This window comes from Mauremys reevesii, linkage group 8 (genome assembly GCF_016161935.1).
Source record: "Mauremys reevesii isolate NIE-2019 linkage group 8, ASM1616193v1, whole genome shotgun sequence".
NCBI lineage: Eukaryota > Metazoa > Chordata > Testudines > Geoemydidae > Mauremys > Mauremys reevesii.
This window is the reverse complement of record NC_052630.1, coordinates 17664041-17874547: the sequence shown is the minus strand read 5'-3', so window position 1 is coordinate 17874547 and position 210507 is coordinate 17664041. Positions and strand designations below refer to the sequence as shown.

The following is a 210507-nucleotide window of genomic DNA, read 5'->3' as shown; positions in this document are numbered from 1 at the left end:
AGAGGCCCAGAGAGAAGTGACTTGCTCAAGGTCACACAGCAGCAGAGCTGGGAACATCACACCACTTTTATAACCCACTCCTCTTAAGTTTTTTGAAACCCTTTGCTAATTAAATGCAACATTTGGTCCTAAATTGCAGTATCCTTTTAATTTTGCCTTGAGGTTCCCTCGTTGTGCTCTTACAATATCCAAAAGCTTCCCCTGGTCCAGGCAAGCCTTACGTGATAAGCATTATTGCACCCATTTTACATGAGTAAACCCATCTGCACTGAGAGGGTAGTGCCCAGCTCCTCAATGGTATGTAGGCATTAGCCTCCATTGAAATCAGTGGGAGTTAGGCACCGAAATACCTGTGAGGATCTGGGTCCAAGCAGAGCTGGCTCTACTGTTTTTGCCGCCCCAAGCAGCGTGCTGAATTGCCGCTGTGGACGGCGGGGGCAGGCCGTCTGCCCTTAAGGCAACACATGCGTTTCCGCAGCAGCAATTCGGCGGCAGCTTCTGTCTTCACCCGGAAGACAGAAGCTGCGCTGCCGCGGACAGCTGAACATAGAAGCTGCTGCCGAATTTCTGCCACTGCGGAAACGCACGTGCCGGCCTAACAGCACATGGACTGCCCCCGCCGTCAGCGGCGGCAATTTGGCACGCTGCTTGGGGGCAAAAACACACGGACCGCCGCCCCTTGCAGACTACCGCCCCAAGCAACTGCTTGGAATGCTGGTGCCTGGAGCCGGCCGTGGCTCTGAGAGGCTGATCCTACAAAACCCTTACTGCCACTGAAGTCAGTGAAAGACAGGGTTGGTGTTTTTTCCTACCCCAACCCTAACTGATGCCTGGGATAGAGCTCCTAGCCCTCTGCTCCATCAGCCCTGGCCTAAAACAGTAAACGCGGCCCATGCGCCAAAAGCTGGCGCCTTTACAACGCATTGGCGCCCAGGCCGACCCAAACCCACTGCTTCAGCGGCTGAGCAGTGTGAGCGCAACAGGATCCATTTCGCAGCCTTCCTCGTCGGCCTCTCCTAGCCGGCTGATCAAAGGGTGCAGCGCGTCCTGCCTGGCCTGGGGCAGAGGGCAGAAAGCAGCTACCCCTTGGGAGGCGCCGGGTCAGCCACTCCCCGGGTGCCTCTGCTCCACTGCAGCAGAAAGGTGCGCGGCCCTGGCCGCCGCTGCCGCCGGGGGAGAGTCCCCAGGCTGCCGACGCGGTTGGACGGAGCCGAGCTGTATGGGAGGAGCTTGGGCTTTAATGCACCATAAGGCTCCAGCAGCCGCCGCCGCTGCACGAGCGTCTCTTCAGCCGCCTCCTGCAGCGGCCCCTCTCCTTGAGCCCGCGGCTGCGAGCGGGGCGAAGCCCGCGGTGCCTGCCGACCCCGCCGCCAGCCTTGTCCCGCTAGGGAAACACCCAGCAGGGCCGCAGCTCTGCAAGGTTCCCCCCTCCCCCCAAAATAACCCCCCCCCCCGGAGCCGCGAGCTTTGCAGAAGCGGACACCATTTTGTGGCTAGCGGCTTCCTGACTGGGCGAGCCGAGGACTGCTGCATACGGAAGGGCTCTCGCCCGGCGCCAGGGGAACCTGTTGGGCACCGCCACAGGAGCGCTCGCAGCCCAGCCCAGCTGCGGCACTTTGCACTGGAACGGGGGCTTGCGGCAGCCTCGCTGCAATTCGCCCGGCTGCAGCAGTAGCAGCAGCAGCCGCCGTCCCTGAGAGGAGGAGGGAATTTGGACCTGGTGCTGCAACAGCAACCGCCCCCCGGGGTGGTGTAGGAGCCCGGGGTTTGCACCGTGTGCATCGCCGTCTCTGGGCGGAGAACGAGATCTGGACCTTTGCTGCAGCAGGAGGAGGTGAAAGCTGGGGTGGTCCCCCCCCCGCGGTAGGATAGGACCATGCTGCGCTCGATGCAACTCCCCTGCCCTCCTCTCCGCTGAGCCTGGCCGTGTTGGGGCGAGGATGGATACTTGCCTGCTTGTTCTCACTTCTCACGAAAGTAAGCCTGCTGTAAATGGAGGAGGACATTGATACCCGCAAGATAAACAACAGTTTCCTGCGCGACCACAGCTATGCAACAGAAGGTAATTGCATGCCGAGGAGCCCACCGCGCGGAGAGCCGCATTCCGCTGGGGCCGGGTGGGGGGATGCCTTGGCGGGGCTCAACTTAGACCCAGGGCAGCTCCCCGGCAGCGGATCGGCCTCTGTATCTGAAAAGCTCGGCCCCGGGGGAGGGCACGGGTGTAACCGAGCCCGTCGCCATGGCACGGAAAGGGCTGGAGGGTGTCGCGGGAATGGCAGGGGATTGCCACCGTGGGAGTGAGGAGGGCTCGGGCATGGAGCAGCAGGTGGATCCGGACAGCACCTCCCTTCGGGAAAGGCCGGGGGGGGGCTGTGGGGGTGCGGGCAGGGCCGAAGCTGTGCCCTACCCTCCCCCGAGACACGCACCGGGATTCGGCTCGGCTCACATCTTTCTGTGTCAGCCTCGCCTGCCCGCTCCCAGATGTCACCAGTCTCCCGCGAACCCTTCTTTGCTTTCATGGTGCCACGTTACAAAACGAAATTTAACTCCTGGCTGCCACAGGGCAGGGCTTCAGTTCCTGCCCGTTCGTTCCTCGCCAGGGTTATGTCCCGCATCCAGAGGACAGGAAAAAGCCCCGAGCAACCGAAGCTCCCAAAAAACTGCTGATGTGTGATGAATAAATCGTGTCAAACGGAAGGGCTGACAGCAGCCAGCCAGGTTCCGACACACGCGTTCAGAATGCAATGGGTGTCCATTTAGTTATTATTAATTCTGCAGCAGTGGTTTCTGCTGAATCAACAGTGAGCGGAAGTGGAGTGGGTTTAAAGTGTTCAACCAGCTGGGTTTTGGCTTGAAGGGAAACAGAAGGAAGAGGTGCCTGCTTTATTCTCTGTCCTTCAGTTAACCCATTAAAGAGGCGAGGCAGGGCTGGGCCTGGTAGATTTTCACTATTAAGGGTGCAGTTCTACCTCCCACTGAAAGCAATGGGAGGTTTGGATGTGGAAGGAATGCAGGATTGGACCCCCGCTTTGCAGAGGACTAATGATAGAAACATCTCTGCAATACTGGGATGAATCTAGTTGAAATCAGTGGTATTTCTCCAGGTCGATGCTGGTATAGCTGAGATTAAAATCCTGCCCACTGCTCCTGCAGTTGGGTGAGAATGAACTAATTACATATTTGTAGCAAATGGCCTTATTGGTATCATGCTGTCTTAATAGTTTTTTAGCCCTTTTCACCTTCAGAGTATTTGGAAAACATTAGAAGTCTCAACACAGGCATGCAAGGCAAATAAGAACTAGCATCCTTATTTTTACAGATGGGGAAACTGAGGCAAAGAGAAATTGATTTGCCCACTGTTGTAAAAGGAGTCACTGCCACAGCTGGGTTAGATCTCAGAACTTCCTATCTCCTGACATGTTACACAGATCCCTAGACCAGCCCTCTCACTGAGAAACAATATCTGTTTAGTTTTAAATTTGGAAATTTGTATTAATTTGCCCTTTCACTTATTTCCTCTCTGTTTTTTGGGAGGCAATATGGCCTGAAGGCTGTGGAATTGCAAGTGTGTGGATGGGTGTGGAATTGCAAGTCAGATAATTCCAAGATCTAATCCTAACTGCCATTGGATGACATTGGCAAGTCACTGCAGCCTTGTGCCTGTTTTCCCATCTGTCAAATGGGGATAATGCATAACTCTATTTTGCAGGGGTGTTGTGGAAGTTAATTAACACTTTGCCTGTTAAAAGAGGTATTTAAACACAAAGTATTTTTATTTACTCCTGTGATAAATGGAAAGATTTGTGGAATATCAAATAGACATTGAATTACAATTTGAGAACATGGTACATTATATTCCGACAATATCACTGGCATCTTTAAAGAGTCTGAGCGTGTTTTTTTTTTTTTATTTTAAATTCTGGGAAATACAATATATAATGTGAATGAACATATTTTATTGGGGTTATAATTATTTGTTCCTCTAGAGACTTATTTCCTGAAAGGTTTCCACGTGAAGAAGTATAATTTGACTAGCGTATTGCAAAAAGGTGAATTCGCTGTATGTACTGTTTTTGGCAGAATTACACACAGTACCTCACCCCCCAGCTAAGCATTTCAGGTTTGGCCACTGGTGCATTTGAATGTGGCTTTCCTATTCTGGTGTGGTGGGGGTGGGAGATCACATGGCCTTGTAAAGTTAGAGTAACAGAATGCAAGATGTAATACGCATTTCACACTGCATTCTGCCGCGAAGAGGCAGCCTCCACCCAGTGGGTAATGCCCAGGAAGGATGGATAGGAGAAGGACTTACTTGCCTCTGTTAGTATTTCTGATTCCTGATAACCTGCAATCTCAAAATCTCTTGCTTCCCAGACAAAATTGCTTGTCCAGACAAAATGCAGCTATTGTTCAAAAAGAAAAATGAATCCTCTGAAACTTCACAGGGAATCCCTTAAACAAATAATCCCTTCAACCAGGAGTCCAGATTAGGCTCTTTACTGCTTCATTCTCCTGAAATGTGACACTGATAGGACATACACAGAGAAAATCAAATGTATGACAGGAGAATGAGATTTTTTTTATTTTGATGTGCCATTAGATGGGAAAATAAATTGTTCAAAAGCCTGGGACACCTAGTGATCCATAGATTAAAACACTGATCATGTACAAGGTAGCACTGCTTGTGGGCAGTTGAAATGTACCTGGTCAGTCAAAGGGGTACAGCCTGGACATGGATGGCAGAGGCTAAAACATCCAGAAAGGTAATTTGGTGAGGATTTGTGGGAGGCACGCTAATAGTCCTTTCTTGATGTAAGAGGAGAGTGGCGGTGCAAATGTCACCCTCTAGGGGGCAGCTGCTACATTTGACACATTAAGTGCCATTTGACTTCCATATGATTACCTGCTTGGAACTCAGGATGAGTGGAAGGATGACTGGCTGAGTTGAACCTGCAGTGATTTAAACTCCTAATACTAAGAAGTCTGGGTATTTCAAACCTGATGCTTATACTTTAAAGCTATTCCTTCCAGCTGTTGCATGGCAAATTTCCCCCAAGTTGTGCCCCAGAATTCCAGGAAGAACAGCTTAATGCAACAAACTAGAGAACAATAGTGCCTCCTCTCCTTAAAAATGAAACTGAGGAACCTTAATTATACCCCTGTTCATCTAATAGGTAACATACCAGGTCAGAATAAAATGTCTGTTTCTGGACTTTAAGAAGTAGATGAAAATATTTCATAGCTGAATATCACCTGGGAGTCTCTTTTGGACCTATCATGCTTTGATGGACTTCTGATTCCTCTTGAAATATTTCTATTAGAAAGAGGCTCAGTGCGCTGTGAAATACTATAGCTGGTTAGTGCGTGGTATAAGTAGAAAAAAATCATAGGAAGTTGTTTTATTTTTCCCCTATCCCCAAAGTAGCATATGTCTAAAAAGATTTGATTGATAACATTTCTTCTAGTAAAAATCTTTACAATGCCTCTGCAGTATGTGAAGACTTGCTTTTGAAATGAGGTTGCCTGCAGTGTGTTTAACTGAAGAAGTAAATGGGGTTATGTAATTTGGGTTAGTGAAGTGGTGTTGCTACTTAAATCGGTTTGATATTTTTATGCAAATGTAGGATAAGTATGGTATTTCAAATGCATTCACTTGAATGCCTTATCTTTGAGCAATGCTCAGACCTACCAGTAATAGAGGGAAAAAATCAGTGCTATTAAAACTCAGCTTTACAGTTGCCACGAATTATCGAGCTATTCAATATAATAAACAGAATCGGTATAAAATTACTGGCAAGTGTTAATCATGAAATTCACCAGAGTTATAAGACAATGATGAAAAACCTCCTCCAATGGAGAGGGTTAAGCAGGTGTTTCCTTCACATTGCAAATGCCAAATATAGTGCAGTAGAATCTGTTTTGTATTATGTTTAAAATTGTAAACACTCCGCAGTCAGGAAATGAGAGGGCGAAAATTCCCCTAATATTCTTTAACTTGCCTGCATTGCACATATGGGATCCATGTTTGTGACTTGTCTGAGAATTGCTGCTATGTCAGATGTGGAATAATCACTAGGCAGTGCTCCACCCAGATTTCCGATGATCTTGCACTTGTGATAATGCAAAGCTGTGTAGAGCTACTGGGGAGTTGTCCAGGAGCCATAGGCTGGCACTTTTACTATCAAGAAGCATATGAATGTGGATTAAGGCTAATTGAAACCTGGCTCCACAAAGAGTTTACCCATTGAAATCTTTTAGGTTCCACCTAAAAGACTCTTCCTCTGACCACTCTTAGAAGCGCTCTTCAGACTCCCCAACCCAGGTTCCTCTTTTTCCAGAACCTTCTTAGTCATTCATAGCCCCCTTCTTCCTCTGCAGTCTTACTTCTCTGAGCCCCACCGTTTCCTCCACATTTACTGAATGAGGATCTTTCCTCTTTTGCCCAGGGGCCAGCAAAGAGGTCTCAGTAGTAAAAGCCTGGCTGCCAAATTGGGTGACGCATGTCAGTCACGTGCAGGCTGACTGCTACGCTTCCTTGCTCACAACCTCCCGTTTCCTCAGCCCACCTGGACCATGAGACTTGTGCTGTAATGGACTTGACCTGGGCAGGGGGAAGAGTCACCTCAGATGTCTTATTTTGGAAGTACTAGCAGTCCTTGCAGTGACTGGATCCTCCCCGGAGGCTGCTGGGAATGGGAATGTAATGTAGCTATTGTGATTTGGGGTCAGGAGGGAGCCAGGTTGTCTGAGAAGCCTGCAATGAGGAGAGAATCATTGGAGGGAAAAACTGTTGGGGTGGGTGAGGATGCCTGAAGAAGGAAATGAGGACAGAGCAGCAGAGGGCTTAATTACACATGCTCGCTCAATGCACTGGAATGGCTTCTTATAAAAGCAAGGTCTGAGGTTTTGGATCCGTGACTGAAGGGTTAAATGACATGACTAACCCCATGCTATTGGCAATCTTGCTTGGATTACTGCTGTTCATTACTTGTACAAAAGACTTGGTAAGGACGGCTAGTGGGCCAGGAACATCAAATGCAAGACTCACTTTTGCAGTTGGGGGGCCAAATTCTAAAATCCTTCTCCCCCTGACTTCTATGAGAGATCTCTCTCAGAGTTAAGATAAAATGAGCAAGGACCTGAGACTATGACCCTTTTGGTTTTGAAACAGATGTGGACTGAATATTGGACGTATGATGGTAGCAACCAGGAAGACAGCTGCACATCTCTGTCAGAACTCATGATCATATCTGCATCTGAATGCCAGGAAATCCCATCTCTTTTATTTATTTATTTTTTAAACAGCTGGAAACAGTTTCTTTTTCCCTTTGCTTGCTCTCCAGGTTTTGCATTTCAAATCAGACTCTTTCAATTCCTGCCAACATGATAGCACCTGCAGTGGTCACCTGGTCATGAGGTGGGTCAAAAGGTACTCCTGTAGGGAGTCGAGATACCACTGAAGTAATTTAGACTCAGATCCTCAAAGATACTTAGGCTTCCAAATTCCACTGCAATCCGTGGAAGTCCCTTTGAGGATCTGGACCTTAGAGACTAGCTCTTTTCTTGGGAAGGGAACCACACAGTGAGTCTATCAATAAGCAAATAAGGACTTTACTGAAACAATCACTAGGTGGCTCCCTGACAGGAAGCTAGTCTGCATATTTTTTAAAAGGCTCAGAACACACTAAGTGTAGGATCCTCCCAGGCATTAATTCTATATGCCCTAGGAATCAAGCAGAAATGCAAGTGTGCTTCATTTGTAGTCCTCACACACAGAAAGTGATCGGAATACAAAAAGCTACATGAAATCTTCCCCTTGTTTTCTCTCCCTCCTCCCTCCATTCTCCCACTACTTGGCATATTGACTGTCTGATGTATGGAACATTTTTTTTGGTGGATGGAACTAGAATCATGTCCTGGTTTCTCTTGCATTTACACTGGTGAAAATCAGGAGTAACTCCATTTGACTTCAGTGGAGGTACAGTGATGTGAGAGGAAACTCAGGCCGCTGGGTATCTAGGATTCCGGGGGGAAATTACTCTGGGGCTATCTAATCCATCCCCATGGCTAGAGGAGGTTTGTTTCTGACATCCACCTTTTCCATTGCTTCGCTGAATGCCCCAGTGCAATGTCCCTGTGCAAGATTTTTCCATGATTGAATAGATCTTACTGTTAAGAAATCAGCCTGCATTTTCCTTTTCTTAATTTAATTCAGTTTCGTGTAGTTGTCAGGGGCAGCTCCAGGCACCAGCGCACCAAGCACGTGCCTGGGGTGACAAGCCGTGGGGGGGCAGCGTGCCAGTCGCCGTGAGGGCGGCAGTCAGGCTGCCTTTGGTGGCATGCCTGCGGGAGGTCCACCGGTCCCGCGGCTTCGGTGGCAGTTCAGCGGGAGGTATACCGAAGGTGTGGGACCGGTGGACCTCCTGCAAGTATGCCGCCAAATCCGCGTTACCAGCTGACCTCCCGCAGGTGCGCTGCCGAAAGCCGCCTGACTGCCATGCTTGGGGCGGCAAAATACATAGAACCACCCCTGGTAGCTGTAGCCACCTTTCCAACTCTAAATCAGCTTTGCCCTCCTTTCTGTCTGCACTATTACCATGGACCAGTCATATCTGCACTGTGTTCTGGTTTTGAAGAAGTAGCTTTTAGAACATGTAATCCCCTCCACTCCACCCTGCAAAATGAAGACTAGTCCAACAAAAAACATGTACTTAGAAGCCATCTCACCAGTACCTGACAAGGCCGTAAGATATCTTGGAGTTGTCAGATGCATAAATCGCCTGTCATTGCAAAGGGCAGGTTTAGTTTATTTTCTTCTGGGGTGGGGGAATCCACAAGCTTTCATTGCAATTAAAGACAGAAAATTTCTGTTGCTAATTTCCTCATATAACTGGATCCGAGATCATTGGAGGAAGGCAGGGGGAAGCCTACGGGCAATTGCCCAGCAACCACATTGGTCTTTGATTCATTTGTGTTGTATCTAATGCTGCTGGCAGGCATTCCAGGACATTCTGCAGAGTGCAAATTAATGCATTTTCCCTACACTGACAGAATTTTTAAAAAGATTAGTCTGCTTACTGGGGCTGGTTTTTGCTGTGCTGGGAACCTAAAAGCTTTTTACTTTGTGTCAACTTGATAAGAGCTCTTTGTGGCCATGACAGCAACTTAAAAAAATCTATCTACAGTTGCCTTCTTAGAAGCATGAAATAGCAGCTCTCTCTCCCTCCTTCCCCCCCCCTTTTCTCCTGCACTGCATTAAAGGTGAGTGCTGTTCAATATCTCTTCACATGGAAAGATCCATATTATTGTTCGATGGGGCAGGTAATTAACCTGGGAACCTCATTAAAGTTGTTATAACCTATAGATATTTTTAAATATGAAACCTAACCCTTTCCTCTACCTGCATTGGGGTTTTTTTTGGGGGTTTTTTTTTTAAGCTCCTCTCTTTCTCCCCTGACCTTCTCCACTCTTACTGGGTCGGAGGGAGTCCTGATCTGGACTCTTTGTCTAATCTACGGATCACTGAAAGTGAGATCCTTAGAATTCAGCCATTTGTGTTGTATTGCGTCAAAGCTGACCGGGAGTTACTTTAATCTGTGGATTAATAACAGAATAGACCTACTTGGGGACACCGTAAACCGTGGATTACTGACGTGGTTGGGGGCAGTTAATCATGCGAATTGTGACCTATCCCAGAGAGCCACTCTGGTCATGACAGGTTTCAGAGTAGCAGCCGTGTTAGTCTGTATCCGCAAAAAAAACAGGAGTACTTGTGGCACCTTAAAGACTAACAAATTTATTTTATCATGAGCTTTCGTGAGCTGCAGCTCACTTCTTCTCTGGTCATGGTGATAGAGCATCTGCTGCACTCATCTTCCCCGTGTGCAGAGGAAGGGGGTAAGTTGGATTCTTTTCCCCCCACACACTCTGTACAAGGACTAGGACAGATACAGTCCATGGGATTGAGCAATAGCCCAGGGACTGTTCCCTCTGTGCCTCCAAGGAGCTTTGCACCACTCTTAGCATGAGCCAGTAGCTAAATATCACAGTCTAGCCCTAAAGATCCAATCCAGCCCCCCATTACAATCAATGAAAAGACTCTGTATCCCATAATGAGACTCCTGAATTTTTGTATCGCTGTAGGGTAATATAAGTGAGAATCATAGAAAATCAAGGGAAACCGTATTTTTCCCTGCTGTCAGAGGATCTCGGAGCACTTTACAAATGATCATGAATTAGGCCTCAGACTACTGCTGTTGGATAGGGCGTAGATACTGTTTGTTTTATAGATGATGATCCAAGACACAAGTGAAATGACACTGAAAGTGCTTGGGGATATGACATCAGATCATCTGACTTCCATTTGCTTTGGACGCAAGACCATCCTTTTCTACAGAGCCAGCATCTTGACCCTTTTCTTTGGTGTACTCACTCCTGTCATTCTAAATCCATTGGAGTGTAAAAAGAAAGCCAGATCCTCAGATAATGCCTTTTGTATAGCAAGCTTTATATGAGAGAGAGGTTTTCTTTTTTTTTTTTTATGACCATATCCTTGAGATCCAATCAGGTTTATACTGGGAACACCAGCTGGCATCTTCATCACAAGGGTGGCCTGTTGGTAAGAACATAAGAATGGCCGTACCAGGTCAGACCAAAGGTCCATCTAGCCCAGTATCTGTCTACTGACAGTGGCCAATGCCAGGTGCCCCAGAGGGAGTGAACCTAACAGGCAATGATCAAGTGAAGACAGTTAGAAGACTGAAAAATAATGCAAGGAGTTTTGGACCATTTGGCACAATCACTTGGTCCTATTTCCTTCTATGAGTGGTGGGTGTGATTACACATGCAAGCAGGGCTTTGGAGCTGTGCTCCGGCTCCGCTCCAGGCAAAAACTTGGAGCTCTACTGCTCTGGAGCTGCTGCACGCTCCAGCTCCGGGCTCCGCTTCAAAACCCTGCATGCAAGGCTAAATTCTCTCCAAGGTTTATACCAGTGTAGACCCTGATAGAGAGCTCTGATAGAAGAACTTCTGAGCATCCAGGTTGCAGTGATGGAAAGCAGCATTCACAGCCTTACTTAAAGGGAGAAGCGGGTCTGTAAGGGGTCAACACAACTCCAACAATGCCTGAAAAGGGGACTCTGCCAACACTACCAGTGGATGGTGGATGAAACTTAATTGGCTGTGTTGATGCAGGAGGTTAGACTAAAGGATCATGAACTGTCCCTTGGGCTTGAAAATCTAGGAATTCAAGTGGCTCTGCACCCCTCCCAACGGGACCCTGATCGAGCTCTGCAGAGTGGCATGGAAGATGTCTTTAGAAACTAGAAACGTAGAGCGGAGATGTTGGTGTCACAGGATGCTGATTAGGTTGTTTAAAAATAAAAACATTTTTTCCTCCTGGTCTTGGTTGTGTGACTGCTGTGAAAGGGCTTATGCCAGCATACTGAGTAGGTACAAAACTCCCAGCTGTGTTCAGGGCTTAGGCACAGCATGGGCATCGCCACCATTAAGTGCATGGGCCAGTGCAGAACCTCAGAGATTGTTTGAGGCTCACAGCAACGCGTGTGGCTGCAAGATTTTGAACTGTAGAAGGTAGCCGAGTCTGTCTGTTACTGATGACGTGAGGGATTTAAGTGCCTTGTGACTTCTTCTGGGTTTTAGTGATATCTGTGGCTACGTCTACACTACATATCCTATGTGCCACAGTGAAAAGCAAGCTGCATCCATGCTGCAGTGCGTAGCCACATGTGTCGGGGGAGGCAGCTGGGAAAGGCTTCAGTGCATCCCTGCTGCATGTACTAGTGGGGTTTCTGTATATCGTTGGGTATAGCCTGTGAGAGAGTGCTCCAATGGAAACGTCATAATCCCTCCCCAGGAGTGAATCCTTCTTGCAGCACAACAAGGGTAAATTTAGCCCTTTAAGAGCCAAATCCAGTCTGCCTCTGAATTCAATGATTTTATTCCAGCAATGGATTTGGTGGGCCAAATCCATTTGGGTCAACATTAAAGCTGTGTGGAGTGAAGTAATTTTGATCCCCATGGGTTCATATGAACAATGTCTGAGTTTGGGATGTCTGGGCTCTCATTGACTTTAGTGGGAGCTGTTTATGATCAGTACATCCTGACAGGGCCCTTGCTGGGATGATTTAGTGGGTATTGGTCCTGATTTGAGCAGGGGATTGGACTAGACGACCTCCTGAGGTCTCTTCCAACCCTAGTATTCTACAATTCTAAGTTCAAGTGACTTTCAGGATCTCAAAGCAAAACACAGTAGTAAATGCTGAGTGTTGCTTGGGTTTTTGTTTTTCTTCTCTTAGAACCATAGATTTTATTTGTATCTAAAACAAACCAACGATCAGCTCAAATCTACTGGAAAATGGGCACCAGCTCACTCAAAAGTTTCATCACGAGCATTAGAAAATGGTTCTGTGAATCTGGGCTAAATTCCAAGTCACTAACAGAAACCCAAAAGCCAGAGAAATTCATGAGATTTTTGGTGTTTCCTTAGGATTGATTCTGAATGTGTGAAACAATGTCATCTTCTCTAATAAAGATATAATAGGCCCATTAGGGTCAATATCTCCATTTGAAATAGTTGTTCATGTGGGTTTTTGCTCATCGTATTGTGAGCTTGATTTCTGGAGAGGAAACATTTTGAAGAAGCTGTAATTCCTGTGATTGAAAGGGTTTGTTTTCTTGGAGCAGCTGCAGTCGTGCAAGGAATGGGAAAGGCCAGTGCAGATGCACAGTGAAAAGCATCCTGTTGACTTGGTTTTAAATAGTTCTTGAAATGTAGTAATTTGTTTCTAGAGATCTTGCACAGTGCAAGCGTGGAAATAACCAATTTAAGTTTGGGGTCGGGAGATGGATGACAACAGCTTCCCTCCCTTCTGACCTGCCAAGGATCTCGAAGCACATTATTATTCTTGTTTGTTACAGCAGAGAGTAAGGACCAACCGAGATTGGTGCCCGGTTGTGGTAGGCGCTGTACAAACACAGGGTAGTAGACAGTCCTTGCTCTGAAGAGCTTACAACTAAGTAGAACAAGATCGACACAAGCAGAGTGAACAATGTGATGGTGGCAAATGTTATGTTAGTTCTATAACTTTTATCTATATAAGCTTATTTAACATTTGTGTGTGTGTGTATATCTATCTATCTAGAGAGAGATCTAGATCTCTCATATTAGTATTTATACAGGCATTATATGCTTCCCCTTCTCCCTGTTGAGGAGATATCACACTTCAGCTAGCAGGCTAAGTGCTAAAGGGCAGCTCATGGTGTGTTGTTGTTTTTTCATTTTATTTTATTTTATTTATTTATTAATGTGTTTTAATGTTAGTTTGATGCTGGTGGAAAGATGTTGGCCTGACCGTTCTGGAGATGGAGTCTTCTCTTTATTCCCAGAACAACTCTTCGACTCCCCTACATAACATGTAATTAGCACTGTCATTGGAGTGTCAGCATTACTAGCTGCGAGCATTCAGAACTGTCAGGCCCCCAAATAATGAGGCTGACTAAAATCGCGTTGGGTTTTTTGTTTTGTTTGTTTGTTTTGTTTTTTAAGTGTGTTGGGTTCTTTTTCTATGCCTTCTAGTTTTTCGAGCCTTTGGAGTTCCCAGGCTTTTCACTGCTACCACAAAGACTAGAAATTGACTGTGTTTTGGGGGGCAGATTTACAAATGCATTTAGGTAACTAACGATATAGATAGGCACCTAATGGATTTTACAAAAGTACCTAAGCAGGTAAAACACCTAACTCCCATTGAAAGTTGTGGGGAATGGGGCATACAACTACCTTTTGTAAATCAAGCCTCTTTCTGTAATGAAACCTGAGAATTTCATGGAATCATGAGTCAGGAAGGTGGGGCTTTAAGAAAAGCAGCAGTTATTGCAAGACGTGCAATAAAATCATGAGCTCAACACCTGAAAGAGACCCATGACCTTCCTGGCTATTGTCCTGTCATATTAATCTATGTTGCAAAGAATTCATATTCAGTGTTTTAATTTTTTTTTAACCTGTTTCTCCACTTATTGATCTGCAGTAAGTGTGCTGTTATCTAACATACTGTGGACACTACTTTACTAATGCTGTGCTAAAGCAGATGTTTTGGGTAGAAAACTAACCGAAAACGAAATCCCAATAACAACATCTCCCAGGTTTCACTTTACGGTATTTGGCTTGATTTCCCCCTCACCCTGCTGCGCAGTCATAAAACAAGTATTATCTAAGTCTTCTAAATAGGCGAACAAATTACTGTGACTTTCCTATGTTTGAATTCATCCCAATCTGTATTCTGTGAATAACAATAACGTTAATGGAGAGATAAAGACTTATCTCCCTTGTGTCTATTTTGTCATCAGAATAACAACTTTAAATGTTAAAAGCTCATAGATTTATACATGCCCAGCCTGTTCAGTAAAAAAGAAAATAAATCAAGTACCGTAGGGAACTTTATATTTTATCGCTGCTATATTGTCTCTAAGATGGGTGAGTGTTAACCCCATAATGACGTCTTCAAGTGGAATTTTAAATAATCTTGTGGACTCATGTGAATGTTCCCAGTATGCTGTGACTTTGAAACTCATTTTAATGCAGGAATATTGAAGTGACACCCGTTTGTCCAGTAGACCAACAGTAACAAAAAAACAAAGAAGTTAGAGAGATGATCCCTGGCGTTTGCACAAACTAAAAAACCTGGTCAGGAAAAGTGTGGGAATCTTAAAAAGGTAATCGTTTTATCTGTGTCCTCAGAGAATCCAATCGTGCATGTGGCTTATAATTATGGATTTTTGCTGTTGGTGCTGAGTTTTTTGAAGGCCATTTTAGAAATGGAGGAAGATATGTTACCCATCTCTTTCAAACATTGTCTTATATTCATAGAATATCAGGGTTGGAAGGGACCTCAGGAGATCATCTAGTCCAACCCTCTGCTTGAAGCAAGACCAATCCCCAGACTTATTTTTTGTAAACCCCAGTTCCCTAAATGGCCCCCTCAAGGATTGAACTCGCAACCCTGGGTTTAGCAGGCCAATGCTCAAACCACTGAGCGATCCCTCTTGACGTTTTCATAGTTAATATAAAGAACTCCTGTACTTTTTTTTATATATAAGCAATGTCAGTGGACCCTATTAGAGTGCAGCTAGCTGCATAAATATTTAATGTATGACACAAGCAAGAGTGGTTTCATAGTCTCGTCACTTTGAGCAAAATTCTGCTTTCAGATCACAGTGGATCTTGATTGTGATATTCTGACCTTTCTACACACGACTTATTTTTAAAAAATGAAGTAATGAAACACAATGGTAGCATAGTTCTCGACCCACATTTCCTACCAGAAGACCCCATCCTGCAAGGCTGTGAATGTCCTCAACTTCAGCTGTATTATCATTTTTAGTACTAAGTGTACCATTAGAGTTAATAGGAGCTTGTGACGCTTCGCACCTTGCAAAATTGGACAGTAGTATTGTATCATGCCTTTGATTTTTAAAGTAGAATGCATTGAAATCAGTGATAAAACCTGCCTCAGAAGCGATGGCATGATGTAACTCTTGGTAACAGTGCACTAAACTTTAGACAATCTCTGTATACCTTCCTCTCAATTTGGATGTGTCATTCCACAGTTTGAGGTGAATAACAGGAAATTTAAATGTCAAAGCTGCCACCCTGAAGTGAATAGTGGAGTTTGCATAGTTATACTTATGAGGCATGACTGAGTTTTTCACCTTGCCTTGGTTTTGCAAGAGCTCTGTTAATGAAGTATTCTGGTGCGTTCTCTCTCTTTCCCCATCCCCTGTATCTAATGAACAGATGAGTTTGACCAAATACTAGCTGGGTACTAACAGCGTTTCAGTAGCAAACAACTGAAGAGCAGCATATCAATAGACATGATAAATTGTTCCAACTGAAGGTCTAGATAAATACTACTGAGAAAAAGGGGGAAAGGTCAGACCATGAAAGAGACGGTCCTCATACCTTGCGTTGTTTATGCAGAATAATGATGAATCTGTCTGAACACAGTGCTCAGAATGATAGGCGCCAGATGCAGTTTCCAATGTCTTGAGGAAGCAATAACTTGTTAACACCTGGCACCCAACCATTAAACTCACTCAAACACAGTGCAGAACACTAACTGCTTGTACTTGAGTTTTGATGACATAGCTGGTGAATAAACCTGTTTGCAAGAATAGACAGTGCGCATCTTTAAGCCTGCCATTTTAGTACCTGAGCATAGAGATGTCTACAGCCAGCCACCATGCTGTGACTGAATACCCTGCGGATGGATAACTTCAGGTTTCTGGGCTGTCAGTCCAGTATCTTTCCCAAGCATTAAACTGATTTAAAATGAACAGGGAAAACCTTTTGAACTCTGCTTTTTATGTACTTTGGGACCATAACTCAGCAGCTGTGTTGTAGGACTCTACAATCATACACCTTGACCTACCTTAAAATCAGATGCATGATGGGGCCTATAGTCACTATCTGAATATAAGTAACAATTCTCTTGTTTTATGTTTAGTCACTAGGTCAGGCACATATGCACTACTGTTGCATTTGCATTAGACGTGTCTGAGATGCTTATTTTGAAGGCACTCTGAGAGACCCAACCCCTCCTTTACCACATTTCCACATCTTTGCGGGTTCTCCACCTGCTTTCCAGGGTCTTAGGGAATGCACCGAGACACTGTTCTGTGCCAAAGCTCTAGTCTGGCAATTACGCTGCTTTAAGAACTGTACATTACTGTTGAGAAACAACCAAGCATTCAGGTGCTACTTGAATCTTCCTCATGTGTCTCTGACTCCCTTGTGCCTGGGCTGGAGGATTTCTCTTCCCTCATTTAATCTTAAAATAAGCGCTCAAATACATCCTTTAAATGCAGTTTGTTGTGCTGCAGCCTTAACGAGCTGTTTGAATATTGTGATGCAAGCTTTGTGCTGGGAACCACTTTGAAGTAAAAGACACTTAGAATGGCTGGATGTTTGTATAAGGCAAACGAGCTTTAAGGTTGGTAACCCTAGAGAATTCATATGATGTTGCTTGAAAGGACGTGGGTAATGCTGTAGGAAGTATTACTGCGCTTTAAAGTGAATTCTGACCTCAGTGGGGTTGTCAGGCAGGGTCTACATCGGTGTAGAATTTTGGCCTAAAGATTTTGTGTAGTCACTTTGGCAGAAATGAAAGAAAACAAACGGAAAAATAGCATGAATAGTAGCAATAATATGGGGGAAAATCTGACATGAAGTTCCCTGGCAGATTTCTGAGCTACCAGGCAAGAGAGCTTCTGTTTGATTCTCAGCCTCGGCTTCTATCAAATTATTGGGTTGACAGCTACTGGGTGTGCTAGAACACTGCATGCTTGATGCTAGCAGTGGTGAATGTATTGTAGGAATGGGGAGAATCTCTCTCATGACGTCGTGCTGGATTATCAAGAACCTACGTTTATTCAATGAAATAAAAAGGACCATCAGTGGATCTGGAAGGCTACTAATCTAATAACAAGAAATACTTTTCTACACAATGTAATGTTACCCTGTGGAACTCATTGCCACATGGTATCAGTGAGTTCAAAAAGGATTTGAATATCCACAGTTAGATAGGATTAAAAGAAAATTTTAAAGGGATCAGATATAAACTCTCCATGCATCAGGGCAAATCCCTAACTGTCTGGAGATGGGAAGAAACTTCTCCTATGGGCAGGTTATTCCATAATTGCCAATTTCAGATTTCTTGCCCCTTCCTTTAAGAACCATCTAGTGGAACTGGCCACTGTTGGAGACGCAAGATACTGGACTAGATGGACCATTGGTCTGATCCAGTCTGCCAAGACCTGTGTCAGTGGATAATTGGGATCCTATCCTGTCTTCTGAGTGGAAGGCTGAAGCCAAGATGTGTCTGCAGTGGGTAGTGGAAATGAAAAAGGGACAGAATAAGAGGGGGATTCTAAAAGACTTCCCTGTAAACACCTAAATAAACTTAGCCTATCATGAAGGTGGCAGACAGACCCTTAATTATAACAGCAGGAGTGGTGTGGCTTTATAACCTGTTCCCTACTGTAAATTTCTGGCTAGCAGGAATGGTGCCAGATGTCTGCTTCTGATTGCTTCTGGTCCTGAAGAACAATTCAGGGGTAACTCTCGCAGCTGAAGAATGCAAATAATTGCAGTTATCTAGGGTTCTTTTTCATTTTTTTTGGCAGCAGCCAGAAGCCCACTGAATGGGCCCATCTAAATCTTTGTGACCATCTCCAAAGCAATTATCTGCCCAAAAGTCCATCATAAGACTCTTCTGATGGGATTCCACTGAACGGGAATGTGTTCTCCTCTAACAAATGAATTTTCTGCTCCTTTGGGGAAGGTATCTTTGCTTTCGGCATCAGGTGTAATCCACAGCTGTGGGCATTTCTCAATCCATGCAACCGAGAAAAGATTATTTTAGTCTGTTGAGGAGAAATCAGGCTCAGCATCCAACTGCTAGAAGAGGGTGACTGCGTGAGGTGGTTTGAGGCTGTGGTGGTGGGGGAAATCTCTTTGGATCGGCATTTGTCAGCCTGTCGTTACTGTGTCCCTAATACACATGTCCAGACGGGTGTAGTTCCGTTAAATAGTGCACCCACCACAGTGTCATTGGAGTGAGGTTATATAACACACACAGCCAATACGTCTGCCATTCTGTGTAGTTGCCAATGGTTGCAGTTTGGCTGGGACTGTTACGTGCTTTGGGAATAGGCCCTGGTCAGCACCATGGAGGAGTAGGAGTGGGGGAGGAAAGTGAGAATGTGTTTGTCGGAAGTGCGGGCGGGGGTTGCAATGCTGTTATACAGCATCTTTCCAGCTGCTCAGGCAGCTGTGATCACCTCTGCCACTTCCCTCCCTCCCCCCAGCAGCTTCTGCTCCTGCTGAAGTTGATCCAGTACAGGTGTCTGCACTAGGGTGGGGAATGCACACTCCATGTGGATGAGGAAGAGATTAGGCCTGGAGGCTACTACACAGGACCGTATGCACCACGCCAACAGACATAGAATTCTCCTCCAAGAGCATCACATGAGATGCGTGACGCTTGGCAGAACTATATGGTGAGGTGGGGAGAGAGCTCGGAGGAGGTATGGGCAGAGTGTCTGGGGCTCTGCAAATGATAGTGCCTTGCGCACTTTTCCCCAACTTTTCCCACACACCTTCTGGCCTCAGAGAGGCAGGGCCCAAAGTTTTTTGGCTTAGAATTCCATTCAGAGTGAGGTGCAACTGTGCATTAGTCTCCAAGTAATTGACAGGCTCTCTAGTTGTCGGGTCCTGAGGGAAATCGCATGGCATAGCCTTGAACGCCATACTGGTGTTTGTAGAACGGTGTTACAGGACACGAGGGCTGGCAAACATCCCTGAAACAGAAGGCTTCTGAAGCTAGGGCCATAAGAGAGAATGCAGGAGATGCAAAAGCTGAAAATTGTGCCCGTCTTATAAATACAGAGGCTTTATTTTGCTCACGCTTACCATACCATTGTTGAAAATAAGGAGTAAGTCAATGGAAACGTGTGTGAAATCAGTGTAAGAATTGGTATCCCTAATGCTACCAGATACTGTCCCCTTGGGCATCCACTGCCTTCCGCTACCCCAAGCCTCTGTCTCTGCAGACACATTTTTTGAGCTTGGCAGTTCTGTCAAAGATACCATCCCCACCACTTCAGGAACTGGGCAGCTGGACAGTGCAGAGTCACCACCTACAGCTTAAATAGCCGTCTGTTCCATGTGCAGAACTCCCAGGGGAAGCTCTGTATGAAGAGCAGCTGCAGAATCAGGTCATTAGGTGTAAAAGATAGAATGCTGAATACACTGCAGGAAAATATAGCCAATTGCCTTCCCCAGTGGTATGCCTTTCCCAACTGACTGTCCCAGAGCAGCTAGCCACTGAAATGGGCTATGCATTTTTAATAAATTGTGCTTCCATTGTCTTGATTTTTATGTGGCCATCCTGTGTGGAAATACAAGGTCTGATTCTTCTCACTTGCGCCAGATTTACACTAGAATAACTCCACTGAATGCAGTAGACTTGCTTCTGATTTATATCATTGTAACTAACAGCAGAAATGGGCCTATTGAATATGTAGCACAGGGGTGAAAAAACTGTGTTCTGCATCAATTGTATTCAGGTCAATTAAATAAGACTTTGTTTTCCATGCTCAGTTTTGAAGTAGATTTTGAACAGGAGTCCTATGCAAAAATATATGTACATTTGCACAATTACTGCGGTTTCATTTAGATCATCTTTTGTATACATAAATACCTTGTTTGCACAAGCAGCTGCCATAATTGTGCATGCAAATATAGCCTGTTACATACACATTTGCATCTAAGTTTACTGGCTCAAAGGAAAGTTGCTAACAGGAGAGACTGTGAGCAAATCTTTGTTCCCGTTGCTGAATGGCATGCATGCTATTGCCAACCCGAAGCATTCAAAAATCATGAGATTTACAAAATAATAAATGCTGGCTTCCTTTTATTTGCTTTCTGGAGTTGGTGCATTTAGGCCTCACGTTTGGTGTACCATGAGTTTCTTTCCTTATGAAAGTTGAGATTCTCAGGTAATTTATTTCCAACTGCTGAATCTTTAAGAAAAACAGCAAACATTGCAAGCCTTACAGTAAAGTTGAGAGAGAGTTGGCAGTGCTACCTACATTCAGGCAACATCCTACCCGCCATGGTTTTATGACCTTTCTTGAGCGACACCTGGTGATGTTGCATTTCTCTGGTAGATTTTACATGAGACACATTTTTGTCTTCATTGTGTTTTACCTGCATTGTTAGAAAGGTCCTCTGCTGGCAGGAGAGGTGGAAGGCAAGGTACCCCTCACCCTTATACCACCCACACTCTTCTGCTGGGGTGGCATGGTCTGAGACTCTGCTCCTACTGAGCCAGATCCTAACCTGTGTGAAGACAGGGTGCAGCAGGCTGAAGAGGGATTCCTCAGCCAATCTGAAGACCAGTGGTGACCAGCCCCCTGCTTACCACTCTGATAGAAAGCTTTTATATGTGAAGTCCTCATCCATTCCAGCAGAAGGCCTCATGTGGGTACTTGGGCAAACCAGCAGGGGGCTCTTATGTGGGGAAACCTCCACTGCTACCTCCATCCCAGTAGATCCCTCTAGAATGGGGACAGCAGAGTCCCCACCTCACAAGAGGCTCTACTCTGGGGGTGTGGATTGTCAGGCCTCTTCCTGAGGAGAAAGAACAGGAGTACTTGTGGCACCTTAGAGACTAACAAATTTATTTGAGCATAAGCTTTTGTGGGCTAAAACCCACTTCATTGGATGCATGCAGTGGAAAATACAGTAGGACATGAAAAAATGGGTGTTGCCATACTAATTATAACAAGAGTAATCAGTTGGGCTATTATCAGCAGGAGGGAAAAAAAATGTGTAGTCATCATCAGGATGGCCCATTTCCAACAGTTGACAAGAAGGTATGAGTAACAGTAAGGGAAAAATTAGCATGGGGAAATAGGTTTGCCTTTGTGTAATGACCTATCCACTCCCAGTCTTTATTCAAGCCTAATTTAATGGTGTCAAGTTTGCAAATTAATTCCAATTCTGCAGTTTCTTGTTGGAGTGTTTTTGAAGGGTTTTTTTGTTGGCGTATTGTGACTTTGAGGTCTGTAATCGAGTGACCAGGGAGGTTGAAGTGTTCTGCGACTCATTTTTGAATATTATAATTTTTGACGTCTGATTTGTGTCCATTTATTCTTTTGTGTAGAGACTGTCCGGTTTGGCCAATGTACATGGGAGAAGGGCAGCAATAGCTGCTGGGGTTCTCTATCCTCTTACTTAATTCCCCCACCCCCAAGCCACCCAAAGACAAGTAACGATGCGTACCCCCAGTGGCTTACCTGAGCTCCTGGAAAGGATCTGTGGGGGTATCATATAGCAGGTGATCTGCTCCCATTCTTTCCTGTGGTTGCTTGCTATGATCCCAGAACCAGGGGTCTAGGCATGGACCTTCTGTGTCTAGAGATCAACCCAGTCTGCACTGTAGGTGGTCTCATTATTTTTTCATCCACCAGATCAGATAAGTTGCTTGGGTGTACGCGTTCTGGGGGTGGGGAGGAGGAGAAACCATCTCAACATGTCATTCTAGCTGTAGGTGAGATGTCAAAACTTCATGACACATGCACACTCTGAAGTTAGACACTAGTTTGTCACAACTCATGCAAAGTACAGCTGGAAAATGAAACCTCATTATTACCAGCTGAGCTTGAGTTTCCCTGCAGACTGGGCATTTTGGTTATGGATCCTGTTTTATAGTGCTGCTTGACAACTTGATGTAATGTTTTCATTAAAAGCACTACCAGATACAGCAACTTAATATTACTGATGAGGTGTCTCTGGCTAATGGTTGGTCATTAAGCCTTTCTTAAAAGTGAAAGTAATGTAGAAACATCCCTTTAGTAGTCATTGGGCATAAAAATAAAATCTAAGCTCAGCAATTAGAACAGAGAACTATTTATATTTGCTTAAGATTCTGTTCATTAAGCCTTGCAGAGAGAACCCAGCAGTTAGTTTCTTATGTCAGCTGAAGACAGTGATTTCACTTGAAGGTTTCAAACATGGTTAGAATTTAGCATTTCATGTTTGTGATGGCGTTTCTAGCAAGCAGGAGATACTTTCCTGCTCAGATTCCACACAGGTGTTCAAGGTGAAGTAATGAGGCAGTGATGAGGACTGAAGGCCGAATCAGACACTGCAGAAGGAACCACTGTGTGGAAAATAGCTGCCTGGTATTCAGAAGGGGGAGAGACCTTTGGATAAGACATTGACTGAGTCTAATGGTTTTTTTTTCTTCTTTGTGTGTGTGCGCGCAGGGGTGGGGGGTGTTTAAATCTATTTCAAGTAACTTATTGTTGTAATTTGGATACATTAAGGCTCCATAATAAAAATAATAAGCAATAGCTTTATATAACATTTTTCATCTGTAGATCTTCAAGCACTTTACAAAGAAGATCAGCATCATCATTCCCGTTTTACAGGTGGTGAAACTGGGGCACAGAGTGGGAAGTGATTACCCAGTGGTTCACTGGCAGAGCTGGGAATAGAACCCAGGTCTCTCCAGTCAGTCCTCTATCCACTAGACCACCTCACCTCATCCAAATTAAAATCTTGGCGAGATTCTTACATATTGTTTCTGAACCAACTGAGACTTCCCTCCTTGAGTATAATACAACTATAAGATACACTAACTGGCTCTGCTTATTACCATTTGTGACTGGTGCAGAGAATTATTTAACATGCTGGAATGTCCATGGGGTATGTTGCCAGACAAGCCTTTCTAGAAAACTGCTGAATTTTGACTGTCACAGTTTAATAGCAGTCTGTAGGGCCAAATAGCTGTCACACCGAGGTATAGGGGGAATGCCTTGGCATGTTTGCACTTACAGATGTAATCACCTGTGCAAGGGGCTGGATATGCAACTATCTGATTTGTGCAACAAATATGAGGTTGTGTGTATTCAGTGAGGGCCCTTGCATCTTTACAGGTGTCCCTGTTGTGCTTGTGGCTGAAAACCAGCTTTTCTTTAATTGGAAGCCTGCTGTCCAGATAGAACTGTGGGCTCAATTCACTTCTCGCTTACATGGATTTTTAAAATCGAATTCACTTTTCATCAGTGCCACTGTTTCTCTTATGCATTTTATTTAGCTTAGCTTCCCTGCTTCTTAGACATGACCACAGTGCAGCAAGACTGGATTCTAATCTTAGTTAATTGATGTAAATCCAGAGCAAGTCCAATGAAATCGGTGCAGTTACTTTGAATGTACATTGGTGTTGGGAGAGAAGAATTTGGTCCATCATGTTTGGGCTTCTGACTGCATGTAAGAACTTCTGATTAGTATGTTTGGTGATTAATTAAATGTGATTGTTTTAATTTTGTGTTTTCCTGCTCATAGACTTTAAGGTCAAAAGGGACCATCATGATCATGTAGTCCAGTGGTTTTCAACCTTTTTTTTTCCCCCCATTGGTGAACCCCTAAAAATTTTGAATGGCAGTGCAGACCCCTTTGGAAATCTTAGAAATAGTCTGCAGACCCCTGGGGTCTGCGGACCACAGGTTGAAAACTGCTGATCTAGTCCTACCTCCTGCATGCTGTAGGCCACAGAACCTCACTCACCCACTCCTGTAAGAGACCCCTAACCTCTGGTTGTGTGACTGGAGAGGAGGAGGGGGAGAATGGATCATCATTTTTGGCTGTATGTCACTCTCATGCATTATCTCCATCTGGTTGGCTCCTCCTGCCTTGTGCCCCTCACATGGAAGTAAGTGTGTACCAGCAGCTATTAATAGCTGAATCCTGCAACAGTCTGCTGTCACAGATGGGATTCTGAGCTTCTGAAGCCTAAAACTCATTACAAATAAAGCAATACGTGCTATGGTACTTAATGCAGTTAGGCTTGCTATAAATAACAGAGATTCTCGGGTCTATGTACTGCTCTTGTTGTCTATGTGAGGAATGGCTATTGGTGTCATTAAGCCTTGTGTTTGCAGATCCAGACAAGTCTTAATTTGTCTCCATTTAGATGGTGTTGCATGTAACAATTTCTTAGTATATCTGTCTGCGTAAAAATAGAATGTGGTAAATAAAGCACCTTGGTTCTTTGTTCCCAGCACTGTTTTCCCTTTTAATATGGAGTACAATTCAAGGTCTCAGTCCTGATATTCAAAACCTTCCATTGGTCTCAGCTGAGTCACCTGAGGAAATGCCTCTCCCTCTGTGGTAATTTTCTGCAACAGCTGCATTCCACTGGACCAAAGAAAGTCCTTGTCTGCACTGGGATAATGTGTGAGTTGGTCAAGGTTTAGATTTCATCTTGACTGGCTACCACCTGTTAAAATACAACTTGCTTTGTCTATAGAAGGGTCTTGGAGCATGTTAGTTAAGCATGTCAGATAACTGGAAGACAGAAAGTTCACACCTGTTGTGTGGAACTTGTGCCCACAAGTGATAAAAATGACCATAGATCTCGGAGCTGAAAACCAAATGCAATCCCCATAACTTTGACTCAGTAGTTCTGTGTGTGTGTGTGTGTGTGTGTGTGTGTGTGACTGACTGACACACTCTCTCTCTCTCTCTCTCTCTCTCTCTCTCTCAACTATACCCACTTACATTTACTTGTTAAAATAAGCAAAGCATTCTCCTCTTATCTACTTAAAATTTTGCATTTACCAGTGCAAAAGAGAGAGTGGGAATTAGTGCTGGCCTACACAGGAACACTCCGGAAAGTAAATCACTCTTTTTAGTTAATTCAGATTAAAAGTGGATTAATTAAACTGCATTAAAACCCTGTGTGGATGTTCTTCAGAATTAAAGTGGCCTTAATTTAATTTAGCTTAAGTTATTTCCAGAATGAACTGGTTTATTTTTTGCATTTGACAGCACTCTGTGTATCATCTGTTTTACAATTCCCAAGTAGTTTGTTCGGGTCTTTCACACAGTATCAGAGGGGAGAAAATATATTTTAAAAATGATTATAAAACTAGATAAACTGAAAGGCTTCCCTGCAGGTGAGCACCAGACGTAGGACCTGAAACTACTTTCGGTGTGTGTAAATAGACTAGATTTTAAGTGTACTGTCTATTTAAGTTGACTCTTACAAAGATGGGAAGTTACATCTAGCACCATGGACAGCTCAGTGACTGCTTGATGTGTGATCACTGGCCTGCATACAGCACATGGCAGGCATCCGTTTGATAGTGTCAGGACAGGGAAAAAACCCCACAGGAGGTGACCTGACCTTGTAATGTTTGCTCAGTGAGGAACATGGTGAGTTAAAAATAGCAGTGGAATTGCTTTAAATGCTTATTTAGAGGTTTTATCGTTGCTGTTAATGTGACATTCAAAACTATGGATGTCTGTGTTATTTTCCATTTAATTGTAGCTTTGGTAGCTTTTGTTAATGATCTTACTCAAATTTCAGTGTTGCCTTCAGCTTTCAGAATTGTGTAAATCTATTACTGGTGTTATAAAACCAGGGCATTACTCTCAAGATTGTTCAGACATCAGTTGCTTGAATTTCACACCTCCCTGGGCCACCCAGGAGCCTGGAGGATATGCATATTCCTTCCCTCTCTACAGATTCTCTGCCACCCTCACTGTTTCTTTATCCTGTTGATCCTTGCTCTGGAGAGAAGGGCTGGGTCAGTTAATGCTGCTGCTTATTTGGTTAGCCAAAGGGATTTGCTAAAGAGGAACACAAAGGAAAAGCTCTCCTACAAGACTAAATATGTTCTATGAAATCCTGTCTCCACTCAAGTCAATGGCAAAACGCCTGTTGATTTTCAGTGAGGCGAGAATTTGTCTCCACAGCATTTTCAGAACATACCTGTTTGGCAATGAACCACATAACCCTACAGTGAGACTTTGGATCCAAATGCCTTCTGTTTTTTGTTGCAAGCCTCCATCAGTTGTAAGGGCAAACTTGGATTCTTGAGGGCTTCATTTTGAGACCCTTTGAGATAAAAATAGGGTACAACAAACCATTGGTGTCCTGGGTTTTAGCTGAAGATTTTGTGTGGTGGGCTGAGAGTTCTTTGCATTCATGTGGCAGCACATGAAAGGGATTGGTGGTCTAGATATTTGCAGAATAAAAACTTTTTGTTTAGTTTTTATGTGATCGCAGCTGGAATTTGTACAAGCTAGTCAGCTCCATTCCTACTCCCAGATAAAATCCAAAAGGGAAGTGACCTGTCTGCTCTCCTTCAGGTTTGTGCAACAGGATGCCCTGTCCCTTGGCAGGCAAGTGAAGGAGATCACCTGTTTTTCATGTGAGCACATCTCAAAACACAGCTTGACAGGTAGGCAGTCACTGAGGCCCAGGGCAGGAATAACAGGTGCTGTAGTTCAGGCTTAAGGTGCATTAGAGGTGTTATGTGATTGTCCAGGACATAGTCAAAATGGAGTGCAGAGTAGTGTGAGAATCCATTACTCCTAGTTGCAGGCTATGCTGGAGTTCAGTATTCAGTGGCCTTCACTTAACCTTTCTGTGCCTCGGTATCCCCATCTGTAAACTGAAGGTGACCCTTCCTTCACAGGAGCATTGCAAGGCTTAATTAATCAATGTTTCTGAAATGTTTGGACTGGGGAAGGATGATGGAGATTTAAGTTCCTATATACACTAAGAAGAGCTTTGATATCCATTTCTGGATACACTATACCAGTGGGTCTCAAACTTTTTTTTTTTACTGGCGACCCCTTTCACACAGCAAGCCTCTGTGTGTGACCTCCCCCCCTAAAATACACACTTTTTTATATATATTTAACACCATTATAAATGCTGGAGGCAAGCGGGGTTTGGGGTGGAGGTTGACAGCTTGCGACCCCCAGAAGGGTCCTTGACGAGTTTGTGATCGAGTACATGTGACCTGGGGCATGGTGGCCTTTAGGCTGGATCTTATGTCTTTCTTTCCTAATTCCAGCCATTGTTCTTGGCTTTTAGGGTCAAACCATGCCCTTCCTTCATAGCATGAGACGTCCATGTACGCTGTGGAACTGATTTGGTTCCACTGCACTGGGGAGGAGCTGGTGAAGGGGTCCCGCCACACAGCTTAGCCTCACACATAGGAATTCTAGAGGCTGGGACCAGCTAGATGTAGGGCCTGGGGCCTGTGGATCTGTCAGTTGTGGCTGCAGAACAGCCTGGGGAAAGATTCCTTCAACATACTGCCCCCATCTGCCAACCCAAGTGATTAGAGCCTGGAGGAAACCCAGGTTAAAGTCCTAAATCCTAAGACTTTCCAGGAAAGTTTTTTCCTGGATATATTCCACTGTCAACAGCTGAATCTCTGTGGACCTCAGCTAGTGCTGACTGTGATTACAATTTGCTCCATTGTCTCTTCTTTCTGGTGCAGATTCTAATGGAGTGTGTGTAAGGGATTACAATCCCGAAATGAAGATGAGCAGTGTGACTGGCAAGCAGGGTTTGAATTAGGAGAAGGAGGTGCATATAGCATTGGCTTGTCAAGTATAAATTTCCAGACCTAGCTAACCAACTTCAGAGTTAACTTTAACTTGCAGCACCACACAGCACTTAAGGAGATGAAAGCATTGTCGGTCTGCAAATATCTCCCTATCATGCAGACAGGAAGAGAGTCAGGACTGCAGAGCACAGAAGAGAAGCAGCAGATGGGAGCTAGGATTGTGTGGGCAGATGAGCTGCGAGAAGGTGTGATCACACCTAGGTGGCAGAGCAAACCACACAGTGAAATCATTGGAGCCTTGATTTTTTTATTTATTTATTTTTTTTGGTTCTGTACTATCCTCAGGCTCCCACAATGAAGGAGAACAAAGACCTGCAGTACCAGGCATTCTCCTCCATGGAATAAAGAAAAGAGAAATGGACACACGGAGTCCAGTGGTGCTGGTGGAGAAACAAGATGGTGGGCGGCCAGGTCTCTGGGATGGAGATGGTTTGGTTGCAACAGCACAATGCAAGTCATGTCCTTCTCCTTGCAGGACCTGGGGAAGATCCCAGTGTGCTGGCTCCATGTTGGAAGCCCTGATACAGGTCCCTATGAGGGGAGCTTTATCTAAAACAACCCAGGTTAATTCCTCATTTCCCACCCACAGGCCCTTTCTCCTACCCTCCCTGAAATCCTTTCCAGTGATTTATCATGTGGGCTCCTCTATCTAGGACATAAAACCAGCAGGGAAGGGGAATATGTCTTCCACACTGGGGCTCTTACAGCCTCCCCCTGCATCTCTTAGTCTCACCTTTTGCAGCCCCAAGTTCTTCATTCCATCCTCTCTAGGGGTTTTATATCCCATCTTGTTTCCTTTGAATATGTATATTTTATTAGTCCACCCAGTTTCCTTTCCTCCTCCCCTCCATCTCCGATTCCTTTCCTCTTGTGTGCCTCCCTGGCCTTTCTCTGCAAACATTTCAAAGTCCCATCTTTCTTTTTCCTGTCTCCTTTCTCCCTTTGTCCTTCCAATCTCTTTCCTCTCTTCTCCTTTACTCCTGATTCCTGTTCCCCTCATCTTATCTTCTATACTCAGCCCTTTTTCTCCAAGTAACTCTGTCTCCTTCTGGCTTACCATCTCCTTACACGTTGAGCGCATTCAGCAGTGGAATTGCTGCTTCCCTGGTTATTAGCAGAACAGAAGGATGGGGTGGGGTAGCTCTTTTTGTTTGTTTGTTTTTTGAAGTGGGAGAAGGGAGTTAGCCGAGAACTGTGTTATTGCTGTTAGAGAGAGAAACTGCCAGTAACTGTCTTCACATTTGGTACATTCCTACTCACCAAGGACCCGCGTAGCCTAGAAACCTGTTATACTTTTGAAACATAAAAGGGTTTTATTCCAAAAAGGCACTGCTTAATTCTTTGGTTACAGAGAGCACTGATTTCAAGGGGAGAATTTATTGTTAAAGCAGTTAGATAGAATGGTGCTTACAGAACCTGTCTCTCCTTGTACTCTTTCATGGTGGAGTGCTCAGGTACTATTTGAGTCCTAGTGGTTTAAAAAGGGTGAAAGAGGGACCAAAGGGCTCCATTGTGCCTCTCAAGCTCAGTTCTGTGTGCCCAATACCAGTGGGAGCTCCAGGAGACGACATGCCTGAGGTACTCAGAGGCGCTTTGAGACCATGGTCTCTGAGCCATTCTTGAAGGGGTGCCCTGTGCATTCTTTTCTGTGTCTGGCCAGCTCTGTTGGTTTGTGTGGCTGGCACAGGCCTGCCCCTTCCCTCTCCAAAATGAATGGGGAATGCACTGCAGTATTAGCCCAGCACAGTTCAAGTGCAAGGACTTGCCTGGGTCCAGCCCCTGCTTGGGCAGCTGAATTGCAGGCACAAATCAGATAGAGGATGCAAATATTCAGATTTGCATCCCCAATTTACCATGAGGGTAAATTTGCACTAGTAAATGAGATACTGGGCCTCCATTCTCTTGAAAAATCTATCCTAAAAAGTGCAAATTTTCTTAGTTCTTACATATATCTTCACTTCTGAGTATGCACATGCTTAATATATTCATGTTCATGGTAGTAAAGGGTGTTCACTGAGGGTGGAACAGATCTATATAAGCTTCTTATGGTGTAGCTATTAACCTTCCACCCCGTTACTTTAAATACCGAAATATGTGATGAGCCACCACCACTTGAATCCTGTGCCATACCTCGAAGATTAGGTCAGGCAAGATATTATTGCTAATTTTACTTCAGAATTAACTCCACCATCTGCAACATGTCCCTCACCTGCAGTCCATTTCACCCGGTCATGGGAATTAATCTTCCCCCCACCTTTGTATAGTTAATCAGCATGGATCAAATTTGTCCCTGGTCTCGCTTCATCAACTTTCAAGGGAATTATATCCGGGATGAACTTGGCCTGGCATTCTGTTCGTACAGTATTCAGATGTGGTCTTGAGTTTCTTCTTCAGGGCTTAGCACAAAAGAGAGAGAGAGACAGTGAGAGGCTAATTACTGATCACTTCCAATGAAACAAGGAAAAAGTTCTAATAGGGAGTGCAGTTTTGATGTGCATTAGGTTCCTTTCAGTTTGCTTCTGGTGGCACATCATTATTCTTTTGTTTTTAATATACTTCAGCTATAATTCGGGAAGGAATTTTCCTCCAGGGAAGATTGGCAGTGGCCCTGGAGGTTTTTCGCCTTCCTCCGAAGCATGGGGCAGGGGTCGCTTGCTAAAGGAGTGGGTGGATCGGCTTATGTGGCCTGCATCTAGCAGGAGGTCAGACTAGATGATCATAATGGTCCCTTCTGATCTTGAATTCTATGATTCTATGATAATCTAACTCTTAACATCAGAAATTGCTCCAGGGACAAAGATTCCTGGGGTTGCATTACTATTCCTAGCCCTGCTTTGTGCATGGAATACAAAAGGCTTAGTTGTGGGCCAGATTCTCTCCTCTCTGATATGCTGGTGCAAATGTGAACTAACTCCACTGAAGTCATTTACTCTGGATTTACTACAGTGTAACGAGTAGAATCTAGCGCACACTCTCTGCATGAAGAATTATGTTGTCTCATCCCAAGCAGCCTAACTCAGGGAATTGGTAATGGGCTACAGAGGCTTTCATCTCTAGGATTTTCATTTCAGATCTATTCCAGGACAGCAGTGTCAGGGAAAGGATAGCTCAGTAGTTTGAGCATTGGCCTGCTAAACCCAGGGTTGTGAGGGGGCCATTTAGGGGCCCTTGAGGGGGCCATTTAGGGATCTGGGGCAAATATCTGTCTAGGGATTGGTCCTGCTTTGAGCAGGGGGTTGGACTAGATGACCTCCTGAGGTCCCTTCCAACCCTGATATTCTAAGAATGTCATTGCATTCAGGTGGCTCTTTGGCATCTGATGTGAAAGAGCTGGTAATCTTGGTACAATTCTGATGGACGGGTGTCCATGTCCCAGAACTGAATGGCATGGGTCAGGGTCAGGTCTTTAGTGCTTTGTGAGGCCAAGTGGTGGAACCCTGAACTATTATTTTTTTCTATAGGTAGAACGTGCAAGGCTGTCCATATGGCACCTTCCAGAGGCATCAGACTCTATTTCTAAAGAAAATATTAGAAAGGATTTTTTAAAAAAAGGTTGCTAAGCCTTAAGGGCACTTAATAAACACTTTGGACTCAAGATCAGTGTTTCTGCTGTGTGTGTGGTATCCTGAAAACCACTAATTCACTCTTCTTATTATGTCATATTTCTCCAGTTACTGATTGAACTAGCAGCCCAGCCAGCAGCCGGCAAGGATATTCGGAAACAGTCTCAACAGCTAGTCTTCATTAATAATTTACTATCCAGTCCTCACATCAGAATTATTTTAAGCAGTATTTGTAAATGTATCTCTGTCTGAGTGACTGGGGTATGACCTCAGTCCACCAAATCTCTTCGTTCAATAAAGGCATAAACAAAACCTGGCCAATATTAACATGTCACATGTAGAATTTTACCCTAGGTCTATGATTAAAACAAAAGGGAGTGTGTGGAGTAAAGCTTGGCCATTTGTTTACATGTTTCATCATGCCTACTTTTAAAGTAGAGGGTGTTTAAATGATCTCTTTCTCTAGGCTTAGAGCCAAACCTGAAAGTTCTTAGCACTTAATGCCTGTGCATAGCTTTATAATTTTTTCAACAAGTCACGTGGATATTAACAAATAATTCTCACAACTCTCCCATGAGGTGGGATGCAAAAATGTGAAGGGGCACTGGAAATTTTATGTAGTGGTTGGAGCAAGGAACTGGGAGTTCTCCTGGGTTCTATTCCCAACTCTGACGCTGACAGGCTGTGTCAAATTGGTCAGGTTTCTTGAGCAAATATTTTCCAATATGGGTACCCAAAAGTGAGGCACTTTAAACCTTTACATAAGAACCAGAGTAACGGCTGGCCAACTTGCAGAGTTGCCAAGCACTCCAACTCCCACTGAAGTAAGAGTTTTACACCAGAGTAAAGATTTACCCCCTAACAGATCAGAAACTGACCCAGTTTCATAGAACTCTGTCCCAAGCTATGTCTGCAGCTGATGACTTTTGGGTATCTTTAGACTAGGATAAAAGGTGGGGAATTTTTTTTTAAAACATGTTTTAAATCCCCACCTTGTATTATCATAGGCTAAACATAACCTTATTTGTGTAATAGCATTGGATCTGATTCTGCCTCATTTCAATGAACCTAAACTGGAAGGAAGTCCATTAGCTTACTTGTGTTAGTGGAGTTACTTGTGACTCGCATTGGTATAGCTGGGAGCAGAATCTGGCCCTTGGAAAAAAAATCACTGTCCAGTAGGAGAGATTAAGGCTAAGGGAGAACACTGAAGTAAGTATTTCTCTCTACATTCAGTGAACAGACCTTTGTAAGGGTTACTGCCACCAGTCCCATACAATTTGTAATCTTGCTGTAAATCTGTAGAGTGCTTATGTGCTGTAGTTTGGAGACTGTGAGTATTCATCACCATAAATATAGACAGCACCTGTGTTCCTCTCTTAAGAGAGAAGGTACAGCAGCTGCCTTTTCTGCTTCATGGTTTTTACATTTGCTAGGTAATGATAAAACTAGTCTGAGAAACCTGCAGATGTTCACTTAAATGGATATTAATGTTCAATGTGAACCCATATATGGAAGCTAGCTTGGTTCAAAGTCCTACTGTATAATTGAAAACTGAATTGCTGTGTCCTCCTGGCACCCTGTGCTTTTAATTCCAGCTGTATCTTTTTTTCTTTATTTTAAAATCTCTGTGTAACTGAACCTTCCCATTCATTGCCATCTGTTTCTGATAGTGTGGCAAATTATTGACAAGGCTGCGAAATCCGGTGGACTAGAACTTGCAAAAAGATAATGCTGTTTTCTGCATATGAAACCTTCAGTCCTTCAAATGAAGGTGTCCCCCACTTACCAGGATGGTGATGAACAATATTTATTGATTCAAATTAAGATTTAAAAAGGACCCTTCCATAACTAACTCTAAGATAGGCATAATTTAAAATATTATTCTAGCCCTGGGACTGCATGTGTCTTTTCAGTCTGTGAGCTGGTCTCCAGATGAGGTGCAAGTGATACCTGGGACCACGGAAAAATGGCTTATGTCTAGGATGTGATCCTTGCTATTTCCAGTCCTTCATCAAGTACTGGCTATTGCTCACTGCTGTGCTTGGGCAGTCATAATTTACTGGCTAAAAACAAACCTGAAACAGTTCTGCCTCAAAGGCAACAATAAATAGGATTCTCAGTAATGTTTTAAAAGCTCAACCCCAAGGTAAGTTTGCTTTAAAACGTGCCAGGTGTGTGTGTGTGTGGGGGGGGGGGTGGAAACCTGTTTAGGAATCGAATCTCTTCAGGCAAGAGTATCACAATTAGAAAACAAGAAGCCTACAAAATGTTTTTTTAATCCTGTATTTTAAAACAGAGTTTCAGGTTCCAGCTGTCTTTTTAAGCGGCTTTTCCCCCCCTCCGTGTCACCTGCTGAATGTTGCGTGAGTCAGCATGTTGTAATTGGTCTGTGGAGAAAACAGCCTTTCTGGCTTACTGGTATCACTTAAAACCCAAATGGCTTCTGATACAAAAGCAATTTTTCCACTCTTTGGCTTTCCGTGTACTAGCAAACTCGAACACTTCTGAGCACTGTTTGTACCACTGTTGTATTGGCCGAGAACACTTGGTTAATTGTATCCTGTAATTAAATTCTTCATTAGCGATAAAGTTAATCTTCTCCGTGCACATAAAAACCTGACCCACAGCTTGAACTGGCAGAATTGCAGTTGTTCATAGACATCTTTTTCCAGGCCTAAAGGTTTCATTCGAAAACCAGAAGCAATTAGTAGAACCAAAAATTCCCTTTCCTGAGTGAAGGATCCAATAATAATACACAACTTTCTTCTGAAGATTTCATAGATTTTTAAGCCTAGATGGGACCATTATGATCCTCTCGTCTGCCCCTGTGCATATCATAGGTCAAATGACATCAGCCATTAATCTCTGCATCAATCCATAACTTCTGTTTGAACTATAGATATCTTTTAGTAAGACATCCACTCTTGATTTTGATTTAAAAAGTGTGAGTGATGGAGAATCCATGACTCCCTAGGCAAGTTGTTGCAATGGTTAATTACCTTCACTGTTAGAAGTTTATGCCTTATTTTTGGTGTGAAATTGTCTAGCATCTGTTTCCTACCACTGGAACTTGTTATGCCTTTTTCTGCTAAAGGAAAGAAGCATCTACTGCCAGATATCTCTTCCCCAAGTAGGTAGTTGTAGACTGTGGTCAAGTCACCTCTTAACCTTCTCTTGGATAAATTTAAATAGGTTGAGCTTCTTAAGTGTGTCTCACTATAAGGCGTGTGTTCCAGGCCTCAAATCATTTGTGTAGCTTTTTTTCTCAACCCTTTCTAATATTTTGGTGTGCGAACACAAGAACTGGACCCAGGATTCCAGTAGCTGTCTCACTAATGCCAGATGCAGAGGTAATACCACCTCACTAATCCTACTTGATATTTTCCTGCTAATACATCTCAGGGTTGAGTTTGCCCTCTTAGCTAAATCTTTGCACTGGGAGCTCATGTTCAATTGGTTATCTACCAGTCGACCCTTAAGTTCTTTTCAGTGTCACTGCATTCCAGGACCCAGCCTCGCATCTTATAAATGTGACCTCCATTCTTTGTTCCTAAGTGTATGACCTTGTGTTTGGTGGTATTAAAACACATGCTGTTCAAATGAGCCTGCCTTACCAAGTGAGCCAGGTTGGCCTGTGTAACTGATCTGTCCCCATAGTTCTTTAAATTACTGGGTCTCTAAACACCTGAGTGAGGCAAATAAATACTCCAAATCTTCATCCCCATTCCAATCACTAGACTGCGCTTCCTTGTCTTGAAAATTTTGAAAATCAGGCAGTTCTCATTTCACAACTCTTCTTCCTGAAGAGAAAGAAGCACTTCACATGTGAACTGCTGTGTGCTGCCTTTTCCCACCCATCATATGAAGGTTCAAATCCCTATGTGCCCCATCTGCATTTTTATTTTGTTAGCCAGTTCTTGTGGCAACTTTTATCATTATCAGCTTCTAATTCCGCTTAGAGAAATAGTTATTTCAGCTAATAGGCTAGTGTTCATCATGTCCTCAGAATGTGCTTCAAAGAATCTCTCTCATTTGGTTTTTAGATTTCAGATTTTTACTACAGTTCATTTTAAGCTGTTGGAATCTAAGAGGAAAGCCCAGCTGATCCTAAAGATCTGTTATTACTTAAATCTGTCACCCCATCAGTGGAAAAACTAAACACAAACAATAGCCACTGTTGGTGGTACCCACAAAAGTGTGTGTGTGTACACACTCCCCTGGTGACTGCTTTGCAACAGAGGAGAATCCATCCAGGATGCTGAGACTCAAAGCGAAGTGCAATTTAGTATGATTTTAATAATGAAATGTTCAACCAGAGATCTTTCTCATTTTAGCCTGATCCTGGATGGTGTTAATGAAATTAAGACCTTAGCACCTCCTAGTATTTTGCCCTCCAAGAGCTGTGCAAAATCCAGGTGCTATAAAACAGGGGTTCTCAACATTTTTCTTTCTGAGGCCCCCCCCCTTAACATGCTATAAAAATTCCAGGCCCAGCGGGGGGGGGGGGGCAGGGCTCTGAGCTTTAGCTGTGGGGATCTCGGCGCTTCAGCCCTGCGGGTGGGGGGCTCCAGCTGTGGGGGAGGGGGTTCAGGGCTTCTGTCCTGCAGGGCACCAGGGCTTGGGGCTTCTGCCCTGTGGGATTGGGGGGCCTCGGGGCTCACAGACCCCCCCCAAATGGCTCACAGACCCCTGGTTGAGAACCGCTGCTGTAGAACACTGAGAGTGTTTCAGGTCGTGACTGCTTGAAGAGAAAGTAATTTACAGGTCCACTGTGCTGTGTCCATGCCCTTGTAATTGCCCCTTTGACTGTCTGGTGGATAATCCTGTTTGTTTGGACCATTCTATGTTGGCTCTGAAGTAGCCCTGAGCTTTATCCCAAAATATAATATTGATTAGTCACTTGAGTCTTTAGCCACTTAGTCTGACCTTGAATCCGGCAAACCTCGAAAATAGATCCTAATGCTAAAAGTTTTAATTAAATGCCTAATTAAAATTGGTCACTCTCCCTTAGAATAGTAAATTTAAATGTAATGATCTGTTTAAATATTAATAACTCTTTATCTAAAAAACCCCACTCATTTGTGTTGCAGGGGTAACTCATGCTAGATAATATTAGCTGAAGCCATTGCAATCTGTCCCTCCCTTCCTTTTGGAAGTGATACTTTGATTTGGAACGATCTTGTTTCAAGTCTAGATATCTTTGCAGTGGAATGAATCTTTTAGCCTTGTTCATCCTATCGAGTTCTTGCTATAGAAGCAGGAGTCCGATTAAGCGAATAGCCAGTGGTCCTAGATAAACCAGCACTTCTCACAAGGCCTCCTCAGTTTTGAAGCTTGAAGCTACTCAAATCCTTGGTCAGTTGATCCTCTGGCACAGTTCAGAACAGATTTCCTCAGACTGCAAATGGAGCAGGGATAGTCCTTCACAAGTGTTTGGAGTAGGCTTGATCAAACATTTTCACAAAACATTTTTGTTTTGGCTGACATTTGTTTTTTGACACCCCCCCGCCCCCAAAAAATTGTTGTGAGGGGGGGAATCCAATTTTTCTTTTCATGTTTTCATCCCCTACTAGAAAAAATGATTGGGGTGGGGGAAATGTTTCCCCACCACCACCAAAATGGAACAGCAGGGAGTGGCCGCGTGCATCTTGAAAGAGGGCCGACTCATTCATTTATATCAGTTGAACATAAACTTTTTCACTATTCCTGGGACCAATGTTGCAAGCTGCCAAGAGCTTCCTGTGGGTTGCTGAGCATGCACAACTCTCTAGCAATTGTGGCTCTTCAGAAGTTAATATGCAGCTCCTTGTATAGGCACTGACTTCGGGGCTGAAGCTACAGGTGCCAACTTTCCAGTGTGCCGGGGGGTGCTCACTGCTCAACCCCCTGGCTCTGCAATAGGCCTTACCCCGTTCCACCCCTTCCCACTCCCTCCCTTGAGCCTGCCATGCCCTTGCTTCCCCCCCCCCCCCCGAGCCTCCTGCACGGCATGAAACAGCTGATCAGGAGGTGTGGGAAGGGAGCGGGAGCCGCTGATCGTCAGGGCTGCCAGTGGGCGGGAGGCGCTGGGAGCTGGGGGGGGAGCTGATGCGGGGCTGCTGATGTATTACTGTGGCTCTTTGGCAATGTACCTTGGTAAATTCTGGCTCCTTCTCAGGCTCAGGATGGCCACCCCTGGGCTTGGTCCTCATTTTAGAAAATACTCTAGGATTGTGGGTGGAGCTTGGGACCATGGGCAGTGTGTGACATGTACCTCCACACCTTTCCACTTGTGGCCTTTGTGTAAGTGATCCCTGTTTGAAAGTTGAGAGTGGAAATCCACATGCACAACTCCTGCCCTTTTTTGGTCGTGGGCCTTCTCTTGATGCTTGTGCCTATGTGTTTGTGGCTTTGCTTTTAGCTGCACAAACATCTTGTTAATATTATCAATGATGACTAAAGTGGGATTTATCTGCAGCAAGAAGCCAGTTCCCAGAATGCTCTTTGGCCTCAGTTATTTAATTGTTGTGCTGATGTCTGAGCTTTGGGAGGAGAGTCAAAAATTTGGGTAGAGCTGGCCCCAAGTTTTGTGGAGCCCTGTGCCAACTAGGGCACGTAAGGATTCCTACAAAGTGCATGTTGTTGGGGTTGGGGGAGGATGGTGTGGGATGTAGGGCTTGGCAGATAAATGTAGTGCTGATTAACAAGATAAGACAGGTTTATCTTCTGGATTCTGGGCACTTGTTATCCCTTCTTCCTCTGGGATAGGAGAAAAGCCCAAGTAAAACTAAGGGTATGATTCTGATGCTCTAATGTTATACTGGGTTGGCTCCACTGGCGTTAGCAGAGTTAATCCCAGTTCACATCCATAAACATTGAATTGGAATGAGACACTATAATTTCTAAACAATTCCTCAGTAGTCTTATTCTATTCCAATACAATAAAATTGCTGTAGGTTTTCAGCACAATAAAAAATCCCAGATATTCTTGCAGTTCCTTTGTTAGGATGAAGGTCCATGTATTTAGCTTTTGACTTAATTTCTCAGAAGAGCACTGCTCAAATACCCAAGTGGCAAAACTACCTCGCTTATAATTCCTTTCTACAGTCTGTTTTGCAAGTGAAAATTGGGGGAGATTTCCCTCAACTCTTGCTTGTCATGTTTTCATAAACATATTAATAAACAAATAGACCAAATCCTAGCATTCAGCTTCCTCTTGGTAACTAACTTGAACCATATGTTTCGCTCCCATAGCTTCTTTGGATTTTAAGAAGAGGTTAAAAAAGTACCTATTTGCATCACCTTGGGATATTGAAATTCCAAGCAGAAATAGTTTTGCATAATTTATTGCTCTTGCTGTGGTTTTGCTCATACAATAAGTTCAACTTCAAAGTACTTTGTCTCCACTTGTAATTATTTATGTGCAGCAAAAAAATCATTAAGTACCCTCCAAGCATTGCCTTGTTCCTGTCCGATCAGTAGTTTGATTCTAGTTCTTGCCTGTTCATGAAATTTCTCTCACACTTGTAAAGGGGCACTGTTAGGATAAAGATCTTCTCTTAAATACCCTTTCACCATTTTCCTCCCCTGGACTTTAGATTGGTAAAACTGAAACACTGTAAAAACGTGCATGCTTTTTTTCCCCCTTACCCTGGCTATGCTGGATGTTTTACCTTCAGCGGTTCAGCTTGGACAATGAAGGTCGACTTGTCAATTTCACTTGTATTTATAGTGAGTTTCTCTTGCCAATTCTTTCCCACTGGCACAATGCAGCAATGCTGGGGCTGCAAACAGTGCCAGGGAATGTCTGGACAGCAGGATGGTAGTAATCTGTGGTATTTATTTATTTATATGGAATACAACATTGGAAGGACACTCTACCCCTGTAGACTCTGGGGCAGTATGGTCAGCCCTTGGCCTGTTTTAAACACGAGACCATCTGGTACTCTGCACTTTGGGACCCCATTGGTATCCACAGCTCATTAGCCATTAGCAATGGGACTGAAAGGGGAGACCACACAGTGTTTGGTATCTTCTGGGTGGCGGTCATCTGTCATCACTGTCTAGCAATTTAAGAGTGGCAGACTCAGGAGTGCACTATATCAAGCTGCTGTTAGGACAAGTCAGACCAAGACGGCAATGCAAGGAAAGAAAATACCAGGGGCCGGGTGAGGTTTCCCCAGGACATGGGAAAGGAATCTTCCCGTTGTCTTAACACACAAATAAAAATGCATTTCATCGTCTCGGGATGTGGGGCCCTTTGCACTTACCCATGGTACCTCTCAAGGGCAATGAGCAACCACAGCTTCCATTGACATTTTAACCTTTAGGAACCCCCCCCAATCAAAATTGTGGATTTCACTGGGGAATGGGCGGTAAGGACAGGATGACATTTTTGTGAAAATATTGATCAATTTTCCAACCAGTGTCACTTACTAGCCTACAGCCTGGAGATGATTCTGTTCTAAAGGGGTATCTGGCTGGAGAGTGGGAGCAGGTAGGGAGCATGAGATTCCCTGCCATCCACAGGGTAGCATGGTATGTGTTCTCTTTCAGCATTTGCAGGAGGAGCTTGCGGGAAGGAGTGAGAATGAGAGAGGGGTTAGGAGAGGGAAGCAGGACAGTGAGAGGAGGAGAGAGAGGCACTGAGGTTAGCCCTTTCCTGTCTCTTCATTTTTGTATTCTAAAGCGATATCTCTGCCAGCACACTTTGTAGCTGTAACTTGCCACTAAAAGATGGAAGATGCACCGCACACAGGGCTCAGGCATTTTTACCACTGTGTTGTCTAAGCTAGTAGGGTTATGTCTAAGCCACTAAGGTTATTTCTACGCTGGAGCTGGAGGTATAATTCCCAGCTTGGGTAGATACCCTCACTAGCACTGATTGAGCTGGAAGGTGTAACTTCCAGCTAAGGCACACATACCTATGCTAGCTCTGATCAAGCTAGTGTGCTAAAAATAGCCATGTAGCCACAGCTGCATGGGTGGCAGCACAGGCTAGCTGCCCTGAGTATGTACCTAGGGTTTCAAATGGAATGGGACTCAGGGTGGCTGGCCTGTCTCTCCGCCTGTGGAGCTGCAGCTCCACTGCTGTATTTAACGCACTAGCTCAGTCAGAGCTAGCATGGGTATGTCTGCCTTAACTGGATAATACATACACTAAAGGTTGGGTGTTGCTGGTTTATGCTAGCGCATCCACCAGAGGAGCTGCACTGGGGAAGCATTGCCACTTTGCTTTACTCTAGAAAATGTCAGTGTAATGTAAGTGTTAACCAGCAAATGGCATGTTGAGAACTATTGTTATCTTTACAGATAGAAAACTCCCCACCTTGCATGACCCACAACTACAATGCTACTCATGCCCTGAAGCTGAAACCTTATTTACCTCTGAAATCTGCCTTAATTGTTTTTAATAACTGAGATTTCCTCTTATCATGATCCTAGTTCTTCTGCCGATCAATTCCACCCAAGCTAATGAACTATCATGTAGAGCAACGGGGAACTGCTCTCATAATCTGCATTCCTCCAATCGTTTTTTGGATGCTAATGAAGAGAACCAGGGAGACATCAACCATTACTATATACAGGGCCTGAATAAATCAGCGTGTATGGATCATTGAGCATCTTTGTTGTAAAACAAATGGCCTGTGGTCAGTTAATCATACAAAAAAAAATCTCTTGGGCCCCACAGCAATATTCATAAGTCCCAAATCCTTTTGCAGTTTCATAAATAGAACATCTGTTAAAATATGGAGAAATTACAGCTGCAAGTGATGGTTTACAAATGTAGCTGTTGCGGATTGTTAGGGATACAGAGAGTTATTGCTCTAGTTTTGCAAAAGCCTCATCTCTCTCTGGTTCACACTTGCTTTTTGTTTTACCTTCCAAATCTCCTTTTGTTCCATTCTCTCTCATTGTTCTTGACAAGTTGCTCTGATCCTGTGCTGGCTAAGAGAAGACCAAGACTAGTGGTGGTAAATTGGCATCCACTACTCTCTTTCTCCCCCTCCCCCCAGAAAACATCTTCTCTCCAGCACGTGAGTCGTAAGCAGCCTGAGGCATAGGAGCCATAATCAGTTTCACACTTCCCTTATTGACCTTGGATGCTAATACACAGTGAATGCATTTGGCTACTTGTCCACGTTGAAATTTTATGTTTGTTGATGTTGGCATCACCTTCAGCTACAATTAACCTCCCCAAGTAAAGTCTTAGCTGACAAACAGGCCTGTGTGTCATTGCTGTGTAAACAAGAGGCAGCAGGAACCCATGGGCGTGAACTGATGGTATGCTTTGGTGTTTTTCCTTTTTCATTTAAATGCAATGATCTTTGTTTCTCCCACGTTGAAATGAGAACTGCAGGCACTTTGATAAATGTGCTGGAAGATTATCTGCTCTCACGGTAACTCTGGGAAAGTGTGCCCTTTATCATTTGCTTAAGTGCTGGCTCTGCAACTTCCTAATGCAAATACTCCTGAGTGAATAGTAACAGACAGGCCTATGCCACCCTTAGGAAAAATAGGGCTGGAAGGGGAAACCATTTCTTTGTCCCCTCTCTACCCACTGAAGCTGAGCAACCTCCCAAAGATTCTACTAGGTTATATTAGCTCCCTCTGTAGTTATAGCAGTTCCTGTGTTATACAGAAAAGCCTAATGAAACACACAGCATGGGAGGTATAACTGATACATCTTCATACTGATCTATTGCCTAGAGGGGATTGATTAATGGCAGCCAATGCTGAGTTCCATGAGCCCTCTCTCTGCTGAATGAAATAAGCCCTGCCCTTTGGGGTGATCCCCTATCTTGGTGCACAGCCCAAGCAGACAGGGTTGAATGAGGAGGTGCTGGGAGATGAAGGCAGGAGAGGAAGAAGTCCTCATCTGGCCACAGAGCAGCAGTAGGCCAGTGGCTGATGCTCCCACTCTGTGCCATGGAGTCAGGGACTGGTTGGTAGGGTCCTGTACTAACAGATCCCTTGCTCCCTCTGTGCTGGGTTACAAGGGAGCCAGTATGTGCCATACATAGTATGCAGAGAGTGTAGCTCCCCTGAACAAGCCTCCACAAACCTTTTACACCCCTTTTCCCCTCCCCTCAGAGTTCCACTACTCTTTCCACATACACAGGGCCCTCTAAGGCCTTGAAGATGAGAAGCAGAATTTGCTCTTTGGGGCAAAAATGTCTTGTCAGATGCATGGTGCAGGGATAGGGTGACCAGATGCCCCGATTTTATAGGGACAGTCCTGATTTTGGGAGCTTTTTCTTATATAGGCACCTATTACCCCCATCCCGTCCCGATTTTTTTTCACACTTGCTGTCTGGTCACCCTATGCAGGGACAACATTCTGGCAAATGCCTAGAAAAAGGCTTAATGCCCCCATTGGAAACAAAGCAAGGACCGACTAATCAGTGACAACTTGAGGCTTCCTTTCACTTGTGTGACAAATTAGGAGGTGAGGGAAGAGCTGGTGAGGTGAGGGGCGAGGTGAAGGGATTGAACAAGAGAGCTAGCAGAGTGTAAAAAAATGTTGGGGTGAATTAGGCAGTGAAAGAGCCAGTTTGCATGTTGAAGTGGCATAAAGGGATCAGAGGGTGAAAGCCAATTAACTAATCAAAGACAGAGAAACGGAGCCCTAAAGAAAGAGGGTTGATTAAGTGGAGAAGACTAAAAATGCATGTTAATAAAATGGCTAGGGGGCTTCAATGAATTTGGAAGTACAGCTGGCCCTGGGTCAGGGAGAATAGAGAGAAGGGGGCTCCAGACCAGGGAGACTGTTTAATCACCTTCCACTGTTCTCTCTTTACTTGTATGTTTTATGCTCTTCCACGTTCATGGTGGAGCCCCTTGCGCCGCTAACCATGTGGTTAGTGCTTTCTGCAGACCTAAGGGTTACCGGTGGAGTTGGGCTCTTCAGGGAGTACCTTTATGAATTAGAATTGCTTCTGTTTTGTGGTTGCCAGCTAAACTGTCAGGACTGAAACAAACACACAGTAAAACATGGGGCTGCTTTAAAATGAAGAGCCTGATTCCGTTCTCACTGCTTTTACATCAGTGGAGTTCCACTGACTTCAGGGGAGTTACTGTTGAGTTACACCAGTATGAAGGGAGAATCCGGCCCAAGGTTCTCAAAAATGCAGTCAGGTCCAACTCCTTTCTTGTGCCAGTTTGAGTAATTCAGTGGGGCATCTTCATTGATAGAGAGCGCCCCTCCGCAGGAGAAGAAATACCGGTGAACAGCTCTGCAGGCACTGTTCTCTGTTTGGGAGGAAGGATGGAAGATCCACACAACACATCCTTCAGGGGCAATGCAGCTACTGTGTCACCTTTGACTTAGTCACTGCACATGTTCCCTTCTGCAGAAGGTCTTCCAGGGTTTTGCCTCTTCCATGCCCTCACTGCAGAGGCTAATGCTGGCACTTGCCCTGAGTGCAATGACTTCCACTGGGCCTGATTTCAAGAGGTGCTGAGCACTTGCTGAAGTCAGTGGGAGCAGCTGGAGTTATGGCTACTCAGCACTTCTGAAAACCAGGCCCAGTGTGCTGCTGCTTGCACCCTCTCACTTCCTTGCTCACCTGTGCGTGGGCCAAACCATCCTAGTGAACCACACTGTGTCTTGACTAAAGCCTTTGGGGTACACTAAGGGCCTGACTGCCAGCACTGACTCCAATTGGGACTGAGCAGTGAATACCTCCTAAAATGAGTCCCTTAAATAAATACCAAGAGCATGGTGTGAATATAAGGTGAGAATGAATCTCTAGAACAGATACTTCCTTGTAATATTTCTTTTAGTACTCACCACCTATTGAGCATGCAGTAACCATACAAACACCATTAAATGGCTTTTGGAGAATCTTAACCATTTGGTGCCTGCTGAATGATCTGTGTATGTCCAGTTGGAAAACACCCCTGCTCTGCTGCTCATTGTGCCAGACCTTGACAGGGCCGCCCAGAGGATTCCAGGGGCCTGGGGTCTTCGGCGGCGGGGGGCCCTTCCGTTCTGGGACCTGCCACCGAAGTGCCCCGAAGACCTGCGGCGGGGGCCCTCCTGCCGCTGAATTACCACCGAAGCGGGACCCGCCGCCGAAGTGCAGCCCGGTCTTCGGCGGTAATTCGGCGGGGTCCCAGCGCGGTCTTTGGGGCACTTCGGCGGGTCCTGGAACGGAAGGGCCCCCCGCGAATTACCGCCGAAGACCGAGCTGAACTTCGGCGGCGGGTCCCGCTTCCGCGGTAATTCGCCAGTGGGGGGGTCCTTCTGCCCCGGAGCGGAAGGACCCCCCCGCCGGCAAAGACTGGGAGCGGAAGAAGCTCCTGGGCCCGGCCCCGCAAGAGTTTTCTGGGCCCCCCGGAGCGAGTGAAGGACCCCACTCCAGGGCCCCCGAAAAACTCTTGTGGGGCCCGGGGCCTGGGGCAAATTGCCCCTGTTGCCCCCCCCCCCCCCCCTCTGGGCGGCCCTGGACCTTGATGTTCCCTTGACTAGCACAAGTGCGGAAGAGGCCAACAGCAAAAGGATTAACTTGCATCCCTGCCAGGATGTTTCCCAATTTATGCAAACTGAATTCCAGGTCTGGGGCCTAAGGTGTCAAACAGATTTCCTCTCTGCTAGTGATTACGGCAGAAATGCTCTCTGTGACTGACAGGCCAAAGAACACATTACTCCATGGCATAATTACAGCTATTAATTAATCTGGGGTATTTGGGACATTCAGAAGTTAGCGCAGATGCTCATTGCTGAGCGCTGCATTTTGAAGCACAGCCATACAGTGTTGTTCTAACCCAGCATATCCCATCATCTCAGCTCTTGGGATACAGGAGGAACATTCTGGTTTTCTTTGTCTCCTTGTGTAGGTGTGGTGGGCTGCTCAGAGCTAAGACAGTCTATAGTTTGCCATCCCTAATGATTTTAACCATTGAATTAAAAAAGGAAACCATGGTTATCAAAAAGCTGGGAGAAACCATCTGACAAGCAGAGATAGTATGAGTCACCAAATGTGGATCCAAATCTGAAGGTCCTCAAAGTTCAAATATGTTTGATTTTCTTATTTGAATTTGGGACATTTACAGATATGCCTAAGTTGGAAAGTTCAGGTGCAGATCTGGACTCAAATTCAGTGACAAACTTTGTTGTTGTCAAACCCCCGTTTTATGTCCAAAAAACCCCAAACAACCCAGCAAAAAAATGTCAACCAGCTCTATCCCCAATTATGATCTTGGAAATAATTGCAGGTGCTAGGAAGGCAGTATGTACTGGGCTGGAACACAGTAGCCTCGGCTTCTATTACCAGCTCTGCCAGTGGCCAGCTGGTTGACCTTGGGCGAGTGCCTTTTCCTTTCTGTTCCTTAGTTTCCCTATCTTTAAAATGGGGATGATGATACTGACCTCTTTTGTAAAGCACTTTGGGATCTATGGGTAAAAAGTGCTGTATAAGAGCAACATATTATTTAGTATTATTTTGCAGGTGCAAATAATTGTGGGTGCATTTTATAGCACTTGGACATCTAAGCACCTGATATTTTGTTGGCACATTTACTAGATAACTAATTCCCTGTTAACTTGCTGTACCTTCTTGGGCAGATAGTTCCAAATTCATTGTGTGTCCTTCGCTCGCATTTAACGCATTACATATTAAATGGCTTTAAAATATCTTGACTTATGAAAGGTTCACTATAAAGTTGAATGCGATCTACCAAACAAAGAACTCCCTCTGAAGATTGTGGATTTGTATGCCTGTACACCAGCTCTGAATTTGATCTTATGTTCCTAAAGTAGAGTTCATTTCTATTTGATCTACCGACTTGATCCCTGTTGCTTTTCCACCATGATTAAAATGTCTAAAAAGGGCCACCCCAATTTACAGTTCATGTTTCAAGAAAGTGGCTCTTATGTCATGCCAACCCTCAGCATGTTCACTTGTTAAATTATGCATATACTAATGAAGTGTGAAAATCAGCCAAATAACAACTCTCTGTAATCGCTTAATGTCCCCAGAGCATTGTGGCTTTTTATTATTATTATTATTTTATGATTTGCAGCCCATTCTGAGTCATGTTTCTTCAGGGCATTCTTCCAACAACTGGGGCTAATTAGCATTTTCATTTTTACCCCTTCTGAGGAGGTCTGGGCGAGCGCTCAAACCTCACAGCACCATTTGCATTTTCTGTCTTGAACTAAGTAATCCCTAGTTTTCCATTATAGCGTAGAATGGTTTCCCATCGCAATTGCTAGAATCCACTTCATTGCCCTCTGCTTGGGCCTGGGGATGTTGGGAGGGAAAGCCTCAAACATTAGGCATTCCAAGGTCACTTTTGCTGTGCTAGAAATCTCTTAAGAATTTCACCCTGTGAATTGGTACTTCTTTCTCCTACCTCCCGCTTGGGTTGGCCTCCTGTACAAAGGTACTATTCCATCTTGAATCCAGCTATCTGACTCCAGTCTAGGAATTTTTGACTAGGAGAATAAGACATTTTGTTAATTCAACAGCTCTTTCATCACTGCCTCACTGGGAGTCTGCATATAATTATGGTGTGTTTTGAGTTGCCCCAGCAGGTAAAGATCATCACTTTAACACGTAATGCTGTATTGATGCCTCTACATGTTAGACATTTATTTTAACCTCACTGCCAGAAACGGAGTGCACTCATCTTCCTGTCTGACCTAAATCGTTGGGAAGGGCTCCATACTGTTAAACATCATTCTACCCTGAGGTGGCTGCATTTGAGTATTTTGTGACTCTGATATACAGTACATATGTATACACATAGGACCAAATTCACCAGTGACATAGGCAGGTGCAGCTCCATTGACATCAGTGGAATTGTCGACTTCTGTACATGGTGAATGTAGTCCTAAGGCATCTAACTTGTAGAGGTGTAGGTGGTGACTCCATTGTTAAGGTTGTCTTGAGATTTCCACTTAAAATACCCTTTTTGCACTTTTTTATGTTTTTTTAAATTATTATTTTTATTTATTTATTTTTTTTTAGTCCCCCAAATTTAACACACTGGCCCAGATCCTTTCTTGAACCCAGTCACTGTTGGATGTGGGAAGAACCTTCAGGAACTAATTATGGCTCCTCAGTCCTGGGCCTAGCTTTATAATGGCTCCAGTCCCAGTTGAGTTTAGCACAAACTAGTGTGCTGAAGCCATACTTTCTATGTCGGCGGCTGAAGGTGGGTTAGGAGTAAGTGGAAGAGAGAGAGGAACATGAGCATTTCCCTGCCTTCTCCACCAGTTCTGGTCTGTTCTGGTTTGCTGGGTAGGAAGCTCTTGTGCTCTGAGCCATATGAGGAAGGCTGGATCAGGTCCCCAGCAGCTCCCACGTGTGCCAGACCATTGTACCAAGCTGCAGCTCCGAGCTACTGCCTGTTTGCAGGGCTGGATAGTGTGTGAGGACAGAGCCAGGGACCTATTGGGCTGTATGTGTTTTGTGTACATTTAATTATACTGTCACACACACCTGCTTATGTAATTGTATTGACTTCACTGCAGTTACCAATATGAGAGGAGAATGAGGCCCAGGGTCCATTACTTGTCTGTGAAGCACCAAGCACACCTAGGATAATGTATAAATAACATGTCCGAGCCTTTTACTTTCTTCTTTGTCTAGTGGGGAATGGTGGGCTTTTGTGTTCCTGAAAGCAACGTGGTCGGTTGAGTCTGGAGAGTGTCTTTTTTTATGAAAACAAACATCGTGCCAGAGCTCCCAGAAAGCCTGACTGGAGATTAACCACATGACGGCACCTGAGGCAACTGCAGCGTTCCAACACAACAGCCTGAGGCAGAAACGGGGTGGGTAGCCAGCTGGAAACTGGGCTTGCCATCTAGGTCTTCACTTGCCAGCCAAAGCTGAGCAGAGAGAGAAAGAGAATGATATTTTGCCACCTTAACGCGTCTGGTGTATGGTCATTTACTGGGAGCAGGGTTTGAGGCTTGGGCGGGGAATGGCACACACTGTTGGATCATGGGTCTTTGTATAGGTTTGGTTTTCTGAAAGGAAAACAACATGGAAAAGATATTTGAATACAGCTTGCTGAGCCCCTTCAACTCCAGTTTCTGGCATGGTCAATGGAAGGTGCTCCGCACAGTGCTGGGTCAGACCCTTAATGAATAATGTGAGGTGGCTGGAAAAATGAGGGCCAGATTTTCAACAGGAACGACCTGTGTGCACTAAGTGGTGATGATGGACAAGTTAAGGACATGAATGTGCACAGCATATTCAACACTGGCTTCTGAACCACGACTAGATCAGTGTACCTCGAGCTGGGCAAAGCAAGTTGCTGGCATTTTGGGGACATGTCATGGTATGCAAATAGCATATCCGGTGGCACTTATAATGAATATGAGATTTACAGGGGGATACGAGTTAATTCAGCAGAAAAGTCTGTCGAAGGGGTAGAGCATGCAGTTAAGGCATTAGGCCAACAAAAGTGCACAGTCAAAGGCCCAAATGTTCAATAGTGACATCTAAAATTGCACCTGTAATTTTGTGCATGCAAATTTTGATGCACACATTTTTGCATGTGCAGAAATGTTGGCATGAGCTGGCAAATTATGTAATTTAGATTTGAACACACTGTATCCATAGGTGCTGGAACTAGGGGTACTGGGTGTGCTGCCACATCCCTTGGCTTGAAGTGGTTTCCATCATATAACAGGGTTTACAGTTTGGTTCAATGGCTCTCAGCACCCCCACTATACAAATTGTTCCAGCCCCCCTGACTGTATCTGATTCTGTTCTCGCTTTCACTGAGTTTATGCTTGTGTAACTGCAGTGACTTCAGTGGAGTTACTTCCAATTTATGTTAGTCTGAGATCAGAATCAGGCCCATATTGTGCAAATACAATGATTAATACACAAGACCTTGCGGAATGGCCTGCATGGGGAAAATATTCTGGGTGCAATATTAAAGGCTAAGTTGCCGTCGCTTGGAAAATGTGAGCCAAAAACTCCTTTTTAGTTGCTCTAGACATTCCCAGTTCTCTTCTGACAATAATTCAACATTTTCCCTCATGCCTTTGAGTGTCTGCTGCTTAGTTGCATTGTATTAAATAGCAGTGCATGGAGCTCACATCTCTGTGCCCCTGGAAGGGCTTCTCATTCTTGGACGTTTACCACATAGCCTTCATCATTTGACTTCACAGCAGCCTCTGGTTGTTTCATTCCTCCAGCTGGGATCAGATGGTGACAAGAGATCACATGTTCGGTCACATGCAGTTCAGATGTCTTTCACCCCTTTATCTCCTCTCTTACTCATATGAAAGGCAGAACAGAACAAATCACTGCTCTGCTCTTTGAAGAAAACCTGTTACTTTGTTAGAAAATTGATAGCAACAAAGAAAAGAGAAGGAGGTGGGGAGAAATAGTCGGTGCTCAAAGAATAATAAAGTAGAAATGGAAGTTAAAAATCCCAGGGTAAAACAGGTGCTGGGTTACATTTTTAGGTGCTCCGCCTCTCAGGTACAGGGGGCGCTATCAAGATTTGAACTTTCATTGTTGTGCCCACAATTGAATTGTGGGTGTAAACCTGACCACTTTTACGTCTTTGTGGCTGTACACCCAAGAGTCAGAAGTGATCAAACTTGCACCCACAAATTTTGTGTGGGTAAATTGTACCTCAAACAGGAGACCAGGACTGAGCCTGCTGAAAATATGTCCTATAGTGTGTGTGTTCCGGAGGTATTGTAACAAAACCCCTGCAGCTCAGCTCTGGCAGTGGACCAATACAAACCTCCTGTGAGATACAGGAGATGGTGTGTGCAGTCCATGATATGGCATTTACTTCTGGCATGAAGACTGTGCACTGAATAGTGGAGTAACAAAGGTGGATATTAACCATGCCCCTTAAATTAAATAGACATATTAGACCAAATGCATAAACCTCTAGGACTCAGTCCTGAGCCCTGCTATGGCTAGCTAGCTTAAGTAGCCAGTTATGAAACTCCCCCATTTGATAATACTGATGTAGCCAGGTCTAAACCTCTTTCCTGCACCTGATGTAGGGAAATGTGCCAGGAGTGGAATGAGTGGCCAGATCATTTGATGGTCTGGCAGGCAGGCAGACTTAGTCTACTCTAGACTATGCCTCCAGGAAGAGAGAGCTGCAAGTGGTTCCTTGGCTGCTCCTCCACCTCTGCTGCACCCAGCAGAGATAATTAAGCTCCAGTGTTCACAACTTGTTTGAAGACACTCACTCACACCAAGCCTGATTCCGGCTCACTCTGTCATTTAAACATAAGCTTTGGCTTTGTTTTGGAGAGCTGGGCTGACCTGAAGTATAATTTGAAAAGAGGCTGTTGTGAGCAGCAGAAAGAACTGTATTATACATTTTAAAAGTCTCAAACACTGGGTGAAATCCTGGCTTTGTTGACATGAATGGGAGGTTTGCCATTGACTTTGGTGAAAGGCCATTGATTTGGTGGAGCCAGGATTTCATCCTTTGTTCTTATCGTACATTTTTACTCTTGATTATTGACTAAAGTAGGAGTCTGGGCTTCAAGATTCCCATCCCACCACACACCTCATGGGTGATATTCAGCGAGACATTTTAAGCCAAAGGTTTCCACCTAAGGTGTCTATAGATAAGTTCCTTAGTGAAATCATGAACTCTCTGTGCCATTGTATTACTGATTTGATCAAATAGGGAAAATGTAGTACTTCCCTCACACTGGTGTTGTGATGCATACATAATATTTTCAAAGCATAGAAATCCTTTTCGGAAAGGTGCTGTAGAAAGGCAGTGTATTCTTGTTATCATGGCTTTGAGGTGGAAGTCTTATTGGAGACTGGATAATTACATGTCTCTTCAGTGTTGACCATGTGAGCTTAAGTTGGCAACATTTCAAGTCAATAACTTTTTGCTTGGTATATCAGAGCTAATTTTCACACTCCTCCCACCCCCAGCATGTCCTATTGCTAGTCTACGTTCAAGATCTTTATGCACTTGGTAACCAACTTTATGGTAGACATGCTATAGATTGGTGTTGTTCATTGCTAACAATAGCACTGACAAACGCTTTATTGAAACAAAACACAGAGAATAGAAAAATCATTAGCCACCTTCTTCTGTGACATGACCTTAGCCCAGGGGAAATCACATTTTATATTCTGTGCACAGTGCATGGCAAAAAAAACCAAAATGAAACAAAAACTCCTTCTTTATGCAAAGTACATACTGTTTCCAATGATGGAACTGGGAATGACTCCATTTAAATCCAGCTAATCATGACTTGCAACCACTGCCATAAATTAAAGCTTGGTATGAGCCTATGACCAGTCACGGTCTGTAATGTTTACGAGCCATAAGGTCACTGTGGAAAACAGCAAGGAACATACTTATAATAGGCTGTTGGCCTCCATGGAAATTTATTAATTAAATTTTATCTTCTTTTCTGCACGCTTGAATGCTACCACTATGAATCTTTAGACCCGAGGAAACCATCCTGCAGTAATAATTGTGTGCTTATCACAGGCTGAGCAGTCATTTAATATGCTCCTTTGTGTGTCAGATATCATAATGCAATGATGCAAGATGTCAAGTTTTCTGAAAATGCCAATAGCATGCCTCACTGTGCATCAGGCCCAGGTTTCAGATCTTGCGATAAGAAGACAACCAAGAATCAATAGAATGTGCAGTAATACATTTTCTCATAATTAGCTTTAGAATAAGCTCCTACTGAGAGCATCAGAGGTGCAGCCATATGTATTATTCAGTAAGGAGCAGAAACCTCTCTCGTAGAATCAACAGAGGAGAAGGAATTGGTGTCTCATTGCTCTAACCCCAAAGAGTACTAGATGGGTTTTCTCACCTTCTAAATTCTTCTCCAGTTTAGCTGAGTTAAAGTGAGGTTACAGCCACTTTTTAAAAATGTCTTTAGGCCAGACCCTGAGATCATTGTCTCACTTTTTACTGGGTTCTTTTTACTGGTTTTATTGGGTTCTTAATCAAACAGAACTCCCCATTAGTGTCAGGAGAAGTGCTGGATTGAGCGAGGACTTCAGGGTTTGGCTTACTGTGAGGTTCAACATTTATTTCCATGTAGTGACTTCCATATCACATGACTGCTTTATTTCCAAGTTTTTCCTTCCTGCCAGTGATGCAAGCGCCAATTCTCAGTTCTTTTTGCCTCTGTACAATCACAGGGAATCCTTATTAAAATCTATATCATTGCATTTGTCGTTGATGCATGAGGCAGAATGTGGTGCATGAGGTTTTACCCCAGTTGATTTGGTACCCTGAAATGCTCATAGTAATATAGGGGTTTGCTTTGATCCTTTAAGTCAGCAGATATAACTCAGACACAAACCCGCCCTCTCCTTCTTGTACTGGAAATTCCATTCAGTGGAAGTACGGTAACATTCTTGCTAAACACACAGGATTAAATCATGGCCCTGTTGAAGTCAACAAACCAGGATTTCACCCAAAAGATTGAGCCACTCCTCAAGTTAGCACACTGTAAGTAATGAGGTAAAAGCTGGTACACAGATGCAGAATGTCTCTAAAGGTTCAGGCTTTTGTATAACGGCTTTTAATAATTCATGGCCAGACTGTCCCTTTCCCTAAAGTGGGTGCAGCTCCTAAGTGGCACAACTGAGCCCTCAATAAAAATACTTGTTTGGTCTTGCCAAGAATTCTCTAGATCTTTGAGCTTTGCCTTGGATTGTGTAGCCAGAAAACATTTCTCTGCTCTACTCTAAAATCCTTGGTGGCCAGTTATGTCTGATGATTGAGGTTCTTCTGGGAAAAACTATACAGTGGACCAGGGGTGGGCAAAGTTTTTGGCCCCAGGGCCACATCGGGGAATAGAAATTGTATGGAGGGCCATGCATGCTCACAAAACTGGGGTTGGCATACGGGAGAGGGGGTGTGCTCTGGGGTGGGGCTGTGGATGAGAGGTTTGGGGTGCAGGAGGGTGCTCCAGGATCGAGGGATTTTGAGAGCGGGAGGGGGATCAGGGTTGGGACATGGGGAGAAGTTTAGGGGGTGCAGGCTTTGAGTGACGCTTACCTCAAGCGGCTCCTGGAAGCAGTGGTATGTCCCTTCACCGTCTCCTACACGGAGGTGCAGTCAGGCAGCTCTGCATGCCGCCCCATCCACAGGCACCGCCCCTGCAGCTCCCATTGGAGCACATAGGAGCCAGAGTGGGACCATGCCGCGGCTTCTGGGAGCTGCGTGGTCCAGCCCCTGGCCCCAGCGCCCCGGCCCTGTGGTCCAGCACCCGGACCCAGCACCCTGGCTGGAGCGGGCTGGCTTAAAACAGCTTGTGGGCTGGATCCAGCCTGTGGGGAGGGATAGCTCAGTGGTTTGAGCATTGCCCTGCTAAACCCGGGGTTCTGAGTTCACGCCTTGAGGGGGCCATTTAGGGAACCGGGGTAAAAAACTGTCTGGGGATTGGTCCTGCTTTGAGCAGGGGTTGGACTAGATGACCTCCTGAGGTCCCTTCCAGTCCTGGTATTCTGTGATTCACCCCTGCAGTAGACCATCTCTCAAGCAGTTATATTGGGGCCTTGCTCTTCTACAAGGCATTTGCCACTTCTGACTCACTGATTACGGGTAGCAAAAGGAGGCGCCTTTCACTGAGGGTAGAATTAAACACATTTGTCTGAATGCCAATCATTATGTCGGTGATGAATCCTCATCAGCTTTGATGCACACCCATGACTGGAGGTGCAGCGATGTTGTATCAATATAGATGGAATATATGGGCCCGAAGAATCAAAGATGTTAACATGACCTGGTAACTGTCCAACATTAAACAGTTTTGAACATGGTTTGGGGTTTGGCATACAGAGACCTCAGCCTGTTTAGTGCCATGGCAAACACACCATTACGCATCTTTTAAACCTTTTATTAAAGATCCAGAAAAAGAAGGAAAAACAGTTACAGCATTTAGAATGTGACATATTAAGTAAGGCTTTCACTAGCAACATCCCTTGTCCTCTTTGCCTTTGGCTGTAAAGAATTTTTAGAAGGAAACCCCCCCCGTCTGAGTCTTTTGGGTGGCATTAATGGTGTCTGTCAATCAGGGGCGGCTCTAGCCATTTCGCTGCCCCAAGCACGGCGGCATGCCGCGGGGGGCACTCTGCCGGTCGCCGGTCCCGCGGCTCCGATGGACCTCCCACAGGCGTGCCTGCGGATGCTCCACCGAAGCCGCCGGACCAGCGGACCCTCTGCAGGCACGTCTGCGGGAGGTCCACCGGAGCCGCCTTCCTGGCGACCGGCAGAGCGCCCCCAGCAGCATGCCACCCCAAGCACACGCTTGGCATGCTGGGGCCTGGAGCCGCCCCTGCTGTCAATAACTGTCCTTTTTGGGGAGCAAAGGAATTTAACTGAGAGGGGCTGGACCTGTCAGAGCTGTTGAAGTCCGATCCCATTTCCTAGAAGATAAAACAAGACAAACACACATGAGGGAAGAACACCAGACAGACAATGCAGCCTCTGTCTCTGGTGTTGACTTTTCCCTCAGTGAGATTGCGAGTGAAAACACAAGCACAGCCTACAGCATTGTCAGTCGCTCTGGGACCCAGCAAACTTGTACGAGCATTGGGCTGTTGTGGGCATTACATTCAGCTGCCTCTTTGGTCACAGGTTTACAGCAGTGTTGCAAAATATACAACACTAAGGATATGTCTTCACTACTGGCCGGATCGGCAGGCAGCGATTGATCCAGCGGGAATCGATTTTATCATGCCTAGTCTAGACGTGATAAATCGATCCCCAAGTGCTCTCCTGTACTCGAGCTTGGCGAGAGGTGCAGGTGGAGTCGATGGGCGAGCGGCAGCAGTCGGTTCACTGTAGTGAAGATGCCGCGATAAGTAGATCTAAGTACATCGACTTCAGCTACGTTATTCACATAGCTGAAGTTGCATAACTTAGATCGATTTCCCGCTCTTCCCCCCCCCCATCCTCCCAGTGTAGACCAGGCCTAAGAGTTAAGCCAGACTCTTATTAAACAGAAGGCAAAAAAGGGAGCTAAGGTGGGGAAGGAAAAGAACATAAGGGGTGAGGGGGGGGGGCAGTGGCAACGTCTAATATCCCTAGTAGTGTTTGGGATTCAGCTGGAGCCGGTGGAGGTGGGGATGTCATTACAATCTTTCTAGCCCAGTCTGGCCTGGACCTCGGTCAGGATTAGACAAAGAAGAGACAATGGGGATGGCAAGCGTGTCGCTTTCTGAGGACCCCAAAAGGGAGTGATGGGCGGAATAGCCTATCCCTTCATTATTTTGTCCATCAGTTAGGCCTAATTCATGACTGACCAATTTTGGTTCGTTAATTTCCTGTTCCACACTTTTTTTGCCTACCAGGCATGACTTTACCACAGGCCTTGAGCTGTATTAGTTGGCCTTTTCGTTTGGACTGAGTCAGTCTTTCTGCCGACCTTTGATATCTTCTCGCGTCAGCTATAGGTTATTGTGACATTTTATGAACTCTTCACGTGCTTTGTACAGTTGAGCTCACAGTTAGGATAAATGTGTAGGCCCCGTTATCACAACAATGGCAATAGCACTGACCTGGTAAGTTGCACCCAGATGTATTACAACTTATCAGACAGTAACTCTTGTCTCGTCAGTGGAGTTGCTGGACTGCTGCATGATATGGCAATTTTATAGAGCACCTCCGTGGAACACGGAGATTATCTGATGACACCTACTAGAACTGATTCATCAAGGGTTTGTCAGAATACTTTATTACATTAACCAGACTGACAATCCAGAATGTGCACTGACTCATGTGCTGGCTTATGCCTATGAGTAGAGCTGTTGGAAAATATTGTTATCTGGAACTACACAATTGGCACTGTATTATTGCACAGGGTGGTCATATGGAATACCACAGGAACAGAAAAGCTAGGACTCCGATCCTCCTGCTCCAAAAGCACAGTCCCATGCAACTTAAGCGAAAGGAGAATCTCTGTTAGCTTTTACAGTACAGGACATATGACACCCAGCTGAGCAGTTCCCATTCCATTCTGTAAAAGGGAGTAGTGGCACTAGCCAGTGCATTCCAAAGCCTTCGGTTAGAAGTCATGTTGCTATTCCACACCAAAGACAATTGGTACAATAAACCCACACGCTGATTGACAACACATCTGCCCCTCTCATCACCCATAATGTGTTAGCAGCTGATGCAGCAGAGTCAGTCTCAAGCTTGAGCAGGTCTCTTTTAATTTCAAGGTGCCTTGATGTAAGTGACATTGCAAGCTCTGCATGGTTTTATTAGCCTCTGTTGCTGTATTGCCAGTGGAGCCGTCACAATGACGTCGTCGTCTATCTTTGTGCATTTTCTGAGATTACTATTGGCACCAGCAGGCCTCTGCCACACGACTTCAGAATTGTTTCCTAGGAGGAGTGGTTCAATATTTTTGTAGGAAAACTTCACTGGGCTGATGGTAGGGTCATGCTCTTAAATTGATCCCACTATCTTGCACCTGTTCCCTGACCCAGTTCCGCTTACTAACTTTTTGATGTTTCATTAAGAGAACAACATCCTCTGTATCTCACCCAAGAGTTGCTCAGTGAGCAGAATAATAAGGGGAAGATAAAGTATTTGCAACACTGTAAAATTCCTCCTCTTGCAACTCAGTAAAACTCTTGGTTCAAACTGATGGCTTAGATGCCTGGCTATCCTTCTGAAAACTATAACCATAAAAATGAAATATGCATTTAACTGTATTCAGCATCTGAGACAAATTAAGGGGTGGATCCTGCAAGCCCTTAATCACAGAAGCAGACCTTCCTCATCTACATCATTCCATTGGAGCCACCTACTGTCACGAACAAGGGCTACTTGCATGAGGAAGGACTTGCAGGATTGGGCCCTAATCTGAGAGCTAAGCACAAATAGTGGTGTATACAGTCGTTACCCATAATCCATTCTGTTTTTCCAAGTCACTATCATCAGCTTGATAATACTGTTTAATCCCTTACACTGATTTAAAATTCCATCAGAGGACAATAATATGTTTCTGTTCTGGGGGGTTTTACTATGGTAAAAGCATTACTGGATTAACTTTATCTTTGCTATTACAGAGGTCTTTAGGAGTTTGCACAGTCTATTAAAAAATAAATAAGTATAAAACAAACCCAGCAATATAAGCAAGCTCCTTTCAGAGGAGAATGTTCGCTGATGCTGGATGACTTCAGATGCTTGCACAAGACCATGGGGTACCCCAGTGAAGAGCTAAAATCTTTCTCTTGTCTATAAACAATAGCCCTGGCCCAGAAGCTTTTGGACAATTGGCTGCTGCAAATGAAACCCCTAACTGAGTCAGTATAGTGCCTGTGTTAGGTCTGGGTAAGCATTTATCCACTATATTTGAGGTTTTATATTAATGCTATCCTGATTCACATCCATCTCTCAGTATTGGGAGACATGTTTGTTAGTAGACTAAGGTAAAAAGTAGATGTATTGTTGACAGGATTTTATCTGGTGAGATTGCCCCCGCATGGTGCTGAGTGCTTCAATTTCTGTTGACTTCAGTAGGAATTGAGGTGTTTGGTACATTATAATGATGATAATACCTAGTTCTTATTTCCTGCTTTTTACTCGATAGATCTCTTTAGAAGTTGTTCAGCTCATTGGTAGATTAATCCCAACTCTGCCACTGATCAGAAGTATTTATTTGGTCCTGGCTCTGCAGTATTCAGTTCTATCTAGGTCACTTACTTTTGCTTGCAGATAGCAGGTTACTCTAACTCAGGGGTCGGCAACCTTTCAGAAGTAGTGTGCCGAGCCTTCATTTATTCACTCTAATTTAAGGTTTCGCGTGCCAGTCATACATTTTAACATTTATAGAAGGTCTCTTTCTATAAGTCTATAATATATAACTAAACTATTGTTGTATGTAAAGTAAATAAGGTATTTAAAACGTTTTAAGAAGCTTAATTTAAAATTAAATTAAAATGCAGAGTCTCCTGGACCAATGGCCAGGACCTGGGCAGTGTGAGTGCCACTGAAAATCAGCTTGTGTGCCGCCTTTGGCACGCGTGCCATAGGATGCCTACCTCTGCTCTAACTATTCCTATCCTTGGTGAGCCATATGTATCTGCATTACAAATCCTAGCACAAGTCAGAGTGATTAACAGGCCTTACTCAGGGTTTTCAGCAATGGAATTGTAGGGGTGCTGTATATCCGGTGCTTTGGCACAGAGATACACATGCAAGTGCCTGCTTGCATTTTGCCTTTAGTTTCTGTAGCTAAGGGTATGTCTGCACTGCAGTTATAAAAACCTGCCATTCGCCTGTACCAGCTGACTCTCGGTTGTGGGGCTCAGGCGCTGTTCAATTGCAATGCACATGTTCAGATTCGAGGCTCGAGGACCCTGCCAGATGGAGGGTCCCAGAGCTCTGGCGGCAGCCCAAGCTTGAACATCTACATCACAGTCGAATTGCAGTGTACATGTACCCTAGGTACTTATGTGGTCCCCATTACCATCGTATCTGAGCACCTCACATTGTGGAGCTCGCTCGTCAGTCCGCTGGGACACAGGACAGTACAGCAATCCTTCTTACAGATGGGGAACTGAGGCACACATGAAGCCTGTGTTAGAGCAGGGACTTGACCCCCGGCCCCAGGCTAGTGCCATAGCCACTGGGACATCCTCCTAACCACTGGACCATTCTGCATATATAGGTTCTGCTTTTGGGACGGATTGAGGTCCAGTGTTGGGACTCCCCACCGGTGATGCAAGTAGGGTGACCAGATGTCCTGATTTTATAGGAACAGTCCCGATTTTTGGGTCTTTTTCTTATATTGGCTCCTATTACCTCCCCCACCCCCCTGTCTCTATTTTTCACACTTGCTGTCTGGTCACCCTAGATGCAGGGGAGGGTTTGCTACGCAGCAGTTCTTATTAATGCCATATTTCCCATTCTCTCAGGAGCCTTCCCCTTTCACCTATCAGCTTACTAGCACCACAGCATACGTCAGCATCTGTTGATAGCTGCCAGCTTTGCTGCCTTTTCTAGAGCAATCACTCGGAGTTAGACCAAGTAAGTAATTGATAATGTAGGTGTTGTTGCACATAATACAGTGGGGGAGTTTTTCTTTTGTTCACTTTGAAAATGACTGCTGTTTGGCAGCCTCAAACATAAGAAAATCAGAGCTAGTCTGTTCAAGTCAGAGTTCATTTTCAGGGACAAAAGCTCTTTGTTGGGAGCTGACTCTGTTTGTGAAGAAAAAAAGATGACTCAGAAGATAACGTTTTTTGTTTTTTTTGTTCTGCAAAAATCTTCGATCAGATGGAGCCTTCCAGTTTGTTTACAATTGCTTTAAATCTCTGTGACATTTAAAAGTTGAAAGGAGCTGGTGCTTCAGTTCAGACCTGGTACTTAGAAGATAAACTTGGGAGGAAGGCCCCATCTGATGCAGAGCATCTATCTCTGGACCAAATTGAAAGAGAAGGCCTGCAATTGTATCCTGTGGATTTTTAATTTAGGGGAAAATATCTGCCAAGCAAAATTCAAGTCCTTCACCTCTGTGGGTCAAGAAACCAAAATGAAACTGGCATTAAAATGAAGGCTGGAATAAGTTGTGTTCTCTAAGAAACTTACTGGCACTGGTTCAAGAAGATGAATTGTGTTTTACTAGTAGAGGAAAACACCTTATCAGCTTCCAGGTTTTCAAGTCACTTAATCATAGCCTTTGAGATGTACCCAATCTCTATGCTGGTGCAAAGAGTGATGAATAAGTATCAAATAAGTGTTTAATTCTCTCTTTCAATTTTATTCATTGATGGAGCACAGTCCATTGGATTCAGTCTGCTCCCAGCAATATGAGTAATGGGAGCTTGAGATTTGAGATGTAAGAATAGCTGTTCAACTTCCTCTTCCTCCCCCCTTCTTCATTTGATGTTATCTGCCAACTAATCCGGCTTGAGTGAAACCTTGATGCGCTACTATCCTATTCACATGATCTCCTTTACAACACAATACACAGGGAAAGACTGCCAAGATTTGGAGGTATACGTGCATAAGAAATAAATCAGATGGTAACCTTGGTTAGTCCATATTCTCAAACAATAAGAGAGAAAAGGAAGACTTCATTCCTTCTTAGGAGATTAGTTTTATGTGAATCATTTTTCTGGATCGTCTTCAGAAAGAGAGATTCTGATCCACTTCCTGCCTGCTCAAAAAAATCTGGGGATGGGGGGAGAGAGAAGGAGTATATCAAGAGTAAAATTTTACAGGAAGTGCCCGATGTCATTTGTGATTTATCTTTCGTGCTCGGACCGAACTCTAATGAGCTAAGAGTGAAATTAGTCATGGCCATGTTTCAGGGAGCTGCTTCCCTCTCAAAAGACTATTTGGCACACAGATGTTGCCAACAGAAAAATCAAATCCTTCTGAAAATCATCACCCAACACAAATGAAGAAAATAATCCACCCTAGCAGACTAAAGGCAGCTAGATACTCCCTTGGGGCTTGATCCAACACTCACTGAAGTCAATGGGAAATTGACTTTCATAGGAGCTGGATTGGGCTCTAAAGGCCTAATATATGTGAGAAAGCTGTGAGGAACAAACTCCAAACCACTTCTTGCAGCAGAAACCCCTGGGTAGAAGACAAGCCAGAGCACTGATTCAGATCAAGCCAGTCGGCAAAGCTCTTTCCACCCCTCCTTTCTTTTTTGGGAGGGGGTGCGGGGGGCTAGATGCTAAAATTAAATCCTAATCACCACATCTCATTCCTTAGGAGGACCAGTAATCTGTTAAACAGAATTGTTCGTACTTCGACAGAAAATCTTTGGACTGAGTGGGAAATTGTAATTTTTAGTAAAATATTCTGCCAGCATTTTGGTTTCATTCCATATAGCTATTCTGAAATAGCAGCAGGGAGCTGTGGAAAAAGCCTGTGTTCTTATACAAATGACTACTCTTTAGCCACTTAATATAATAGCATCACCCTCTATATTTTTTCCTTGATGTTAGAAGTTTAGAATACATAATACATTTTTCAGTGCATTCTAATTAACTCTGATGTGATTCATGTGCTAATAAGACGACTTCACCGGAGACAACAAGGTTAAGCTGATACTTTGATTCATGTATTGTGGCAAACAAACAAGGAAAAGATTATCTCGGTCTAATGGTTTTGTCCAGATTCTTTTGTGCTAATAGTGCCTGAGGAAGCTCTGGGTGTGTGTACACTGCAATAAAACACCACAGTTGGCTCGGGCCAGCTGACTCGTGCTTGGGCTGCAGGGCTATACAATTGCAGTGTAGATGTCTGGGTCCACACTGGATCCCTGACTCCAGAACCCTACAAGGGGGAAGGGTCTCAGAGCCTGGGCTGTAGCCCGAGCCCAGATGTCTACACTGCAGTTTTATAGCCCTGTAGCCCAAGCCCTGTGAGCCAGAGCCAGCTGACTCGGGCCAGCCGCGAGTGTTTTATTGCAGTGTAGACATACCCTCTGTGTTTAGCTTCAAAGATGGAGCCCCCAACACCAGAAATAGAGCTTCCAGCAAAGCTTTTAATTCTTTGTCAGAATCAACTTAATTAAATCCCCTTTGATCTAGTGTTTTGTTGTGTTTTTCAATTTGTTCTAATGAACATCTGCATCTAAATTTGGAAGCTTGTTCTATCCCAAGGTTTATTCCGAGGTTTTCCCCCAAAAATGCGAGGCTTCATCCACCCGCTTCTGCTAAATCCTGTCTGACATCTTCAATGTATGTGAAACTCTGAAAAAGGAAAGGGGATAAGAAACCGTCTGCTCCAGAGGATGTAATCCATGGTATTGCAATTTGCTAAACAGAAAGCAAATGAACTCTGTTTGGATTTGCAGGCTTGACAGAGGAAGGCTCAAGGGGTCCTAAAGCAGATACTGGGTACCTTGACCAGAACACCTTACTCATGTCACGTGACACGTAGGGCACAATACAGCCTATTTACTGAGGAAATCTAGAGAAATCTGTTTGAAGTGACTATTAAGAAATATTTGCTTAATAGGCAGCCTTCTAATAAAGGTGGAGCAGAGTTGTAGTCCTTATATTTGGGGAAACTTTGGGATGGTCTCATGAGATAGCAGAGTGCCTAATAAGGGTGACCCCTGAAGACCTAATCCAAAACCCACTGGGAGTATTTCCATTCTTTTCAATGGATTTAGGTTCAAGCCCTTATGCAGCTTCCACTGTACTGGCTCATATTGCTGAGTGTATCTGTCAGCACAGAGTCTTGAAGTAAATTGGCATGGGATATGTCAGCAGAAAAACATGGGGAGCTACTGAGCTCTCTGAACTGTTCCATAGGCATTTGCTCTGTTAACCCTATAAAGCTCTAATTCCTTGCCTAGTTACCTGATGGTAGAACAAAATGGACTTCACCAAAGGCAACAAGGTTCCACTTGCCTGTGTATTTATTTTACCTTTCTAGTTCTGTGCTCAGCAATATATTTTTCTTTATAATGATGCTGGTGAACAGCATAGTTGGGATACCAGCTGTAGATATCTTTAAGCATGGAGATATTAGGTCTATCATGTTAAAGATGGATTCCAGTTATCATACCCTAGCGTATCCTAACAGTAATGTGACCCATGACTTCTCCATTTGAGATAGAGATTGAATGGAGATTTATCACTCAGTGAAGTAAACTTGATCATTTCCTCTCTGGCAACTGTGGAGGAGGTATATAAACTGTGTATTAGATGTTTATCTATATCAGGACAACAGCAGTGCAGGCAGGTTTGTGCTTGAAATTCATGATCAGGTTTGGAAGAAATATGTGTCGGGTTGCTCTCAAGATTTGTAAAATAAATATTATTGTACCCTCTGCTATTTACTTCTTTCTAGTAAGAGGCACAAAGCTTTCTTGTTCAGGTATATGAGAAGAAACTCTCAAGGTTAAAGCTGAGGATTTAGTGGTCTGAAAGCTATATGGTTTTACTGAACAGTTAACACTATCTAGGCATGTTCTTAACTCGTTTTTGCTGTGTATTTAAGTTATTCTGCAACATATTTGATTACAATGAGACTTCCACTGTTAACTTTTTTGGTATCATTGCAATAAAAAAATCCTGAATATTATCATATTAAAGGACGTGCACACATGTGCCTAAAAAAAAACAAAAGCCAAAAAACCCATAATATTTTGGATTCAAATAATGTATTCCTTTTATAGTTGTAATCCCCTAGCTAATGTTCTGGGTGCTGTACAAAGTAATTAAAAACAAGTCAAGATAGTAGGTCAAAAGATCCATATAATGAATCAGTTAAATTAAGAAAAATTAATCAGGGGGGAAATTTCCTGAAAAAATCAGACCTCTCAGGGTCTGATCCAGCATGGTGCTGAGTGCTGTCAACTTCCATTGAAATAAATGATAGACATGCTAAAAATCCTGTAGTTCTATTATGACTGTTAAAATGTACTGTATGGTAGGGACAGTCCTGTACTGGGGCCTAGACCAGCTCTCACTGAAGCAAGTGAGAATTTTTCCATTGACTTTGATGGGCGCTTGATTGGGCCGTGAGTGTAGAAAGAATGGAGTCGACAGTCCAGTGCAGGTCTCTTATGTAACCCCTTAAAGAAGCAGGATGCACCTTCTCTGCAGCTGATGGCTCTACATACGGTCTGTCTGACCTGACACTCTGTCACTGTCCATGGAATATTGGTAGCCAGGCAGTTGCCATGGAGAGAGAGGGTTAATCCACATTCACTGAAATTGCTGCTATGGGCAGATGCAGGGTGTAAGTGTGGGCCAGCCTTGGTTATGCAACATTTTGGCACTTGAGGCGGGGAGCTCAAATGATGCCCCCATAGCCCCTTGCTTGGGCCAAAACTTTGAAAGGTCTCAATTCTGCCTTCTTCCTGTTCTACTCCTCTCATGGTACTGCTCTGCTACCTACCCCAATAAAGGAAAACTAACAACTTAAAATGCCTTGTTCAAAAAATTTTAAGTAACACTTACATTTGCTGTTCAGGCATTTGAAAGTTAACTTTTCTTGTCTGCATAGTAAACCCTGGCATTTTTATCTGTTTGAATAATCCAAGTGGTGCTTACCCTGCCTTCTTGGTTGCAAAGATTTGAACTGCTTCCTGCTGAAGGTCCACAGTCTGGGCCAGCTCATGCTCTGTTGAGATGGTTGCAAGGTCGGCCAGCCTCTCCTGTGTCATTGTGGAGCGTAGATGTGTTTTTATCAACTTCAGCTTAGAGAAGCTGCATTCTCCACTGGCAACTGTTACAGGAAGTGTTTAGAAGTATGCGCAGAGCAACACAAGCATTTGGAAAGAGGGTGGTCGTCTTATGTGTGCACATATATTCCAGAACAGCCTTTGGAGTTGATCCTGCTGAAATATATCTTGAAGGGGCTTTCAGTTCATCACCTAAATCACTCGCATCAATATCGTGCATGTCATCATGTGTCAACACTGTCTCTAGTGCCCTGCATTGCTGGTGTAGGTCTTCTTCAGGTATGTTGAGTTTTGGAATATCATACAGCATGCCAAATATACTGCTGTGTTCCTTGAGCTGCATGAAACGTTCTTCAGCTAACTGTATTGCACAATCTAGCACCTGGTTAAAGAATCCAACTTTTGAATTGTTGTTTGGGGTCTCTTATGGGATTATCCCGTGCCTTGTAATCAAAATGTCGTCGTCGTCGGTGACTCTTGAATGGGTGGGAAAACAGCTTCAGTGTGAAGTTCCTCTGCCAACTTCTGTGCACTCTTCAGAATGTTTTGAAATCCCTCATCTGATCGGTAAGACTGTAGGTATGACTTTGCTTTGCCTAGTTGTTCCATTGCTCCAGATATATCAAGGTCAACACCTTGGAGTCTCTTGCTTACAACATTAATTTCAAACAGTATGTCATGCCACAGCTCTAAGCCACACAGAAATTTGAAGTTATGTATGTTTCTGGTGATTCCATTTCCATTCTGCAAGGTGTTGATCACCCTCAGTTCCTGTTGAAGCCAATGGCAGCTGAGGGTTCTCAGTACCTTGTCGTCAAATGGATAGCACAGTGAATAAATGGCGGGGGAAAGTGTGGGAAATAGGAGAGTAATGATACCACAAGGGGATAGGGAAAAATGCTCTGGGGAGAGCATTCGTGTATGGTGTGTTTCTCTCTTTTACATTGTCTTGTTTTGTATTGCTTTTAGTTGTTCAAAGCACTACATAAAAATCTGTACCTTTTTAACACTGTTACTAGGTGTCACTGTGCTAAAGCTATTTGATCCCAAAAATAAAATAAATCCCTTTTTGGTGTCTTCCTCCTTGATATGGCTCCAGATGTTGGATAAACCATCTTTGGCTGATTAAATTCAAATCTACACAACAGACGCCAAGGACTGTCTGTACGTAGCTTTAGAACATGATGTTTACTTACCCCCTAAACATAGATTTGTGGTATTAAGCATATCCTCTCAAATATTAACATTATTTTGAGGTTGCGGTTTCTGTGCATTGGTTTTTTAAAAGTAGATTATTGTCATATTGGCTCAGCTGGTGTCTCTGTAAAAAGTGTTTATCTTTTTTGTCAAATAAATTCCATACTTCCCTTTGCATTTATCTGCATGTGTAATGACACCGCCCACACTTTATCACTAATTCATTGGCTTCTGTTCTTCTGTGCTGCCCTCCCCCTCATCTCTTGCACATACTTGGCACTGTGTTCCACAGATGCTAGCTCTTTTTATATGCCTTCACAAACTGTCACCATTGGGACATGCCTCTTGGACCGTGCTATTTAAACTGTGTGCCCCAATTAGAGTGCGTTTTATTTTTTCCATCTTTTTCATTCATTGGAGTCATCCTTCCAGAGCTATATAAATAATGCCTCATCCAGTTATACTCTCAGTTGCATAGCTTTGTTCATTATGGTCCACCAAGGTAACTTCTTGGTGCCATTTTTCATGCATGTCAGAAGGGTGGGATCTCCAGCTTGTTACCCATGACGGCATCCTCATGCGTTGTGCAAAAAAGCAGGCTTGTAAAGCATGCCAGCACTGGTAGTTCAAGGATGAGACCTCACATTACCTGTCATCCCTGGAAATCAGAGTAAATAGAAGGTAAATAGAATTCTGAATTTCAAAGCTGATGAGAAGGTGAAAGATTAACTGATATCAAAGTGATGTAGAATCTCTAAGCCTGGAGGCATTAAGATCTGGAATAGTTCTTGTTACATTCATTCAAATATTTAAGTATTTTTGAAACTCAACAGTTAGCAGCTATCTTGAGCATCTATTAATCATTGCAAATGTTACAGAAATAGTTCATAGTAGTTCAAAAACTTGGGAATATTCAGCTAACCTGTTCTGGGACTTCATGACAGTTGGAGACTTGTTATTTCAAAGACCCAGAAAAGTTGCATGAAATACAGATAGGCAGTGTTTGTGTAAGAACTTCACCTTCTTAGCAAGGCCTCATTCTGGAAGAAAATGTTAAGTGCGTTTTGCTGACTCTGTCTTTCATGTGGCTCATTAATCCACTCACATATAAGGGCGGGTGCGATGAGCTTTCAGAGAGAGGAGCCCTAGGTTCTAAACTGAACAGCCCTCGAGGAGGAAACTGAGAAAAGCTAGAAAATGGGCCGTGTCTTAGGCAAGTCACTAAACTGTGCCTTAGTTTACCCAGGTGTAAAATGGGGATAATGATATTGGTCTGCACAACTGGCATATTGTGAGGGTCAATGTTTTTTTTAAGTATTTTGAGATCATTAATGAAGGGGTGTCTAACTGACAAGTGCTGTGTTTGAATGTTTGTTATCAGTGTCTTCTTAGAACGCTTTACTCAGAGGAAAATCTCTGTAAAAGTTATTTCATACTGTAATGTCTGCATTTATCCTAGAAGCTTATGCCATATGCATCGAATTGGCAGAATGAAATATCATGGAAAAAGAAAATGACATCAGTGCAAGATAATAAATTTCAATCGTAAGCTGAAAACAGCTGCTGTGTATGAGAGGCAAGCTTGCTGCTTCCAAATTTAACTCACTTAGCTGACATTTAGTTAGTTCTAATTAAAATTTTTAGAAAATCAATAGGTTTTGCCCGATAAGCTAACAGATGGCTTCAGCAAAATGACCAAAAAGCAGCATCCGTGGCAAACTGTAAGCTCTGGTTCAGCTATAGAATGACTCTTGCTGCAGTGCTGCTGTAACAGCAGTTCTCCATGGGTTTTAGCAAGGCAGTACGTAAGGACACCTAGGTAAAATTCTACCGTCGGTCAGCTGGGTGTCGTGGTCAGCACAGTTTTACTATAAGCTACAAGAGCCTTCTCTTCAGAGATGGCCTCCAGTTTTTGCAGACACAGTTTGTTGCACCAGCAAATAATTTTACCAGCAGTTCATCATCACAGGTGCAAGGAATAGAAGCTAAACATCTAACTACTTGTGTGGACCTGCCCGTCAAATAGACATCTAACTCCCAGGATTTGCACTTGCAGTTAACTGGAGGCACAGTTATTGGCAGGTGTAAAATGGTGCTCACTGTGATGGCAGCTGGGATGGGGGTCAGCATGGGTGGGGGAAATGAGGCCTCTGAACTATCGATTTGAATAGAATAATATAGTCGTATTCTTATCCAGTGATCTCAAAATACACAGTAATGAGTTGTCTCACAAAGCACCTGTTTGATTTGGTACCTCTGTCATCCACTTAAGGTCTATGGATGAAAAGCCCTAAGTGTTTTTATGATGATACACATGGGTAAATTTACATGAGACTGAGAAGTCACTTTCCCTCTGACACTCAGCGAATCACTGGTATAGCCAGGAATATTCTCGGAGTCTTGATTCTCAGTCCTCTTCTTTAAACACCAGACCGCACCAAGTCACTGCAGAAATCCGAGGCAGATTTTCTCCTCTTGTTGCATGGTGACAGGAGATGAATGTCTAACATTGTCAGTAGTAGTTACATATATAAATCCTGTGCATCCAAATAGGACTATGTCAAGCATTGCTTTCACTCCCTTGGGGTGAACAAAAACTCCACGGTACACCCTTCAGTCCTTGTGAGGATTCCAGATCATTAATGTTCCTTTTATTAGTTGGTAAGATTTAAGCAGCCAGCTCAACAGCTTCAGTGGGAACAGAAGGCTCAGAGAACTTACCTGATTTTTCAACGAGATTCTAAGTACCTAACACTATTTACTTAATATTTGAAAATATAGATCTCTTCAATTGCTCACAGTGGCAGAGTTGGGCATAGAATCCAGCTGCCCTGATTCCCGGTCCTCGGTTTTAGTGGATAGACTATACTTCCTCCTGTTCTCTCTAGACATGATACGTTTTTTAAACACATTTGTTGGGCAGTGATTAAGCTGAGTACTGGATAAATGTGGCACCTTCCAGAAGTTCTAATTCACTATGAACACGTTTTTTAAAAGAGAAAATCTTTTTCTACGAATATTCAAAGAATCCACATTAAACCGTATTTAATAAATGTTCTTTCCCATGCTCTTCAAAATCCTGTGGCAAAGGGTTGCCAGTTTAAATATGTAGCCCATGTTTTAATGACACATGAAAAGGATTTTTGAAATGATTGCAGTATGATTGAATTTCTGGTCAGTCATCCACAAGGCATATTGCAGCTAAATCCTGGATATGTTCCCTACAGAAAACATGCAAGTCTTTTTCTACCAGCTGCTCCAGCTACAGCCTTTCTGTCTATCTCCAGCACCCACTTCACACTCTGCTTTTACAGGTGAAAATTTAAAACATGTAGATCCAGGAAGTTAAATACAAATCAGACCCGCAGGGTAATACAATATCTTGTTGATATTCTATAGCAGCCTTGCACTCATATTGGAGCATGGACTTGATGGGGCCTCTGGTCATGCCAATGGGTTTGTGACCCTCCTAAGTGCAGAACCGAAACAAATCAATACACTCTCTGTCCAGGTTACCAGAGGCAGAGGGGAAGACACAGTGTATCAATAAATAAGAGCAGCTGTGGAGACAGAGGGACTACTATCATTTTTCATCACTTGCCAGGCACATTTCCTCTCATTTCCCTAATCAATAGAAATGTATGAAGTGTAATGAAGGACTGTGTGCGTGTTTGCAAGAGAGATGTAACAATAGAAAGAGAAATGTACAGAAGCAAAATGATACAGAAAATGATGGATCTCAGTAATTGTACGATTCGTGACAGGTTTCATTTGCTCAAATTGACTGTGTTATGCAGACATATTTCATAATTACACTAAGCATACTTACAGTGAGTCTGTCTCACCACAATTAGGATTATTAAAGAAGCATCTTCTAATCCTTTCTGTTATGCATACCGCTGGACACGTTTGTCTTTTGTAAATTGGCTATAGAACTTCCTGCACTACTTGCTTTTATTTTAAAACTTTTTGTTCAGGGAATTTCAGCGATGATGCAAAGAGACAGATTAATAAACCTGGAAAATGACATCTGCTGTTTACCTACAGAATGGGTAGGACACAGGCACTAGTTTTCTCATCCTTCCTACTATACTAGCGTGCCGAATTCTTGCATAGAGAGAGACCCCCTCTTAGGGTTTTATTCAGTCCTTGCTCTCTTTGCTGTGACTACCAACAGGGGAGCCAGTTGGGCTGTTATCAAATAGATGCTTCTCCACTAGGAACTGGATTAAGACTCATCGATCTGTATCACATAGGCTCCCAAGCAGCCATCAGTTAGTACTGACCTTCTCTCAGTCCTGACCTGGGGCAGGATTCAAACAGGCCACTGTACTTTTTCATGGTAGAGAGGAGGTGTGACTTATTTGTAATGGATATAAAGGGGATTCTTTAATGAGGCTGCTGGACACAGGCAGACTCTGTGGTTCTCTCTGGCTTCCATAGTGATTGACACACCTTGAGCTTCTTAAAGTCACCACACAGGGTCTCTCCTAGGAGTGAAGGACATGGCCAAGGAGTCCAGGGAATTGACTGCTCACGCCACTACAGTGTTCTAACAAGGGGGAAAAGTCCTCTGTAATCTTCCCCATTACAACATCTCTGCATCTTAGCAACAACTTGAGACGCAATCTGTCACTGGCTGCATAGCAGTAGGACAGGAACATTCAGAGGACGAAAATTATAAGTGCATTTTCAGCTTTGCACAAGGAGTAAAATTATCCTCACCTTGCAAGGACTCAAAGGTGATGGTGGGGAAAGCTAAATACAATAGATTGAGTTGTCTGTGGAGCCACTGAGAAGCCTGTTCAAATTACTTTAACCTAGAAGGAAAACCCTCGTTAGCTGTTCTTTCCTCTGGGGGTAATATAATGCTTTTAAGTTGAGCTGTTCTATTTCTCCCTTCTTACATCTTCTCTTGGAAATCTCTCTTTGGAGATATCAAACTTCCAGTGTTCGCTGCTGCCATTTTATCCCACGAACAATGTGTGCTGCCTTCCACCATCCCAACATCAGAGATGCTTCAAAGTCAGCATTAATACTAAGGTTTAATGTCACAACAGATGTTTTGCTGTCCTGGCGTGAATGATATATGCCACTCACTTGATGTGGCTCTGATTGCAGATCTTATACAAAGTGAGATAATTTGAGACACCATAAAGCAGCTGTTAATTTTCCTCTCAAAGTGAGAAGGATTATTCACAGTGGCAGAGGGATTCTCTGGGTCCCACACTAATTGTCTTGATTAACATGCTGTTCAGTTATTACAGGTGTAACGTATAATAGCTCTATAAGGTTTTCATAGCCTGGCCAATTAAAAATTGTCATTAATCCAAGAGCTAACGAGTTGTGCATCTTAATGCTGAAAGACGAGATGAGTTTTCCAGTGCAAGTTTAAATCCAAGATCCGTGTGGGGTGATAACACAGTTCTGAGTTCATATTGTATAGAGAATTTCCACCCATCGCTGTGCAGCTTGCCTCTTCGTAATTATAGGGTTCAGTGATTCATTTACAAGGGAGAGTGGGGAAGGGGAGTCTAATTGAAAATGAATTCTGTAGCTTCAACCCGTGCCCTGTTAACCTCTTGATCCATTTAGCACAGACCAGGTACATTTAATGAAGGGACATGTGTATGGCCTGGAGAGAGACACCACATGAATCCTGATGATGGCAATTGGTTTAAAAGGCTCAAATGCTGGTGTGCAGAGGCACATGGCTCAGCAGGATAATGGACAAGAGCAGGGATGATGTACAAATCTCATCCTAGCCAAAGGGCATTGGGGAAGAAAGAGCCCAGACCAGGCTTTTCCCCCCTACAGTTCAGTGTGGCTGGTTATTTTCCAGGGAAAACTCAGTTTTCTCCCTCAGCCTGAAATGCCCTTCCTCTTCCTGTGGCCAAGAGAGAGCGCTCTCCTCCTGCAGATCCCTTTGCAACCCCCCCTCTTTCCATTGCTGATTTCCACTCCAGGCTGATTTCTCGTCCCTTCTTGCCCTCAGTCTGTGATTTTAAAAACACCAAAATATCTCTGGGCCAGGTCTTGAACTCCTTATTCTCAGGGGTCAGTAATGCCACTGACTACAGTGGGAAGGCAGGCGAGTTACTGCTCCCCACTAAGCGGTTTGCGATAACGGTATGGAGCATGCTGTTCTTATTTGTTCTACCCCATCTCTCCTTTCTCCGGTTCCTTCCTTTGCCAAGGTTTAGGTTCTAGATTGGACTGATCCAGAGGTGAAAGTAAGCCGGTCCAGTATGGCGTACCGGACTGGACCCGCTTCCACGGCGGTGATTTAAAGGGTCCAGAGCTCCAGCCGCTGTGGGGAGCCCCGGGCCCTTTAAAGCGCCGCCGGAGCTCCAGCAGCCAGGCTCGGGCGGGGATTTAAAGGGCCTGGGGCTCTGGCTGCTGCAGGGAGCCCTGGGCCCTTTAAATCCCCACCTGGCCCCTGGGGAGAGGTAATACCAGCTGCCCCTACTTTCCAGCCAACCTGCAATGAAGGGTGGCGGGGATCGCAAACGCGGCCATGGAGGTGGTGGGCGGATCTTATTCCCCTGCACGACCATGTGGTAAAGAGATACGATCTGATCCTTTGAATGCAAGTTCTCCAGGGCAGGGAAGATGTAGGTTTTAAAAAGAAAATCTCTCTAAAGCACCATACAAAGTAAATTGTTCAATGCTTAAGGATAACTACTTTCCTGAAATTATTCTCTTGTGAATTCTCAATTCCAACAGTTACAGCCAACTAAATCTTTCCAGGACAGTAGGCAGAACTATATTCCTGTGCTTTGATTAAGGTGTTTTGAAATAGACAGCAACGTGGGGCAAAGCGGCAGAGATGTGCTACAGGAGCCAGAAGATGGACACTCTTTAGCCAAGGTCTGTAGCACTAACACATTCTTTGCTGTACCACAGGCAGAGAGTTTTGTATTTGCCAATATTTGTAGCAGTTAGATCCAGGAGGTTTGTTTCATTTTGGGTTATTAGCCATTGCATGTCATGTGATATGGTGACACCATGACAAGAAATGGATGCAAACCATGAAATTTGGCTTCAGATATGAACATTCACAAAGCACAAGGGAGTTAAGAAATTCAGATACCGGATTTTTGTTCAGCACATTATTGACATAACAGCCATGAAACAGGGATGTGGACCCAAATTTTCTGCCGAGTTTGCAGGTGTTCTCTTGGGGTTTTGTGGGAGATAGCATGGTGAGGCTGCGATGCTATGTGACACGTGGCATCGCTGATGCAATTAAAACACTTCAAAGCTTGCTATTTTGAATCAGGAGAACAGGCAGGCATGGGGTGTTTGCACAAGGAAATCCTCTGCAATAGAACAGCAATACGGTTCTCTGTGTGGTTGCGCAATAATGTTTCATGGCATTTTGCTGATGAGATCAGATTCTTACTGAGCTTAATGCAGTGGAATTGATTTCTGTTTGCTAACCTATCATTCCCCTCAGTTGGGAAAAATCAATGCAGATCAATCATGTACGATTTTGCATGCCATTAGATCCCAGTTTAACCTCTGTAGTCTGCCCTCGCCCCCCTACTGTGGACCACACAGTTTGGAAGAAGATTGATTGCATCAGATCATCTGTGCATGACCCTCTGAGCCACACTGTGCTCTGCCTGATGAAATGTAGGGAATTAGTTTCTCACCCTCCCTCCCCCTTTTTGTTGAGGGGAGGCAATTTTATCCATCCAGTTCTGGTTAACATTTCATCATGGGTTTAAATCACACTGGTGAGGGGGGGATATAATCTGTGATTCAGATCTTTCAAAAGACCTCTTATTTCTGTGTAAACGGGACCTGATTCTGTTACTCACGGTGTATAGAGACATACAGTCCTGCTGAAATCACTAGTGAAATCAATGGGTGGAGTAAGGTGTTGTTCACAATGAGTAAGGGAGCCGCAATATGGTGCACAGATCTGAGAGACGAGTTTGATGCCCAGAGGATTAGCTCCCTCAAAGTCAACATTAACACCCCAGTAGCTCCGGGTGCTGAAGTGTTTGTGTTTTATTTCATTGCAAGCATTTCAAAGATGACCTTCACCATAGTGTCTGGGCACCCTTTGTATAATTTCCAAGTTCCCTGATTGTTCACATTGTGACCATAGCTCCTCCACTATTGCCCTTCTTTCTCAGTGCTGTTTTCTTAAGTGGGATCCACCCCAAGTGGCTCTGGGTTGGCTCCACTGCTCATTTAGAAAAGGACCCGCACAGAGAAGTGAGTTGTGCCTGCCAGGTGGCACCCAGACTGGCAGAAGTATAAGGAGCATGCCTTTGCATTTGTGAGTGACTGTGGAGGCAAAACTGTACCTGCAAAATTGAGACCAGGTTGAGGCTTCTTTTAAGGATTAAGCCTGAGAGTATTTTAACCTTGGCGTTGGTATTTCCATGGTCTTCCTACAAAAGTGTGACCGTCCCTACTTACGCCTCTGACTTATGGCCTCTGTTTCGTATTGCTGATGTCGCATGCATTTCAGATGTCATTTTAAAAAGAGAGAAATGAAAAGAACTCCTTTTGAGCAATAAAGTTCAAAATCTAACAATTTCCTGAACTAGCTAAGACCTTTAGGCTATTGCTGAGCTTTTGAGCCAGTAAACTTCCAAAACTGTCTTATATTGACATTTATACTATGTTAATCGAAGTATGAATGTGAAGGTTTGATTGCACTTTTTTTTTTATTAATCCTTTCTCACTCAAAGCTTCAACAGCCTCCCACAGACTCAATGGGCCCTGAGATGGTGATTAGCAAAAAAAGAGATGCCGAGGATCTGTTAATTGGCTAGATCTATGTCAAGTGTCCAGCAGCCCCGTTAGTAGATACAACCAGACCCTTAGTCATTCCCCTCCTCCTTATCCCTATAATTTTTCCATTACCTTCCTGTGTTCATTTCATCCACTTTAACAGCATAAAATCTCTTTGATTCAGACCATGTTCTCCAGTTAATGGAATCCTGCAGCATCCCTTCTTTCTTTATTACAGCCCCACAGCAGGCTGAAGACATTGGGGATTATTGTACAATAACTCAGTCCCATTCCTGGTCAATGTGTAGCATCCCCATTCCGTTCAGCAAATCCATTCATGTCCTCTCTCTATTTGAGGGACTTCTGGAGGGGGGAGGCATGTTTCCAGTGAATTATTATCCCACACTTATCAGCATTAAACTGGATTTGACAACTCCCTAGCTCAGGATTTGAATGATCTAAATCCTTCATTTGGCAGCCTGGTTTCCTGTTATTTATGGTGCTTCCCAATGTATTATCATCTGCAGTCTTGGAATCTTTGCTTGCAGTGCCATCAGCTGAGTGATTTATACAAATAATAAAAAGATGGGGGCTCCCAGTGCTGAACTCCAGTCCTGAGTCCCTGTCACGGTTCTGCTTTTCTGCACGAGTCCATCTCGTAGGCATTAACCCCATTGCCCCCCTCCCTCTGTGAAATACTTTCTCAAATGCTTCCCACATCAGGACCATACCTGGTAAGATCGAAGGAGGAAGTGCATTAAAGGGCCAGAGACACACATCCATCCACAGAGTCTTTGTTCGGTAAAAAGGTCGGGTCTGGTTAAATAAAAAACAACCACCCAACAGACCTTGGGGAATGAGGGGAAGAACTGGCCAAATTAAATTCCATGTATAAATCACAGGCCTAGGTCTGAGGATGCTGGTTTATGGAACCAGATGGAATTTGTTGGCCCCAAAGCTCTGGTTGTACCACCAGAGCAAGTATTATCCCCCAGTTTCTCACTCCTTCCAGGAAACAATCAACAAATGGTTACACCTACTAGTGCTTACATTTCTGGACTCGAGGAGCGTTTGGGGTCCCTTCCAGCTCTGAGATAGGTATATCTCCATATATTTAAATCCACAGCGAGTGTAAATCAGTGCAGTCAAAAGGGCTATATCGATTTATACCAAAGTGTGAATTTCGCCCATGAAATTTACATGCCAGTAAGAGTCTCCGTTTGTTGCCTGTTTCTTAGAAGGAGTGAGAGTTTGAGGGGGGATTATACCTAAAGAAATGCTGTGATTTTTGCACATTACATGTAGTCTGGGCAAGCTCTATATGGATGGTAGTTGGAAACCAGAAGTAAACACAGCCCAGTATATAGGGTGGTGCCATCTAAAGTTTCAACACAGAGTAAAGAGGCATAAGGGAGAAATGATGCCAGTAGCTTCCTTCCCCCACCACTGAGTAATGGGTGACTCAGCATCAGGGTTGCAGAGAGTAAGAATGACTCAGAGATGAACAGGCTGCACTGGGAGTTCATTGAAATGGTGACAGGATAAAGGCTTTTGGGGTGATACTGTGCATACCAGCTCAGAGGATGTTGTCTTGGGGCCATGTTTGATGGGAAATGGCTAATTTTGCAGTCGTAACGCTGACTCAGCTGCAGGTCTCGGAGATGAAAGTTGCTGTTCCCTGTCCCCCACTGTAACAATTCCAGTTTGATGATTATAATATGGGTGCACAGTATAGTATCTGTCATCTGCGGATCTCAAGGAACTTTGCAAACATTCATTAATTCAGCTTCACAGAACATTTATAACCTAGATATTGTAATCCCCTGTTTTACAGATGGAGGAAACTGATGCACCGAGGGGCTGATTGACTTTCCCAAGTCACGTGATAAGTCAGTGCCAGAGTCAACTAGAAAATGTTTCACAGTCCTAATCATTAGATCAGTGTTGATAAATGCAAAGTAATGCACGGTGGAAAACATAATCCGAACTATACATATAAAATGATGGGGTCTAAATTATCTGTTACCATTCAAGAAAGATCTTGGAGTCATTGTGGATAGTTCTCTGAAAACATCCACTCATGCAGTGGCAGTCAAAAAAGCAAACAGAATGTTGGGAATCATTAAAAAAGGGATAGATAATAAGACAGAAAATATCATATTGTCTCTTTATAAATCCATGGTATGCCCACATCTTGAATACTGTGTGCAGATATGGTCGCCCCATCTCAAGAAAGATATATTAGAATTGGAAAAGGTTCAGAAAAGGGCAACAGAAATGATTAGGGGTATGGAACGGCTTCCATATGAGGAGAGATTAATAAAACTGGGACTTTTCAGCTTGGAAAAGAGACAACTAAGGGGGGAATATGGTAGACGTCTATAAAATCATGACTGGTATGGAGAAAATAAATAAGGAAGTGTTATTTAGTCCTCATAACACAAGAACTAGGGGTCAGCAAATGAAATTAATAGGCAGCAGGTTTAAAAAAAAACAAAAGGAAGTATTTTTTTCATACAACGCATTCAACCTGTGGAACTCCTTGCCAGAGGGTGTTATGAAGGCCAAGACTATAACAGGGCTCAAAAAAGAACAAGATAAGTTCATGGAGGAAAGGTCCATCAATGACTTTTAGCCAGTATGGGCAGGAATGGTGTCCCTAGCCTCTGTTTGCCAGAAGCTGGGAATGGGCGACAGGGGATGGATCACTCGATGATGACCTGTTCTGTTCATTCCCTCTGGGGCACTTGGCATTGGCCACTGTCAGAAGACAGGATACTGGGCTAGATGTACCTTTGGTCTGACCCAGTATGGCTGTTCTTCTATTCTTATCATATTCCCTCTCTTTTAACATGACTGTTTTGTGTTGATCAGACCTATCAGGTAGTTAAAATGGAGCTGCCCTTGAAAAACTACAAGCTCCATCCATCATCTCTCTTAATATCAGTCGAAGGTTAGGGCATTGTGAAACGGGCATTATTGCTGATTTGGGTATGCACTGCAATACTATTAACGAGTAGTAATTCCAGATTCTGTACTTGTCAGTCCTTCCTTCCTGACAGTTCATCCTAATTTTGCCTCCTAACTCAGTCTGCCACCAGCATGTCTTTGCAATAGTGTGTAGTTGGTGGTGGTTGTTGTTGTTTTGTTTTTTTTAATGAGCTGATTAACAAAATCTGATTATTGCATTATCCAGTAAAGATGAAGACTGGTGGATGAGCCAGCTGCTATAATACATGTAAGCTCAATCGAAAAGGATGCTCTCATCAGCGATTTTCCCGCCCCCCCCCCCCCCAATTTACACTGTGAATCCCTTTTTATTTGAGCTCATGGCATAATGAGCTTTATTGTTAGTTGTGCAGAATTTTTCTTTTTACGTGGGCAAATCCACAGATAGATGTGCAACTCTTACCAACCTCAGTGGAATTTGCACACGCCTATCTGTGGACATACATTAGTCTGTACTATATCTCCCTAAGGCTCCTAGTGAAATCCAGTGGGAGTTTTGCTATTGGCTTAAATGAAAACAGGATCAGGTCCTTAAATTGTGGCTCCACAATACCTGGTATATAGATAAAATGCCCGGTTCTGTTCCGTTGTATTCTGCATGGGCTTTTATATCACCCTCCTCACCATAGTATCTGTGTGCCCTCCAATAGTGCATTAAGAGATATGACTACAGATCAGTCACTTGTTGTTTGTTCTCTCGTCTTCTCCCCAGAGGAGAAGTGAGTGGAATGGAGTGTCTTGTTTTTGTTTTGGGGGGGATTTTTAAAGTGTATTAAATATACCTGTTGCTGGGTGTTTATATGAATGAAGGCAAGGACAAAGAAATGCACCTTGCCCTTGGTGCAAAAACTGGTCAGGCTTCTGAGAGCCCTTAATTCCTGGGGGAGATCAGTCCACAGTGTCGGACACACTCAGAGAAGGTTCTGTCTCCCACAGAGCCTAGCTTCACTCTTATTGTTGAGAGTTGTGTTATACAGAGGAGTTCAATTGTTGACCATGGCCTTCATCCTGGAGCTATAGACAGTCTTTTTTTAGCTATCCTGGGTCCAGGCTGCAGAGTGCTTTGAAGATAAGGATGAGACCTTGATCTTGATTTGAAATTCGATGGGAAGGCGGCATAGAGAGTGCAGGAAAGTAGCCTCTCCGTAGCCTCTGTTGCTCAGGAGACGTGCTGCAGCAGTCGCATCTTCTGTTATTGGGTGATTAATCCACATTGTCCTTAATATCTGCCGTGAACTAATATGATACAGGGATTTGCAGTGATCAGCATAGAGCTTAGGAGCTGCTCTACATTGCAGACCAAAGGGTATCTGGGCATTAGTCACAGAGGCCCTGATCATAGCTGGGGCAAGGTCTGCCTGAACCACGAGCACAAGTGTCTCACCCTTCCAGAAGCCTCAGCAACGCTTAGCTTGATTGTCCTCTCTGGCAACTAGGATCAGAGGAAGGAGACTCTCCTCCCAGTTCTTTCTTCCAGCAGTAAGACCAGAGGAGACGACACAGAAGGCCCATTCAAAGCCCATCTGGAAAAGAACTAGCACGTGTGAATACATTCCTCTGGGTTTTGATACCAGATCCTGAGAGTTATTCCAGGGTCAGAACCTTAATTACCTTAGCAATCAAATGAAACTGATTCAGTGCTGCCATCTTGGAGTTCATGGACCTGATTTAATGTGCTGATAAGCACTCTCTGGTTCCACTGAGTTCCATGGGAGCTGGAGGTGCTCCTCCTCTTACTGGATCAGGCCTTCTGAGAGGTCCTGAGCATGCTCAGCTCCCACCAATGGGAGTTCATTCACCAGCTCCTAGTTACAGCAATGAGGGGTGCAGGACTGGGCTCCATGTTGGGACAGTAACAGCACACAAGCCAGCTTGCATCTCAAGAAGAGCATCGTCTTGCTCCCATTTCAAACCACTGGGAGTTTTGCCATTTGCTTCATGGAGAGCAGCATCTGGCCCTAAGCAAGGATTCTGGATATGCTAATGCCTAGCATATGCAGATGAGAATTAACTCAGTGCCATTTGTGGTCCACACCTTCCTCCAGCGAAACAGAGGCTTCTTCCTAGTGTCCGTTACAATGTGGAAGACACAGCCAAACTGCTCCATTTCAAACTGGACTGCTCTGAGAATTCAAATCTTCCCATTAACCTCTGTCTTCCTGGGGGTGTTCTTTAATAACTGGTTAGTTTTCTCTTCCTTGTTACGTTTTCTCCTTCTCTTGATGAAAGGACGGGGGTGGGGAGAACTTATTCTTTATCTGAAAATAAATATATATACTCCCATTTTTCTGATAAAATTGTATTGCTGCTGAGAAATCAAATCCAATCTTCAGTATATTTAGCATGAAAGCAATAAGGAACAGTAATGCACTTCAGAAAGGAGAGAACTGCAGGCTGGTATAGCCCACTGCTTGGAGAAGGAAGGATCACCATGGAAACAGTTTTCTTCAAATTCCATGCACTCCAGGCACCAAACATGTAGGAAGCAAGGAAAAGAAGAGGAAGAAAAATCCCTTATATGCCTTCTGTTGTCACAAAACTGCTGTAGGAGTCTTAGGAGGAACAGCTATGAATTATTGATCACATGAATATATATTAATTCAAATTAATAATTATGTGCTAGCTTTTAAATGAAGTTTGGGATTAATAGCAGGCAGGCAGTTGAATCGGAGAGGATTGCTTAAGAGCGTCACACGTTTACCAGGAAACATCTTTAAAAAACAGCTAACATGCTATACTGTGCTCACCTCACTTGTTGAAGGAATGGAAGATATTTCCATACCTAATGTTATGTTTTTTCACTTGGAACTACCTAGGACAGAGCCTGATCTAAACCCTGTTGAAGTCCATGGAAAGACTCCTGTTGATTTCAGTGGGTTTTGTATCAGGCCATGATAGATTTGACTATCTAAGGGTAGGTCTACACTTACCGCGTGGGTCGACGCGGAGAGTTCGACTTCTTGGAGTTCGAACTATCGCATTTAATCTAGACGCGATAGTTCGAACTCCCCGCGCGCTCCGGTCGACTCCGGAACTCCACCACTGCAAACGGCGGTGGCGGAGTCGACCTTGGAGCTGCGTACTTCCGTCCAGACGCCGCGGGATCGGTGAGTAGTTCGAACTAGGGTACTTCGAATTCAGCTACGCTATTCACATAGCTGAATTTGCGTACCCTAGTTCGAACCCCCTTCTTAGTGTAGACCAGGCCTGAGTGAAAGCAACTAGCCACACTGAGTGGAAGCTACTTGCACCTTCTTCCCAGTTTACTATGAAGAATGCCACAGATGTTTAATTATATCAAATGAAATGCATACACATATTGGGCCAAAAAACTTGGCTGATGTAATTCTATTGAAATCAGAGGCGTTACACCAAGTATGAATTTGGACTGTGTTAAAAGAGGGATTCTGATTTTTTTAATTCATTATTGGGTTTTTTTGGGTGATAAAGCTGTGTCGTGAGCCCCATGGACCATTATTTAAATATGCATGAAATCCAAGCAGCAGGTGTGCAAGTAAACAGATAAACAAAGAAAAGTCCAGCAGATTCTATGGCCAAGAACTCCCCCTGTTCTGCTCCCTCCGGAATAAAGCAACAAAGTGGCCAGGGTGATTTCTTATGCCCCGAGAGCTGAGTATGGATTTTTCATAAATTCTGGCCCCAGATGTTTTAAATAGTTCTGCTGACAAGGTAATCCATTAAGTAGCTGGATGCTGTCTGAAAAATTTCTTGTTGTAGCACTGAACGTTTTTAATTCATTACAAATGAAATGGCTTAAATGTAATCAGCAGTTGATGGAGAAGATTAAATGGTGAAAAACAAATACAGTTCCAAGTGGGTAACTTTTAGAAGGGGAAAAACATCTGGATGCAAGGGCAACATTAACTAGTTACTGTGGTCACCTCTAAAATTTCTCCAGTTGCCTTTATAGCTAATGCTCCCATGCTATTTACAGCGTTTTCCCCAGCTGACCCCTATAGTAAGGGTAGGGAATGCCATGAATACCATAGTTCTCAGCTGATGGTCAGTGAAAAATTAGAAAGTATTGAGGAACATCCACTGTATGTGTTAATTATTGCCGTAGAGACCTGGGTTCGGACATCTTCTTATCTTTATTACTGTGCACATATTTCTATCACTCACTGTATCATTAAGGCACAATTATGTATGTTACTGTGTTCCAGACTGGTACTTAGCTAGAACTTGCCCAGGCAAAAAGTGCATGACTCTTTCCAGAGAAAAGATCTGACTGATGGAGTTTGCTTTGAGTATGGATCTAATTTATACTTTTTTCAGTTTTTTTTTTTTCATCTGGAACAGTCCTAGGGAAATGCGAGGCTTGACTTTCTGCCCATATTTTAATGCATTCGAGTTGCTACCTTCAGTGAGAAGCACATAAATTTGGAAAAGAGTAAAAACACTGGGCAGGATGGTTCGCAGTAAAATATGGTTCAAAATTGACATGTTTATAACTGACATTTTATTTAAACTGGAAACTTTAAATATGTTCCAAAGATGAAATCACCGTAAAGGAAAAAGGCTATTCTAATCAGAGATGGGCCCATGCCACAGATTCAAGTTTGGTTCCAAGAACAAACTTCCCTAAAGTTTGTGTGTTCATGTTTCAGTTGTGAAGTCTAGAACTGGCTCTGGATGTGATCAGATACGAGAGATGAGGGAAATATACCTGTTTCACTTTGCAGGGGCTTGTGCAGACATTTTCCCCATATTCTGTCCACATAGCTTGGCGTGCATCCTGAACCAAATTTTACTTCAATATGCAGGTTTCAATAAACCCCAAATTTTGAAGTGCAACTTGGACAAAATCACTGAGTTTATCCTATTTTCTTGTTAAAAGGGGGGAAATTACGAACTCCTACCAGCTCTTGATACAAAAGCATAGCAGTGGTGTTAGCAGTTTGAGCTGAGATTTGTAATTAAAATGGGGATTAAGGGCCTGATCCATGGAACATTGAGATCAATGGATATTGGACCAGACCCCCAATCCCTTTGTTTGGTATTGCAAAAGAGGTCCCTGGTTCTATAATAAGGTCCTCAGACTTCTTAGCAAACCTGGGCTGGGTTGTGAATTTGTAACAAATCTAAAACCAGGTGAGATTTTTCCTGGCCTAGGGCTTTCATTGCAAACATTTAGCAGATCACTAGTAATCATCTGTGTTGTGCGTTGGGATCCCAGTTTAATTTCCTTTGTCTTTTTGCTCAGTAATTAGAACCTTTCTGTAAATAACTTAACTGCTCTGGAAATGAACCAGATCAGCTGGATGTTTTGTGAACTTGGGCTTTTGCTTGTTTCACTTCCAGGCAGCTGCCTCTAGTATAGCCTAGCCACTGCCCCCCCTTATGTAAGCAACTTTTATGGCACCGTCCAGTCCTAGTCAATCAAACAAACAAATGCAAGGCTAAACAGTGGAGTTACTTGGCGGGTCACAGAGGGCTACGTTTTGCTCAGTGTTATTTATCTGATAGCAGATTTCTTTGAATGACAAAAACTTTCAGTGTGTCTCTACTGTGGGGGTAGCTTCTCAAGCAGCTTGAGCCGGTGCTGGAAATACACATGAAAGAGTGAGCCATGTATGTACACAGCGCCTCGTCCATGCCTGAAGTCTGTGGATAAAGTAGAATATTCTACAGCTCAACCCCTACCCTGCGTCATTTAAAGTATGCATGCAGGGCTGGAGGAGGGTGAGGGACTGCAAGGAGATTATGGAGCAGGGCATAGTGCAGGGTCCTTGCCCTCATCTGACTGCAAAGCCTGCATAAGGCCAACCAAAAGACAGTAGAAAAGAGGAAAAGATTCGTCCTTTTATATCATTATTGATTATTTTATTAATCCATCACCATTTATTCTTATGCATTCCTGCCCTCTGAGTCTACTCCCACAGCTCTTTCAGATCCCCTATCAGTGCCAAAGGGGTAGGCTTGAGTGACAGGGACTTTCCTGTACATTGTTACACATCCTAATAACTACAAATAGCCCTACAAGTCATTATACAAGAATGTAAACCCAAAGCCAGAAAAAAAATTATTCCCTCTAAATCAGCACCACAGTGCATAATGTATTCAAGTAACCTGGACATTCCTGGCACTATTGCATCTATCTCACCACTCCCAGGTTCCCTATAAATCTTTGACAGGTCTAGGCAAGGCATAGGTTTTTTTTTTTTTTCACCTTGAGTCGCCTGTTTCTATCCATCAAAACTAAGTAATGATGAGAGAATCACTCAAGAGGAGGTTCAGGGGAGGTCATGCTGCTCGTGTGTAAGTAATTTTGTTGTGTATTTATTGCATAGTTAAGGTGCTGTGCTGGAAAGGGGAGCTACACATGGTGTAGGGAAGTGTTAGGGCACCATACAGAAGGATTTGGGTCACTTCCAATCTGGGTTGAATATGAGCTGGTGATCTAAAGTCAAAGGCTGTGTACTTTATTATCCGTTCCCTGGGCCACCAGTCCCCTTGTAACATCAACATTAAATACAGTAATAGAGTACAAACCTGTGTTTTAGGGACTGTGCAGGAACTGTACAAGTGTAGAAAGGAGGATGGTCTTGCAGTTAGGCTACAGGACTCAACTGAGGAGTGAAGGTCAAATCCTGATTTATTTTTTTTCCACAGGCTTCCTATGTGACCAGGAGCAAGTCACTTGGGGTTTGTCTACACACACAAGTTGTATCACTTTATTCTGGTATAGCTGAAGTGGTACAATCCCTATAGTGTGGACAGTTTTACTGAGATAAAGATGCCATACAGCTTATTCTCGTGGGCGATGGGAATAAGCTATACCAGTATAAGGCACTTCATACCAGTATAACTGCATCCACACTAAGGGCTTGGCTACACTTGCGAGTTACAGCGCAATAAAGCAGCCCCGGGCGCCCTAGCTCACTCCCTGTCCACACTGGCAAGGCACGTAGAGAGCTCTGACTCTGCAGCTACAGTGCTGCTGGCACTCCAACTCGGTGAGTGGAATAACGTTTGCTGCACGCCCGTTGGAGCACCGCGGCGCCAGTGTGAACAAGGTGTTGCATTACTGCGCTGTGATTAGCCTCTGGAAACGTCCCATAATCCTATTATGTCAAGCGGACACTCTTGTCATTGTTGTGAACTCACTGTAGGAATGCGGATATGCCCTTTCAAAGCTCTGTTTCTGACAGCTGGCTGCTTAACTGCTCTGGGACAAAGGAACCATTACTGAGGAATGCTGTTTGCTTTGAGTGAGTGAGAGAGAGGCGGGGGATGGGAGGTCTGCTCCTGTCTTAACTTACAAGACAGCATGCTGACACACTTTCTCTCCCTCCACATACACACAACACACTCCCTGTCACGCTCCACCCCACCCCCTGCATTTCAAAAGCACGTTGCAGCCACTTGCATGCTGCGATAGCTATCACAATGCACTGCTCTTTGTGGCGTTGCAAGAGCTGCTAATGTGGCCACGCCAGTGCGCTTCCAGCTGAGAGTGTAGACACTCGGCAGCGTTTTCCCTGCTGCGGTTTCCGAAGGCTGTTTAACTCCCAGCGCTCTACAACTGCAAGTGTAGCCATGCCCTAGGTGTTATATTGGTATAACTATTTTGGTGTATTAAAAAAAAATCATACCTCTAATTGTGGTACATAGTTAAGGACCAAATCTCTGTCTTGGTTCCATAGCTGTAAAATGGGGATGACAATTGGCCTGTAGCTCATTTATTTAAGGTATGAATAATACATGTTTGAAGCAAATCAGGATTCATTCATAAATGTCTCTAAAAAAGCATGAAATGTGTAGTAAATGTTGATCGGACCAAATAGTCCAGCCACGTCCAATCGAGTTATTTTGGCTTTCCACTGGTGTAAATCAGAGTAGAATTTGGCCCCTCTGATTTACACGGGAGTTGGAGATGTATTGAGGTTCATCCCTTTTGTGAAAGTTGGTAGCAGATGGTTAAAATCTTAATGGCAGATTTTACTACCCACAAACCCAGGCTGAATCGGAAGGGCTCCATATAATGGAATAGAAATGCTTCACCTTACTGCTTTCCAACTGAGTGCGGGCCAGGCCACCACCCCTGCCACTCGGTAGATTTCTGTGTGTTTGGATGGATGGGGTGTTGTCCACCATAATCCTCTTGGGTTTCTTTTCTGCAGTCTGGCTCTGTGTGCAATGAAATATTATCCCAAAATCTATTCACAGCAACCAAATGTTATAAATGAATGAAGACAAACTTTAGAAAGCATTCACATGTCATTGCAATTATGCTTAATGCTGGAGAGACGGGGCAATATGGGAAAGATGTGTGAATATTAATAGAAGCAGCGTGGAGTTCATTACTCACCTGCCTGCTGCCATCTGGATTGTCACAGCTCAGCAGACATGGTGGGCTCCTCGCACATTATCAGGGAGTGATTGGATCCTAAAGTGAGCGGAGGGATCCCTATGAAGACATAAAACAGTGGACATGATGAATAAATTGTAGATGGCCGTGTGTCCCCAACACTGAGAAGAGGCAACCAACTCCCATCAGGCACATTCCTGGGTGTGGATAGGAAACCGTAGGACAGCTGTGAATATCCGATAAGTAGTCATGGCATCTCTCAGCAGGGCATGGTGGGGTAGCTGGTGGCACAGCTATCTTTTTGTAAAATGCCAGGTAGGCCCCATGATGAGGACATCAAGGTGAATAAATACCACCTTAAAATAAGACTTGCTGGGGCAGATAGGGTTTGGTAGCCTTGCTAAACAGATCACCTAGAAGGGAAACTCCAATTTCAAACTAGTGGTGTCCAGCTTAGACAGCCAACCTGTAAAGCTTGTCCAATAAGATATGCCCTTTTGAACTTGTCCATGTCAAGTGTACCTCAGAGGGCAGGGTCATTCCTCACAACTCACCTGCCACAGCCTTATCCGACTGTGGTAACTGGGCAAGTGCTGCTAAAGATATTGGTAGGCTGGCCTTTGCAATGATCGTGGACTGAAGATGACCAAGGGGGAGGCCAAAGATTAGCTATATGGATGGGATATCAGCGGACCTCAGAGAGACCAATATGCATGACAGCTAGATGTACATTCATGCGTTTTTGAAGAAGGCTATAGAAGTCACTGACCCTGATTAGGGAAGTGTCAAGAAAGAAGGTCTTGTGTCCCCAGTCTCCTTCCACACTGGAAGGCTCTTTTCCTGTTTTTTTTCTCGTGGACCATAATCTGCCCCACGTTAATAGTGAAAAGCAAAGGAGAGCTGAACAGAAAGGTGGGCAGGAGAATGTAACACACAGTCTGAGCAGTAAGGACTATAAATGGTGGTTAGTCCACCAGGATGCATGAGTGGACATAGCGTGGAATAGATGAGTGAGATACCAGATTTGGCCTTTGTACAGAGGCTGGTAGTAGTGAGTCGCTGTAGTGAAGCTAGAGCCTGAGACTCACCCTACCTGTGGCTGTTCTCTTCCACCAGCTCCTGGAATCCCTTCCTTGTTCTAGCCAGATTGTGAAGATGTGAGTTATACTGACGTTTTTTTAATGACAGGTTTGTGATTAAAGCATTGGAGTTGCTAGAGTTACAGGTGAATCCAGAGTTAATCTGAATATTGTTGTTTTTTTAAAGAACATGTTGGTTGGGGTGGGGGAACATCCAGGAGTCACCGTTTCAATTTAGTCTGGTAGTAACTTAATGCATGACTGAGGTGGACTTTGTTGCCCTTTGGGGAGGAGAAGAATCATCTCCTTGTCAACCAGCTAAGAGTCCCATTGGAAATGATTTCCCAGCTTGAGTTAAGCCACCAGGCCCCAGCCAGATCCTAGTAGAGGAATAAGGGGAAAATAACCAAACAAACTGGATTCTAGTGAAATGGGTAAATAGCACTAAACTTGTTTAAAATGGGCCAGATTTCACCTGACGTACATTGAAGCCATTGTGGTGTGTCAGGCCGTAAATCGGAAGCAGTTTGGTCCAGAGACTGGCAAAGAACGGAGGCAGTTTATGGTGCAGTGGCACCAGTCTGGGGACAAAAATAGGAAAATGACTGATGCAGCTAACATCTATAACTTGTATAGGATAACTTGAGATCACAGGGTGCAATATTTTAAGATGATTGACCAATTCAGGACAATTGGAACCTAGAGGGAGGAAACTTGCCTGTCTGAGATACCATTTAGAAAGCTACCTTTCCAGGTTTGCCAGAACTCTTGAGGATATTTTTTTTTGCTGGATGGCATCTTGATTCACATTGTAGAAGACAGAGACAATAACCACCATTCACAGTGGCTTCTGAAGTTCGCAGGTGTGTGTGTGTGTGTGTGTAAGAGAGATCCATGTATATTAGTACCTTTCTAATATATATTTTGATCGTATCTTATATGTTTGGGTCCAATTCAGTGCTGACATATTTGTTTAGATGTTTTTCACCTGTCTCAGACTCTCGGTGCATTACAGTAAAACACAGATTTTGATCCAGTAAAGTATATGCTAAAAAACAATCAGTGAGAGATGCTCTTGTGGTATCTACAGCCCATCTAGAGGGGTCAGAAAAGCATCCCTATTCAGGGCAGCACCTAAGCACCTGATTTTCTTTAAGCATTCATATGACGTCTGAGTGTACGTACCCAATGTATGTGCACATACGTACATATAAGAGGTGTACATGCTTATGAGAAGTGTTTTGTTTACACACACACACACACACACACACACACACACACACACACACACACGTTACATAAATAAGGTATGAAAAGAGAAATTAAAGTTCAATAAAACTGACTTGTACACAAGGGATCTGGATACCAAAAGCTAAAACAAAGTGCCTTTCATTTTAAAAGATGTCCTTTAGCCAACTGCTGGGTTTGAGGCTGTGTTCCTTCTCCCCCCTGCACTGTTTTGCCTTTGCTGAATGCTGCACTCAAAGACAATCCATGAAGACCAGTAGGGGAATAACCACAGTAGAATTAACCTCTGACATTCTTCTAAAAATAGTCCTAATAAATCCAATCGTTGGCGGTTCTCCTGCCTGCTTTGCCTCAGGGGTAAACACGACTGAGTAAAGCCTTTAAAGCACGGCTTTCCCAGATTGTGACCCCCCTGGATAAGTTACTGGTTCCTGTCCGTTCCTTGTTTCTCACACATTAGGACAATTCGCCTCACTGTAATTTTGACCACATGTCCCTGTCCACACACAACTTTTCTTCTGATAATTATATCGGGCTGCACCACGTTGGGGAGACTAGATGGCAATAGTGTGGATGGAGTGTTTCCTTTACTTAATCTGAAGTACAATATGGGGGTTCTGCAGTGGGCAGGGCAAACGGCACACATCTAAGGCTATTTTGCCTGTGGCTTTGAACAGGGGAGAATGCAGTGGTGACCAGCAAGGTCCCCCATCTGCCCCATCCTCTGACTCTGCAGAGATGGAAACTACCAGCGCTCCCCTAGAGTCAGAGGGACGTGGAGGGAACATAGAAAGGAAAATATGGATCTGAATGATGACACATTCACTTAAACCTGCACAGGATCTTGAGGGCTTTTTATTGAGCACAAATAGTAGAAATGGGTGGTGATTACAAAATCTGGATATAAATCTAGACCTAAATGTCTCCCAGAGTTTTGGATATGGTATTGGTTTGGGATAACACCACTATGGAGACATAAAACAGCCACAAAATTTATTTCCAGACATGAATCCAATTCTTAGTGTCTCAGAACTCCATGTGTTTATATCAGGTTTTAGTTCATGCTCGTTCCTAGTAAACTGTTACAAAATTCCATGAGCATATTTATGTACAAGAAGAAATATAAGGACTCTGGAAACTTCTCTGGGGAGACAAAGCACTGACAATACATTTTTTCCTTAACTGCACAGAGAATGGTGTCTTATAGATGCCCATGAAAAGCCAGTCTGCAGTTACTTAAATTGCCTTTGTCTTCTTTTTTTCAGCTGACATTATCTCTACAGTAGAATTCAACCACACAGGAGAATTACTAGCGACAGGGGACAAGGGGGGTCGGGTTGTAATATTTCAACGTGAGCAGGAGGTAAGTGCTAGTGAATGCAAAATGCCTATTTTATCCTTTTAAAAGAAACTTCCTGCTGCTTCCTAATCCTCATGTGTCACTCTTCCCCCCAGTTCTCTTCTGGCAAACTACAAACTGCAAATAGGCCATTAACCAAAATGGGACCATATTCCTCTCAGAAAGCACCTTTTAAAATGTTGCATTTTCTGCATCGTTTTACTTCCATTGCACTTGTTGGGAGCCTAATGCAAATTGGATCAAGCTGCTGTGTTAGAAACTCCAGTGGTCCTAATTGTGTCATTTGCCAAACCAAATAATGCTCTTTGAACTTTGCTCCTTTCATCCAAATTTGGCACATTCATTGAACCTTCTCATGTTCACAGCCTTGCTTTGATTTGTATCAATTTGCATTAGCATGTTAGAATTCTGTAAACCTAACTAGCTGCCTTCTGATCTCAGTTTCACCCTTTTTTACACTGATAAAACACCCCAGATGTCAATGGAATTGAACCTGATTTACACTGGTGTCAGTGAGATCACAGCACAGCCTAACAGTTGGTGTAAGAGCCCCTACAATTTTAAGCCATAATTGCCATTTCCCTTGTTGTTCGCTGCTCACGCCACCAATAACATGCGTAGGGCCTTGTACTCCCCTTCAATGCGAGATGTGGAGGGAGCAAAGAAGAGTCAAAGGGGGCAGAAAAGTCTTTGTGGGCCAAGCCCTCTACCTGAGAGTCCTCTGTCAGTTCTGCTGGGTTGAAGCTGTGTGGCTCAGAGAAGGGAGCAATGTCAGGTTGGGCAGGGAAGAGGATCAGCTGCTTTTTGTGGTGTGATCCCCTGTTTGTCTGGCAATGTTCTCACTGGAATAACTGCCAGAAATGAATGCTCTTGAAGCAGTATTTGCTCCTGCTCTGGGCTTCTCACTTCTCACAATGGGTGGGTGCAGGCAGGGCAAGCTAGTAGCAGTGCAGAATAGCCCAAAGAATAGTGCCGGGGGGCAGCCCACACGAGCAGTGAGTTTTTGGCTCAATTGGCCATCACGGCTCCCAAGAGGCCCTTCGCTACAGAACAAGATTTGGGGTATGTGCCAAGAGCTGTGGGGGGGAAGCTTGCCCAGTATCTGGCTGTACTGTAGTGGGCTGTCAGCCTGGCTGGTGCGAGTCTATCACTTCCAGGAGCATCAAAAATTCTCAGAACAGAACATTTCAAATTTAAAAAAAAAAAAATCTACTGTAGCATAGATGGATAAGAGTCATCAAGGTGATCCTGGACATAAACCTTACCTCAGAAAAACCTTCCTTAAGAGCTTCTTGGTAGCTATGTATCGTTTGTGGTTCATTTCTGAAGGATCCATATTTGCACAAGGCACTGAGCACACCATTAAAGCTTTCTGCACATGCTGTGGGGCCAAGAAGCACAGAATGGGTTTGGCAAATGAAAGCTGTCACAGGCCCTTACAATCTGGAATATTTTTTCCCTCCGTTTCCAAAGCTGTCTGATGCTAATTGGTCTGGCACATCTTGTGCATACTTCACAGTCTGATCTGGATGGTAGCAAAGCCCCCTTTTGTCAATGTGTTCTGTTAAGGTGGAGTGGGATCTTGGAGGCCTGGCCATGATAGGCTTTAAAATGTCTTTAGACTAGAAAGTTTATTTTCAAGTCTTACTCTCAACTGTTTCTGTGTATACAGTATGCCCTGAGAGGGGCGGCTTAGTTTAGATTATATATACACACACCATTCTCATCATTCCCAACACTATTTTATTTCCTATTCTCTTTTTATTATTCTACTCTATTTCTTGAACTTTAAACTTCCTTATGTGCTGCGGGGTAAATTCCATTGAATTCCTGCTGTACAGAGATGCACCATTTCTGGAGGGATGTTGAAGGACCTGGGTACATCATTTGAACACAGAAAGTCAATCCGTACAATAAAGTGTGTGCATTTCTGTTCTGTTCAGGTTCTTACATAGTGCTCACCACTGTAGTATCTGAGAGTGTCTGGGAGCATTTAACTACCTCAGCTTCACTCAGGGCTCCCAGGTGCTGAGCACCTGGGCACCTCACGGATGTCCATGGGGCTTGAAGCTACACGGCACCTGCCAGCTTGCCCAGCACCTTGCAGAACTGAGCCCTTTGCCATTTTATGCAACGTTCATTCTTGCACAGATTGTTTCCTTTCTTTGGTTATTTTGTTTCTGCTGGATATTTATAGATCTTTGGGGCAAATCCTGCTCACCTTATGCCAGTACAGAGCTCCACTGGCGTCTATGGGGTTGCTTGTGTGAGTGAATCAAACCGGATTTGGCCCTGTATCTGAGCCATTATCTCTCCTCGCCAATTTGCCTTGGAGAGAAATGATGGGGAGGATTTCATTCATTCTAGAAACAAAGCAAAACAAAGGCACCATTTCCTGCTCATATCATCAGCATGCAGAGAAACTGACACAAGAGGAGAATACATCGTGCCGGAAAGATCTCTTGTGTCGGCTTTGATATCTAAACTGTAATGTGTCACCGTAATCAGACATTCCCCATCTCTTAACAATCCGCAGAGAACAAAAGACTCAATAGAAAATTTGCGCGTGCCTCGCTCTCGCTCTCAAAATTCCTTTTACCATTTTTTTTCCTCACTCCCGCAGAGTAAAAATCAGCCCCATCGTAGGGGAGAATACAATGTTTACAGCACGTTCCAGAGCCATGAACCCGAGTTCGATTACCTGAAGAGTTTAGAGATCGAGGAGAAGATCAATAAAATACGATGGCTCCCGCAGCAAAATGCAGCCTACTTCCTTCTCTCCACCAATGGTATGTGACAATAATAATATAGAATGCTTTGCCTTTCATCCATGGATTTCATGGTGCTTTGTCAGCGTGAAAAAAATAAATCTTCACAATCCCCCCGCAGGGTAGGTAAGTATTATTTCCCCCATTTTAGAGCAGGGGGAACTGAGGCATGGAGAGTTTGACTTGCCTAAAGTCACGCAGCGAAGCAATGGCAGAGATGGAAATAGAACCCAGTTTTCCTGGCTTCCAGCCCTCTTCTTCGACCAGTAGACCACTAAGGTCTTACGTTTATTTGGGTCTTGATCCTGGGAAGTGCAGAGCATCTTTGACCCCCTTTGAAATTAATGGAGAATTAAGGGTGCTCAGCTCCTCACAGGAGCAGGCCCTCATCCCAAAGAATCTCTCCCAGGAGAGAGAAATACACGTGGGGAGATGAACAGAGAAGGCTGAGGTAAGTAACCAAGGAGTTCGCCTCCTAGTTCTAATCTTAGTTATACTCTTGTCAATTTTTGTAAATGATCAAACACTGTACTAAGATTTAATGGGGCCTGCCCTAGTGCACCTCAGCCTTCCCTTTGTATCTGTGGGTTTGGTCCAGGGCCTATCCTATTTGAACTCCTTTCTGCCTTCCATTCAGACATGTAACTCCCATTACCTTTGGAACAGATTCTTTCATCCATAACTTCAGTATTAGGGAAACCTTCCGCTCAGGAAAACCATCTTCACATTTTTTGTAGTAGTTTAAAAAACAAAACAAAACAAGGAGGACTGATTTTTGCAGCCTTTACTCATGCTGAGTAGTACTTACACAGAGGAGAAGTCCTATTGAAATACCATTCTTCTGGGATCCTGGAGAGAACAACAGAGAAGGGGAGTTATTTAAAACAGTTATTGGGGTCTGTACTTGTACCATATCCCCCTGATTTCAGCTGGAGTTGCTGGGTCTCAGCGCCTCTCAAGATCAGGCCCGTGGTGTCCATATAATCCACACACACAAAGTAAAAGGACGGGGAGAAGCAAGAATTAGGAGGGCCAGGAATATTCAGGTTAGGAATTTGATACATTCAGTGGGCTCCATTCTGGTCTCACATATGCTAATGTCTGACCAGTGATGTGACTCGGGATTTTAACCAGCATGACTAAGATGAGCATTTGAAGCCCAACCTTGGTGAGAAAATTCTTCAGCCTACAGGGCAGAAGAGCTTAAAAAGCCTTGAAGTCATTTTTTCTGTCTTTGGTCCCTGTTTCTCTTGGTTTGCTCACCTTGGGAGTTTGCCATGAGGGAGCACAAGCACAGGGAATTGGTATCTGTGACTTGTGGCAACACAGACAATGGTCAGAAAATGTCGTCTTTTTTATTATTATTTCTTCTTTCTGGCAAAATCCTATTTTAAAAAATTAAAGAATGATTCTGTTATAAAACATGAGTTTAAACAGGGATAACATGAGCCCAGCTAGAATTTGCTGTCGATGCATGTCTCGTGTATTTCCCTCACACAGGGTTCTGCAGTCAGTTCACACTTATTCGTTTGCCACTAAACAGGGAGTTTTCTTCCCTCTGACTGTTTATTGTGCTCGTTATGTTCGTGGATCCTGGAATCTTTTTTAAGAAAAACTACAGCTGATTTTTTTTTTTCAATTTGCAGCTGTGTTCAGCTGAGCAGCTTTCTCTTATGCTCAGATAAATATCAGGAGGATCCAATGATATTACTTGGGATGAATGGGACCTTAAGATGGATGTGACTTAATTACTTCAGGGGAAAAGGAGGGGTCTAATTATCTCCCATAGCCAACTTACTTTGTATTATGGAATTTACTCTATTGATCATTGTAATAAAATTCAAAGACTTATTAAACTCATTTGGGGGGGGGTCATTGAAATGCAATGAAGATTAATTATAGAGCATAATGTTCTGTTAATTGAGTTTTTAAATAGTTTTTTGATTAACAGGGATATTATCTTTCCATTTGGGATGGTGTTTCAGAGGCTTGCAAGATATCAAAATGATTCTTTAAAAAATAACTCCCATGTTATTCTGTATCTTTTTGTTCTTGTTGTTAAACTAATATTATGGAGGGGAAACCCCCTGAAGTTAAATGGGTTAATAAAAACAAAATTAATGGCAGTCTAATGGAATTGCTGTGTAAAGGAGAAAATTAAGATGAATGATAAGATTGTGTTTTAAAGCTGGTGGAAGTGATGATAAACTGCTGATAGAATCTCTGCCAGGCAAGGGAAAAGAAAACACCATTATTCAAAATAAAGACCACATGTTCCTGGGGCTCTTTCACCTAAAAGCCTTCATGGCACAGGATAAACGGGATGTCAGTAGTTGAAAAATCCAAGGAAAGATGGCAGTATGGGAATTCAAATTGGATGTGCAGTCAATAATAAAATGCCAGTTTCTGTTCAAGGTAGTGGAAAGGGGAGTTGAAACTGACTTTTGAGTAAATTACAGACATGATTTTACTTCATTCTGGGGGTGTTCTTTTTACTATGTTCACAGTGTGAACTTTAAATCACTGTATATTTCATGGTATTACATCCTAGATTTCTTTGCCTGAGCTAGTCTCCACCCATGGACAAAAACAAAAGTCAAATTTCATGAGATCTGTTGTGTGCAGGGTATTTTTTTTAAAGTTCATGCACAAATGACCACTGTTCTCTAAACACTGGTGTATAGCTGCACAAGCGCTACTTATGGTTAATGATTCCACTGGCTGCTGGAAATATTCAAAGACATGATGGATAGAGCACTTATGAATATTATTCTCTTTTTATTTGTAAGAGGACAATTGGGCTTGATGCAGGAATTGAATGAAATGTTGTGCAAGAGGTCAGAGTAGATGATTGTAATTGTCCCTTCTGACCTTAAAATCTGGGAATTGCCATGTATCATGGCAGTTTGCAGTAATAAGATAGGCAGTAGAGACACAATATGGAGATGTGGTGTATCATCAGCATTTAACATGTTTTCAGTGATTTGTTTAATCATTTGGACCAAGTTAATTTGGAAATCATACTTGCAAGTAGTCAGTTTCCCCTGGATAACTGCCATGCAATCTGGCAAATTGGAGGAGGAAAAATCATATAATAGGGTGTTCTCTTGATTAACTTTGGTGGTAGGTATACAGATATGCAGCAATGGGAGAAGAAAGACTCTGTATGGATTTGGTCTGTAGGTGGGGAGTTCTAAATTAAACTTCTCAGCAGACTTCTGCCTTCTCAGAACAATGTAAAAAGCTCTCTCCTCTTGTAGCCAATGCCCATGTTAGAGTTTCTAGTGACACACTGTGGCGTGTATTAGATAAATCCTAAACTCTGTATACTGAATCATGTGACCTATGGTCATAATCTCTGCATCTGAGTACTGGAAAGTCACTTCTCAAATAATTTGTCTACTAATGCTTGTTTGAATCAAACAGTCTTAAGTTTGTAATAAATACTTCGGCAGTTGCCTTGCAGCAATAGGAAGGCCAAGTATTCCTGGAAAAAAGTGTTGATGATAAACAGCGTTTCTTTCTTCAGAGCTGATTCTTTCCATGTCCCTAGATCTCATTCAGATAAGACAGGAATCGGGAGCATTTTTTACATTTAATCAGATTTTTATGACATTGGCATTTCCATCAGGCATTCCTTTTAGGATGTCCATTTACTCAGGCATAACTTCTCTCTTTTGCTCTTCCAGATAAAACTGTGAAGCTATGGAAAGTTAGTGAACGAGATAAAAGACCAGAGGGCTATAATCTTAAAGATGAAGATGGCCGCCTCCGAGACCCCTCCATGATTACAATGCTACGGGTGAGTTAATTGAGACGACTAAGGATCAAGGAAGAGGTACAACACAATAAGGAAAGTAGCCGAGGTGGTGGTGGGCCATGTCTTGGTAAAGATGCGTTTGTTATTACAATAACATTGGTGATGCTAGAGCCAGGAATGCTTACGATGCCAGGTTGGCTGCTTTTGCATGAATGACAAGAAGGGCCAATAGAGCTCTGGGACTGCAAGACCGAGTAAGGGCCATGGAGCTGGAGCAGGCTGTAGAACCTTGACCGGGGCTCTGGCAGTGGCTTCAGGGTGAAATGCAGAATGCAGGCTTCCTTTTCTTCCCCCGTCCTGTGGATTCTGGGTTCAGAGCAGCCCAGTCCTCTCTCATCGCAGAGGTTCCCTAAGAGTCTGCTGCAGTAATGAGCTGAATAGTGCAGAGCCCCACCAGCCCAGAATATAGCCCCGCACTTGCCCTAATACCTCACAGAAATCCTTTTTCACCATCTGGTATTCATGGTGGCTGCTGTAAATCTAGAAACCTGCAGATTCTCAGGAGAGTTACTCATTCTGAATGAACAAATGAAGATACATAGGAAATGCTGTTGCTTCCTTTAAATGTGAAGGCGAACACACAGACCTCTCTGATATGCCTTTAATGAATTCAGCTTAGTGTCAGATGATAGGACATGGTGTCACATGGGTCATTAAGGGGTAAATCCTGCAGCTTACATGCAAGCTGAATAACACAACTCTACTGGAGAGAGCTGTAGGTTGGAGTGGAAAGAATCCTCTCCCCTCTGGTCATGCTGGAGTACCAAACCCCACCCTGCCCCTGCCTCATGTGTCCAAACTCTGCACCTCTTGTGCTGCTGAACATATCTGGCACACGCCTGTATTCCTGCCTGGCGGTGAAGGAGTTAAAGCATTTCTTTCTTTTTTTTTCCTTAGTGTTTGACTTGGGTTGTTAGAATGTAAGTACATTCTGTAATTGAGTTTTCCCTCCCAGTGTAAGAAGATTAAAACCGGCCTCCCAAATCAAATGTAAACACCTAAGGCTACATTTTCCATTTACTACAAGGGAGATGCACGTACAAAATCCATTAAACCAGTTTTCGTCATAGTCACTGGAACGCCACTTGCCTTTCTGAGTGCTGTACCAAGCTGTTGTCTTACGTGGTTTTCTGGAGCTGACACCCTGAAGTCCAGGAGCCTTGCATCAGCGAGTGCTATGGGGGAGCCCCCATAAGACAAGGCGGGAGTGATGCTGTGAGGGCTGTAACACTGGCTGGTGTTTGGAAGCTGTAGCCCTTAGTAGCAAATTTCACCTGGTCCATCTTTGTGTTGGTCAGTTTTGGCCTTCCTCATGGGGGATGCAGTATTGTCAGGGGATACCAGTCTCTGATCTCTAATGTGCAGACTGAGCTAGATTGTGTCTTCTAGGCACAGCCCTGCAGGGGGAGTTTAGGTGCTGAGGGGGCCTCTCAGCTAATTCAGTCCGGATTCTTCCCAGGACTCCTGTGGAGTGCTCTCTGAAGCTGCAGCTCAGCTGTTTTTTACATGGGTACAAGACTTCTCCCCTGTGCCTGGCCATGTCTGCTGGCTGAAGCAGTGGGGTCAGAAGGCCAGGGGCCCTGTCCTTACTTCACCCTGCCTGGTCATTTATGTGAAGGCTAGCCCTGCAGGCAGCATAAGCATGGAACGGGGGTTCTGCAACCTCACCAAACTGTGACTGGTTATTGAACCAGAGTGTGAGAAGAGGAAGAGGAGAAGCTCCTTGTATCTTCTGCTCCCCACGGGGCCAGTTACCAGTTAGACCAGTGGGTCTCAAACTTTTTCACTGGCGACCCCTTTCATATAGCAAGCCTCTGAGTGCAACACCCCTAATAAATTAAACACACTTTTTAAAATATATTTAACGCCATTATAAATGCTGGAGGCAAAGTGGGGTTTGGGGTGGAGGTTGACAGCTCACGACCCCCCATGTAATTACCTTGTGACCCCCTGAGAGGTCCCGACCCCCAGTTTGAGAACCCCTGAGTTAGACTGAAGCAGGCTTTCTGTTTAAACATGGAGCGAGACCACATTTACCTCAGCTTGTCATTGGAGATTTAAAAGAAAAACACTGGATCTAAACTGTAGGCCTAAAAACTCCAACTGAACAGTCCATCTGATGTGCTGTTAATCAGACCAGACCAGTCTGTAATTTGTTCACACTGTCAAAATTTGCATTGGAAGCAGGGTTTTTTTTTTTTTTGTTTTAAATATTATTTGTTGCTGTGATTACCACTGGCTCACTTTTATAGCTCCCGGTTTCATCACAGATCAGGCCAATGAAAACATTTAATAACCCCAGACAGCTAATTAATCCTTGCTGAGAAATGAATGGCTTCTATTTTGAATTGCTCCTACTTGCTGGTAGGCACGTTTTGGTGGTTGTTTTCCCAGAGCAAGAAAACATTTTATTTCCTATATGTATTGTTGTTGTGTTTAAAAGTAGCATTTCCAACCCGATACGCTGTTAATTAGGAAGCCCACTAGAATCATTTCTCCAAGATTTGAATGTCAGACTCTATAGCTTCCCGATCCATCTGTATGCAGAGCTAGGGAGACAGCTTTTGCTTCAAAGCAATATTAAGGGGTATTATTCTAGTTATTGCTTTCTTCTGTGTCTCAGTGCCTCAGAAAAGCCATGGACTTAGTGTGGGAAAGGCAGGGTCGCAGCACAAAGGCGTGGAGCTAGTGTCTTTATTTCATCTAGATCTGCAAAAGAGAGATCCGTGTGGAGCTTTTCCATATGGCAGATTTGTCTGCTTATGCCTCAGCTGCACTCATTCAGCTCCTCTTCCCCAACCTCTCAATGCCTAGAGGTGACAGTCCACCCTGAGTGCTTTCTAAGCAACTAAAACTAATCGAGAGGCCTAATAAGCTATGAATAGAGCAAACACAGACTGTACTTTTCTGCAACAGACAGCTTGTTCACTACACTCCATTTGCCTGGAATTAGAATTTTACCACAACTGGGATTATTTATTTATTCATATTCATATAATATAAACTCATTTTGCCTAATGTCACACCAGCTCGGATGTTGTAGGTCTGAAAGCTAGACTCGCACCTTACTGGCTTTGCCTTCCATTTGGGAGAGGCTGTGAAAAGAGGAGCAGAGAGAGAAATCCAATGGGAAAAACGAAGAGGAAAAAATGAGAACTGAAAAAAGGAGAGGAATTCTACTAGCCCCAGGGACCCACTTATGTCAGTTTAGTTTTTTTTACATAGCCCCATTTCCTGTTTGCTAGAAGAAGTTTTTTGTTTTGTTTTCTTGTTTGGGTTTTTTTAAATAACCCAACAGAGATTTAATTTACAGAGGCAAAGAAAGTTTTGTGAATTTATTTGAACTGGTTTTGCAAACCAAAAATCCTTTGCGAGATTACCATTCTCCTGAGCTCCACATACATTCTTGTACATTCACATTTGAACTTAGTGCCAATATGTGGCCCAGAAGTATTTGGACCCAAAGTCCGGTAGGTCAGCAAGATGGGAGCCCGAGTGTCTCACAGAGTCATTGTTCAGTTCCCACTGTTCTTGGCAGAAGCTTGCTTCTTGGAAAAATCAATATAAAGTTTATGAAACTGCTGTTAAGTTACATTTGATTCAGAGGTTAGGTCAAGATGAATTTAGTGTTTGATCTGGAGGCACAGCACCCCTTTTCTATTACAGGAGAAGCAAAAATCTACATGTCTCTATTCTGACCCCAGGTTCATAGAGACAAAATTCAAAGGATGCTCCCAGGGCAGTGGAATCTCTGTCTGCTGCTTTCAGATCAATTCCTCACATCCACTGACACAGTGCTACGTCCTTGTGTTGAGCTGCTATCAGCCATTGTGGTATGTTCTTCAGGACTGCCGACCCCTCCTAGGAAGAACAAACACCTAATGCTCCCTTAGCCAACTCATAGTTTAGAGTCGTATTTGTAATTTGTTGATGCTGCTGAGGATTGTAAGCAATTCTTTTACCCATCACCACACTCTTCGTATATTTTGTTACAAATGTTGGGGTAATGAAAACACAGTCAACCCCGTTATATAATGATATGATCACAGTGGTGCACAAACAGCCCACATTATTAGGGTTAACTTTGTTGAGCTGTTTTCTTAGTAATTCCTCAAGCTTCTCTCTCTCCTCCCCCTTCCCGGGCTCTCTGAGGTGCAGATACTGACATGTGATTGACTATGGCCAAGTGAATACTGGCATGTGATGAGTGGGATACTTATATGGTTATGAAAATTAATAATGCTTACCTTCACTGTTGATTACTGTCATTATCTGATTGTATTTGACTGAATCCCGGGGTTCTCATATGTGATCATATGGCCTAGCTCCAAAGATCAACTTAAATTCTGCTTTTAAAAGCATTTAACCTTTTATTATATCTACCTGTCTGTCGTTCAGTCTTTGCCTCTGGCTTCAGTGGGAGCTGAAGAGACAAAGTTACATAGACTCCCACTGACATCAGTGGGCTGTGGATAAGGCCCGATGTCAGTACCCTACCTGGGCTTTAGCCATGAGACTCGTATTAATGTGTCACATTAAAATGTATTTGACCCTTAGAGTGAACTAAATCACGTCTTATTCTGTGCAGAACAGACAAGCCAGTCTTTTCCCTGTCTTTAGACCGGAGAGCCATTATGGACTCCCTCCATGCAGTATGTGCTGGTCATAGTCCTCACAGCATTAGAATTGCTCATGAAAACATCTTTTGGAATGGGCAATGTCTTACCTTTTCCAATGAATAGGAAATCTTTGAAACACAGCAGCAGTTGCTGGAGTTATGGGCGTTCCCCAGATACTGTGGCAAGCCCCAGTTTCCTCTGGTATGACCTTTCTCTTTTCGTAACCTTCCTTTAACTGCCATTAAATTATCTGGAGACTTGAGATCTGTAAAGGTCAGAGACTGGGGGTAGGAAGGGAGGAATACGGTGCTGGGATTTTTCATGGTTTTGAATCAGTATTTTATCACTGTCAGAAATGAAACCCGCCCTGACCCAAGTGAATTTTCTCTGGATAGTAAATTTTATGTCATATGGTTTTCTTTTCGTTCTTGTGAACCATTCACACCACGTGTCATACAGGGGAAAGCAGAGGCTGTCAATGATTTCTCTTAATGCTCTCTGGTCCTCCCTAGAGCGCTTGGAATTTCATCTGGCATGCACTAAGCTGTAGCATGCAAAGTTTCCTTGTGTTTCCATTTCCTACTGTGTGTCACATTTGGATGTATTTAGATACAGACCCGCTACCGTAGATTCTAGTAACATCCTATTGCTAAAGCCAGGTACTTCCAATGCAACAGTGAAACCCAGTTCTGAGGAAGGAGGTGTTGCCACATGTGAAGAAGCCAATGGTCCATTCACTTTACTATATGCCTTGGTAGTTTTCTTGTGAGAAAGTTAAAACCCAAACCAATAATGCATCTGGCCAAGAACTATACAACTGGGGGAAAACTACTTCTGACTCCAGGTGGTTATCATTTTATGCCATCACATCTGATTATTGAAAACCCTTATCATTTTGATTCTGGTTACTATAAATGTAAATGGTAGTCTTATTTATATATTGGCCTAATCCATTTTCTGAATCCTGCTAAGCTATTTGGCTCAAAAATATCCTGCATCAATGAGTTCCATAAGTTAATTCTAGGATTTCTAAAGTCGTATTTCAGCTTTTTTACATGTATTGCTTTTTAGCTCCATTGGCTCACCCAGCACTGCCTTCCATCACATGCAGCTGTCATTGGAGCAGAGTATGTACAAAAGTACCATCATGCACTACTGATTTCGGAAACTCTTGCTGTTGAAAATAAACACCCCCACATGCGCACACACTCACCATTTTCAGATGGCCTGTTTATGCCATGCCACACTGAGGAGTGGAGATTGGCCAATAGTGAGTGAATGTTGCCAGGGCGACATGAAATGGTATTGTTTTTCCTGTAGTAAGTCATGTTGAGATTAATTTTATTTTGGCTTGTCCCTGACCCCTCCCACCTTTTCCCAAAGCCTTGGTTTTTTTCCATGAGTTTTCTACTTGGTACCATTTTTTTTTCTGTAGCAAGCTAGAGGTTTTGGCTGCTTTAGAAGCAGGCTTTTTAGTAAGTTGCTATGATTTCCTGATCTCTGTAGCAGGAAACCCCATGGGAACATATAGTTACTACTTTACAGCACTTTGAAGAAGTAAAGCAAAATGTAAGTGCTAAGTATTATGTGTATGGTTATTATAATGTCATCATTCCCTAAGAGTAGAAGATTGGGGAGTCGTCAACCAAACTCCACTTTGAGTCTGATATTCTGATAATTATATAGACAGATATTTACATTGATTTAACTGTTTCGTTGCTGTCTAATAATAATCAGTTATGTGAGTCAACAGTGTGGCATGCTGGCACTTCAGAGTATACTGCTGGATCCCACTGCAGCAGAGACCAGCAACAAAAGGGTTTTAAAAAAAAACTTGCTGCAACTATGTCTTAGCCATTCCTCCTCAAGATTTCAGTATATTTGGGGAGTTGCTCTCTCAGGAATTATTGTTATTTATATGGGCTTTCCTACCCATATCATGCACCAGAAATAATGAAACTCTGCGCAAACTGGAAAGTGGCTTTTTTCTTTTTATAAGAATCTCTGCTTATTTAGCTACACACCCTGGTTTAATGGGTGTAGAGCCCTTTGGCCAGTGAGGCTTTGTCTACACTACACTGCTTTTAGCGATATGTCCGTGTTGCTAAAAGTCGGGCAGTGTAACTGCTCTTTGTCAGCACTTTTGCGGACAAAATACATCCACCCCCTACGAGTGGGATTCGCGTTATCGACAGGGGAGTTCTCCTGCCCCACGAGCTGTTTACACTGCCACTTGCCTCCACAAATGTTTTTGTCTTTTGGGGGTGTGGGGCTTTAAGCACCTATGAACAACAAAAGTTTTGTCTGTTCAATTGGCATTGTAGACAAAGCCTGAATGGGGATCTAATTTTGCACCATCAAAGAACTCTCCAAAGTGGCCCTATGTATACATTTGTACCAATGCTATGGGATGTTTGCAAGAAATAATTAACACAAATAATATCCAGGGCTTACATCTCTTTAAATTGGGAATGTGTGTGCTTTGATCTTCTCACACTGCAAATCAAGCTTCAGCTGAAGCTTCAGTATAAGAATTTTCCCACTTTTAACTATCCTTCCTGCTAGAAAGGAGAAGGTTGCAAATATCCCCCTGGGGTGCTGTGCTCAGTTAGACACTTTCTGTCTCCTTTGATGATCAAAACTGAGGGGGGAAATTATCTGGGGCAGAAACAGCTCCTAGGCTTCATTTTGTGGTACAGACTATCTGATGTTGGGGTGGGGGTGGGGGGAAATGAAAAGGCAGCAGGCTGCATTTCTTATGCTGCCTTAATATTTCATTTTTTGGTTTAAAATGCTGCAGTTAGTGTCTTGCTAGTTAACCCTTAGACTGCTGGCATTTTTCAGAGTGCCAGTCAGATAACTGTTTAGGAGGATCATGTGTGTGCATTCCACAAACAGGCTAATTAATTGTTTTGAATCTGACCACAGTCCCGATCCTGGATGTGTGCAGGTAGATCCCTTCATCTGTGCAGAGTGCTGGAATTTCACAGAGGCTTGGGGGAGGGGGGCGCAGAGCTCTCCCCACATGGATGGAGTTGTGGGATTGGGGCCTCAGAGAAAATGTCAGGATCATTGAATGGTGTAACTAGGACTGGCCAGTTACCATTCAGCAAATACCAGGGCTATTACCCTTGCTCTTAGAAAAAGTTTTTTGAAGTATTCTGCTTAAATTTTCCATGTTTAAATTTCATCCCATTACAGCCCCATCACCCCCCCCCCCTCCCCAATCTAGGGAGGAATGATTCTGATGGTAGGGAAAGGGGTTGCCATGGGATGAAATTTAAATATGGAAAATTGAAGCAAGAATATTTCAAAATGTTTTCTAAGAACAAGGTGTCTTAAGCTGTGGAATAGCCTCTCCGTAGATTTAGTGGAAAACCCATCACTGCACAAATTTAAACCAGAGCCGTTCAAAGCATTTAAGAGTGTGTTGTAGGTCACAGGTAATGGCAAAAGTGGGACATAATCACTCTTTCAGCTTGAATTTTTATCATTTTCTGATTGAGGCTAGTAGTTAAGCGTCAGTCTCAAGTAGTCTAGTGTGAACAGTGCTTGCTTGGGGAGAGGGATGCAGGGAATGGATAATTTGCCCAAATGGTGTATGTTAAGATTAGAATTGGAATTCAACCAACAGCAGATTGCTCTCATTATTATTATTATTATTACCATTATCATTAATTTATAATGCGCTAACCTGTCAGCATATATGCTGCTATGCAAGCAAAGAAATAGACAAGATCCCTGCCTCAAGGAACTTTTGTTCTAATTGTGCTGCCACGGTACTCGATTGAGGATTAGGAGGGAGGGTGGGAAGAGAGTCAGAGAGGATGAGGGAAGAGAGTAAGCCTACAACATGAGAAATCTGAAGGTGGGAGGTCACTTGGTACACAAAAAGAGGGAGGCTGGTTTAAGCCGTGCAAAAAAGGGCAAACCTCTGTGAATGGAAGAGGTAGACAAAAGAAGAGTATTGAGCAGGGTGCATGACCCATGAGGTAGCGAATGGCATATGAGGAAATGAAACATATGAAACTGTATTGCATCAACAGGAACTAGGTTCTTTTAGTTTGCAACAGCAGGGTCTATACAGGGCAGTTAGAGCATTACACATTAGAGCGTTCTGCAGTTCACACCACAAAGACCAGTCTACGGTGCTGTGTAGACAAACTCAAAGGCTAACATAGAGGCTCTGGTACCATCTTCCTTGGCCTGCTCCAAGCAAGAGGGTTTGTAATGGTAATGTTTATGCGAAGTTTCATGCTGATAGTTTAACTGCAGACAGCTGGGTGAAAAATGGGGACATTTTCCATAAAAACTTCAATTTCCGTTCTCACAAAATTTTCTAATTTTGAATATTTTCAACAAGTTCTATAGCTGGTGGAAAAATAGGATGAATTTATGAATATTTTTCTGAAAAAATCAATTATTTCCTGTTGAAAAATCAAAGTTAGAAAAATGTTGACGAGCTCTAAGTTGGTATGGGTTTTGATGGGGCTGAAAGCACTACAATTGTGATCTCACTTTTTATCCACCTCTTTACATTTGCAGGATATAGTTCAGTTTCCCTTCACTTTGGGGTTGTAAGACATTCCCCTTGCTGTCCACTTCTACAGAGATAATGCTGAGTGTTCCACAATGGCTTCATTCAGCAAACTCTTTCATTCTCCCACAGACCAAACCATTAAAAGCCTTTTCCCCCATAATAGCCAGGCTATGTTCATCTTTGTTCAACTGTACCCAGAACCCCAATCTTATTACCTTACTTATAGTATTGTGACCTGTCAGCTGATTTGGCAGAAAATCCAAACAAGTCTTGCGAGTGGATCTCTAATAATCCAAGTGAGTGTTGGACCCCAATTAGAGGTTCAGAAGAAGTGCAAGTGACTTTTGCACTTCTAAAGGAGGAATCAGCCAGTCATTTCAAGGAAAGATGAATGCAATAGATAACACAAGGTCACTTCCTCTTCAGTGGGACAGCCATGCAAAGAAAGCTATCCTACCACAAGTTATTGAGTTTAGTGCAGGAATTTGAGTGACTTGTGTTTTGCAGGAGGCCAGACTAGTGGAGCACAGTGCTCCCTTCTGATCTAAAAATCAGAATCTAGGCATGGATTTTAAATGAAATGAAGGGAGGCAATAGGAACAAATGAACAATCTTCTGTTTGGCAGAATATCTGCTGGCCTGCCAGAGGAACGGCTTTGCAACCAGTGAGACATGATCTCAGATCATATCCAAAAAGTAATATCTTGGATAAAAGTGGAGACAGAAAATTAATTGTATTGGTTTGTACCACCTCATCCAATCCTGGATGAGAACCGTCTTCTAAATCATAGCACATCAATAAAGGCTTAAGGGAGGAAAAAAGCATAAAGTAACCCTGAAGATGTGAGAGAGGTGTCTATTAGGAAATAGATCCTGAAGGAAGGAAGCAATGGAGTTATGGTAAGGTATTGCTGTTATACTGTCTGGAGTGACTCTCAAGTGATCATACTAACCTCACGGCAGACTGTTAAGAAGCAGGGCACAGACTCCACACTGGGTGTGAATTCTATACTTAGAATTCACCAACTAACTAACAAATGTAAACTCCTCAGGCACTAGACAGCCTTAACAAGGAGTCACAGATAGTCCCCTTGGACAATCCAATCTATTTTGCCACCCTGGCAAGCTTGACTCTGTGATATATGGTCACTTTACACTAATGATCACAAAATATTCAGATTACTCCCAGTCCCAAAGGACCAATCACTTACCCCAGGTCAATTTGAAACTTGTACCTCGCACCAAAGGCAATACTGGTAGCCAATTCTGTAACATACTGCTTATTAACTGATAAATAACTCTCATTTCCATTTCCAAGGTTAAAATAAGGTAAGCATGCACAGAAATAAAATACAATCTCAAGTTCAAAAGATGATAGAAGCGTCTTTTATGTCCTTTGGAGCCAACCCAAGCCAAGCAGCTTAGGGGTCTCTTACTTGTGTTTAGAAATCTTTGCCCCTCAGAGTCCAGAAAGCAGAAGGAGACCCTAATTCCTTCTGGTCAGAAATTTTTATCCCCACATCCCTGGAGTCCAAGATGATGGGATGAGCGCTGGTGCACCTAGCATCTTCATGGGTTGGTGTGGGGAGCAATCCACAAAGTCTTTATTCCACAGTGGCCCATTTGGATTCAGTAGTCCTTCCTGATGGGCAGGAGATAACGCCTTCTGCAGGAATCCGGCATTTTGCAGTAGGTCAAGCTTTTTTCCTGTTTGGTGAGTTACACTGCTTCAGAACAAACATTAATACAGTTATAGAGCCAACTCGTAAGTACTACCTTGTAGCATGGGGTACAAATATAATACTTTCAGCATTGTACAAGCATTCCATAAAATCTAAACGCTAAACACATTCTTATAACACTAATATCCTTTTTAACTATGCTAACCCACAGGTAAGCCAGACTGGTTTCCAGCTATGCATTTCAGTGGTCAGTGATGCCTGGGCCTTGGCATGAGCTGGCACCTGGTCTGCCGGCTCACAATTGCCTATTTGAAACTTGGCTGTGGAGTGGAGCCTGCTAGTGACGAGAAGATGGGGTGGGTCATCTTCGTAATTGACTCAGCTTTCGCTAGCCAGAAGGAAGATACTCCTGAACAGTTGCATCTTAGCTGCCACAGTGGTGCTCTGTGGAAATAAGGGACCATCCTGATGGATACTGGGCATTTTTAATTTAATGAAATAAATGGAGTCCCATCAGCTCAGCAAGCGTAGCTATCAGTCTCACTTCAGCATGTGCTGCGTGTAGGGGCTGGCCCTGACTGAACACCTGGAATATCAAGACATTCTGTCTCTGAGGTGAAACCTTGGTGTCATTTATTAAATTGTTTGGAGGGTCATGGAAGCTGACAGCTTGCCATTACACAAAGGGAAAGATAAGCTTCCGATTAGTTTCCAAGCCTTGAAGAAACCCAAGATACAGCACATGTCAAAAAGGCTTGAAACGTATAAATCACTACCTCAATTTTCTCAATGATACCAAAAAAAGAAGACATCTCTGAGGTTGGCTAGCAGTGTGGAACCTTTATTAAAAAGTCTTTAGTTCCCCTTTTTAAACAGGATTTTGTCCAAGATCAAGGCAGAGAGGACTAGAGTCTGCCATCCTGAGGGACGATAGAGATGAGTTTCTATTGGTATAATTTTGAGTCGTCTGTTGTTGTCATAATTTGAGTCATTTATTTCCCTGCCATTTACTAACCGTCCAAGCTGTATGTGAACTAATCTAATCTAAGAGCAGTAACAGCAAAGGCATCATTGCATCAAACAAAAGGACTTGCTGGTTGCAGCATTCCTTCTGAGGGGTATTCTTTTATTACACCTATTAAGTGTCCTTACAAATGATGGGCCATGGTTGGTTCTTATTTTCTCTGGGCCAGATCTCTCATTCCCAGGTTCTGCCTCAGAAAAAGAGTGCAGCATGGTGCTACTGAAAGTTAGCATGGCATGGGTAAATTAGGATGATTCTTATATCCTTACTCACAATGTTATTCTCCAGAGCAAGACGTCTCTCTAACAAACCAGCTGCCCACATGGCTGTACAAAGAGTGTATGGAACCTTTTAGTTTCATTCTGCTTGATGCTGCAGTTTGGTTTTCCTATTCTAGAAGGAATGTGATCTCCTTTCTTGCTAGTGAAATCCTCTGGGGCCCATGGAAGAAATCAAAAGTATGTTCGATTAATGAGAATACAGGTCTGGCTAATCTAGAGAGACGTGTGAGATGGGTGAACAAGAAGTAGATTTAAAATAAAACGGGACTATTGGCCACTCCATCACAGTGAGATGGATATTCCCCTGCCAGCAGGGGAGGTGACTTGCACATTTCTGTTTCACTTGCATCTTCACTTGAAGAAAAGCCTCTCTTCAATTTATTGTACCGTTGTTAGGGCATTCCTGCGCAGCCATCGCCATTCTTCTCATTCTCTCCTTAGCAGAGCATTTCAGCCTCTCAGCCTCTGTCTGTGGACATCTACTGCATTCTTCACTCAAGGCCCCTCATCCAGGCCACCATGATTCTGCTGAGGATTAGATGGGGTTCCCTTAGGGGAATCTTTGGTGTTGCACTCAACTGAGCGTAGGGATTGCTGTTGCTCATGATAACTGCCTCCAGTGCCTCTGCAAGCGCTCTCCACCCCTGGTGGCCTAGGGAGGGTGAATTTGTCCCTGAGAATCCCACCTGGGCATTCCAGATGGCATTGTAGTCTCCTTTGTGTGAGCAGTTGTTTAGCCTTTTTTCCTCACATGCCTGTCACATGTGGTTGTAACTGCTCCCTGCTCTATACAGATTCTTTCCTCTTCCCCCAGTCTCTCACTGTGCCCAAGGCTTAAACCTGGCTCATCTTGCAGGTTCTATACCTTGGATCCCAAGTTGGACTTACATCCTTGTAAGCGACCTACACACATTTTTGTATCTCTGCCTTTGAACTTGGCTCAGTATGTTTTAACAGTGGCTGGGCTCTTAGCAGCTGGCTGGTCAGGGGATATTAATTTGATAAGGAGCCTGTTGCTTGAGGTCTCTGTAGTCTGCTCTAGTATAATAATGAGTGAACATCATTTCTATCTGATGGCAGTTAGTGATCTGTAGCATGTGATCTTAGTGGAGTGGTCTTGGTGCAGTCCCTAAAGGCCAAGTTTCTGCAGCACAAAACTCCATCCCAGTCTGCATGCTTGGTAGCAATCTCAGAAGAGAGAACAGGGTCTGAACATGGGTGGAACTCCCACTGCATCCTTTGAGGGGATCCCTCCACTTTGGGTTCAGGTTCGGAGAACACAAGAACTGCATTTATCTGTGCTTTCCCTCTTCTGTGGAAAACAGAGTTCAGTCTCCAGGGCTCTCAACCCAGCATTTTTTTTTTTTTCAGGAGCACTAAAATAAATCCCTGTAAAAAAAATTAATGAAAGTTGCGCCCATATATCCGTCCACGCTGATGGGAAAATAGACCCTTTACGATTAGTTAATCTCAAAGTCAAAGTTGCTACACGGCTGTGGTCAGCACATGCATTTACTCTCCTGGCATTTTGTTGTTGTTATGAAGCCATCTCTGAATAAGACCGATCATTTCATTTTTTTAACTTCAAAAAAATCTATCATAAAATCTCATATATAACAACACTTCCTTTTTGCAAAAGCATGCAAATTCCTTGTTTTCTGGGGACAGTTTCATGGAGAATTTATACTTTATTCCTCATACCATGCACAGCTCTGTATGCAGCTTCTAGCATCTGCAGTTTAATATGGAGAGAGAAAAAATGATGCTGTGGATAAAAATTGTTATGCTGCTAGCACTGGGGCTTTGTCTCTGGTGTCAGAGAATTTATTCCACAGCACAGAGATTTGTATTTCTTTTTACAGTCTCAAAAACATTATCATTTAAATGACAAACAGGGTAATTTGAACCGTTTGGCTTTTTAAAAATAATGAAGTGCTATAAAATGCATGTGGCAGAACTAATCAATTTCAAATGATCAGATCATTGTCAAACCACTGCAACAAAAATAATTGGAAAAAAAGATTTCCCCATTTGCGCTGGTTACCTATATTGCTCTAAAACAGTTCAGTGTGCAGTATTTGCATGCTCAGCTGAGCTCAAAATGCAATCTTAGGTGGTCTTGTTTCTTTAAGCCTAGTGCATGGGCGGGCAAACTTTTTGGCCTGAGGGCCACATTGAGTTTCTGAAATCCATATGGAGGGCCGGTTAGGGGAGGCTGTGCCTCCCCAAACAGCCAGGTGTGCCCTGGCCCCTGCCCTCTATCCACCCCCCTCCCTGCTTCTGGCCCCCTGACGGCCCCCCTGGGAATCCTGCCCCATCCAACCCCCCTGGTTCTCTGACGCCCTCCTGACCCATTCACCCCTCCCTGTCCCCTGACCACCTCTGGAACCCCTGCCCTGACTGCCCCCACTGCCCCATCTAACCCCCCTCTCCTTCCTGACTGCTCCCCCAGGACCCCTGCCCCCATTCAACCCCCTGTTCCCTGCCTTCTGACCACCCTGCCCCCTAGTGACCGCTCCGCCCCCTGACCACCACCCTGAACTCCTCTGTTATCTATCCACCCCCCTCGCCCCGCTCCCTGCCCCCTTACCACGCTGCCTGGAGCACCGATGGCTGGCAGCGCTAAAGCCGCGCAGCCCAGAGCACCAGGACAAGCAGCCGTGCCACCCGGCTGGAGCCAGCCACGCCACTGCACAACACAGAGCACCGGGTCAGAGCCCCACCACCCAGAGCATTGCGCCGGCAGCGCAGTGAGCTGAGGCTGCGGGGGTGGGACTGGGGGCCAGCCTCCTGGGCCAGGAGCTCAGGGGCCGGGCAGGAGGGTCCCACAGGCCAGATGTGGCCCGTGGGCTGTAGTTTGCCCACCTTTGCCCTGGTGGGACAGTATCAGACTCGCACTGACACATACAGTCTCAAGGAGGACAGTCTATTACTCTGCTATTAACCCACTGCCAACCACCTGGATTGCGCTTTTGTCTTATGGAGCATGCTCTTTAGGGTTTACTTACTTTTTGTTGCTCATTAAATACTGTTAGTTTATAAAGGGAAAAAAGAAGTCAGGGCCAGATTTTCTGGTGTGGCACAGCCACTTTGCAAAGAAATGTGGCTGGAGGAAAGGAGGTGTGGCGGCATTCCCCAGTGTCACTGATTCTTAGCTGCTTGCTTGTTTAGCTGTTACCTCAGGAATAAAGAGGAGTGTTATTTACAGTTGAAGCCACAAGGGTGGGATTCAGGTATCAGTAGGCAGAAGATGTTTGAGAATTCGACCAGGACACCACAATCCATACTTGTAGTTTGAGAGTTGAGTGGTTCTGGTTGTTCGTGTGTTTTTAGTAGCTGAATTAATTTTGTAAAATAAAAATTGTAATATCTTCCTTCCAGTCTTAATCCTTTATTGAACCAAGAGTAGACCATGGAAGCAGCATGTAGGGGTTAGTTAGATCTCTGGCCGTTTGACTCTTCAGGTTGCTGAAAAGAAAAAAGGTTATTTTGCCTCTTTGCTCACCACCTTTCCCCCTCCCCCCTCGTTTGCCCAGATCATGAGCTGGATTCTTTCTTGTCCAATGCAAACTCATTATCCATCCATTTTAATATTTGTAAATTTGGCTTGAAGCACTGATGACCAGAATTGACCTTCCAGAATTTTTTCCTCTTCATCTGTTTTTTCACAGCAATTACACTGTCGGTATCTATGTCTAGGCATACTGTAAAAACAATGTGCCAGGGAGAATTATCAAATGGAATTAGATTGCTGTGAATTTGTGTTTGATAACACAACTGTGCCTTTGCATAATTCTCCCTGATTATCAGAAGAGAGAAACGCTATAAATCTGGTGGATGGGTTTAAAATGACAGTGGCTCTTCTGAGATGGGAAAATATATGAGCAAGATCATTTGAAAGAATCATGCCCTTTAGGGGAATGAAATTCTAAGCAGTCCATAAAGCTGAGATTGAGAATTCCAGATCTTTACCCTCAAATAATAAAAAATGGTCTATTTTCTAGCCCAAGTAGCTGTAAACTTCTCACATTTCATAACTTGAAGAACCATACAGTAAAAATAATCTATAACTATAATAATTAAAGAAGAACTCTGAGCTAAAAAAATACTATGCTAGAGTGCACAGGAAATGCGAGATTCTGAATGGTTTGAAATAGTTTTGTTTTGTTTTAATAATACTTGCCATGAATGTAACCTCTGTTGAGTAGTGTATAGTTTGCAAACTGAGCCTGATCGCCATGACTGTGATTTTTTTTTTATTCAGAAGTATTTTCTGAGTAATTGATACATTTTGGCCTGTGAGTTGTTTGTCTTTATTGTGTGATTGGTCCCTTAAGTCACATGGTACTGCTGCTGTTCTCTGATTGATTGGATGACTGACTAACATTTTTTTAAACCAGGGGAAAACTAATATGGCACTTCTTGGTAAGAATTTTGGAATGAATGAATGTTCCCACACTAAGATTGATGACGTTTTTGGCATTCGCAGACAGTTTCACAAATACCTGGCAGTTGCCAAAAATCACATGACCCCGTGAATGCCAGCAAGCCAAACTTGATGCTTTTATTCATGAATCAGGATGTTTTTTACTTTCTGGACAGCTCCAGTGAGAACTTCAGGCCTGCGTGATGCAGTGTTGAGAGGGACAAAACAGGAGGCGTGGGGAAATAGGTACAGTGTCCAAGTGGAACAGACCATTGAGCAGGAGAATTCTTTAGGCACGGGGGGGAATGCATTGAGCAGAAGAAGTGTATGTGGGATGACATTGATTAAGAGCAGTGTTTATGGGCAAAATCCTGCTAACTGCTTGTGTAAATAACATGGGGGGGGTTACCCATATGTGGGATGAAGGCAGATGCTGAGCAGTAGAAATATCCAGCGGATGTAAATAAGACTTCGGTTGTGCATAAAGTCAAAGCAGCAGCAGCAACGAAGGGAAAGGAAACATGAGGGTCAAAGAACAGTGAACCAAAAGGGAAGAAACCTTTGAAAATGCGTGAGGGTGAACAGCCCTTAGTGAAAGCTTCTCTTCAAGGCACCTCAGGGGCTCGGCTGGCGTTTGAGAGGCATTCGAGCACTGTAGGAGGTGAGGGAAGGGAAGCGTAGTGCCCAAGCAGTAATTGCTTAAGGCATTCTGCCTGGGGTAGACAGATGGTAACTCTGACACACTTTAATGTGGAGTAGCATGAGCTCCCCCAGTGCTGGAGAGAGGAAGGGAGGCATAAGGGAGCGGTGCCAGGAGCGTGCCCTAACTGCCCGTTCCTCCTCTGTTTGATGTATTGTGCACCTTTAACTGCACTAGCCTGGCTGCCCCCATATGCTCAGAGGCCCTGGCAACGCTCCCATTGGCTTCCATAATGCAGGATCGCTCCCAGAGAGCACAAACACCAGCATGATGCTGGCTGCCTCCAGCAGGCGTGTGCAGCATAGAAAGGGCTCCCTCTCCCAACCGTTGTGCCCCTGCCCGAGAGCACCAGCAGTCTAGCTCTGGGGCTGGCGTGGAAGTTTAGAGCTAAAGAAAATAACCTCAGGGTATGAAGGATGCTCAGTGGTAAAGGTCCTGTCCAGAGCATGGCTGGCACTCTGCTAACTGCATTAAACCTCACTCACTAGAAGCATTCACGCAGGTGGAGCCATCCAGGATAGTGGTGGTACCTTGCCCAAAGGGAGTGGGGATAGTAGCTTTATTCTGTGTGTGAGACACATTTTCCCAAGCACAGTTCCAGTGCAGTTCCCTGTTCATGTTTCTGTGTAGGTGTAACACAGCGATGGCATAAAGAAAATAATCCTTTCCACTGTGTTCAGAGAGCACCCCAGAGAACCCAGACTAAAAGCAGGAGTGGGAGCTTTTGGAGCGTGCATAGGGCATGCGAGCAGTGTGCCAATCTGCCTACCTAGCCTTTCTACCGTACACTCATCCTCCTCCCCACCACCCACAGCATGTTATACTGTTGCTGCAATGGAGTATTAGGCTGTATCGCAGGAGGCTGGATCTTGGCAAACAATGAAATATTGCTTTATTTTTTTCTTCCTAGCTGGTTCTGATTCCATTAGCCGTGGGTGTGCTCTGAATACCTGTCTGTGTGCTGGTGCCGGAGCAATCTGGTGTGCCAGGAGTCTTCCCTATAGTGAAATGGTAATTGAAAAGCTCAACAGGACTCCTGCTGGCAGGTCTGTCAAGAAGCGCTAAGCACATTCATTAAAGCAAACATACTCCCTCTTCTGCTCCGCGGCATCGGCTTTACCATCTTTATTGTGTGCACCGCTACTGTGGCTACCGTCTGATAGAGAGTAAAGAGCATATCAAAAGACTCTCATCTATCATCCAGGCTCAGGTGGCCAGTTTGAAATGAGAACAAGTTCTATTAAAATTTATCTAACTCTGAATTTCTTCCAGCCCCTATCCATAAGCGGAAGAATAATGCATCTTCAGAGCATGACGTAAATTTAATTCACCTAGCACCCAGGTGAGGCAGGTAGGAATCATTATCCCCATTTTATAGATGGGGGAAACTGAGGCAGAGAGCTCATTGACTTGCCCAACAGCACAGAGTGAGTCAGTGGCAGAGCCAGGAATGGACACTTAGATTTCCTGGCTCCTTTATTTTAAACATAATATGAAAGATTAAATGTTAGGAAATTGTTACCTTATGTCTGAGTATTTGATAGCATGTTGTAAATTGAGAGGCAGGTACTGATATCCTGGCTTCACCCTCTTTCTCCTCTTTCTTTTTTTGTTTTTGTTTTATCCATTTTGTATGTCAGCAGAGGGATTTTTCTCTTCTATTTAATGATGAGAGGCCACCCGTGCTCCGCTGGGAGACAATGTGACATCAAAAATGTTGGAATCTGGCCCTGGACACTTTGCTCACTGCCTTGTTCTGGTCTGCTCACTGCTTGAGACCCATTCGGGCCTTTGGTTTGCCAGCTCTTCAGAGAAGAGGGGTTTGTCCTTTTTGTGCATTCTCAGGTTGCTGTGTACAGTTTTGCACTCCATACTCAGCTCCTGATCCTGCCAGGGGCTGAGCAGCCTCCGCTCCAGCATTCAGCTCCTCCGAGGCCCTCAGTCCTCACTCCCATCAATTTCTTGCTAAAGCACCACACCTCAAAAGAATGGGCCCAGTAAGGCCACCTTCAGTTGATGGAGTTTGCAGTGGCCTGTATGAGTGAGTTTCACTGTAGCTGTCCCCTTAGTAGAATTCCTAAGCCTGCTGAACATCTCACTCCTCCCACAGTGTGACCCATGTCCTCCTGGGACAGCCCGGCATAGTTTAATTCAGCGCAGGATCTCTGCTCCCTGACAAACCTAAGAATATTTGATGTGTTAGGACGTCTCTGTCCTTGCATTTGATTACATGAAAAAATCCAAAGTAATAAATGACAAAAGAAATAGTATTAGTGTAAATGTAATGTTTAGAGGGGATGGAAATGTCTAGGGAAAACAGATGAAACCAGCAGTATTATAGGCAACATGGACTGGTAATTAGATAGCAAGTTTATCTTCACACGGAAAGGTGTCTCTTCTCACTTCATGAGAAAGGCTCAATAAGACAAAGTCAGAGAGAGCGTGAAATTGTAAGTCTGCCATGAAAATAGTCTTTGATGCGTATTCTATCTGCAAAATATGAATCCCCAGGCAGCATCGGCCTTTTATTTCTGCTGCTGACAGCACAGAATGTGCCTTTTGGAATTACAAAATAAAAATCAAGGACCAAATGCACAGAGGTGTGCCATTGATGGAATATGGTCAGCACCTCTCCGGGTTTGGCCCCAAAGAACTAGTGCTGCCATCTGACTAGATATTTTCTTTGTTGTAAATAAAAAGTTAGGTTTAGTGTGCATTACAAAAGGGAACTTCAGTGTTGCTAATTTCACGGGGCCAGATTTTGCCCTCACTTGCAGGCTAGTTTCCTGTTGCAGTCATGGGCTAAATTCTGATCTTAGTAACACAAGTGTAATTCTGGAGTAAACCCCATTAAAATTCATAGGCTTACTTTTGATTTTCACATGGTGACTAGCAGCAAATACTGGCTGAGTGGGAGCTGCCCTCATATATCCAAGTTAATCTAATGTAATTATTAAACAAAATAGTGGTTTCAGATATGACTCATTTTCAGTATCATAGTGCTTACCTGTGGAGTAATCTATTATACATACAAAGTTGACTGCAGTAGGTGTTGCTAAGAAGTGAACAGTACAGTTATTACTCAGTGGTATCTGAGACGTTGCATTATTTCCTTACACTTAAAACAGGTAATAACTCCATTACCTCAGCTCAGATAAGGAGGTTTGGTAGCCATTGGCCAGATGGCTACCTAAATTAAGTGGCTACATTGTGTATTGATTTTTTTTTTAAATGGCTACCATGGTGAACCAGATTCTGCTCACCATTATTGGTGTAAATCTAGAGTTGCCCCATTGCATTACAAGGATTTCCATGAAGTTACTCTAGATTGATGCTGGTGTCACTGAGAGCAGATCCTCACCTTCTGCCAACATAAATAAATAACCCGAATATTTAGAAGTCTGTCACTTCTTTTAAAATCAGAGAGACAAGTAGTTTTTATGAGACCAACTTCGGTTGGTGAGAGAGAAAAGTTTTCGAGCCACACAGAGCTTGTCTTCATGTTTGGGAAAGGTTTTTAAATCACCCGTCTACCAACGTGATCAGCATACCCCATAATTTATACCAGTTCAGCAAACTTCACCAAGGAGCAGTGACATTTTTCATGAAGATTTGTGAATTTAGTAAAAAGCAGAAGAGTCGCATGTTCCACTGGATGAGTGTTGTTTGTATTACCACCACACTTGGTTGGAATTTCTAAGATTGGGACCCCATTGTGCTACACACTGTACAAATGCACAGTAAGCTTATACTCTAGTCTAAACGTACAATCAATGGATAGGAAGGGAAACAGAAGCACAGAGAGGTGAAGTGACTTGCCCAAGGTCACACAGCAGAACAGTGACAGAGCTGGGACTAGAATGCAGGTCTCTTGACTCCCAGTTCAGTGTCCTAAGTACTAGACCACCCTGTCTTCTCTTGAAACTACAGCCTGAAGCCAATCAGAAACTGTCACACATGCATGACTCTTTCCAGGGATGCAATGGCTTCTTTGTCAACAAGGGCTGTCTTTCATTCCATAGAAATTAGCAAAAAAATGGAAGTGAAATATCAAACCATTTCACTTCTCACAAATATGACAGATCTGCTCTTTTATTTATTTATATGATGATGCAATTTCCTTTGTGATTTCTCTTGTAGTGTGATTTATTCCTTTGTACAGTAACTCCTCACTTAAAGTCATCCCAGTTAACGTTGTTTCGTTGCTGATCAATTAGAGAACATGCTTGTTTAAAGTTGCACAATGCTCCTTTATAATGTTGTTTGGCAGCCACCTGTTTTGTCCACTGGTTGGAGGAAGAGCAGCCCGTCGCAGCTAGCTGGTGGGGGCTTGGAACCAGGGTGGACCGGCAGCCCCTCTGTCAGCTCCCTGTTCCCCTAAGTTCCCTGTATGGCAGCTGCCCGGCAGGCTATCAATTGCCGGCAGTTCAGCTGTCCCTCCCCCAAATGCCATGTGCTGCTCCTGCCCTCTGCCTTGGAGCTGCTCTCTGGAGCCTCTTGCTTGCTGTGCAGGGGAAGGAGAGGAAGGGGGCTAATGTCAGGGTGTCCCCCTGCTCCTGCACCCCCACTTACCCCATTTCCATAGAGTGCGGGGGAGGACAAGACAGGGCTCAGGATGGAGGGAGCTTGCTGGCAGGAGCTGCTGTCTCAACTTGCTGATCTGTTTAAAAGGCAGTGTAGAGTGGGGTCAGCGTACTTAAAGGGGCAATGCGCGTCACACACACTCTCTCTCTGTCTGTCTGCCATGCTGTCTCCCCTCCCTCCATTCATTCGTGGTGCTTTGTAGAGTGTGAGGCTACATTAACAACCAGGGGCGGCTCTAGTAATTTTGCCGCCCCAAGCACGGCGGCATGCCGCGGGGGGGCGCTCTGGCAGTCGCCAGTCCCGCGGCTCCAGTGGACCTCCTGCAGACGTGCCTGCGGAGGGTCCACTGGTCCCGCGGCTCCGGTGGAGCATCCCCAGGCACGCCTGCGGGAGGTCCACCGGAGCCGCCTGCCGCCCTCCCGGCGACAGGCAGAGCGCCCCCTGCGGCATGCCGCCCCAAGTGCGCGCTTGGCACGCTGGGGTCTGGAGCCGGCCCTGTTAACAACAATGTGTTAACCATTGAGGGCTCAGCCGATTGTTAGTTCATCATTTAGCAGTAAGGCATTCCCTGGGAAATATCCCACCCTCTTACTCCACCACCTCAACCAAGCTTCACAATCATCATCGCTGTGTACAGTATTAAATTCTTTGATTAAAACGTATACTGTGTGTGTAGTCTTTTGTCTGGTGAAAATTTTTTCCCTGGAACCTAACCCCCCGCCACTTGCATTAATTCTTATGGGGAAATTGGATTAGCTTAACATCGTTTTGCTTAAAGTGACATTTTTCAGGAACATAACTACAACATTAAGCGAGGAGTTACTGTAAACATATTTTTCTACAATAAGGCCCAAGTTTGTTTGCTTAAAATACATGGGATGGGCCACACAATTCATTGTTTTTGACTTAGCCCACCAGATTGCTTACACAAAGCACATGAGCCAGGCATTTTTTAGGTCTCCTGCAGTTTTGTAAATTTGCCACAATGACTGGAAGGCCTTTTGCAAACCACTGAATTTTTCAAACACTCACATAGCGTTAAAATGGATTGGCCAGAGGCAAGCCACCAGCCCACCAATGCCATTTTGAATTTACTCCCATTTGCTGCCATTTCAGAGACAGATCTGAGTGCATGAGCATCACTGTGTTCACATAAGACTTTCCAATTAAAGAGAAGTGTTGCCCAGCACCAAATGCATTTAAGAAACAAGGCAAACTACCTTGTCTAGTGGGTACTGAAATTACTTTATGGGGAGATAGAGCAAGGCATGGGGAATCAAGAATCCTAGAACTGGAAGAGACCTCAAGAGGTCGTCTAGTCCAGTCCCCTGCACTTACGGCAGGACTGAGTATTATCTAGATCATCCCTGACAGATGTTTGTCTAACCTGCTCTTAAAAATCTCCAGTCATAGAGATTCCACAGCCTCACTAGGCAATTATTCCAGTGCTTATCTACCCTGACAGTTCAGAAGTTTTTCCTGATGTCCATCCTAAAGCTCCGTTGCTGCAATTTAAGCCCATGGCTTCTTGTCCTGTTCTCAGAGGTAAACAAGAACAATTTTTCTCCCTCCTCCTTGTAACAACCTTTTATGTACTTGAAAACTGTTATCATGTCCCCTCTCAGTCCAGACTAAACACATCCAATTCTTTCAATCTTCCCTCATAGGTCATGTTTTCTAGAACTTTAGTCATTTTTGTTGCTCTTCCCCGGACTTTCTCCAATTTGTCCACATCTTTCCTTAAAAGTGGCGCCCAGAACTGGACACAATACTCCAGCTGAGTAGAGCGGAAGAATTACTTCTTGTGTCTTGCTTACGCCACTCCTGCTAAAACATCCCAGAATGATGTTTGCTTTTTTTGCAACAGTGTTACTCTGTTGACTCATATGTAGCTTGTGGTTCACTGTGACACCCAGATCCCTTTCCACAGTACTCCTTCCTAGGCAGTCATTTCCCATTTTGTATGTGTGCAACTGATTGTTCCTTCCCAAGTGGAGTACTTTGTATTTGTCCTTATTGAATTTCATCCTATTTACTTCAGACCATTTCATCTTGATCATTTTGAATCTTAATCCTATCCTCCAAAGCACTTACAACCCCTCCCAGCTTGGTGGTATCTGCAAATTTTATAAGTGTACTCTATGCCATTATCTAAATCATTGATGAAGATATTGAACAGAACGGGCCCAGAACTGATCCCTGTGGGACCCCACTTGATAAGCCCTTCCTGCACGACTGAACCACTGATAACTATTCTCTGGGAATGGTTTTTCAACTAGTTTTGCACCCATCTTATAGAAGCTCCATTTAGGTTGCATTTCCCTAGTTTGTTTATGAGCAGGTCATGTGAGACAGTATCAAAAGCTTTACTAAAGTCAAGATATACCACGTCTACCACTTCCCTCCCCCTCCCCCCATCCACAAGGCTTGTTACCCTGTCAAAGAAAGCTGTCAGGTTGGTTTTACACGATTCTACTCCTGGCTCTGAGACTCACGCAGTGGGTTCCACTTCTGGCTCTGATACTGATTCTGTTTGACCTGGCACAAGTCACTTAAACACTCTTTGCCTCTGTTTCCCCATCTGTAAAATGGGAACAATACAGTACGTCCCTGAGAGGTGTTGTGCCTTCTGGCAGTATATATTTGAAGGCCATTGATTTGAGCTGCTGTTTTGGCCTCTTTAGAAGAGTGGATTCACCACTAGATTACCTCCTCATAGCTTGCATGCTGTATTAGCTCAGTCTTCTCTAGTTTCCTCTGCTGACACTCACTCCAGCCCTGTGGTCCTCCAACCTCTTTTCACAACTCAGCCCTCCAGCCAGGTCACATTTAAGTCCATCCTTTCTAGGGTCACAGAGTTGTTTTAACCAGGCCAACAAAAATGCAAGAACAACTGAATCTTCAGCCCCAGGCAGGCTAACCTGGCCAATCCCTCTCGCTCACAGGTCATCCTCCACTATAATGTGTTGTCTTCACACCTGTCCTCAGGCTCCTGTGCTTCACTCCATCCCACAGTCTAAGGCTGACACAGTTCTTTACCTTCCCAGGGTTTCAGGCAGGCTGTCACACTTACCACCCCCCGGGTCTCCTCCTCTCCACTGAGCTGCTTTCTCCTTTTTTTGAGTCCATCCCCTTCACCTGGCCACACCCTTCCCAGGTGCAGTCAATGGGGTTACTAGCTCTTTCAGGGTCCCAGAACTCTTTTTTTTTGTGTGCCAGTGCAGAGTTCACACCCTTATTCATTTTAACCCCCAAATTCCCTGTGTTCCACATAATTTGGATATCTGCTCGTTTTTATGGTTCAGATAAACAATTCTGATATGGAAGTTACAGAAAGAGAGATGTTTATCCCAGAAAAAGAAATCCTGCAGCATTAAGTTTCTTCCATGGATAAAAGTTTGGTGCCTCTCCTTCTGGGCCTTTGTCACAGTATTGTCAACCACACCTGTTCTCTGATCATGTGATTGACTTAAGAATTCTGAGATATTTCATGCCAGCATGTAGGCATTTTGGTTTTTGAACTGTCGTGTATTCATGTGACTCCTGAAACTGGAGATTTAAGATGATGATTACCAATTATTGACTCAAAATTTGGCAATACTGCAGTGGAGGAGGGTGAGAGATACGAAGTTACTCATGGAAGCGATTCCAGTCGACCTATGTCCACCCTCACAAAATATAAGAAAAACGATGCCTTTCTCCAAGAGTGGAGTAGAACGTGCACATCATTATACCACCTACACAAAACAGGAGAAACCTGATGAGAACAAAGGAAGGAACTAACAAAACAATCACAATTACGCTGATCGGATTAACGCCGCTGTGATCTTTTTGATAGTAGACTGAATCTGGAAGAAAGAAATGCAATTCTGATGTGTGAGAAGGGGCCAAGGCAGGCTGTCTCCCTTGCTTTTTGAACCACATCCGCCACTGAACCATGGAGAAAACGAATTTTACAGCTCAAGAGAGGATTAGTGCTTCATTAACTCAGGAAAGGAGAAGCCTTCTCTAGACAAGGAGAGAAAGATTGAATGTGGTGCGGGTATCAAATGAGTCTTATCAGCGCTGTGTGCTGGGGGGGGGGGGCGGTCCTTTAAAATCCAAAAGGAAAATTAAGACATATTTTTTAAAATGAAAAAGGACTGGTATTCTCCCTTCTAAAAACAGAAAGTAATTTAATTTGTTACTGGTTTATTTTATGTGACAGCCTTTGTATGTACTTGATTCGGTCTGTTACACTGAATTACCCTTTAATAATGGGTATATATAATACCAGATATTGCCCTCCAAGTTAGTTCAGTAATTGAATAAGGAATGCATTTAGGAGTTTTCTATATTTGTTCAAGATTGTCATGACAATACTAGTAGGAGTTCGGCTCTGCTCAAACCACCCAACAGGAAGGCTGTATGCTTAAAAAAACAAGTTTTAATTGCTACCAAGTGACCTGTCATTTTATTAGCGAGTTTCATTTAACACTTGCGAAGTGCTGCAATTCTGAGCAAATTCATTGCCTCATGCATTAGTTTCTGGTAACTCTGATGCTCTTTTTCAGTGTTTGATTCAGCGTAGCAGACCTTTGTAGAATGCAGAGTAGTTTGCAGTGTTGTTAAGTTAGACCACCATTTCTCTCCATTTGTTGTATGTTGAGCAGAATTGTAATGAGGAGGTCTGTTAGACTGTAGAGTAGTCTCCCAAGGGGACTGTTGGAAGCCGTATTGCTTGAGACCTTTAAAACCTTGACTAGACAGCGTATTAGAAAATATATAGCTGAGAACAAACCTGCATCAGCCCTGGGGTGGGCTAGACAGAAGATCTTTTTTCATCTGTGATTCTTTGGTTAGTGGTTTGCTATTATTTTTTCTAGGATTCCCCAAATCAAATGACTTCGATTCTGCACCTGCTTCCTCGCTAAAACAAACAGCCCACTTCCACTTTTGAAAAACCCAAGAATCCTTTTTCTTTGCTTTATGCCCTTTATCATCAGTGGAGATAAAGACTTTATTGTCAATGAAATATTTGAACACAAATGATGATGGAAAGAGAAAATTCACCATTTCATTGTGCAAAACGTCTTCAGCGGCAAGTCTAGGGGTTGCACTGCTGACATCCCGAGCGTTCCAACTGAGAAGAAAGATCGGACAGTTTGCTATTGATACATGCACACTTGCGCACATTTCTTTTTTGTCATTAGTGCAAAATATATAAATGTGCATAAGCTATAGTGAATGCTTGTGTTTCTCTTTTGAGGAGGCTCTCTCTCACTGCCTTCTAAGTACCACCATCTAGAGCACTGAAGTCAAACCAGTGGCCCTTACGGACAGTAGAAGATGTGGATTTGATTCTAAATTGAAAGTACATTCCCACAGCCATGCCCTGTGTGATTTATTTTTAGCTGAAGTACTTGAATCCTCCCACTGCTGCTTCTAGTACCCCAAGAACACCACATCCTTTGCTTGCGTGCTGCATTGCAGAGGAGAGAGGAGAGCGTAGATCTGTTAGCTCCATTCTCGGGTTGTGGGAACCCCAAGGAGAGCAGACTAGCACTTCAGCTGTGTCTGTGCCTAAAGGAGCGGTATGCAAAGGGTGGCTCCCTTCCCCAATGCATTAACCTAGAGTAGCCCAGGAGAGGATAAAAAGAGAGGTTGAGAACCAACAACCAGTTACAATTCCCTGATTCTCTGCATCATTCCGGGGGGGGCATTATAACTTGTGCCAGCTGGCAACAGTCCCATATGGCCCATATTCCATTTGGGGATAGCAGGAGTGCAATAAACTCCAGCCACTGCCCTCCCACAGTTGACATACTACCTGTGCCAGTAGCTGTGGGGAGGGAAGCTATGCAGCCTCATTGTCCACTGGGTACTCCCCTATGCCAGCTAAAGCCCTGGCTCAGTGAGCCCAAAAACTATGGGTGAGATTTTCAATGGCAGATGCAACTAAGCACCCTGAAATAAGCATGTGAACCATCTTTGCCTCCAGAAATTAGACATGGCCAGGGAGACAGTGTTTGGATCCAGCTCCAGATTAGGACTAGGTTGGGAAGTAGATTTGAGATTGAATCAGGGTTAGGTTCAGTTTCAGATCATTCAGCTCACGAAGCTTGCCAGCTGGTCTCCATCAGTGTTCTGAATTGGGATTAGCTCTTTCTGCAAACCTTATGGGTGGGCTCGAGTTCAGGGAGCCAAATCTGAACTGATCCTACACCAGATTTGGAAGAGGATCAGATTCAAGGTTCCAGTGCTGGCTCACCTCAAGCAGAAGTGTTGGTGTAGTTAGGGTGATGCAGTGTCTGTGTAGACACTGTTACTTGCGTCAGTTGTTAGTGCTCTTGTCAATTTCACGGCTCCAGCAGAGATGTGAAATTGACAAGAAAGCCAGGCTGCTAGAGCCCAGCTGCCCCCCTGTTCCCCTGGAGAGCTGTGCAGCTGGACTCCTGGCTGGGAGCTGGGGCAGCTGGACCCCACTCCCAACTGGGGGCCAGGGCAAGGAGCTCAGATGGCTGGAACCCGCTCCCCAGTGTCAAGAAGCCCTAGGCTGCTTCCCCCCCACTCCCAGCAGGAAGCAGGGGGGCGAGAAGCCCTGAGTGGGTCTCCCTCCCCCCGCTCCCACGGGGGAATGGGGAGCTGAGGGGTGGGGAGCAGCTTCCCAGGAGCCTTTGAGGCAGCCAGGCTCCCAGCAGGGAGCTATCAATGGAGCTGAGAGAACAGGCTCTCAGCTCCCCACCAGGGCCACCCAGAGGATTCTGGGGGCCTGGGGTCTTTGGCGGCGGAGGGCCTCGCTTCGGCGGTAATTCAGCGGCGGGGGGTCCTTCTGTTCCGGGACCTGCCACCAAAGTGCCCCGAAGACCCGCGGTGGGGACCCCCCCCCCCGCTGCCGAATTACCACCGAAGCGGGACCCGCCGCCGAAGTGCAGCCGGGTCTTCGGTGGCGGGGGTCCCCGCCGCTGGTCGTCGGGCCACTTTGGCGGCGGGTCCCGGAACGGAAGGGGCCCCCGCTGCCAAATTACTGCCGAAGACCCGGCTGCACTTTGGCAGCGGGTCCCCTTCGGCGGTAATTCGCCGGCGGGGGGTCCTTCCGCCACGGAACAGAAGGACCCCCTGCCAGTGAAGACCGGGAGCGGAAGAAGCTCCGGGACCCGCAAGAGTTTTCCGTGGGGCCCGGAGAGAGTGAAGGACCCCGCTCAGGGACCCTGAAAAACTCTCATAGGGGCCCCTGCGGGGTCTGGGGCAAATTGCCCCTCTTGCCCTTCTCCCCCCCCGAGGCAGCCCTGCTCCCCACACTGCCCCTCTTAGGTCAGTGGACACGCTCCTGGTGAGGACGCACATCACCAACCCAAGGAAGGTAGTGTAGACGTGCACCACCACAGTAAGTACAGCAGTGGCTGTAATATAGGTCGACTTAAGTTTTTAGTGTAGACATACCCTAAGTAAAAACTGAATATGGCTCTGTACTAGAAACTGAGATGTTTATTGGCTGTGGATACTGTTACCTTCACTCTCAGGGTGCAGGAAAACTGATTTCTTTGCAAAAAGCTGCCATATAAAATACACCTATACCTACCGACGCTGGTATTGCAGTGATTACTGCAGGCTTGGGGATAGGAATCCGTGTGTGGCTTGGGCAGGTGGCATGACAGTCAAGACGTGGCTGTACTGCATATCAGTGTTGTGTTGAGTGAAATCTTATGCCAAAGCCTTTTATTTATTTACTTACTTTTGTTTCCAGAGAAGTCTGGTGTAACAGTTGAACGCTGTCCCTTTGCAAACCATCATGCTTCTGACAGTCTGAATGACAGCCTGCTTCCTGCAGTCTCTGGGCAAAATGCTAGACTATGTCCCCAGATGGCTGAGCAAAGTCCTTCAACAGCAAATGATGCATCATTGAATATGTCAGGCTGAATTAGAAAGCAGGCTCATCACATTAAGCTCAGGCTCTGAGCTGGCAGTTCCTATGTTCTAGTGTCACTTGATCCTGGCTGTCATACCCCATCCCCACCTCAGCAGCCATGGGAAATCTCTTTGGGCAGCATACAGATAATGCACACAGTAATGAAGTAGCTTGAGGGAATGGGTTATTGGCAAAAGGAAGCATAGACTGACACCTTTCTATTGTATTAAGTTGCCTTAAGAGTGTTATGTCTAAATATATATTTTTGACTGTATCTATTCAGCCATTGATGGCTTATGTGGGTTATGCTTAATAAACATACAAGGAAAAGTAGATCGGTTAGTTTTTTTCCCCATCTGATCCAATGTTCTTTCTATTTTCCTCTCTCTTCCCATCTCCTAATTCCATTATTTTACCATAGAGTGGGGAGAGGGGCAGGAATCTATGCTGACATGGGTTTACTTTTTCTTTTTTTAAAGGGTTATTTTAATAACAAAGAATAAAGGATTTGCTGATTGGAGGAAGAGAAGGTTTAGTCAACCAATAACAAAAATATCTACAGTGATTTTCTTTATTTTTTCCCTTTCTGTGTATTTGCATTTTGCAATAAGAATATGTGCTTGGCTTTAGCAGCAATCTAGCAGTAGTTTGGAAGAAAATGTTAATATTGGAAGCTCTGAGCCTGCAAACACATCTGTACAGATGGGCCCCTGTGCCAACACAGAACTGCAGGGCAGGAGTCTATCCATGTGGATTTGATAGCAGGATTGGGGCCTTAATGTGCTGTTCCAAGTACTGCACTTAGGTACAATTTTCTTTATAAAAAAACAAAACAAAAACCCAACTTAGCACTTATGCTAGACCTTTGGTGTTCAAAACATTAATTAATCATCACAATGACCCTGTTAATTAGTAAGTATTAATATCTCAATTTTTCAAATGGGGAAACTGAGGCAGAAAGATTAAATAACTTGATTAAGGCCAACGAGGGAATCATTGCCAGAGTGGGGATTAGAACTCAAGGGTACCTGACTTTCAGTGCTGTGCCCAAACCTAACAATACCTTGCCTCCAAATATAAGAGATTTCTGCATCTGTTTTTCCTACTGTTCAGTCTTTGTTGCATATATTAATGCATATATTAATGTATAAAATTGTGAGGGATGAGGGGCTTAAATAAATTTGTGTTCGTGAAAAGGGTAGGATTAAATCCCTGGGGACTAAAGATAACACAGGAGTGCCCGTTAGTGCCTGTTGAATTGGTGGTTTATGTGATGCACACAATTGTGCACTAAGAACTGGACTGAGACCACCAAACAACCATCAGATGGGAACTATCGGACAGCTCTGATCTAGACCAGATTCATTTCTAGAGGCAAAAACCAGCCTAGAAGCAAAAACTAATTCATGTCACTGAACAATCTGGTCTCCCCATAAATGTACGGTGTCCTGGATTAACTCAGCTGTAGGTGAGATTGTTTGAATATTAGCTGAGTGTACTGATCTGAAAGTTGCAATGACATTACTTTTAATGCGTAAACTATTTTGTTCTCCTAACGCCTTGCTTTTTGTTCCTTCTATTGCCAGGTCCCTGTACTAAGGCCCATGGATCTAATGGTGGAGGCTACTCCCCGAAGAGTATTTGCCAATGCGCACACATATCACATCAACTCCATATCCGTAAACAGTGACTATGAAACCTACATGTCAGCTGATGACCTGAGGATAAACTTATGGAACTTTGAAATAACCAATCAAAGTTTTAGTATCCTTTGATTCATAAATCCGGCTGGAGTTATTGTCCAATCAGGAGAGTTCTTGTAGAACCCAGACTTTAGAAGAATGAGCTCATCTGAACCTTGAGTTTACATCTTTTGGAGGATTTCTTTTTCGTCGTCTACAAATCCTTCTTATGTTTGAATTAGGTTTCTCTTATTTAACCATTAGACAAATATCTTATTTGTGCATGATTGTGTATACACGGTCAGTCAGATGCTGAGGTCCTTATGCAGGTTTTATTCATTCCTTATTCAGGCAAAATTTCCAATTAAGCCCATGGAAGTTTTGCTAAGGAAGGACTGAATAAGAACTGAGGGAGGTCTTTAGGATTTAGCCCATTCTGATTTGCTTTACAACAGGATGTTAATAATAATAATAATTTTAATTCTGTTTTTATTACTGCAGATTACCCCATTCAGTTACCCTATGTCAGTAGGTTTTTTTCATACAGAGATTAAAGTGTAAAGCAGGAACACAACAAACTGTTCATGAACAGCTAAATGGAATACACATATCTTGCAATGTATCACGAACGTTGCTAGACTTGTATTCTGAGACTCCGCCAAGGAGAGAGAATTCCAAAGGCAGCCTCGTTCCTTGCTTCTGTGGGAATTCTATCCACGTATAAACTGAGTGAGGACCTCCAGGCTTGGCCGTATACAATATATGCATCCATGGTTTGTCTGTATTTCACACTAGCGTAGGGTCAGTCTGGTTCTCTGGCTTAGATGTGACATGAAAGCAGCTGCTGTTGGTTCTTCTGATGTGAATTTAGTACTGGGGAAAAGGGTGAGCCTACTTGACCTCTGTAGGGGACCTGAAAGTACAATGGCATTTCCCTCATGGGGAGAGGGAAGGGGCCACAAAGATACAGAGGACAGTTAAGGGGGAGAAAGTAAACAAAGGGGTAAGGCCAGGAGTGGAGACAAAAATGCTGAACACTGAGCAGAGAGCCCCAGAGTAAAAAGGGGTGGCCTATCTGAAAACTGTCTGATATGTGGGCAGGAGGAGAGAGGGGAGCTCACCAAAGTAATGGAAGGCCCACCCTTCAGGTGAGGTCAGAGCCACAACCCAGGTGTCATCAGATCACAAGGAAAAACAAATGAAAAGCAGGGACGGGGGTCTAGGTCACAGGGTCAAAGCAAAGGATCCAGAGAGAGACATCAAGCAGAGAACCCTGGACAATGCCCACTGCTCAGGGAGGGTTGACAGCTTTGTCTACCGGCAAGAAAGCAGTAGTGCCAGCTTCTCTCACTTGGTGGCCTGTGCTAGTATGCATCAGTTCTAGTGGTAAGAGACGATAATGCAGCTTCTTTATTGATACACCCATCTGGTCCCGCATATGTGGGTGGGTGCAGAGTTTACTCAAGCCAGGTCTACACTACAAACTTGCATTGGGTATAATTATATTGCTCCTAGGGGTGAAAAATGCACACCCCTGAATGAAACAGTTATACTGACCTAACATCTGGTGTAGACAGTGCTGTGGTGATGGGAGGGCTTCTTCCGTCAACTTAGCCACTGCCTCTTGCACAGGTGGATTAACTAGGCTGACGGGAGCAGTTCTTCCGTGGGTGTAGTGCCATCTTCAGTGAAGTGCTACAGCTGTGCTGCTGCAGCTTTTTAAGTGTTAGCCCTGCCCTAAGTGTTGGGAGACCATTACTGGTCTTCAGTGTCTGCAACGTGCTCTGAGATCCTCAGATAAAAGGTGCTACCTAAATACCAGCTATTATTGGTGCTGTGTTATGGTTACAGTGCGTGTGTGTCAGTCTGGACAGTGTGTAAATGTAAGTGCCAAGACCTCCTTTTTCTTTTTATTTCTGTTGCTCTTGCTGTGGATGCAAAGTGTTACCATAGCAGCTGGCACTGAGAAGGTCTCAGTCTGTTTTTTTTAACCACTACGATGTTTTGTCTGATTCCAAGAGCCATAAGATTGAACACAGCTCAGCTGGGCATCATTACAAGCTGCTGTTTTCCAGTTTAGGTGACATGTTGAATTTTGCCTGCAGGGTGTAAGTGGGGGAGGGGAATTTCCTTAGGTGATTTAGAAGACAGATGCCTTGGGGGAAATAAGGAGAGGAAATATTAATAGTGTAGTTTTCATTATAAACTGTAGTGTGTGACAGGTTGCCGGTTGCAGACATACAAATGAGACCGTGCCAGTCACCCTTATAACAGCCACATCAGAAATAATAACAACAGGGATGATGATGATCACTGATACTTGTATAGTGCTTTCCACTGAGAAATCCCCAAAGCACACAGCAAACTTTACCAGCTGGGGATCATTTTGGCAAGCGCTGAAATTCAGCCACTCTGGGGTGGAAAGTGCTTGTGTTTGAACTGCATGCGGCAACAGTATATTATGGTTTAGAACCAAAAGTGCCAAGTGCCATATTGAGACAAAGCTACAGAGAATTCAGATGGACAGAATGTAGTTGTCCCAGCCAAATTTAGTCAAGATACCAGTGCTGATAGTCTACTGTTCCTAAAGTGCCAGGAGAATTTTAATTGACACAACTCACCAGGAACTCAGTGGTATATCTCATTCAAACAAGGTATCTCCAGCAGCAAATTGCACCTTAGCACCATGCTGGTGTATTGGTACAGTCCTGACCAAGAGAAAAGAGTGCCCCTTGATGTATCACCACTAATAATTCTTGTAGCCATCCGAGTTCTCCCTGGCATTTTGCTTAGCTTAATAAGTCTTGCTGGATCACAGTCTATAGGGTTATAGCTCCATCACAGAAGCAGCAGTTCAGACCAGTAAGGGGAAGGTTAGTCCTTTGGATAATGGACTCTTGTCATATCCAGAGATCATTGCTTCTGTTCACAGCTGTGAAGAGCCAAAGCAATTTGGATAATGCAGGTGGCTGTTTGGTTGGCAGTGTGGATGCCTTGCTCTCTTCCCTACCATTATCCCATCTTTCTTGTTGCAGTTGATCTGTTCATTCTCAACTACCCACATGTGTCTGATCCATCCAGAAAAAGTTCCCTGGGAAATTTGCAGGCAGGACTTTAGCAGGACACTTGTTGTTCTGTGCTGAATTCCCATGCATTCTGCCAGGGAGATTGCATTCACTGATCTGTACTGAACTGGCATTTCATAAGTGAAGCAGTCCTTCTGAGATGTCAGTGAGTCATTAGTACAGCATGGCAGCATGTGACACATCCCATCCCATCCTCTGAAAGCGGCTTCCTAGAATTCTTCCTGATCACAATGCTTTGGATGCCACACATCCTTATTTCTGAAGTCAGCTCCAGGGGCAGTGCTTGGTCATGGAGCTGACACTCCTAAAAGGGTGGAGAAGAGCAGTTACAATGATTCTTTCTTTAGGAAACAAGTAGAAAATTTTGCAGTTGGGTTTTTTCATTTTATTGTTTGGTTTTGGTGGTGGGCGTACCCCACTCAGATATATGAGCATGCCTGGGGTTTTCCCTTCCCATTCTTGAATCCTAATTGAAAGCTGGTTAAGACAGTCTTAAGGATCCCACATTTATTCATTCCACAATGGGTTTTTTCCTGGTGAACGCTCCATCCTCTAGTTTCATATGGTCTTCAGCGCACAGATCTGTGATAGGTTTCAAAAGATATCTTTGAAGGGTACTTGTAGTCATGAAAGTGGCTCTAAAAATGACGCTGCGGGCTCTATATATCCTGGACATGCCTGATACTTGAGCTCTGGAAAATGAGTAGAGTTTTCCTTGAATATCCTTCCTCCTTGGGCCTTTAGGGTAGGCAGGTGGGTTCTTTCATGGCTTCACAGGCCATTGAGCAAATCTCCACTGGACACCTAGCAAGTGATACTCATGGCCACCTCTCCAAGCCCAAAGCACATCATCTACAAGGCCTCCTTGAGAGGCACTGGCCAAAGCAAAAGACTCCTCAGAAATTCAGGTCTCCCACACTGAGGAGAGCCTGCTTAGCTGTGGTCATCCACTCTGAGGAAGAAATGGAAATAAAGCCGTTGCCTTTGGAACAAGACTTCTATCACCATCTGGGAAAACTATGCGGAGGTTTCACGAGAGAAGAGAAAATAATGAATCAAAACATTGCATAAAGATTCCCACTATGCAGAACTAGTGTGATGGGAATAATCTTACAGGTTACAGCAAGGAGTTGTGGTGAGATGAGACAAACCAGCAGCACTTTAGGATTGGGTGAATAAAGATTTTGGGGTTTTAATCCTAAAGAAAGGAAAAGATGATAATTTAGTAAATTGTAGGGTTGGTTGGGAAATTATTATTTTCCCCTGTGTAAAAACTCAATAAAATCAAAGTTTTCACTGGAAAACAAAACATTTCCAGATTTCAGTTCTACCTCTCTCTCCACCCAAATGTCAATGAAAACAGATTTTTCACAACAATTTCCATTTAATCAAACAGTCATCATTGTGAGAAAATAATGTCAATGGGTGACTAGTAGATTATGGAGGGCTATTGACGTCTCCTTGTTACCTCAATTTGCAATCATGCGTTACTGTCGTGGAGTCTGTACAGTCTTGGAACTGGCTTTTAAACTGCTTTTATTTTTATCTTTTACATAACTCATGGGGTTGGCTTTTTACTTGTCTAAAGTTAGCCCCCTAGAGCAGTGGTTCTCAACTTTCCTGGGATCAGGACCCATTTGTAAACTTTGATGGCCTGTTGCAACCTAAAGCTACCCCCAGACCCAATGCCTCCCCTGTAGGAGTCGATAAGTTACACCAGGTTGGAACGCCCTGAGCAAGGAGCTCAACCCAACCAGACCCCCACCCTCAAACCCTGTGATGCGTTCTGGCAACCCAGTACTTGGTTTTCCATTTGATCTGGAGCAATCTGAGCTCTTTGTTGGGTATGTTAGGCCCCTCATTACATTACACTACTCCGCAAAGTTTAGTTTGCCAGCAGATTTCCAGGGCCAAACTCTTCTCTCAGTTACTGACATAACCCCATTGACTTCAGTTTGGCCCTCAGCATTTTAAAATAGTTTTTAATACTGCTGGCCTCTCAGTAACAATTGTTTTTGGAGCTGCTCCAACAACTGCCAGTCTCAAAACTCAGTCGCTGTATATTCTTAAAAAAACAGAGAAATTGTTTAGTTTAAAAAAGCAGACTTAGTGATGCACCATGTCCCGTTCCACGAAGTACAGTGCAGTTTAATAAGGTCTAAAAATCCCTGGAGGTAACAGCATGCACAGGATTAACACGCTAGCTTTTCACCACTAGAGACCTAAGCTCAAATCCTACTTAAGTCATAAGTGAAAATGAGTTGGGGGGGGTCTCATTCCAGTTCTGATTTTGTGCACATCACAAAGCCATTGTGCAATTTGATATGATTCGAAGGCACTGCTTAGTAGGGACCAGGGCTGTAATAGCAAGGGTTGTTGGAGATCGGAATTGAAGGACGTTGGCAAAGCTGCGAGAGGGTTCAGAAATATGATAATACCATGTGTTTCTATAAAAGCAGCAAAGAGTCCTGTGGTACCTTATAGACTGTCATAGGTCTTCTCCCCCACTTGGAGCTGTTGGGTTCCAAGATGGGGACCTGCATGGACTCCTCTAAACTAAAATCCTAGTTTAGATCTGGTTCTCGCTGCCACCAGTCAGTTTTAAGTGTCTGACACACTCCCTGTTCCCCCAAAAACTTCCCCTGGGGAACACACATTCAAACCTGAATCTCAACACAAAAGGAAACAAACCATTTCCCTCCTCCCCTCTCCTAGTGCTTAGGAGAGATACCTTGATTCAAACTCCTTGAATCAAACAAAGAGGGATTTCTTATCCCCCCCCCTTTCCCCTAGTCCTTGGGAAAATACCTTGATTCAAACTCCTTGAATCAACCAAAGAGGGATCCACTTTTTCCCCCCTCCCCTTCCCCTGAAAATCCAAACAAGGGAAGAAATCAATCAAGTTCTAAAAAGAAAAGATTTTATTAAAGAAAGAAAAAAAAAAGTACACTCTCTCTGTATTACCAGGATGCAAAAATACAGGGTCTAACATAAAAACTGGAGAGACTTCCCCCTCCCTCCTCCTCAGAATAATCAGTAACAGCAACAGAAATAAAGAATTCTTCCAGCAAACACACAATTGCAAATATAGAAAGCAACTCAAAAGACTAATCCGCCTTTTTAACTAATACTCACTATACTGGATAGTAGGAAATACTCCAGGAGAACTTGGAGACATGTCTGGCCTCTCTTGGATCCAAAGAGAGCACACAGAGCAAACAAGGAACAGAGACAAAGCCTTCCCTCCACAGAGATTTGAAATTATCCTGTCCCTTGATTGGTCCTCTGGTCAGGTGTTTTTCAGGTTACTGAGCTTGTTAACCCTTTACAGGTAAAAGAGACTTTAACCCTTAACTATCTGTTTATGACATAGACTAACTAGAATGTTAGTCTATAAGGTGCCACAGGACTCTTAGTCTGCATCTGTAAAAGCAGCAAACACGGCTACCCCTCTGATACATGTGTTTCTATATCACTTTTCATCTTGGATTATTGTGGTGCTTCACAAACGTTACGAAATCTAACCTCACTACAGTCAGTGAGGACACTATTACAATCCCCTTTGTGCAATCCAGGGCATAGGGCACTGGCTGGTGTTATAATTCCAGTTCTGCCACTGAACTGCAGCATGACCATGTGCAAGTCAATTTGCCTCTCTCTGTCTCAGCTGCCCCATCTGTACAGTGGAAGTACTAATATTTGCCTTCATATAAAGCACTTTGTACATGAAAAGTAGTTGACAAAGAGCAAAGTATTCTGATTTCACAGACAAGGAGACTGAGACACGGAGAGAGAAGGTGACATCCCCATTCTATTGAAATGCAAATAATAGTACCACAGGAAATCTGTAGCCGAGCTGAGATTTCTCTTGATTCCTAGTTTGTACTTTAACCTTATGACTATCCTTCATTCCAAAAGAGTCTAACGGTAGAAGTATTACAGATTAGTACTGAAGTGCGTTGGCAGAGCTGAGGATGGATGGCAGAGTACCTGACTGATATATACCTGGTTATAGCCAGTGCTATTGGCCCTTCCTGTCTCTGAGCACAACATTCACCCATTTTTTCCCCCAAAGGGAAAAATGCCCTCTCTCTAAACCCTCCCACCCACCATGCTGCACTGAGGAAAGGACTTTTCTTGCAGTCAGGTTTTGAAGTAATCCCCACAGGCCTGTGAAGTTCACATCTGATTTATTTTTTTCCCTCCTCTCCCTCTCTCTGGAAATTTGCTGTGAACAGCAGGACCTTAATTTGCTTTCCATGGGGTGATGAAAGTAATGGTGCAATCCCCCTCTCCCCCCACACAGTCAGTAAATTGTCCCATGCTGGGTATTTTGATTGGACTGTGAAATCTAAAGCCGCTTGCCACCAGTGACCACTAAGTCAGTGTCAGGGCCGGATTGATAGAGACAATCATCAAAGGCTCATCTGTACCACTAGGAGGCTCTTTGTGATTGACGTGGTTCCTTTCTGACTCCCTCCATCTGGTGTGTCTGACTACAGATATTTCAAGCTCAACTTGAATGTCAGGATGATTTAATTTTAGTCCAGGATTTTACTAAGTCTAAACTTGCAGAACCTTCTTGAGATGAAAAATCTTCCTGTTACAGCAATCGTTTTCTGTTAGTCATGTTTTGTTTTTCTTGCATTGTTACATCACATGGGGTTATTTTCTTTTTCCAGCAACTGTAATAAGAGCTGTTTATTCTGCCTCATGACAAATTTGCCAGAGTCGAATCTTGCGGTTTTTTTGAACAGAGGGGGCAATACAGTGTGTGTTACAAGCAGCTGCAGTCTCTAGGTAAATAGATAATGTAACACAAGATGGGATTTGTCTTTAGTGCATTAGTTTCTTTCAATCTGTGTGTTCATTGACCTCATTTGAATGATGAGACGTGAAGAACAATGGCAGTCAAAGCCAGATTCACGCTAAAGGCAGTTAACATAGGCTGAGATTTTTAAAGGAGTCTAAGGGAGTGAGATGCCTAACTTGCATTGAATGCAAAGGGATTTGGGCATCTAACTCCTTTAGGCTATTTTGAAAATCCAGACATAGTTCTTGATCTGTTTTATTTCCAGTAACACCATGTGTCTCTTGAGAACAGTGCTTTTGGAAGCAGTATCTCACTGCAGTCTGAATATGTGTAAGAGGGGTGGGAATGTATGTACTGGTATTCTTGATCCCTTATTGTTACGTAATTTATACGCACCATCAAGGGTACCTAGTGCTAAAATGTTTTGGGTAAATATTGTCCTGGCCCTAAACAGCTTAAATTCTAAGGCCATGAGCAGGTACAATATGTGGTACAATACAGCACAGAACAAACATATGCTAAAAGAAAATGTTTGCCAAGTGGTAAAGAAATAAGGAAGTAACTGTAGGGATCAAAGCAGCCAAGGTATTACTTGCCTGGTTGAATCTGCCTAGGGAGGAGGAGTATGTTTTACTGGTTAGAGCAATACTGTAGACTAGTGGCTCTCAACCTTTCCAGATTACTGTCTCCCTTTCAGGACTCTGATTTGTCTTGAGTTCACTCCAAGTTTCACCTCGCTTAAAAATTACTTGCTTACAAAATCAGACGTAAAAATACAAAAGTGTCACAGCACACTATTACTGAAAAATTGCTTGTTTTCTCATTTGTACCATATAATTATAAAGTAAATCAATTGGAATGAAAATATTGTACTTACATTTCAGCGTATAGTATATAGAGCAGTATAAACAAGTCATTGTCTGTATGAAATTGTAGTTTGTCCTGACTCCACTAGTGCTTTTTATGTAGCCTGTTGTAAAAAGGCAAATATCTAAATGAGTTGATGTACCCTCTGGAAAACCTCTGTGTATCCCCAGGGATACGCGTACCCCTGGTTGGAACCACTGCTGTAGACAGATTACTGTAGACCTGGCACTCATGGTGAGGCCAGATGCAAGTCACTTTGCTTCTCTGAGCCTCAGTTTTCCCATCTGTAAAATGGATAATGATGCCATTGAGATCTTCAGATGATGATGTGCGTATTAGCATAGCGCCCAAGTGCTGCTTATTTACATATGATCTAACATGGAGCCACAGCCATTCAGAAATACAAAGAAAGAGAACAGAATATCTCTTCTAGTGCTAGAATACAAGGCTTTGCTGAGAATTCCTGGTGCAGAACTTTATCACTCAAGATTAAAACAGCAAAGATTTGAACACTGTCTTCATACTCGCTGTGAAAAAACAAAGTGCTCCAGTTAAATGATGCATAATAAAGAAAGCCAGAAGTGATTAATAACCACCGGGGCTGCCTGTTGACAGCACTGGCTCCTGCTCTTTGTTTTTCCTTGACTTGCCTGTTTCAGATATCGTAGATATAAAGCCAGCCAACATGGAGGAGCTAACGGAGGTGATCACTGCGGCAGAATTCCATCCACACCACTGCAACACCTTTGTGTACAGTAGCAGCAAAGGGACAATAAGGCTATGTGACATGCGGGCATCTGCCCTTTGTGACCGACACTCCAAATGTGAGTACTTCCAGCACCTCACCAAGGTTGTGGCATAGGGGTGTTTTGTGATGGGCAGGGGGGGAGGACACAGAGTAAATAAAGGAAGGAGAACTCCGATTATAGGATCTCATTTCTACCAGTCCTAGGGCTCAGTGGCGCCAGGTCACTAAATGCCTGCTAAAAAAGCCGCAAAAAACCCAATGAAAGAAATAAAAAATTTGGTTAAATGCGAATGGGACGGTTTTGAGTCAGGCTCAGAATTCAGTCTCAGATGCAACCTTCAAATTCCCCAAAGTTCTGGAGAGTTTGCATTTGAGGGGTCTGTTTCAGCCTGCTATAAAACTAGGAGCCATTTGAAAATTCAGATTCCAGTCTGGGTGTTCAGAAACGGGCTCAGGTCAGGTCGCTTCTCACTGTGGTATTTTCCCAACACTGCTTTTCATAGGGTAAAGTGAAGAATGATCATTTCATTGGGTCTTTCTGGCCTTTGTAGAGAAGTGGTGAGGTCATGTACTCATCCCTTCCCTCAGTACTGATGTCTTTGTTTTTGTTGTGGTTGATATGAAATGAATGCCCAAACCAGAAGGAACAAAATCCACATCTTTCTCCAGTCCTGCACTTTCTTGCTCCAGCATCATGCATATCTTTGGCAGCTCTGCAAGCAAGAATGCCCTCTCGCTGAAACCCAGCGCTGCAGACTTTGGGAGTAGTGAGGGGAACAGATGGTAGGCTGTAAAAAATTATTTGTGCTGCTTTGACAGTATTGCATCAGATTTATTGCATTGAGGCCCTAGGGTGCAATGTTTATCAATCCCATATATCTGGGAACGTAGAAATTGCTATACTGGTTCAGATGAGAGCTGGACACAAAAAATTTGGCCAAATCTTTTTCTAGAACAAAACGCAGATTTGGCAACATTGAAACGTTTTGTTAATTGATGACAAATTTCACTGAATTTTTCTTTTAGGGAAAAGTACCAAAAAAATAAAGTTTCAAAAAAAATTCAGTTTGAAATTACTTTTTTTTAATTTATATTTTGTTTTGTTTCTAAAAATTCAGTGGCATTTAAAAGTGGTCAGAATCCAAACAAAATGTTAGTCCAACTCCAAATGATTTTTTTTTTTTTAGACTTTTTGAAATTGCCAGTTAACCAAAAATCTGTTACTCGTCCTGATCTAGTTCAGACCTCTTGTCCAATGAGGCCAGTATGCTGTCTCAAAAGGTGATGCAAAACAGCAAGAAAAACAAACCCTGTAGTGAACAATTTGGAATAAGCAGATCCCATGGGAAATTTGTTCCTAGCTCCCCTCCCCCCAAGTTAATGGTTGGTTATGCCCTGGACCGTGAGAGTTTATACAAACAAAAGCAAGTATTTCTTTACCCAACGCACAGTCACCCTGTGGAATTCTTTGCCAGAGAATGTTTTGAAGGCCAAGACTATAAAGGGTTCAAAAAAGAACTAGATAAATTAATGGAGGATAGGTTCATCAATGACGATTAGCCGGGATGGGCAGGGATGGTGTCCCTAGCCTCTGTTTGCCAGAAGCTGGGAATGAGCAACAGGGAATGGATCACTTGATGATTTCCTGTTCCATTCATTCCTCTGGGGCACCTGGCATTGGCCACTGTCAGAAGACAGGATACTGGTCTAGATGGACCTTTGGGCTGACCCGGTATGGCCATTCTTATTTTCTTATAGCCCATCTTTTTCTCTAATCTCAGATTTCAGGGGCCACATTTCACCTCAGCAGAGCTGGTGGAATTATTCATTGCTAATAATGTATCCAGCTAATTGATGCTGGTTCTCTGTTCACCGTTTATTTACAAACAAGTTGTGACTGTGCTGTGCAAGAAGTCAGACTAGATCATCACAATGGTCCCTTCTGGCCTTAAAGTCTATGAGACTGTTAGGAATTTGTTCATTATTAACTATTGTTCAATGAATAGTTTGTGTGAGCGAATAGTTTGTTTACAAATGGATCGGTACACACGTTGTTGTTATTTGTATTGTGGTAGTGTCTTAGGGCAGTGGTTCTCAAGCTTGGGTCGCCGCTTGTTCAGCGAAAGCCCCTGGCAGGCCGGGCCGGTTTGTTTACCTGCCGCGTCCGCAGGTTCGGCTGATCATGGCTCCCACTTGCCGTGGTTCGCTGCTCCAGGCCAGTGGGGGCTGCAGGAAGGGCGGCCAGCACATCCCTCAGCCTGTGCTGCTTCCTGTGGGAGCCGCAATCGGCTGAACAAGCGGTGGCCCAGTCTTAAGGGACCACTGTCTTAAGGGACAGGGCCCTACTGCGCAAGGCACTGTACGAACATATAACAAATACAGTCCCTGCCTAAAGGAGTTTACATTTAAGAGAAGAGTTAGCACAATAGATTCAGGGTTGGTTATTCATGCTCTATGATTGGTCACCTGACTGTCATGATGGTTTTTCTTCTTCCTGGACTGGATGCCCTACAAATTTATTCTCTGCAAACATTTATAATCTGTCACTATTGCTATTGTGCAAACAATTGGAGCTTTTCAAAATGGACAGGGGAGCATTTCTGGTGGAAGGACACTCAAAATATATATCTGGCTAGTTTTCAATTCCCACAATTAATTAAAAACTTGCTGACTGGGATGTTTGTGGATATGGAAATATAAGGGGCCGATATGGAAATATAAGGAGTCATGAACACTACCGAAGCAAATCGGTGTGTTTTATCCACAAGAATTTTTGCAAATATGTTTTTGCAGTTTTCACACCACTCCAAACGTATATTATAGACCCATACTATGTACTATAGACCCATAATGCTGATATGTTGTGGCATCTCTTTTATTAATAAGTTTAGAGAGATTTCAAAGGATCAGCATCCTTTCCTAGTATCCTCAGAAGGACTAGACTGGAAGTTGTAAGTGCACATATCTTCTTTCATTAGATTTAATATGCATTCTGTTGCTCAGATCATATCTGCCAATATCCTACCCAGTTTCTGGTGATTAGAATTCATCACCTTTTAGAGCATCTTGGATTTATATATTAGGCCTTTTGAATTCACATATCCCAAAGGCTATTCTAACATCTGTGGATGCAACACTTTTAAAGGGTTATAGGAATCTAAAAACAAGTGTTTTGTGGTTTATTGTTGTTGGAAGACGACGTAAAGCAGGTTAATATTGTACTGTAATTCTTAGTGACCTGAGAAGCTCACATGTGCTGTCATTGACTAATAAAGCACAACAAAACTGTTATTGGAGACAGGCCATAAGTTGGAATTCAAACCTCTTTGAAAATCTAGATCTGAATCAGCTGTCTCTGTAGTTTTGGTTCTGAGGGGGGCCTATTTTCCAGTTCCATATCTTACAAGAATCTCAGGAGATTTCTAGCATCCAAGATGTCAGAATATTATTGCAAGAACAAATTGCACAGACTTGGTGCCGTTGAATGCTAACCCTAATAAACTAGATCCAGACAGTGCAAACTAATGCTTTTGATCTTGCTATAGCATGATTATAGCCGCATATCTACAACATATTGTTAGGTTTTAAAAAAAGGCAGATTGGGAAGAAAACTGTATTTCTATATGGAGGGCTTAAGTTTTTGAACAGCAGTTTCCCTAAATTCCACTGTTTCTTTGCGCTGTCTCACTATCCTGTGGGATCAGCTCCCACCTGAGATTCCTAATACAATTAAGAAGCAAACAAAATTCAGTTTCTTGACTTTTCAGCAGTAGAAACCCTCCTTTGTTCAGTTGCTGAAATGTCCTTTTAGTCCTCAGCGCGAATACAAGCCAACTGCAAAAACCAGTTCAATTTGACCTCTCCCTTGACATTTCATATTGATTTTCCTCTATCCTTCAGAAACATCGGTCTTCAGTCAATTGCAGCTCAGCAGATGTGAGAGTCGGAATTGAGACAGTTCATCAAAGTTCAAAATGAAAAAGCAACAATGGCTTTTGGAGATGAATTCTCTAAAGGAGATATTTAATAACTGCCCATGTGTAATCAAAATGCAGACCATATCAGTGTACATCCAGTCATAGCTATTAACCTTTTGATAAGTATTTGGGTGCAACACACTGCCTAGGGTCAGCTTTAACATATGTGTTTCTATTTTTACAGCATACTTGCTCTTTGTAGTCAAAGCTCTGTTAAGCCACTACCTCTTTCCGTGCAAGGTAGCTTGTAGTTGCCATTGTGCATGAAGGAGAGAATACTACCTTTACATATATATAAAGCCTACTATCTAGATATTTCAGTATTAATTAAGACTCACTTACCTATCTCACAATGGTATTGTATGTGGATAAACGAATGCGTAGAGAGGTCAAGTAACTTGCCCAAGGTTACCCAGGAAGTTAGTAGAAATGGAATCCAAGATCCTTGTTCTCCTGATCTAATCACCAATAACATTTCCTTTCAAGAGGACCAGAAGTGTAACTTGTGCTTCTGGTTACATTTTTCTTCCCAGTTGAAAGAAAGCACCTGCCCTACATTAATCAATAATTGATCTTAAGAATTCACAGACCTGGCACCAGGAAGATCTGGGTAACGTTAATCTTTTGTTTGAGTTTTATAAGTAAACAAGTTAGTAAAGATCTGAGTAAAAGCCTTCACCGAGAGTCCATGATCATTCACTACATTTCTCATGGGGTCCAAACTAAAACCAGACCTCCAAACATCTATAAAGATTCGGAATTGGGAGTTGGAAATGATCTTTGCAGCTGACCCCATCTCTGTCCACTAAAGTTCCCAGTTCCAAACTCTGCTGTACCTTGGAGAAGTTTGGATGTGTATCTCTATCCTGTTCTGGACTCTACATCTTGGTCCATCTAATGTCAAAGGTTCCATCAGCTGGCATTACATTTGCAATAGTTCCTACTATCTCTGAGATTTTTACTTTGTCCTCAGAATTGATGGAGGAGATGCCAGTGAGGATTCATTTGTATTAAAAGCAGAGAAACGCTCAGCATTTAAATAGATTCCCCCTCCCCCCTGTGTTTTGGGAGGAAATATGAATGGAGAGGGAATACCACTCAGTGAAAGAGAAAATAGATTTGTTATGTAACATGGAATTAGCTGAAGAGCTCCCAAGAAATCTTCTCTTTGAGCTCAGCAGCCAGTGTCTGCTTCTGCAGCACATAGAAAAACCCCTTGCAAGCTTCCATCTAATAAGCAAAACTAACTCTGCCCACCCCCAGCCAACTCCATCACTCATTTACCTTTTTTATTCATTACACCTGTTTTCACACTGGAGTCATGTGACTGGGTTTTCAGGAAGACTCTGAGGCTTATTAGTTTCTGAGCTGATACTCCTCCATCAGAATTTGATGCCACTCTGTGGGTCCACCTTTTATACAGAGCTGTACCCTGGTTGAGCAGGTGCAGGGCTGTGGCAAGGATCACAAATAGCACCTGGAAGGAGTTTCATTCTCGGTTCTTGGAGGTAGCTGAAGTGCAGTTATTGCTGCTTAAAGCCAAAAAAAGAAGCTTTTCACCATTCCGTGAACTTGCCCTTCTTTTCCCTTTCCACAGGGCTGTCTGAGCCCAACACAGGTAATGCTGAATAGATAGCAAACTCCATTTCCTTTAAACGTGAATGTAAATCTCAGTGAAGAAATCTGCATTGCTTGTACTGGGAACAGTTACTGCAAATGGTGGAACAGAACTATTTCCCTCTGAGCAGCACATCACTGCAGGTGGCAGTGTCATTTGTGATTTGCAATTTGTGATGCATTGTACCTGTAGCCATGTTTGTACAAGACAGGTCAAGGGCCTCATCTCTGTGCCAGTGGGTAAGAGGACTAGGGTGCACTTTTATTACTCCTGCAACTTCATAATCTTGCTGGTCTCCTGAGCTCCCTCATAGAGCCTCTAAAGATGCAAACCACTCCAAAAAGAGTGGGGGAAGGGCAGGCCATACTCCTCCTGCTCCGCCACAGTGCCAAGCAGAGCTGTCGGGGCATCCGAGGGGAGGGACTGCACCTTACTAGAGGAGGAGTGTGCTTGTCGACCATCCCGTGTACTACAGGGAGAGCTCCCCTTTGGAAAAAGTGGCCCTGCCCTGCCCTCAGGGCTGTGGCTGAAACAGTACACTTTTCAGTGACCCTACGTTGCAGATGAATTTGCTTCACTTGGTCCTGGTTAACTACATATTGCAATCGTAATTAGCACTGGTGCATTTCTCCCTCCAAGTATGTTACCAAAATTACCTTATTAATCTTCTCTCTCTCTCTCTCTCTCTCCCCGCCTCACGGGGGCGGGAGAGAGAGAGAAAGAAGTAAGTGGTGTTATGCTTGTCTTGCGGAGCAGGAAAGTGAGGTAGAAAGGTTAAGTGTCTTGTCCATGGTCAACTGGGGTCAGTGTTCAGGAGTTCTTGCTGTCTAGTTCTGTGGCCAGGACATACCTGGGTCTCGCATGCCTATTTCAGGGCTGGACCAGACTGTAAAGTTTATTTTCCAGGATAAAGGAGAATTAGTCTCCTTATGTATTAGTTAATGCTGTCTATATTATCTTTGTTGAATTTTGTGCTTTGACTGAAATTTGACTTTATGAAGAAAGGGGAGGAGCAGAGGGATAATTTGTCCATGAAAACTCTGCTCTGCTGTGACATCTGGTTTTCACTGGGGTCATGTGTATATTCCCTAGCTTTACAGGTGAGCTGACTGAGATTCAAATTACTTGCCTGAGGCCGAACAGTGAGTGGATTATTCATATGAGAACACAAGGCTCTCCTGATTCCAGCTGTTTGCAGCAAGTACTACCAGGTCTCACAGCCTCTATCCTACTCAGCCTGATTGTCTTCACACTTACATTGGGGCGAGCCAGGAGTAAACTCCCACAAAGTCAATGGCATTATAATGGTGTGAGAGGAAAATAAGACCGCATTGTGTCTCCCTGTGTGTGTATACAATGCCTAGCACATTTAGGGTGCTACCGCCATGTAAATTATAATTAAGGCTTCGAGTCTGTCACAGAAGTCACAGATTCTGTGCCACCCCTCACCTCCCCCGAGCAGTAGCGGTGGTCTCAGGACATGCTCCCCCCCCCGCCCTCCTTCTGAGCAGCAGTGGCAGTCTCAGGCTGCACGCCACCCCCCCAGCACCAGCGAAGGTCCTGGGCTGCGTCCCCCTCCCATGGTGGTCCCAAGCCATGCGCCACTTTCTCCCTCCCCAACACCAGCAGCAGTCCTAGTCTGCGCGTTGCCACCCCCTGCACCAACAGCATCCCTGGACCACCCCGGAGTATGAGTGGCACCCCTGGGCTGCCCCCCCTCCCCAGTGAACCCACGGTGCCACCAGAGCCCCCCCTCCAGACCAAGATTTAGTCAGGGGTATATAGTACAAGTCATGGACTGATCATGGGCTGTGAATTTTTGTTTACTGCCTGTGACCAGTCCATGACTTCTACTAAAAATACTCATGGTTAAATCTTAGCCTTAATTATAATGGGTTCTGTACATTGTAGCAAGAGCATTCATGGAAGACCTTGCAATGATGACATCCTGCATGCTATCCTGTGGATACCTTTAGCCATCCCCTTGTGGATAACCTTGCTGTTTCAAACCCAGCTGAATATAGACCTGTGTTTAAACATAACTGTCAAACCCCACTATGCTGTTTAGCAAGGGGCACTCTCAATACCGCCCTTTGGAAAGCTCAGTGGGTAATAACTATATTATATGATTTGCCCAGTCAAGTGGGATTCAGATTGATTGCCTCAAAGTCCTTTCCACTATCAGATTGCTTAATGCTGCTGGTCTCATCCTCTCTGCTGTATGACTTTAAATTGTTGACACGAGAGACAGAGAGAAGTGAAGGTCGGGGGTGGGGGGAGAGAAAGCAGGAGAGACTGAACCAGTTTATCAAACTGTGGATACTTCGACACTAAGGGTAGTGCAGAAGTCAGAATTATTTGAGTGAAAAACTCCTTGCCACATCCAATACAACTGGTGACTGGTAATGCCTAGTGCACTGGCAGTGGAAAAAGAGGGAAGTTTATTTCAATGGCGAGAGTGTGTGCGCGCGCGTGCGCACATGCGTGTATATCCATCCATTTCCATCCCTCCTGAAATGTTCACAGCTGCAAAGGGTGGAGAAATCCACCTGGCCTCCCTTCTTAACTTTCCACTTTTAATGGCCTCAGACTCTATATTAATGTTTAGCTGTCGAAATACCTCTGATGGTGGAGTTAAAATATTCTCGGCATAGCAAGCGCACCATGGAATGAATGCATGAACTCTGATCAGACCTCTCATGGGCGGACTCATGGTGGGACGCATGGTGGCTTGTAAGCACTTGTTCTACAGTACCAGGAACTCAGAGATCAAAATCTGCTTTGTATCATTTTCCTCTTTGTATGAGGCTTTCTGTTGAGGGTTTGTCCAGGTTTTTCACAGTGTGCATCAGCTCTTACATTTCCAGCATTAGTTCTCTCAAAGCCTTCACAGACTGAACCCTGTCCTCTCTTCATGACTTCTTTCCTCCCAAGAAAGGTCCTACCCATTCTTCATGCTTTATTTGCTACAATCAGCAGCATCTCATCCATGCACTCCCACAGGGGCTAATACAGAGGTAGACTAGTTAAACTTATCAGCAACTCAGACTGATAAAATGAACTGTTCCCTTTACTCTAAGAACTCCTTACCTTGGGAAGTTTTACCATGAGCAGGATGAAAGATCCTTGGGCTTGAGAGAGAAACTCTTCAGAGTCTCTTCCGCCAAGGAATCAAAGGGTATTGGCACACAGGCCCACAAGTACCATATGGATCACCAGGGAGCCACTGGGAGCACTAGGACAGTATTTCTATGTGAATGAGTGGTAGGGCATCCATGAGCCCATCAAGGGCAGAGTGCAAAGGAAACTGTGAGTAGCCCATGTAGGAGACTATATGGCCCTATAAGACAAAGTCCTGGCTGGAATGATTTAGTTGGGGTTGGTCCTGCTTTGAGCAGGGGGTTGGACTATATGACCTCCTGAGGTCTCTTCAATCCCTAATCTTCTATGTTTCTATGATTACCCAGACTTCACAGAGCAATTATGTGCTTTCCAGTCAGACTCTCCTTGACTGGTCTGTGCATGGTGGATAACTCGTACATCTTATGCAGTGCTGATGGTGTAACAAAAGCTGGACTCTGGCATCCTAATGAATCTGAAATACTGTGAAAGCTGGATGCCAAGTAGAAAAGGCACAGTGAGAACAATGCATAGCCTCAGCCTTCTAGGAAGTGTATTAAGGGATGGGAAATTGTATGGAGATTTGTTAATCTCTCTTCTAGGCTGATATTTCTGCCCTACGGAGAGACAACTGATATTTTCCCCTCATATAGAGACATGATTGACAATTTCCACCATAATGGGACAAAACTGGCAATTTTCCTGTAGAGCAAAGCAGGTGACAATTTTCCTTTGGAGAGACGTGAGGCAACAGTTTTCCCGTGGAGAGGCAGTGCACTCCCATAAAGAGCTGCATCTGACAATTTCTCCATAGAGACTCACCCAATCATTTTCCCCAAGGAGGGAATCGTCCAGCAGTATTTCCCATTTAGACAAGGCTTCATGTGGGCAGTGTCTTAGATGCAGCTCAAACGAGAGCTGAGCTGATCGCTGACCAGGCCTTAAGCAGCCCTCTCCAGCTGGCAGTTAGGGAGTGCAGTATTGAACCACTGTCACTCTAATGTATTTCTTATATGTGTTAAGGCATGTAAATCATCACTTAGGTGCTTTTGAAAATCCCACTAGGCACCTACCTGCATTTTTAGGGGCCTAAATACCTTTAAAATCTGGCCCTGAGAGCCGTCCTTTTCCTTGAATTTTAACATGAATTGAGGTCCCTTAGCTGTTTCAGAATTATACTATGAGTAATCAGTATTTCTCTCCTGAGCTGTGAACCTTTCCCAATCCCTCTACATAATATAGAATGAGCTCCTGTTGCACAGAATAATAGGCCAACAAGACCTCAAGGAAACAATTAACTAGCCCCTTGTGCAGAATCTCCAGAGGAGGAGAAACAGTTTTGACTGGACTTTCCGTGCCGTCATGATTGGCCGTTTGGGTCAACCGTCCCCCTCCTCTTCCACCTCAGTCTTTTCACCTAAGTTTCACTCCACACCTGTCCCTCTTGCCGCCTTCTCCCTGCCCTGTGGCCTTCACATGCCCTCCTAACTAACGCTCCTCCCCCTCCCCCAAACAATCATGGAAGAAACATGCCATTTGCTGCCATCACAGTGTTCACTGTGCCTGTGTGTTCCAGTCCTTCCCCTTCCCTGCATCTGCCCTGTCTATTTAAAAGAAACAGCCTCTTGTACCATCCTGGTTTCTTTTCACAGCACAGAAAATGTTTAGCATTTCCAGATGTTGCCTCTCCTCTGTCTTTACTGGCTGTGATGAAATCTTTTACCTGAATGAAAATCAGTTGTCTCCAATGGGACTCCTTGTTACATCTGCACTGAGGGGTGACATTGCGCCAAATATGCTGGGACAGGCTTGAATTAGTAGCTGCCAGTGGAATCGCCAAGGAAGCCAATTGTTGTGGCAGCATGGAATCAGAAACTGTGAGGCTGTGCTGAGTGGCGAGGCCTCCTGTGGTCTCTGGTAACCATGCGATTCATAGACTTCTGCGTTTCCAGTCAGCATTGGTTATTTATTGTGATTAAAGTTTAAATGGAGAAAAGAGCATAACAAAGCCCTCTGTTGGTGCTGATCTTATTTATTGATGAGTAAACCTCAGTCCAAGTAGTGGGTTTGAAGCTGCCTTGCAAAGGGATCCTACTGGAGATGGGCTGAATTTCAGCAACGATCCAGAGTTCAGGGGTGTTTTGGCCCCAGAATTTTCATTCAGGCCCATCTCTAAATCTTTTCCTGCTTCTTGCAGTTCTGGTTTTCTAGCCTATCTGAGAAGTGACAGGGTCTCAACGTTGCAGACATAGGGACTTCTTTTACATAAAAGAATTTGGCCCATACTTGAATCAAGACATTTGGAAATTATGGCCTCTTTTGTAGCCATGACTGGACACTTCCTTTGCCCCACATGCACATTTCCTCATTCTTCAGCATGGATGCGCCCCCTGGTGGAAGGTGATGGAGACATCTGTAAAAGTAACGGTCCTCCCTGCTTTTGAGGCCCCCATTTTCTGGGACCCTCAGTCAGGGCATTCAGGAGAAGTAGACACCTGTCACTTCCTTGAGCTTCTCTGAAGAGCACTTTTCCCCCTGGTAGCAGCTTTTCATCTGACTTCAGACCTCTGGAATGATGGCAAGATTGGCACAGGATATACAATGGCTGTTGAAGATTGGGGTTAAAAAGATGAGCAGTGAAAAAGGCAAATGTAATAACAACAATAACAACCTGTACAAAAAGAGCATGGGGAAAAGCAATGGAGTAGATTTTGACATTCAGGCGAGGGGGAATCTGACTCCCAAGAACAATAGCCTGTGGAATATTCAGTTCTTGGTGAAATGTATCAAAAATTTGCCTTGTTATTTTTTAACACCACCATTGTCTTGTTCTTGCTGGTATTTCCCATTCATTCATAGTATTCTTCAGATATTCCAGGGCTTTTTCGTTGTTGCTGTTTGTAGTTTTTGACATTTCCCAGTTCTGAAGCATCGGCAATAATTCCTCCTGCTTGTGTGCTATAGATTTAACGCTTCCAGTCTTGACACAAGCTCATACATGTATGTACACACTGAATGGAAATGATGCAGCCATTAAAGAAAGCCTCATGAAGTCAGCCCACCTGATGCGAGCAAACCCGTAATTATTACACCGAAGACATGAGCTCTCTGCAGACCAGCTCAGATCTTTTATTTTCTGTTGTTGTTTGGGTGTTGGTTTTTTATTTATTTATTTTTAAAAACCTGCAGGTCAGCAGAATTCCTGCTGGCGATTAAAGGAGCCCAACTTGGATCCTGCTGTGAGCTATGCCATTTCTGATTTGTAGAGAGATCATTTATTCTGGCACTTAGGTGATTTTTTTTCCCCTGATCCTACTCCAGAACTCAGGAGCTCGCAGCCCAGCACTCAGATAGGGGATAATAACATTGAACAAATGTTTGCACTCAGTATGGTCTTCTGAAAATCAGTCTCTGGCAGCACTTTTTGTGGTACATGAAACAGCCATGCTAAGCCACTTATTTTCTAGACAGAAGGTGGGTCTGAATGTTAGCCAGCTGTCAATGGAACCAGCAGTAGAGGCAGCAAAGAATCCTGTGGCACCTTATAGACTAACAGACGTTTTACAGCATGAGCTTTCGTGGGTGAATACCCACTTCTTCGGATGCAAGTAGTGGAAATTTCCAGGGGCAGGTTTATATATGCAAGCAAGAAGCAAGCTAGAGATAACGAGGTTAGTTCAATCAGGGAGGATGAGGCCCTGTTCTAGCAGCTGAGTGAAAACCAAGGGAGGAGAAACTGGTTCTGTAGTTGGCAAGCCAGTAGAGGGGTTTTTATAAAAAGAATTTCAGTGCTAGTGAAAAGGACTGGATGGAGACTGGAGTCCTCTCTTCAACCACGGCACAAGGGTAGCGCGTGCAACAGCAATACAAACTTGCACCATGACACCCTGCCTCAACCCTAACCTGTAGTGACCATCTGTAGAGGTGGATCAGACCTGATAGATGGCCCACTCAGTCCTCAGCCTCCTTTGATGCCAACAAGGGTCCATATGAGATGAGGACCACCAGTTCAGGTGGTTTTGAGAGAGACACATGTCCTGCTGATGACGTTCAGAATTTTAATTTTATAAATGGGCCCCAAATTGCTGAACTTCATTGGTCTCCTTTGTAAACTGCACAAATTGTGATGTATTCAGGGAGTAACAAGATTAATTTGTATGTTTGCAGTAGCTATGAAATTTTACATTGACTTCCAGTTGCTCATCATTTTGATTTTCAGCAAGCAGGAATGGTGTGTAAGGCTTTATGTTTTTTGGCTAGTGTTGCATTGTTGATACATTGATCTCCTATGGTCCTTCTTGCTCATTGCACTTATTAAAGGTGAAGTAGCTTCAACTATGCAGGTTAAAATCCTTCAAATATGGGCATTTTGTCTACTTTATGTCAAATCCAGATCCAGTATAAATGGGGATGCAATTCCACCGACTCCAATCGAGTTGCATCTGCTTATAGCAGAGCCAGTTTTGGCCCTGCAATTCTGGTGTTCTCCACCTTTTGGATTCCTTCCAGCTGTGCAGTCAAAGTGATGCCTCATTTTGTAATGCTGCATTTTAATTTAGGAAATTAATATTTTATAGTGCATGATTTATAATGACTCTCTGAATAGCACTGTAAGGTGCCTTTCACATGAATGATGAAATGCAACTAAAGATTGTACTGTATAGTTTAAAACTGTCAGACAAAATTAAACGGTGAGAAAGCATGACAGTCTCACTGGTCATTGCATTTTGGTGCTAGAAAAGGTCTTTGTGCTGAAAAGGTCTCTCTAAGATCTCAGAACACCAATGTCAGCTTTTCCTTATCATGATGTAAAGAGGCAGAACTCAAGGGAAAAAATGAAGTTTCACCTCAAAAAAGAGCCAAATGTGCAAGGTTTTAGTGTCGCACTGACACCAACATCAATGTGAGTTTAGGGTCCCCAGCACCATGAAGGATCCGGCTCAAATGCTGAAGGGTTCTTAGGAAAAAGTAGGGACAAAACTGAGTTTGGCTCAGATTTCCCTTCTTTCTCTCGATATTTTAATGTTGCATATTCAGATACCGATATCCAAAGAAACTTACCCTGTGGGCTGGTTAATTAAATAAATGTCCATTATGGGATTTCTTGCACCTTCCTCTGAGGCACCAGGTGCTGGCCACTGTCAGAAACAGTTTACTGGGTTAGATGAACCTCAGGCCTGATGTAGAATGGCAATTCCTATGTTCCTATCCTTTTGTTACGATCCTTTCTATACAGGTACAGTCACTGATTTGCCACTAAATACTGTCCAAACAGACACATTAGAACATTCCAACTGGCCATGTTAGCCCAGGCCCTGCTTCAGGAAAGCACTTAAGTTGATCACATGCTTACATGCTTTCCTGATTTGGGGCCTCAGTGTTGCATGACCAGTCTTCCTTGAAGATCGTATTGATTCAGCGTACAGCATGTTTTATGTCGCCGTTTTTCTTCTCTTCTGCAGTTTTTGAAGAGCCTGAAGACCCAAGTAACAGATCATTTTTTTCTGAGATCATCTCCTCAATTTCTGATGTTAAATTCAGTCACAGTGGAAGGTATATCATGACCAGGGACTATCTCACCGTCAAAGTATGGGACCTGAACATGGAGAACAGGCCTATTGAGACATACCAGGTATTTCATCTTCAAGGCTGATGGGCAAGAGACATTTAAAACGAAATAGGAACAGTTGTAGAGATTTGGAATAAATGGGAAAGGACCAGATTTCACCTTTCAGTGATGGGTGCACAAGTTCGTGATGGAAAGGATTAGGGTAAACATACAAAGTATAAGAACCTGCCCCTGCTCCCACAGAAGTTTTGCCTGTGATTTCAATGGGAGCATATCTATAAAATATGAGCTTGAGTGACTTGATAAATTATAACCTTCTTGATTTTTTTTTTCCTTTTATGATTTTGGATGGATTGGTGAAACTAATTTGGTGAAGGTGAGGAATTGATTTTCAGGCAGGTGTTGTGCAGAGTGCCCCAGCAGGCCTTCCTTAATCCAGACCTGCAGCACCAGATACAATTCCAATGCTGAGTCCCTTAACACAGACCTGTCACTGTACTTCAGCCCACTGAGGACTTGAGCCATCTTTGAAATGGTAACATTCATTTTTCATAGGCTAGACTGTAAAATGATTGAAAGTGCATATACAACTGAACACACTTAAACACTCCGTCCAACTCCATTTAGAGAACACAGTGAACCGGTCAATATATCCATCAGTGCCTTTGTTTGAGGATATATTATTAAGTACTACAGCAGGAACAAACCTCACATTTGTAAGGCACTGGGCTATATAGGTGAAATGCAGAACTAACAAGCAGTGAGTAGATGTTGAAGGTGCAATGCTGACAAACTGGCTCCGCTTTTTGATGCGTTTTGGATCTTTGATTATTAGAGGTACATGTGCCCAATGGCCTGTGATGGGATCTTAGATGGGGTGGGATCTGAGTTACTACAGAGAATTCTTTCCTGGGTGTCTGGCAGGTGAGTCTTGCCCACATGCTCAGGGTTTAGCTGATCACCATATTTGGGGTCGGGAAGGAATTTTCCTCCAGAGCAGATTGGCAGAGGCCCTGGGGTTTTTTTGCCTTCCTCTCCAGTGTGGGGCCTGGGTCACTTGCTGGAAGATTCTCTGCACCTTGAAGTCTTTAAGCCATGATTTGAGGACTTCAGTAGCTCAGACGTAGGTTAGGGGTTCATTGCCGGAGTGGGTGGGTGGGTGAGATTCTGTGGTCTGCATTGTGCAGAAGGTCAGACTAGATCAGGGGTGGGCAAACTTTTTGGCCCAAGGGCCACATTGGGGTTGCAAAACAGTATGGAGGGCCAGGTAGGGAAGACTGTGCCCCCTCCCAAACAGCCTGGCCCCCCACCCCTTATCCACCCCCTCCCACTTCCTGCCCCCTGACTGCCCCCCTAAGAACCTCCAAACCCATCCAACCCCTCTGCTCCTTGTCCCCAACCGACCCCCTCCATCCACCCCACCCCCACACCCGACCACCCCCTTCCAGGACCCCCTACCCCTTATCCATCTTCCCCCCCCTGCCAGCCCCTTTCGGAATGTGGCCCTGCAAACATGGGCGGAAGACTCAACAGGAGCAGGGGCAGCCGCACAGCCAGAGAGAAGCGGCAGTTTCCCCTTCAAAGGGCCGCTTCTCTCTGGCCGGCTGCGTGGCCTCCCAGTGCTCCCCCTGAGTCCTCCGCCTGCGTTCCCTGCGCTCCCGCCATCTGCACCGCCCGCCTGCATATGATTTCAGTGCAGCCAGTGTTGAGTTGCCCGAGTGCCCGGCCCTGGGTCCCCCTGTTGTTGGGGGGCCTTTGCCAGGGCACCCTGTGTTCACTTGTAAATCTGCCCCTGCACCGCGCCGCCCAGCCCCGGAGCCAGCCAGGATGCCGCGCTGCCAGCACAGCAAGCTGAGGCTGCGGGGGAGGAAGGACAGCCGGGGAGGGGCCGGGGCCAGCTGGGAGCTCAGGGGCTGGGCAGGATGGCCCCGCAGGCCAGATGTGGCTCGCGGTCCGTAATTTGCCCACCTCTGCCCTATCCACACCCCCGCCCTCTGACCACCACCCCAAACTCCTCTGCCCTCTATCCAACCCCCCCGTCCCCTGCCCCCTTACCACACTGCCTGGAGCACCGCTGGCTGGCGGCGCTACTGCCACGCAGCCGCCGCCACCGTGCAGCACAGAGACTGTCAGGCCGGGCTCCGCAGCTCGCTGCCCCAGGAGCTCGCAGCCCCGCCACCCAGAGCATTGCGCCAGCGGCGGAGCGAGCGAGCTGAGGCTGCGGGGGATGGGGGATAGCAAGGGAGGGGCCAAGGGTGAGCCTCCTGGGTCAGGAGCTCGGGGGCCGGGCAGGACAGTCCCGCGGGCCGTAGTTTGCCCACCCCTGGACTAGATGATCACGATGGTCCCTTCTGACCTTAAAGTCTATGACTCTATGACTTCAGGCTCTAGCAGAACTTCCACAAAGCACAGTCTTGTTTTCATTCCACCGCCGTGTGTCTTTGCCGTTAGGTACACGATTACCTCCGAAGCAAGCTGTGCTCGCTCTATGAGAATGACTGCATCTTCGATAAATTTGAATGTGTGTGGAATGGGTCTGACAGGTGAGATGCATCATCATGAATTATAAGAGGGGATTTTTCTCTGACGGTTCCCCAAACCACCCATTGTATTATTCGTTCTGCACTCAAAATGTGCTGTCAGTTTGGGAGGGTATGCTTTATTTTTCTTACATGGCAGAGAATTTGAATTCCTGTGTTAAGTGCAAAATGTAACACAATCTTAACCACAACCAGTATGTGCATAATACTATTGGCTCTTCTCTCCCTTCTGCTCTCTAGTTCTTTCACTGACCGCTTTGTGGGTGACATGAATGTCTGGTGCACAGTTTGGAGTTCTTTTCATAAATATATGGATAGAAACAGAGATTGGCCTAACCCAGAACCACATGTTCAAACTCCTCTAAATTTCAGTCATCATTGGGGGTGGGGCGGTGCTGTCAGATGCAAATCATTCTATCTGAATCTATGCCTGAAGTTTTGGTACCACATCATCCAAACTTTCTGGTTCTGGTTTGGATGTGGTTGAAATTTCAGGAGACCAGTTGTTCATGTGGAGGTTTTGGCTCAAGAAAATGATGATATAGTTTGGCCCAAAATTGCAGAAATTCTTGCATTAGTCACACCATTCAAGGTGGCAGAAATCAAGTAGGATTACCTGATCTTGTATGATTTCTGCAATTGTGGGCCAAAATCTTATGCAAATTCAGCACCCTCAAAACATGAACCCAGGATTAATTGGGCCTTGAGCCCAAATCCCTTATCTAATCTGGGTCCAAATAATGCCTCCTTGCCCCATCAGTAGTTTAAAAGGTTGGGGTTTTTTGCCTTTAATGATGGGTGAAATTCAGAGTACAGGTCAGAAAAAATTCATGTCGAACTATGAGATTCTTACTCGGGCTGTACTCTGGAAGAACTCACTGACTTCCATGGGAATTCTCCTTGAATAAGTACTGCAAAAAGACTTGATGAGATGTATGGGCTTATTTAAATATATCCAAAGATCTTTGGTCTGATAAAAGGAATGGAGTTCTCCAGAACTTGCTGATACTGGCTGGCTGGAAGTCCTGCAAGAATAGCCTTTATCAATGGACTTCTCACTCATCCAAGCCCAATAAATATAGAGGCATGAAAAAAAAATTAAAAACTCAAAGGAAAGTTACCAAAGTCATTCCTAGTCCTTGGGGAAGGAGGAAGGCTGCCATCTTGAGGTCAATCTGTCACAAACCACTATGGCTAATTCAGGAGTGACATGGTCCCTCATCATGCTCTTATTATCCAGAATGATAGTGAATCTGACCTGATGCCTCAAGACTGGGGAAGGGAGGGTAAGACACAGAAGCTTGAGAAGCCCTAAACTCCAGCTGCTGTGCCATCCTCATATGGCATAATTAACTCTCATCTGTTCTTTCCACTTGCTTCACAGTGTCATAATGACTGGCTCCTACAACAATTTCTTCAGAATGTTTGACCGCAACACCAAGCGTGATGTAACCCTGGAGGCCTCTAGGGAAAACAGCAAACCTCGGGCCATACTCAAGCCCCGCAAAGTGTGTGTTGGGGGCAAACGGAGGAAAGATGAAATTAGCGTGGACAGTCTGGACTTCAGCAAAAAGATCTTGCATACAGCTTGGCATCCTTCAGAAAATATCATTGCAGTAGCTGCAACAAATAACCTGTATATATTCCAGGACAAGGTTAACTAGGAGGACAAGTTATTCTTTAGGAATCTCATGTACAGAATATTAGTAAACAAGTTTTAAAATGTTTTTCTTTTCCCTACTCCCTGTTCATTTGTTTAATTATTCCTCTGCAGATAATGTGTAGAGGCATGCAAACAGATTCCAATATCCCCTACCTCCCACTCACCTTAAAGCAATGGGTTGGCAAACTCAGTAGGTACTGGTATCATGGTTTTGTTTATTTATTTTATTTTATTTTTTTTAAAGAATTGAGAGCTAACAGATGTAATGATCCCTTCAATAGCTGGCTTGGATTTCTGATGCTTTTATTACATCCAGTACTCTTTGGTGGTTCCTAGTGTTGTTTGGTTCTAGACGTCTGCTGGTTTAAATTGAGGTTATTACTGTAGTATGGTATTTAAAAATGCAATTAAGGTCAGAAAAGAAGGTGTGTGTGTGTGTGTGTGTTTTGTTTCTAATTAAGCAATTCCAGGGTTCTTTTAGTATCATTTTGAGATATTCCACTTGCAGAATGATGTTGCCCTTGCCAATGTTTTTTTTAAATTTGCCTTTTTTCTCCTACATTTCTCTTCTCTCTTTCCCCTCCCACCCCCTGTGGAGACAGCGAAACCAAACATAAAATGGAAAGATCAGATTTGCAGTGGACAGGTTTAAGATTGGTGGGGAGGGGGAGGTAGGAGGGAAAGATCAACTGTACACTCTAATCAAGGCTGCTACCTTCCTTCTTCGCATCCCACAGAAACTCTTAAGGATTTGGCTCTAGATACTGTGGTGCCTTTTTTGGTATATGACATACCTTTATAAATAATGCTTCCAAAATGCATCTATTGCAAATCAAAATTAATCTGGGCTTTTCATCTGCATTTCCTGTGTTTTGCTTTGGTCATTTTTAATTGTTCTGTTTTACTCTCTTGCATGTTATGACTGAGTCTCGCTCTTCCTTTTTTTTTTTAAAAAAAAAAGTATTTATTTATTTATATTTGAATTACAGAATCTAAGTTACTAATTTATGGCATTGTGGGGAAAAAAATACAACCACCACCACATACTGCTTTCTGCACCTGACTGCTTTGAAGAGAGGGTGTCCATGGTTCTGTGGTATAATAGTAATAAATAAGAGCTCTTCCTCTTTGCATGGCAAGGCTGCCCCTAAGGATTACTCAGGTCCCTTCTTTATCTGAGCAATTGTACAATATAAAACTGAAATTTTATTCAATCTGTAGGTGGCTACATGGTGGTCAATGTGCTGTGCATTCTTGCAGCTTGTGAACAGTGGGCAAAAGAGACAACAGCTGTGATTGGTGCAGTGAAATTTACTAGATTTTTTTTTTAAAGGCAAAGCATACTCTTTAAAGCCTCTTTTGTAAGGCATGAGTTGGATTTCCAGCACGTCCTGCAAGACTTACCAAGTCCTATACCTTAGGAGAAAGACTGACTTGCCACTTACTCAAGGGACATAAATACCATAAGGAAATTACACAAACTGAATAGCTACCGGGGACCTTCATTTAATATCTCTGGGGCAGGAGGAAGTCACTGTTGAAGTACTTGGAACCAAGCTTCTAATTATTATTTAACTACTTAATACCCTGTCTGCTGTTCATGAGACTGCTCAGGACAGGAACAGATAAGTTTGCCTTGTTTAAAGGAATGATTACAAGGAAAAAAATTATGCTGGCTTGTAAATTTATTTCAAAAAATGGCTTTCAGGAGTAACCTGTTTTTTAAAATGAAGTGATTAAAAAATAGCAAAAGTAAATGTCTTTTTAAAAAAAAAAATTCCTGTAAAGAGAGCCTGCACTCTGGCATCAGAAGTAAAATTGTCTCAAATGTGTTTTGGTGTGGTTTCACTGATTGATGTGGTTTCTAAATGCTGCGTGAGCTTAAACTTTTAATGCCAGGATTGTTCCTGGGGAGACTCAAAATCGGCTGTCAGTCTCTGATCATGCTGTTGGAAGTGCTAGACATGTCAGAGGGACCTAATAAATCCCCCTGTCTTAGTGAATGTGTGGGTGGCAGGGTGGCTCGTAGAGTGGTAGTGGGAAATAGAGCCTTTCACCTCCAGTTTGCTGGTTGGTCTCTATCCCAGATCAGTACAGGCTTGATCCTGCCAGTGGCACAAGGGGTTGTGCTCCTGCATGGATGGGATCCACAACAGTGCTGAGCAGTGTGGTGACCCAGTTGCATCCAGTGCAAAGAGCTTAGCTAATGTGGCAACCATATAGCAGAGGTGAGCTCAGAGAGGGCAGAAGGGATGTGGTGATGGGTGGAGTCAAGGCATGGCACCACAACCCCAATGGAAGTCCATTCATCAAAAAGATGCCCCTCCCCCCACTACCACCAAATTCCCTTATGCCTACTGGCTGCAAGTAGAGGGGTAGGCAGGGCAGCTGCAACACAACACAGTGGTACTAAATACGGCAGCCATTCTTAGCTTGCTCCCTCTAGGATCCAGGGAAACCTAAACCAAGATGGCATATCAGTGGGGAAAGCCATCCCTTACAGTCTAATCACACCTGTAGGCTTCAAGACCAGCCAGGGAATGAGGTGAACCCTGAAAAACAAACCATCCTCAAGATGATTTGACAGAACTTGATCATATCAAGCTCCCTGTGAGTCTGCTTCTGCCTTGGCATGATTGCCATTAACCTTTAGTAAGCACCCAAAAGAGGCGTGTTGGTGAGAGACAAAGCACAGAGCACTTATTGACTGCCAGCATGTGGCTCTGTCTGAGGCTTCTAAAACTCCTGGAAACCTGTACAACCACACTTTCAAAAGGGTCTGCTAATTACAGGGGCCTGATTCACCGATGTGCTGCAGTACCCATTGAAATCAATGGTAGTTGCTCATATGGAGTGAGAATAGAATGGGACCCAAGTATTTTATATTGTCCCTATTCCCTGTCTTGCGTGCGCGCGCGCACACACACACCCTTGTGATGAAGTTCCACAGCCGTGACAGTCATGCCACAGGACTTATCAAGGTTTCTCCCTATGAAGGAAAAGTAACTATGTTCATGGCTCTCTTTGTGGATCAGTACAGCCCTGGTCTAACTGGTGAATGGCATTTTTTTTAGAGAAGCCCCAACGTACAGGTCAGTGGAGACTGGCGACTTCAGAAAAGGCATAGGTGAAAGTGAGGAATGAGCACATGCTCTGAACCTATTTACAGTAGCATGCAACCAGGCAATGTCTGTCATGCCCACCCTGAGCAGCCCCTACCACTACAACTATAAATACAATGGGTACACGGTGAAATGTACAGCTTTCTGGTTTGTTTTCCTGCACTACCTGTTAACAGATGAATTCACCTCTCATGTTCTCTAGTGCAGCAAACGTTTCTCTAGTTATATGGGCATTTCTCTGGGCATTGTTGTTTATGGCCATTTACAGAAACCAGGATCAATGCACAGAACTGTTGGCCTGACCCCGAGATGTGCTGAGTACCAGCAACTCTACAATGGGAGATACTGATACTTGGCCTGCAGAAGGCCCTAAAACAACCAGTGAAGGATTTGCACCCTGCATTATTTTATTTAGCCCTTGATGCTCCAATGTGAAGATCCATCCAACTTGATTTTTGAATGCTTGCTGCAACCAGAGAAGTGGTGGCAGGATGTTCTAGAGATGTATTAAGGGATGGTAACCAAGATTTTATAGTGGTGTTGGTTAATACAGCATATGAGACACTCGCCTGATGCATTGTGGTCTGTTTGAGACTATTGGAATACCAAAAGCATGCACAAGGGATGACAGCTTACAATCAATATTGTGCTCGCTGATGCAGGAAGCAACATCATCACATCCTAGCAGTTACCCCTACAGCCCAGCCTCAGTACTAAATATCTCTAATAACAAGGCTATATGAAGTGACAAGGGCTATTATTCTTAACCTTGCAGCCTACCCTCTCTGAACAGCAGAGCTGCCAAAGTCTTCCATTGGATTTTATTAGGGAGAGATGATTCAGACCCCATCATAATCCCATCTCAGGAGTAAGACAAGTACTTAATACAGCAAGATAAGAAGGAAAACGATTGGCATTCCCCTTTAGTCAGGGCTCAGTATAGCATGAGCCATTGCAGCTTGGTTGATGGGAGGCAAAATGCATTTTTATGGTATTTATAATAGTGTTTTAAGGGATGAAACTTGGATTTTATCGTACTGAAGACACTTATTCTAATAAATAAACCTAGTTCTCCCAGTGGGGGTTTATTATTTTGTCCTCAACTTCTGGAGTGTAATCAATGTAATATTTCATGGAGACTGTCTAATATTAGAGGCTCAGCACCAGCTCGGATTGTAAAAAATATATTGATTCTACAATACAAATTTGCTACAGCCTGTGACTATAGGGATCTGTGACATCGAATGTGATTCAATTATGATAGTATATTTTACTTCAGGGCTTTTCTAGAAACAAATGTACAATAATGTTTAGAAGATTTAAAAAAAAAAGACCACTATGTGTCATGAGGCAACATTTCTGAGTGGTTAGAGCAATAGAACTGGGAGTCAGGAGACCTGCGTTCTACTCCTGACCAAGCCCATGAACCTGTGGGGACCTGCACAAGTCATTTCACTTCTATGTGCCTCAGTTCCCCTTCTGTAAAATGGGGGGTTAAAAAGAGTTGCTCACCTTTTTAAACCATTTTAGATCCTCACATGAAAGTCAGTGAATAAGTTCAAAGTATTACTATTACTATAAATATATTTGTTTTATTTATAAGGGATTTTATATGCAATACAAACACAGAGCACCTCATCCTGCATGTTACTCTGATAAAACACTCCAATAAAAGTTAAAGAAATACAAACCCTTAATATTGTAAAGGGAGTCTGAAGCTTTAGTGATTAAACACTCCACCTAAATGATTGTTTTGATGTCAGCTTTGGCAGCACTTTTGGACCTCATCATGCCAATAAAACTATTGAAATCGACATTCAATTGATCATAATGGTGATACGAGGAAGGCTTGCAGTATATTACCCTGCCCTGTAAAGACTGCTGATGATTGAAGGAGGTTCAGGTTTCCCTTCTCTCTGTTGGTAATGCACTACAACTTGATTGACTCCACCTGATTAATGTGACAAGACCTGCTAAGTACAAGATACAAGAAAAATTGCAAACTTCGTGATCCTTCACATGGCATTGGATTCTTAGCAGATTCTTCAGTGCTCAAGAAATGGGCAATTTTAAGTTCTCTATGGATATTTTAATATGTTTAGAAATCAAACTGAAATTTGATTGGGTGATTTCAACATTATACAGGTGCAAGTCAAATGTTACAGAAATGGACATGGTTTTCCCATGAAGATCCTACATCATCATTTTATACCCTTCATGACCTGCAGTGCCATCTTCTTGAGGCTCCTCTTAAAAATCAAATGAAAACTTCACCTACTGCAGAAAGTACTGATAGCCACCTTGAGCACATTACACTTGGGCTTTATAATCTGTGCTAGCTGCTACTACCTTCTAAATGTGATTCGGGATGTGGGTGTTGATTAAAAGTGAGCCCAAACTAAGATGGGCTCATTGCATTGGGCTAATCAGTCCAGCTGGAAGAGTAGAGCTCATACACCTGAGGTCATACTGTCACCTGGGGTATAATTTGCAACTCACATGGACATACCCACAGTTGCTTTAAGCTAGCTATCTCACTGAAAATAGCAGTGAGGACGTGGAAGCACAGGCTACCAATGAGAGTATGGGGGCAGGTGGGCTTGTACAGCTGGAGCCTGTGCTGCTATATCCTCACTGTTATTTTTAGTCACGCTACCTAGATTAACAGGTGCATCAACATGAGCTACATTCACACCCACATTTGCAGTGTAGGCGTAGCCTTGAACAACAGGAGCTAGACCTAGACTATGGAATTAGTTCCTGCGAATAGTAAGTATGACCACTTGCCTACTTACTTTGAGAACTAAATATAAAATAATTTCTTCACCTGCCAACCAGACTTTTAATGGCCTGGTCAGCTGTGCTGTCCAGAACCACCAGGGTCCCTTTTCTACCGGGTATTCTGGTCAAAAAACGAACACCTGGCAACCCTAGTAGATATACCCCTATTGACTTCATGGGGGGTTGCACTAGGCCTTTAATGGTAACACAAAGTATAATGCAGTGGAGAAGCAGGCCTTATATTGGCATGTATGATGCAGTGCATACTTCTGGGCCTGGTCCTCTGAGAGCCTGAACTCCCATAAAGCCAAGTTCATAAAGATATCAAGCACCTTTTTCAGGATTTAGCCCTGTGGGACTTCAGGAAGCATTAGGGTTGCCACCCATCCAGGTTTTACCCTGACAATCTGTTTTTTGGCTTCTGCGTCCAGGTGCCCGGTTTTCAGCTGGAAAGTCTGGGGGAAAGGGGACCTGGCAACCCCAAATGGTACCTGAACCAAAAGTTCATTTTCTGTGGGGCTGGAGGAACGTGCCAGCCCCTACTCATCCAGGGCTGTCGCCCACCTGCAGGCAGACTCCTTGAGACAATCCATTAAGCGAGGAGCGAGTGATGAGGGTAGGACCTTGAGGGGAAGAGGCGAGAAGTAGGCGGGGCCTCGGGCGTCTGGTTAGGAGCATTTAAAAAGGTGGCAACCCTAGCAAGCATCTCCTGGTCTACTCTTTAATATGGGGAGTATAGATGTAGCTTCATCATGCTTTAGATCAAAAAATAGTGTTCACTTAAAACACCACTGTAAAATAAGATTAAAACCTTAGCCCCATCCTCAGCCAGTCCAGGTAGGAGAACAACCAGAAGAACCAGCTTTTTCATTGAACAATGAATGAATCAAAAATAATCTCTATCCTGTTCACTCACTCTGTTTGTGGAAGGACAATATTTGCTATGTCATATTGAACAGGGTTTGTAGACAGAAGTCAAACCAAAGCACATGCCTGAAAGGATACATTTCCTGATTTGATGCAACAGAAAATGCTAGGAGGCTGATATTCAGGGCCCAATCGTACATGTCACTAAGCTAGCTCAGCAGTGCCTAAAACTGAGATCAGTATCTCATGTTATTTGTATATGATATAGACATACAGCAAAGGGTATGCTGGGAATATACTACTCAAGGACTTTATAGTATACATTCAAAGAATGTGTCTTTTCCTCCTCAACGGAACTCTTGTTGGTTATTGCTGGAAAAATCATCAGGCTACAAAAATAGGACCCAGCTAGTGCAGGCTATTAATGAAGTGCCAGCCCACACAGATGACTTTGTTGAAGAGAACAGAGCGAAATTGTATATCTGACTCGTCTCTTTTGCGGGTTTGCTACTTGCAGTCCCCCCACTCTAGTTTCCAGGAGCCTGTTTTGATCTGATTTCAATGATGAAAGTATTGGTAGTGCCAGAAAACTCTTATGAGGCTTTGATAGAGCTAGGAGAGTGTCTTATGCCATAACCAACCTGTGGCTCCCTAGAACTTCCTGCTCGACACCACAGCCATCTGAAACTTCACAATGACCACTGGAACGTGACCTGGAGGGGGATCTCTAGAGACCCAGGAAATTCTTTGTAATTTTATTTGTCATGAATTTCATGTTGTTTCATTTTATCCATCTGGGGAGGAGGGGACAGGGTCAGGTCCTGCCCCTGGGGGGGTGGGAGGCCTGAGGGGGGTGAGTTGCAGAGCGAGTCTGCTTCCCACTCACCTCCCAGTGGCAGCTCCTGTCCTGCTAAGCTAGACTTGGTTCTCCACTCCACACATTGTGACCTGGCTCATGGGCTGTCATGATGGAGAGGCTGCTGGGCCAAATTTGAGTGAGTGGTGTTGCAAACAAGTGCACCTGGAGTTGCCAGGCATCCAGCATGTCCGTGCAGACCCTAGGGAAACGCTGCCCCTGCCCCCGCCCCCAAGCGCTGGCTCTGTAGCGCCCATTGGCCAGGTACCACAGTCATTAGGAGTTGGGGGGTGGCTCTTGCAGGCGTGGGCAGCACACAGAGTCCCCTGGCCCCTCCCCTTAGGGTCTGCAGGGACATGCCAGCCGCTTCTGGGAGCTGTGAGGAGCCGGGGCAGGCAGGGAGCTGCCTTAGATTAGCATTGCAACGCCGACCAAGAGCTGCCTGAGGTAAGCATTACCCAGCGGGAGCCTGTGCCCTGATCCCCCTCCCACAGTCCTACCCCCTGACCCAGCCCTGAGCCCCCTCCTGCACCCCAAAGCCCACACCCTCAGCCGGAGCATGCACTCTATTCCCTCACTCCAACACCCTGACCCAGCCCTGAGCCCCCTCCTGCACCCCAAACCCCTCATTTATGGCCCCACCCCAGAGCCCGCACCCCCAGCCAGAGCCCTCACCACCCTCCCGCATCCCAACCCCCTGCCAGTGAGCAATGGTGGGAGGGGGCAAGGCCTCAGGGAAGGTGCGGAGGGTGTTCAGCTTTGTGCAATTAGAAAGTTGGCAACCCTATGTGAACCAGGTCACAATGCCCTGCCGTGGGATGAGATTTTTTAAAATTTCATTTTATATGTTTTGTTATATTTCATACTTGCAAAAACTGGAGCTCTAGATCTCCATTAGCTGCTAACAGTTTAAAAGTTATGAACTGAGCTGGGCAGATCTGATTCCATCCAAACAAGGTGTGTTCACTTCATATTCATGCAATCAAGTATCACTGCAACGACTTTTCAAAGAAAGCAAATTTACAGCAGCATGCGTGCATATTAGTGGGGAATTAATTTTAAATTAACATGCGATTATTTGTGCTGGAAGTTCCTATGCACTCCTCCAGTCAAGGAAGGGAAAGAATAGCACTGGCTTATGTGACAAATCACAATTAACCAACACAGCAACAGTCACAGGTCACTGGTTGCAATCAAGCAATGAATTAAAATAAATTTACAAATATAATAAAATTGTTGAATAGTTTTGGATATTGAATACATTCCAGGAAATCACGAAAAGGAGGTGATGATCCATTGTTTTGTCAATTATGTACTCAGAGCTACACACTAGCCAGTTCACTACAATATATACAGATAGCCTCCCTTCTTAAATAGTCATGCTGTGTAAGATATTAGTACACTGCCAAGAAAATCATTGAGTTAATGCCAGTGCAGCTCAACTACAGTAACGTCCATCACTGGAAAGCAGTCCGATAAAGGTCACTAATCTAATACACCAATGGAAAAAAGTCGTTTCTAAGGCATTGTTCAGATGAACATGAGGAAAAGCAGCATGAAATGGTCCTGCCAATGCCAAATTAATGTCTGTTTGCTGTTACAAAATAATAATAGAGGCTGAGTGCTCTACCATGAGAATATTTGCTTTGCGGACAGATGAAGGCTATTTACGCACGAGGCACAGTCACAAAACTAATGGTTCAACTGTTATTAAGGTCATCTGACATTGTTTCCCCACGGCAGTGGCAGGTAATGGTTCAGAAATGTCTCATGAAAACTGTGAAATGTACAAATTGAATTGATTTAAACAAGTTGGATAGCAATCGAGCTAATCAGCTAACATCTGGTATAGGCTGGTGGTAGTGAGGTGGCCTTAAGGCAAAGATCTTTTTCATTCAGGTACTAACCAATCAATCAAGACTATTTATTTTAAGTAATTTCTTCCCATTTTTTCTGAATCACCACCCCCACCAACATGACAGGCTGTTTTCTTAATGTTTTCAAAAGACAGAAGTCATCGTTCTTCTATGGGATTTGCATTTGAGCAGATCCTGGAGTTTCCACATCTGCATTAGAATGGAGAGCCATTCCATTAGAATAGAAAGCCACTTATTTTGCACATGCAGCACAACAAAACTTATTCACTGAACTGCTACATTATCTATATGCTTCTGATGCTTCAAGTGTCATGTGCACATAAAGTATCTATCTAGAGAGTCTGCTGGCTAGTTTCCTGATCTTAATTCACTTGTATTTTTTAACGTGCAAATAAGCAATTACATTTTGCCCAGCCTGACTGCTTCTGTCCAGACATTTATTTGTTGCTTTGCGTTCGTTTCCATGAAATGCATTCCCAATCCTGACTGCAGTTGTTAGTCTGGTAGCTAGAGACATCACATCTGAATAACACTGAGGGTAGGTTTACACTACAGCCAGGATCAACGCTCTGAGATCGATCCACCAGCAGTCGATTTAGCGGGTCTATTAAAGACCCACCAAATTGACAGCAGATTGCTCTCCAATCGACCTCTGTACTCTACCCCAAACAGAAGAGTAAGGTAAGTTGACGGGGGAGTGTCTCCCGTCAACCCCCCGCAGTGTAGACCCTGCGGTAACGCGACCTAAGGTACGTCGACTCCAGGTATGTTATTCACGTAGCTGGAGTTCCATAGCGTAAGTCGACTTACCGTGGTAGTGTAGACATAGCCTGACTCTTAGCATTGAGCAGTTGATCTGAAAGCACTAACATGAGTAAGGGAACTAGAAGTGCAAATACATTTAAAGCCACAGCCATCAGAATGGCTGAATCTTACGGTACAATAAATGAATCTTTGCCTGAATTGTTTATGGAGCTCTAGAGACACGTGGTTGAAAGTTGCTCATCTGCTAAACTGAATCAACTGAAGACTCAGTCTGTATCCATCCTATCATCAGACTAATAAATCAATGGGACATGCTTAACATGATATAGGTTACCCCTTGCGACTTTGTCCAAATTCCAAGGCCCATAGTTTTTTTAAAAATGCAAGATCTGGAGCAGACACAAAAATGTGTATTAAATTGTGCACCATTTGCACAGGCAAATGGCCAATTATTCATCTTAAGCCAGGCCAGGTGGTCATTTGCATTTACAATTACTGCTATTTTGAGTAAAGCGTTCTAAACATCTGCCCTAAACTATATGACTTCCTGAAGAGATCCAGTATGCATCATTTCTCTGGAACTGGAGCATATACATGATATGGTAGAAAATCAAAAAGACATACTTATTGGACAAATCTAATTCAGAAGGCTTTATATTCATATTTCACAAATGTTGCATTATTCAAATTATTTTTTGGATAATTACAAATTAGTGGGTAACAAAAAACGCCATTTAAAAATCTACTGTTGCTAGGTAAGGGACATGGCCTACTTTTCCAGTGATGAAGATGTAAGTGGGAACCAGGAGTGCTGAGCTTTAATCCCAAGTGACAGTGGGTGAAACACTTGATCGCCCCGTGACTCTGTTTCCCCATCTGTAAAACAGGGCTAATGCGTACCTCATAGGGCTGTTGTAATGCTTAAGTCATTAATATTTGTAAAGTACTTTAATACGTCTTTATTGCCTTTCACCTGAGGCTTTCAATTCCTATTATATCCTGTAAGAAGCCACTTCATACTGCTCACCGGGACTATGTGCATAACTAAGAGCCACACGGAAAAGCTGTCCCATATTTTGTAGCCCACTCGGTACATGCTGAGACAGGCAGGACATTGACATCAGAGTGCCATAGGTACGTGCAGAACCAGTGAGTTTATTCAGCAGAGCTACCAGTTCTTTTAAGTTAAAAGTAGTGCGTTTTTTAGGCCAAACTAAGGCCAAATGATAGCAGGTGCAAGTCCATTTGATATTAATGGAGTCATAGCCACTTACCGCAGAGCTCAAATTGGCCCTTAGTATATTAAGTCAAGGCTCCTTCATATGTTTAGGACCCAGAAATTCATTGAATTCCTGATTTTAAAAGCATGATCAGTTTGCTGTCATAGGAGGAGTGCCTGCTATCTCTGGGCAGCACCAGCTATTGTGTTCTTTATGTGTTTGCTCCCACAGCTGGAAGGTAGGGGAGGGAAGAAAATCTTTTGAAACTGGCCCATAGTTTAGCCCCTAAATTTGCACCCTCCGATTTGCATGCACACTTTAGTGCCTGCAAAATCCCATTAGTCAAGAGCAAACACTACCTCATCCCACAGATGGGGGAGGGGAGGGGCTACATTCTGTGCAGGGCTCCCAGTGCATGCAAAGCTATAGTCCACCTCCTACAGCGTGTGCAACACAAAGGCAGGTAACAATCCCTAACATGAGATTGGAGTCAGGGCTTCATGTTCAAGTTCTGGCATATTCTGTCACACACAATACATTCAACTAACAGAACACACATAACTGCCGATGGGCTGGCAGGGGCACACCATAGGGCCACTGTCTGACTGCAAAGTATAAGGTCCTCAGAGTTGGTGCTGATGGTACCAGCTCTTGGAGGAATACGAACTGATCCTATCAACTGTTACCTTGCTCACTAAAGCCCCCTCGAAAGATGAGGTACCATTACCACGCATATTCAAGGGGTCCCTGTGCTTGCTTTTAAGCCTCAGTCACAGTGGAGTCTCTATATAATACAACACAGAGGTGGGACAGCTTCAAAGCGTGTCTAATGACAGAGAATCCATTGCACAGTGCCTGGAGGAACGTGTATTTGTTTAACAAGGGGGATCTTCTGGGAGCTCTTACTGGGTGACTGGCCAGGCTCAGAATTAATGATAATGAATGAACGCCACAAAATTGAATGTGCGTTAATTGTAAATAGTCCCCAGGAGTATACATCATTTCAAACAGCCAGTCAGTAGTAGCCTAAGGATGTGTCTGAATCAGAGCCATCTTCAAAGCTCCTGGCCCGGCCTTCTGTGGCATCCCCTGGTCCTCATTAGATGCTTCCCCTCTTTGATCCATATAAAGCTACAAAATTTTAGTTTTGATTATTACACTAATTAATGTTCTAATTTCAGACATCCACTATTTGTGGGTCAGAAATATGGTGTTTTAATAAATCTTGGGGGAGGAAGCCTGTAAAAATGTTTTATCTTGCTATACCCATAACAAATATAATCAACTATGAACATGCTTGTGCACACATTTTTCGGACGGGTAGGAACTGGTTTTCCTGTGCCATGAAAATTTTCAAGGGTTCAAAAATTTTCTCATCTTGGCTCAGGATTAAAAGTAAAAAATCGTGGAAAATGTTTATGAACCAAAAGAGAGTTAGGACATCTGAAATATTTTTGTTTTGATAATGTCAAAATGTTTGTGTTACATTCAACCATTTATTTTTTAATGCTAATTAGCTTAAGTTTTTAAACCAAAAAGTGTTTGCAAAATGGAATTTTTCATTTTGAACATGTCACGCTCTGGGATACTGACAACTTTTAACTTTTTTTGAAAACCATTTCAAGTCAAGAAATTGATATCGACCCTTTTCCACAAAAAAGTTTTAGTTTCAACAAAGTTGGCATTTTTCAACCAAAAGACAATGTTGAAAAATTTTCAGGCAGCTCTATTTTTCTGCTACAGCTAATGTTTAAAGGATAATTTGGCTAATTATATTTTTAAACCTGTAGGCATGTGTACCACATAACCATACAGGCATACCCCTAAACAGAAATAATTAAAGATTAAAGTATGCCATTAATTTACTCTGGGATGTTGTGCCAGGTGAAAGCAACAGAAACAAGAAAAATGCAAAAGCTGTCCTCAAGCCAATGAACGTGCACAGAGGTAGTTTGGTTTGGATTTTAAAAAAAATAAAACTATTTTATCAAGTCTAATCTATCCATTGCTCCAATCTACACTATTGGGATCTCTGTGCTATAGCTAAGCGCTGTATGCCCCTCACAAAAAGATTACTTATGTTCATAGCTTTTTTAAGGCCTGAACATTCCTCCACACCCCACTGGAAGGGGTTTGCCCCACAGTTTGGAGACCACTGCTTTAGAGGCTAAAAAGAGTGCAAAAAAAATAATACTGTAGGATTCACAAGCATATTTCCTTCTCCATCCTCCACCAGTCAGTAGTAGCCTAAGGATGTGTCTGAATCAGAGACATCTTCAAATGCCGTACAGCATTTTACAAGTACATTATGGCTGAGGATGTTACCTTCCTTTTAAGCAGGGGTAGGCAACCGATGGCACGGGTGCCGAAGGCGGCACACAAGCTGATTTTCAGTGGCACTCACACTGCCTGGGTCCTGGCCACTGATCTGAGGGGGCTCTGCATTTTAATTTAATTTTAAATGAAGCTTCTTAAACATTTTAAAAACCTTATTTACTTTACATACAACAATAGTTTAGTTATATATTATAGAATTAGAGAACGAGACCTTCTAAAAACGTTACAATGTGTGACTGGCACACAAAATGTTAAATCAGAGTGAATAAATGAGGACTCGGCACACCACTTCTGAAAGGTTGCCGACCCCTGCTTTTAAGTGTCAGGTATACCACTGATGGAGACAGGCTACTGGACTAACTGGACCAATGCTGATTGAGCCAGGGTGGCAAACCCCATATTGTGATATTTTTAATTCACAGTTGTTGTGGTCTAGTTATATTTTTGAGCAGTGCAGTAAGTTATTTAAACTCTAAGGGATGCTTTTCTGATGATGGGGGGATTAATCCTTTTTCATGTAGATGCAAACAGGCAGCACATACCAGCTAACTTCTGCATCTAAAGATGCAGACTTGGAAATTGTTTTTCCTTTTTCGCCTTGCAAACAATCTTGGCTCTCATAGGACAACAGCCAGATCAACCAGTGAACATCAGTGGGCCCTAAAATGTTGTGCTCCACCCTGTCCACACAAATACTAACCTCTAGTGAACCATTTAAGGTGGAATTTTCAGAAGCACTCACTATTAGCCTATGCCTCCTCCTAACGCCTGCAGAGGGAAGAGAGAAATAAAATGGAAGTGTGACTTCTTAAAGGGGCATGGAGGACTGGCTGAAGGTGGAGAAAATAAGGATCAGAGAGGGTGCTCAAAAGGCAGCATCCCATCAATCAAAGCCCAGTGGTACAACTGTGTAAAAGTAGCCTGATATTGTAAGTTCAATTCTGATGCTCTCTGCAGTTGCTTCTGCGGCTGCCGTTTGCTTTGCATGAATGCTGTCTTCAGTTCCAGAGCTCCAGGCTGCCACTGATTCCAGGATTAGAACATAATCCAATGTGAAAGCCTGCTGCCTCCGCTGCATTTGACACCCTCCCCAGAAGCCAAGGTGGTCTATCACACAGCACAGAAGCCACAAGCACTGTGTTTTTTGTTTTTTTTCATTAATGGGCTTTGGCTTTCTCGCCCCTCTTTAATACATGTCACTGCAGTAATATTCCTTGCAGAGTGATAAGTAACGTAATACATGACTGGTATTAAGCTCTATATTGTTATCGGGCTAGCGGTCTGTAAATTTTAATGACCCTCCCTGCTCTCATCAAACCCCATTCTCAGAAAGGATTAAGAAAATGGGTTCAAGACTATGAGAATCTTCCAGAGCCTAGGGGAACAAATGAGCCTCATCAGAATGCAGTGTTATCCGACTCATTTCCCATGGAGTTTCGACTTGTCAGGACGCCCCAGGGAATCAGATATCAGGCTGTAATGCTACACACAATGATCTATGTGTTTTCCTCCTATACCTTTATTTCTTGGTCATCTTCTTGCTCTACCAGAAAAATGACAGATTGGAGGGCCCTAGTTTGCCACTGTTTAGCCTGGGCAGGGATGGTTCGGTTTTATTTACAGACCTCTTTGATGTTCTTTTTTAAAGTCCTTTGAAGCTGGTTACTATTGGAAAGATGGTTTAAAAAATTATTTGACTTTCAGAAAGGAGGATTTAGGCTCCTTTATCTTTGGTTAACATTCAAGTGCTTGGGGCAGGTGCCATTTTGACACTCCCAGACACTGAACAGGAACAACACGGGCCGCTGCTTTACAAGCTGCCCACATTCTGAGCAGGAGAAATCCTATCTAGGACTGAAAAGTAGTTCAGCCTTGTACTCTCTGCAGCTGTCAATTAGTGCAGTAATGACAGCAAGGAGCACAAGATGCCCACTGAAAACTGGACTGAGACATGTACATAAGCTGGATCAGGCCTTTTCTGTTGATCAAGCCATTATTTGATGTAGGTCACCAAGGAGCCAACAGCTAGCACCAGATCTCACTAAGCCAGCCCCCCTAAATTGCTAATTTCTCTTTATATAGAGAAAAATGACAAATAATCCTAGTAATAGTTATAATATTATCAAGTTACAATTCAGTTTTCCCTAAAAAGAAAGTTGAAAGCCATCTTCCCCATCCAACCAAGCTGATATTTTACCTATCCCAAATTCAAAAAATGTTACCCACCTTTTCCATAACTGTTGTTCTTTAAGATGTGTGGCTCATGTCCATTCCATTGTAGGCGTGTGTGCGCCCAGGTTTGCAGTCATCCAAGATTTTTGCCTTAGTGGTATCTGTAGGGCCAGCTATGGCGCCCCCTTGAGTGCCATGCTGATGCGTCGCTATATCAGGCACCACCGGCCCTATACCCTCTCAGTTCCTTCTTGCCGACAACTCCGACAGAGGGGCAGGAGGCGGCTAATGGAATGGACATGAGCAACACATCTCGAAGAACAACTGTTACAAAAAAGGTGGGTAACGTTTTTTTCTTCTTTGAGTGCTTCCTCATATCAATTCCTTTCTAGGTGACTCACAAGCAGTATCAAGGGAGGTGAGCTTGGAGTTCATGGTCTTGCAGCACTGCTCTTCCAAAGCCAGCATCGTCTTGAGCTTGCTGGGTAAGCCCATAATGAGATGTGAACATGTGGACAGACGACCAGGTAGTGGCCCTACAGATCTCTTGGACTGGTACCTGGGCCAGGAAGGCCGCTGAGGACGCTTGTGCCCTAGTCGACTGTGCCGTCACGATCGCTGGTGGAGGCACTTCCATTCACCAGCTCATAGCAGTAGTGGATTCAGGCCGTGATCCAGGGTGAAATCCTCTGAGCAGACACTGGGTGACCTTTCATTCTGTCTGCCACCGCAACGAACAATTGCATTGACTTACGGAATGGCTTTGTTCTATTTATATAGAAGGCCAGCGCCCTCCTGATGTCCAGGTTATGTAGCCTGTGCTCCTCATCTGATCCATGAGGCTTTGGAAAGACGGGTAAGTATATGTCCTGGTCAGTATGAAACTGGGAAATGACCTTGGGCAGAAAGGCTGGGTGAGGTCGCAGCTGGACCGTAACCTTGTAGAAGAGCGTATAGGGTGGCTCAAGCGCCCTAATCTCGGACACCCTGCGGGCCAACGTTATCACGACCAGAAATGAGAGCTTCCAAGAGAGAAGCAGGATACAGCAGGAAGCCAGAGGCTTAAAGGGAGACCCCATGAGCTTTGACAGCATGAGATTCAGGTCTCAGGGAGGGATGGGATCCCAGACGTGTGGGTAGAGACGCTCCAGACCTTTCAAAAATCATGCCGTCATGTCGTGAGCAAAGCTGGACCTGCCTTGGAACTGAGAATGGAAATCCAAGATATCAGCCAGGTGGACCTTGATCAATGATAGGGACAAACCTTGGAGTTTGAGGTGCAGCAGATAATCCAGAATCTCCTGCAGGTGGCCTGCTCAGCCCAAATATGCCATTCCAAGGCCCAACAGGTGAATCTCTTCCATTTCACCAGGTAAGTCGCTCTGGTGGGAGGGTTTCCTGCTACCCAGCAAGACCTGCTGGACACGGGCTGAGCATGCCCGTTTAGCCATGCTTAGCCATGCAGTAGCCAAGCTGTCAAGTGCTGCGCCACGAGGTTCAGATGCAAAATACTGCAATGGTTCTGGGACAGCAGATCTGGCCAGAGGGGCAGCTGCAGCAGGAAGGCTACTAAAAGGCTCAGCAACATGCCAAACCAGTGCTGGCGAGGCCATTGGGGGCTATTAGGATAATTTTCACCCTGTCTTGCTTGATCTTCACAAGGACCCTGTGAATCAACAGCCCTGGCAGGAAGGCATATATCAGTGCCCCCAACCAGGGAATGAGAAAAGCGTCTGACAGGGAGCCCTGGTCCATTCCTGGATCGAACAGAACATGTGGCATTTTCTGTTCTGCCTGGATGCGAACAGGTCCACCTCGGGAGACCTCTGCCTCTGGAAGATTATGCTGACCACCTCCGGATGGAGCGACCACTCATGGCGAGATGAGACAGTCCTGCTGAGGTGATCCACCAGGACATTCCTGGTTCCAGGCAGGTGCGCAGCTATCAAATGAATGGCATGCTGCACACAAAAATCACAAAGGCAGAGAACTTCTTGACAAAGGGCTGAAGGCCTGGCACCATCCTGCTTGTTGATGTAATACATTGCAGTGGTATTGTCCGTCAGGACCTGCAGGTAGGGCAAAAAAGCCTGGCAGGCCAAGCAAACTGCTCTGAGCTCCCTGACATTGATATGGAGGGTCAGATCGTCCTGCAACCAGCGGCTCTGGGTTCTCAGCTCACCCAGATGGCTCCCTAACCCAGGTCCAAAGCATCGGAGACCAGCATCAGTGACAGAGACGGCGTTGCGAAGGGGACTCCCTCCAACACTGACCCAGCGTCCAGCCACCAATCCAAGGATGACCTGATGTGGTCCGGCACCCTGACTACCCGGTCCAGATCATGCCTGTTGGGAATCTAGACTGATGTTGGCCACCCTGGAGAGGGAGCCGAACATTCCTGATCACCTATGTACACACAGATGTGGCCTAACAGCCGCAGGCAGGTGTGAGCCCGTGGTGAGCAGGTGGTTCTTTACATGGGAGATCAGATCTGATGTGGCCTGAAAATGCACTTCCGGAAGGAAGGCTATAGCTCACATGGAGTCGAGAACCTCCCCAATTAACTCTTCGCTGGACCTGCGTGAAGGTGGATTTTTTCTCATTTATTAACGGGCCCAGGTCGTGGCAGATGGAACGCACCAGATCAAGGCTCCTCTGCACTTGCTCTCGAGACCTGCCATTGATGAGCCAGTCGTCAAGATATGGGAAGACCTGGACTCCTCGATGTCCCAGGTAAGCAGCCACTGGTGCCATACATTTTGTAAACACCCCGGCGTGGATGAGAGGCTAAAAGGCAGCACTGTGAACTGGAAATGGCACCCGCCCACCACAAAACAGAGGAATCGTCTGTGATCTTGGATGATGGAGATATGGAAATAGGCATCCTTCAGATTGAGGGTGGCATACCAATCTCCTGGATCCAGGGAGGGAATGATGGAGGCCAGGGAGACCATGCGCAACTTCAACTTTTTGAGAGATTTGTTGAGGTGACACAGGTCCAGGATGCATCTGAGGCTCCGTTTTGCCTTCAGAATTAGGAAGTAGTGGGAACAGAACTTCTTGCCTTTCATGTCCCGCGGGATCTTTTCCACTGCCCCCAGGCACAGGAGGTTCTCGACCTCTTGAATGAGGAGTTGCTCGTGAGAAGGGTCCCTGAAGAGGGACAGGGAAAGTGGGGAGTGGGAGGGACGGGTGGCTGAAAATTGCAGGGTATAGCCCTGAGATACTATGTCCAGCATCCAGCGGTCTGAGGTGACCTGAAACAGGCCAAACGGTAGGGATGAAGATGGTCGAGGAAAGGGCAGGGTGAATCCGGGGAGTTGACTGGGGCAGCGTACCTTCAAAATGAGCACTTCTGGCCCCGGAATGTTTCACTGGGCCGGGCTGCACAGGTGAAAGGGAGGAGGAAGGACAGCAATGACTGAAACTCGTGTCTCTATCCCTTCTCTTTACAGACCCCTGACAAGGCTACCAAGGCCTTGTAAGCGACCAGAAATGGTTCCCTGCAGACTCCGGCGTATGCATGCCCAGCGACCAAAGGGTGGCTGAGTGTCCTTTAACCCATGTATCCTCGCGTCCGTCTGTTCAGAAAAGAGACCATTCCCATCGAATGGGAGGTCCTGGATCGAGGTCTGCATCTCTTGGGAAAGGCCAGTGGGCTGAAGCCAGGAACTGCGCCTCATAACCACCGCCGACGCGACCACACTAGCTGCTGAGTTTACTGCATCCCACGTCATTTGGAGGGAGCACCTAGCTGCTGCAGTGCCCTCCTCTACCAGGGTGCTGAATTCTTGGACTAAACCCTGCGGGAGGGAATCCTTGAACTTATGGAGGGAGTTCCATAAGTTAAAATTGTATCTGCCTGAGAGGGCCTGATGGTTCACCACCCGGAATTGCAGGCTGGCAGTTGAATACATTTTTCTCCCCCAAAAGGTCCAGTCTTTCGGACTCTTTTTTGGGGGGAGTTCAGCTGGTGTGCCCCTGCTTGTCTTTTTTGTTGGCCACAGAGACAACCAGCAAGCCCAGAGGTGGGTGGGTATGAAGGTACTCTAACCCTTTGGCCGGGACAAAGTACTTCTTTGCAGCCCTTTTGGAGGTGGGAGGGATGGATGATGGGGTTTGCCAGAGGGCCTTGGCAATTTTGAGGACCCCGTCATGCATTGATAGTGCAACATGGGTAGGGGTAGAGGCTGAGAGGACCTTGAACAAGGTGTCCGCCTGCTCAGCCATCTCCTCCACCTCTAGACCGAAGTTCTCAGCCACCTGTCGAAGCAGGGTCTGGTATTCTTTAAAATCATCCAGCAGGCTGGACCTCAAGGGTCCTGCAACCGCCTCGTCCGGGGATGAAGACAACGACTGTACTACCAGGGACGGCCCCAGGGCATTGTCCCCCATGGGGGAGAGAGGTTTAGGGATGGGTGCAGTCTCCTCTACCCTGACCTCTGAGCGTGACTCATGCACCGAGCCTGGTGCGTTCAGGGCCGCCAACTGTTGCTCCGAGGCAGCAGCAGATGAGCAGTGGGAAGGGGGCATCGTCATGACTGGCATGCTCCACGCACTCCAATAAGGCCATTGCACTGGCCACTGGCCGTGCTGCCAAGGCGGCGCCATCAATGCCGAGCAGCCTTGGGTGCCCAATCGCACTGGTGGAGTCTGGGCTAGGGGCTGAATTGCCCTTCCGTGCCGGAAGAATCCCCTTCCAGTGACCACGGTGGAGCCGTCAACACCTGCATCTGCCTGCTGACCATTGCCGCCAGGGACCAGTTCCTGGAGTGAGCAGATCAGTGCCAGTATTGAGGGGACAGGGGGACCAGAGTCATGATGGGAAGCGCTCCCACAGAGCAGGCAACCTGGATCTGCGCCGAGAGGATGACTAGCGAGAGAGCCAACGGTGCCGCCGGTAGTATGGAGACCGGTGCCTCCGCCTAGGCGATTTGCGTCAAGACGGCAGGGACCACAATCGTGGTGTCGGTGACCGAGGGTGAGCCCCAGAGGATCTGGGCTGCAACTCCAGAGATCTGTGGTACAGAGATGGAGAGTGCTGCCTTGTCTTGTGGGATCGGCAGTGCTCTACTGCCCCCTGAAGGGTCTTAGCGGCTGGCTTGCCCTCGTAGGGAGCCTTTGCCATTTCCTGCGGCACGCACAGTGCCAGTGGCGTGGGTAAGGGCCTTTGTTCTCTCGGTGTCATTGGAGCTTTGGTCGGAGTCGATGCCATCAGGAGTTTGGGTCCCTTATCACTCCCAGCAGTCGGTGGTGGATCCTTTAAGAAGGCTAAGGGCCCCGATCGAGGAGGCACGTACACATTGTGCCGGAGTGGCCGTGCTGCCTGAACTGGGTCCTTTGCCTTATGTCCCTTGGCCCTTCTTGTCCGGTGCTGGGAATCCATGCGACTTTGTTTTCTTTTTGGACACTGGTGATAGGGAGCAGTGCTGGGTGGAGCCCAGTGCCGGGCATGCGCTGCGCTCCGAGGCCAAGGTTTTAGGTGAGTCTTGGCAGGACGGCTTGGAAGCCAGAGGAAGGGCAGCCTCTATGAAGAGAGCCCGCAAATGAATATCCTGCTCTTTCTGAGTCCTGGGTTGAAAATTTTTACAAATACAACTCTTGTCCTTCACATGTGATTCCCCCAAACACTTGAAGCAGCTGCTGTGGGGGGTCACTTACAGGCATAGGCCTGTTACAGTCCATCCAGGGCTTAAACCCCAGAGATTGGGACATGCCCCTCCTTGGGCAAAGTCCCCGCTGGGAATCTAACTTCTAACTCAGTGATTCTCAAACTTTTGTACTGGTGACCCCTTTCACACAGCAAGCCTCTGTGTGCAACCCCCCTTATGCATTTAAATACACTTTTTTACATATTTATCACCATTATAAATGCTGGAGGTGAAGCAGGTTTTGGGGTGGAGGATGACAGCTTGTGACCCCCCATGTAATACCCTCATGACCCCCTGAGGGGGCCCAAACCCCAGTTTGAGAACCCCTGTTCTAACTACACTTAACAACTACTTAACACTAACGACAATAAACAAACTATTTACAAGGCCATAAGGCTTGTAGTCAGAAAAGATGAAACTGCTAGCCCTTGCTATGCAAGGAAAAGTGCTCCAACTAACCACCACAGGCGGTAAGAAGGAACTGAGAGGTGGGTCAGTGGGTCAGTGGTGCCTGATATACTGACGCATGAGCACAGCACTCAAGAGGGTGCCACAGCTGGCCCTATAGACACCGCTAAGGCAAAAATCTCCGACGACCACGCACATGGGCGCACACACACATAGAATGGAATTGACATGAGCAAGCACTCAAAAAAGAAATGAATAGCATCAGCCAACATGTTTTCATATACTTCTTTTCCCTGCAACCATCACCTGAGAGCAATTCCTCACTCTTTACACTTTAGGGTATGTCTACACTACGAAATTAGGTCGATATTATAGAAGTCATTTTTTTAGAAATCGATTTTATACAGTTGATTATGTGTGTCCCCACTAAGTGCCTTAAGTCCACAGTACGGAGGCTAGAGTCGACTTTCGGAGTGTTGCACTATGAGTAGCTATCCCACAGTTCCCGCAGTCTCTGCCACCCATTGGAATTCTGGGTTGAGCTCCCACTGCCTGATGGGGCAAAAACATTGTTGCAGGTGGTTCTGGGTACATGTCATCAGGCACCCCTCCCTCCCTCCGTGAAAACAACAGCAAAAAATCATTTCTCGCCTTTTTTTCTGGGTTACCCGTGCAGACGGAGCCCGCTCAGCTCACCGTTACAGTACGTCTCCTAGGTGCTGCTGACAGATGCGGTACTGCATTGCTACACAGCAGCTTCTTGCCTTTGCAAGTTAGCAAAGATGGTTAGCAGTCGTACTGCACCCTCTGCCGCTGTCTCCTGGTTGCTCCTGGCCTACCTCGGTGATGTCGGTCGGGGGCGCCTGGGCAGACATGGGTGCTCCTGGCCGACCTTGGTGAGGTCATTCAGGGGCGCCTAGACAAAAATGGGAATGACTCCAGGTCATTCTCTTCTTTAAGTTTCGTCTAATGGAGATTCAGTCCTGCCTGGAATATCATGCTAGCTGGAGGCTTCTGCCTCAGGCTGCTCTCCCAGCCAGCCCCACCTACCCCAGCCTAACCCTTGCTCCCATGGCTCATGAAGCCTGGACAGTAGTAAGGAGCAGTTCAAGTATAGGCTGAACAAGTGCAGAATGGTGGTAGAATGTGCCTTTGGATGTTTAAAAGCTCGCTGGTGCTGTTTGCTGACTAGGCTGTTTGCGATTAGATTAGAAGAGCACAGCAAGGCATGCTGCGCATGACAGAGGCTTTGAAAACCAGTTTCATGACTGGCCAGGCTTCGGTGTGACAGTTGTGTGTGTTTCTCCTTGATGCAAACCCGCCCCCTTTGTTGATTTTAATTTCCTGTAAGCCAACCCTGTAAGCCAAACACCATGCGCATTATCCTAAAGTATATGCAGCACCAGAAACTTCAAAAGCAGGCGAGGAGGTAATGGCAGCGTGGTGACGAGAGTGATGAGGACATGGACACAGAGTTCTCTCAAAGCACGGGCCCTGGCAATTTGGACATCATGGTGCTAATGGGGCAGGTTCATGCCGTGGAACGCCAATTCTGGGCCCGGGAAACAAGCACAGACTGGTGGGACGGCATAGTGTTGCAGGTCTGGGATGATTCCCAATGGCTGCGAAACTTTCGCATGCGTAAGAGCATTTTCATGGAACTTTGTGACCTTTTTTCCCCTGCCCTGAAGTGCAAGCATACAAGATGAGAGCAGCCCTCACAGCTCACAAGCGAGTGGTGATAGCCTTCTGGAAGCTTGCAACACCAGACAGCTACCGGTCAGTCGGGAATCAATTTGGAGTGGGCAAATCTACTGTGGGGGCTGCTGTGATCCAAGTAGCCAACGCGATCACTAAGCTGCTGCTATCAAGGGTAGTGACTCTGGGAAATGTGCAGGTCATAGGTCAAGCCGTACACAGGCACCCTGGACAGTAGTCAGGAGCTGTTCAACTATAGGCTGAGCAAGTGCAGAATGGTGGTAGAATGTGCATTTGGACATTTAAAAGCATGCTGGCACAGTTTACTGACTCGGTTAGACTTCAGCGAAACCAGTATTCCCATCATTATTACTGCTTGCTGTGTGCTCCACAATATCTGTGAGAGTAAGGGGGAGACGTTTATGGTGGAGTGGGAGGTTGAGGCAAATCGCCTGGCCGCTGATTATACGCAGCCAGACACCAGGGCAGTTAGAAGAGCACAGCAGAGTGCGCTGTGCATCAGAGAACCTTTGAAAACCAGTTTCATGACTGGCCAGGCTACGGTGTGAAAGTTCTGTTTGTTTCTCTTTGATGAAAACCCGCCCTCTTGGTTCACTCTACTTCCCTGTAAGCCAACCACCCTCCCCTCCCCCTCCTTTGATCTCCGCTTGCAGAGGCAATAAAGTCATTGTTGTTTCAAATTCATGGATTCTTTATTAATTCATCACACAAATGGGGGGATATCTGCCAAGGTAGCCCAGGATGGGTGGGGGAGGAGGGAAGCACCAGGTGGAGTGGAGGAGGAAGGGAGGAGGGAAGGACAAGGCCGCACTGCACTTCAAAACTTATTGAATGCCAGCTTTTGGTTGCGTGGCCAGTCCTCTAGGGTGGAGTGGTTGGGTGACCAGGCCCCCGCCACCACGTTCTTGGGTGTCTGGGTGAGGAGGCTATGGAACTTGGGGAGGAGGGCGGTTGGTTACACAGGGGATGCAGCGGTGGTCTGTGCTCCTGCTGCCTTTCCTGCACCTCAACAATACGCCAGAGAATATCAATTTGATCCTCCAGTAGCCTAAGCATTGCTTCCTGCCTCCTCTCATCACGTTGATGCCACTGATCATCTTGATCCCACCATCTCTCCTCTTGCTCCTGCCACCTGTCCTCACGCGCATTTTGTGCTTTCCTGCACTCTGACAGTGTCTGCCTCCTGGCATTCTGCTGGGCTCTTTCAGTGCGGGAGGATTGCCTGAGCTCAGAGAACATTTTGTCGCGAGTGCATTTTTTTCACCTTCTCATCTTCGCTAGCCTCTGGGACGGAGATGATACGGGGAACGTTGAAACATTTGCAGCTGCAGGAGTTAAAAAAGGGAGAGTAGTATTTAAAGAGACACATTTTAGAGAACAATGGGTAGACTCTTTCACGGTAAACCAAGTTGTTAACATTACATAGCGCATGTGCTTTCTTTACAAGGCAACAGACTTCGGCTTGCAGGCAGACATGGTAAGCCACAGTCTTTTGGCTTCTTTAACCTTCATAACATGTGGGAATGGTTTCAAACAGCAGCACCCTCATATCCCATACCAAACACCCATTGGATTGGCTATTTAAAATGGGTTGGCCATTTAAAAGGAGGGGCTGCAGTTTTTGGGTTAATGTGCAGCACAAACCCAACTAACCCCCCCACCCCACACCCACCCACCCAATTCTCTGGGATGATTGCTTCACCCCTCCCCCCACCGCATGGCTAACAGCGAGGATGATTTCTTTTCAGCCACAGGCAAACAGCCCAGCAGGAATGGCCACTCTGAATGTCCCCTTAATAAAAGTCCTCTATTTCAACCAGGTGACCCTGGGAGTACATCCAGGAGAGCTTCACTGAGATGTCCCTGGAGGATTTCCGCTTAGGGTGACCAGCTGTCCCGATTTTATAGGGACAGTCCTGATATTTGGGGCTTTTTCTTATATAGGCTCCTATTAACCCCCACCCCGTCCCGATTTTTCACACTTGCTGTCTGGTCACCCTAGCTTCACTCCATCCCCATACACATTAACAGACTTTTCCAGTAGCTGTACCGGCCGCCAATGCATCCCAAGTCTTCAGGGCAAATTAATCATGCAACACGCTTGCTTTTAAACCATGTATTATATTTACAAAGGTACACTCACCAGAGGTCTCTTCTCCACCTTCAAGGTCTGGGAGCCCACCTTGGGCGGGTTGGGAGGGTACTAGATCCAGGGTGAAAAACAGTTCCTGGCTGTCAGGGAAAATGGTTTCTCTGCTTGCTTACTGTGCGCTATCTTCAACCTCCTCCTCCTTGTCCCCAAAATCCGCATCCCTGTTGCATGAGACTCCATTGATACCCCGGGGTGGGGTAGTTGTAGGGGCACCCCCCTAGAATGGCATGCAGCTCATCATAGAAGCGGCACATCTGGGGCTCTGATTCGTAGCGGCCGTTTGCCTCTCTGGTTCTTTGGTAGGCTTGCCTGAGCTCCTTAAGTTTCACGCGGCACTGCTGCGGTTCCCTGTTATAGCCTCTGGCCTGCATGCCTTTGGAGATTTTTTCAAATATTCTGGCATTTTGTCTTTTGGAACGGAGTTCTGATAGCACGGCTTCATCTCCCATACAGCGATCAGATCCAGTACCTCCCATTCGGTCCATGCTGGAGCTCTTTTGCAATTCTGCACCCCACCTTGTGTTTGCCCGCTGGAGACTATTTGCATATACTGCTTCATTTGCTGATAAATGGTTCTAATTTGTTTTCTGGATGTTAGCATTTTACTGCTGTTCCCTGCCATAGTGCTTGATGAAGTTCTATACTGTTTGTCTTTTAATTAGGGTACTCTATTTGGAGAAAACAAACAACTGGGATTTAATTAAAAATCACTCATGCACCTCAATCAGCTCAAATTCAGTAAAAATGTGACTTCCAAGCAGACCTGGGGCATATGTGATAATGGAGAGGCGGCAAAGGGACTGGAGCCTTGTGCTGAAGAGCTCTGTTGTCTGGCATGCCAGCTTGATGGTCTGTGTTATCTACTGAACAGATGCACCAAAGAGCAAGCTTCCTCCACTGCCCACCTCTCTTCAGTGAATGACAAGGTAGGTTAGTCTCACCCATCCCAATAAGCCTGGGCTGCTGTCAATAGCTTTGGCAGAGGAGTGACAGCTGGTTAAACCCCTAGGGCTGGATTCTTGGTCAGTGCCAATTCGCACATAGTGCACCTAAGTCATTCTGCATTCTCTGGCTTTGGGAGAGGCCAAACTGGCTACTAATGCAAGTTAGAGCAACCACAATGCTGCTCTAACTAATCCTGACTGGAACAATCCTCTAGGGACTGTTCCACCGGTTCAAGCATAGGATTCGTAATCAGATCTGCAAGCTACTTCCTGGGTGCTGTTGACTTGCTGGGTGGTCTTAGGGAATCCACTCTCTGTGCCTCAGTTTCCCCACCTGTAGAATGGAAATAATCATACCCACCTCCTGGGATGGTCATGAGGTATAATTTAGCAATGCTTGTGACTCATGTTGAGATCCATGGAAGTGAGGAGTATTATGATGGCGGTGGCTTTGCAGATATGGACATATTCCACCTAGGATGTGGACTGAACCACTAACTCATTTCACACAGATCACTGAACAGACGCCAGATGGTATCATGCAAAGAGCTTTCAATGAAATGGCTTTAGATACTGATGGTAGAGCCGTATCTAAGGTCACCCTAATGTTAATTCAGCAGTTGAAGCCTTCTTATTAAAGACAATGCATCTGTGCATTAAAAGTAATGCTGTGGGTAAATGTTAGTACAATGTAACTGCATGAAATGCAGCCTGGGGTGGCAGTTGATACTATTCATATTCTGTATATTGTTTTTAATACCCCTACAAAAAGACCAGAATACAAAACATCAGCGAGCATGAGATTTAACTGAAAGGGTCCTAAAACTTGAAAAGCATTCAACGTTCATCAGTCAGATCCCACCAGTGCCATTTATTCTTGCTCCAGGGACTAAGGCTCTTGCACTGCCCAGGCAGTAGGGGAGTTTGGGAATGAGACCTGCTTTCTGAGCCATGCTATACCTGTACCCCTACCATATCACCCACCAGGGCAATGTGATTTCATCTGCTGTCACATTGCTCTGGTGGGTGGTACAAGCTAAGAGCTAAGTAGGGTGGCGCTTCATCAGCACTTGTGTAAATATGGTAAAGGCCCTCGAGGCTGAATGGGGATATAGGATTTAGGTTCGCATGTGTTCAGGGTAAATGCACTGTCATTGTTCTGTGGAAGGGAGGCGGACAGTGGAGGGAGAGAGGTGGGCAGCCTGTGAGAAAGACAGAGAGAGTGTCTGAGAGTAAATGGAGAGAAATAGGGGGAGGGCAGAGGACAGCCAGAGGTAAACTAGAGGACTGAGAGAAACCCAGAGTAAGTGGCAAGGCTGATATTGGGCAGGACAGACAGACATGCAGAACTGGCTATCGTTAATTTAAAGCTGTCTGGGCAAGTCAGTCCCTGTGTGATGGCATGTTCCTGAGGATCTGTTTCTGTATGTTCCTGATCGTCTCCTGTCATTGATTCATGTTGTCCTGGAGATCTGAAACAGGAAAACCAAAGGTCCTCTAGATCCACTGGGTCTGGCCTAATGTGCACCCCCACAACCCCAAGCACCTCTGGAGTCAAATCCATCTCTTCAGGATGTCACGAGAGAAGCTTGAGATGCAAAGACTGACTTGGGCATTAAACAGCACCCAGTGAGAGATCTGGCAAAAGCGGAATCTTGAACTAAAAATAATCATCATCACCACCACCACCACCACCACCACCTATAAGATAATAGCCTGTGCATGCTAAGAGAGAGAGAGAGAGAGATATTTTTATTTAGAGGGTTATATTTACTTCATAGTAAGTTGTAGTGTGTATTAAATTAGTTATTTTTATTATATACATATATCATAAATAAAATACCTGGTTTTTTTTGACAACTAGCTGTATTATCTTGTCTACCATTAACTTTTTATCATGGTGTAACACACACACACACAGCTGTGTAAATTATACCACCACTGTGACAGACCACTGCTAAATCTTGGTCAGTGGTTTTGGGACAGAGTGACTTTCTGGTTTATTTCAAATTAAAACAATAACCCTACTAAGAAGTCATTTTACGCCTGGATATGAAGCCTCCCAGGAAAAAAAAGGTGCCACAGAAAGTAGTGGTGGTGACTGAACAGGTGACACATTGTCCTCTGAGTCAGTGCTGATGCAGTGTCCTAGCAGGATGCTAGGAGATGTATTGCTGGTAAAAGTGTCATCTTTCAGATGAGATGTAGACCCAAGATCCACAGTGTCTTTAATCAGTACAAGTATCAGAGAGGTAGCCGTGTTAGTCTGGTTTTCAGCAAGCAAAGAATTGTGGCATCATATAGAGAGAACGTTTTGCAGCATGAGCTTGTGAATGCCCACCACTTGCCGGTGATGCAAGTGCATTCACCCACGAAAGCTCATGCTGCAAAACGTCTGTTAGTCTATAAGGTGCCACAGGATTCTTTGCTGCTTAATCAGTACAGACCCTCTCAATTCTTTCTCCATGGGTAGGGATATCAGCCTGTAACTGGGGCAAAGTTCTACCTGGGATAGCTATATTTTGCCTTCCTAAATGCCATGTTACAGATGGCACCGCCCACTGTAGCAAGATGAATAACCAGAAGACCCCACACTACAAGTTCAGACTGAAAGATTCCAGAAGGGGCAGACCAGAAAACTCTGTGTTCTGGAACCTCATCCATAGCAGCATGGGCTGTAGCAGAAAACCGGGCAAACAGAAGGCGAGTTGCCTATTCTAATGGAGTGGAACGGGGGAGAGTCAACAAAGAGATGAAAGATACGGTAACAAATCAATTCTTTCCCTAGGCAGCAACACCCTTGTGCGAGCTTTCCCTAGACTAGACTTAAAATGAATAGCCAGATGTTCAGCCCTGGTTAAGTCCCTTTGCACCACTCCAGCATGAAAAGGGGGACTTATTAGAGAATATAGTGAGACGTGGAAAGGGGTGAAGCTGGAGCACAATCTTCTTCAGTGACTGGAAGTCAGTGAAATGGTCCGTAGGTGACTGTTCCAGCCAACATAAATTAGAGCAGCCCTGTAGGTTCGTTAACTTACAGTTGAGGCCAGTTTTCTCCATGCCAGCTTTCTCCAGGCTCTAGGGAAAGTGAAGAGATGACTTAGAGTCACCCTTGCCTCCCACACTCACCCCCATCTAGAATAAGTGTGAGCTGGCCCAGCCCAGGATCCAGTCCTAGGTGTCTAGCCAATTTGAGTTGGTAGCAAAGCTGTTGGGACTGTATGCAAAGAGCCTCTCAGACAGTTTCCTTCTGGGCTCTATCAAAAATGTGCCATTAGCATAGTGGTCCATTAATCTGACTTATCAAAACTTGCTCAAGCTTTATCTACTTCCAGGTTGATCAATAGCTGCCTGCTGTCTCACATTTCTCACAGCAGGCAGGAACGGGGGACAGATGGATGAGTCCAACACCATTAAACAAATGCAAATAGTTAAAAGATGACATGCAGCTGCAGGAGTGTAGAGGGGACTAGTCTGCTGATCACACGGGGGGCTGGGGTAGGAAGGGAAAAGTCTAAGAGTGTTGGATGCTTTAGTTTCAGAAAGCTTGAGTATTTTAATTAAAATAATTTAAGGAATTTATTTCAAAATGTATAAAATGTTTCCATCACATAGTCCTTGGGGATATTTGGAAAATAACACATAGAACTAATTGATCAATGTTAGCAATAGACTCATCCCACAACTACATGCATTCCCCTTAATCACCTGCCTCAAGTCTTTGCATCTTGATAGTCAATAAACTTGGTCTCATTTGGATCTGTGGAGCAAGCAGATTCAAGAGCCACCACAAACTCTCCAAATGCCAAACCCTCAGGCACAGATGTTCAACTGTAGACCACAGCTGGTCTTAACTGTGGTGTGGAAGTGTGCTCTCTTAGGTAGCTAGGCTGCAAAACACGTAGGGCTTAACAGATTCATATATTTGAATCTAAAGTAGTGGAAAAAGTATAAGATCTTTCATTAAAGAGTGAAATATAGTGTATTTGCTCAAGGTTGCAGAGTTAAGGTTGCATGGGAAGGAAGAGAAAGATGAAATTAAACTACTCAATAGTTTAATGCTGGTAAAAAATATTACCCTTAAGTTTTTACAGAATAAAGAAAATTACTATTATGGTTAAAATAGTAAAAGTTACAAGTATAGATCAGCAAGATATATTTCAAGGTTTCATATCAGATTGTTTGATGAAACTGATTAGTGAACTGGGAAAAATGTCTCATAGACTAAGCTACTCTGTATAGACATCTGAAAATTAACACCACAAACTAAGTGGAATTTTGAACTACAGATAAGTGGAATTCAAAATTTCCTACCTATGATCAACTCCTGTCTGGTCACCTTGAAAAATGAGCTTGTTTTTCAAAATTTATGTCTCTTCTTTTCTAAACAGTTTTTAATTTAAATTCTAATCTATTGGACCATTTTGACAGCTTCAACAGTAAATAATACTCTTGATTCAAGGAACATGCTGTCAGGGTTAGCTCCCTTCAGGGGGAATTTAGATTATACAACATCTATTTGGAACACAGGACATGTCATTCAAGGAAATACTGTCTCCAAAGATATGGCAAAAGAATCTTCCTCCAAGCATGATTAGATGGACCAGCTGAGTGACAGAAAGATTATATTTTGTGCATGCACCACATTGCCATATAACCATCTTGCAAATCCATACACCAGACAGAAGAAGGAAAAGCATGGACAAAAAAAGTCAAGATTTTTCTGCCTAATATTTCCTCATTCTGACACAATAAAATAGTTAGGAAGATAATTGGCACAGAATCACTATCAGGGAAGAGATGAAATCTTCAGTGTTATATAAACCACTTATCTAACCGCATCTTTGACTGGCATCTCTACCCCAGTGAAGCTTATATACCGTCATGAGCAGGATCAATGCCATCCTCCAGTACAACTTGACCTTCTCATCCAGAAGATGCTACCTGTAGAAACACAGGGCCCTTTGACATCAGTTTGAGACATTGGTTCCACATTAACTCAGGGCCCAGCTTTGCCTGCTCATGTAGCAGCTTAATCCATAGGCAGCCTGAGTGGGAAAGAGGGGCAGAATGGGAGCCTCAGAGAGAAAAACTCCAAACCCAAACCACCATCATGCCCCTCTGATAGGGGGCTCAGAGGGCTGTGCTGAATAATGGTTAGCACATGAGGCTTCCAGACCCTTGCCTCTCTGTCAGGGTGGTAGATGAGCCTGTTCCTGGCAGTAAGCCAGGAATTTTCAACTTTCCAACCACCTGTGGGCCTCAGTCCTTATTGGGGTGCGATAGACAGACCCAGCCCCTCCCTCTGCACTGGGTTCCAGTCCTGGACTCCATGGGCAGCAACACCAGCAAGGTTCTCCCTGCAACAAGGCTAAGTTTGAATCCCTGGGCTTCTTCCTACCAACAACTCCCTTCAGTATGGGGCATGGCCCCTCCAGTGCAGTCAGTCACTCACTCAACAAACAACAGAGTCCAAAGGAGCAAGACTTGCTGGTTTTCAAAGGGTGGTGGTTGGAGAAGGCTCTGCTCAAAGACCTTGCCTGCAGTGATCCCCACTCAGGCTCAACCTTCTGACTAGCATCCTGGAGAAGTTTCCTCTCTCCTGAAGCCTGTTCACTAGCCTTTGCCTGGCCCTCTGAGCTTCCTTTTAATCCACTGCGCCACTTGGAGCACGCTTGGCAGGCCTAGAGAGGCGGGGCTACCTGGGCCCCGGATTGCCCTTTAACCGCTTTGAGCTCAGTGTGGGGTTTGTATACTCTATCACATCCCCCACCCCGGGCAGAGAGGGATCATGATATTCCCATCACTGAATTTCATTCCCCTGCTTGTGGACACTATAGACCAGAATTACAATGCACGTGAAACATGGCATATCCTACGTAATTAGTTTAGCCAAAAAATAAGCAGATAAATAAATTTTAATGAACAGCTGGTTTCAATAAAAAAAGATAAATTACAATTAACAATAATCTTTTTCATTTAATGAACAAGTTAACCATATTTTAAAGACAGCAGCATAAAAAATGCATGACTTCCTGCAGGGATGTGCTAAGCTAAGCAAAAGGAATTCATTTAGTGGCAGACCAGGGCTACCTAGTGGCTTCATGAAGAGCAGGCATTTTGACAAAAGTGTTGATTATTGCATCCAGAAAAGGAGGTAAACTCTGTTACGTCATTTTGATCTCTCAGGACTAAGAGAGACCAGATCTAAAGAAGAGAGAAAGCTATTGTTTTATTCTTGGTTTGTACTTGTGAAGGTGTAGTATTGACAGTCCCAGAGATTGTAGTCCACTGTTCACTGTAGGTAGTAAAAATGTGAATTTCCCCCAAATACACCTCAGCTCTTGTAACAGAAGGTACTGGGGTTATTGGGGCACCTAACGATGCAACAGATGCTTAGTGGTATTTTAAAAAGCCCTAAACAAAGTGACCTAACACCCATTGAAATTAATGGATGTGTAGGTGCTTTTCTAAAACTCATTAGCCACCTATCTGCATCTTTAGGAACCTAGATACCTTTGAACATCTGACACTTATCCATCTATATACCTGAGCTAATTCCAGCTTTGCCTGTGCACAACTGTAATTTCTGTAAATTGGGCTCAGAAAGGGGCTATTCTGGAAGCCAGGAATCACTTCTGTGCACCAGAACTCCAGGAATATCCAGTCCCCAACATGTCCCCATGCAAAGGGCTGGAGAAGGGAAGAGCAGGTTTTGCTATGCAGGACTCTATGTCACCTGTGGATTTCCCTACACCAGGATAATCTCCAATCAGCCACTTAAACCAGCTTTGTGCTGCTGAGAAGCACTAAGCACGAAGGCTAGGGATCAAGCTTTGGCTCAGTGTGACAAATTCACAGGTGATGAGTAAGGCAGGGGTATAAATTAGACATTGGTAAGTGGGTGTGAGTCCAGCTGTGCCAAGGTGCTGGGATATGCTTAGTTCCACTGGTGCAAATAGTGGCTTTGCTCTTCTGCACTGGTGCAGCTACACTGATGGCTATAACTGAGGCAATTCCCCATTGTAAATAACTCCTAAGTCCCCAAGTTGGCAGTAGTAGCTGACTTCCATTTATGTGAACCAGCCACTAGAGGAAGACAGTATCGGGGGTAGGCGTGTTAGTCTGTATCCACAAAAACAACGAGTCAGGTGGCACCTTAAAGACTAACAGATCTATTTGGGCATAAGCTTTCGTGGGTAAAAAAAAAACCCACTTCAGATGCAGGAAGATAAAGATCCATTCTCTGCTAGTGTGAGTCACATTCTTATTCCTTTGGATTTACTATCACTTACCTCTGAAATTAGACCAATGAGTTAGATTCTGGGGGTGAAGCAACTATTCAGTCAAAGGCAGCCACTCAACAAGCGCTAACACACTTCCTCAGATATTAGGATCAGCTGGTCAGATTACTAAAGATATCCCCTGATCTTTTCAGAGATTGCTGTAAGATAGCTAGTGTCCATCTGAACAGATACTGAAGACCAGAAGTTAGTACCATAGTTTAAACAGAGGAATACCACTCTGGTTCCAACATACAAGCCATACAGGTTTTGTCAGTGGGTACTGAACATTGAAATGAACTGTGATGTTTGTCTAGTAACACATCATTTTAGAAGTACTTGAAGCTGCTTAACCCCCCCTACCAGCAATGTAACTTTCCTATGGCTGTTAACAAATTAATTGATTTGCCCATAAACCAGTGTACTTCAATATGTAACATTTCTGTTTGTCCAATAATAATCAGATCATAATTGGATCGTTGGAGAAATGCAGGAACTGAGGAAGAAATTTCTTTTAGCATAAGCAAAATGGAAGATTATTAATTAAGAGTTATAAAGGGAAGGCAATGAAAAAAATGCCTATGAAACAAAAAAGGGTGATGATGCTAAATTAAGTAAGGCATGAAGAATGCTAAGAGCATGTAAATCAACTAGATTATGATTGATATACTACAAGTAAAATATCTCTGCTAGGCATACTGAGTAAGGGCAGCATTCTGAAAATCAGCCAACAGACTATACTGTGTGCACTAAACTAAGATTTCTCCTAATGCATGTCAAGATTTGATGGGGAGAGAGAGAGAGAGAGAGAGAGAGAGAAAGCGATTCAGGAATTTGGAGTATTTGATGGGAGAAAGAATAAAGACTGAAATTGAGAGTTCGATTGGATTTGAGGTTTTCGGTTTTTTGCAAGTGAACCACAACAGGTTTCAAGCAACCTGATTAAGGGGGAATTAAGGAAGGAATAAAAGTAAGTTTGGGGATTTAATAAACTTTTCAGACAGTGAGCAGTTAACCATTAGAAACTAACTATGTGCAAATATAGACATAGTGACAGATTCTGACCTCACTGACCCTGCTATCAATCTGGAGTAACTCCCATGAATCCAATGATGTTACCCGGGTATAAAAACCAGTGTAAATGTGATCAGAATCAGGCTTATAAATCACCCACACTATTGAGTAATTGCAGCCAAAGCATGGCCTGATGCTGCATTTCACACAAATGATCACAATACTTTGAGCCTTTAATCCAAAGCCTCAGCTCCGGGTCACTTTATTCCTCAGTTAAAGGGGGTGTCACTAAAGCCTTTTACTTCATGTTCTATTATTAGAGAGCACTGTAGCATGTGAGCACTGCAGCCAGACAGGCTGCACTGCAGGGTCACATTTAGGAAAGGTTTTAGGGTGTCAACCAATATGGTAATAAAACCAAATGTGCAGCCCCCCCCACCCCCCGTTGAGCAGACTGTCCATAAAGAATGAATACTTGTATTGTTATCTGGATAGGGTGAAATTGACACCACCTACCCCACACCCTGAGGCAGAGCAATCTGGTTTTAAGCAGGTGAAGGGCAGGAAGATTAGATCCAAGCCGAGGCCAAGCTGCAGGACAGTAGCATTGTTATTCTGTGGCTATTTCTCCAGCCCATGTGCTGGAATAACAGCAATAGCCCTTTTGCTCCACTTGTACTAGGTATTGGGGCCACTGGACGCATGTAGTCACAGAGTCTGTGGCCCACCTCCATCGCTGCACTCAATGCTGACCTATGAGTGAGCCTTGATTCCCCTCGCTACATCGAATCCACATGTGACTACTTCCAAGCACTCCCACCACCGAAGTATTTCAAACATAACCTGAAGGAAGCATCTCAAGGAATGAGGCCGTCAGTTTCCACATATGGTCCTTGGTCTCTTCATGAGCATACCAGCAAAGAGGTCATCAGTGATGGCAGGTTGTGTGGTATGGAGAACTTTCCACTAAGAACTGGAAGGAGATCCACCAAACTGAGGCCACCCAGCAGGTGTCAGATGGTAACAATTTTCAGTTATCACTGACTTCAAACTGGTAACCTAGAGGTGAAAGTCTCCCCAGCCCACTACCAATCTTGCCGGCCATCTAGTCAAGCTTCCATGTAAATCAGGGGTCGGCAGCCTTTCAGAAGTGATGTGCCGAGTCTTCATTTATTCACTCTAATTTAAGATTTCACGTGCCAGTAATACATTTTAACGTTTTTAGAAGGTCTCTTTCTATAAGTTAATAATATATAACTAAACTATTGTTGTATGTAAAGTAAATAAACATTTAAGAAGCTTCATTTAAAATTAAATTAAAATACAGAGCCCCCCGGACCGGTGGCCAGGACTCAGGCAGTGTGAGTGCCACTGAAAATCAGCTCATGTGCCACCTTTGGCACACGTGCCATAGGTTACCTATCCCAATGTAAATAGCATTTCTTTCTTCCATGTATTGTGCCTAATTGTGTTCCTTTGCTCCCATGGTTGTGCAGAAGCTGAGCTCTGAGAATAGGCTCCCTCTGCTGGTGATATGGCTAAACAGAACCAAAATACAGTAAAATATTCCCAGTTTGAAAGGTGGGAAGAAAACCGCCACTATATTTGTGATTTTTCTCCCCTGAAGTTACACAAATATATTATCCTTCCCATACTATCCTATAGCAACAATTCAAATCACACCAATAAGTCAGTTGTACAGTTATATATCTATTACTATTAATAAATATTTTATTGAGGTAATGCTACCAAGATCAGGGACCTAAAGTATGAGACAGTCCCTGCCCTGAGATGCTAAAGGCACAGAGAGGGAAAGTGACTTACTCAGTCATGCAGCAAGTCATTGGCACAGCTAGGACTAGTCCCCAAATCTCCTGAGTGTGAGGCCAGTGCCATCTCCATTGGCCCACACTGTGTCTAATCTAGTAGTTCCCCTCTCATACCCTGAGAACCTTCTTGGGCACAATATTAAACAGCTCAGCCTTACAGAAGAGTCAGTCAGGAAAGGTGGCTGCTGCAGGCTCTTCTTTTCACTTCTTAATAATGGTGGTTCAAACTCTGTGAGTGTGGTGCCTCTGAAAGATGGTGCGCTGACAGCCCTGGGGATGGAAGCCCTGAACCTGCAAGGTGCTGAGCTCCCCCTAGAAGTGCCAAGAGCCCCTTTGGTGGGACTCAGTTCCTTGGAGGATCAGGTCCTCCCACTGTACCTGCTGGGGCCACCCTACGTGCAACTGGGTAGCTTATTCTCCAGGGTGAAATCATGGCTGCCCCATTGAAGTCAACTGGTGACTTCAAAGGGGCCAGGATTTCACCCCAGGCTCATTCAGCCCTTGACCTCTGTGACAAAGTGGGGATTTTCCCTTGTTATGTTATATGTGTCTTACTGTTGAGCCTATGTGAGTTTTACTGTTTTGCATGATTACTGTGTGTGCCTCAGTTTCCCTGGATGCTGCACCAATACCTCGGTGGTTGGAATAGGAGAGTGTGACTCCTGATCCAGCTGCTTGCACCTATGATATGACTGGTGCCCTTCGTAACCTGAGACCCAGGAGCGGGATGCAACCAGGTGACGACCAGGTGACTCTTTGTCTGGGAAGTGAGACAAAGACAAGGAGGAGGAGCAACATGGGTGTCTGATGTTGGGTTGCTGGAAGCCTGCCTGGGGGACTGGAAGAGCTTTTGGCCCAGGACTCCCCAAGATGGACTTGGTTGAAAGTCACTGATTTCTGTGCTAACAAATTCTGTTCTATGCTGTGTTTCTGTCGAATAATAAACCTTCTGTTTTACTAGCTGGCTGAGAGTCACGTCTGACTGCAGAGTTGGGGTGCAGCACCTCTGGCTTCCCCAGGAGCCCTGCCCAGGCGGACTTGCTGCGGGAAGCGCATGATGTGGACAGGGATGCTGAATGTTCCGAGGCCAGATCCAGGAAACTCAAAGCTGTGTAACCTTCTTGCCCTGGCAACAGTATGCTCAGAGAGAACAGACATGCTCCTGATTGGCTTCATATGGAGTAGTTCCAGAGCATCACCCGCTGACTCCGGGACAACTGGTGGCAGTGATGGGATAAACTGCACCTGGTGGACAGAGCATCCTGCAGTAAGTGACTGGGAAGCAGTAAAACAACGGGGTATTTGCAAGAGACAGGCATGCTGAAGGCTCAGAGAAGTGCGGTTCCAGGAGGCAGAGGAGCTTACAGCTTAACCCTGACAGGGAGTGGACCCCAAGAAGGGCTGTTGCCCTGAAGGGGTTCCTCCCAGGGACTGTGGGGAGCTGAGAGAGCACAGGCCTGTGAGTCCGTGACCATATGGGAACAGCGTGGAGATGGCCTATAACTATCTCCTTAGGAAGGACATTCTAGAGCTGTGCAGAGAGAGGGGGCTGCGCATTGGAAAGTTCACTAAGGCACAGCTGATTGCTCAGTTGGAAGAGGAAGCTTGCTCTAAGGAGCCAGTTCCTGACCCAGCAGGGGGCGCGAGAGAGGCTGGGAGCAGCCAGGCAGCCCCAGGGCCGGCACCGGTTCCTCACCCAGCTGAGGCCATGAGAGAGGTTGGGAGCAGCCGGGCATCCCAGAGACCCATGTCCCCGACCAGCAGGGGGTCTCCACCGGGTTCCCCGTTGGTGGATCTGAGACGGATGGAATTGGAGCTGAGACTGAAGGAGTCAGAGGCATGAGAGACAAGGAAGGCATGAAGCAGAACATCAGGAGAGACAGCGGCAGCAGGAACTGGCGATGGCTGAGCTGAGAGACAGAAGGACCCGTCCAAAGGTGAGTGGGGATGGACCCCAGGATGCCAATTTCTCAGGGAACCTCAACACTAAATTGCTGCCCCAAGTTAAGGAGGGGGGAGATATAGATGTTTGTCTTGTGGCCTTTGGGAAGGCTTACAATTGGAACCAGGTTGGCCCTCCGAAAAGGCTCTGGTGTCTAGCCCCCTTCCCAGGTCCCAAGGCCATAGAGCTATTTAGCCAAATGGGCGGGGTAGCAGACTGGCTCTTACTCTTGGCCCCAGCATATATGTCTGTGTGTACTCCCCTGGGCTCAGGCTCCTCAGACCGGCAGTGGGAGTGGCCAATGCCAGGTGCCCCAGAGGGAGTGAACCCAACAGGCAATGATCAAGTGATCTCTCTCCTGCCATCCATCTCCACCCTCTGACAAACAGAGGCTAGGGACACCCTTCCTTACCCATCCTGGCTAATATCCATTAACAAACTTAACCTCCATGAATTTATCCAGTTGTCTTTTAAACATTGTTATACTCCTAACCTTCACAACCTCCTCAGGCAAGGAGTTCCGCAAGTTGACTATGCGCTGTGTAAAGAAGAACTTCCTTTTATTTGTTTTAAACCTGCTGGCCATTAATTTCATATGGTGGCCCCTAGTTCTTGTATTATGGGAACAAGTAAATAACTTTTCCTTATTTGCTTTCTCTACATCACTCATGATTTTATATACCTCTATCATATCCCCCCTTAGTCTCCACTTTTCCAAGCTGAAAAGTCCTAGCCTCTTTAATCTCTCCTCATATGGGACCCATTCCAAACCCCTAATCATTTTAGTTGCCCTTCTCTGAACCTTTTCTAAGGCCAGTATATCTTTTTTGAGATGAGGAGACCACATCTATACGCAGTATTCAAGGTCTGGGCGTACCATGGATTTACATAAGGGCAATAAGATACTCGCCTTATTTTCTATCCCCTTTTTAATGATTCCTAACATCCTGTTTGCTTTTTTGACCGCCGCTGCACACTGCGTGAACGTCTCCAGAGAACTATCCATGATGACTCCAAGATCTTTTTCCTGATTCGTTGTAGCTAAATTAGCCCCCATCATATTGTATGTATAGTTTGGGTTATTTCTTCCAATGTGCATTACTTTACATTTATCCACATTAAATTTCATTTGCCATTATGTTGCCCAATCACTTAGTTTCGTGAGATCTTTTTGAAGTTCTTCACAGTCTGCTTTGGTCTTAACTATCTTGAGCAGTTTAGTATCATCTGCAAACTTTGCCACCTCACTTTTTACCCCTTTCTCCAGATCATTTATGAATAAGTTGAATAGGATTGGTCCGAGGACTGACCCTTGGGGGACACCACTTGTTACCCCTCTCCATTCTGAGAATTTACCATTTATTCCTACCCTTTGTTCCCTCTTTTTTTTAACCAGTTCTCAATACATGAAAGGACCTTCTCTCTTATCCCATGACAACTTAATGCTGAATGCTCCAAGGTCAGATCCAGGAAAGTCAAAGCTGTGTAAGCTTCTTGCCCTGGCGATCATATGCTCAGAGAGAGAAGGCTCCCCCAGAGTCTTGACTGGCTTCATATGGAGTAGTTCCAAAGCATTGCCCGGTCACTCAGTGACAACTTCTCTGTTGGAGCTCCCAGCAATGTGGCCAAATAGTGCCAATTTCACTATTGGTATTTGCAATGTGGATAACAAAGTGCTGTGTTTTAAAAAACTGAGAGAGAAAGAGACATTTAAAATCTGCAGGCCCTTCCCCCCCCCCCTCCCCCCCGCTCTCCCTCACCTTAACTAGAACCATTATTGTAGGTCAAACCGGAGGCTTAAACTACTTGACAATTTCTTTTTAAGCACAGAAATTCGATTACAGACATTTCACTTCTACTTCTTTCCATCTCCTCTTTCTTTGTGGAGGATAAAACATAACATCAATGAAGTGGGATACTTTGATCACCGAGCATTGTGCTAAATTCTATATATTCAAAATAACTGGTAGCAGCCGCTGCAAAAGCATGCAAAATGCCAGCCTAGTTATCTCCAAGTGCACAGCTGGACAAAATGATTACAAGGCCACTTGTTCCATGTAGCCACACTACAGATTACACTGAACAGGGCATGCCTGTGAACATAAATGCAATTAAAACACAGAGTTAAGAGCCTGAAGAGGGAAATCAGGAGAAGGGTATTGATGTTTTAAGCAAAATTAGCTTGGAAAATCTGTTTCCATTCAGTCCCCATTTATACTGAATAACTTCTCTGCTTACTTGATAGTCCTTACAATTATTAATTTAACAGATACATTCATTGGGCCAGATCCTCAGGAAAGGGTTGTAAACAATAATCAATTTCAGTTGGGGTTAATCTGTGTGGAAATGGAACTGCACTGATTTACACCCACTGAAGATATGGTCCTTTATGTTCAAACCACTGAAGAATGATAAGTAAGTGCATCATTCTAATAGATGCTGAGTGGGTGATTTACAGGAAATATTTTATGTTGAAATTTGCAGATTATAGATTAACCTTTTTCATTTCACCTTTCTGTGCTATAAAACAAGAGTTGTCTAGCATGTAGCAAGGCTGGTGACAGCTATGGCAGATACCTGTGAAAGGATATAAGACTACCTAATAATAACTTAGTTATATTAGGGATGTGCTGAGTATATTTTGTACCATTACTGTATCCAAATGTTTTATCTTCAATATGGCTGCCAAACTGTGCTCAGTTGGGGGCAGTGGGACCAAGGGTTATGCCACAAGGCTGCTCTAAGTTACGCCCAGATGCCACGGGGTTGCTCTAGCAGCCACAGATCACCTGAGTGCCCAGTGCTCTTTCCCTGACACCAGCATGTCCCCTACAGCAGGAGCTGTGAGACATCATGAGGTATAAACTGGCTCCACTGGCCCTGTTTCACTCAAGGTTTCCTCTATGTTGGGAGAATCCCAGGAAGTCATTTAGGCCACTTTCCAGTCCTTTTGACATTTGAAAAGAATGGCACAAAAGAGCTGAACTGAGGTGACCCTGAGAGGATCTGGCCCTCAGGTTTCAATTATGCCTTGAAACCTTTGTTTGTCTCATGGAAGTTTTTCAGAATGAAAGAACACGCTGGGCGCATATGCTGACCTCTGCTGAGAGCTGTGGCAGAAATGGCCTCAGACTTATAGTAAGCAGCAGCTCAGTGCTCTCCAGACCAGAAAAGGTATGTCACTGCCATTAAGCACTTGTGACTGGCTCGTGTCAGCTGACTTCGGCTGGCAGGGCTCAGGCTACGGGGCTGCTTAACTGCAGTACAGACATTCAGGCTTAGGCTGGAGCACAGGTTCTGGGGTACCAGAACTCAGGCTCCAGTCTGAGCCCAAAGGTCTAAGCCAAAATGAAACATTCCCGTAGCCTGAGCCCTGAAAGCCCAAGTCAGCTGACACAGGCCAGTTATAGGTGCTTAACTGCAGTGTAGGCATGCCCTATGAGTCCACCAAAAGTATTCCACAGTCTCAAGGGCCAACTTTCTTTGTCTTCTCAACACTCATGTTTTCTCACACTGCACCATGAACAAAGGGCTAGAGCAGCCATCTTTTAAGCCATAGCTTAAGAAAGTCAGGTTCTGCTAATTCAAGTTCTATTAACTCTGGGCTTACACTGCAGTGTCAGCCTGCCCTTAGACTACTTTAGAACCCTTCATTTGGTATCTACTGATTTATCCTGGACTGTGTTGGTTTCCCTTGAGGGACCAAAAGCTCCAAAACCCATTAGCTCCATAACTCCTTTTCCAACTGGAGCCTCCCTGTTTGTGGGGACAATTTGCCTCATTTCTTTCTCTTGACTATATGCTGGATGCTTGATTTGTACCCCTTATCAGGCGCTAAGACATACAGGCCCATATCCACAAAAGTATTTAGGCTCCTAACTTCCATGGAATTCAGAGGAAATTAGAAGCCTAAATACCTTTGTGGATCAAGGCCACAGCTACTAAGGTGAGCATCTGAAGCCAAACAATGGGTGCAAATGGAGGCTAAAACAGCAGAGCATCTCACCAGATAGTGGACAAATGCTGAGTCCTGCTGTAATTAAGTTCCATCCCTGTTCTCCACGTTAGGATGAGTGTGGGTTTAAATTGGAATTTCATTCCCCCTTTTCCTTTTTTGTCTGGCTTCCTTCAATAATCCATAAGGAGCAGAGCCTAGTAATAGTCTTGTGTCCAGCTTTTCCAAATGATCCTATTGTTCTCCTAATGTAATAAATTCTGTCAGGATTTCAGGCATGTGATATTACAGCAATTCCGTGTATAGGTCTCAGAGCTTCTCTTTTTTCATTGACTCATTTATATATATTTTCGTACTGCACCTTGGAACTTTAGTAACAAAGCATCTGAAAAGAATCTTCCCACACTGCCCCTCTGGTGTGCTCAGCCCTGCTTGACAGGAACTACCTCTGCCAAAGACAGCAGACTTTGCCCTTACCTTCTCCACAGAAACTGCCACTGATGATGGGATTATGGAATAAAATGGAGAATGGAAGCTCCTCTTGTTGATACTTTTCAGTCTCCTTTTTGCCCTTTGATCCACGAAGATGCTGCACCATCTAGTGGAAACATTTGATAACAGAAGACCACTCGGTTTGGACGATTTCAACTCAATGGCTCGCCTGAGGTTTGTAAACACAGAATTATGGTTCTCTTAGAATTCAGAACCTTTTATATGGAGCTGGCAAACAGCCAATCAGGTGTCTGGCAATTCTGGGGGAAAACACATTTGGGGTCAAACCAAAACCAATTTTTTTTAATGTTTTGGCTAATTAAGAAGTCGGGAAAGTTTTGTTTTGTTTCAATTCTGGCCAATGTTTTGTTTCAAGTCTGACCATTTTAAAATGTTTATTATTGTTTTTTAAATAAGATGTAAGGAAATTTTGAAATGATCTTTCAATTCAAAGTGACTTTTCAAAACATTTCATTTTAAAAATATCAAAACAAAATATGTTGATATTTTTGGGTTTGTTTATTTGTCTTTTTCTGCCCAAAACTATTTGTTGACATCAAAGCAAATTTGTAAAATATTTCAGTGTCCATTCATTACTGGAAAAAAGTTACATGCAACAAATGTCACCCAGCTCTACTTTTATAACCTGGGGAACTTGGCCCAATTACTATGGTCTGCAATGAAAGTTACATAACAGCAATAGTCTACTATTTCAAAAAGGTTGCTTACAGCTGAATCGTAAAAAAGGAAGAATGGAGATAGAGAAGGGAACAGTGCCTGGTCAAGCAATCAAAAAATAGCAGAGTTAAGGAGGAAAAAAGAAGACTGAAAATTGGCAACCTGAATATAAGGCTTTTATAAAAACTGGAAAAGGATCCACAGTGCAAATTACAAACAGATCCTGCATCAGAATACTGGGTGGTTTCACAGATTTCAGGGCCAGTGTGATCATTATGATGGACTACTGCATAACACAGGTCTGTCTATCTACTTCTATGGTCCCTATGTCAGAGTATGTGAACTTCTCACAAGCATTAATGAATATATCCTCATAGCACCCTTGCAAGGTTAGGAAATATTATCTCCATTTTACAGCTGTGGAACTGAGGTGCAAGCAGATGAAGTAATTTGCCTGCAATCATATAGTGAATCTGTGGGGGACCTGGGAGCTGAAACAAGATCACTTGAGTCCCCATCCAATGCTTTAACCACAAGACCATCCTTGCTATGAAAATATATAACTCCACTGGAAATTATGCCTCCAAAAATCACAGTTCACCATGTCTGATGCATAGTTATTCTTTTGTTTTGAGATGCTAACATTACTAGACACAGCCTGCAAAGCTGATATTTTTGTCAGTCATCTTGCACAAGGAAAAGCATCGAGATTTCAAATGTTCTCTTTGTACAGAGACCATTTTATGTTCACAACGCTGCTTCTTCCTCTGCTCCTCAGATGTTTTGAAATAGATTCATGGTAATGTAGATGTTAAAACCTGACAGATGGCTCATGCAAGCTTTTGAATTAACAGATACCCTTGCGTGAGAGTGTTTCATAATTATTTGGTTATTTGTCTTATAATCTCTGAAGCTGTGGGAGGCGGAAGGGGAGTTGGTGATCCAGGTCATCTGCGTAGGACATGATGAAATTGTATCTTTCCTCTGGCGCAGTCAAGGATCAGAGGCCCAATCCAAATCCCATTGAAATCAGTAGAAATTTTTCTATTGATTCAATGACTTGGGATCAGGCTTGAGATAAGTCGGAGTGATTGAACCAGGGGAAAAAAATTCTGTGAATGTGTATTCAAATTTAAAAGTGAAATTCATTACAATTGTATTTGTTACCCTTTTGAGATCACTTTCTGTAAATATTTAAACTCTTGAGCTTTTCCAGCTCTGATACTTGGAAATTATAGCTTTCGTCTCCCCAAAACCAAGCTTCAAATTGTAGATTCATCTATAAAATTTGCAATTTATGTAGATTATTAATAAAGTCCATGTGATATTTTTCTGCTTCCTAATTGGCTGATGTTTCTAACTAACCAAAACAATATAAATTGTGAATTACAAACAATGCCATGGAAGAGACATGCTGTCTTTGCAACTAACCCTGCAAGAAGCTTCATGTGTGTGGACCCATCCTCTCGTGCAAAGCCCTTTGGATCTATCATTAATCAATAGGACTCCAAAGTTCTGCCCATGCTGATCCAGTTACAGGATCAGGGCTGTGGTTAGTGAAGTTAGTTTTAAATTATATAAATTGGTAGCATCAGTTATACTGTGAATTACGAATTGTGTTCGCAGTTATGATATTGACAATATTTAATGGAAACAATATGCAGGGCAAGAACTGTTTGTTGAAGGAATTTGCACTCTGTTCATCAACAAATTGCACAGAGGAAAAAAAGGCCAAAATTGTTGAACAAATGATTGAGAATCATTTACTTGGCTCTTAAGATGACATTTGTCATTCTATAAAATCTTTTCTGTTTCTTTCAGATGCCGGATGGATTTGTGGATCAACTTTTTGCATCTAAAATAATGTATATCAATTAGAAGCCTTACCATCTGCTAGCTATTTGATTCTTGGGAGTCTCAGGCCTGGCTGACATTTAAAATTTTTTTGCTGGCATAATTGTGTCAGTCCTAACTCCAGGAGTGGCTCCCCCACTCAGCTTGCTGGCTTCTATAAGTCCTTTTCTTAGTCACTTAACTCTCTCATAGATGCATGGGGAGTTTGGGCACCTAACTAAGGACTGTGAATTCCATTGCCTGGCACGGTGCCCAAGAGTTAGATATAGCAATGCTAAGCATTGCGGCACCCAAGTCCCTTTGTGGATCTAGCCCTAATTGGCTTGCCTAAGATCATGCAGTACATCAGTAGCAGAGCTGAGACCACAACCCAGGGACCTGTGCTCTATCTGCCAGACCACACTGCCTTCACAAGTTCGTGTTGCCTTCATCACAGGAGATCAATCATCAACTCTAGCAAGGACATACAGGAATGAGTAGCAGCTAGTGCTACCTAGACTTTGTAGTAAGAACTTAATTCTACAAATAATAATACATTGCAATAAGAATAATTTCCATTGTCACCTAAAGAAGTGGCTCATCTGTAATTCCAGCTGGACAGCAGAAACTGAATAATAAACAGACAATTCACTTTAGCTTTTGTCTGGATCACAAACAAAAAGAATCCATCTCTGGGTGTAACCAGGAAAGGCTGAGGGGTGACTATGAACACACCTCAGCAGCATTAAGGCAACAACTTCCAAACCTATTAATTTAATGGGGACAGCGTTGATCAAAGTTTTATTTTCTGTACCTTTATTTTCCTATTTAATAATGAAGTTTAATTCAGAGCCAAACTGAAATTACTCCAAAACTGCAACCACAACAACAACAAAAAAAACCAGCAATGGAATGTTTATTTTCCTGAGCTCTTTGTTTTGTTTTGTGAAACCCACCCTTTAAAATTCAGAAACAGCTAAGTGATAAACTGGTATGCCAGAATTTAAAAAAAATTGTTATAATAAGAGCAATAATACTTTGTATTTATAACACACGTGCCTTTCATCCAAGGGTTTCAAAGTTCTTCAAAAAAATCTGCATTTTTGTTGTAGCTTTGTCTGTCCCAAGATATCAGAGAGACAAGGTGTGTGAGGTAATATATTTAATTGGAAAAGCCTCTCTCTCTCTCACCAACAGAAGTTGATCCCAAAAAAGATACTGCTTCCTCTACCTTGTCTTTCAAAAAAAATCTGGCATGTATGTATTATTCCTCTTTTATGTTGGGAAAACTGAGGCATAAAAAAATTAAGAGACTTCTGCTAGATCATAGAGTTAGACAGCCTAAGCTTTTTTTTTCTTTCTTTCTTTTTTATCTGGGATCTGACATAAAACTAACTTCAAGCATATTTCATGATCTTTCATTGCTGTGACCTTCATCCTCCCATGTGCCCTTCACCACTGTTTATTGTCATCCCTTTCTCTATAAAGTCTAGTATCAATTGTAAACTCATCAGAGTAGGGACCTTCGTAAAGTGCTTTGAGATCTGCTTGTGAAAAATGCTCTATAAGAGCTATGTATCTTTATTATTTCATTTATACCGTGCACATCTCACTGTTAAGTAACAGTGTATGCATCCAACGAAGCTCATGCTCCAAAACATCTTTTAGTCTATAAGGTGCCACAGGACTCTTTGCTGCTACCTCACTGTTAGACAATGTTCCATCAGACTTTATACCCTTGATAAAGCACGCCCAATGGGTAGAAAAAATGTAGCACAAGTAAAGCAAATGCAAACTTACACTCACCACTGGCAGAAAATTTGCCAGTTGCTTGGCTCCATGGGAAAGTTAGCTGGGGCTTGAGACAGCTGAAAACAATTTAGAAGAAATATAATTAAGATCTTCACCAATTCAAAAGCCAGTTGAAGATACAGTAATGATGCGATTAAGAAAAATAAGACTTTTTCCTTTGCATGTAAGCCTTTCATTTGAGGATTCTGAAGTGATTTACAGGCATTAATTAAGATTTACAACCAGCTTCTGATGTAGGCAAGTATCCTACCCAAGCAGGAATATAATTAGAACAGAGAATGCAGTTCAATTTGCTAGATACAATATATAAAACCTTAAATAGTCTAAGACGGGTTCTCAAACTGGGGGTCACAAGATATACCTATCCTATCTCATAGAACTGGAAGGGACCCCAAAAAGTCATGGAGTCCAGCCCCTTGCCTTCACTAGCAGGACCAAGTACTGATTTTTGCCCCACATCCCTAAGTGGGCCCCTCAAGAATTGAACTTGCAGCCCTAGTTTTAGCAGGCCAATACACAAACCAGTGATCTATCCCTATCAGCTTTTATCCCTACCCTGCTTTGCCTTGAGCAGTTATAATGGTGTTAACTCTATTAAAAACTGTTTTTAATTCATAACGGGGGGGGGGGTGTCACACTCAGAGGCTTGCTATGTGAAAGGGACCACCAGTACAAAAGTTTGAAAATCGCTGAACATGGCTGTGTTAGAATTTGCCTCTTACTGATGCCCTGTTGGTACAGTTGGGATGCTGTCAGTGTGTAGGGCTGAACAACTCATGGGGACTTGCTAAAACAAGTAAAAGCATCATGACTATGAAATTTACTCCTACTCATGGGCCGTCAGAGCTCAGGTTAGGCAACCTCGGGGCATACCTTTGCAGGGAGATTTTTTCCTGTTTACTGGGGCTGCAGTCAGGAGAACTACATTGGTAGCTGAAGAGCGGAGGCAGTTGCCTCTGCCCACTGATGACAGTGTATGTGTGTTTATTGCTTTACATTTTTTACAGTGCCCATGTCCACAGCCCTGGAAAAGAAAACTGGGGAGAAAGTCTAATGTGTTACATAAAATTAGGTGCACTATCAATGTGCTAATAAAATGGATGGCTTCAACTGCTTGGTCAATGTCATAGGTTAGGGGAGCCATTTCTCAGTACCTTAAATGATTGTCTCTAACTAGAGCACACAGTGACGAGGCTAATATCAACTTAGAGCTTTGTTACCCAGAAGCTGATTGAAGAGGTAGCAATGGTTGAGACACTAAATAATAGCAACCAAACTAGCACCTTGGTACTAACCTTTCGAAAGGGTGATTTTTAAAAAGCAGAAGCTTGGAAGAGTGAGGGACGATGCCAGTCATAAGGACCCTACATTCAAAAGTAAGGAGGTTAAAATCCTTACACTCAGCCTGGAGGCTACTCAAGCAACCTTAATAGAGTCACATGAACAAGAGGTTACCACCCAGTCCTTCAGTAAATGGAATTCCTAGTGAAGCCAATGGAATGAAGCATAAACTATGATATTTAAAAGGCAAGATGGAAATAGCACAGGGAGGCGGAATCTGAAGAGCAGAGTGAAGCACCTACAAACAAATAAGATATTATCTAAAGTATAGCAGTAGCAGGAAGCCTGTGAGAGAACTGGCAGCTCTGTTGGACTAGTAAGAAGTAAAGGAAGTAATTAAGGAGGATAAGGCCATTGTACTGAAACTAATTACCTCAGCTGTATCTGATGTAAACATTATTTTATAATCATATTTGGGCTGCAGTCTGTGCCACTGAACACAACAGGAGCATGCTGGGGCCCAAAGAGCTGCTCAGTTATCTGTGAGAGGGACTAATCTGATCAACAGTCTAAAAGGTAAAACAAACTGTAAATAATAATGGACTAATCAACCAATCAGCATCTAACAAAGACAAGCAGGGGAGTGGCAATAGCATCCCTGTTTTGAGGACTGGTGAATGTGCTTTAGGTGCCTTTAGATTGCATGACAGGTAATAATGTGTAGCTAGTATTTATTGACTCAGACCAATACATGGAAATGAAATGGGGCTGGTTTGCTAAAGCATTGAGACACTTCCCTGTGCAGGTGTAGCTTTCTTGTCACGCTTCATAGCGATGTACCTTAGAAAGCGTCCTTCTTGGAGCTGTACAGCCGCGGCTCAATTCGAGTCAGTTCGCTACATACCTCACTGCTGGAGGTTACGCGGGGAGGCTGGAACGGGGCAGTGTAAACGCGGAGCGCTGGTTACAGCAAGGCTAAAACTGCCTGCCCCCAGCTTCCCCCACCCTGGAGCACTTCAGCTAGCCGGACGTCGCCTCTCGGCGGCACCACTGAGGAGACTCAGTTTCCCGAGGCGCGATATGTGCCTCGCGCGGCTTGTGTTACCGAACTGCTATTCACATGTTAACTCTTCTCTGGCAGCAGCCTGAGCTGGGGGGGAGGGAGGGGGCTTAAGCCGGGGGCCGCTGCAAGGCGACAACGCTCCGCTCATTTCTAGCCCGTCCCTCGCGGCTGCAGCGAGCCTTGCCGTGGCCCAGCCCCGCGGCCGGCCGGACTGCGGGAGCTCCGCCAGCCGGGGGCTGAGTTCAAACGTCCTCCGGGGCCAGGTCTGGGGCGGGGAACGTGGGGCTGCCAGGATGAGCTGCGGGCACCCTCCGCGCCCGCTCTGCTAGCCCAGGGGCACAGCCAGCGGCCGTCCCGCCGAGGGGCTCCCTGGCAGCCCGGTTCCCGCCTTCTGGGGCGGGGCGGCGCTTCAGTGGCGCCGCCCGGCGGGGGTCCAGGCGCTACTGAGCCGCGGCCAATGTGCTCCCGTCGGGGCGTGTCAGTCCCGGCCGCGGCAGGTATATAGCGCTGGGCCCGGCGGGCCAGCCTCGGCTTCCTGACCGTGCTGCGCTCCGGCGGCTGCCAGGTCACATCAGCGGGTGAAAGACTGGGCGGGCAGCAGGGGCGTGAGCCCGCTTGGCGCCCGGCTGGTCCCCGGCGTGACTCCCGCGGGAGAAGCTCCCGGCCCCCGGCTGCAGCACCATGAACAGCTCCCTGGCTCCGCAGGTGCATTTCGCGGGCGGCTCTCAGCCCCACGACTCGCGGGAGTGGAAGGCGGTGATCCCCGCTTTGCTGGGCGTCATCTGCCTGGCGGGCTTGGCGGGGAACGCGTGTGTCATCGGCATCCTGCTCTACAACGCCAGGCGCGGGAAACCCTCCCTGATCCACTCCCTGATCCTCAACCTCAGCCTGGCGGATCTGCTCCTCCTGCTCTTCGCCGCGCCCCTGCGGGCAGCCGCTTACTCCCGCGGCGCCTGGACCCTGGGCTGGTTCGTCTGCAAAACCTCCGACGGGTTCCTCCACACGTGCATGGCCGCCAAGAGCCTGACGACCGCCGTGGTGGCCAAGGCTTGCTTCATGTACGCCAGCAACCCGGCCAAGCAAGTGAGTATTGAGACCCGCACGATCTGCGCGGTGCTGCTGGCCACGTGGCTGGTGGCCCTGGTGAGCTCCCTGCCGCTCTGGCTCTTCAGCGCCCTTCGGGAGCTCGCGGCGGGCTCGCCCGCCTGCCTCGTGGCCGTGCCAGCCCCCGCCCGGGAGTTCATGGCTGCCTTTGTCAAGCTCTACCCCCTGCTCGTGTTCTGCGCGCCCCTGCTCTGCGCCTTCCTTTATTTCTGGCGCGCTTATGGCAGGTGCCAGCGCAGGGGGACCAAGACCCAGAACCTGAGGAACCAGATCAGATCCAGGCGCCTTACAATCATGCTGCTGAGCGTCACTGTCACCTTGGCCGTGATGTGGCTGCCGGAATGGATATCCTGGCTGTGGGTTTGGCACCTAAATCCAGCAGGGCCTTCTCCCCCCGAAGGCTTCCTGGCTCTGACCCAAGCCCTTATGTTCACCATCTCTTCAGCCAACCCTCTCATCTTCCTGGTGATGTCTGAGGAATTCAGGGAGGGCTTTAAGGGCTTGTGGAAAAGGCTGACCCTGAAAAAGGCTCTCCCTGCCACAGACAACGAGGAACTCCCGGCTGCTAACTCTGAGGTTCTCCCCGATTCGGTCCCTTCTCCAGAGCCAGTGATTGCTGAGCAAGAGAAAGAACTCCCAGCTGCCCCTCAGGCCTTAGAAAGCCTGGAAAAGAAGGAGATGCCCGTCTTTCCAGACGTAGAGCAATTCTGGCATGACCGAGAAGCAGCCCCCGATGCTCAAGACAATGACCCTATTCCTTGGGAGCACGAAGAGCAAGAGACAGCAGGCTGTGATCAGTAAGGTGGTCGGAGATTAGAAAGCTACAAAAGTTTTAACCAGAGGAAGGGTCTTGTCAGTATAGTTTTGTTACTTACCAGTGTGCTTAAGCGGATACAGAAGACATGCAAATAATGTTACTTTGATGAAATTCTTACCCTTTCCTGTGCTCATTAAATGTTTGGTTTCCTAATCTGTTACAATATTCATACTTGCAGTATTATTGTAGCCCTGTTGGTCCCTGGATATTGCAGACTTGAAGAGCTCTGTGTAAACTCCAAAGCTTGTCTCTTTCACCAACAGAAGTTGGTCCTGTAAAAGGTATCACCTCACCCACAATATTGGGGTGTGTGTATGTGTGTATATATGTATATGAGGGCAATGCATTTATAGTTCTGACTCAAAGATTTTGGTAAAGTGTCTTCTCTGAAATACTGATGTTTTGCACATCAGTAGCCAAACTGGAGTTTGAGAGTCGCTGAATTCAGAGACCAGAAATAAGGAGAACTGACACAAACCTAACGAAGTAGTTCTTAACAAGCAAGGACAAACTGGTGAGCTGAATTTCAGCATCTGTCTAAACGTCAGAAAGGTAAAACATTAGTATTTACAAAATACATACAGTGCAGATTATTTCCCTTTTTGAATTTTCTGGTTTAAGTGCTGCAATGACTTCTGTGGAATTCAATATAGTTGCGTGGAGTGACAATGCAGAATTTGACTGCTGCAGCTGAAATATTTTCAGAAATATTTTTTATGAGACAACTTCAAACATGCACTGAGGTCTGAAAAGGTAGGTGAGGTTTGCTAACAGGCCAGAGTTGTCTTTCAGAACCAAAAAAAAATCCCTTCTTTCTGAATGTGCATTATAGAGATGAAGGTATATTTAGGCACCTTGTTTTAAGCTAGACAGGATTTCTCCCTTCAATGAAAATGTTTCATGCCCATTTTGTAAAGCACTTATAAAGCATAAGAGTTGTCAATGTCAGTTTGTTTTCAACTGTGAATAAATAAAAAGTGAAGTTGGTTTGCCTTACTTAGATCCAAAAATCATTATCTTCAGCCCCCTGAAAATTCAAAGACGACATTTCTTCTAGTTAAGTAGCAGTGAAGGGACACTTTTATAAAGCTGTGCTGATAATGATCATCAAGATAGTCATAAATTCAAGAAGAATTAATAGAATAGCATTGTATCTTAACAGGGTGATTGGTTCCTATGTGTACATTACAAAATGTAGAGTTGAAAGAATTTCTCACTATTGCTAAATGCTGCCCTCAGACCTCTCCAGCTCTAGTGAATTTAGCCATTGGTCCTACCTTGTGAATTAGCCCAAGTATTCGGAAATGGGAGCTATCCTACTCATTGGAGCAGCCTCAGAATTTCTCAGCACCAGACAATGCCCATTAGGTATCACAGACCAGCGCAAACCTTAACATGACTGTGGTTGTACAGCTTAACAAAGAGAAAGATAAGGGGTAACTTCATTACAGTCTATAAATACCTACATGGGGAACAAATATATAATAAATTTTCAATCTAGCAGACAACAGTATAACACAATCCAATGGCTGGAAGTTGAAGATAGACAAATTCAGACTGGAAATAAGGTGTAAGCTTTCAACTGTGAGAATAATTAAACATTGGCACAATTTAACCAAGGGTCATGGTGGATTTTCCATCACTGACCATTTTTAAGGGTATGTCTACACTACCTGCCAGATTGGCAGGTAGCAATCAATCTATCGGGGATTGATTTATTGCGTGTACACAGGATAAATTGATTCCCGTTGACTGCTGAACTGCAGCTCAGCGAGAGGCGGAAGCAAAGTTGACGGGGGAGCAGCTGCCATCGATCCAGTGCCGCAAGGACGCAAAGTGATTCTAAGTCGATCTAAGAAACGTCGACTTCAGCTACACTATTCTCGTAGCTGAAGCTGCGTATCTTAGATCGATTCCCCCCCAGTGTAGACCAGGCCTTAGATCAAGACTGGATGTTTCTTTACAAGATCTGATCTGGGAATCTGGGGAAGTTCTGTGGTCTGTGCTATACAGGTCAGACTAGATGATCTTGTCTTGCCTTAGAATCTCTGAATTTGAGACAAATGTGTTGTTGTCAGGCAGAGTTTGAGCTCAAGTCCTTTTTTTTCTGATTAACTTTCCAGTGAGTTTAAGTCTCAAGACTGCAGCAATGATTGACAGCATTTCATTTGTGCAAGGGTAGGTCACAACTGTTCCAATCCACTAGTTATCCTAGCTGTGTACCTTCAGTTTAGACTACTTTACCACTTCCACACTGGGGCTACACTTGAAGTCCACTCAAATTTCAGCTAGCGCACAATCTGGCGGGCCTGCTTTCTTACTAGCTTCACACATGGAATATAAGGCACCATTATGCCCAAGCAGGCACGGGCTTTCAGTTGGATTGAGTGCAATTCAGAGTACTGATCTATAAAGTCTGTCATGATTTGGATACCTAGCATCTCAGGGTATGTCTACACAGCAAAGAAAAATCTACAGCTGGCCCATGCCAGCTGATTCAGGCTTGGGCTGCGGGGCTATTTTGTTGCTGTGTAGAAATCTGTGCTTGGGCTGGAACCCAGCCTCTGGAAGCTGGGGTTGGAACAGTCCAAGAGCCCACTCTCCAGCCTGGGCCCAGAAGTCTACATGGCAGTGAAATAGCTCTGCAGCCCAAGTCGGCTGGCATGGTCCAGCAATGGGTTTTTCTTTGCTGTGTAGACATACCCTGAGAGGCCGCCTCACTCCCCATGCTTCATTCTGGCAGATCTGACATTCACATACCACTAAATTCCACATTTGAATGGGAGTAGACTAGAAGCAGGGCATTCTTAGTCAGAGAGCCCTTTACCCTGGAACAGGCACTGACCCTACCTAGTCCAACAG

The 210507-nt window shown here is 44.4% G+C and overlaps 2 protein-coding genes and 1 long non-coding RNA gene across 3 annotated transcripts; 2 read left to right on the top strand and 1 right to left on the bottom strand.

Annotated features, from left to right (window-relative positions):
* The first annotated feature begins 1253 nt into the window (after positions 1 to 1253).
* PPP2R2B (protein phosphatase 2 regulatory subunit Bbeta) lies at positions 1254 to 156617 on the top strand. The gene is made up of 9 exons (XM_039484930.1): positions 1254 to 2062; positions 89562 to 89659; positions 92280 to 92445; positions 96114 to 96226; positions 127575 to 127752; positions 137096 to 137260; positions 151362 to 151531; positions 153920 to 154011; positions 155393 to 156617. Exons 1-9 carry the CDS (start codon positions 1993 to 1995, stop codon positions 155670 to 155672), a joined length of 1332 nt encoding a protein of 443 aa, XP_039340864.1. The 5' UTR covers positions 1254 to 1992; the 3' UTR covers positions 155673 to 156617.
* A 42475-nt stretch (positions 156618 to 199092) lies between these two features.
* On the bottom strand, positions 199093 to 205657 carry LOC120371010. The gene is made up of 3 exons (XR_005584103.1): positions 205502 to 205657; positions 203369 to 203436; positions 199093 to 199163 (listed from the first exon to the last, which is right to left on the bottom strand). It is a non-coding gene; the product is annotated as an uncharacterized LOC120371010 (long non-coding RNA).
* A 615-nt stretch (positions 205658 to 206272) lies between these two features.
* GPR151 (G protein-coupled receptor 151) lies at positions 206273 to 207798 on the top strand. The gene has a single exon (XM_039485657.1). The coding sequence runs from the start codon at positions 206406 to 206408 to the stop codon at positions 207627 to 207629; it is 1224 nt and encodes a 407-aa protein (XP_039341591.1). The 5' UTR covers positions 206273 to 206405; the 3' UTR covers positions 207630 to 207798.
* Positions 207799 to 210507: the final 2709 nt, after the last annotated feature.

Excerpts from the sequence above, each read along its gene's own strand:
- GPR151 (XM_039485657.1), top strand. The coding sequence starts at position 206,406 with ATGAACAGCTCCCTGGCTCCGCAGGTGCATTTCGCGGGCGGCTCTCAG.
- PPP2R2B (XM_039484930.1), top strand. The coding sequence starts at position 1,993 with ATGGAGGAGGACATTGATACCCGCAAGATAAACAACAGTTTCCTGCGC. Across the intron at positions 96,227-127,574 it reads CCATGATTACAATGCTACGG|GTCCCTGTACTAAGGCCCAT; the intron begins GTGAGTTAATTG and ends TTCTATTGCCAG. Across the intron at positions 151,532-153,919 it reads GGCCTATTGAGACATACCAG|GTACACGATTACCTCCGAAG; the intron begins GTATTTCATCTT and ends CTTTGCCGTTAG.